This window comes from Crocodylus siamensis, chromosome 15 (assembly GCF_052110815.1).
Source record: "Crocodylus siamensis isolate JL-2025a chromosome 15, ASM5211081v1, whole genome shotgun sequence".
Taxonomy (NCBI): domain Eukaryota; kingdom Metazoa; phylum Chordata; order Crocodylia; family Crocodylidae; genus Crocodylus; species Crocodylus siamensis.
In genome coordinates, this window is record NC_143409.1 from 15783782 (window position 1) to 16020382 (window position 236601).

General features: G+C 42.5%; 3 protein-coding genes and 1 long non-coding RNA gene across 4 annotated transcripts; all 4 read left to right on the forward strand.

Annotated features, from left to right (window-relative positions):
- The first annotated feature begins 22906 nt into the window (after nt 1-22906).
- Nucleotides 22907-79650, forward strand: ABHD17C (abhydrolase domain containing 17C, depalmitoylase). The gene is made up of 3 exons (XM_090029214.1): nt 22907-23783; nt 70593-70772; nt 78119-79650. Exons 1-3 carry the CDS (start codon nt 23203-23205, stop codon nt 78336-78338), a joined length of 981 nt encoding a protein of 326 aa, XP_089885340.1. The 5' UTR covers nt 22907-23202; the 3' UTR covers nt 78339-79650.
- Nucleotides 39645-44045, forward strand: LOC149852147 (uncharacterized). Its single transcript, XR_016439354.1, has 3 exons — nt 39645-41498; nt 41828-41884; nt 43894-44045. It is a non-coding gene; the product is annotated as an uncharacterized LOC149852147 (long non-coding RNA).
- A 4056-nt stretch (nt 79651-83706) lies between the features above and the next one.
- CEMIP2 (cell migration inducing hyaluronidase 2) lies at nt 83707-155766 on the forward strand. Its single transcript, XM_090028489.1, has 26 exons — nt 83707-84250; nt 84331-84480; nt 89116-89631; nt 94916-95026; nt 95310-95450; nt 95537-96092; nt 96785-96954; nt 97306-97494; nt 97875-98044; nt 99906-100115; nt 104149-104354; nt 106503-106572; nt 107480-107608; nt 109048-109133; nt 110059-110190; nt 110309-110344; nt 111218-111370; nt 113518-113695; nt 119315-119530; nt 129659-129867; nt 143060-143242; nt 145554-145773; nt 147801-147902; nt 150183-150343; nt 151651-151760; nt 155065-155766. The coding sequence occupies exons 1-26, from the start codon at nt 84226-84228 to the stop codon at nt 155217-155219; spliced, it is 4584 nt and encodes a 1527-aa protein (XP_089884615.1). The 5' UTR covers nt 83707-84225; the 3' UTR covers nt 155220-155766.
- On the forward strand, nt 94919-235764 carry CEMIP (cell migration inducing hyaluronidase 1). The gene is made up of 29 exons (XM_090028490.1): nt 94919-95026; nt 168680-168783; nt 171660-171809; nt 172616-172754; nt 174192-174428; nt 176928-177107; nt 181935-182005; nt 182795-182890; nt 183527-183648; nt 185879-186020; nt 186959-187150; nt 196403-196578; nt 197054-197263; nt 204479-204684; nt 209122-209191; nt 210048-210176; nt 212264-212349; nt 215060-215191; nt 217161-217196; nt 217302-217457; nt 219028-219208; nt 220886-221101; nt 222154-222365; nt 222833-223018; nt 223730-223934; nt 225362-225448; nt 225721-225878; nt 229676-229776; nt 231940-235764. The coding sequence occupies exons 2-29, from the start codon at nt 168726-168728 to the stop codon at nt 232065-232067; spliced, it is 4062 nt and encodes a 1353-aa protein (XP_089884616.1). The 5' UTR covers nt 94919-95026; nt 168680-168725; the 3' UTR covers nt 232068-235764.
- Nucleotides 235765-236601: the final 837 nt, after the last annotated feature.

Here is a 236601-nt window from a genome sequence, read left to right on the forward strand (position 1 = left end):
ATCTACACCCAGGTCTAGTTTGACAGCATAGGGGAGGGGCTGAGAGAAATCCCCAGGTGTAGCGGGTGCAATATTAGCAAAATAAACTAAGCTGAATACTGGGAGATCAGGGCCTATCAAAAGTGGGGATGGAGAGGGTCAGTCTCACCTTCCTCCTGTGGAAGGAATTCAGGAGCTGGATAAATTATATTGAGCCATGTGAAATTTTCCCTGCATATGGAGCCGCCTCACTCATCCTTACTACAACTTGTGCTTCAACCTGTGGGAACCTGCGGGTTGTTGCAGTGTCTGCCAAGATGCAGATCACACAACACCCATGCACATATTGCCTGCCGCTTATAAATTTATTAAGGGAGGACCGCCTATAAATTTATCAGGGGAGAACAGTGGGGAATTGGGGATGCGCTGTTTACCAGAGCACCCCAGGGAGTAACCAGGAATAAATGGGTGCAAGCTAGTGGAGAGTAGGTTAGACCTTAGGAAGAATTTTTTTACAGTAAGGGTGGCCAGAGTCTGGAATGGGCTTCCACAAGAGGTGGTCCTGTCACCTAACTTGGAGGTCTTCAAGAGGAGGCTAGACAGTCACCTGGCTGGGGTCGTCTGACCTCGGTCCTCTTTCCTGCCAGGGGCAGGGGATTGGACACAATGATCCATTGGGTCCCTTCCGACTCTATAATCTATGAATCTCCAAAATGCTGCACGTAGCCAAAGGCTGGATTTCAAGTCAGCCCGATGCAGTGGCAGGGAGCACTCTCAACTTTCGGCTTAGCTCTGGACTTCCCCAAAGTTCAGGATTGTCTGTCTCTAGGATTGTGATTGGGCCCATCTCTAATCTCAATCAAAACAAAAGCTATTTCATTTGTGACTTATCTGACCTTCTTCTGAGAAGGTCGTTTGTGATGGCTGTTGTTATATTACTTTCAACCTCTAGCTCAGGTGAGTATAACAGCAGAGTGTCCAATAAGGCACCAACAAAGCCTGGATACTTTCCAGAAGAGGAGTCGGTGACTTCTAAGGAAGAAAATAATGCACCCATGAAATTTTCATGTACTTAAATGATTAGTAACCATCCTGTCTTAGGAAGCCAATGCTATCTGTAACCCTGCCCTGAGGAAAGTAGGCACTGACTGAATAGCTGCCAGAAAATGAATAAAATGGCCTAGGCCAGTAAGGAGAGAGAGAGAGCACTGCAGGAAGGAAATGAAGTGAGCTCCATGGATGTGTACTCAGGCTTTGCTAAGCTCTCATCACCACCTGGCAGCACTATGCCCAGATCTTAAGCTACAGCATTCATGGACCTGTCTACTTTTGCAGAAAGCAGGTAAGTTCCTCCAAGCTCTGGATGTTCCTGGTTGATCTCAAGCTGTTTCACCCTCCCCCATCCAGTATGGAACAATACTCCCATAAATCAGTCCCTGTGGTTGCAGAAATCATCCCCTGCTGGTGTTAACTAGAGTAAAATGTTAGGGAGGATCTGAGTTGCTTGGCACATTGGTGTAACTGGTCATTTCAAGCAGGGCTGGCTAAATCTCAGATGGCAAAAAGAAACAAGTTTGTAGAGAGGTTGGTGAAAGAGTGCTGCTTACTACATTCAAAGGATTTATTTTTCCCTAGGAGATATTTAAGCTTGGCAGAATTCAATTTTTATTTTTTAATAATTTTAACAGCTAAAATCTGTGTTTATTTTAAGCAATTATTTCAATTTTTGTCATTTTTTATTATTATTATCATTAATGATTTAAATTTTCAGGGTTGAGCAAAATTAATGGTGTGGAGGCAGACAATTTAGTAATGACAGTATACTGTTAAAAACTTTATAAAAATCACATGTTAAAATATAGAAGTAAATAGCCATAAATCAATAAAGCATACTTGATCATGCAGGGGCCAGACTGGGCTGCCTGGGAGTTTGGCTACTGCCGGGATCACACAGAGGCCAGGCCAGGCTCACCGGGAGTTTGGTACCCAATCTCCGGCTGGGACCCAGGCAGAACAAACGGCCGGTGACACTGGGCTCCCGGCTGCCAACAGCTCTGCCCCTTGAAACATCCTGCCCAGCACAGCCCCCAGCTCCTGCTGTGGCCACCCAAGCCACTGCCAGAGGAGCAGAGTATGGGCAATGCAACTGAGGCTCCCCTGAGTCCACCCTGTAGTGGTTGCCACTACATGCAGTGCCCCTTGCTCCAGGCTTCCTTACCCCCATCCCAGATTTTTTTTTAAACCCCTTTCTATAAATTTTGACGATTACCAACGTATTAATTGATCAAGTTTCCTGCATTAAGCAACGTGTTTGGAAAAACATAGCCATCAGAGTGGAAGAGGAAGTTGACGTAAGGAGTCCAAGGAAGTGAGACAAGACACTGGAAAACTAGGGTTATGATATTCACCCAGCCAAACCAGCTGGAAAGCTGCACATCATTTTATTTATTTTACCTCAAACAATTAATCTATTTATTTTCCAAAGTTTCTTGTCTATTGAGTCACTTCCTTGGAAAATATATTGTTTTTCTGAAGGTTTTTCTTATGCAACATTAACAAAATAATGTTAAAAACAAAGTCTAGGGGGTTGCAAACTTCAGACTCCTACCAGATTCACTCTGCTCATACAAACGGGTGCCCAGATTGGGTGGCCTGAAGACGCGTCCCAAGAAAATCGTGACACTTGCCAAAGAGTTCGAAATGCACTTTTACTATATTTACATAGAGAAGCTGATCCATTTTCCAGTGCTTTACGTCACTTGTATCCATGAGACATTCCTGTCTGTTTGCCAGTGCATTGACCTTTTGCCTAGTTTACACAATAAAACTGACTGTCTTTGGCAGTGAACACCAGTTTACTAAGCCATCCACCAGTACCGTGGCGTGCCTTAATGGCAATATTCCCCAGGGCCTAAATATCATTAAATGTTGCTGATTTGGGAAAGGGTGTTAGTAAATATCAGCTCCAAACTCTATTTCTGAGCTACTGCTGCAAAGTTATAGTTAAAAGTGTTTAGCCAAGATCTTTGACTGTAAAACTAGAAGCCTGCAATCAGGCCAATTTACTAGAAATTAGTGTATAAATATAAGTAATAAAGGAGGGAGTCATGTTGGCAGTAGAGCCCAAGAAAAGCACAGAGCAAAATGTGTGTGAAACGTGACATTTAATGTGTGCATTGGCTTTTTTAGAATGCACCAACATGAGCCTGAAATCACAGCCTTTGAAAATGTGTAGCCCACTATCCAACTGCAGCATTTTCTCTTCTATAGGTGACCCTCAGAGAACTCTGACCCCATATAAATTAATGGCAAATCTGTCTTGACTTAGTCCACTGGGGGTCTGGGTTTTAGCCAAGGTCAGGATTTTTGTTTCAATTAAAAAGAATGCCGCCTGGAGCACAATAACTTGCCGCGGCCCCTGCCCCTGCCCCCGTTTCAGTCGTCATCACTTTTGTTTCTGTTGAGTTAGGCGTTGTCTGCACTACAGGTCATGCCTGGTGTGACCTATTGCATTCTGCAAGGTGTGGTTGCTTCTGGGTTGCATCTCTGGGAAAAAAGAAGCATCATTGTGCCAGTTAAAATCAGAAACTTGTAAAATGCTAACCCAGCCAATAAATCCAGGCCAGCCATTGTACAGAGTAGTCTGCCATACTGCCAAGTGATTTGAGTTTGTATTCATGCCAGAGTATAAAATCCATTGTCATCAGTTTAAGGGGACTTAAAGTCTTTTTTTTGGGAATACCAATGAGTAATTTCCTTGTACCTTGACATTGAGTGGGGTATTTTCCCATATGCTGTTTGTTTTGCTGACTCACCTATAGGTGGGTATTCACAGATCAACTATCATCTTCCTTTGTGAATTGTGGTTTTCTGCCCAACATTAAATCCAGTTTCCAGGACGCTCAGGAAACCAACTCCTTTCAAACTGCGTAAAAGATCAACTGCATTTCCTGCACCTCTGATGTCCCTCATGCTAATAGTTGAATCATAGCTGAAGACACACTGTTGTCTTCCGTAAAGAAATGTGCTGACAGTTGTTGCATAGATGTTCATAAATTAGTTTCTTTTTAAAAAAAACAAAAGTCTGTCTTGAATGCTTTGCAATATGAATCTCTTCCAATAAAAGCTTATTTTTTAGAACAACTGGATGCATGCTCCTATTTATACATGTACTAACACTGTTTCAAAGCACTGCACATGCTGTGTTTCCTGTTAGTGGTATTGCACAAGTTACTAATTCATTGCTTATTTTTCAAATTTCTTAGACACATCAGGTTATTGAATAATGTCTTGGTAAAGGAAAAATATACTTGTGCTAATCTGCCATGGCATACTTTTTGTTACCTTAACTCTCATGTCCAATAAGGAAAGCAATCTGCTGTTGCTGTTTATTAGGGCTATGCAAAGCTTTGGCTAGTGATTCGATTCGGAGGAGATTCGGCCTGATTCAGGGGCTGAATCTCCCAGTCCGGATTGAATCGGGACCAATTTAAAGATCCAAATCAATTCACAACTCTCTGAATCTTTGGAAAAGATCTGAGAGCTTTGATTATTTGGGCAGTCACTCCGAGCTGGTAAGTACTGGGGCAGGGGAGGGGACCATGGGGAGACCCCTGCCAGCCCCCCTGCTCCCCCAGGCCCCCCATGGCTGCCCCCCCCACCCCAGCTTGGTACTTTAAAGACAAGCCCCAGTGCTCACCAGGTACTGCCAGGCGGGGGGGGCAATCCCTGCTGCCCCCCACTGCCCCATGCTGCATGGGGGGCTCTTTTTTTTTTCTTGAAGAGCCTGGAGCTGGCCCATGTGGGGCACCTGTGGGGGGCCGGGAGTGTGAAGGGCGGGGCCAGGGGGCTTGTGCAGAGCCCCCCGTGCAGTGGGGGGCAGTGGGGATTGCCCTGTGCCCGGCAGCACCCAGTGAGCCAGGGCTTTTACAAGTGCTGGGAGCTGGGGCAGCCATTGCCAGGCTGGGAGAGGGGTGGGGGGTGGGCCTGGCCTGGCCTGGTTGATTCAGGGATTCGGCTGCTGCTGAATCTCCAAATCAGAGTTGGCCAGATCAATTCAGGTTTATTGCTGCATACTAATGGCGTGTGTAGATGCGACCAGTTCCACCAGTGCAAACCTGCCACATCTCCACTGTAATCAAATAGAATTAGTAACAAAATTGAGATCAGAACAGATCAAACTCATCCTGGATGCGCGAATCACCGAATCGAATCACTGTCCTCTGAATCGGCCGAATCCAAATCCAAAGCTAATACTAGACGCTTCGCGCAGGCTTAATGTTTATGCAGATGCTCTTGCCCGATGTTCAGCATGTCCCTTGTCTTCAGACAGTAGCCTTCTCCTTTCACCTACGTTTCCCAATTACTTGCATCACATGAAGCAACAGCCGAATTTTGCCAAAGCCCTGCTGCACGTGTACTGCAAAACCCTGGTACCCATCTTTTGAACCTCTGCTGTGTCCAAAACGTAAAGGCAGCAGCAGTCGCATCCATGTCTCGGCCCATTTCCATTCCCAGATTAACTTGTTTACTTCATGGCTGAATTCCCATCCAGCCACTTCAGGCTGGAGTAGTACATGTGGAAGAGATCTTGAGCCGTTTCGCACCAACATAAATATGAAGTATTTCTACTGAAACCATTGGACAGGCATACGTGTAACTGCAATCTAAATCTGTCCCCGTATAACTACCTCTGAGCTTTTCTTTCAGACGACTGCTGAACTGACATCCTCCCTGAAGCAGGCAGCATTTCCATCGTCTTCGTGCCTCCAGAATGTATTTCCTGTAGCATTGTTTAAGCAGCAAGACCTGGTGCGTGGTGCCCGTTGCTGGGATCAGTTCATGCCTCAGGCCTGCATGAGACTTCAAGAAAAACCATAACGCCCCATTTGCAGTTAGTGAGACATTGGGTAAGAGAATGATGGGGCATGTCACTGTCAGTGATGTACACGGATCAGGGGCATGATGTGGCCTCAATTTTTTTTTGTTTACACCTATATAGATACATAGGTTTAAATCAAAGGTTTCTATCAGAAAACCCTTGGTCTTTATGGATCTTTATTTTTCCTCCTGTTTCAGTCCCCCCCCTAAAAAAAGCCCCTCAGTAATAGACCCCTGGTTACATACTCTGTCACTTCATAAGCAGAGCTGTCACACTTATTATTAGACTTTCTTGAGTCATTCCCCATCATCAGAGACCGTGGCCCAAATTCTGGTCTCAGTGGGCGTAGCTACATGAGACGTTTACTGCACAATCGACTAATTAACTGCACAGTAAATGTCTCGGCATCTACACATGTGCCCCTATTAGGACACACAAAACTAATAAACTCCGCAGCAGGTAGGACTTGTAAATACCCTGCTGCAGAGCGTTTTTGTGCACAGCAGTGCACATGTAGACACTGACCTGGCCGGCTAGAGCACAAGGGTGCTTCACTGCAGGGGCTGACTGCCGGCTAGCTCAGCACTGAAGCACCCTTGTGCCCCGCACAGCCCCTCCGCAGCACACTGAGCCCAGTTGGAGCATCCCCGGGCTGGCAGGCTGACCCTCGGGGCCCAGCTCAGTGTGCTGCAGTACAGGCATATGTATAAACCATATGCCCAGAAGCTTCCTGGGAACAATAAACTGAGGAGCAAAGAGCTCCATGGTTTATTGCTGCATACTAACGGCATGTGTAGATGCGCCCAGTTCCACCAGTGCAAACCTGCCACATCTCCGCTGTAATCAAATAGAATTAGTAACAAAATTGAGATCAGAACAGATCAAACTCATCCTGGATGTAAGCAGGTGTAGCTTCCATTAAGCTTTGGTCTTTAGATCAAATTAAGTGACTCTATACGAGTATATGTGGGAAGCAAAAAGGATCAGGAAAGGCTGGTAAGAGAGTTAGCTACAAAACTTCTACCAACATGGCAGTCATTGCATGTTGCAGAGAACCAATTAACAAGGCAGGCCCTCCCCTCCCAGTAATTTCGATGTTACAATTAGCTGTTTCCTTAATATACTGCACTTCCAGTCCCCTAGTGTACAAATAACATTCATGCATACCCGCTGCCTGTTTGGTTGGGTTTTTAACCCATTACTACTGACTTGATCTAGCTGGGGCTGGTCCTGCTCTGAGCAGGGGGTTGGACGAGATGTGACCTCCTGAGATCCTTCCAACCCTGAGTTCCTATGATTTAATGATTCTGTTTACACCTGTAGCCAGAAAACCTAGCTGTAAACTGTGTATAAATTAGCTCTGCTCTTCATCGATGAGTTCTGGTCTGGTGCGTGGCTTATCCCACCACTGAAGCCACAATCAGGCTTGATTCATCTTAGACCCAGGAGTACTTCCAGTGAGGTGACTGAGTTTGGTCTTTGTTAATTTGGGTGAGAAATTCTCCTTTATTTCCGTGTAAGATTGAGGCAAGCTCAGTCACCCTACATATATGCAAACCAATTGAAGTGTGTGGGGCCCTAAAGCCTGAAACTCAGACCCAATGCATTTGCCCCTGTGTCTTTAACTCAATAGGTTTTTGTTTTGGTTTTTTTCATTTCTTTGTTCCCATCTGAAAAAACAAAACCAGGGTATCACAGACTAATAATAATGTCTATGCTGAGAGATGGAAACACTGCATCAAGCTCTCACAAGAAACAAATGTGTTCAAATTATAGTACGGAAATAACCCTTTTGTGAAAAATGACAATAAACAAACCAATTCTAAACAGCGGAAGCTGAATTGTGTGAAACAGGAATTTCCTCCTCTCTAAAGTTGCTTTTTGGCTAAAAGCAGAAGGGAGGGGGACCTTTGTGAGCATTAACATTTGATTTTAAAACTACTTTTCCTTTAGAGTGGGCTGGAGTCCTGCTCAAAAGTTAGTGAGCAGTTCTCAAAGGTCCTGCTCCTGCAAAGCACACGTGTAGCTGTAAATAAACCAGCAGTTGTAGTCCACTTCCATGCAAGCGCTCAGATACATAATGTAAGCATCTGATACATCACAGAAAAAATGTAGCTCGAGTGTTTAAGGTAATTTGGCCTAATTTCAGCTTCATAATAGAATATGGCCTAAAAGAATACCCGAATAAATATTTTATGTGGTTCCTCCTTTTGAATGATAGGAAGCAATAGTGGATAATGAAGGTTTCCTTCCTCTAGAGTCACAGAGCAGTTGAACACGAATGGCAACATTCAGCCACAGAAGCGTAAGGCGCATAACGAGATCTGTGCCGTAATTTAGTCCATTCAGGTTCCAGCACGCAGCTGTTCCCACCAGCACGTTCTCCAGTGCTCTGTCCAGTCCCGTGAAGATGACTCAGCCAAGGACGTTTTCTTTGTTTTCCTTTGAAGAACAACCCATGCCCAGTTAAGCTGCCTGGGAGGGAAGGCAATATGAGTTTTTGTGATGCCCAAGGCTCTGTTCAACAGCAAAGGAAGAACTGATTCTACAATGCCTGGGAATACAACAGAGGCTTATTTCCCACATTGGAATGATAACTATTCTTAGATTACTAGAAAGGAAATTAGGCCTTAATCCTACAAACCCATATTTTGATTTCACTTGTGAGAGGACTTGTTTTGCAGAAATAAGAGGCTGCAGGGTAGAGCTCATCATTTGTAAACTGGAGTAATTCATGTTAATGGTGCTGAGAGGTATCGTCTCCCATGGAGCTTCTAGGTTCTGGTCCTCTATTAACTACGACACACCTGGTGTGAGCCTGACTCTTTCTGGCTATTAGCATAAAAGTTTTAATAATGATATCTGCAGATAGCTGTTGTTAGGGAACTTTGGAAAAATCCAGACCTATGCTTTAATTGCTCGTTAGCATGATGCTTCCCTCACAAAGTTCCTCTAGGGTGCATCTACACGTGCTATTAGCATGGAGCAATAAACTCCAGTGTGTTTACACGTGTGCCTGCGACCACAGCGCGTTGAGCCGGGTCAGAGCAGCCCCAGCTGGTGGAGGGGCCGGCGGGCCGGCCTGGGGCTACTCCGGCATGGCTCAGCGTGCTGCGAAGCGGCTGGCTGGGGCACGAGTGCTCCAGTGTGGGGCTAGTTGGCAGGCAGTCCCCGCCCTGAAGGACTCTTGTGCCCCAGGCAGCCAATTCTGTGTGCTGAAGGATGCCATTCATCTTGCCTTACCTGGTTGCATATTGAACATCAATCTGCTATCACACTAGTTTCGATGTTGTTGGTTTTGCATTTGTAGTCCTCCACATAACTATCATTTTAATCCTATTAATGTTACTTCACCAGCAAACGTGTGTGTTTTTACCTGCTCACCTAAAAATAATGTGACTAACAACACTGAATATCTTGCTGTACCTGTTTTAGTTAATGAACCCCAAGGGGACAGTCCAAGGAGGTTATATCTGGCAGAATTTTACCTCTAACAGACACCTTATGAATGTATTTTTTTGTCTTATTTTTAACAAAACGACAGATTCTCCCATCCTTCCATGATCCCAGACCCCTTAAATATGTCACTGTTCTACTTTCGTTTTACAGCTGGGAAGAGTTTCATAGATTTCATAGACATCAGGGCTGGAAGGGACCTCAGGGGATCATCGAGTCCAGCCCCCTGCCCAGCCCCCACGAGTTGGCTCATGCCAGGTATGTTCTTTAAGCTCAAGCAGAGTCAGCAATTTGCTTTCTTGTTTCATTATGCGGTTACGACACACATGCTTCAGAAAAACAAAGCAAGCCACTTGCATCTCCTATCCATTGACACCTGATCTAGATCAGCTGTTCCATTTCTGGAGTAGGAACAGTCACACTTAGAAACTAAGTTTCGCATCCTTTCGAATGCCCGGGTACGTCTCATGGTTAACTCCGTCCAGTATCTTGCCTGATAGACATTTGTACTAGACACTAGGGCTGTACAAAGCTTCGGGTGGTGATTCGGTTCAGAGGAGATTTGGCCCGATTTGGTGGCTGAATCTCCGAATATGGATCGAACCAGGGAATCAATTAAAAGGTCCGAATCAGTTCAACGTTCGGACAGTCCCTGCCCGCTGCAGAAGGGACCTGCAGCCGGACTGGAAGCTGGCAAGTAGGGGGCGGGGGATGGAGGGTGGGGGGAGGGGACCATGGGGACACAACTGCCAGGCCCTATTCCCTCCCTGCTGCCCCAGCCCCCCCTTCCCCTCCCCCCATGGCTGCCCTGCCCACCCCAGCTCCCGGTACTTTAAAAAAAAGCCCCAAATCACGGGGTGCTGCCAGGTGGGGGGGCAATCCCTGCTGCCACCCAAGCCCCCCAGCTCCCCGTGGCTGCCCCATCCGCTGCAGGGCTGCAGGGATTGCCCCCCACCAGCAGCAGGAACAGTGAGCGTGGGCGTTTTCTGGGGTTTTTTATTCTTAAAGGGCTGGAACTGGGGCGGGGGGGAGGCTGAGAGAGCAGGGAGGGGTTGAGGGCTCATTCAGAGCCCCCCATGCAGCGTGGGGCAGCACCTGGTGAGTTGGGGCTTTTTTTTCCCTGAAGTGCCAGGATCTGGGGCAGGCGGAGCAGCCACTGCCGGGCTGGGACAGCGGGCGGGGGATGGGCCTGGGTGATTTAGAAATTCAGAAATTTGACAGCAGCTGAATCTCTGAATCAGATTCAGCCGAATTGACTTGGGGCAGTGATTCGAATCACCAAATGGAATCACTGTCCCCCAAATCGGTCAGATCCCAAAGGAATACTAGCTGCTTCGCACAGGCCTACTGGACACAACCCTGCTCTGTACCGCAGGCCTTTCTTTATCTCAAATGGTAAAGATTTTGGAGCATGGTTTTAAGTTATATTTACCACCATGGTATTCAAAAGAGAGGTGGAACCAGATCAAAACCCACACATTCAAACACCTCCTAACCCTTACCTTCCTAAGATTGTTGCACATCGCTGTAGGACCTACTCCATTTTCCCCCTCCCACATTCCCAAGCAGACTCACTAAGGCAGCAGGACACACGGCTCATTAGATCCCATAGGAAACTGCAGCGCTGCTCCCTTGTTCTCTGTGTGGTGTCATCTGTGGCACAAATTGGGCATTCTTGCACTGGCTAATATGTAGTTATCATTACTGTCCTCTAGAGCATGGGATATCAGGCATGTTCAAGTCTTTGTGAAACAGCTCATCCTGTAGTGGCTGATCTGCAACTCGTTGAAAACAGCAATGCTCAACGTTTTGGCCCACAGGCCACATGAATTATGCGGGGCTGATCCATGGGACAGATTGGAGCACAGGTACCCAGATAAGGCCCACATGTCCTCAGTTGGCCCCTGTGTGCCGTGACTGGGACCTCCGCACACCAGGAACAGGTCCCAGAGCTTCACACTGCCTCTGCCTGGCCCTGCAGGCCAGAATTGGGCACTGGGGCCCACGCTGCCCCCACCTAGCGCCACACACCAGGATCAGGCTCCAGGGCCCTAGCCCATCTTCACCCAGCCCAACATGCCAGGATTGGGTTCTGGGGCCCTATGCTGCCTCTGCCCAGCCTTGCATGCAGCGGTCAGGCCCCAGGGACGCACACCATTTCTACCAGGCCCCACACGCCATAATCAAGCTGTAGGGACCGCTTCTGCTCAGCCCTAAGCACTGGGATCAGGCCCCAGAGCCCCATACCACTTCTGCCCAGCCCCACATGCTAGGATTCGGCTTTGGGGCCCTGCACTGCCTCTGCCCAGCTGTTGGTCTTGCACATCTGATGCATTGCTCAGGGACCCATGGGGAGCCCCGTGGGCTAGACGACAAAGCGGGGTGGGGAGCAGGAGTTGAGCACCCCTGGCCTAAATGTTAATGATGGCAGAGATTTTTCTTTAATGTAAGCAACCTGCAAGAACCTTAAATGGTGCTTACTGGGATATCCTAACAGCACTTAGCTGGTCTTTACCTCTGTGCAGAAGAGAAACCAGGAGCAGGGTTGAGCAAAGTCTCTCCAAATTTTGATGTCAACCGAAGAGTGAAGAACTTCTGAGTTACCAATAGTTCAGTTTAAAGAGTTCCTTACAACTGCAAATTTTATTCCAGACAGGACTTGGGGTCTTGCAAGGTCCAGGACAATTCTGTGCAACTTTCTGTGCTGTCCCAAAACTGCTCTTTTATGTAAGCACGTTTCCCCTCAATTACCTCACATCCAAAAGCAAAAGGTGCACAGCACGTTCAGCAAAAAAGAAAAAAAAGAGCCATTTCCCCACTACTTCCCTATAGGCTGGTAAGTAAAATGTGTTTGGTGGGTTTTTTGTTGATATGAGTCAAAAAGAAGAGATGTGTTTCAGTCCCTTAGTGGACTGCGAGGCTCATTTTTGCCATCAGTTTTCAGTGTTCAGTTATAAACAATCAGCTCCTGGGGTGCAAGTTAAGGAGGGTTGGCACTTTTGCCGTTCAGCAGTGACACCTGCAGACGGCCTATAAGCAGCATAGTGGGATCTGTAGAAAGCTTGGTTCAGCCTTCTGGGCTAGCAGACGGCCATGCTGATGCAAACTGTTTACACAGTGGTGGGGGGCTGAATACGGAGAATATCGAGTGCTTCATAAAAGGATAGAGCTGACCTGAACCCTGGCCCTTGCAGTGCTCTATCTCTTTGCAACTCTGCATGCACTGAGTATGTATATCATAGTATCTTGTTCTTCCAGACACTGGGGACCAAGACTGGAGACTGTTATTCCAGGAAATCTCTCTGGACCAAAGACTTGGACACGTGACTTGCTTGTAGTGTGCAATTAGCTTTTACAGTGGTATAAAAAAGGAGTTGACAGACATCACCACGGGAACGTACCTGAATCTGATGTAGAATTCCTCCAGGAAAAATCAGAGGTAAATTGCACTGGTAAAAGTGTCATGTGTCCACAGCTAAGAGGCAAGGACACCTTATCTACTACTCTGCCACCAACTGCCATAATATCACTGTAATATGCTTCCTTTCAGCCTATTGCCTCTAGGCAGCTGCACTTCTGTCTGATTTAGCTCCTGGGATTATTTACATCAATGTAAAAAATGGATGTAAATGATGCTGCTGTAAAAGTGTCATGTGTCCAGTCCCTGGATAAGAACCTCAAAATTTGGCCCTATGTAAAGTGCACTGATAAACCAGCAAACCAGTACGATGGCTTCCAGTCCAAAACGTGCTCCCGCTCGCTCAGAACTTGCTGCAAAACGTTCCCCTTGAAGTGAAATGATCTGAGTGGGGAAGTAATGGGGCACTACTGACAGCACTTGCCACTCGTGCTGCCACTGGGTGAGGGGAGAATAATTCAGCACACGTGTACTGTTCCTGCAGCTGCTTCTCCCACTGGCGCCAAGCTGTTGTTGAATGGCTCCCTGCTCTCCAGTCTTCCCCAGTCTCTCACCTCTGAAGCCTGGGAGACATTTCTCTCAGCAGTTCTTTCTGGAGCAGCCTATTTCTTTTCTTTTAAATCAATTTAGCCCTACAGATGTGTTCACTGATGGGTTTCCCTAGAGTCTCATAAGGATGAAGAGCTAGCTTGGTGGGGATGGCAGCTCTTGGTACCTCTTTTCTACTGTACACCAGGTCGGGGACTCTAGCATGGGACTTAGCCCAAAGGTGAGTTGCTTTTGAGAAAACTGGGCTTGAGTTAACTGGGGAGAAATTTCTCCTGATTAAAAAATATACATAACTCTTTTTCTTGGTATACAGTATTCCCAGCCTAGTAAAATTTGAGCTGGTGGCAATAGGTTCACACCAATATCAGCATTTGGCCCAAAGTTTGGGTATGAAGTCTGACTTCAGTTTTTAAATGGGTGCTTAACAGTTCCCACACGTGTTGGTGAAGCTTTGTTGAATCTTGATAGACATAAGCCTAAATGCACTTTTTTGTTTAAGTTGGAGGAGTGTAACTTATGAACAGAAGCCTGAACCTTCGCTTATCTTCACTGACCTTAAAAACCTCCTGGAGGTGATTCGATGTTGAAGTGAAGCATAAATTTACTCTCTGCTTCTAGGAAGTGGGAGGAATGGTTTTGATTTTCTCATAAAACAATGCGACACATGCTTGCTACTTCCACGTTTCTGAGCAACAAAACAACCCATTCTCCTCATTTTGTTCTTTTGGCACACATGGGACTTGGCAGTTCTGCACAAGAGGAAGACTTGAATATTGCAGTTGAGATCTACCAGGCATGTCTAACAGAAGATTTTTTTTTCCTTCAGTGTTTTTATGCAAGTGCAAACTATGCTAAACATTTCTGACTCTTTGATACATCAGCCGCCCCGGCAGCTGCCCAACTGAACAGCCGACAACTAAAGGCACATCTCCAGGACAGTGACAGAAACAGTGGCTTTGTAGGGGCAATGTGCTCCACCTAGTTCTCAATTAGCTGGTCTGGTGCCAGAAGAAGCCTCACCAGTGCAGCATGCAGGACAGTGCGAGCTTATTTATCCTGCATCTCCAGACATCTATGACTGTGCCATACCTAAGAGGGACTGTAGTCTTCACTGTGCAATCTCTCTCTTGTCTCTTCTTCCTTTAGTATCTGTTTGTTTCTCAGTTCTCTTACCCCATTTTGCCCCAGTGCTTCTCAACCCAACCTTGAGATTTCCAGTCTCCTTTCTTTTCCCATAACATCACTTACTGACAAGATAAAACCCAGCCTTTTGTAGCAAGCTATTCAAATACCCTCTCCTGCCATCCTTGAATGACCCTGGATTGCCATTGCCTTCAGCGCAAAGCCAGGGGAGCAACTGCACTGCCAGACTAGTGCTTATTAAGTGGTTAGCCCCCTGCTTGTATGATATGTGGCCTTAAGCAGTAGGTACTGAGGTCAATGCATGCTGCTCCTGTTTAAAGGCATGGGGAGCTATGCTACAGAATACATCGCCCCAGGCACTCCTTAAGTATCTTGTCCTGTGTCAGCAAGATGCCTTAAGAACTCTCTATAGAGCTAGTTCTGCTCCATTTTCCCTCTTCCCTCACTCTGTGCATCTCAATATAGTAAGGAGAGGATTTTGCCCTTAATTGAAATTCCTTTCATCAGTTCAGATATAACCTGAACAAAGATATTGGCATGAAAATAGCAGTCAAGAGCATATCTTTAAAATGTCAATTTTCCTGTGACAAGCATGAAATGCAGTTAGTGCCAATCAGGTTTCCAAGTCCCCACTGTGTATCGCAGCGCTGCTCCCCCCTCCTCCTGTACACATTTGCACATCTTTGTTTTCCCTTCTACACTCTTTTCATGCTGTATTCACAACAAATATGAAGGTAGCTGCATCTTGATTAAGCTCATGCAGTCCTTAGAAAAAGCTCTTTTAAACCCTGAAGAGTGTAATTTATCTTGGGCTTCTGCCCTCAGAAGAAATCGATCATATGAGCTTTTGGTGTTCTTTCCCCAATTGTTCTTCTTGACATAGATATTGAGGTTTGCATAGCATGGGTTTACATGGTACCTGGAAAGAAATCTCTCTGATTCGACAGGACTGCTTTAAGGAGAAGCATATGATACAGATGCCTTCTACAGACACAATCTGCACGCAGAATATACCTGAAACAAAATCACAAAGGTAGGCTGTATGCCAGTGTTTCTAAAGAGCAGGTAAGGTTTACAGACACGTGCCAAACTCATCCCTGGTGGTGGTGGTAGTAGTGAATCAGAGAAAAATAAGGCTGGAAGGGACTCCTGTAGGTCACCCACTTCATCTCCCTGCTTGAGGCAAGATTGTCCTTATCGACACATCCCATACAAATCCTTGCCTGCCCTGTTCCTAAAACTGCACAATCGTGGTGTACTTGTTATTTGTATTCTCCCAGTGCCTAGAGTTCCAGTTGTCGTAACGGCCATAGCAGAAGCACTAGCATTGCGGCCCTGTCAGATTTTAATGAATCGGTGAATTCTGCTAAATACCTGTCATCAGCAACCTCAGACAGGACATGAAAAGAAGAAAAAGAAGAAGTGCCTAGAAGCCCCTGTCAGAGACAAGGACTCTACTGTGCTCGGTGCTGTACAAACACAGCACAAAAATGACAGCCCTGTCCTCAAGAGCCTACAATGTAAGCAAAGACAGCGGCTAGATATAGACAGACAGGGACTACAAGGCAGCAACGAGGCAGTATCGGTCAGCTCAGCGACTGCAGTCTTGGCTCAACAGCTGAGCTGCTGTCACGTATTGTATGGGCATCATGGCAGAGTAGTGTGTGAAAGAGGGACGTGAAGGAGAAAAATAAGGTAGCCCTGGGGATGCATGTGAGGAGTCCTTGCCAAGTGTAACGTATGGTATGGGAGAAAGCACAATGGTGCTTGTTTGGAAATTTAACAGGGGGGGTGATGAATGCTGGCATTGGAAGCTGGTTTGAAACAGGGCTCCTCAGCCTTTCAAGAGGAATGAAAGATGTCGGTGTGAGTGGAGGCAAGCTGTGAATGTCCTTGCGAGTGAGGCCAAGTATCAGATCTATAAGGCAATAGTAAAGAAGGAGCCAGCAGAAGGTGGTAAAGAGAAAGTCAAAGGCAATGTCTAGCAATATGATCTGTGTCAGCAGAAATGGAGGAAGGCTTGCATAGAAAAAATGAAATGCTGAGAGTTTTAGCTGCATGGATAGTTAGGAAGTCCTGTAGCTTACAAATGCAATGCTGAAAGGATCTGCCAGACTTAGACATAACCTATATGTGAGGACAGTGGGTTTCCAGTCCATGGACTGGAATATCTAAGGGCTACAGAAATACAGAATATTATTATTATTACCAATAATAACACTAATAGTAATCATAAATAACCATCATAGTAGTAGTAGTAATAATAATGATGATGATAATAAAAATAACACTAATATAGATGCCTGTACTCATTTTTGTATTATAATACACCAGATTAAATTAACCATAAATCACCACAAGTTCCATTATGAACTTCCTGGTCTTTGTTTTTATGTTTGTAATGAACCCTGTAATATTGCACAGATTTGGATGTTTGATGTGAACTGTTTGTCTAGCTCTACCAGTCATTTTCTTTGGCTGGACACCAGGCATGGTGATTACTTGCAAATAAATCTTTTATCCACAGCTACTAGCAGGCATCATTTCTGGCGTCATCCTCACCATCTTCCTGACTTCTCTTGCTCAGAGAAAAAGGGACTGAATGGTGAGTACTCTGCCCTTGTAACCAGTTTGACAGAGCTCATGGGACACAACAGAACTAGTAAAGATATAGCTGTCAGTGATGCGCTCTGTTACTTGTCTTGTTGGCAGCTGTTCTGGAAGAGACCTCGTCCACTCTGCTTCAGGCCTCTCCTATCACTGCCATCATCAGTAAATTAAATCTGATGGTAAAAGTCCCACAAACACTAATTTTCCAGCAGGTTGTTTCCTGTCTTGGGAATAAGCAAATTTGAACAGCTGCCCTGGTATTAAACTCCTGCATATTTCATCCCTGCAGGTCATCTATTAGAAGGTAGTGAAGAAGCTGTGCTCTTTGTTCAGTAAGTTAGTGCCATGTTTGTTACAGTGCACAGCAGTGGGGACATCTTTATTTACAGATCATTACAGAGATGAGCTCTGCAGCAACAGGCAGCAACCCTTGTTTTTTCTTGAGTGTTTTTACAGTATTTGGTCAAGTGAAAACTATGCAGATGCCTGCTGGCTGAACAATGCACAAGAGCAGAAACAGCGCGAAGGAGATGCTAGGGAAAACAGAGAGGGCAGGCACAAGAGACAAACTGCTGGGCCGGGAGTAAGGGGACTGTGGAGAGGAAAGACCCATTAAAGCAGCTGTTCAAAAAGCAATTTCAAACTTCAAGAATAGTAAATATTAGCAGGGCATCCCTTATCCAGTGCTTTCCTGTTCCCAGCATGAAGCAAAAGGAGTGTTGATATAAGAACCGGTGGTGGTGACTCTTTGTTCCCCGTGACTCCCTCACACCAAGGGAACATCACAGGGGTGGTTGACAGTCAGGGGCGATGGCCAGAGCACAATACCCACAAATCATAGGTTTCTTGTGTGCACAACTTAGGTTTGGCTGGACTTACAGCTCCCAACAAGACAAGTAACAGAGTGCATCACTGATAGCTATATCTTTACTATTTCTGTCGTGTCCCATGAGCTCCGTCAAACTGGTTACAAGGGCAGAGTACTCACCATTCAGTTCCTTTTTCTCTGAGCAAGAGCAGTCAGAAAGATGGTGAGGATGAAGTCAGAAGTGATGCCTGCTAGTAGCTGTGGATAAAAGATTTATTTGCACATAATCACCGTGCTTAGTGTCCAGCACAACTTAGGGCAGCCTCAGTGCTTCTCTAAGCTTGTCTATGACAAATCAAGCCCCAGTTGGCTTCAGGATCAGTGTGAGTGCGCGCACGGATGAGCATGCCTATGCTTATACTTGCTTTATGCATGCACAGAGTCATCTGTGCCTGACCTCCACCAGCCTGCACTGCAACACAGCCTTTCAACATGACACCAGCAGGGCTGGGGTCACAGGCACATTTTGACTGGCTCTTGAGTAAGTGCACAAAGGGATGGATAAGTCCTCCCTTCTCTTCACTTTTGTATTCCATTGTCACATGTCTCTTAGCTATTCAGAACTGATATTCATTAAATGAGCGATCCTTTTAAGTCCCAATCATTTTACTTCATTGAATGCTGTATCAGTTTTATTCCGGGCATCTAGGTTGTTTTATGTCAGTGGTATTAGTTTACTGTTAGTCACTCTTTTCCCATACCTATTCCTCACCCTCCCCTTTTCAATATGATTTGCTTTATGCAATTCCTTGCTAGTTTCTCCATTCATTCTCTCAGACCCATGCATTTGTTACCTTTCTAGAGGAGACACCCATTATGCTTGAACTATTTCATTGTACAAGAGCATGAAATTGGACTAATCTGCAGATAATTTATGACAACAACAATGAAGGAAATCTCTTAATTAATGACATTTGTATAGGTTAGTTCACCAGAGCTGTACATTTCATGTACATTTCCCTTGGTTTTAAAGGAGGACTCTTTCACCATATGTATATAAGGAAAGAAGAAGACCAAAGTGATGTTTCAACCTGCACCTTGCACAGCACCCTAGGAACTACACGTCACAGTTAAAGGCCAACAACTGTCTATGGTCAACAAGTTTGCCTATCTAGGCAGCACACTCTCCCAGGCTGTCCACACCGATGACAAAGTCAACACAAGGCTAGCAAAAGCAGACTCTGTAAGTCAGGCTTGGACCACAGGGGCATCAGCATGTCAACGAAAGGGAAGGTTTACAAAGCCATCATTCTCCCGACCCTCCTTTATGCCTGCGAAACCTGGACCGTCTACGAGCATCATGCCAAGAGACTAAACCACTTCCACCTGTGCTGTGTGCGAAAGATACTAAAGATCAAGTGGCAGGACAAGATTCCAGACACTGAGGTGCTTCAGGAGATCAGCTCTCCCTAGTATCCACCCCCTACTGAAACTGGCACAGCTAAGATGGGCCAGCCACCTTTCAAGTATGCCCGACACTCACCTGCCAAAGAAAATCGTCTATGGTGAACTGTCAAATGGAGTACGCTTTTGAGGTGCACCAAAGAAGTGCTACAAGGACACCCCAAAAGGGTCACTAAAGAGTTTTGGCATCAACCCGGAGTCGTGGGAGCAAATGACTTATGACTGTCCATCCTGGAGGTTATCAGTCCAGAGTGGAGTACTGGTCTTGGAGCAGCGTCACGGAGGCAGTGAGGAAGCGTGTGGCCAGGAAAGCAAGGACCTCTTGTGTCCAGTCTTTGTCGCTCTCCTACCCCTGTTGCAGCAGATAGTTCAGGGCAAAGATCAGGCTTGTAAGTCACCTACGTGCCCACGTGACCTAGCCTTCACCCCCCTCCCCCCACTTTCCCCTCTCTTCTTTTTTCTTTTTCCTCTCATTCTCCCTTTCTCTTTTCTCCCTCCCTTTTTCTTTCCCACTTCCTTTCTTTCTTCTCCCCCCCCCCCACTGCTGGATGCAGTCATGTTTGCTTGAGAAGGATGAACAACACGTATAAGGAAAGACATAGGGTAAAGCTTGGGAAATGTCTTTAATTATTTCATTTACAGTAGCACGCTATCCTTGATATAAGAGCTTGGCCTTTGTTATCTGGTTGCATTCATGCCATAATCTATTTTAGATGTTTTGATGATATGATGTAGTCTGAGAAATTACTTATCGCTTGCAGCATGCTTAGCTTCCAGGTTATATCTTAGTTTTGGTGTGCCCTGTCGGAGTGACACACAAAGGCACTGCTAGAAAGATTTTACTTTATGCGGGACCCAGCGGTAAGATTATTTATTAGGATACAGCCATACTTGCAAAAGAATGCCTGCACTGCCTTTGGAGTGCACCTTATATTGATTTTGAAATCCCGCTTATGATTTTCAAGGAAGATCAGGATGGCTCGTTCATATAGCCTGCATTTGCTAAATCCACCCAATACTGCCTATTTACAGTTCAGAGCAAAAATGTCTTGTGGTACCACCATTCAGTCAGATGTTCTCTGAGTTTTGATCCTGAACCATTGTGATGAATCTGGGTTCTGGACTTACTGGTCTTCAAATTAACAAATTTGGACTCTCTCCTAAAATGTTTAAACTAACAGGTGAGTTTGGATAATGGAGCAGATCATGGAGGAGTTTACTTCCAAGCACCTGGAAAACAAGGTGATCAAGAACAGCCAGCATGGATTCATCGAGAGCAACTTTTGCCTGTTTAACTTGATTTCTTTCTATGACAAGACTGCAAACGCTGTGGATAGAGGCAGTGGGTGGGTGGCGTAGGGTGTGGACTTCCCATGACGTTCTCATTAGTAATATAAGGAAATACAGACAAGATTAAAGCATGGTATGATAGTTGCAAAAACAAATTTGTGGATGATAGCAAATTGTGTAGACTTGCAGACACTCTGGAGGGTAGGGCTAGAATCCAGAGTGCCCTGGATAAACTGGAGCAATGGTCCACAGTCAGTCAGATGAGATTCAACAAGGACAACTGTAAAGTCCTGTTCTTGGGACAGAATAATTGCATGCACTAGTACAGACTGGGGAATGATTTCCTAGGCTGCAGTACTGCAGAAAAGGACCTGGGAGTCATAGCAGGTCAGCAATGTGAATATGAGCCAACATCTTGTTGCCAAAAAAGCAGGTAACATACTGGGTTGGATTAACAGACGTGTCACTTGCAAATCACGGAAAGTGATTCTTCCACTCTATTTTTTTATTTTTATTGTATTGTGGTTCCTAGAAATGGAAACAAAAAGCAAACCAAAGCAAACAAACCAACCAACCAAAGCACACCTTACCGCAACATTGAAAAGACATTTAAAATGACAGGTTAAGTGATAATGAAATAATTTCCGTTTAAAATGCTGTGGATATTTCTAGATCAGTTTTAGAAACAGTACTGTTCATTTATATGCATGTAAAAAGCTGGGTAATGAGCATGCATGGACAAAAAAAACCACATCTACCCATGTGCCTAATGTATTTAGTAGCCACAAACATTGCATGCACATGAGCAGAGCCACAATCATAGCTGGGCATGTAATTGTACTTAATTTGTAATTTTACAATGCAGATGTGGGCTAATCATATGGAATAGCCTTTCAGCAATATATCATATTCTATAATTCAAGGATCTAGCTGGAACCAATGCTAATAGTAGCATGAAGTGTATAATGTTTCTTTAAATAAAGAAGTGCATGCACCTTTTAAAGAGGCATCAATCATTCCTTTTGTCTTCATTTGGGAGAGGGAGAAGAGAGGCTTTTATTGTACGTTTGTATAAAATTCTTAAAACTCTACTGATCCTGGAGCCATCGACGTTTCACACCCAGGTCTCCTTTCTTTATCAATAATTCAGTGGAGTTGTTTATGATAGGAACATTTGTGCAACTTTCCTGTCTTCACAACAGTGATTCTTGGGTCTGTCTGTTTGCATGATTCCTTGCATATAGACATGGGGACATTACTTTTATAATGATCTCACTAATGATCAGGGGTATGAGTGTGTGTGTCCCCCCAGATCCACTGGGAGGGGCAGTCTGTGTGTGTGTGTGTGTCCAGATCCAGATGCAGCAGTAACAGCAAGTGGCAGCTGTGAGGACTAACTCAGCTGTCACTTGCCCCTTGCTGCTGACACATTCCCAAACAGGACTCTGCACCTGGGGTTTTGACAGCCAGCCCTGTCCCCACTCAACCTGCTCCCAGATTCCCTTGACCTCTGGGAGCCTCATGTGCCAGGTGATACAGTTACACTGGCCAGATCTGGCCTGCAGGCCATACATCTGAAGCCCTCAACGTAGAGTTTGGATACAACAGCAACATTCACTGCCTGCTGCACACAGGCAAATCTGTCGGGCCCCTAACCTACAGGCCCTTGCACATCCCTGACTTGTAGCTATGAGCCCTCTCACTGGTTTCCATGCAGCCATTCCCTAGGCATAGGCATAATGCTTTGCACATGAACCATTTCAGCAATAAGTGTGGTGCGAGTGAGCTGGAGCAGTTGTCTTGAGAGCTTCAGGGCCCTGGTATGAAGGGCTGGGTTGGGGTCAAGCCAATGCAGAGGACAAATGAAACGCTGAGACCTTTAGCTGTGTGGACATTTCGGAAATCCCGCAGTTCACAAATGCAATGCTGAAAGGATCTGCCTGACTTAGACAAAGCCCATGTGGAAGCACAGTGGGTTTCCAGTGCGGGCACTGGGATTTCTGCAGGCACAGAGGCGGGTTTCCAGTGCAGGCACTGGGATTTCTGCGGGCACAGAGGCAGCTTTCCAGTGCGGGCACTGGGATCCCTGCGGGCACGCGAGGGTCCTTGGCCCATCCTGGGGTCTTTTCTGCCCGACTCAGGTGTGAGCCGCCCCGAGCCGGCGCAGCACCGACCCTCACAGCGCAGCACGAGAGCCCCGCCCAACAGCGCCTGAGAAGGCTGGCTACTCCTGCTGCACATGCGCGAAAGGTGAAGCGCGGGGGGCGGGGCTTGTGGCCCACGTGACGCGGCCGCTCTTAAAGGGGCCGCGCACCTCCGCTGTGCCCCGCCCCGCCCCGCTCCGGTTGCTCGGTCACCTCTAGGCGCCGCCTAGGGGGCAGCGCGCGCGCGGCGGGGCCGGGGCGCCGCTACCTGCGGCCTATCCCGGAAGCTGCGCGCGGAGGGAGCCGGGACATGGCCGCTGCCTGCCGCGGCCCGCGCGCCCGCCTGGGCCGGCGCGGCTGAGCCCCCGGGGAGCGCGGGGCGGGGACAGCGGCACCTGCGCGGCCTCGGGCGGGTCTCGTGGCCCCCGGGGCGCGGGGGTAGCCGCGCGCAGCGTCCCCGATGCCCGAGCAAGGCCCCAGGATGAACGGGTTCTCCCTGGGTGAGCTCTGCTGGCTTTTCTGCTGCCCGCCTTGCCCCAGCCGCATCGCCGCCAAGCTGGCCTTCCTGCCCCCCGAGCCCACCTACACCGTGCTGCCGCCCGAGCCGCAGCAGGAGGCCGGGCCCGGGCCCGGGGCGGCGGGGCCGGGGGCCGGGGCCGGGGCCGGGCCGGGGGCTGGGGTGGCGGGGACGCCGCTGGGCGCGGGCACCTGCAGCCTGCACCTGAGCGAGCGGGCGGACTGGCAGTACTCGCAGCGGGAGCTGGACGCCGTCGAGGTCTTCTTCTCCCGCACGGCGCGCGACAACCGCCTGGGCTGCATGTTTGTGCGCTGCGCGCCTGCAGGCCGCTACACGCTGCTCTTCTCGCACGGCAACGCCGTGGACCTGGGCCAGATGTGCAGCTTCTACATCGGCCTGGGCTCCCGCATCAACTGCAACGTCTTCTCCTACGACTACTCGGGCTACGGCGTGAGCACGGGCAAGCCCTCCGAGAAGAACCTGTACGCCGACATCGACGCCGCCTGGCAGGCCCTGCGCACCAGGTACGTGGCCGCGTGGGTCTCTGCAGCAGCGTTTAGGTTGCCAGGTCCAGCGCCCCGCTGCCCTGGGCGGGGAAGTGGAGGGGTTGGGCTGGAAGGCACCTTTGGAGGTCGCCCAGTCCAATCGCCTGCCCAAGGCAGGGTCATCCCCATCTGGCCCTGTACACGCCCATCATCTACACACAACTGCCGCCACCCCCGAGGGCGTGGAGGCGGGGGCTCTGTGTCCCCCTGCCCTGCCTTCGGCCTGCTACGGTGTCTGTGTTTTCATGGCCTATTCAGAGGCTCCTGCAACAAACATGGTATGGGGAACGGCTTGGGCTTTGTTCGCAATGATTGTAGGATGTGGAAGTCTAGGCTTCTCGGGCCTTGTCTGGGCTGGCTTGACCATCTGTGGCCAGCGGCTGAAGTAGTTGCATTGATGGCTCAAGAAAAGCTTTGATTTGTAGTGGTTGAGCTCGTCTCGGGTTGAGCTCATTTGGGAACGGTCGCCATTTAATCAAAGCATGAAGTTTGCGTTGGTGCAGTTGCACTGGTTGACCAAAATGAGACTAGCGACAAATCTTGGGCAAGGCTTAGGGTCCAAGTCTGAACGTAGTTGACCAAGGAACCATCAAACCTTAGGGGCCAAGTTTGGACATAATTGGTGTTGACCGAGGAACCAGTAACTCTGCTGGGTGTTTTGAAGATGAGCTCCCAGAGACGGCCGTGCTAGTGACTGAGGTATGCACCTGCCTCTGTGCAAATCTGTGAAGTCACTTCCTTGTTTCACATGGGTCAGGTTGGTCTGACAGGCAGACTATCGACAGCCATAAGTCTCTTTCCTCTCCCACCCTACAGCTGAAAGAGTCTGGTTACACGGCTTGCAGGATGGAAGAGGAAACAGGCAGAGAATAGACCGCCACAGGTCATTTTCCTCTTCCATCCTGCAAGCCGTGTAACCAGACTCTTTCAGCTGTAGGGTGGGAGAGGAAAGAGACTTATGGCTGTCGATAGTCTGCCTGTCAGACCAACCTGACCCATGTGAAACAAGGAAGTGACTTCACAGATTTGCACAGAGGCAGGTGCATACCTCAAACAGTCACTAACGTGGCTGTTCATTTGGTCTTCCTCTTGACATGGAGGATTTAGGGATTGAAGCTACCAGGCTAAACTACCGCTTGCCTTTGGCTGTTTTCTGTGTGGGTCCAGTGCAAAGTGTGCTGCAGGGACAGAAAAAATGGATATGGGGAAGCTTGCCCTCAGGTCTCTGGTTTTGCTGTTGGTATTTTACTTGTTTGGTGAGCATGCTTAGTTTAGTTTCCAAGTTACTGAGGAGCATTTTGAGAATCCTAATCTTTTTTTTTTTTTCTTAATTGGTGACTGGGTAAAATGATAGAAATGAGTGCTGGGAACAAGGACTGGAAAACAGAATGTCCCAGGTGGGTACGGTAACCACTTGACTACAGGCTCGTGCTCCTCCTTGTGCTCTCCCTAGCCTGGTGAATGAGTTCTTTGCTCCATGGTGGAACAACTTCAGTAGGGAGTGCGCTGCCTATCCCACTATGATTGGCTCACTCTTTGGATGTGGGTTTGAATCTCTTTTAGTTTCAACATGGAGTTGACACCTGCCCTTTCTTGGATGAGTCTCTACTTACTGGATGCTGAGACTAAAAGAGGCGGTGATGGTGAAGTCAGAGAGAGCCGTACTCCACGCTTTAGACGAGTGGTAGGCCCCTGTGTTGCAGATCCCGGACGAAGTGTAACACTATTCTCTAGCTGTGTAGGAGGTGCTTTAACTTTAGAGAGCTTTCAGATGCACCCACTTGTTTAGCATTTCCCAGCGGCTGTATTTTAGGCAGCTTCCTGCTGGGTGTGCGGGCTCTTGGTTCCCATCTGAGGTGCTCTGCATGGGCAGCCAAAGCACCCAAGGCACAACGCTGGATTCTCCTTGGGTGCAGATGCCCTTTTGAGATCCAGCATAACTTGTTTCATGTTTAAAAAGAGGGAAAAACCTACTTGCCTGTGGCAAGTGGAACTTGCTGATCTAAATGCATCTTGTGGCTTTCTTTAATGTATACTTGATTATCGGCCAAAAAACCCCCCTGTTTTACTCTTTTAGTTTCTTTCAAAAAGTAATCTGGCTGTTCACTGAAAGAGGACCTAGTTTGTGCACATGAACTTTTCATATCTCGATGTTCCATTTATAGATTCCATTAAAACTGGAAAAGCTTTGGGGAGTTAAAGAAAATGTTATAATCAGCGTAGCATCTTTTTGACACATGTTGATTCTAGCAGAGATGCATGCATCTCTGTATATATGTATGTGTCTACTTTGATTTACTACTGGAGAGGAGGAAATAGTCCCTGGCAAACGTGTGATATTTGTTAAAAGCATCAGATGCTACCGTATCTAAGCTCCATGACTGGGGGGTGGGGAATCTGAGTACAAACTAAAAGGGTATTTTTTAAATGGCTCTGGCCAGCATTTTCTAAGTGGAAGAGTGACACTTAAATTGACTGAAGTCACGTTTACAACCACAATGTAGGTCGATAGCCAGCATTGCAAGAGGGACAGTTGCATTGTGTGGGGGGAGCCAATCTAACTGTTGACAAACTTGGAACCCATTTGTCACTGATATAAAGCTGTGATAGTACAGTATGGGAATCAGATCCCCCTTGAACCTGAGATGGTGTCAGACATTACTCCAATGGAGTCAGCCTGCGTCTTGATTTCTACCTTTTTAAATTTCCATTGGTCAGTAAAGTGGCCATATATTGTAATGAACTCTATGGCTAACTTCAGCTAAGTCCTAAAATATGTGTCATTTCCTGTAGTAGCTAGGCTATACGAAGTATTTAACTATCAGAAGCGCTGCAGACTTACTGAACCACTACAGAAGTCACCAGAGATGCTCTGAGAATTCACCATCTCAAAGTGCTCCAGGTTTGGAAGTCATCTCTTACTCATGATTGCTAGTATTGGTGATGTTCAAAGAATGAAGTATTTGACTAATGTCAAATGTAACTAAAAGAGTAGCAGACATGGAACCTAAAGATCACAACATTGTGCTAAATAACTCTCTGTTAGCAAGAAGGGAGCACTGAATACACATTTGAATTTCTCTCGAACTTAGTTTGGCAGTCCCTTGTAAAGTGCAATTATACAATTAATTTTAATAAAGTAGAAACTAATTAAAAAAGCATATTAGGCATATTCTTCAATTATTAGACTAATATGGGCCTTCTTCCTCCATATGGCTAACTTGGAGCAACAATTTATAAGCCCACTTTAAGGCTAGTTAACGAGTCCAGTGCTCTTGAGGTAATGGAATGCATCTCTGCAATGTCACCGTCAGATCTGTATAGACGGCAGAGTGTCATGAGGTCCATAGTTTGATCAGGGTTGCCACAGTCACATGGGCCAATATGGGTCTTAACACTTGACTTGGATGTGAGATAAATTACAGCTGTCGGGAACTATAATGACCCAACCATGACCAAGCAATATGTGGGTCAGTATTCTTAACCGTATTGATCAAGTTATGGGAATTGGGATTTCTTTACCTCTTCATATTTACACAGTACAGTTTGCTGGCTCAATATGTATACAATTAATATATATAAACAGGTTGCATTTTAATATTTTATGTTTGAATAAGTAACGAGTGGAAAATAAAATGCATGAAAAATAACTTCAGCATGTGTTCACAAATCTTTCTTCAAACATCAGTGTCAGCTATTTGAGATGCATGCGCACTTTTAGCAGGCATTGGGAGTGAAAATTCTATCTTCTAGTTGATGGTAAGCAAAATAATCTGAAATACTGGTGAGGATTTTTGCCCAATTATAGATTTTAAAACAGCAACTGTCCTTCAGGCCAGGGCAGATGTTTGCAGGTAATTTATAACCCTTTAAAATGAGTTTTATAATAGAAGTCCATTTGTATCTTTAATTGTAACAGTGATTGCTAGGGCCCCTGTAATTATTTTGTGCTCATAAACTGAGGATTCCAGCTTGGATAAATTTGCTTCCAGTTTATTAATCCACATCCATCCAGCACCTAAATGCTGTTCACTGATAATTCTCAGATTTATAGGTTCAAGTGACACTTTCTATGGGTAGGATGGTAAGCTCAGTCTATTTTTGGTTTTATTTGCATCAGAAATAACTGGGCATGATAGAAGGCATTTTGATCTTGTGTTTTGTCATGGGGTAGATGGATTTTAATTGGTCTTTGCCTTTTGTTGACTTGGGTCAGTGGCTGCACAGAATGATTCTTCTTATTTAACTTTCATAAATAGTCCAGGGAAGAAAAAAAAAGATTAAGTATTTTACCAATCTTATTTTAAGTAGATTTATGGACAAGATACTTATTTACAATCACTTGGTTTGGTTATGTTGTTTTTAAACCCTTGTGCACAAAACCATGACCCTTTTCCCCCTTTCACCCTCCCATCATTATTCTGTGATGTTATTTCTACTTCTGTGTTTCAGGCAGTTGCAGACTGTGTAATGCTTGGGGGAGAGGTAATAGGCATACTATTGCTTACTGTGATCATGATATTTAATTAAATGTCTTAGTTAAATCTCTGAGTTGAATTCTGTGTCCAGTTTCACTCAATAGAAAATAAATTAAACAAAATTATAAAGTGACCTCATGGGCCCCTGCGCAGTTATTGATCTGATTATTGGAGTGAATGATGGATAAATCAGAATCGATTCCCTACTATTCTTCATGGTTTTCAGCCAGTGCTAGTGTGATATGGTGACTGAGAGATGTTTTAATAATCGAATCGATTTGTACGGTCCCTGCATTCCCAAGGAAGGATTTGTGAAGTGATTTTAAAATCCCACACATAAATGAAGGTTCTCTTTTTTTTTTTTTTTTTCCCCCAAAATATTTGATTCTGGAGTATATCTTCCAAGCGTAACGCATCAGTCGATTTATCTGTATACTGTGAAATGTATGAAGGGAGTATACTCTGTTTATGAATTGCTTTTGAGTACCATTTTATGTCCCTTGCTAGTGGGTTATGAAATACTCAGATGCTTGTTCTCACTGCACAGTATAAACAGCTCTAGCGTTTTCCATTTTCAACAAGCTTTTTATATACAAATAGTGTCAAACACTTTATGATAAGATTTGTATTTGAATTGTTGAAAGACTTTATCAGAAAATCTGCCGAACAGTTTATTTATGTATGTCTTCTCAGCCCGTTACACAGCCTCGGAACAATGCTACTCCCATTTATATTGCCAGACAGTAAAGATCTTCTGGTTCTCTCCATCCATATGCCAGCACTGAAGAAATCTGACTTTTTGACATAAGTCAAGAGCTTTTGATAAAGAGGTTATTTTCCTTTTTATGGTAAACTTGGAATTTTCCCCTAAACGGAACTTGTTTTTGTTTTTTACGTACCCCTGAATTTTGAAATGTCACTTGTATACAGGGTACAACAATACTGGTTCTTTCCGATCCCCTCTTAGTTCAGTTTCCTTTTGCCAAATGTCTTGCCAAATTTTTGGAGCCACTTTCATACGTCAGAGAAGGTTTGTAACCAGCATAGCAGATAAATTACAGACAGCTAAACTATAGCAATTTTAGTAAATCAGAAGGGAGATTAATTTGACTAGAAAATTATAGCCCACTTTGCTGTTGGCTCTTTTGCCAGTTATTAATGGCTGCTGTCTTTTTATCAGAATTACATTCCCATTTAATTTCATTCTTGACTGAAATCTTGTCTTTACCATGTCACTTGGTTGAAGAAAAACAAGCCTGCTGTACTCAGTTACTTAATCAGCATAATCCATTAAAATCCTTTTTAAGAACTAGCTTGGAATAATTTTTACTTCTTCTTTTAGAAGCTAGTTATTGGGACATGTTTATAACGTGAGGATGGTAAAACCTCTTTAAACTTTCTGGGTAAGCTCCACCCTTCTCTCAAGCATATGTCTTTGGAGTAACTTGTGTTAGAAGTGATCTCCCTGGTCACGAGTGTTCTCCAAGAGTATGGTATTGGTGTAATTTGATCACTTGAAGCACAGCTTTTGTTTTTCTTTGTTTTGTTTTTTTTCCCAATACTTTCTGGCAGTCATTCTAGTACTACCTACAAGTTGCACCACACCCATTTTGTATCACTGAAATTAGTTGTGTATGTCGTAAGTGAACCGGTGAATAGCTAATATGTAGGAATTGCTGAGGGTTTTTATTGTTATTACTGTTGTTTTAAGATGCTAGTTTCAGAACCATAAAAATGCATTTGCATCAGCTACTCCCTGTTCCCTTGTTCATCAGAAGCTGTAAATATCTTGATAATGGGGAATGGGATGTTACTTCCTCCATATTGGGGTTGGATCTTCTTCCCACTTTTGATAGCTACTATAAAAGTTCCAACAAATAAAGTTTTAGTGTTTTCCCATACCTTCTTTGGCATCTGCTTGTTCTGCACATACACATACATGTGTTATTGTATATGTAGGATAAACAATAGGATTATATTGTACAAATATGGGGTTATACAATTCTAATGTTATATAGGATTAGAATTGCATCATCCTGTATTTGGTATATAGATACATAGGATAAAAAATTTAAGATTCACACTTAGAATGCCTTTTGTAATAATATAATACAGTCTATACACTGTCTCCTATAGTGTGTTCCATTTCTGGCATTTCTAGAGATCTTGGTATGGTAGCTACAAGGGATTATATGATATAATCCTAGAATTTTGGATAAATGATCTTCTTTTCTAAAATCTAAGAAGTGCATTCCTACACCATGTTAAATAGTGCCGTTGGTATTGCATTCAGTTATATTTTGTAGTCTTAGGTTTGTTTGTTTGTTTTTGTTTTGTTTTTGAGCAGTCTAATATAGCTGACTTTCATACAGCTACACAAAGAGCACAGTAATTCAAGTTATTTCCATGGGAGAGAGCACAGAATCCTTAAAACTGGTGTTCTAGGAAACCTTTTTTCAATAAGTATGTATGTCAGGTGTCACCTTGTATAGATTCCTCTCTTTGACTTCAGCGACAAGTTTTGATACTTCTCAAACCTCATTTCAAACACTTCTATCAGGATTGCACCATCGCAGAAGACCATGAAAATTTTAAACTAAACTTCTATTGCCTAGAGTGGCTTAAAACCAGCATTGCTTTTATTCACTGGTTAATGATAATCAAAACAAAACTGAATTTGATTTTCACGTTTAATTACTTTGGGTACACACAGTCATTCAGTTCAGCAGCCTGAACTGCATGAGTTGGTCATCTTAGTTGATCCTGCCGTCATAAAAAGGTCATGGGTTTGTTTCCGACACGATTACAGCACTGGATGTAAAGTTTTCTGAATGGTCCTGAAGTGTGCCCCTGGAGCCTTACTGAGCAACTTGAAGTAAAATTCTTCCTTTAGTGTCATGCAATGGATTAAACAGCGAGAAATACATGGGGAAGGTGATGTTCTCTTTAGAGAACCGACATATGACCTTTCAGGATACTTGTTCAACAGAACATCAGCATAAAGTGGCTAGCTCGTAGGGTAGGAGAGACTGATTGCAGCACTTAGACTGGAGTGACCTGACAGTATGTGGCTTTGGGCAGCAGCTGTATGGACTAATGGCTTTATTTATTTTAAATATAAAACGGCATGCTTTGACATACAACAATCCATGGTAACATGGTAAGTGCTCAGCTAAATTTACAGTTGCTTATTACTTGTGGGCATTTGTATGTGCTTGTGCCACGGTGTGCAGTTTTATAAGTGGCGAAATGTGCATCCGTACTGAGAAAATAGTGGCTTACTTTTGAACACCTCAAAGGTGGTTTTTAGTCTACAACCACACCACCGCCACTTTCTGCACGTGCTCAAGTAAAACATGATTAGTAATGTTATGTGGAGCCTCAGAGAACTAAGGATACACAGATCATGAACTTTTCTTGGGGGGGCCTTAAAACCACAAGAAACTTATGGGCTGGCTGTCGGCATCTGGTTTTGTGAACACACTAACACTTTAAAGGGGCTTTTTCAGAGGGAGGAAGCTGTAGAAACAAATGAGGCAAAAGGCTTTTGTGATATATCTGCATTTCCTTAACTTTTTTTTTTCATGGCTGCATCAGTCCACCATAGAAAACAAATTGTTAACAGCCTCCCCCCCTTAGGTTTCTTTCTGTTCTACAGTTCTTTCAAAGTGTGGTTTTTGTTTTGTTTTTGACAAATGTACATAATTTTGAGGAAATGTTGTCACTTGCTGCATGAAGTCTAATCTCTCTCTCGCTCAGTTTGGAGTTGCTGGTTCGGGGAAGTCTTTAAAATAGCATTTCCCCCCCTCTTTAAACTGTGTAACAAGTTATGCATGAACAGAATATCAGAAACCTAGCTTATAAAATGACTTCAGGTGAAACTCGCAAAGAATGTAGTCATCACAAAATTATGTGGCACTTACTTATAAATGGGTGGACAAAGGAAACTCCCCCCCCACCCCCCAAGCCAACAGTACATTAATGAATAACTCCCTCACTTGCCCCACACCCTTAAGGAAAGATTTAATCAGTCTCCAGGTGTGCAGAAATTCAAAGAGGTCATTAATCAAACTGGCTCATTTTGCATGTTGAAATGACCAAACATGTGTTCATAGTAGGTTTGGTTTCTTAGGCCCAAAAAATGGGTCTATTTTCTTTCTGGGTGTTGAATAGCCCTTCAAATACTGTAGAGTGCCAAACGAGCGTATGCCCGAGGCTTAGCTTGTGGTTACAAAGAAATGCTGGCTGATTAGTGACGGCTATGTAGGTCTTGCATCTGCATGTTTCAGCACATAATAAGTGTACCAAAACCACTGCAACTTTAACTCCGTTTGACTCTTCCGTATCGGTACAGGAGCATAGCAGCTACCCCTCCCATTCTGGATTAGTTAAATTACCTTAGTCCAGAGCCACACTGTATTCAAAAGTAATCTGACGTATAAGGGAATTCAGAAAGGTATTATTTCAAGCTCCTACAAGTGACTCTTCTTTTCCCAGGCAGGCAAGCTTCGTTGAGTAGGTGCGACATCTTTTATTAGACCAACTGAGTAGTTGGGTAAAAAAGATCTTGGCAAGCTTTTGGGTGCAGTTGCCCTTCATCAGGCATGGGGAGTCTGTGCTGGTCTGAGATTCCAAGAAATGAGAGAAGCTAAAAGTAGGATGGGAGTGAAAATGTAAATTGGCAGAAATTACAAAGACAAAAGGCAAAGCTGAGGGGGAAGGAGGAAGGGGAAGAGAGCAGGGGAAAAGAAAGAGAAAAAGGTTGAGCAGTGAAAAGAGGCTGTCAGTGAAAAGGAAGATAGTAAGAGATCAAGAAAACAGAACTGGGAGAACTTCAGAGTGTGACAGGATGTAGTGAAAATACAAATAGGTAAAAAGAAGAAGCAAAAGGTGAATCAGGGGAGAGAAGGGGAAGAGAGGAGGCCAAAGAAAGGCCAAATGGAAATATTACAGGGGAAATAATACAGAGTAAGAAAGAGGCTTTCGGTGAAGAAGGAAGTAGTAGGAAATCAGGGAGGCAAAGGGCAGAAAAGTGGGGGAAGGGAGAAAAGGTGGGGGAAAAGAAGAATGTAAGAGGTCAGGTTGGGCAGGTACCTGGTGAATCAGATGTTAGGCAGGTTGTAATGCTTCATAAAACCAATGCCTATATTGAGTCTGCTTTATTTTGTATCCAGTGGATTTATGAAGTGATTGTAAGTTCGCTTTGAGGATTAGAACTGAGAGATCGGAGAAGATGTGATTGTCCTTTGAGAAGTGTGCCCCCAAACGTAGTCTGGTATTCCTGTTTTTTGATAGATTTCCAGTGTGCATTCATTCTGGTGCACGGTTGCTGTTTGGTTTCTCTAACATATATTTTCCTTCAGGGCACTTGGACTAGATGAGAGATTACATTTCTGGAAGTGCAGGTGTAAGATCCAGGAGTGGTAATGGTTCTGTTGTGGAGTGTAGTTATAGTGGGGGTGGTGAAATGCAAAACCTGCCAACTCATCTCCTTGTCCTGGCACGATCTGGATCCACTGGGTATGGTTTGGGTCATAGGGAGTTTGCTTCCGGTCATGAGGTTAGCGAGGTTTGGTGCTTGCTTGAAGGCTAGAATGGGTGGTTCTGGAAAGATTTCTTTTAAAGCTCTTGCCTACCTATGCCCGTACACCAACATGGCTACAACCAAAAACCCAGCAACATGGAAGATAACTTCTCCTTACTTTTAAAAAAGGAGCAAGAACTCTGTAAAGAGCTTTTAAGAGGGGGAAGGAAACTGCTGCAGCAGAGTGTACTTGATTTTGGGGTGGGGGTGTTTATTCATGATCTGTTGTAACTTTACTTGCCAGTGGAGGCAGAAAGAGTTGAAGGCACTTGTCAGCTTGAAAGATGAGACTTGTATGAGTATCCATCCTTTTCTAATGCAGCTGTTATGAGATTCCTGCCTCTACTCATTTTGGAAATATAGTTCAAATCTGTGGCCACTTCATATTAGTGAAGAGCCTATAGACTTCTTTTTCATATTACTGAAAAAATGAATGATGGGGAAACTTGGCTTGCATCTGTATTTACATGCTTGGGGGTGCGTGGGTGGGGAGGGAGGGAACTGTATTTCACTAAAACACAACTGTTGAATTCACAAATAACCCATGTTTATCTGGCACATGTCAGATGGAGCCCCTCCTCTAACATCACTGAGAAGTTGGTACTTACAGTAGTAGCAAGAAGCCCTTCCCTGACCAAACTCTCAGGTGCATGACAACTTCATCCTGTTCCACGATGCAAAAAAGTGCTAGTCTCTGACCAATCCTATTACTAAATTTTGTATATTTAATTTTATTTATTAAAGAAGGGATGTGAATGTAGATGATGGATGGCTGGAGGGACATAAAGTGATGGGAAGATTCAAGCAGCTTTTAGGAGGAATTCTGCTGGAGTGAGGATGGAGACTAGACAGATAAATGCAAGGGGTCCAAGTTAACGATGAGGAGCTTCTACATGATGTAGAAGGTAAGAGTAAAGGCTTGCATTTAGTCTTGTCTAATTAAGATGCACTTCCCTTCTGAAAAACTGAAGGGCTGAGGACATGGGGCTGAGCTCTGTGTTTTGTGTGTTTTAAATATACCCAGATAAAAAAAATGATTGGTGCACTCCTGTGAATAAAGTTCTTTTTGCTGATACCGATAGCTGATTGTTAACGGTGTGTTGGCTTATGCCAATCTGATAACTGATATTTAGTACTAATGCTAGGCACTTTAAACAACTGACATAAATAAGCCTTTTTCGGGAGGAGGGGATGCTGCAGAAGCCTCCTGCATCACATGCATCAGTGTCCTGGTACTTTAAAAATGGGGGCAGGGGCACTTGAACTAAAGCTTCTTGACTGAGCTTTAGTTCAAATGCTGCTGCCACCACTTTTAAACACCAGGGATGCTGATACATGAGATGCTGTGGCACTCTAATTAGAGTGGCTGAGAATAGCTTTAATTAAAGCACAGCCCCCCTGTCCTTGGAGCATGTGTAAAAGTGCTAGGGGGAAGAGGCCTGAGCCTTCTCAGCAGGGCTAAGAAGGAAGGTGTGAACCTTCCTGGCTGCCCAGGGCTGGGTGGTCTCTGGGCCAGGCTCCCCACTTCTCCCTTTGCCCAGGACAGGGTGATGGGGCTATTCTAGGCCTAGAGAAAATGGGTCATTCCTTCCCTGCAGCCAGGCCCCAGGTCCTGGGAGCTGGACTCCAGCAGGAGGAAGGGCCCCTTTCCCTTATGGAGCTGCTGCTGCCAAGGGCAAGGCAATCCTCCATGCCCTGTGGGACAGGCTGAATAGACCCGGCCCCAGAAGGTGCAGGACCAGGCTGGGCTGAAAATAAGATGACACATGCCCACCTCTTTTCCCTGTTCCCCACTCCTCCTCCTCCACCATGGCCAGAGCACAGCCAAGAGGGGTGAGGGTAGACGGGCTTCCTGCTGTAGGCTCGGGGCTCTCCACCCTGCAGCCTTTTTGACCTGGGAGCCCCAGGTTGGCCACGCATCCTGTGCCCATGTGGCAGTAGGAGGCCCACAGCAGGCAATTCGTATGTGCCCTACATACAAATGCCCCCCTGTGCCTTCCTTTTGGGGTGGTGCACACAGCCCTCCTCTTTGTCCTCTCCCCGGCCCCTCCCCAGCATCCCCTGGATGAGCTGCCCATGACTGTCTTACTCCCTGCCCTGGTCCCAGATCCCATGCACCCCCTTGACTGGGCATTGCCTCCAACCCCTACCCTACTCCCTTCCTCAGAGGGTCATGCCCCTTCCCCTCCATAGACGTCCCTGCAGAGAGCTGCTCTCCATGCTGCCTGACTATATTCCTGGCCATGTGCATGTAGGCATCCTGCTCCCAGCAGCCCCAAGCAGGACCCCCTGCAGGCTGGAATGCTGTCTGCCTGCAAGGGGAAACCTGCCTTTCCTGAGGAACCTGAGGGCCTCAGCGCCGTGGAGGGGGAAGAGAGCCCAGGTGTCCAGGGCCCTGGCCAGAAAGCATCATTATTGGTCGGCATTACTGGCTACAACAGCCCCCCAAAAGCCAATAGCTGATAATGTAATTTCCCTTTTATTGGTGCTGATCTGATAGGCAACCAATATATCGGTGCACCCTTACTTATTCAGCTAACAAAAGACATGGTTTTTCTTAACTGCCAGCCCTGATGACCCTGGCAGCTGGTAATCAAGCTAATAGCTGCCTTCCCTTTTTTGCCCCCAGTTTCAGGTGGTTTTGTGTATCTGGTAGTTGAAATACAGGACTTTGTAAATGGAGTGGATTTATATAATAGATAAGGAAACTGCTCTCTGGCATAAAAGAGCACACATTTTGGAATTAATAGCATACAGGGGAAGTTTTTAAAGGATTGGAGAGGAATATTAAATAAAGATCACCTTTGAACTCCCTGATTTCTAGAATTTCTCTACATAAAACAAACTCTCTGGCCCAACTTTGGGTTGGCTTCATACAATCGTAGTAAGATGCAAACACAGCCTAGAACTTATTTGGCGTAACAGGCTGCTTGCAGATGTGGGGGCGGAAAACTTTACTTTAAACTTGGCATGTTCCAGCACTGATCCCAGTTCATGCCCAAAAGAGGCATCATACTAGTTGCGTCTGGCTTTCCCAACGTCTGTATCGATTGGGCACTTAAGTGGGACTTTTTGTCACTTTTATCCAGTAGCTGATTGAATCCGCTTTAGCTAAAAGTAACAAAAAAGACCTGCTGAAGCAGCTGATCTATAGAGACACTGCAGAGCTGTGTCAAACCAATGTGTTGCTGCTTTGGTATATTTTAAAAAAAAAAAAATAATAATTTTTTTTTTCATTTTTTTCCCCCCACATCTGTTAGCACCCATTGTGGTTTAACGCTGCCTTTCCTTCATCCATCTCTACAAACAGTAGTAGCAGGGGCAGTGACACACAAAGCCAAAGTAAAGGCTTTTATCTCAAAGACTTCCTCTTGTTATTAGCAGTGTATGCTGGCTAAAGACCAGAAGGGGCAAAGGCAAACAGTGGTCATATCAAACAGCAGAATCTAGCCAAATAAAGAAATTGAGGCAAAGGCAGCTAGCTGAAACAAGTGCTTGCAGGTTTGTAAGAGTATCTCAGCACTGCAAAAAGCATTTCTGCAGCAGTTCAATGAAATAGTTTGCAAATAAGGGATCTTCCACATAGGTGGAAGCCAGATGGAGTCATTAATGATAGATGCAAGTATAGTAGGTAGAGTTTTACTTAAGCTAGGTAAAATACTTGAAATCAGAGGGAAATACTTAAAGCATCCTTCATCTCAGTTATTTTTTTTTTTCCTTTGTTTAAATTCAAGCCCCTAACTGTCCTGGAAGTGAATTTCTTATAACCTTATAAATATGCATTTGGTCATCAAGGTGAGAATATATAGTATTTACTATCTTTTAAATATATTATTAATTATTTAAACTAACTCATTTTGCAAGGCTACATTTGTTTTTTTGGGAAAATCTTAGCATGCTAGCAGGCTAAGATGTGTCTTTCATGTAACTGTCCTTTTAAGAACTACTGAGCCTCACTTACTAGCGAACTGCCATGAGATGCTGCATCCATCTGTGCCTGGCAAGTTTTCTCTGTGCAAGGTATGCAGTGTCATCTAGGAACTCAGAAGGGATAAAATATTTTTACAGAACACTCCCAAATTACTTTACGTTGTCTGCATAAATTCAGTTTAAGCAGACAAAGTACCAAATATTTAAACTGAATGGTACAGTCCATTTTATTTATATTTGCAGCATATTAGCAAGCAGGTTTTGGACTGGTCAGTTGTGGGACTTGATCAGTTCAAATCTTCTGAAACAAACTTCAAACTTTTCTTCTCTGAAAAAAGCGCCTTCTGAATATTACATCTTGCAATAGTACTTGCATACAGCAACTCCTTGATAAGGGTTGTTGCGTAGCTTTTTTGCACATATCGTAGCACTTTCTTCCCCATTCCCTCTCTTTCCATATGCTTCTGGTTTGTTTGGGTTTTTTTGATTGCACTCTTGATTCATTAGTTTTGTTACTAACGATGCTTTTGTGCAGAACCTGGGAGATGGTGTCCACCATCGATAGAACAGTGAAACGGACTGACAACCTTAGCATGTGCATGAAAGACTAGAAAGACAGTTTAAAAACTAACTTTTCAGTGGCAGTAATCTTGGGAATTACAAGTCATGGTAATAAAGATATAAATGGATAGAATGTTTTCTGAAATATTTTGAACAGGTCATTGTGACTGTAATTGTACAGTTCCCTTCCTGAACTTGGGTTTACTGCTAGCTAAAAAGCCATACCCACTTGCTTTGATCTCCTGAGATAAAAAAGAGCCTGAGTTACAGGCAAAAAGTATATATTCAGGGCTGCTCAGAGCCATTAACTCAGTCTAATTCCTGGTCTCTGGTACTAGTTGCATTGAGAGAAACTACTTGTGTGTGTTTTTTAGGAAAAAACAGAAACAACGAACAACAAAAGGTTTTTAACTAGGCATTGCTGTTTTGATGTAAACATGCACCTACTTTTGTAGTGAAGACCTAGCCTTAACATGCATTGCTAGAGCTGTAGAAGAACTCCACCATTTAAAATCTAGAACATCTTAACCAAGTTTAGCTTCTTGATTAGGTCTGAGCTTACAAGAAAAAGTTTCTGTTTTAACACGAGTTGTGCAATCTTTATGTATACTGGTTATATACATGTGATCTTTGGCTCAGACCTGTTAATTATTACTTTTGGATTCCCCATATGTTGCAGGAAACTATTTTTGGACCCTAGAAACGAGAGTCGCCACAGTAGCTAAGATAGCAAGCAGTGTTTAACTTGGACACTGGCCAGTGTACTATAAGGCTTCAATTTATTGTGAACTTCTAATAGCTTGTTAAAAGTTAAAACCTTTGGCTCCTCCCCTGAGCTCCCTCTGAATAATAATTTATTCAAGAAATGTTTGCTTGAAAATCCCTGAGCCCAACAAAGCCAATACAATATTTCTACCTCCCTATTAGGCTGTGTACAAAATGCAGAAGTATTAACTGCTTGGAAAATATGGTGACAAAATACAATTCCTTTCTAATTATGTAGATTATAGTCAGAATTAGCTTTTGATTTGAACACTGAACTAACTTAATGGCATGGACTTCTGTTGAATGTGACTTATTTCAAAGCTTTGGATCCAAATGGTGGGATTTTTTTTCTTCAAATACTTGTAATTGCCCTCTGTCTGTTCTCCGCTGAAGTCCAGTCCATGGGGAATTTTTACAATAGACTTCAATAGGTTTGGTGTAGCTTAACATATAGAGCCCCCCTGAAAATTACTGATACAAACAAAGGGGAAGGGTGGGGATGAGACCACTTCTAGGTGATCAGACTGGTCAGTCTCTTTGGTGCACCAAGTCCTCTACGTCTCTACTGAAAATCAACAAGGACGCCAGTTGGTGCCAAAGCTTTGGAGACCTCTAACCTGCTTCACATACTGCTGAGCAGGTGCTCCTGACCTAGATTGGAACTGAGAATTTCTCTGTCCTACTTGATCTTTTCAGTTTTCCCAAGAAAGGCTCTTAAAAATGAAAGTGTTAAGTCCCTGCTCTATCTATTCCTTCCTTCCTGAGATGAGTCATGGCCAAAATTTCTAACTACATAAAGCTCTAAATGTCACAGGAGTGACAAGGAGGCGGCAAACCCTGGATGTTTTTATCCTGAAGTTGGACAATCTCACAGTAATTCTCTTGCTAATGGCTTTTGTACTGAAATGACTGCTAATTCAGAGGGAGGAAGCACCAGTTTGGCTGCTTCTTTGTTCTTTTACTACTGAAATTTTGAAGGGGAAGAGAGGAGAGCTGGGTTTAGCCAGCTGCCTGTTATGCTCTTTGGGTCAGCATAAGACCACTTTGTTCCTTTCTCTGCCAACCAGTGGTGCTAACTAGATTTAAATTGCTGCTATTGAAATCACCAAATGAAAAGTCTGGAGGGTGTGGTTTTTTTTATTTGTTTGCTTAAATCAATTTTAATCAACATCAGGATTTTTTTCTTTTTAGAGAAGTGTATTCTCACAGAAATGTCACCCTATTAAAACTTGTAGGTTTACAACTAAATAAAGCTTTCACAGTAGATATAGTAAGTCTTTGCTACCCATGAAGGTATACTATATATAATACTGGAGCAGGTCTGAGCCCCAGGGGTGACTATGACACCCCACTAGTGGCTGTATGGCTCCTGGCCAGCTCCAGCTTTTGACGTAGCCCTTTCTTGATCACTCAACTGCCACTCCGTGGTTTTATTAAATTCAGTAGGGGAGGCTGCCCATGGGCCTCAGAGTAAGCCCTAGTCCCTGCAAATCCCTGCCAGGTGTCTCCTGGATCCTGGTAGTCTTCATACAGCCCTCAGGCTCAGTAGCCCTCTTGGTCTGCCTGCGTCTCTGCTGGACACCTGTATTAAGGGCTAATTGGTGGCTCCCTTCTTCGCCTACACTTCCCCCTCCCCCCAGCCTTGCTCAATGATGTCACTAATCTTCATTGCACTCAGCCCTTCTTGGAGCTTCTCAATACTCTCAGCCTCTCCCTCTGGGACCCATGACCCTGCAGTCACCTCCCAATCCCTCTTTCTGTGCTTTCAGACCCTGGCCGCATACTCAGCCCTTCCCCAGGGTCTCAGATCCCCTGATCACATGCTCAGCATCTTTTTGGACTCTCTGGTTTCACATTTCAGTCCCTTCTTGGGGCTTTTGGACCCTCGGTCCTCCGACTTGGCCCCTCTCTCTGGTCTCGTGGACCCTCTAGTCTGCTTCTTACCCCTCCTGGGCCCATGGATGTCCTGTTTGTAGCCTCCCTTAAACTTGTGTATCTCTGGCTTTGGGTCTTCTTTGGTTCTGCTCTCTCAGCCTTTCTCTGTGTTGCTGGGCCCTACTCTCAGCCCCGTTTTGAGCTACTCATTCTCTAAGTGGGCTTTGAGTCAGCCCTCAGCAGGGCTCAAGGCTAAACTGCTGGTTCAACTAAATAACAAGCACCTGTACCCTCTGGCAGGCACTCAAGCATTCTCTGGACTTTTATCTAAACCAGCTCTCCTCTGTCCCAGGTACCTTCCCTTGTTCCCTGCATTGCAGAGTTGCTTTCTTTCAGTATTCAGGAGCCCTGCTGCTAGGAGCTTCTCACTTCACAGCTCCCAGTGCTGGACTACCTGTTCAACTAGGGCTTATAACTCCAGCCCAGCCTGCTGCTGGTCAGGTGAGTCCCTAATTATAACCCCCCTTTGCCACCTGCAAGCTGCCTCTCTGGTTGCTTATTCCCTTTAAAGGGGCAGGTTTACCCCAGTGCCCTGCTGCAAACATGTTTAAGTAGTCTTCAGAGTGGGAAGTGTCTTGCCACACTAGTATGTTGAGAACTGATGTAGTCGGAGCTCAGGTAGGGACACAGTATTAAAAAGGAGCATGAAAATACCTTGTGGGTTGGGTGCATGATCCTGATGAAATGCATGCTGGATATCTCCTGGAATTGGAAGTTGGTTCCTAGTATGTAATTTAATTTAACTTTTATTTTTGTTTTTGTTTTGCCAGTTTCTTCTACAGAGCAGCCCAGAGGCTGGGTCCCCACGGGAACAAGGCCACAATAGGGTATATGGCTTGCTGTGCTGTGTTTTTTACAAGGCTTGATTTCAACATTAGAATTGAAGGAGAACTTTCTTTATATAGAAAAGTATACAGCCTGTAACTTTGTTTCTGACAGACTCCATGAATTCAGCAAAATTACTTTTACTTTTATTTTAAATGTTTTAAAAGATTGTAAGAAATGTAGATCTTTAGATTTATTTTTAACAGGTAGTTGTCTTTTTTTTTTCCTAAATTCCTTCCTATAATTGAAATAAGAAAATCTGTTATCAATTCCCTGCTCCCCTCCCCCAACCTCCCAATCCACCCTGTGGTGGGGGTATCCAAGAATGAAGTTTCACGTTCTGCTTGGACCATACCATGGGCAATTGAAACTTGAACATGTGCACATTTAAAGCTTGTTAACATTCCAGCTAAGTGGAAGATTCCCTTGTGGGAATCTTGGTTATGTCACTTTAGGCCAGCTGTTAATTGTGGTCCATACTACTTAACTTGTGTTGATCTCTAGAGCAAACTGAAGCTTTAATGAGCACGATACAGTCCTCCAGTATCCCATGATGCACTGCTCCTAGCCTCTCTATTCTACTCTACTTCACCCATCCAGAGGAAGAATAGAGCCCAGGCATCCTGGATCTTAGCCACACCACTGCTGGCCAGCCCCCTAGTGGCAAGTCGGAGCTGTGCAGGCAAGAAATAGTTGCACACTAAAGGTTAATACTCAGAGCATGTTCTAACACTGCTTAACATTTCTGCAGATTTAGTGCAGTCTAAGTATAACCTGTAACTTCCCTTAAATTGTACAAAAAGGGCTCTCTCTGTTTACTGTAACAAGTTCTGTTTTTTGTTCTGCTTTGAAAGCTTTCATGGTGCTAGGAAAGGGGGGAAAAAAGCACTCTTCAAATACTACTGAATAGGGCTAAATATGGCTTTGTATACTTTGGGTGTCTTGGTGAACATGTTGTCTGTTGGCATTCTCTGTGTCTTTTCCATTAGGCAGAAACTGGTATTTGATTGCGATATAGATGTGTGATACATACTTGTCTCTACAAAACCTTTGACTTTTAAATTATAGTCAGTGCGGTGGCACAGTAGGGGGCGCTACTACTCAGACAGCTGTCTCATTGTGTACCAGACCCAAAACCTCATTTCAAGGGCCTCCCTTAGAGCCTACAGCCTCCTGCCCTGCTTCCTGGAGAACCTCTGCCAGCCTGGGGTAATGCTGCCACCACCCAGGCACTGGTCTGTGGCTGGGCTCTGTACAGCCCAGGGTACACAAACCCCACAAACCTAGGGTCTCTCCTGCTCTTGGTGCCCAATAACACAGGATGTAACCTGACACCTTTTTATTGGTTTGTTTGTTGTTTGGGGTTTTTTTGGGGGGTGGTGGGGAGGGATGAGGAAGTCAGAATACACTTGGAGCAAATAAAAGCAACTTGAGTCTTTACAGAGACTAGATACAGTGACCCTTTTTAAGATGCAACTTGCCTATACATAATTCCTAACTCCTAGCAGGCTTCCTGCTCTCTGCTTAAAGAAATCACCAGGCCAGTGCCTGGGGTACACTGCTTGTAGCTTCAAATGCCCACTGGCAGGAAGAGAGCTATCCCCCTCCCCCTAGGAATTTTATCTGGCCAGGTCACCTGATTGACCAGCCTGAACCACAAGGAGCAGGGAGCTAGAGGGATCACCTGGCCCCAAATGAAGGTCAGAGAGAGGGAAGAGGATTTCTTCACAGTCAAGTTTTCAATGAAAGAACAACCTACAACCCTGGGTTCCTTTAGTCCTTTTCTGGTGCATTAGTTCACTATCAGCTTGGATGCAAGAATGGCAGTTGAATAGAATTACCAGAAATACTCCTTAAAAAAACCTATTTGTTCTCTGGAGGTACTTAATTAAGCACTGGGTCTGTAAAGATGCAAGTGTCACAGTGTGTACACTCTCTCACACTCTGCTTGAAAGAACACTCAACAGCTTGAAGCTTCAGGAAGCTAACTGTTTTTTCCTTCTGATTTCAGTATGGTTAAATGACCAGTCCATGAATAAAATTAAGAGCAGAAACCATCTGCAGATGCTTCCTCAGCCTGGCGAAAGGTGTTTGTTTGTGCCCAAAAGCTTGCTAAGAAGAATTTTTCCAATGATTTGAGTTGGTTTAATAAAAAATATTGGATTTACCCAAAGAACCTAGTCTGACTATTTAACCCTAGCACCTATTAGACCAGGGATGGGCAAAATGGGGCCTGGGGGCCAGATGCGGCCTGCCAGGCCATTCTATCCGGCCCATGGGGCCCGTAAAAAATTAATATTAATTTGCCCTGGGCTGCCTGTCATGTGGCCCTCCATGGCTTGCCAAAACTCAATAAGCGGTTTTCTGCCCAAAATAGTTGCTCACCCCTGGATTAGACTGATACTGTACGTTGTTCTCATAATTCTTGACCTAGATATTCTTGTTGCTACTGAAATAAATGCATGTCAGTTGGTCAGTCTGCTATTCTTCATTGAATTAAAAATATGAATGGTAAGAAACTTTTCACTTATTACTTCTGGAATCAAGAGTCAGCCTTATTACCCGGATACAGTGGCTGTAGAAGTATGGTATGAAGCATGGCTGTTTGACCATTAAACCTCATGACTTTTAAGCAGTCCTGCCAAAATGCCTCTTGCTCATGCTGTCTTAGATAGCTTTAGGTGGAAACATCAAGCAGATGGACACAACTTTATTCTAAGACTGATTTTTTTTCTTTTGGCCTAAGAGGGAGTCAGAAACATAGATTTCTAAACATCAGAACATACCAAATCTAGCAAAATAAGCAATATGTTTCTTGACCAGAAGAGAGGCTCTGTACTTTCCTTAATGAGGCTTGGGTTTTATCTGCCACTCTTTAATACCACCGGCGGTTCAAAACAAATGCTAGTCTTGGTGGATATTAATAACTGTTTTACTCTGTTTACTGTTAAACTGTCCTGTGCCTAGAGACCACAAAGCAGGTTTCAGCAGTGGTTTAATCTGTCACAGGAGAAACTGTCTCTTAACATCACCTAGATAATTGAAAATTTGGAATGAACCTCAAGCGGTCATCTAGTCCAGGGCTTCCCAACCTGCTTATTCTGAGGACTGGCAAACTGCGGCCCAGCTGCCACCAGCGGGCCATTCAGTATAAAAAGGGCTAGCTGCCAGTCTGCAGTATGCTGGTCACTTCCAGTCCGTGGTTTGCCGGTCTGCAGTCACTTGTGCCCTCTGGCCTGGGGGTTGGGGACCACTTATCAAGTCCAGCCCCCTGCTCAAAGCTGGACTCTCCCTAACCCGATCAGTCCAACCAGAGCTTTGTTTAACTGGGTCTTAAAAGCCTCCAAGGAAATTGCATAACCTCTCTGGGTAACTTGTCCAGTGCTTTGTTACCCTTCTAGTGGGAGAGTTTTTCCTAATGTCTAAACTAAACTTTCTGTGGTGCAACTTGAGGCTGTTGTTCCTTGTTCTGTCATTTGCCACCACTAAAAACAGTTTAGCTCCATCCTCTTTGGAAAACCCTTCCTTCAGCTACTTGAAGACTGCTGTTTAAATTCCCATCTCTTGTCTCCTCTCCAGACTAAATAAGCTCAGTTCCCTCATCCTTTCCTCAAATTGTGTGTGTCCCCCCCCAGCTCCCTAATTGTTTTTGTCACCTTTCGCTAGACTCTTTCCAACTTGTCTGCTTCCTTTCTGTAGTGGGGGGCCCAAAACTGGACACAGTACTCTAGCTGTGGCCTCAGTGCTGAATAGAGGGGAACAATCACTTCCCTGGACCTACTGGCAACACACCTACCAAAGCAGCCCAGGATGTTGTTAGCCTTCTTGGCAACAAGGGCACACTGCTGGCTCATTCAGCTTATTGCCCACTGTAACTCCCAGGTCCTTTTCTACTGAACTGCCGCCCAGCCAGTTGGCCCCAGCCTGTACTGGTGCGTGGCATTGTTCCCTCCTATGTGCAGGACTTTGCATTTGTCCTTGTTGAACCTCATGAGATTTCTTTTAGTACAATCCTCTAATTTGTCTAGGTCACTGAATCCTAACGCCATCCTCCAGCCCAGGGGTGGGCAAAATATAGTGGGCCGAATCCAGCTGGTGGAGGGTCTTTTTTTGGCCTATAGCAGGTTCCTCAGTCCTGCTTGGCCTGTGGTGTGTTCTGCCACTGCCCCCTGGGCATGCAGCTAGGAGGCTATAGCTGTACTGCTTTTCTGGGGAGCCCAGGTGGTGGCAGCTCCTTTTGGCTGCTGCCGCTGCTGGCCCAGCCCTGTGGTACTGGTAGGCCCACATAGCCCTGTCCCCGTCTTGCTCTGCGCCTACTCCATAATTGTGGTGGTGCCCTTGGGGAGGGCAAACTGGGGAGCCACCAAGGGCCCCACACGTTAGGAGTCCCCAAAATTTTGCAACAAATATCTGACTTGCTTATAGGTCCTCAAAATTAAGCCTCTAAGGGGCCCCAAATGACTTTTGCCCAGGGTCCCAACAATTTTAAGGCCACCATTAATACTTGGCCCAGCAGAGCAGCCGAGCTCCAGACCAACTGAAACCAGTGTGCACAGCCCTGACCCGTGCCTGCCTCACACCTGCTCCAGATTCACCTCGCCTTGTTGAGCAGCAGTGGCAGCTGGGCAGAAGCTGCTGTTTGGTGTAGGGGAAAAGTGGTCTCTTCTTTCACTGCTTCCAGGCCCTTCTTGCAGCTGCTTGGAGCCCATGCCCAGGATGCCCTGAGTCTCCTCTGTATTGCCACTGCTGCCCTCCTGGGCAGCCCAGAGGTGGTAGTGACAGTGGCAGAGAGGAGCCGCAGGGCAGCCCGGGCATGGAATCCAGGGGGCTGCAGCAAGAAGTGCCCGGCAGCAGTGTGGGGGAGGGGCTGATGTTCCCCCACACCAAGAGCAGCCACTGCCACTGCTCAGCATGGGTGGGCGGTCATAGGGGTCAGGGCTGTGCATGTAAGTTCTTGCTGGTGTACTCTAGCTGAGGCAAGTTGTGAGTGGGCATGAGGCAGGCTGGGCTTAGGGCTGTGTCCTTTTGGCAGTGGCAGGGTGGAGTTGAAGGGTCTGTGAGCTCTGGGCTGTTGGGAAGGGGGTAGTGCTGACCAGCCTGGAGGAGTGCCCCAGAACTGCCTGTGTGGCTTGCAGGCCCAAATAATTGCCCGTACCTGCTCCAACCAGTTTACTACTCCCCCCATCTTGGTGCCATCTGCAAACTTGCTGAGGGTGCGATCTATGACATCTTCCAGATCATTGATGAAGATACTGAAGAAAACCAGCCTCACGACCACCCCTGGGGCATTCCTGTTGACACCTGCTGCCAACTAGACATGGAGTCATTGTTTACTACCCTCTGAGACTGATTAACCAGCCACTTTTCTATCCACCTTACAGCCATTCATCCAACCTATACTTCATTAGCTTACTTGTATGAATGTTGTGGGAGACTGTGGCAGGGCACTGTTTGTGACTGCCACTTTAAGACCTGGGGCTAAGCAGCCAACAGGTGCTTAATTGCGGTGGCTATTTTAGAGCTTTGTCCACCCATATAAACAGGGCATTTTGATGCTGGCTGGTGGCGCAGCAACATCACCTGGCTGCGAGGCTTCGTGGAACACTCTGGAGGTAAGGGAGGAGCTGTAGGGGATGGTCAGGAGGCTCCTGGTCCTGGGCATGACCTAAAACAGGAGTGGGTGGCCTGGTGGGGCTCTCAGTGGCATAGGAGCCTCCAGGAAATGCCAGGCCAGTTACCACCCTGGTGAAAGGTGGGATGTGGGAACTGGGGTCAAGGCACCCCAACCAGGTGGGTTACCCCCTTGTCTGGAAGGTGGACCCCAGCAAGAGAGTGGGGCCATAGACTCAGAAACCTGTCTTGACATCCCTTGACTGGTCAATGCTGGGGCCAGGACTGGAAGGGTTGAAGGGCCAGTGGCCCACCGCAAGGGATGCCCAGAGCTGAGAGCCTGGGGTTCTGACTGGCCTGGAGGTGGGTCCAGGGCCAATGTAGCCAAAGGTCCCAGGGGGACCACACCCATGAGGGGGAACAGCTCAGGGAGCTGAACAGCTCCATCTGCGGCTCCATACCTCCCCTACACTGCAGCTGATGCCTCACAGATGGCGTGCTCCATTGTCAACATCACCGGCCCCACACTGGGCCCCAGAACCCTACTATTTGAACCCGTCCTGGATCCCTCCATTCTGGCGGCCTACTCCACCGTCATTCTAGGCTGTGTAGCTCCCTGAGCTGTTCCTTCTTATGGGTGTGATCTCTTCCCCCCCCCCCCCCCCCCCCCGGGACCTTTGGCTACACTGGCCCTGGCCTCACCTCCAGGCCAGTTGGAACTCCAGGGCCCCAGCTTTGGGCGTCCCTCACGGTGGGCCCCCGGCCCTTCCGGTGGGCCCCTGGCCCCAGCAATGACCAGGCGGGGGATTTTAAGACAGGTTTCTGAGTCTATGGCCCTACTCTCCCTGGGGTCCTCCTTCCAGACCCTACGAGGGGGTAACCCGGGAGCTGGGGTTAAGATGCGCTGACCCGCCTTTCACCAGGGTGGTAACTGGCCTGGTATTTCCTGGGGGCTCCCGCACTACTGAGAGCCCCACCAGGCCACCCACTCCCAGCAGGGTGCAGTTTTAGGTCATGCCCAGGACCAGGAGCCTCCTGACCATCCCCTACAGCTCCTCCCTTACCTCCAGAGTGTTCCACAAAGCCTCACAGCCAGGTGATGTTACTGCACCACCAGCTAGTATCAAAATGCCCTGTTTATATGGGTGGCCAGAGCTCTAAAATGGCCGCCGCAATTAAGCGCCTGCTGGCCCTGCCCTGCCACAGAGACCGTATCAAAAGCCTTGCTAAAGTTAAGGTATATCACACCCACTGGTCTCCCCATATCCACAGAGCCAGTCATCTCATAGAAGGCAATCGGGCATGTTTGCCCTTGGTGAATCCATGTTGATTTAACATGATCTCAAATACTGAAAATATGATTTGGAGGGTGGGAAAGGTAGTTCAGCCTCTGGATTTGTTAAGATAAACATTTTGACCAAGAAGTTCCTGAACCAGTTATCAAGAGCTTCCTGTTTTTGCTGCTAGAGCATCTGGTGCTGCTGATCCTGGTGATTTCCATAAAGCAAAAATGATTAAAAATACAAGTGAGCATTACTGGGACCTGAACATTTGATGTGCTAAAAGGTCCTTGAAGCAACCAATACAGGGAAAAATGGACCACAGAATAGTTTGATGACTTAAGTATTAGCTTTGTAATGCATGGATTTTGTGGAAGCATAGATTCAAATCCTGGCACAATCAAGTCAAACATTCAGCCTTCCAAGAAGGGAGGAAGAGAGAGTGTATTTTTGGGATGCTTAGGCACAAAACAGGACTTTACTTTTCTAGAGTATGTCATGATGGACATGAACCTTTTTAACGGGTCCTTTTTTTTGCTGTGCTTATGCTTGTTAACTCATCTTTGTGCTTTGGTCATAGTTAAGCAACTCAATTGTATTTGCTATGGAAAGAAAATGGAACATTTGCAACTGAAATCATATAAGTAGGTTATGTTTGGCATCAAAATGAGGTGAATGCATGTCTATTTGTGAAGGCATTATTTCAGCTATTGTTAGTGTTCTGTTTCCGTTTTAAAACTGCCTTTTCTAGGAATGGTGGCTACACAGTGTCACCCTGAATAAAATCCTGGATGTAAGGATTTTAGTATCAAAACACAAATTCCTGGGTGATTCAGTACATCTGACCTACAAGTGTGAATGTTAATATAAAACGGAGAGAGAGGGAAAGCACTCGGGGACTTTGTCATCAAAAAGGTATTGGAAAATCCTTTCTATTTCCAACCACTTGACAGAAACAAGCTTTACAGTTATGAATTCCTCTGGCTATCTTCTTCCTTTTTCAGTATAATTTACATATGGTTTGAATTAATTAATGCCCTAAAAGGAACCAGCTAGGAGTGGATAGCCAAGAAAAGACAAGAAAGAATAATCAGGAGAGCTGCTGCGTTTCTTTGCAAGACCGAATATTTTCCACCTTGTCCAAAGCAAACCCTTGAGTGCAAACAGATCCCCACTGTAACACAGCTCAGTGTGCTTGTGGTACTCACTAAAAGCTAGTTTATCGTTTTTAACCACATGTGAACAGCAAATTCACTCGGAGACAAATGGCTAATTTAGCACAAGTCGCTCTCAGAGTTCCTTTCATCTGAGGATCCCAAGGCACTTTGAATGCAGGCAGTTGTTATCTCAGTCCTTGGGCGGTAGTGAAACATTGATTTAGGGATGGGGGAACTGAGGCAGCGGAGGATTAAATGACCTGCCTGAGGTTCTTTTGACAGATCAGTGCAGAGGCAAGTCCTGACATGGTTTATTATTCTAACCACAAAGCAACAGAGCTCTTCCAGTTCACTTTCTTCACGTGTTACTTAGCATGCTTCTGCAAGTTGTTCATAGCTTCACAAAGGATTATTCTGATTGGCTTGTTACCTCCTGCATAATATAGACTAGCGGTTGGCAACCTGCAGCCCATGGGCCATATCTGGTCTGTGAGCAGACTGGATCCCACTGGTAGCAGCTCAGGGAATTGGCAGCATGGTCCTGCCACAGAAGCAGAGAAGGCACCCCCAGGGCCCTAATGCCTGATGACTTCAGTGTAGTTCAGTGGTTCTCAGCTTTTTTTTAGACTCAAAGCACCCTTTAGCAAAAATCAACTCAGAGTTTTTTCACTCGTTTTTTGACTATAGGAAAATAATAGAGCACTTTTCTCTCTGTCTCTCTTTCTCTGTGTTGCAAAGAACTACCGAAAAACACAGCAGCTCAGAACATGCATTTAACGCTATGAATTCCTAGTTGAATTCTCTGGGTTTATCTTGTGAATCACGTTTGACACCTAGTAGTACTAACAGTGTGTGACACTCTGACACCCTTAAAAGGATCTCGAGGTACCCGGGTTGAGGATCACTAGTTTAGTCTTTACTGCAGCAGGGGAAGATCTTGGGGTCCTAGTGCCTGCCTTTTTCTATACATTCCCATTATAGTATCTGCCAATTGCTGGGAGATGCAGCGCGTAGTGGCAAAAGGTTGCCAATCCCTGACCTAGACCACAGCCTTACAACAATTGGCTTTTGCTCATAAACATTTATAAGCTGTAATGTATCTTAATCAATAATCCAAGATCAAATGAATAAATCTATAAGCTCATGTACTAGGCGTGGCATAGTTTAAAGCTACCTGCTGCTTGCTGATTCAGCAAGTAAAGCAACTCGTACTGCTGGATCCAGTACAGCTGGTTTTATGCATCTCTAACCATTTATTAAAGGAGAAATGGTTAGGCTGGACAAAATCAGTGTTTGCTTCTGACCTTCCAGAGGATTTCACAGTCCAGTCCCTGATATTTGCGTGGAATCCTCTGTCTTTTCATTTAAAAAATATTAAGCTAGGGAAAGCTACGGATAATGCATTAGCAGGACCATATTAACGTGTCTGGATGGAGGGAAGCTGTGTCGCCAATTTGTACACCTACGTGCACCATGTTTCTCATTCCAGCCCTGACAATGAGCCCCTTGGGGCACTGGCTCTGGTTTCTTGTGGTGGGGGCTGAGAGATCTGTTTCCCAAAGAGCTTTGGGGGAGTAAAGTGAACAGGATTGTGCCTTTGCCTGTAATAGCTGAGGACTGGATTCAAGGAATGAGGTCTCTTTTCAGTCATTGTTCCTATTTAGCCTCTCTTCTTCCATTTTTCTGCCTGTAGAATGGAGATAGTGGCTCACTAGCTGATTTTCAGAATAAGGCTACTAATGCATACAAAGCAAATTATTATTATTTAGCACTGGAGGCCGTTTGCTGCCTCCACTGTCTTCATCCATTCCTGTCTGCGTGCCATTGTCCACATTTTAATTTCTGTTGGTCTGACACCAGATCATCTAGTCCTCTTTGTCTTGGTTGTCCAACGCAATCTTTTCCTTTCTGGCACCCTGAGGAGCACTTTCTTTGTCCAGATCACGTCCACTCTTTCAACATGGCCCAGCCACTGTAGCTGTGCTCTGATGTCCTGCAGGGTTGGGTCTTGGGTTCAGTGTTTGCTTTTGAATTTAGTTAGGGCTGCTTGTGGTGTGAAGGTAACCATGCATTTGTTGTAGAATCAGGCCTTGGAAGAGGAGCACTTGATGGGTCTTAAGCTTGTAGAAAGTTAAAACTGGTAGTTTATTCATTGTTTGCCATGAGTGATGCGTTAGTTAATCGCAGAAGCATTCTACAATTTTCACTTAATAGTTTTTTTGTGTCCAGTGAACTGATATCTTCTAGACGATGGGTCTTCTGTCTTTCAACCATTAGATGGGAGATAAGTCAAAGGAACATGGTGGTGTTAGCCCCCAACAAGCTGGCTCCAAATGAAACAAACCATTTAATTTTACTCTCTGCAGCAAGTGTTCTCCAGGTCTCTCCAGCTGAGCTGCACTTCTAACTGTCTTTAGGTCCCAATATTTTTCTTCCTTTGTGTACTGCTTTTATTTGGCAAGAGTGAGTCAGTCACCCCAGGAAGGGTTTTACATTTCTTTTTGTTTCTCCAAGTCTGGCTGCATGGAGTACACGTACATTTTTTGTTTCAGTGAAATTTAATACACCTGACATTATTTGTGCAGACCTACCTCTGGGCTTGACATTTCATGTCCATTTTATAGTTTTACTAAAATCTCAGTCTCTACAGGTTTAAAGTTTTACATTGTAAAGACTGAATTTCACTTTTCAACACTATCACTTAAAGATGAAGCCCAGCAGTACAGTGCATTAGAAAAGTGACTAGTTCACTTTGTGACTGGTGTCACTTCGGCCCTGCCTTGATTTATAGGAAGGGAGAGTGACTTTTGAAACTTCTGGCTTAGATGTGATAACCTAATGTGGTATGAAAAGTCTTGTAATAAGTAAAGCTCTTTTAGCTGGCTCTTATTGTACATCTTCACTGCAGCACTAACTAGAGTTAGCTGCACTTGAATTGATTGCATTTGAAATAGTACAGGAGTTATCGTTTCTCCATTGGCACTGCACTTATTGGGGCATAGTGGAGAGAGGTAGTTAGCTGTGTGTCTCAAGTAAGGAGTTCAACTAAGACTTCAGGAGGCACATCCCCCATTTTTTAGCGCTGCACTATGATGAGCCATACTACAAAAATGTCTATAGTGTGTAGTGGGAGAACTTGTCTGGTTTTGGGGGGCACATGGGTCAGGGAGAATTGGATGACATTGGCATGTAGCCATGCTGGAAAATGGCCACACTTGCAACTGATGGGCCGTGGGTTTACACTTGACATGTTTCTTGTCAGGTCCCAGGTCTAGTTGAAAGCACCTACACACTTGAGTTGGGGGAGAGGGGCATGGACAGGAGTCAAGTTAAGAGCAGCACTCAAGTTGTCCTGTGTTGTTTTTTTTAATGAAACTGAACCCTTAGCTTATATCTTGATGGGTATTTTCAGTTGTGCTAAGCTAATTTGATTGAGCTCACATAACTGGGTGAGGGGGAAAAACTGCATCCTTCCTGCCTGTCAAGATGGGGCTTTATTGCTGCCTTAGATAAGAGTTTCAGGAAATCTATTATTTTCCCAGTATGGCTAGCCAATTTAAGCACTTGGTTTAAAATACCTTCATAATGTAGGTTAAAATTCCAGCCAAATGTACTCAATACAGCATTCTTCTCAAGCAATTTTAAACTGCATTCAGTGCAACTTAAAATATGTCCTTTCTAGTGACACCATGAAGGATTCAGAGTGCTGGCTACTTTCTGTGGACATTAAATCTTTACTCACGTGATATATGAGGAGCTCTTTTTAACATGGAAACACTGAGAACAAAAATTCTCACACAAATGCATTTTGATAATAGGGTTGTAGGAAAAATCAACCCAGACTTTGCTAGGATCAGAAAATGTGGTCTTCTAGTCATACTGCTTTGTGTAACATAGGGTTGATGATTGCTTGATGTTCCAGTGGATATGTTATGGGCACAATTCGTACTTTAAGACTGAATGAGCAGATTAAATTGTTTCTTCTCTTACGCTGGTCAGAGGTGAGGTGTACTGGGTGAGTGAAACTCTGACTGTTTTGTAGACAAACCTGACTGTTAATCAGTGAACATCTTCTGGGAGCACCAGATGAAAAAATGCAATTATGAAATCTGCTACAGTTGTGAAACAGTAGAAAAATAACTATAGTGACGTAGACTTTTTTGTCTGCTTAGCTGCTTTTACGATACCTTGCATATCTTAGGTCTCTTACTATAAATTCTTATCACAGTGTACTTTACTTTCTTCCACCCATTCTTGCAGATAAGGAAGATTAATTAAACCCTCGCCCCTATAAAAATGAGATTTTTCCTGTGCATTTTTTTCAGGGAGCCTCCATGTTTCTTGTAGCACAGTTAGCTATTTTTGAGGAAGGAAGCAGAAAAGCGTTTCTGCAAAAAAAAGTGTTTTTGAATTGTGCTGACTTTGGAACAGTATGAAGATTGTGAAATGTTGGGAGCGAACTTGTACTATAAGTCTCCACCTGAGAATTGCCCTTATATCATATAGAAATGGGAGGGAAAGATGTACCAAACCTGGTTCTAGTTTTGGCCTGTTTTCTTGTAAACCCCTGAAAGGGCTTTTTTCCATAGTAGTGTCTCTATCAGCAGAGAATTTGCCTCTTCAGATTATTGCTATCTGTAGTTCGGGGGTCATTGAAGACTCCTTGTTCATACTGGGCTCTTGGATATTGGCATCTACAAAAAACCTCAAAACAAAACTCAGAAAACCAAAAACTCATTCTGCTACCACCAGTTAGGAAGTAGTATGCATCCCAGCCCCAGCAGTGATGACCTTTTTCTCAACCATATGTGTTTTCATTTTGTTCAGACTAGATTACTTCAGTGCAGTTCATGGTTAAGTGCAGACATTCAAAAAACTGAAGCCTGAATTTATTCAAAGTCTGCAGGTTAGTCTGACTTGCATAGATTAAACTGATTTGCAAGTGAATAGGCATTGACTTTTGATTCTGGAAATGCAGGCACATGCCTGCAATGGCTGAGGCCAGAAGTTGGGGGTACTAGAGCAGCCCTCCATTCCCTTTCCTTCCCTTCTGCAGTGGCCAAGGGAAGCTGAGCTTGGGGCAGGGGGGCAGGCCTGGCAGACTGCTGAGTATGATTGGGGAGGGGTTTAAACCCCTACCCGGGCCTTTAGGGATCCCGGCCTGGGTGTACCTGGAGGGAGAGGGGGGAAGCAGCCCTTCCCAGACTTTGGGGAGGGGCCACCAGCGGCAGAGCAGGTGGGAGCGTGGCCAGACGCCAGCCTCGCATGGCCCGCTAAGACGAAGGGGTTTCTTGTCTCTGATAAAGATTTTTTTGGAGAGCGGCATTGGGCTGGTAAATCTGTTGGGGGAGGGAAGGGGGCGGGGGGCAGATTGAGGCCCCTGTGGTGAAGAAGCGAGTGAGGCAGGACATGAGATGGTCCAGCTGGGGCAGGACATGAGACGGTGCCATGAGTGGCTTACCTGGGGGCTGCGGAGCCAGGGCAGATCCCACCTCTACGTGCACCCATGCCCCCCTACCCTGCCCCTGAATCTGTGCAAGGACGGGCTACTGCTATGGGGTAGGGCTGTGCTGGAGTGGATGGCAGCAGTGCTGTGAGAGGGGGCTGTGGCGAATTTTGGGGTGGACTCAGCCCACCCTGTCGCATCCCCAGCCCCCAGCGGCAGCCCACCCTTGTCCCACGCACAGATCTGGGGGGCACATGCCCTCTGTGGCTCCCCAAGAGGTGTGTGTAGTGGCAGGATCCATACCCCCAGGATGAGCCACTCCCAGTCCTGCCCTGGCTGGGCAGTGCCTGCCCCAGCCCCACTCCCTTCTTCACCTCAGTATGCCCCCTCCACACCCCTTTCTGCCACCCAACAGACTTACCAGCCAGATGCTGCTCTGTAAACTGCCTGCCTGGATGCATGTGCGTGCATGCAGCACTTATTGGCGACATCAGCCGGAAAAAGCCAATTGCCAATAATGTCAGTGTTCCTTTTTTCAGTGCCAATACGATACGCGCTGATGTATCAGTACACCACTACTTTTTGGTAGCCAAAGGAAAAAAAAATTGTATTCTTGACTACTAGAAATTTGGCAGTGCTCTAGACCAGCATTTCTCAACCCGTGGGTCACAAGAATATGTGAAAGGCTTGCAAACAAACTTTAAAAATGTGTTCTCCTTTTAAAGGAGAAAAATGTGGGAATCCATGGCTTTTCCCTTGCAGGCTGGCAGAGTTACAGCCTGTGAGGGGCTTCTTGGGGAGGCCTCATGCCCCCCCACCCCACACACATATCCTCTGCCCCAGTACACTGGGGAACTGCAGCTTGGGGATGGGGGGCAGCAGGTTGGGAATGCAGGGCACTGGATCGAGACTGGCCTTTGATGTTTGCAAGCAGATCCTGGTACAAAAAAAACTGAATACAGCTGCCCTAGATGAACACCTTGGGAGAAGCCTACCAGAATCCAACATTACAACACATGGTCATGTATACAGCTGAAATAAAAATACCGTAACAGGAAAGGGCACGAAAAATAAACTTAGGTTGGAGACAATTCCTCACACCAGAAAATACTATAGGTTGTTTGCTGTGACTGTAACATAATCTCCTCTGTCGTCTCAGGTTATTTAAATATACCCCAGAGACTGAGATGTATGGATTTTGGACACTGGTTACAGTAAAAAGTATATAATGGAATGGAGCTGACTAGGTTTCTATGCATTATTAATGCTGTGGTCAGTGAAGATGGCTCTTAGTAGCCAATTCAAGTTTCCTTTCTGTGATAAATAGAAGTTGAAGATTTTTATCAGGCATGCTTATGCTCTACAAAGCATCTTAATTAAATGCGAAAAGCTCAGTTAAAATAACTTCAAAGCTCTAGTTTTAAAATTGACCAAAGCAAAGATAAGACTTAGGACAAGGACACAATGGGGAGATATCCTAAATTGCATCTTGCAAATTGCATTGTACAGACTGAGGTAGAAAGCAATTTGAGGCAAGCCAGAAGTGTAGAGATTAGGTAATATATATTTTTCTTCAAGACTTATGCGGCTGGCCAACAAAATAAAAAATATTACTGTCGGAGTTGCAAGATTAACTTTCTTTTTTAATGCTTTTGTACGTTTTAAAATCAAACTGTTCATTTTAATATGGCTGCTTATAGTTAACACGTTCCCTGCATGTTAGATTGACAATAAAATTTTGCAAACAAAAGTTGAATTGGCAAGAGTCAGTCTTACAAATAAACAGTTTAATTTGCAATTATTAATTGTTCTGTTTTTTATTTTATTTATATTGTACTTCTGTTGATTGCAGTTGAGGGTAGAAAGGAAGGGCAGAGAGGAGAGGGTAGAGAGGAAAACTAATATAGTTACAAGTGCCACTAGCATGCCCTGGTATGGCTGTTTCTTATCATTAAAGAGCAATTAGAAAACACTATTACATCTATAGCTATTGCAGAGGGGCCAAACAAATAAATAATGTTCTCCTGTGATTGCTTTTTATTTTACAATGAGTTCTGCATTGAATATTGATTAAACTTTTCCACAATATCTGGTGAAAGTTTTTCATAGATTTCATAGACATTAGGGCTGGTCCTCGGGTGGTCATTGAGTCCAGCCCCCTGCCTCAAGAGGCAGGAAGTCAGCTAACTAGGTCAAAGGATCTTCAGCAAGATAAACATCCAAACCTCGCTTCTTAAAGGAGTCCAAAGTAGGTTCTTGCACCACCTCTGGAGGGAGCCTATTCCAGGCCTTGGGGGCTGGGACAGTAAAGAAGTTTTTCCTTATGTCCAGCCTAAAATGGTCTTGGAGGAGTTTGTGACTATTGGACCTTGTCATCCTTGGGGTACTCTGGTGAACAGACATTCCCCCAGATCCTGATGCACACCCCTGATGTACTTATAGGCTGCCACCAGGTCACCCCTGAGCCTGTGCTTTTTCAGACTGAAGAGTCCCATGGCTCTCAGCCTCGTCTTCATAAGGCCTGTTCTCCTGACCTCTGATCATGCACGTGGCTCTCCTCTGGACTCTCTCAAGCTTCTCCACATCCTTCCTGAATTGTGGAGCCCAGAACTGGACACAGTACTCCAGCTGTGGCCTCACCAAGGCCGAGTACAGTGAGGAGGATGACATCCTGAGATTTACTTGAGAAGCATCTATGGATGCAACCAGAGTTTGGTTTGCTTTACCAGCTGTAGCATCACATGGTGGCTCATGTTCATCTTGTGGTCAGTCATGACCCCCAAGTCTCTTTCTGCCATGGTGCTAGCCAGCGTAGCATTGCTGAGCCTATAAGCATGCTGCAGGTTTTTTTCCCCAAGGTGGAGAACCTTGCATTTGTCGGTATTGAATGTCATCAGGTTTGTATCTGCCCACTTTTTGAGCCTATCCAAGGTCAGCCTGGATCACCAGCCTATCCTCAGGTGTGGACACTCTACCCCAAAGTTTGGTGTCATTGGCAAACTTGGCCAGTCCACTTCTGACACCAGTTGTCCACATTGTTAATAAAGATGTTAAAGAGAACAGGTCCAAGGACAGAGCCTTGAGGGACACCACTGGTCACAGAGCACCATGATGATTCACTTCCATCAACCACCACTCTCTGGGTCCGGCCTCAGAAGCCAACCACTCTCTGTCCCCAGCCATTGGACTGTGATGTAGCCGAGGCTACAGTTGGCCAATTTTTCCAAGAGGAGATCATGGGACACCAGATCAAAGGCTTTTTTAAAGTCCAGATATATGATGTCAATCTCTTCTCCCTTGTTCAGGTGATATGTCACCTGGTCATAGAAGGAGATGAGATTGGTCAGGCAAGACCTACCCGCAACAAACCCATGCTGGCTATCCCTCAGGATGTTGCCATCAGCCAGCTTGTCAAGAAAGGTCTCTTTGATTTTTTTTTTTCTAGAATCTTTCCAGGGATTGAGGTTGAGCTGATTGGCCGGTAGCTCCCTGGATCTACTTTCCTCCCTTTCTTGAAGATGGGCACCACATTGGCCTTCTTCCAATCTTCAGGTACTTCACCTGAGCACCAGGAGTTTTCAAAATCTTTGCCAGTGGCTGGGCTATGACTCCTGCCAGCTCCTTAAGTACTCTGGGGTGCAATCTGTCAGGACCCACTGATTGAAGGTGTCCAGCCTCTCAAGGTGTTCCTTTACAAGATCTACACTGATGCTGGGTATAAATTCACCCTCACCCTGGCCATCCTGCATCTTGCTAGGCAGGGGAGTCCCTTTGGGTTGATGAAAAACTGATGCAAGTACTCATTAAGCAGGTTAGTTTTTTCCTGGGTGTCAGTTGTCAGTTGTCCCATTTGGTTTAGTAGGGGTCCAATGTTACTCTTGCTTTTCTTCTGACTCCCCACATATCTTAAAAAGGACTTTTTATTGTCCTTGATACATGTAGCCAGGTGGAGTTTGGTTGCAGCCTTGGCTTTCCTGGTTTGCTCCCTACAGGTATGGACCAGTGCAAAGTAATCCTCCTTTGTGGTGATTCTTATCTTCCATCCTTTATAAGCCTCTCTTTTTTGGCATAGGAGGTCCATGAAGTTCCCTGCTGAGCCAAGGGGGTTGCTGTGCCCTTTTGCTACCTTTCCTCTGAGATGGGATGGACATCCCTTGTGCTTTCAGGATTGCCCTTAAGGAGTGACCACTCCTCTTGGACTCCTCTCCCTGTCAAGTCATGGTCCCTTAGGGCCTCGACAACAAGCCTCTTGAGCTTATCAAAGTCAGTTTTCCTAAAGCTGAGGACTTCTGCATTGCTGACTGACTTGCCAGCTTTGCGATGGATAGTAAAAGTGATCAGCTCGTGGTCACTGTCTCCCAGCTTTCCTTTGATCTTTAGGTTGCTGACTAGATCATCCCCTTTAGCCAGTACCAGGTCCAGCAGTGCTTTACCTCTTGTTTGTCCATAGACTTCTTGGGTCAGGTAGAACTTGTTCGTGCACGCGAGGAAGCTTTGCAACTGTTCAGATTTGGCCAAGTGCTCTTCCCACGAGATGTCTGGGTAGTTGAAGTCTCCCATGACAACCATGCAATTGATGATATTTTTCATTAATGGATTTCTCCCCTCTATTTTACAGCTTATTAGTGTTGTTTTTCTCTTCCATGTGGTGCACAAAATATTGTGGCAGAGATTAAAAGAAGTAGAACTAGCAATTGCATAACTGGTATAATTTCTTTTTACTTTAAAAAAATGGAAGCTGAGAATACTATCCCTTTTTTTAAGTGGTATTTTTTCAGTAGATTTCCCCAAATATAGGAAAACAAATGGCTTTTAGTCCCAGTCTTCTGATCATAGCAGGGTATTCACAGCACGAGGGTTCATCATTTTTAGATGTGCACGTAGATCTGTCACAAATTAAAGTTCAGCAGTGTTTCTAAACGGAATCTGTATATTTCAACAACATGACACTAGTATGTTGGAAATGATGTAAAACAGCTTTAAATGGTTTATTTTAAACAGACCATCACGGAAGGAGCAGCCAAATTCCAGTCTAGTTTGTTGTCGGTCTTATATCAGGCCCATAAACTAGTAGATTCTTCATTTAAAAAAATAGATCCTCTATAAAACTAAATGCTTTTTGAGTTCAGTGCAAGAGGATGCTTTTTCCATATAATTCCTTTTAAAGTAACAAATGTCGCCAGAGTACAGAATGCATATTTTTCTGCCCATTCAGCTTTCCATGCCCACTTCCTACAGGGAACTAGCTCAGCACAACTTCACTTTTGTTCAGAAGCCAGTTGCATTGGTCTTCTCCCAGAGCATGAGCATTTCTTTCCCAGGAAAAACAGGAGTACCAGCTTGTATTTTGGCGTTTCTGTGCTATATACTACTTTCCTTCCTGCAGATTGATTGCAAAGTGGAGTGCAGACAGATTAAATTGGATAGAACATATTCTGCAAAAAAATGAAACATCAGTTATAAATGCATTGTCATATGGCTCCAGCACTGGAGTTTAGTAGAACAGAGCGCCCAGGTAACACAAGACAGGCTACAGAATAGAGTGGTGTCTTTAAGTGGCGTTTCTGCTCTGACAGAAGAATGCCAATTTTAAAATATTTTTAAAATCAACCCTGAAATACTGCCAGCACATATAATATTCTTGTCTTTAAGCTGAGCCCATTTCTCACACAGACGGGGGGCGCGGGGGGAGAATGGGGAAGGAGTAGAGTGACTTTGAGTTGCAATGGGTTCTTCATACATCCCTGTTTTTAAGAGTGTTGTGTTTTTTGAAGGTAGGAAGTACATCCCTGAGCCCGATCACTGAAGGCAGATGAAGATGCTTTTATTAAAGGGGAAAAAAAACTCTGAAGAGCGAGCCAAGGCTTTAGATCTGTTTCCAAGTTTAGGCCTGTGTTTGGAAGAAGTTAAATATTTTTCAGTGTACCAAGTATTTTTAGAAGTTTTTAAAGTCATTCCACACAGTTCTGAGTGTGTGCACAAATTGCTAACTGCACGCAACAGTTTAGTTCATCAAACTTTTTCTGCTGCTATGCCTACAAGTAAATATATACAAGATTAGATATTCCTAGCTAAGATATTCAAACCCATCTTAAAATGTAAGAAGTCAAAACCATGTCAAATATAAGAAGCATCTGTTTATCTGTTAATTAACTAGTTGAGCAACAAGTCAGCCTTCCCAAGATCATGTGTCTGTGTCTGTCTCCCTCTGTCTCAAGGCTGGAAGTGCTACAGAGACTCTCCTTAGCTCAAAGGAAATCTGGTGTTAACACTGCAGAACTGAAATGTTGCAAATCCAGGTCACAGTTGCAATTTAGCCTGGTAATATTTAACAGTAGCAGAAGAATTGCAGGTGCTCCAGCACTGCACTGATGAGAAGGTGTGGAGATGCTAAAAGGAATTGCAGCTAGAACAGTAGCTGTTGCATTGCAAGGCTTTCAAAACTAATACTGCAAAAGAGAATTTGGGAGATTTTAAAAGCTGTGTGCACATTTCCATGTAGACTCTGGAGGATACTTTCCCCTGCAAGAATTCCAAATTTGGGATACTTATTTCCAAGTAATCTTTACTCTTTTACCTTTTAAGTGTCCAATCCTGCAAATCCTTGTTTATTATTTATAGAGGACAGCGTGACTGAGTACTGCTGTGACTTTGTCTGTGGGCCCAGGTTGCACTCCTTTCTGATATTTAAATGTATTGAGCAATCAGCTGAGCTAATTACAATTGAGGGTTATATCCAGAAGTGTTTCCAGCTTCATTCATAGGAGCTGCCAAAATAAGGACACTGCTTATGAAATCTGTATGGTCAGTAGCACGTTTTTGCAGACTTGGGTTCTACATTTGCAAACATACTACTGTAATTTTCTTAAACTTTTCCAGACCTAGTGCCTACAGGCTGTACAAAGACCTCGCATAGTAGTAAAGTTCATCTTAGTTTAAATCAGAATGAAGTGTTTTGACATTGGCATACGTTCTGTGTGCCTTATTGCAGAGAAGGATGATGAATGCTAGATATTAGGGCTGTGCGAAGCTTCAGTCCCTGATTTGGTTCGGCAGAGATTCAGCCCGATTCGGTAGCCAAATCTCCAAATCGAATCAGGATACCTTTTAATTTCTCCAAATCGAATTGGAACCCTCTGAATTGATTCAGAAAAATTTGGAGATTCGGACACAGAGACAACTTTAAATGTTTTTTCTACATACCTAAAGGTAGCAGGCTCCCCCTGCACCTCCCCAGCTCAGAGACTGGTGCCTCCTGCATTTAGGGGGGCACCCAGGGTCCCCCTGTGGCCAATTCCTGAGCTGGGGCATGTGGGGGGGGGGTAGGGCTCCCCTCCATGCTCCCTGGCAGACCCAGAAGTTGACCAGAAGTACTTCCAGTCCACTTCTGGGTTTGCCGCTGAGCACATGGGGCCCCCCCACGCACACACACTCCTGTGGGACGCTCCATCTGCCCCAGAATCTCAGCGTTCACGAGCTGTGCCCGGTACCTCGAGGTATATAGAAAAAACATGTAAAGCTGTGTCTATGGCCGAATCGCTGATTCTCCAAATCATTATCGAATCTTCAGATTTGGATTCAGTCAAACTGAATTGGGGACAGTGATCCGAATCAACTAATTGAATTGCTATCCCCAATTTGGGCTGAATCCAAATCAAATTTGGCCGGCTTCATACCCCCCCCAGATGCCTTCCCCTCCAACCCCCCCCCCCCCCCCCCCCCCCCCCCCGGCTTGCTGCCAATTTCCTGCTTTTTTGCCATCCCCAATGCTTTTTTGTGTGGCCTGCTATTTTTCGTGGGGGACCTACCAAATTTGTGGTTTCCATGAAAACTGCGAAATCGTGAATTTGGTAGGTTCCTAGGCATGACTTGCCCTTGGTGAATCCAAGCTGACTGTTCCTAACCACAACCTGCTTTTCTAAGTGCTTAGAAATAGATTCTTTCAGGACCTGCTCTATGGTTTTCCCAGGACCCGAGGTGAGGCCGACTGGTCTGTATGCATGTGACTTAATTAATATCACAGTTGGGTCTGTATTAGCACTGGGATTTCCCAGTTCCATAAGTTAATGATGGCTGACAACATGGTTTGCTCAAACCCATCAAAGTATTATCATTGAGCTGTGTAAGACCCCCTTATATAACATTTCTGGCAGCTGTTTAAATTATTCAAAGTGAATAATTTGTCTGCCTGCACAGCAGTATGTTAAAAAGGGATGCCAAAAAAATGCTTTGGTCTTTCTCAAAAGTGTATATACTATGCAGGGTGTGCTCTTTATAATAATGTGAGGAAAAACTTCTTCACAGTCAGGGTGTCCAGACCGTGGAATAAGTTCCCTCCAGAGGTGGAGCAGTCGCCTACGCTGGAAATCTTCACAAGGAGACTGGACGGTGACCTCGCTGGGGTTACCTGACCCCACTTGTCTTTCCTGCTTGGTGCAGAGGGCTGGACCCGATGATCATCCAAGGTCCCTTCCAGCCTCACAATCTGTGAACGCAGAGTTCAGTGCAGCCTTGGCTTTTCAGGTAGCATACGTTTTCCATTACAACCAAAAAACAGAATAACAGAAATACTGGCATTTGTTCTCCGTGCATTGTCTTTTACTCTATGTGTTAAAGAAGCTTTCATCAGAGGCTGCTAAAGAGACCTTACTGGTTTGCAGCTGTTTGCTAGGGTTTTGAATAGCACTTCAAATAAAGTTGCTGTTTGAAGACGAGAACCTTGTGGTGGTGTATTCCTCCCCACCCAGTCCACAGCCACATTCTGGTGTCAATGTTGGCATTTAACATAGGCTACGTGGGACTTCAGTTTTGTGCTATTCTGGTCTAGATGCAAGAGTGGCACTAACTGAGGCATGACATGAAATGCAAACTTTGTGCCCAATCCTGTGAACATTACCTGGTGTACTGTTTATTTCCTGGCATGCCTCCTCTTACTGAAGTTGGGCAGTGGGACTAATCACAGGTAAGACTGCTGACTTCGGTGTTCAGGTTCATAAATACTGAAAAACGGCTGGCTCTGTACCCCCCTATATTTTTTATAGTGTGAGCTATGATATTTCTATCCGTCACACTTATTCTCTCATAAAAAATAGAAATATTAGCTAAGTGCTTGCAGATTCTGACATTTAGAGCTAACCCAAATCATCTGACTTTTTAAGGATAAATAATATGTTATGGCAAATAACATATATTCCATGCAGTAGATTGACCTGGTTTTTAACAGTGTCTAAAGCCGCTTTTTCTAGGAGAACCCAAACAAAAGCTTTAAACACTAATTAATACGCAGTCTTCCATTTGTCTGGGATGTATTTGGCAGCCGTGTTCATTTGAGACCAAAATAAATAAATAATGCAAAAAGCTCTGCACTCTTGGTTCAGAGATGATACCTTTTATGAGACCAACTGAGAAACTACAACCTCCGCCCCCACTTTTTCTGCAAAATTTCAGGCTCACACACCCTTCATCAGGCTCAGGCCCCATATGTTGGAAATAAACTTCATTTTTGCACGGAGGAAGCAGAAGCTGGAAAATATGTTCCTCTGGGTCCATGAGAGTATCTTTCTGGGGTTGCTTTTTGTTGTGCAGATCAAGCAGGACTCCTTCCCTGGTGGGGTCAGCTGGCAGGCAGGGAGGTGTAGAAATCTTTCTTGTTGTTCAGCAATGAAGTTTATAATCCCAAATCAGCTAAAATGTGCTACTGTATCTTCCATGTTTCTGGGATGTATTTGGCAGCCGTGTTGGTCTGCGACAAAAAAATGCAAAAATCTCTGAACCAAAAGTTCTAATGCTAATTTTTTTGCAATTTCTCAGTTGGTCTAATAAAAGGCATCCTCTCTGAACCAAGAATTCTAGATTTCTGCAGCTAATATGCAGGCTACTTCTTGTTCTTCACAACAAGGATCATTGCATTTATTTTCGGACATAGACTCCTTGAAAGTGTTCCTGCCAAAGGGGCTTGGACTTCATGTGTGAAGGGAAGCAAATAAAGGCTTTCAAAACAAAAGTAGACTTCTAGAGACATGTCATAAATTAGCAGATGTGCTGTAATAAAAGATATTCTAGAAGGCTCTAATCATCTCTAACGATGGCAAATCTTATCTTTATCTGAAGGTGTGCTGGATTTATTTCAAGCTGAGTTACTTTGCTGTTTCAATTGAACACTGTTTACTGGAGCTGAGAGAGTTCGTTCTAATCCTTTCGAATTCCAGAGACTTTGTTCTTTTTGGAAGGAACAACCTGGCATATTGCCCTGTACTCCTAGTGATATCCCTACTTGTGGAAAGGAAATAGAGAATAGTTTACTTCCTTACCAAATTGTTATAAATTGAAATATTACAGCAATAACTGTCTTTAGTCACGAGTAGCCACACACAGACTTAACAGTAATAAAATAACACAGCCTCATCTACACTTTGAAACCACTTGCCAGTGGTGGACTTGTGTTACAGTTAGGGTAGTATTACCTTTTAACACTAGTCTTTCTCACTTAGATTGGACCAAGACTCATTGTCACATTGTGTTGCAATCTGATTTTTACAGTGTTCAAAGCACTGGTTTGTATTAATGTTATGCCCCTTTATTCGGTATTTTCTAGTCTACATGGTGGAGGTTAGAATTTTTACTCTGAGGTTTCATGGTATTTGAAGTGTGGTTAACTTCATTGACTCTGCCTCTGTAAATAGTATATTTGCCTGAAAACAGAACAGGCTTCATTGAGTAGCTCAATTTTAGCCCCCATGAGAGAAGACACAGATAATGCAGCATTGAGTTTGGCCATGGATGTTTGCGGGGCCTCATAGGCACAAGGTATTTGTAGCCCCTGAAGCAGCATTATATTAATAGTTTCAGCTGAGTAAGAAGGGAGCAAAAATAGAAATGTTGAACTCTGCATCTCAAAACTTAGGTGGGAGAGGGAAATGAGGCATCCTCAGCTTACAGTCCAGGACACTTCTTAATGATAATACGTAGCTCGTGTATATATAACGCGTTCACCAAGAGATTCCTCAAGTGCTTTGCAGAGGAGGTCAGTATCGTTATCCCTTTTTTTTACAGAAGGGGAAAATAGCTGATTGCTTAAGCAAAGCAATGGCAGCTTTGGGAATAGCTCCCAGCTCTCCGGTCCCAATCTGATATCCTATCTACTATGCATACTGCCTGTCTTAAACGTTTTGAATCTGAACCCTGAATGTTGGGACTCGTAGGGTGGCCATCATAGAGGACAGTCCGGTTGTCCTCTGTCCTCTATTGATATGGAACCTGATGCCTTTGTTCTCTATTTTAAAAACAGATCCACGCTTCTCATGGGCTGTTGATGTGGCTTGCATCTCTGAGGTTTTGCCCAGGAACGATCTGAGCATTCCCAAACTTTGCTCTGTTTATGGACAGCTCTTATGGCATCCAGTTGGTGTGTTGTGCTTCCTGGAAGCCTAGTGTGTCTGCAGTTACTTGTGAACCTCTCCACCTGCTGCAAGTATGGCTGGGGAGAAATAAGAAGGTTTTTGTTTTACAGTAATCAGCCATTGTCATAGCAATGGACAGTGTTCTCTTTGTTTCTGTGATGCTTGCAAAATTGCAAATGCTTCCAGCTTTGCTCCTTCCTCCCAGGGCGCCTTCCAGATTGCACTGTTCCCTGCTGGCTTGGAGACTGTTACACGCAGATGAGCTCTGTAGGAGAACATGATTGTATAGCCATAAATTTGACTTCAGTTTCCCATTCAGTCATATGGACTTCTGTTTCCACAGAGACCAAGCTTCATTTATTTAAAGGAGGATATTTTTAGGAGCTACTGTTTAGGTGGTGGAAGAACTTCAGTCCTTTAAAAAAGAAAACGAGTGGTGACAATGCAGAGGGGAAAATCTTTTCAGTGCCTGGATCTTTTTCATTCTCCTTTTCTTGCCTATGTGTGTGTTGTCCCAGTTTTTTCTACACTCTTCCTTGCTTTCTTTCCTGACTCTTAGCTTTTCTCTCTCTCTTTCTCTGTCTCTCTCTCTGCTATCTTTCAGTCCCTTGGTTATCTTTTCCATTCCCTATTTCACTTTCCAACTAGCTGTCCCCTTTAACACCTAAGGACCTAAACCAGAGTAAGCCTGCCACCCTTTGGACTTTGTGGACCTTGTTCATGAATCGTCATGTCCTCTGGCCCTTCAGTACATGTGTAACTATATTTGAACACTTGTGCAGATCTTGTGATTGTCTGAGACTCAGCTGCCTTCTGATCAAATGGAGCAATGGTAATGTATGACAAGCTAGTCAAAGATAGTGAAATTAGATTATCTATTTCTTTATGCTGTTTCAGGTAGAAGTAGATATAGAACTGACTAATCTGTAACTGCAACAGTCCAAGAGCTATTTTTTATACTGTCCTGCTTGGTGGAATTGCTGCCACGTGTGGCACCAGTTGCAATGAGAAAAAAGAATGGAGTGTGTGTTTGGCGTATTGTATGACATCACATAAGGAGGGGCATTAGTATCTTTAAAAGACCCTCCCCCATATAGTAATGAAGAGTTACATTTTTATTGGCTTGGTACTTAGTCTGTAAAACAAGATAATTTAAATGAAGGAATTTTTTAACCTGTAATGTGATAGGCATCACTGTTACCCTGCACTTCCCCTTCAGTTGCTTGCCATTTTCATGTACATTTGTATTATGAAGTCTTTGTTGTATGCAGATGCTGGCTAGTATAGTGATGTCTCATCTATAACTGGGGTTTTGACTGCCTCACTAATACCCTACACTGATACTCTAAAGACTGCTCCCTCTCCATGTTGCCTGCTGCTGTAGTTTCAGGTTGCTGTAGTCTTCACTCATACTGCACCTTCTCTTTTTGAAGGCTGAGATCAGCATATTTGGATACATTATTTATGGAAGTTCATTGCACGCTGGGCAGCGCCATGAATGGGGCGTAGATTCTCTTAACTGGTTCTTGGCTCTGCTGGCTGTGCTGTGGCCAGGATTTTACCCTTGGGGTCCTGTTGCGCAGTGCAGCAGAGCTGGACAAGTGCTATTGCACCTTGAACTTTCTGTACCAGCAAGGGAAAGCTTACCCTAAATTACCTCTCATGTCACAGAACCACAGAACAATAAGGCTGGAAGGGACCTCTAGTATGTCATCTAGTCAAATCCCTTACTGCAAAGCAGTATTGACTCTAGTCTGATGATTTGCACAGAGAAGGATCAACACTGTCTGAACCATACTGGGAAAATGGTATCTAACCTACTGTTTAAAACACAACTCCAGAATGGAGATTTTGCTTCTCTCAACCTTGGAAAAACATCAGGTCTGGTTATGGTAGGTTGTCAGTAAGCTGCCTTTGGACAACCAAGAGGGATAAAAAGTGATGCTCCAGGCACAGATCATCTTATTATAGCTGCTTATTTATATCACAGTAGTGCCCAGAAATCTAATACACCCAACCCTCAGGTCCTGCTGCCATCCCCATCTGCTCGTATTGAGTCCCATACACAGGAGGTCCTGCCTCCCTTCCTCTCTCTTTCACTCTTCCTCTACCATCCTCCAGTTGCCTTGCCTCTGGTACTTGTAGAGGATGCCTGAGCCCACATCAGCTCCTGTCTCTTTCCCTACATATCCCAGGCTCCTGAAACCCCCTCTGCTTCTGTTCCATCCTGTCTCTCTCCTTTGCTGGGGGCTGGGGTGGCGTGGGTGCTAAGGCATATGGTTACTAGCCCAGAGGTTGCAAGTTTGAAGCCATAGAAGCGCTCATGGCATGGCCCTGTCAGATTGCAATGAATCTGTGAATTCTGCTAAATACCTTGTCACACAAGGATGCAAAAAAGGAAAGGAAAGTGCCTAGAAGCTCTACTTTACTAACATTTAGGGGAGACAGTTCCTGTCCTCCAAGATCTACTGTCTAAATAAATCTTGCTTCATTATAGAATATAGTTCATCTTAGATAATAACTGCAGTCTCCCTTTCTTGGTAACTCTTCTTCCCTCACCTCTTTGCATGCTGCCCCAAAAGTGGCTGATTTTTATTCCTGGTAGGATTTTGGCTTTGGGATAAAGCTTGCAGTTCAGTGTACACCAGGTGATTAGTTTCAGCAGGGGCTGAAACCCTGCCCAGTACACAGCCTGGTAGACATCCAGCCATAGGTCTTGCCTTCCAGTGTCGTGGTAATGACAGCAGGGTGGTTGGCATAATCTGGACTGGAAAATGCCAAAGATATTTAAGAATATTTCCTACCAAAAATATACTCTCTCCTACAGTGATAATTTTTTCTGTGTACAGCTTTTGATAGAAAGACGAGCTGTGTAGTGGGCATTTCCCTACTCACCCATAACCAACAACATAGTGGCCATGATAGTTTTTTAAAAAGTTCATAGTGGCCAAATATTTTTTGCTTTCTGAAAAATGCTTTACCTAACACTAATATTTCGTGGCATTTAAGGTAATGTTTGTGGTGATTTGTAGTATTAGACATGAAGTAGGGTCAGAAAACTACAGAACACGTAGATTAGGATGGTAGTTAGGTGGAGCAGGAAAAACTGGGAGCCATTTGTGGCTGTTTACACATCCTGAGCTCTGTGCGATGGCATGTTTTTTTAATAAATTGTAAAATATTTGGTACAAAAATGAAAAAAATGTTCACTGCTGCTTCTAGTTGTGACCCTGAATGTAGAAGGAAACAGAACTAAAGTGTTGGATCCTAAGCAATAAATTATAAAGCACTGCATGCTATAGGATCAGATATACATTTAAATATGTGAAAAAGGTAGTTGTAATGAATCCCCTCAGTCATTTTGATCTTGAGTTATGCCTCTTATCAAGAGTGGCTAATTGTTTTATAAAACTGCTAACTTCTGACACTGCCTTGCATTAAGCATTAAAGCTGTAAGTTCTCTTGTAATTTCTAGAAGCAAACCTGAATTGCCCAACTCTTCACAACTTCCTGCTCCATGCCGTGAAAGATACCTGAGATTCCTTAAGGCTCTCAAACAAGCAGAGATTAACCAGTGCACTTGTGCTTTTGTTAAAAATACGAACAAACAAAAATCCCCTTTTTAATGCTACAATATCCTGATGATTTATTTTGTCTCTCTGGCTTTAAATGCTGCTTTGATAAATTTGTGTACATTGTGAATGTGGATTTTGGAGGGTGGCAGTACAGAGAATGTATGTTTATCTATGGTACTGTTTCATTTGTTCTATAATGCCAAGTTGTTTTAAAACCAACATTTCTTCTAATTCTCTCTGCAGGTATGGTGTTAGCCCTGAGAACATTATTCTGTATGGTCAGAGCATTGGAACTGTCCCAACTGTGGATCTGGCATCTCGGTACGAGTGTGCAGCTGTAATCCTTCATTCTCCTTTGATGTCTGGATTACGGGTAGCTTTTCCTGACACCAGGAAAACATACTGCTTTGATGCTTTCCCAAGGTACATGCACATTTTGCCAGGAAGGATTGCTCTATACTCAGTACAATATAACAATATTTAAAATGGTGTGCTGATTTTTATTGTTGTGACCATGCATCTTGAGCTTTGAACAGACAATTTTTATATCAAAACAAATAAGTGTATTCACTTACAACTGTATGGCTTTCAGTCCCCAACTAGCATGCTAGTTAGCTGAACAAGCAAATAAAGACAACCCTACAACTTTCTTACAGCTATTTATCTGCCGCACTCTCTTTAATGCTGGCACGTGATTTGCTCGTCGTTAATTTTGTGTAACCAAATTTGGATGGGTAAACGGTCATCTTGCAGAACATTGGCAAGTTATTTTAGACTAAAAACTAATACCATTAACTAGTCAATTTTCATTTAAAAGGTACGTGATACCATAGACTGTCCATAAATGAAATTCAAGGCAGCCTGTTAATTTTTGCCGTTACTTGACAAAAACAATAGGCTGAGCTGGATAATGTCTGGTTTGCATAGCGGGAGAAAGTAAGGAGTTTCCAGTGATTAGAGTACTAACCTGGGATTCTGAAAATCTAGGTTTATTTTCCAGCTCAGCCCAAGACTTCAACTAGAACCAGATAATGCATTTGTCTCAAAGCAAGTTGTACCTTTGTTTGTCCAGGAACAGAAGCCCATGGTTTGGCATGTACACACATTGCCCTTCCACTAGCTGAATGCACTGCCACTTTGCTGCCATTGATTCAATGATAGAAACCTGGGACAACTGTTCAGATGCACTTTGTGAGGTGCTGGGATAAACTTATAGCACTTCTTATCCCATGAACCTTTATAAAGTTTTTTTCTGGATCAATGAACGTGGATGTCTGAATGATTGTACTTTGTCCTGGAATAAAATAGTTTCTCCTGGAACAAATGTGACATCGATTTGTAGCCTTCCTATGTAACATTTGGCAAGTCATTTTACCTTTTTCATTGTCTCTGGTCATCATAATTGAGATACTTCCTTATTTGATATGGGCGTTGGAAATTTGTAAAGCAAGATGGTCAGGTAGTACTGTACTGGTGCCTGTAATGAACAGACAAAGTTAAAAGACAGCATTTGGCCTTTTTAATCCCAATCTAACTCTTCATCATCAAAAAATGTCACATTCTACATAGAAAAAGTTGAATATGTTTAGTTTTAAGAAAAAAATCTGTTTTATGAAGTATCTTACAAGAAAGATTGTTATAATCCTAGATAAGAAACAGACGCTGGAATGCCAGTGGCTGTTCCTCGGATCCTAAACCTTCTCAAACACTGAGTTCTAAAAACTTGTGAACTTTTAAATGTTTAGTGTTAAAATAAGTGACCTGAGAGGACTCTTGATCAATGTAGTTATTTCGGAGATGCTAAGAAATGTTTGTAAATAGTTTGTCTGTGGGGATTCTGTGTTAAAAATGCCGCATTTTGATATTTGCCGGCAGTGGTCACTCTCTTGAGCGCAGGAGAAAGGCTGAGGGCAGAATGGAAGCCTGGCTTTTCTGTTATGGAAACATGGAGTCATTGAGGCTGGGGGGGAGGCAGCTGTGAAAAGCCCCCATATAACATTTTTAACCCCCTGTTCTTTCATAATTGAGATCTTAGGTTAATATGTGGCCATTGGTATCATTTGCCCCTCTGAAAACTGATTTGCTTCACCAGCAAACTTTACAGCATGTTGACTTCATTTCAGTAACTTCTTACAGGTGGAAGTGCAAGAAAATAACTTAAGCCGCTTGCTGCTTGTTGCAGTGACTGTTGAGGGAGTTGAGAGTGGTAGTTAGATATATAGTCAAATGTTCTGAGTAATTGGAACTAGATTTGTGTTTGTCTTCTGGAGGAGGCACCTATTTAAGTAGAAAGTGCTCCAGTACTTGCTTAGGGATTTACTTTACAAGTACATTTAACACGAGAGGCATTGTTTAACATTTGCTACAACAAAATGTGCACTGCTTTCCAGGAGAGAGTTTGTAACAGACACAGCTAAAATAAACAGTGTTTCCCTTGGGCCTAGTTATAACAAATCTAGCTTCAGGTGCACTGAATGCTTAAGTCAGCAAAAGAGTCCTTATCACTTTTCTATAGGGAAAAAGTCAAAACTCCTGTGCTCTGCATCTAAGGTGTTCCTGATTCAAGTGACTGAAGCCACTGAAGAATGTCTTGCAAATCTTTAGAGCAGCATTGCCCAGTTCAAGCTGCACAGAAAGCCATTTATGGCATTCGAGAAAATCCCTGCCTCTGAGAAAATCATCAGGTGTCAATCTCTTTGCAACAGCACATGGAAAATTTCTGAGGGCTGGGAATGAAGCATCCCGTAATGCTCTTACATCTAGAGCAAGCTGAAGACCAGAAAACTGACTGAAGTCTTCTGCAGAATTGGGCTCCGACCTTCTTTGTACCCAAGTATAGTAGTGCAGGGCTGTACAACTGGCATGCAGCCCACAAGAGGTTAACAGAGACTCCTGGGCTCCCACCCAGCCAGTGTTGCCTTTATCACTCTGGATACGGCAGCACCGTGGGTCTCCAGGTTCACCCTCCTTCTGGTTTCTGCTGCATGCCCCACCCCAGGGGATGGGGCAGCCCGTGTCCCAGATCACCCATGCAGTGGTGGGGGGGACCCATGGCTGGACAGCTAAAGGTGAGGTGGGGTGCCACATCGGGTGCAACAGAAGCTGGAAGAGTACCATGTCATGCAGCCGGAGGAGGCCTGTGGCCCTAGTGGTGTGCAGATCTCTGGCCTCGTAGAAGTTGGACAGCCCTGTAGTAGTAGATGGTCATAGCAGCTTAACATTTTAAAAAAGAGGATTATAAGGAGATGTAAGGCAGGGTAGATGCATACCATATAGCCTAAATGAGATGCATAGAGCACAAGCTTTTGTGAACTTGAGTTCACTTCATCAGATGTTGAGAGAGGACAAACATAGAGCATTGTATAAACTAGAGTTAAGTGATTTAAATAGTGGGAAGAGAGGGAGAGGAAGGGGAGAGGGGGATAGTGCTGGGAGAGGCATACAAGCAAAGAACGTAAGAACAAAGGGGTCATGAAAACTAATCCAGGTGATGGGAGGACAATCTATAGTCGCTGTTCAAACCATACTTAATACAATCCAGTTTGGGGGTGATTTCTTGTTTCGCACTTTCCTGTTCCTAGACTGGTTTTTAAAATTTTGCTGCCTGAGAACACAATCCTGAGACAACCTTCCCGGATGCTGCACTGCTTAAAAGTGTTCTGACGCGGCTTTCGTGTCTTTCTGCAGCTGGGATCAGATTGGTGTTTATTCATATTTACTTATTCAAATTGCCCCTATACCCCGATGTAGACTGCAGAAGGGCATTGTAAGTAGGTGATATGTGATGTTAGTAGAGTTGCAGGTGGATGAACCTCAAATGTTGTACTCCTTGTCATTCAGTCCACCAGTGATGTAGTCTGTATTGATGTGGGGGCACAGCAGGCATTTGGGTCCACTGCAAGGCCTGATGCTATGGTGAAGATGAGAATTAGTTCTGTGCTTAAGAGATTTCCTTTGAGGTTGTGGGGGGCTAGCTATAAGCCAGGACAGATTTGTCCCCCCTGACTACCTTGAGATGATCATCCCGTTCCAGGAGGGCTTGGAGGCCATTTAATGAACTGTGTTGTTCAAGCTGGGGACTGCAGGTGATTGTTGTCTTTATCCCAGGGTTGGTAGCTGGTGGAAGTAATGTCTGATTCTGGCATTGTTGATTTGAGTGGCTACAGTTTTGGGACTGTATAGTAATTGTAGGAATCATTGGTCCAGATCTTTAAGGTTCACCCTGGTGTTCATCCCAGGATCAGAGCAGAAACTGTTGTAAGTGTTTGGCTGTAGACAATGGATATAGTGGTATACTTAGAGTGAAAGCTGGTGGCTTGAAGGTAGCTGTGGGGATCAGTTTGTACATGATGCAACGTGGCCGTTGCAAACCTTCACCATAGCGTCTAGGAAATGAATCTGCTGGGTAGAGTATTTCAGAGTTGATTTGATAGAGGGCTGGAAGTTGTTGAAGTCCTGGTTAAATTTCTCTACAGATTCCTTCCCATGTGTCCATCAGTGATGTCTTCATAATATGTACCTGAGGTATACGAGGGGGTGAGAGGGCAGCTGAGAAGGACATGGACTTCAGGATATGTCATAAGTATGTTGGTATATTGGGGTGCCATACACGTACCCATGGCAGTGCCATTCATTTGAAGCTATAGGGTGTCTTCAAACCTGGAATTGTTTTGTATGAGGACAGAGTGAGAGAGCGTGATGGAAAGGGAAGCAGTTTTCTTGTTGGATTACAGGTCACAAAGAATATTATCCGTGTCGTCATGGAGGATGTTGGTGTACAGAGATGTGATATCCATGTTAGCTAAGACAGCATTTACTGGAAGCTTACAAATGGAGTGCAGTTTCTTTAAGAAATCTGTGGTGTCTTTCAAAAAGCTGGCATCTCCAGTGGTATATGGGAAAGGCTAGAAATTTTCCCCGTGATGGTACCAGTGCCAGAGACAAAATAACATCCTGGGTTGCCATGTTGCTTGGTCTAGTTTCCTGGCAGGTGGAATCCTTTCCTGTGTTTCCAGAGGTAGCTTCTTTTGGTTTTTAGTTCCTCCTGCTGTTGTGCTGTGGGATCCTCTGTCTGGAGTCGCTAAAATTTGGTGTTGGAAAGTTCTCTTGGCTTCTCATAGGTACGGTTTTGTCCATGACAAGTGGCAGCCCCCAACCCTTATCAGCCTGTTGTATGATAGCATCAGAGCTGTTTTTAAGGCTGAGAACGGCTCTTAGTTCTGCAGGACTGAGTTGGCAATCACAGGGTGGGCACAGAGGCAGAAACAGTTTACATACGGGTGCAGAGTGGGGCCATCTTGAGCCGACGTTCATAAAAACCTCAGGCTTCTAGAGTTTTGGCTCCTGTACGTCAAGCCCTTGTGCTTGGTACGCTCATCAAATTCAAACTGAATTCACCAAAGTGGAAATTTTTGTGCTCAGACTTGTGAATCGTTCTTCCTGGTCTTTAAATACGTGATATTTACACTTAAAGGGAATGTTCCTAGCAGAGAGAAAGCAAAGTTTTGAAAACAGGTTTCTCCACAAGATTGGGTAGCTGAAATAAGCCAAGTCAAACAACAGTTTAAACACCCTTCTTGTTATTTATTTTTTTTGAAGCTTGACAGCAGAAAGATTGTGCAACATTTTGCTGCTAACCACCTGAGCTGCTCCTTGTTGTTAGGCCAACTTCATTTACACTTAAAACAGTGAAAACAAACATTTGTGCACGCTCATGAATATGCATGGATTAGCTGTCTGTTTTCACTGTAGGAGACAAAATATTTCTTGGTACGCCTCTGGTGAATTGTCATTATGTGCATTTTATGTTGGGATGCCATGAGAATGTAGTCTCTGTGGACTTTTTTTTCCTAGCTGCAGAGTGGTGTGGCTAAGAATACTAAGTAAGGCTAATGTGCAGCTTTAAATACCACCTTCCAAATCGCTGAGTTGCCAGTGGGATGCTTCCCAGGCTGTTTTTTTGCTAAAACACAAATATTATTTGGCTCTGATGGTCTAGAACTCAAGATGAAGAAATGTTAGTTCTCTGAATGCTGTAGTGATGGGGGTTCCCCAGCTTCCTAAAAATAAATGAGTTTAGGATTCAGCCCTTAAAACGATGCAGAAACAGCCTTCTGTGTATATAACACGTGTACTAGCTAGCATACCTGTCGTGTTACGAAATTTTTACTCTGGAGCACATAGTTCGTGACTACCTTCTAAAAATTTTTAGTTGATACACTAGTTTGCTTACTTCCTGTTGCTACTTAACTACAATATTCATTTGGGGATACTAATAAAAGCTAAAATTATATACTTTTATTTTGCCATGCCTCTATTACTTTAAAGTATATACCCGTATCTAAACCTGATCTGAATTCCAAAAATGAAATATAAGTTATTTCAGTGAAATGACACTTCTGCATTTTATAGTTATCTAGTTTCTACACCTCAGTACTTCTTTAAAAGAAACCAAAATGTGGTTTCCAACAGCTTGTCACCTAGTATCTCAAATTATAATAAAGGCTGAGGTACATGTGAAATCCTCATGTACACTTTCTATGTACACTTTAACTTATTTGAACATAACTGAATTATTGACTTTTTCATAACCGTTTTTAAGTTAAAAATAACATGCTGAATGTCTTTTTGACCTTTTACACAATTTGTGCAGCTATGCTGGTTAATTTAGCTTTTTGTCCTCTTTTCATCAGCCTATTTCACTTTCTCCTTCTGAAGAAATAAAATCCTTTTATTTACCACTCGTTAATTTAACAAATTAGAAATAATGCTAACTCCATCCCATTATCTCTAGGCCTACCTCTGGAACTACTTTCATAGTTTTCTCCTCTTTCTTGATCTTTAACTTTCAAATATATTTTGACTGAGATGTACTTATATCATGATTTTATCATTTCCCTCCCCCGCCTTACTTTGCTTTCTCCAAACCCCAAAAGTATCTAGAGCAGAAGCACTACACTAGTAATGGTAGTTGACATCAATGGTCAGAATTTAAGTTCAAATATTTGGGGAAGGAGAGAGAGCTTGTTACAACCCAAGACGTAGGGTAGTGTTTCCATGATAAAAAAAAATCTTGCATGAACTCATTTTTTTCCAGTTGGTTTTCAGTTAAATCTCCTGTGATAGGAATGAAACTGTCATAGGAGTATTGTGCTAGTGCATGGGAATATTATTTTGAAATGATTACATATATCATGCTATGCTATGATTATCCTGTTGTTTCCTTTGTGCAGCTTTGAATGAACTAAAACAGGCAACATAAATAATACGAAATGATCTCTCCTTCAAAATCTGCAGTATTAATCTCTGGGTTTAATACCATAATGTGCCTCCATAACTTTTTCACAATGGCCATCTAATTAAAACTGATTTAAGAAATCTGGCTGTAGATTACTAATGTGCTGCTTGGGATCTTATTTGCCTTGCAGTCACTAGTTCAGATGCAGATGGAGTTAGTAGTGCCTTAGGTTCTGTTTCTTTGGAAATGCATGGGTAGCTTCAGCTCAGTTTTGAATAAAAAGGTATGCACCTTGAATGGGTGAGAGAGTGGGCTGAAAACCTCTTGCCCTTGTAGACTGATGGCATGATGGTGATGCCAGGGCAGCTTGAACTGACACATACCTGTGCTTTACCTACCTTGTAGCTGATCCATTGAAAAATGCAGCATTCAGTAATTGGGTGGTTCGTCCACAATTGAGCATGTTTTCTTTGCATTTTAACCTTTGCAATAACAAACTCCGAGTAACTTTTTGTTCTTTTTTGTTCCTCAGCATTGACAAGATCTCTAAAGTAACTTCTCCTGTGTTGGTCATTCATGGTACTGAAGATGAGGTAATAGATTTCTCCCATGGCCTGGCGATGTACGAGCGCTGTCCCCGAGCAGTGGAGCCCCTCTGGGTAGAGGGGGCTGGGCATAATGACATAGAGCTTTATGCACAATATCTAGAAAGACTAAAACAGTTCATATCTCATGAACTCCCCAGCTCCTGAAGAAGCCTACTTGATCTTACCTCAGTTACTGTGAATGGAAGAAATTACCTGTTTTTGCACATGCTTTAACTGGATAGCTGTAATAGCTTTATACTATGAAGAAATGCCCTTTACTTTAGGGTGTTCTAATCAAACATCTGATGAAATTTGTCTTTTATATCAGGAAGTTATTCTACTAATGCACACAATATGGTCAACTACTGTAATTCCAACAATTTTTAGCTTCATTACCTTGGAGGAAGTGGGAATACTAGCTGATTATGGGGACACTTTTTACCTAGTGCTGTATTAATATTCTAAAGTCAGTTTTCTCTACCTTACTTCTAATCATTTATAATTCTGTCTTACAAGACTTTTTTCAGTGTTGTCAATATTTGGAACACATCTGTTATGAACTACAGCTTGTTCTAAACAATCAATTTGTGGGTTCAACCTAAGGGAGTACTTTCTTTGTAAAGTTTCTAGCTGTGGTATTGTAACTGGAAAGTTATTGTGATGAAGTTTTTGGGTTTCTTTTTTCCCCTCTTAGTGTTCTTTTCTTAACCTACTGATCTTCCCAAGTAAATTATTTGAAATGTTCTACTCTTCCCTGGAAAAAAAAACAAACTACATGAACTACTACTATATGGGGCTAAATTCTGTAACAACCTCTCCATTTTCTGTATAACTGGAATATTCTGAAAGGAAAAGTAATGCTAAATTGTTTTTGTTTAAAAAAAATAAATGTGTAAATTTACTACTAGAAAACTCATTTTAATATTCAGATGGTCTGAATAAGAGCCATAACAGACATTTCCTTCTGTAAAGCATTCCTGTAGACTTTTTAAAAGTACTGTACATATTTGAATTTACATTGTGCATAGATTCTTAATTGGTAGTTTTAATTTAAGCCTAGTTACAATAAACTGCAAAATTCTGGTTTGTATATGATTGAATACATTTTGTTAAATAAGTTTTTATCCCTATATTATTTTGCTATTAAAAGTTTTATAACGTTTCCAGGACAAAAAAATTTACACATTTATGTTTTGATGAATTTATGTAACTAAATTTTCATTGAACTGACCTTTTTAGTTTAGAATTTGATTATTTGACACTGGAATCGCACAGAATATGCATCAGAAATGCAAGACACTAAAATTGTTACACTAGTAGCATAGGTCTAATTTTTTTCCAAATTTAAAGGCCTTAAATGTACTGTAAGCCTCAGATTGTTGTAAAAATTGATTGCGGTTGATTGCAGTTTGTGTCCTGTTGCTGGAATGCAACACAGTGGTTGTAATGGAATAAAGGATGCATGGATTAGATCATATTAATTGTGAATCTCATTTGTGCTATAATTCTTGCATACAAATTAAGCAAAAGCAAAGTATGGCAAAAAATACTTTAAAGAGAAAAATCCAATCTAACCTTGTATTTTAATGTTTAAAAACTAATCCTGAGGTATAATATGCCTTTTGATTTAACTTGGTATACAACTCAAATGTAATTTGATCATATTGGTTAGTGGTTCTGAATTACTATTTAAATATTGAAAATTCTGACTCATGGACTAGGAGAAGTATTTGAATCATGAGCTATGGTGAAAGGCATGCAAATGCCTAATGTTAGCACTGCAGGTGTATACACTGTTTCTGAGATTTGGTTCTGAGTAGGGCTCTTGGGAATATTGGGAATAACTTTGGGATTGGTGGATGAAGTAGTGATGGAGACCAAGGAGCAATTCTGGTAATTGGCTTGATTTATGAACAAACTACAAGCTTAGTGCACAGCATACACAGCATAACGTTACATACTGCAGCGGCACAATTGCAAGTTGTGGAGGACTTCAGTGTCAGGATCCCCAAAGTCTGCTGGCCAGGTGTCCTGGAGATCTCATGAGAAATGCTTGGCAGGATGTTAAGCGCTGACAGGCAAATTGTGACACTTCATATTTGCTATAGTTTCTTGAAAGGATTTGGGTAAATGTGATATTTTTTATTAGACCAACTAAATAGTTGGAAAACTTGTTCTTTGCAAGCTTTCGGGCACAAACACCTTTCTTCAGGCATATCGAGAGTCTGCTAATCAGTATGCCTGAAGAAGGGTGTTTGTGCCCGAAAGCTTGCAAAGAACAAGTTTTCTAACTATTTCTTGCAAAGAACAAGTTTTCTAACTTTCGTTTGGTCTAATAAAAGATATCATATCTGCCCGAAGAACCTTGGCTGCCTACGTCCTTAGACCAACACGCCTACAACCAACAATCCTACGGTTGCTTACGCATTTTACGTTCTGTCAAATACTGAATCATGTTTCTGTGGTTCTGAGAGTAAACCAGTCATGTTTTACAACTTATTTGTGGTATGGTTATATTTTCCTCATGGCTTACTGAGATGGTGAATAACCTTTGCGGTCACAGGCTGTAGCATACCAGCATCCAATCATCATCTTCATTTACATCCACCTGCATCCTGCTGGCTAAGGTCTGAAGTGCCAAATCATATCCTTCTACCCACTCATGGACAGGTCTGAAGTGTCAAGCCACGTCCTTCTACAATCCACTCATTGACGAGTCTAAGTGTCAAACCATGTCTTTATAACCTGCTCACTGACAGGGGTTACAGATAAGTCACAAAATGGATCACCTCAATTTTTAGTATGCAATAATTATTGACACACCGAATGACATTGCTCATGCTGGGCATTTTGCTAAAGTAGTATAAGTATATCGCTTCTCGGCCTCTTGAAGGCTCGGATCGAAAACTTTTACTCTACAATAGTACAGACAGAGCAATTAATGAAAATTAGATTTTTCATTGTAGTTCCTGAATCATTAGAAATTAAAGAAGGTAAAAGGTCACTTAGGTCATACACCTCCACTCCCCGTCCCCATGATCTGATTCCTTGCAATATATGTTGTCCAATTTAATTTAAAATACCAAAAGGAATGGGGCTTCCAGCTGTGCCCTTTGTTACATGCTGTCTGGAGAGTCTATTTAATCTTCATCTCTTGTTTCAGCTTGACAGCTTCATGTGTGAGCATGTCTTGTCTCCATTGTACTCCTCTATGCAACCTATAATTCCTTTCCCTCCCCAGGGGTGGTTTCTCTTACCTGAATTCACTCCCATTATTGAAAATAATGGGACCTGGCAATAAGTCAAGCCCCTGAGCACACACCGTAGTTAGCTGTAGGGATAGGCAAAGTGTGACTAGTGATTTTTGGTAGTCTCTTCCTTGTACAGGTGCCCCATTGAGGCAACAGACAGGCCTAATTTCTCAGAAAGTGCTGAGCCCCTTTGATCACCTTTCAAAATTTAGTTTAGAGTGTGTTTAGACAAGCTCTATTTGGTTCTTCTAATCTTCCTTTTATAAATCAGTTCTTCTAGTTCACTCATTCTTTTCATTGCTCTTTTGAGTTAGCTTCATTTTGTCAGTAGCTTTTTTGGTGGTTGAAACCAGTGCTGAGTTCAGTAATCCAGGTGTAGTCACATCAGCCCAAATGACACCTCTGCATATATAATCCAAACCCACAATGGACTCTTTCATTGGCCTTTTTTGCACCACAAATGTGTCTTCAGATGTAGTAGCTTTTTATTTGCCTTTTTTTTTTTGCTAATCTTTGATACTTATAGGTCCCTCTGGACACATCAATGTATGTATCATTTCATATTATCTGTATTTCATTAATATATTTAAACTTTTGTCTATTAAGAAAAGAGTACTGCAGTATTCACATTCAAAGTCCTGGACCAGGGGTACTCAACCCCTGGTCTGCAGAGCTGTGTCATCAGGCCTCAGGGCTCCCCACAGTTCTGGAAATTTGGTAGTAGGGGAGCAGTGGCAGCTAATTGCCACTCCCTTGCTGTCAAATTTCTGGACCCAGTCTGTGGACCAGACTAAGCAGCTGAGCAGGAGGTGGGAGGAGGTGCCCATGGACTGGCCCCATGCCACTTATCCGGCCCACAAGGCTAAAAGATTATCACTGTCCTAGACTGTTTCCTTCTCCCGTCAATTCAGTTTATTCACGTATTCATTTAGATCTCTTGAAGAGCTTCACTTCTTTGGGTTCCCGTTTAATAAATCCTTTGAGCAAAATCTTGTGTGATGCTTTCAAATTCTTTCATATAAAGCCATATATGATACATACAGAACAGTCTTCATTTACTAAACTGTGAAGTAACATCCTCTAATTTTGGAGGAATGACTTTTATATTCAAGCACCGAAAAGCCTTTTGCCAATTAAAAACTGATGCATAAGGATCTCAGAAGTATTGTTAATTAACTCAAATAGCTTATAGAAAAGCAACTTTCCAGATCTCACCTTTCATGGAAGAGAATAACTTCAACAACAGGATCTTCTGGATCAAGAGTAGTATAAGACGATACAGTGGAGGAGGGGTTTTGAATTAAGATATTAAATATTCTGGATTGTCAGGAAAAACATTATCAGTGGACTTCTACTAAACTGTGACAAAACATCCATGCCATCACAGCAACATTTCAAATCAGATTTTTAATACAATTTTGCACTTACATATGACCTTATCAGAGTCAGCATTAGTGCTACCACGATGTTACTTTGCAAATTAATAACTGATGATATTTACACTTTGGTAAACCAGCTTTTGGGATTCAGTTTATCTTTTAAGAGTATAAATGATCCCTAACAAACTGTCACGTTCTTATGTGGATCCTGCTTCTGTATTTCTGTAGGGCAGCCGCATTGGATTTGGTTCTAAAGTAGAATTATGGGGTATAAAAAGACAGCAAGTGGCATCTGTTGCTTATTATTTGAAGTTAATATTTTTCTTTCTTTTCAGTTAGGGGCTTACCAGGCTGCATGTAGGAGTCTGATCAGATGCCAATCATCTCATACAATGATTATAAGCACAAGTGATCTAACTTTTACCCCAAAACATCCTTTACTCTCCAATATTACTCTGCTGTAGTTTTCCCAGTTCTTCCAGGTCCTTCCTATAATTAATAGTGGTAATCTTAGCCAAGATGCTGAGACATTGCTTCTCCAAACATTAAAAACTGTTCAAGTTAGCAGTGTGAAACACCATATTTGCTTGTCTAATTGATGCTATACCCAGAGCCTCTGGTTTCCATTTTCTGTTCACTCTCCTTTTCTGAAGATTATTCCCTGGGCATTGATCTTTATTTCCACCCAGAACACTTTTTCAAATCCATTCTTGTAATCTCACCGCTCCCATTGAATGCAGGTTTCCCCCACCACTGCCCCATCTCCGGTGTCGAACAGCTCTTCCAATTTTGAGTTTTATTCTGTCCTCATTAAAATAACCTCTCGCTCACGCAAGCCAGCTCATCATGCTGGACTCCCTCCCAAGCCGAACACTGCTGTGTTTGTCAAACAGGTAGAGCAAAAGAGGACTGACTTTTTAAAGGAAGCCAGACATGTACTTTGTTGCATTTGTAGCCAAAACATTTTATGGCATGCCATAAAATCAGACTGGGGGTAGGGGGGAGTGTTCTCCATCCTTTGGAAATAGTCTGTCCTTGGGGGGCAAGAGCCTTTCATACCTTTCTGCAGCAAGAGGAGCCCGGCTTAAGTGATGGGCACTGGCCGGGCCGGGTTTTCCTTGCATAAACTCTCTTGCAGCGTCTGGCACTGCGCTGCTGCCCGTTTGGCAAAGGGACGTCCCTGCTGGAGGGGGGGCTCAGGGAGGCGCATGTAAGCAGGGCGATGTCAACGGCGGGGCCGCTCTCACTCCCCTGGGCCCGGCCCTGACCTGGCCGGGAGGAGCCCGATCCCTTCGGGGCTGAGCCCGCGGGCGGCAGCCAAGAGTGTCGCCGGCTCCGGGGGGGGGCTGCCCCTGCCAGCCGCCCGGGAGCGGGGTCGGCGCCACGTGGCTGCGGTGCCCCTTGCGCCGGGAGCCGCGCGCCATGCTGCCGGGCGGAGCGGAGCCAGGTAAGGCCGCCCCCCCCCTCTCCTCTCCTCTCCTCTCCCCGCCTGAGCCCCGCGCCCACCCAGCTCCGTGTGCCCCGCAGGTCCCGCAGCCCCGAGCCGCCCCGCCACGCGGCCGAGGAGGAGGAGGAAAGCCGGGCTCGCCGCCCCCGGGCCCGCCGCCGCCGCCGCCGCCGCCGCCGCCTGGCTGCTCGCCCACCTGCTCCTGCTGCCCCTCGCCGCCGGCGCAGCCCGTCAGTACCCGCGGGGCAGGGGCAGGGGCGGGACCGGGACCGGGACCGCTCCCCCGCAGCGTCCCCGCAGGTGGCAGAGGAGCCAGGCTCTGACCGGGCAGGTCCGCGGGGAGGGGGAGCAGGGCCCGCCAGACCCGCCAGCGGGGCGCGAGGCCGCTGTTGCCGCCAGTGCCGGGCCGGCGGATCCTTTCCGTTTGGCAACACCTGTTCTTGGGGCCGAAGGGGGTGCGCTGAGTCCGCCGGCCCAGCAGGGAGTGTTGAAGGGCTGCCCCATTTTTGAGGCAGCGGGAGACTCTCCTTGCCCCTGCCCCAAGTCCTGTTTTTCCCGCCTTCACAATGCACCTCAGGATGGGAATGCAGTTGCGGCTGTTCATTTCCCCCCATCGGGATCTTAGTAGCTAGGAAAAGGCCTAGTGCAAATGTTTGATGTTTCTCTGCTAAATATGTTAATATTTATCTCCTTTATTCTTTTGAGAGTTGCAGGTACTTTTCTGCCCCTGGAAAGTGTGAGTGAAATAATCTTAGAGACCAGAATTCTTGCAAGCCATGCCTTGCATTGGACCCATTGCGAAATTGGGATAGACAGACAAGCTTTTGGGTATCCCAGCACCCTTCCTCAGGCCTCACTAATAAATAATGTTATTTATTATCAGCTAACATATAATATTAGCTAAGTTTCAACACATGGGGAGGGGAAATTCCTTTACACAGGGCTGTTAATAAACTTACCTCCGTTTATATCCACCCCTAGTCCTGAGGATAGATGGTCAGCACTGCTAGTGTTTTTTCTACTTCTTTTTAAAAACTAAATCACCATTCCTTATTTGGATCTTTTTCTGGCTGACTTTAGTTTTAGGTGATCTATTATCTGTGATTGTTTAGAAGATTTTTAGTAGTAGTAGTAATAATAACAAGAAAAGAAATTCATAGTGTGACATTTCAACTGAAATGCTTGGGAAAATTCAGTAGTGCGGTCTATTCAAATATCTCTGTGTATTTTAAACAAGCTTATTTATAAGAGCTGCTCAGGAAAATTATTCCATGAAAATATTTTTAGTTTATGTACATGTTTCATTAAAAATGTTTGGGTTTCTGTAAAAAATAACTCCTTTTAGGCTTACATTTCTTGTGTTTTGTTTTTCAATCAGTTCAACAAAGGAAGTTGAAAATTGACACTTCTCTAAGAAATTTCCTTTGGGGTGTTTTTTTTGTTTCTTTGTTTTTTTTACCAGAAAAAACTGTTTCAAGAAAATTTCAATGAGCTCAAAGTAATACAGCAGGAGAATATTCTGCATGGGTTAAGATGCTTGCTAATGGTTTACAGAGAACCACATTGTTTACAGAGAACTATATTCTTCTAGCACAGTCTGGCTATAAACTGGTCCTGCAAAGGAAAACATACCTGAGGGGAAGTGTAATGCATAGTCTAGAACCGTCTCAGGAGCTGCCCCGCTTCCTACTGTCTCTGCTGCCAGCATAGCAAGGAAAGCGTGTGCTGCCCATGCACCATATGGATGCTAAGTTGCATTTTTGGCCTCTTGTGTCCGCTGATCCAATTGTCAATTAGAATTACTGCAGTGTATGTCACAAGGCTGCTTTAACATAGTGCAAGAAGACTTACCTGCACAAAACAGCACTGGGATCATGTTTGTCTTCTCACTTCTGCCATCCCACTTGTGCTGTCCGTACTTGGACCATGACTGTGGTTCTTGCCCAAGACTTTTGGGCTTGAACCACACAAGTCAGGTTAAACTGCACTAGGCTGAATGTATTATATTGATGAGACAGGCTGACACTTCTATCCCATTAGGCAAGGCTGTTTATTGTCTGCTCAGCAAAAATAAACTTTGCACCACTGCTTTTGCTGTGACTGTCCTGGAGACGGGTAAATACATTTAGTGTTTGGGGCTGAGCATTACTTTAAACATAAAGAAAAATTGTATTTCAAGGTTCAGTTTAATTTCCAGGCATAGTTGTGCAGGGTAGTGGGATTGTGACTTCTGAAGTCACTTCATGGAGCATTCCTCTGCAGCTGAGTTAGTTGCCTCTTCTATTACTCAGGATTTTTTAAAATTTATTTGGGAATCTAGCTTTTGAGACAAAGTGTAAATGATAACCCTGGTTGACAGAATCCCTCTCATTTTGTTTTGTAAATCCAAATCATAATTGAAGCATGAAAACCTGCTAGGAACCTTGATATTGCTTATGTTTTAAGTCATGTCACTGGTATGACATCAAGACTGCAAAACGCTGGCTTCTGACCTAAAGCCCATTGAAGTTAATGGGAAGTTCTCCGTTTACAACAATGAGTTCTGAATCGAGCAGTTAGAAGAGGGGACTGGGATTCTGGCTTCTTATGGACCGATCAGCCATCTCATTTGGCTCTAGTAGGAATCATGCATACAATTAATAGGGTAATTGAGTGTCAGCTGAGTTCTGTACCAGGCTCCTGGACTGACTTTATTATATAAAGTTGGACATGTTATTTTACCTCCTTCTGCTTTGGTCTGCCTGTCTGTAAAATGTTATTTTATTGCACCAGGGATTTATGAGTTTGAATTTAGCAACATTTGCCTCTTGAAAAATGGAATAGAAAAGCAAAGTATGATTTATTATTATGACATTCCCCACTACCACCTAGTAAAACAGTCACATTTTGCAGGTATGAAATAATGAGTTATATTTCACAGCTTTGAAACTCTAGCCCTGAATAGGCATATTAAAGTGTAAAGAATTAATGATTTTATATCACTTTAACACGCAGGCTAGTCACTTGATGAGAGGCTGAGTTCCCTTTAATGCCACAATCCAATCCAATCAGCCAGGGATATTAACCATTGTCTTGAAATCAAATTAATATAATTTGAAGCTGCTAAAACATGCAAGAGCACAAAGAAGGATTTTCAGTCAACACAAATGCTTGAAATCTTACCATCTCCTTCAGATGTGTATACAGAGGAAAGAAAGTGAAGTGTGTGTAGGGATGCTATGGGCACATTCTAGGTTTCTCAGGGCATGATCTCTCGCATTGTCTTTTACTGTATTTTCTGACCTATAACATGTACCTCTTTGCCCCAAAATCAGAGTACATGTTTTAAGCAGTAAATCTGGTTTCTTAGTGGGGAAAGAAGCACTCCTGGAGATACTGTTCATGCCAGGCAGCTGCAAAGGTGACTGCCAAGGTGGCAGAGTTCTGTATTAACCCTTGCAGCCATAGCAATCAGCTGAGCAATGCAACAACCGGTAGTATCTTGACAAGGCTTGTGATGTGGAAACAACACAATTTACAGGAACTGCCTACAGTAAAGAACGAAGAGTCTTGCTCTTGCTGTCCCAGTGGTCTGCCTGGGGCTCTTATGTGACTTAGAGTAAGTCCGTGTGGAAACAGAGTGGCCAGGACATGTAGCATCCCAGGAGACGTGGTGGGTAAGGCAGCTGGTTCCAGGAGTTCCTGATGCCACATGCCCTGGACACTTGGTGTTCCCAGGAGGATGTATTTATTCTATGTCACGCAGTCCACCATGCCTCTGGAAAAATCTTTTCTTTCTGCATCCTTCTTCCCAAAATCCAAGAGGCATGTTTTCAATGGAGGTGTGTTGTATGCAAGAAAATAGAGTATTTAAAAACTGTATAATTATTTCAGTTGTTTTTGGTGTGATGAAGTTGGTGGTTTGGTTTCCTTATTCATTTTAAATAGTGCAGCAATCTGCGATGATTTCCATCTCCCAAAATGTGTCACTTATTGTTAAGCCTTTTATCACATTGAATTATGTTATTGGTTATTCTGAAGGGACTAAATAGAGCCTTTAGTCATAGCCTGTAGTATGGAGCAGGATGTAACTGCTCTATTTCCAAAGTAAACCCAGAAAGCTTCATGGGATCACAGTTCTTCCTTCCTGGTCTCCTCTTGCTCCAGGGTGAAGCCAGTTATCACAGTCTTTGAAAAGGTTCAGCCTGACCTCATGCTTCAAGCCAGTTGCTTTAGCTGAGAAGTGGAGACAAATTCTGCTCATTGCCTTCAGGGGACTTATCTGGAGAGTGGGGTTCCTACCCAACTATGTAAAGATGACGACATACCTGAGTGGGACTTGAATCAGATCTGGATCTAGCATCCTTGTAGGCCATGAAAGGGGGTAAAAGGTTTTTTCCCCCCTGTTCAGCTATGAGAGACAAGAGCTCATTTGATCTTACAGCCACTCAGATGTGATCCAGTTGTGGTCTTTGGGAGATGTCACTATAGCTTCTTGTAGAAATTATATGGACTAGAATGCACTCCCGTGGTCATGGGTTCAGATGCTATAAAATACATTAAAATTAGAAAGAACAACTGGTGTAAAATACTAGTTTAGGCCAAACAGTATGCAAAATGGTCCTTAGATCATAGTCTCTGAAAAGAGTAAAATTGTAACTTTCAGTAGCTAACATATGCTGTTGGATAATCTTCTCTTAGTTTGGTTTATTAACACATGCAATAAGCCTGCCAAATACATTTTCAGTACACTAAGCTAAAATATATTCACCGATACAGTGAAACAGTCTTAAATATTTCCTTCTAGAAAGTTTATTTCTTTTAAAAAGGATACGTGTTCTGTGGTTATGCTTAATAGGTTTATACTGTATTTATGATTATTTCAGAACCTAGCCTGAATCCCAACACTTCTTTGTGGGATATGGATTATGAAGGACTGTTTCACAGTAAGACAATTCTCCTAGGGACTACTGGCTCTTATAAGCTCTCCAGCCTATTTAGAAATAAATTTTTTGTAAGTCATGACGAAAGAAGGCCGCTGGTAACAAATCAGAACTTGACCCAGAAATTGAAAAGAGAGCAGATATCTTGTGATGTGCTCCTTAAGCTTTCCAGATACGTTCTAATGGATGCCTTTGGACCTGGCCTGGCTTGGAATATATTCCGCTTTTGTGACTGTGATGAAGAAATCAACCCACCTAAAATTCGTATCAACCCTCTCCAGCTGTTGCAATCCAAGCTGAAGCCCTTGTTGTTATCCCAAGTGCTTAAACGTCTCAGGGACATAGGAGTATTGGCTGAAGCCCAGCAATCCAAGGCCTTCTCACTGCTAAAGAAGCAAATGGTACTACCCAAGAAAACCACAAGGAAAACGGTGCAAAAACCTGACGTGAAAGAAAGCGGTAGGTATATAAGGAGAATGCATGTTTCCTGTGCCCTATGTTGTTTTCTGGTTATATTAATATTACCACCTTCATGTTATAAATTATTTATAACTTGAGCAAAACGGCAGCTCCTAAGCACTGGCGTCCTCTCTTTTGACATTACTTCTTGGCTATCCATCCATCTTGCTTTTTTCTATTCCCTGCCATATGAAAGACCCTGTTTTGTTATACTAACTCTTTGTGCTTCAGTGGGAGCACAGATCCCAAGCTCTGTGCTGGTCAGTGTATACACTCCATGTTCCTTTGTATGACATAGCCACAGTGGGCTTATGGGCTGTTCTGTCCTTTTGGGAAGCATGGTTTGCTGTTGGAGGACAGGATCATACCCAGTCCAAAAGGAGATGCTTACACACATTCCGCTATGATCCAGCATTACAGGCCCAAAATGTTGCCTGCTCTGTGCTGCGTAGGGCTGTGTGAGGCTTCGGTCCCTGATTCGATTTGGTGGAGATTCGGCCTGATTCGGTGGCCTGATCTCTGAATCTGAATAGATTCAGGGGACGCTTTAATCTCTCTGAATCGAATTGGAACCCTCCGAATCAATTTGAAGAGATTAGGAAAGATTTGGAGATTCGGACATAGACACAGCTTGAAATGTTTTTTCTACATACCTCTAGGTAGCAGGGGCTCATGAGTGCTGCGATGCTGGGGCACCCAGAGTGTCCCACTAAAGTGTGGGGGGTCCCCAGTGCAATTGGCAGCAGACCTGGAAGTGAACCAGAAGCACTTCCACTCCACCTCCGGGTCTGCTGGGGAGTGCGCCGGGGGGGCCCCCTGCATCCCCCCAGCCTGACAACCTAGGTCTTGGGGGGCACCCAGGGTCTCCCTGCGGCCAATTGCCAAGCCAGGGAGGTGGGGTGGGGAAGCCCAGGGTGCTTCCCGGCAGACCCAGAAGTGGATTGGAAGTACTTCTGGTCCACTTCCGGGTTTGCTGCCAAGCACTCCTGTGGGATGCCTCATCTGCCCCAGCATCACAGCATTCATGAGCCACACTGGTACCTTGAGGTATGTAGAAAAAACTTTTAAAGCTGTGTCTATATCCGAATCGGCATCAAATCTTCAGATTCAGGTTCGGCTGAATCAAATCAGGGACAGCGATCCAAATCTACAAATCGAATCTGAATTGAATAGGGCCCTCTTTGCACACCCCTAGTGCTGAGCAGCACAAATTCCAATACTGACTTCAGTAGGAATTAAAAATGCTCAGCACCTAGTAGGATGGGACCCATGAAAGTAAGGAGGAGCAAGAAGTTGTTGCTGGTGTCAGGGTAAGGGATGATAGATGGGTTTTGGAAAGGTTACATAGGTCAGACTGGTGTGATTTTCTGGAAAGGTTGAGGACATCTGTTACAGGAGAAGCTGTCAGAGTCTAAAAGGAGGGTTGTGGTTGTACAGTGCCCATTATAATGGGCTCCCAAGGCTGATGGTAGCCTCTGTGCTGCTCTACAGCACAGAACAAGTAGTAATTTACAGTGCATTGTAGCAAGCATTTCCGGAGAAGATAGCTATCCTACAATGTTCAACCATCAGAACAAACTGAAGTTCTCTCCAGAATTCTGCTTTTCTCAAGATGACATGAATTAATTTTCTTGCAGAGTTGTGTTAGAAATACTATTTTGTGCTAAGAAAAAAAAATAGCAGTGCTGAATATTCAATAGCATTTGCCTGTGGGAAGTGGGAAATTTTATATTAGCTATTGAAAATCTGTTTTGGCGTGGAAGATTTTTTTTAACTAACAGCAGCATATAATCTGATACAGCCTTACGTTATCCATTTTCAAAGAACAGTGTTACATTACACTGGCAGCATTCTCAAGTGAACTCGAATTAAACTTTGAAGCTTTTGCTGGGTTTACTGTTTTGAGTGGCCTCCACATGCAGTGAATTCAGCATCAGTCCTGGATTGAGACCTACTATGTCCCATTTATGCAGAAGGCTCCTGAGAAATCCTCAGACAGACATTAGGAACTGAGCAGGCTATCGGTGTGCAAGGGCGACCCCTGTCGTTACAATCTGAAACCACATGCATAAATTCAGCATGTGTAGGCAATGAAACCCATGATGCCCTTTTTCTAGCATCTGATATCAAATTTAAATCATTAAAATAAAAAGAATCCCAGGACAACACAGATATCAAAGTACTGATAGCCTTTCCATATATATCTATGTAGGTGTGTGAGCGCATTATATATAATGTGTGTGTGCATGTATGCACATAATATAATGTCTTCCAAATCATTTAGATATTATTTAGGATTGTCTGTATGTGTATGAAACTTTCATGGGCAAGCAGGATTTTGGACTTTTGGTTTCATGCAGAGCTTTCTTCTTATATTTAAAGTGCAAGGGCTTGAACTGAGTTGGTTTATAGGGACTAATCTAGATGAGTTATTTCTAAGTAAACTGTTCCATGGGAACTGCTTATTAACCAGTGAGTACTGACCTGGCTCTTCCTTCCTCCTTCTGAGCAATAGTAAGGAAACAGGATGCCACTGAGAGAGAGAGAGTGAACCGGAAAGGAAAGTTGGGGCAGAAAGTAGCATCCCTTCTTTCCTGTGTGAGTTGTATACCTCTAACAAAAGGAAATGTAGGTTATCTGGGGAACAAGCTCATGCAATAGTCAAAGTTTCTCTAAGGTGAGTCATCTATTTTCTGTTAGTTCCTCACTAGCCCCCAAACACTTATTGCAACATGCTGGGGTTTTAAATTGTTGAAAGTTTCCTAATATCTGGTGGCCCATTAGGAAAGCATAGACTCACCAACTTTGTTTTTGCCAAGCTGAATTATGGCAAACGAGTACCAGTGATGGTAAAATGAGGTCCCTTTGCAAGGAAAGGCTATATTGATGAGAAGTCTTACACAGGGGAGTATCGCTCATCATTTCCTGCATGCAGGTGTGAGGATATGTGGTCACGTTCTGACACTGAGGATGTCTCGTGTTGGAACTGGGCAGTAGTGTGTAATCTTTATGTGTTCCCAAACCAGAACATAACCTTGAAAATGAGGTTAGCTAGGGGTGAAAGCAACATTATTTTACCTTTCCGGCATCAAAACACAGGTAGTAACAGATGTTGCTTGCTCTCCTTAATGTTTCTCAGATGAATTATCAGAAAAGCATGGAGATTAACATTCTGGTTAAGAAGTGTTCAGTGCTAGGAGAAAATGACATTGAAGTTGTTCACTTGAAGGCAGCTTTTTCTTGAGGAAGCAAATCAAACCACAATAGGAGGACACAGGCTCCTTCTAATACTCCAGAGAGAAAGTGTGTTCGGAAAAAAATCTTAAATAAAGTAAGGATCTGGAGATGTATTCTGTTAGTTATGGTAGGTGATTTTTATTTTTCTCCTGAATTAGCAAGGACCCTCCGCAAGGTGCGGGAATTAAAAATTAGAGGCTGAGCATGTAATTCTTACTTAGGAAAAAAATGGTCCACTGATTTCAGCCCTTGTGGAAAATGTAGCTGAGGGCCCTTACTTAGTGATAACCCAAGCCTATGTTACATTTAGTTCCAGTATCGATGCATTAGAGTAACAAATACAGTTGAATATAACTCTAGTTAATTCTATTAAACATTTTTTATAACGGAGGTATTGCTGTTAAAGGGGAACAAGGCTGTCAGAGGATGCAGAGAACATTTGGATTGTCCAAGTGTCTCTGGAAAACACATTTTTCTTATTCCCTTGTGTCTGAAATCTTAACATTTAGGACATGCTGAATTCAGAAATCCAGACAGTTTAATTGGTAGATTTAGAAACAAACACTTTGGTATAATTCATTTTACTGGAAATGTTACCTCCCCTGTTGAATTAACCACTGTTTTGTTACATCTGTGATTACAGCTTTGTCTCGTGACCTCTGAGTACTGACAGTGCATACTACTAATGCAGCTTTTTTACATGGGAAATGACAAAAAGCTGCTTGATGTAAGAATAAAAAGACTTTAAAAATGTTTAAACACCAGTGCTAGACCCCTGTAATCGATATAACGAACTGATCCTGTAGTGAAATACGTGGCACATTCATACTTAACCTTGAAGTGTCCCTCCTTTGTTTATGGAGTATTGAAATGGGACGGCACTGATCTGTCTGTATATCAGTCTATGCTTTATAATTGTTGCTTTGGTTTTTAACTTAAACACATATTTTTAAAACCTGGTCCCCTGCGTAGGGGCTAGGAGGGGAGAGGGGTACTTAGAAATTAAACTGTAAGGGGCTTTTTTTTCCCTTGGGCTGCTGTCCCTGGCATGAACCTTGGCAATAATGTGCCCTACCCCTTGTCCACCTACAATTTCTCATGTTTTATCTGACTTACTACTTGCTAACATATCTGTAGGCCCCTGCACCATCCTCCCAAAGATGTTTAGCACCAGAACGTATTTCAGAGGTGACAGATTGAAAACAGTTTGACCAGATGATGGCCACCACTTGGTCTTTCAGATCGGCTGTGCTTCTGGCTTGGCATAATGGGATCCTTGTTGGCTTTAGCTCTGTGCCCTACCTGTGGTTAGCAGCTTGACTCCGGGTGTCCTCTCCTCTGGATGGAGGCAGTGCTTGCATTGTGGTTGGTTTTAAAGTTATCAGATGGTGTCAGATTAGCGGATGGATTTGTGGGTTCTTATCAGATTCCCTAAAAGTGCCAGTCCTCCCACTTTGCTCCAGTGCTGTGGATGAGACATGCTGCCAGCTCTGCTTCCAAAGGGAGCTGGCATCTGACATCCCAAACCCTGCTGAGATGGACAGGAGCAGAATCAAGCCCTTTGGGAGCCCGAGAGTGTAAATGGAAATGGGCTTGAACTTGCTGAGAACCTGCCCCAAGTTCTCTTCCCAGGGGGTCTGGGAGCAGTGTCCCCCCCCCCCTTGTCTGGGGACTTGTCACCATCTGCTTTGCTGTCAATCCGCTTGTGCCCAGAGAGTCCTTTCCTCCAGGGCAGTGAGAAAAGCAGGCAGAGATGTGCTGGCTATGAAGAATCGCCTCGAGCGGGAGGCAGCTTTCCAGGGGCAGACTCTTGGCTGCTGCCCCTGGCCCTGCGAGGTGGCCGGCCCCCGGGAGCGGTGCGTCTCCTGGGGCGCGGGACACGCGGGCAGGGGCTTGCGGGGCGGGGGCAGTGCCCCCGCGAGCTGCCGGGCGCGGGGCCGTGTCCGGCGCGGGGAGGCGTCACGGGCCGGGGAGGAGCCTGGCGCCGCGGCGCGTGTAAACAGCGCGGGCAGAGCCGGAGGCTGCAACAACTATGGTCTATAAATAGGGAGGCCGGGGGAGCCGAGCCGCAGAGCCGGAGCAGCTCAGCCTCGCCTCGCAGAGCCGGCGGGACGCCCGGGGGAGGCTGCACGACCCGTCGGGGCCAGGCGAGCCCCAGGTAAGGGGCGGGCGCGGGCGGGCGGCGGGCGGCGGGCTGTCTCCTGCAGGTCTCCGCCGTGCTCGGACCCGCCGCCAAGCGCTCGCGAGCGCCGCGCCGGGGGCGCCGGGCCGACGGGGCGGGCGCGGGGCAGGGCCGGGCCGGGGGAGCCGCAGCGCCGCGCAGCGCGCCCGGAGCCGGCGGGAAGCGGAGCCTCCAGCAGCAGGTGGGTAGCCGGGCCCGGGGGGCGGGCGCGGGCGCGGGCGGCGGCCGGGGCCAGTGCCTGTGTGCGCCTCTCTTGCAGGTGGCTGCCCCGAGCCCGGCCCGCGCCTGACGCCCTGGCAGCCCGGGCACGACGGCGGGCTCGCGGCCCTCATCGGCAGCGGGGAGGCGCGGCGGCTGGAGGGCTCGGCCACGCTGCACTCGCTGCGCATCCAGCACGGCGGTAAGGGGCGCCGGGGGCGTCGCGGTCCTGTCCCGCCGGGCTGGCCGCGGGTCCCGGCTGAGCAGCCGTGCCTGCCGCCTTCCCAGGGACGCTGGTCTTCGCAGATCGGCAGCAGCCCATCACGCTGCGGGCCCGCTACATCCTCATCCAGGACGGCGGGGCGCTGCACGTCGGCTCCCGGCGCTGCCCGTACCGCTCCCGGGCCACCATCTCGCTCTATGGCGGAGCCGCCGAGGGGCCGGACGTGCCGGGCTACGGGAGGAAGTTCGTGGGCGTGGGCCCGGGGGGCACGCTGGAGCTGCACGGCAGGACGCCGCGCTCCTGGACCCTCCTGGACAAAACCTTGCGCCCCGGCGGGCTGCGCTTCGGCGCCCACCAGTCCCAGAAGCAGTGGAGCAGCCGTGGCCTCAACCTGCGCGTCGTCGATGGGGGCACGGGGCAGGTGGTGGCAGCCGGCCGCTTTGACACCCACCTGTGGGCAGACGAGAGCAGGAGGCTGAGGGGCTTCCTGGCGAGTCAAGCCCCGGGGAGGGTGGTGGCAGCCGCTGTGGGAGACTCAGCGGCCAGGAGTCTGACCCTGGAAGCCCGGCTGCTGCTCAAGGAGGTTCTTCACAGCCAGCACATCCTGCACCTGGGCTACAGGTAGGAGGCAACACCCCCCAGCAAGCGCTCACTGCCAGGCTTAAAGGGAGCCGAGGCTTCCCCCCCACAGCGTGCTGCTGCCCTGCGGCCCGGGCTAGGGCCGAGCGAGCAGGCCACGACTAAGGGATCAGGTCTGCCCGCGGGAGCAGGAGCACTGCGGCCCGGCCCGGGCGCGCCTGTGCCAGGACCCCACGGCCGAGCCGCTCTTGCGCACGTGGCCACCAGCATCCCAAACCTGTAGCGCCACCATGGACAGCTCCCGGCTCCCTGCCTGCCGCTGACAGCTATCAGCTCCGCGTCGCAGCAGCAGCTGCTTATCACCCCGGGGGGCTTCTGACCCCAGCACCGGTCTCACGGGGAAGGAGCACAGGCCTGAGCCTATGGCTGGAAACGCCCGCCCAGCTGGGCGATGGCATCCCTCAGATCAAAACCCTCGTGTTTCTGCAAATAGATTCAAGAATCAAAGTCATGTTTCTGAGGGCAATAGCATAATGCGTAAAACATTAACCTAAGCAGTCATTAAGGGAACTGTGTAGTAGATCTGGGTGTTATTTAATCCAACCGTGCCAAGCTTTATTTTGAATGTGCGGTCTCTAACGCTAACTCTCCAAATGCAGCAGATCTGTCCAGGCTGTAGGGTGTTGCGGTGTGTTTCTTTCAAGATGATCATTGACTGTTCTTGGTCTCCTCAGGCAGCCCTGGGCTCTGGTTGGGGTCCTTGGAGGCGATCAGTTTTCGACCTCGGAAGACAGAAAGCAGTACCAAAGAAATGGAACAACAGGACTAGCCATAGCAGAAAGAGACTTTCAGACCTATGATGGAACCCATTTTACAGTCACTGCTTTCAGCGGATGGATAAAAGGTTTAGTGTCCTGCTCCAATCTTCTCTTTAAACTGTCCTTTTTTCCCCCTGCCATCAACATCCTAATTATATGATAATCATATTACAGACATTTCTTATATGCTTGGGTGTATGGGCATCAAAATTAAATATTAATGTCATGACACTTTTTTGAGTTTAAACTCATCATAAGATATGGGGCTGAATTATTTAATAGCCAGACCCCTGCTGCTGTTCTCTGAATTATTTAACTAAAATTGAGTCGATCTTCTGTTTAGCTAATTGCATGTATTCTTTGTTTATCTAAATGCACAGGACAGGGGTATACAGCTGTAAATAGTAATAAAAGTAACGGTGTGTTTGATTTTTCAGGGGTACCTCATAATGGATTTAAAGTGGAAGTGTCCAAAGGCATAATTCTTAGCTTGGTGGATGATGTTACAAGTTGGTTACCTGGAGATAGGATAGTCATTGCTAGTACTGATTATTCAATGCATCAAGCTGAGGAATTTAATCTCCTTCCTTGCCCTGAATGTAAAAGTAATCAAGTGAAGATTGATGGTATGACACATTTTCTTAAGCTACTGTTGTGCACAAATATTTATTGTCAGGTTTTTTTAATTCTTCCTTTCCAGCTGTTTTTGCAAGCATTTAGGCATGTAGGTGCACACTTAAGCATTGATTCCTCTTGCAGCCAATGAAAGCATTCACCTGCTTGTTTGCAGGATGCAGGCAGTAGGTTCTGGTCCTGGGAAGTCTGATCACTGATTAGAAATCCAAAGAGGTGCTCAGCGCTGTAAGATCAGACCTTTTGTATTTGAAAACCACATAGCACTCATAAAAATGCCTGATTGGGTCTTGTTAAAAGAAACTTTAGAACTGTGTGATGAAAGAATATACTAAATTTGTCCAAACAACCCCCCCGACCTTTCGTTTTACAGGCAGCCCACTTTATCTTCATATTGGAGAAGTTGTAGATGGCATAGACATGAGGGCAGAGGTTGGTCTTCTAACTAGAAATATACTTATTAAAGGAGAAATGGAGGACTCTTGTTATGGACAAAACCATTGTCAGTTTTTCTCCTTTGACACATTTGGAGGACATATTAAAGTAAGTGATTATTAATGCACATCTCTATATATTTACATCAGTTATCTACTTCCCTTCCCACTTCACACAGGAGTTACAAGGAATGATCATTGTAACTCAAAAGATACTTTTGCATTTGGATATATGAGAGAGGATATGTAAAAGTTATTGAGGTACTGGCATAACTTGAGCCAAAATAAAAGCACACCCACTGCTTCACATCTTGTCCCACATTCTCCTCAACCTTTCTCTGGACTAGGCTGGATTTGTTTGTAAGGCTTAGTCCTGACTGTAAGGGTCTGTGTGAAGTTATGCTGCTTGAAGAGAAGCAGCACAGAGATTGTGCTGCCTCCAGAAATACCATTTGTTCTATCTGTTGCTCTTCAGGCTGGCAGGCATGAGGCTGGGTCATAGTCCTTCTATTCATCCTCATTTCTCAGTATCCTAATTTTAGTGGGATAGCATGAGAAAGCAGTTCCTGTGCTTCCCAGACCTTCTATAGCTGTCAAATATATGTGCATATTACCAGAAATAAATATTATGGATGATGTTCTCCTAGTTGGGTTGGATGCTGCTCTTCTAGTATGGGTTTGATGAATGGACTGTAAGGTGGATAGAAAGCTGCCTGGATCACCGGGCTCAGTGGGTGGTGATCAATACCTCATTGTCTAATTGGCAGCTGGTATTAAGTGGAGTGTCCCAGGGCTTGGTCCTGGGGCTGGTTTTGTTCAGCTTCTTCATTAATGATCTGGAAGATGACATGGAGTGCACCTTTAGCAAGCTTGTGAATGACACCAAGCTGGGGCGGGAAGTAATAGATACACTGGAGGGTAGGGCTAAGATTCAGAGTGACCTAGATAAATTGGAGGATCGGGCCAAAAGAAATATCATGAGGTTCAATAAGGACAAGTGCAAAGTCCTGCACTTAGGATGGAAACATCCTGTGCACCGCTACAGGCTGGGGGCTGCCTGGCTGGGCAGCAGTTCTGCCAAAAAGGACCTGGGGGTTACAGTGGGCAATAAGATGGATATGAGTCAATAGTGCGCCGTTGTTGCCAAGAAGACTAACAATGTGGTGGGCTGCATTAGTAGGAGTGTTGTTAGCAGGTTGAGGGAAGTGATTATTCCCCTCTATTCTGCACTGGTGAAGCCACATCTGGAGTCCTGTGTCCAGTTTGGGGGCCCTCGCTACAGAAAAGATGTGGACAAATTGGACAGTGTCCAGAGAAGGCAACAAAAGTGGTTAGGGAGATGGGGCACAAGACTTCTCAGGAGAGGCTGAGGGAACTGGGCTTGTTTAGTCTGAAGAAGAGGAGACTGAGAGGGGATTTTGTAGCAGCCTTCAACTACCTGAAGGGGGTTCCCAAGAGGATGAAGCTGGACTGTCCTCAGTGGTGCAAGATGGCAGAACAAGGAGCAATGGTCTCAAGTTGCAGCAAGGGAAGTCTAGGTTGGAAAAACTTTCTCACTAGGAGGGTGGTGAAGCACTAGAATGGGTCACATAGAGAGGTGGTGGAATCTTTTTCCCTGGAGGTTTTTAAGGCCCAGCTTGACAAAGCCCTGGCTCGACTGGTTTAGCTGGGGCTGCTTTGAGCATGGGGTTGGACTAGATGACCTCCTGGGGTCCCTTCCAATTTCTATGATACTGTTCCTTTTTGTTATCACTTCCCTGGGTATTTAAGAAGTTGAAACACTTGTCAACATATGCAGCATTTGGGCCCATCCTACACTGAGGTCAGTGAAAGCAGAGGACTCCCTGTCCTTTGCAGGCCCAGGCCCTTCATTACTTTACACACCTGTTGCCTGCTGGAAAAATATGTATTTTTTCCTGTCATGCTTTTGTACTGAAAATTTTTCCTTAATTCTGTCTTTGTCTCAACAGATCCAAAGAAATTTTAGCTCTGTTCACATGGAAGGAGTGGAATTAAAAAACATGGGGCAGCAAATACTGGGCAGCTATCCAGTGCATTTTCACTTGACTGGAGATGTGGATGAGAGAGGAGGATATGATCCCCCTACTTACCTAGATAATCTGGCCATTCATCACTGTTTCTCTAGGTGTGTTGCCATACATGGAACTCATGGCCTTCTGGTAGGAATACATTTTATTGTCATTCTACTCCTTCTTTCATTTTTTTACTACTAAACATGGGGAGAAACAAGTAAAATGTCAGCAAGATTTTAAAACAGTACAATTACTTACTGTGGAACATTACTTTTATTTCACTAGTATATTTTTTGCCCTGATACTTTTGATGGTATCAAAGTTACTGGTATCAAAATGGATGGTATCAAAGTTAGACTGACACGGTAGTTTTATCTGTTGAAAGAAATATTGAGTTCTGTGTTTTGGCATACTTTTAAACTTGATCAAAGATATTGAAATATTTGTCCCAGGTTTGGGCAAACTTCGGTGGTATGGAACTTGAATTTAAAATGTAAAGGTGCCTTCATGTAACACATCAAAGTTACAGGCTTTTTAGTTTGCACCAGAGATACTAAATAGAGAGATGGCTGAGCTAGGAACAGGGTTAGACTAATTCAAAAAATGTTCACAGGACTAATGGAAAGAAATATGAGCAACAAGGCCCCAGATGGCTTTTTTTGGCATGTCAATGCCAAGAGAGCTTGGGAATTTGGCTTTGGGTCAAATTCTGACAGTGTGGAAAGGGCATTCTAATAAAGGACTAAGACGAAAATGTATTCAGTAAAGAAAAGAAAAGGTTTCCTGCACAGATCTGGTCATCTCCAAGTTCTGCACACCTTTGATGACCTGCGCTGGTGCTCTGGATAAAAACCTCCCCAACGGGGAAATACTTATTTGGAGGGAATGTTACATATGTTTCTCCATAAATGCCCTTGACATTGACTCCCAAGTGCTCCTCAGGGAAGATGATTCTTGCTCCTGGATATAGAGCTGTTTCAAGGTAGAATATAGATGTATATTATTTTACAGCATGTGGATGTGACCATCTAGGGGGAGCATTTTCACCAAAAGCCAGAATTTGATGCTGTCTTTGTGAGTTGAAGGGGCTCTGAGAGCACTTTGCGTGTATCACAGGATCTGGTTGTAATGTCCAGGCTGGCAAAAAACATTGATTATCATCTTATAGAGAACGTGTATGTGTATGTGTTGGCAGAGCTCCCAGAAGGCTCAGCCAGAAGTGGATGGAGTTAACAGACATTCTCCTTCTCTCTACCAAAACCACTAATTTATATATGACTTCCTGAGTCAGGTCTCTGGTATGAAAAATGAGAGCACAAATGGATGTTGACCTTAGGTGGAATAACTTGTGGTCTTAATCCTTCAAAAAAGTGCAGTCAGTAAGGAGCTATCTGTGATTTCACATCTGTTAACTAAATCAAAAATCCAGGTATAAAATCTAGATCTGGCATATGGGTTTACAAGGGCTTGGAGCTGATGAATCAATGGATACACTGTATAGCAAGGTGTAAGTGCAGTATCTGAATCTGTGAATGAAATCCTTTCGTTCTGATACAATAATGAAAATAAATCTGTAGCTATTTTTCTCAAACTCAACTATAGATGCTCTGATATGTACATACTTTTGGTACTAGATTATGAAACTTCAGAGTCTGTAGCAGAACAATTTAGATAGGGCTTGTTTTTACCCCAGTGTTTTATGACATTATTTAGCGAAGTGCAGCATTTTCTGGCATATTGCATGCATGTCAGTGCAGTAGGTCAGGTTCAGATATCTGGTTTTGTGCTGTGCCAGGATTGTGCATGTCATAAATCAGCAGCATCATAGCACAGCTTAGGTTACTTACCACAGTTGAAAAGCAGGTTGTGACATGCCTCTCGCTTCACTGACATGTGTAACACATATCATAGACTACTGTAGCAATTACTGTATAGTGTTGCAGTGCATAAAGGTCATTTATGTTGTACTGCTGAGCTATATATATTTCAGTGTGTAAAAGCATCCTAATTATCTGATGTTGGAAACACTACAGGGACTAGACTGAAGAATGGACAGTTTCAATTGTAGGCATATCACCCCTTTTATCACTTAGCGCTAATATGCTACCCCTAATTTCACAGGACCACAGGTACTCTGTCTTTTCTGATATATATTCATAATATATTATCTATATGCCAGAATAAGCAGCTCTTTAGATGTTATTTTAACCTATGCATTTGGACCCCCATCTTTCAGTGCAAATATAAAGGCCCTTTAAATAATGCTGTATTATTCCCAGTTCTTTTTCTGAGACCCATATTCATAACCCACAGCTAGGTCCATGAAAAGCAAAGCATCAAACTGAAATTCTACTGCTCTTTTGAACGTGGACCTACCGTTCATCACCACCTTCTTCCAAAGAACAGAACAGAACAACAGTCTTGTACAGCTCCTTAGCAGACCAATGTTGGCTGAAAATGCTGCTTCTGCCCATCATAATGAGGGAGATACCTGGTTAGAGCATTACCATTCCTAGCAAGCTGGCAATGTCACCTCTGATTATAGATGTAATATGCAATTGTAGTTCATTCCAACATATAGATCGAGGAAATTGTGTCTAGTTTAATCATCCACCTGTGTACCTACAGAAACCAAGTGGGTTAATATTATTTAATTTTACAGTCTTTACACAGACACAGCTCTGACTGATATGAAAGGGAATTTTGCATGTATAAGTAGCAACTGAGTGTGCCCATTTCATTTGAATTATAGAGTTAGGCTCCAGTAAAATACTTAAGCTATCAAATATGATTTAGTAACAAATAGTATTTTATCTGGCCTGATTTAGTATTCATAGTTACAGCAAGCCTTTCTAAATTTATCTTTGTAAGACTGTACATCAAAGGAAGCTTGTGTTAAGCCCTTGTGGTCAAATTATGATTTAATGCAGTATCCATGTGCACGTCAGTTAATCTTACGTGAGCTGCGACAGTGGAGTGTAATCTCCACACAACCTTTACAGATCATTAGGGATGCCATGGTGCTGCAGTTTCTGAGAATGCAGGAGAAAACTTCTAGAAATATCATACTAGGGCACACCATTAATAAATCTTGTACTTTTCTTGCGAAATGTCTTAGTAAAGCAAACTAGAGCATTACAAATAATGCATTAACGTGTAAAACATGCTTACTGTTTTGGAATATTAGGAATAACTTGGGGATTAGTGGGTAAAGTAGTGATTAAGACCAAGGAACCATTCTGATAATTGGCTTGATTTATTAACAAACTACAAGTTTGCTTCACATACAGTATAATGTAACATACTGCAGAAGTACAATTGCAAGTTGTGGAAGACTTCAGTGTCAGGATCCCCAGAGTCTGCTGGCCAGGTGTCCTGGAGATCTTGAGAGAAATCCTTGGCAGGATGTTAACCGCTGTCAGGAGAATCCTGATGCTTCCAACTTGTGACAGTTGCTTACGCATTTTACGTTCTATCAAACATAAAATTATGTTCCGGTGGTTTTGAGAGTAAACCAATCATGTTTTACAACTTTTTAGTATGGTTGAATTTTACATATGGTTTACTGACCAGGGGATCAACCTTAGCGGTACCAGCTGCGCTATATCAGCATCCAGTTATCTTGTTTTTTTTATGTTCCACTGTACCCTGCTGCCTCTGCCTGCTCCCTAAGGAGGGCCATGCCAAACCACCCCTTCTACAACCCAATCAGTGACAGGTCTGAAGTGTCAAACCATACCCTTCTACAACCTGCTCATTGACAGGTCGGAAGTGTCCAACTGACAGGGGTTACAAATAGGTCACAATATGAGTCATCTCAGTTTTCAGTGTGCAATAATTATATTGAGGCACAGAATGGCATTGCTTATTGCTAAGCATTTTGCTAAAGTAGGTTTTAACCCTACACTTACTTTGCTAGAGATACATAGTCTATGATATTGTAAGAAATCTTCTCTCAAAAACTCGAGTCGTTTACTATTTTCCCTCAGTTACACATGTGAGTCTACTCAAATTAACATCAACAGAAATTTCACTATTGACAGCAGTGTGAATAGGTTCATGATCTTCAGCTAATAAGCACTTTCTTCCAGCCTTATTAGTGCTGAGTATCATTTAATTTATCATTAGTTCCAGGGCAACTTATTCAATGTGTAACCAGTATTTTATATGTTTGGTTCAGGTGAAAGATACTATTGGCTATGATACCCTGGGTCACTGTTTTTTCCTTGAGGATGGAATGGAGCAACGCAATACATTTTACCACAACTTGGGCCTTCTTACTAAGTCTGGAACCATCTTGCCTTCAGATCGTAATGAAGCGATGTGCCTTGCAATACGTACCAATGTATATGGAAATTATATTCCTCTGCCAAGCACCAATTGCATGTAAGTAGTCAAGGAAGTATAATTATTATTTGCACTTAGCACTTTGCATCCTCAAAGCTTTTTAAGAATAAACTAAGATTTTTAGAGAGTGGGGTTCATTTTCTCTAAGTTGGGTGCTACTATTTGGGTTTAAATGGCAAATTTTTAAAATTATTTTGAGCTACTAGATAAAGTACCTTAATAGTAGAGATTCATGGAAGTATCTGCTAACAGGAATATGAATCCTAGTCTGCGAATATTGCTTGTAATCCATTTCCATCACTGTTTCTAGAAAGAGATAATCACATTATAGAAGTTTGCTCATTTCTGAACCCCTTTAACTCTCTTTAGATAGGATGTTGAAGGCTCCATGAAGTCTGCCTGATTAAATGGGGCTCAGTTCAGTCCTAGCTTAAGCTAACATAAATACCAATTACTTCAAAGAGAGTTTCTTGCCTGTTTGCCCTAGAGATGAATTTGGACCATAGCATCTAGAGTAAGCTGGTCATTAGTAGATGAGTACTTTAGTGTCTAGAGTCTATTAGAGGATTTAGTGAGACTGTAGAAATTAACATAAATTATAATTAACCTTGTTTATTGCACAAGTAAACAGTATTATTGTTGCCTGGAGTCTACTTCCAACTTGGAAAACCAGTCCATTATACTTTGGGCACTCATGTAACTCTGTTTTTCTCTACTAGAGTTGCAAATGGGGAATATTGTTTAGTATCCCTGTATTTTCCAACACACCATGTTGTGTTGGAAAGAATTTAAGGATCAAATCCTGTCCATTTTACTCTCTAGGGTCCTACTGATTTCCTTGGAGCTCCTCATCTATGTATGGTCAAACAGACAGAATATTGCAGTTATTTGCTTGGCCCTTTCCTGCAAACTAGTAATGTCAGTGGGATATGGACTAGGGCTGTGCAAAATTTTGCCGACTGTTTTGTTCTGACATTGTTTCGATCAATTTCGAGGTCAAAACAGCAAAATTGGAATGAAGCAAAGGCCATCAAAATAGCCTCGAAACAAAATGAGGCTGGTCGAAGCATTTCAAAAGTTGAAATGTTGCAACCATAGGCTGGGGATGCGAAGTCAGTCCAGCTGGGCTGACTTCCCATCCCCAGTGCAAGATCTGGCAGGGAGTGGGAGGCAGCCCAGGTGGGCAGCTTTCCCATCCCCCACGCTACATCGTGCCAGGGGCAGGAGCCCAGCTGGGGTGTTTCTCAGTACCCCATACTAGATCATGCCAGGGCATCAACAAGCAGCCCACCTGGGCTGCCTCCTGGCCCTGGAGCGATCTAGTGTGGGAGACAGGAAAGGAGCCCAGGTGGGCTGCCGCCCCTGGTGTGATGTAGCGCTGGGATAGGAAGTCATCCCAGCTGGGCTGACTTACCATCCCCAGCAAAACTCAAAACAGTGTCAAAACATCCTTTCTGTTTCAACAGAACGGAATGGAACAGCTGTTTCAACTCAAAATGAAATTTGAGATGACATACTGTTCCCATCGAAACTCAAGGCAAAACGGACAATATTTAACATAGCGTTTACATGCAGTATTTATTGGCAGTAAGACATTATTTTTTATCAAGTGTTGATCTAAGTACATATAGTTTCTGTTTATGCCACTGTGAGTCTTTCCTTTGAATCAGTGGGTCTCCTTTATTTCAACAAAGGTCAAAATAACAACTCTGTTAATCCTATTACTACTGAACCATTTGCAGCTTCCACTGGACTTGTTCAGTTACCCTTCTGAAAATATTGTAAATCCAAGGAGAGTTATAGACCTGACTTCCTTATCCTGGAAGTTCTAAAAAGCAAAACAGAAGTTCAGTTTCCAAACTTTTTTCCATAGTTTAATTCTGTCCCCAACATTTTCTTGGGGGAAAAAAATGATGTAAGGTTTCCTTAACTTTCATTTGAACAGAGCACAGATTTTGTGTTAATAGTCTCATATAATTTACAGCATTTTCAATATGTGGCTTCATAAACGAACATGCCTTACATCACTTGACAGTTTTACTTTCCTCAAAGAGCATCATTTAAAAGGTGCTGTGAAATATTAAAAGTCAATGGGAGTGCTGTGGCTAAAATCCAATGTGGCGCTATGAAAATTTAGCTCTTCCTGTTTAGTTACCACCAAGGATCATTTTTATTTTTTATTTTCAGGGCTGTCAGCACATTCTGGATTGCTAACCCAAACAACAATTTAATAGGCAATGCAGCAGCTGGTGCTCAGGTAATATTATTGAATAGTAATTGATGTGCATGCAACTCCTACTGAAGTCATTGGTATGAAAGCATCACATATTTAGTGTATCCTTGTAAAATTTGGGTGCATATTGCCAAAAAGAATTAGGAAATGATTGACCTAATACAACATCTGTGTTAGCAGTATGGACGTTCCATTTGTGCCCTGCTGCATCCCTTGTCTGCAGTGGTTCCCCTTAAAAAGCTACTAACTGGTTACAGCTATCACACTGGTATCAGTGATACCAGTTTTTCCATGTTATAGAAGAAGTCATCTACTCTATCCCCCTGTGCTGAGACAGGATCAGCTATTCTTAGCCATGCCTCATACATTTGTCTAACTTGTTTTTAAAAAGCTCCATTGATGAAGTTTCTATGACAGCCCCAGGTAATCTACCACAGTGTTTAACTAGTCCTAGTTAGAAAGATTTCCTAAATTATTTCATCTGCAGGAAGTAATTGTGTGGTGGCTGGTGAATGTTGACTTCTTAACAATGATAACTGCATTTTCTAATAATTAAAATATAAAATTGGAAGCACAGTTTTGTACCAAACGGTATTTGTTTCACAGCACTTTCTGTTTATATGCAATAAGCCAAATTTGCAAACAAACTGCCTAAATTGCACGTGGAACTGCCTAAATTGCACTTGCCACATTTGTTCATGCAAAATCCACAAGTAGGTGCTCAATGAGCCCATGCACGGCATCAGACACATCCGCCTGTGTGCACAGACATGCTGGGTTTGTATGCACAGTTTGCAAACTTGGTTTAGGATACTTCTTTGAAAAAAACAGATTCTATGCATTTAATCTGTGCAGGCAGCAATGCTAAGTACTACAGGATCTTGGAGTTGTTTTCCCTGTCCCATATTATTAACATGTCATTATTTTATAGGATGTTGGGATATGGTACATCTTCCACCGGGTTCCAACGGGACAGTCTGAGGGACAATATCCAGAGGGACAAGCTGAGTTTACTCCCTTGGGGATATTTTACAACAACAGGGTCCATTCTAATTTCAAGGCATGTAGGAGATTTTCATATATTATCACAAATATAATCATAAGGATCAGCGCTTATTGTATACAGTTCTCAGATATTCGGAAGGTCAGTGTGAGAGATGCATTTCCATAGTGCTGGTTTAACAGTCAATTAGCAGTCAATTAACAATCAATTTTCACATTATTTCTGTGAGGCAGATGAGTGTTGATGTTCAAACTGAGGCAGTATAAGCTGTTTCTTGGTATGGAGCAGTGGTTCTCAACCTTCTTGGACTCAAGTCACCCATCCATAACTTTTGTGAACTGAGTGGCACCCAATTTCAAACACTAACTGTATATACTACAGTGCTTACCTCCATACACAGGGGCTGGGTAGTAGGAAAAGCCCAAGCCCAGCTTATCTGATTGCCTCTTCACACCTTGTGGCACCTTTCAAAGGATCTGGAAGACCCCACGGTGCCCTGATATCCTGCTTGAGAATCACTGGTGTGGAAGAATGTGTGAGTGCTGCTCACTGTCACACGGCACAGAGGGGCACGTGCTATGGAGGTGATTTATGGATATAGAGGGAGTTATGGATTTCATGGATGCGGTAGTAGGAAAGTGCAGAAAGCCTTATGCTTCCCTCCTAGCACAGTGCATTGTGGGTGGTGGGCAGAGGACCTGGAGTAGGGTTTTGGGGCCAATACATTGCTTCTGACAATGAAAACTAACCATTTAAATCTCTTTGAAAACATTTTCCCAAAATGTGAATTTAAAATAATCACTTTTCATTATTTCTCAGAATTCCAGAATGAGAGGAGCCAAATCTTATTATTTAGTTGGGGGTTTTGTTTGTTTATCATTAGGAAACAATGAGGTGGATAAAGGAAAGTCAAAACAACTTTGTTGTGCTCTATCCATATATATTGTATGCTGGCTCATGTGTGTGTGTCTGTGTACATGGGAACAAGCCACACATATATTATATGTTCATTTTATCAATGTAGTAACGGCATTTTTAGATGCATGAATTGCATTCTGTTTTTTTTGTGAAAGGAATCCAAAATTAAAAAGAGTTAAGGCCATGGCCCTTAGCAGGAGCACTATTTATTAACTGCAACATTATTCTTTCCTGCAGTCGTCAGGGGCTTGTTTCCTTGAGTAAGAAGGTGATGAGGGATTCAGTTCGTTGCTTTGGCTCTGAAGCCAGACTAAAGCAATGATGTAAAGGGCACAGCACTTCAGTATTCTGCCCTGGCTTTGACATACTATACTAAAGCTACTGTAATGCCTCAGTGAGTCAGCATTCAAATGACACAGAGGTCAATATTTGGGATGGAGAGCACTGGTATGCATAGCACTTAGTGCCTGAACTCAGGGGCTGCCTGTGTGGAGTGTTCTGTTTATAAAGCCTTTTGATCTTTGTCATGTGTTGTCAGTCTCCTGGTGAAAACAGTTGAAATCATATCTATTTTTCAGGCTGGCTTGTTTATTGGAAAAGGAGTAAAAACAACAAAAGCCAGCGCTGAAGATCCTAGAGAGTATCTTACTGTAGATAATGCTAGGTGAGTAAATGCTACATGGCTAACATGTCTTAGTTTATTTTATTGTTTTAGTGTCTTCAGACCTTTACAGCATACACAAGGGCCAGGTTACTTTGCTGGATGGAACATATGGGAATATTATCTCTGATGTACACAGGCAAACATTTCGAAATTACATGCTGAATCATACAAAATTACTGCTAGAGATGTGCATTTGGGATTTACAGATTAAGTAGAGAAGCCTTTGTAAAAGGATATGGTTTTCATAATTATATTAATGTACCAGTGGACTGTGCTGCTTGTTGTTAATTACTTACAGTAGTTTAAACCTAGATGGCGACATTCATTTTGTACCTTAGTTTCTACAGTTAATACTAGACCCTGTCTCAAATCTTCAGTACAAACATTTTAACAACCTTCACACTCGGGAATATAAATTTTACTGTAAAAAGCCTCTGCGGGCTTTGTCACTGAGATGAAAGGAAGTAAGTTAATGCTCTGGTCTTACCCACCAGGGTCTTGCAAGTGTATGGGGTATAACTCTCTAGAGATCCTTTGTTGTGCTTAGGCTTGTCTCCTCCTCATGCACTGGTGCTCTTAAGAGTCTCTATAGAAAGTCTCCAAGGGGTTTGGATAGTCATGAAGGTACTTTGGAAAATCCAGCCTTAAAGAAAAACTTTGAAGTCAAGGAGAGCTTTCGGACTTACCTCAGTAAGGCCAGAATTTGACACTTAAATGTTTGCTGGCTTCAGTCTTGGAGTAAGATACAATAACAGAATGAAACAAATATTTTCCCAGTACCTATTATTATGCTGAAATAGAAACAAAATTACGTCTTTAATCTCATCAGGTTGTATTTGGAAACAGCTTTGACCAATAGGACCTCCTATGTCTAACATTGTTTCCCATTTCTCTTGTATAATATTAACTAGTTTTCTGCCTTCAGGTTCCGCCCACATCAGGATGCTGACCCTGAAAAGCCACGTATTCCTGCATTAATTGATGGCCTCATCGCTTTTAAAAATAATGACCACGGGGCCTGGGCCAGGGGTGGGGACATTATTTTCCGCAACTCTGGGTAGGTTACTACAATTACTGTTTATATTCATCTCATTACTAGCATAGGTGGCTTTTATTTGATGTTAACTTATCTTATATTTCTAGTAATTTTCACATTTGGATTTCTTTCTTCCTAGGTTTTCAGACAATGGAATTGGACTGACTCTTGCTAGGTAATTTTATTTCTCACAATATGTCTTGTTTTAAGGTTATGTCCAAGTAACAGACTAACGAATAAGAGGCGAGGAGAGATCCCCTGTAATTACCTTGAAATGCAAGAAAATCTCTCATTTCATTCCCCAACCATCAGCCCTACCACATATATAACCATTAATGAATGCAACAACACACACTTTCCATTTCTTTGCTTTGGTTTGTTTAGATAATATGTCATAACCCCTGACTATTTCCTTTTGGGCTGTGTTTAGCCATTAAACTGAACTTTTTCGTGTAATTCAAGGAGATTTTAGTCCTTGTACGTTGTTCCATGCATCAGTGGCAGGAAAAGGCCCTCTGTGGGGTTGCAAAGTGGTTCTTCTGACCATATTGCCTCCAGTTATGGTCTGCAGAAATTATTTGTGCTGTTTTTAATCCAAAAACTGCTGGTAGTGTGATAACATTTAGACATCTGATTCAGAGCTCATTGCAGACAATGAGAATCTGTCTGTTGACTTCAGCTTTGGATACAAATCTAGCTGTGTATGTGTTTCCTCACTTATTGGAGCATTTATATACTTCCCCCTCCCATATGTGTGCTAGAATTTGGCCATATTATGATCTAGTGTGGAGGATACTATATAAAAACTGTATTTGCCTGGACTACTAAACTGCTCTTAACAATGATGCTTAATTACTGAGCTACCTTTATTACAGATAGTAATTGGCTGACTTCTGCAGATGTTTTTAAACCATATTTTTTATGCCTGTAGATTCCTTATTCCGAAATGAAAAACGATGCTGTTTCAGAATCTTAATTAAAAGCACAGTTGAATGTATTTTTAATTAATCTTTTGAACTCTGCTGTGTTTTTCTTTGTCTAATTACAGTGATGGAACTTTCCCAACAGATGAGGGCTCCAGCCTGGAAGTAACACAGTCTATTTTTATTGGAGAAAGCAACAACGTTGGCTCCCAGGGAGGACAAAACAGCTACTGGGGGAAAGGGGCAAATGGAGAATATAGGACCCTGCCCAGGAACAAGTAGGTTATTCATCTAGCATTTTTCCTTTTATTAGCATAAGAAAAATGTGTGCTAGAATAAAAGCCTTAGGACTGAATGTGGCAACTAAGGAGTGGATGTTTAAACTATTATGCTGGCCATAACCAATGAATATCCAAATAAAACCCATTCTTCAGACAAATAATTTGAGAGCTTTCACTGTTAGATGTCCTTGATTTAATTTTCTGCCTAATTTATTAGTCACTAGAGAGTGGATTAGAAAACCTGAAAGAAATCAAGTTGCTTTTCTTCAGGGTGACAATCGCATTCAGTGTCTGGACTGAGTAGCTCTCTTTCCATATACCAGACCTCAATTGTAAATATTGTCTTGTGCCCAGACATGCCAGTGTGGCATCAGCAGGGCAATTTCCATTTGAATAGAGTGGGTGGGAAGGCAAGGCTGCCTACACACCTTACCTTCTCTCTCTACATAGGCTCTGGTGCCCAGGCATGCTTTGAAAGAAAACACATTTGATCCCCCTTTACCTGATCCTATATTCTTTACAGAGGCAACCTGCCACCACATTCACTAAGCAAGAACGTCTGTACTGTCTTCCTTTTTGTTTCTATCAGTGTGCTATAATGTTTTTAGTAGGTGTATGTTTCCCTTTCTTCTCATTATAACCTATGCATAGTTTGACAAAAAAAGAAACAGAAAAGAAATGCTACTTCATGTCTCATTTCTCTTTCTATGGTTGCATTCTCTTTCTCTTCGTTTGTACAGTAATACAGCTACCTTTTCAACAGCCAGTATCCCCAGCTACAGTTATAGAAATATCCATGATTCTTCAGGGTAAATACTGAACAAATAGAAATGCCAAGATAACTGTCATCAATCATGGCAAAATGCTATCATGGAATGTGTAGTTAAGCAATCGGTAATGATACACAATGCATTTGTTGAGTGGTTATAACATGCCTGGCATGCAAATATCCTCTAGACATGTAGCCAAGAGAGCCATATGAAGTAGAATCTATGCTGTTTAGCAAGAACAGTTCAAGTCACTTTGAATTATTTGTCTGAGCTCTTACAGTACCAGCAGTTGCTTGAAAGGTTACGCTGGCGTTCAAAAACACTTTTATCAATCTAATTTAATAATCTTTTAAAATAATCCCTGTTGTTAAAAACTGCTACCTGACAACATTTCTGTTCTTTCAATAAAAGTCAATGCTAGATGTAAAGTGCATTTTGTATGAGGCCTACTGCTGGATGGACAGTATTGAAAAATTAAGTCCCTTTATAGTCAACAGAATAGACCTAATGCAAGCAGTCACATTGAGAAAGTACAGACATTCAGAAGTCTTGAAGTGGACTCTATCTAAGTTACATGGTTTTCTGTAAGTGGCATAGTTTAGATCACTAGTGAACATTCGCCCTTTGGTTGGGGTGCAAATCTTAGACTGGGTTTTGCCTTTTTTACTACTATAAATGTAGTAGTAGCTGGGGTGCAAATCTTAGACTGGGTTCTGCCATCTGTGTGATGAACTTCTGTTCTCTTATGGGCATAGACCAGTTTCCAATCACTTATACTGGTAAAAGTGTAATGCCTGTACCTGCCCATTGGAAGGGCCTAATCTAGAACCCATTAAAATCAATGGGACTCTTCTCATTAACTTCAATGGGTTTTGGATCCGGCTCTGTTCTCTCTCACCTAGCGAAATGCACCCCAGATCATTTCCCAGTGCACTGTGTTTTGGGATGCTGCTTGTTTATATTTTAGGACATTTTGTAGAAATTCTATAGCCTGGAGATGCACATATGGTCATTTGGGAAAAAATGAAATCTTACTCCTTCATTTTACTTTTCACCATAAAAAGCAATGGAGCAGAATGGTGTATGAGTTCATGTTTTTGTTGCTTGAGCAATTCAGCTTTGCCTAAGTCTATGAGCAAGGTAGATGTAAACATAATTATACATGCCTTTACTGGTACAGTCCATTATCACTTGTACAGGTAACCAGAGCCACCCTTTAGATAAACACCACCTGTGTGAAACAGAATGCAAAGAATATGCACTCAAAACACACCCAAAAGGGCATAATGATTCACCAGTGACCATAATGGCATCTCCTTAGTTCTTGCCCACACTTTTAAAACAGAACTCTTTGCTTCTTCTTAAATTCCACAGGACCTTCCCCATCCGTGGGTTCCAGATTTATGATGGTCCTGTCCGGATGGCAAAATGCACTTTCAAAAAATTTACCACCACTGCTGATAGATACTCAAGTGCCATCGGCTTCTTCATGAAGAATTCCTGGCAGATAAGCCCTCAGAATAACGTATCACAAATCAGGATGGAGAGAAGTGTAAGTGTTTCCAAAAGTCTTTCTCAGTGGTGAGAGATTTACTGTTGAGAAAGTGTTCCCAAACTAGGGTGGATGCTCCACTGGCTGGGCCAGCTTGACGTGCCATCAGTTCTCTCTTCAAAGAAATTATTTAAGACTGTAGTTTGAGAACTGCCGCTCAGACAGCTTCCTTCAGGATAAGAAAAGCTACAAAATCTGAAGAAGACTAAGATATCAGCTCCAGCGGTCCAGATGTTCAGCTGCTACTTATCCCTAGCACCATTTACTTTAGTGGAGTGATGCTTATGTTGCCAAGAGTGTGCAGTTTGATTTGTGAAGTGTCAGTACATTGAGTAAATCTAGTGGTTTGCAATGGTGAATCTGACCAGGTCAGATAAGGACTGCTGAATCAGGCTCCTTATTTTTGTGCTGGTCAGGGTCATAGGATACTGGACAGTTCCAGTCCTTGGATTCATGTGGGGAATCACCTTTGCTTGAGTCTGGCTTGAGAAATTACTAATTCCATAAAGCTTCCTTCCAGAGATTGTAAACTATCCCTACCTCAATCAAAATGAGTCCTAGACTCCATATAGCATTCATGAACTCAATAGCATTGGCCTGAGGCCTGGCTTTGTCTTTAGGACATTTAGGAACACTGTAATATTGACCAAAGCCATTGTCTTTGGCAGAGCAAGCAGCTTTCTGTGTCTGCATCACCACACCTTATATTGACTTTAGGAACATGTTTTATACAAAGCCTGTATGCACAGTCAGTTGTGTGGTATCCTTGTAAAATTACTGTTTCTTCATTCCCGTGCATTTCAGTAAATCAGACTTCAGGATCTACCTGCTGTCTGCACATGTGGCACCTAGCACCAGAACAAGAGGAAGTGTAATTTAGCTGAGCATTTTTTACATTCCTCACAGGGAGATGGCACCACTTGAAAGAAAAAAGCGTTAGACTGTGTTTGGAAAACCTGGAAAACCTTATCTTGCCGAGGGTCTGAAGAGAGCAGGAGTTTTGCCTGAGCGTGGGCTATAGGCTAGGATCTCCAATCCAGAATCCACATGCTTGCAGGCACATTAGTTGTCTGCACATTAGGAAAGGGGAGCACTAGCTATGAAACAGCTGAAAATGTGGATGTGTAACATGGCAGCACCTTTTGAGGTCTGAGAAACTGTTAAGTGTCACAGCACCTCCTGAGGCCTGGGAGACAGTTTAGTGCTGCAACGCCTTTGAAATCTAAGGTCTGTGCAGCAGGAATTTTTGGAGTTATTAAATATTGCTGCACTCTAATTAAAATAGCACATGCTGGGCTTATTGCAAAAGATTACTGACATTATCCAAATAATTGCTCCTTGTTTGTACATTCCTGACAAATGGTGCCCATTTGCTAGGCTGATATTCTGCCAATTTTTAAGCAGCTAATAACCACCTAGAGTGTAGCACCTTTGCTTTTAGTTCTGTTTTATCTGGGTTGAACCCAGATATGCTAATCTTGAATTAATACTGTAAAGATCACTGTTGTGTGTAGTTCTATTACTAATTGTGCACAAACTGATTAAGACAGAAGCTCTACATTGTTTAAATTGCTATTCATGTATAGACTCCTTCTTCTATTATTTTTGACAGGGAAACTAAGGTTCAGTTCCAATAATTTTTATTGTTTACCAATAATTTTTCAGTCACTTCAGAAGAAATTAAAGATCACTGCAAGGTGTATAATAATGTCAGAACTGTCAGTCATTCAGTCATGCTGGGTGAATTATCACCTAATTGTTCAGGCTAATCAACTCACTGTTTAAATGACTAAATAATAACACTAGTTATGTCTTGCTTAATAACAATATAACTGTTCAGTGGATCAGAAGAACTAAATGTTATACTCAAGCAAAGGTAATTCATTTGCATCTCTGTTAACAATTTACATGTAAAGAAAATGTAATGATGATATTTCATCATTATTACTATTTCTACCACTACCACTGTATAATAAGAATGCTTTGGAAATCTTATTTAAAGGTTATCTTCAAAGCACTGGCAAGAGTAATTGGTTTTCTACCTGTACAAAACTGATTATCATGGTTAAGTGATCATGTCTTCCCATGGGTGTTTCTATTGACTTAAATAAAAACAAATAGGGTAGGAGGAAACATCACTGACAGAGGCTCTATATAATCCTAAGGAGGAGGTTGGGGGGAATCCTTCAATCCATGGTCTGGTTTGCCCCCTCTGAGAATTTCCTTACAAAGTGGCTTATATTGGCTATTAATGGTCATAAAGTGTTTGTTTTTCCCCCTGTAACCAGAATTTAGAGATGGGGCCATGCCCTCTTACTCCCAGCTGTGCCAGGATTTTGCCATCTTGGGAACTGCCCAGCCAGGGGAATCCACCAGCTGTCTGTTTAGTGCAGCTGTATGGCCCTTTGCATGGCCAGACCAGTATGGAAGGGCCATATAATGAGCCTTGGTCAAGCTTAATGACTTCCCATTGTCTCAGATAGTCATACAAAAGGGAGGTCACACAGGCTGGAATGATACAGTCACATGGATGAGAGGAGAGTTTATATTTAGCATAGAGCATCTTAGCAGTATGCTTCCCAGTCAGAAAAGCCAAATCCAAAGTCAGACAAAGTAGTTTCCAAACAATTAAAGTTGGCAAAAAGGAAACTAAACATTGAGATCATGTCCCTACATGTTGTGGACGATTACTCTCACCCACCAAATGGTAAAAGCAAAGAAAATGATTGTAGGCATCTTGTTCTCACTAGAGTGAAATGGCATTTTAAGGTTGCTCTCCAAAGGAGGCAGATTGGGCCCTAAATTTATCTTCTTTCACTTGGGTTGATCCATTTGAGGGAAATAGTTCATTCCTGTAATATTTCATTCCTGAAATAGTTCATAGGCCTGATCCAAAATCCACTGAAATCCATAGAAATACTCCTGTTGAATTCAGTGGGCTTTGGATAAGACCCTATAGAAGTAGACGCTATCTATTATTGGTCACTTTTTTTCCTCCTTACCTGAGTTAGGCTGTGGTACAGAAGGCTGATACAGGCAAACTGACCCCTGCATTTCTAAATTCTACTAACTTCAGTGGGGCTTTGCATGCATGGCACTTGCCTGCAATGATCATTCGACCTTCAGAACCAGGGCCTTAGTCTAAGCTACAAAGGAAGAGGCTCACTATGATGATGTAGGAGTTCAGTGACCATGAAAGAGGGGCAGATTCAAACTGGTCAAAGCTAGTTTTTCAAAAGGAAGGCAATCTGTTTTTGTAAAGGATTAATGGCATGATAATAACAGAGTATAATATCATCTGCGTAAATGTGCTGCCCCATTCCATAGAATTCTGTAGACAAGATATGATTCATTATTAAATTGTAGAGGTTAACTGAAAAAAACCCTCAAAAGGGTTATTATTTTCTACTGAAGTGTATGGATATGTTACATAAAGGTGCACAAATTTCTCCATGTTATATAAGTTCAGGTGATAAATTGGAAAGTTATGTAATAAACTTAACGATGGGTAGGAGAGAGATTGTCTCTCCCACCCTCTAAGCCATAACTGCACAAGGTGATTTACGGGTTGGCTGTAGTACAATACATAAGCATTACTTTAATATTGCAAACAACTGACTGAGGCTCTGTGAAATACTCCTCCTCTCCCCCCCATGTATTCCACATAATCTATCAGTTGAAACAGTGAATATGTACTGGACTGATACTTTTAAAATGGCATCCAATTTCTGTACTTCTGACTTAAACAAAGCACCCACAAATTCAATTAGCAACACGACAGCTAGACGAACTCAGAGCCATGTGCTCTCTTTTTATGTCATTTCCGTCTCTGGCATTTTGCATCTGGAAGCTGATTCTTTTCAATGGCTGTACATCTTTTCAGTTTAAAAGAAGATATTGTCCAGTGTGGAGTCCTGATTCAGTACAAACCGCATCACCTAGTTTGCAAGATTAAAAGCTGCACTGAAATGTACAAAGGCAGCAGGGCTGTTAATTGGATTTTTTTAGAATATCCATTTTACTTGTGACTTTCCAAGTTGAGAGAACAATTTTAAAAAGATTAACTTAAACACTTTAAACTTTCTGCCCCTTGGTGCTTTAATTAAATTTAAGCTGTACAGGCTGTACTTTACTTTCTTTTGAAGTACATCTGTCTTTGTTCTGTTACCATTGAAGTCCCCATTTTTATATTCAAACCCAGAAGTGTACTGTTGCAGTATATTTAACATGGAGCTTTGAACTGAAGTACAGTGTTTTCATTTTGCTAACGTTTTCTTTTTCAAATAAAAAAAGAAGACATTATCACTAGGATCCTTCTTTGCCAAATAGCTCACTGAAGGTTTGCTTCAGTGAGATGAGAACCGAATTGAAATTGCCCAAAAATATGCATACAAAATCTGTGTTTTGATTATTTTAAAAATAGGACTGAGATACATATTAGTGTAAGAGACCAGGAGTTAGATTAAGAGAAGGACAGAAAATTGGCACCCAATCTGATTTGATTAGTCTAAACTAAATGTCCTGAAACCTTGACTTGTGCAAGTAGTTGTTACCCCATTATTAATCCTTTGTAGACCAACAGGACTATTCATGTGATGAAGAAATACTGACAGGCTCTTATCATTCTCAGTTGCCCTACTGAGGTTTTTAAGATCAAGCTTTCAAAGCCCTTGGTCGACCAGCACCTGGTATGTAAACTCTTGTCCACATGTGAAAACATTACTCCTATAACCTAGAGCATGTAGATCCACTGTCCCCTTGTGCCCACATTGCTTTACCCACAGACACCAAATAGTCAACACTTTTGCAGGTTCTTTACTTCTTAATAGTTTTTATGTCAGACTTTATGATTTTACCAATTTGACTGTTTTAACTGTTATTACTGTGCTGTTCAACTATTTTAAAAACTGGGGAAGTGCATAAGGAAAGTAGTATTTTTAGCTGCTGTATCATGGTTTTTTTTCCTCAAAAAAGAAATATGTTCAGATCATATTAGAATATCCACCAGTGTAAAATCTGAGAAGAGTTGCTGTTTCACACTGGAGGTTAATTAAGCTAAATGGGAACATTTAAAAATAAAGGTGCCTTCAAGAACTGCTTATGGCAACCTTTGGAAATACGCTTTGGGGAAAAAATTCTGCATATATCTGACAGCTTTTTTTTGTTTCTTGGAACATTTCCATTCAAGAGGATGCTTGCTCACTTCATTGAAGAGGCTTTCAAGGTATCTTTATTCCTCAAGTCATATCCTTGTTTACAGCACATCATAGTTAATTGCTGTATATGACTTTAAGGAATAAGCAGCAGGAGTAAATGAACATCTTGGATCCAAAGGCATTATTTTCATGAAAACAAATATCAGTGGGGAAAATAAACAATTATCAGAATTAAGAAACAAATCAAGAAGAATGGACCCAAGAAAATAAATGTTTTATAGCCAAAAGTGTGTTTAAATACATCCATTATACAGGTGGCAACACTTACATAAATCTTGGTGAGTTCATAGGGCTTTCTACTTTAGAGATATTTATAATTGAGATGGATAACTGTGCCTCTGTTCATCTTAGTAAGCAGCTGTGGTAGCAACCTCTTTTTTTTTTTTTTGTCTCTTTTTTGTAGATTGGGCTGAAGGTTTTCTTTGGTAGACCAGGCCAATGGTTTGGAGACAATGATAATGATGGTGACAAAGTTTCTGTTTTTCATGATCTGGATGGTTCAGTGACGGGATATCCAGACACCTTCGTAGGCAGAGCGGACAACTCCCTGCTTCGTCATCCAGGTTGTCTCACAGTTCCAAGGTGGAATGGGATGATATGCACTGGGAAGTATGCACAGGTAACACTTGTAGCTTATAACTTACTTGGAGGTACTCAGAAAAAATATTTTATTAAAGGGCTGATTGAGGATGCTAGTGCTAGAAAGCATCTTGCCATAGTTCTAGGTTCCCATGGAGTATTTCAAATCAATATTACTCTAATCACTTCCACAAAGGACCTCCCTAGGTAGAAGGTCCTTACAAATTTTGGTGCTGGGTAACAGAAAACAATGCTAAAACAGAAGAAAGTAGTAGAAAGCTGAAAAATAAATTGGGTCAACAATTAGTCCTTCCAGTGCTGTCATCTTTGTTCAAGAATTGTAGTGGTGATGTAATCTCTCAGCTTCTTGCAAGCTGGCAGGACTGCATGTCTGTATGGCTCTCACAGGTGTAGCAGCCCAGTGCCGTAAAGTTGCAGCACCCAGGTCCAACTCATTTTAGTTCTTGTTTCCCAAAGGCTATTTGTCATTTCAGTGGAGAAACTGCAGCAATGCATGGGAACTCCATCTGCACAATTATTCAGAACTTCAGGGAACCTTTTTGTTTTAAATTTAGGAAAAAGAAAGACTATTCCTTGTCTTCCTTCTCTTCCTCCTCCTCCTTCTAGGCCCTAGATCATTGATTATATGGCCATATAGCAGAACAATAACATTAAGGCCTAATATGCCATTACAGTTCATTGGAAATCTTGCCAGGACTCTTTAAGGTGAGTGAACACAGTATGGCATATCCTGTTATTCCCACCCAAGGTGCTAAAGGAAAAGCCTAATGTTAGTTAGGTAACAAGTGAACACCAGGAGTTAAAGCCATCTTGAGACTGTTCATTAACTCTCTGGCAGGCCATGAATTAATCACTTAACTTCCCAAGCCTGGAGCCCTTGCTCATGTGAATAAGGTCTCCAGAATTAGACTCATGGCTTCATTTTGTTCATTTATGAAAACGGGCAAAACTATATGCATTGGCTTGGTTAAAACAAGGATTTGGAGGCACAATTAGTTTTTGTAAAGAACTTTGGAAACAGGGTGGCCTGTGAAAATGCCCGATACTTTTGTTAATCATGTTTAGCAGAAGGAAGAAATGAGTGATTACAGTTTGACATTTACTGTGTGATGTTTGTGAAAACAAATGCATGGATTATGAGGGAAAGTCATTTGTTTCTTGCAAAAACCATACTAAAAACATATTCAGTCATTTAGAAATACTGCTTTTTGCATGTATTATGTACATACAGTTTTTTTTCCACCATATTAGATGCTGGGATGTCACTGGAGGGTATATGCAGAAATTAAACCAATATGTAGCATATGTGCCTATGCAAGTGTAGATTGTGTTTAGAAAATATATATTGTGAGCCTAGCAAATGTGATTCTCAGGAGAAACAGTAATATTCTCCTCACTGATATTTGAAGTGGGCTTTTTATTTACATGGCTATAGGAACTGAATTTCTTCAGTGGCACAATACAAAAGATAAAGAATCAGAGTGAAAATGCTTGTTTGTTCATTATAGTTATCTATTTTTCCAAAATAAATATCTGCTTTATTTTATTACCAACAAATGTGATGAGGAAAAAAAGGTCTTAAAATCAGATTGTAGATCATATTATAAATGGTAGGAGGGCACCCGTTCCTTTAAGAGGATTCTGATGTAGAGGCTGGAATGTGCTATACATGCGTGTCTCCATCATGTATTTATTAATCACTGACGGGATATCTGAAGTACAGGGTGTAGCATAGAATAAAATCCTGCAGATTGTGTAGTTGGAACTGCCCTTTTAAAGGACTAAGTTATCAGGTCTTTCTTTATGAATAAAAGTAGCTGCATTTATTTTAGTTGCAGAGTCACGTCTAGTGAATACTACAATACTGTGATACTAGTGAAAGCTATGTGAGAATATAGATACTGGTCCTTTATTTTTAAGTTTAAGTCAAAAAGAATATAGCTGTTGACTTCCCTGGAAACAGAATTGGATTCAGGTACAAGAAATACATAGAGTCAGGTTTATTGTGCTTTGCACTTCTGTTTTGAACTGTTTGTATGGAGTAGAAATGGCATCCTGGTCTCTGGGAACTCAGGAGTTAAATTTTGACTTGTAAACAAGTAGGAATTTATATTTTTATTTCTATTTATACCCTTCCCATTATGGCAGTCTATGGGGTGAGGCAGTTTTTTCCACCATAGAAAATTCCTTGGCTGAGTTTAGGCAAGAATAAACATTTCCTTCTCTGGGATCTGTCTCTTACTAGTGCTTTTCAGCCAATCAACATTCAGCTGAGTAAAAAAAGTTCATACTAAAGGCTTCATTTTGAGTTGTTGGGTGGGGAAATGTATATGTATATGTAGTGAAGATAATTGGCTCTGTGCAATAAAAGTCTATTTAATTTTATAGGATATAATCATTTCAGTGCCTAACCATACTGGCAGACTCGCCAGATCTTTATCCAAACTGATGATTTGTTTATGCCAAATCTTGCAGTATATATTTCAGTTCAGAAGCATCAAAGAATAAATCCAGTTATGGAAAAAGATTAGTTACTTTGATCTTGTAAACTCTAATACCCCTGGTAAAAGTACTGTTTCATTTCTTATGAGTTGCGTTTTGAAGCTAAGATTAGGGATGGCCTAACTGGCTCATATAAAATTAGAACCAAACTCTTCACCCAGAACTTTAGCAAGTTTTTTTGTGGTTGCGGGATGGGGGATAAGTAAAGTTCAATTTACTAGACACATTAATCAGATTACTGGACACATACTTATTTTTGTTGGTATTCTTCATTTAATTTGCTACTTTTTTGACCAGGCCTAGAAGAGGAATTATGTGGAAACTCCTGTTCCTTTTGCAGGATTTAAAATTCAACGGCTATAGAGAAACTTTTACTTGAGAGTTCTTTGATTTCTTATGTTCATGATGATGTTTCTCCACCTCACCTGAGGCATCACAGGGAGAAACTCATCACCAAATTTTACTGATGTATTTCCTGGCCTCCTCTCCACCATAAGCAGTTAACTTCCACAAGTCTCCCAACCCCCGCCCACTTCCTCAGCCCTCCCCTATGGCTCCTTGCCCAGCCCCAGCTCCTGGTTCTTAAAAAAACAAACAAACAAAAAAAAACCCATACTCACTGTCTCCTGTCAGGCTGTGGGGGGAGAGGGGGGAGCAATCCCCGCTGCCTCCCACTGCCCCGCACTGCAGGGGGGGCCTCTGCCACAACCCCCAGAAGCTCCAAGGCTGCTGCAGCATCTGGTGAGTGTGGGCTTTTTTTTTTTTTTTAAAGACCTGGTTGCTGGGGCAGACAGGGCAGCCATGGGAGGTGGGGCTGGGGAAGCAGGCAGGGTTGGGGGGCACTCAGAGGAGCTGGGGGAGCAGGCAGGGGATGGGGCCTGGGGGGGGGCCCCCTATGGTCCCCTCCCCTAGTCCCTGCCCCCTACTTACCAGCACAGAGTCCAGGTCCAGCTCCCTGTGGCAGCAAGCAGGGACTGCCCAAATATCCAGAGCTCTCAGGATCTTTACCAAATCGATTCAGAGAGCTTCGAATCAATTTGGATCTTGTTATTGGTCTCCTGATTCAATTCTGATTTGGAGATTCAGCCACCAAATCGGGCCGAATCTCCTCTGAATCAAATCAGCACTCAAAGCTTCGCACAGCCCTATTGAAAACCATGTGCTTTTTTTATTTGTTTGTTTTATTTTTAGGTTTTTAAAAAAATGATGAGTTTTTGGTTCTTTTTACTTATCCTTTGAGTTTTACCCTTTATGGTTCTTATTTTCAAACTTTTTCTCTGCCACATACTGCTCTGTTTTTAACGAAAGCAGAGGTTCTTATTTAGTAATATGAATCCAGGAGCTGGAGCTTTAATAAGCACATCAAATAAAATGAGGCTTTCAATAAAATTTTGAGAGTTGGTGATCCTAAGTCTTTGAGAGGCTCTAAGACACACCCAGGGCCTTTAGACCCAAGAGTTGAAGTCCTAGATTACTTTGGAACATGAGTTAGTTTCAGCCTTTACAAAGAGAGAATAAGAAAATGGGGGCAGGAGGGCAGCGTTATTCTTTGATAACCCAAGGCCCATAACCTATAATTATCTTCATGTGGGTGGCCCATTGGATAAGATTTTCAAAAACACCAACATGAAGCCAATGGGACTTAGGCTTCTAGATACCTACATTTTGGAAGTCAGATTTAGGTTCCTAACTTATTAGGTGCTTTTACAAATCTTATGCCTTCTGTCTCCTGCTTTCACCTTGACTCCAGTTGAACTGTTTACTCCAAGTATTTATTCTCTCCTCCCAGGACTTCTCAGTAATACTTGAGAAATTAATCGGAAGAGTCTGGAAAATGTCCTGTCTTTGTTAGCTCTTATTTTTATTACAACAAACACAGTTTTTTTGGCAGTACAAGCTACTTGATCAGTAAAAAGAAAGCATCAGACACTCAGGATAAGAAAGTGTAGCACTACTGAGTCAGCCAATATTCTGTATCGCAGTAAAATAAATGCCCTCCTATTACAAAACATTCAAGAGATACTTTTTAAAACCAGATTTTTAACCAATTTTTTAATAATTATAACCAGTTCATCACACTTGGTTTATATTCCCTAAGACCTATAGTACTGTTAATCTAATAAGGGTAAGAAGTTCCATTTGTCTTAATACTTTGTTTTTTCCAGACCCAAGTTTAAGTGAATATTTGCAATTAAAGCTGGTCCTGCGCCCTTCCTATGTCTTTTCTGTGACCAGTTACATATATTTAGCTGGTATTCACTGATATGCAAAGCCTGTTTCAGCAGTAATAACTTCCACCATCTTTTCTAAAGGTAAATCGGTCAAAAAACTCTGCAGGCAGTTCCTCTTAAAATGTTTCTAACCAGTGATATTGAAGGTTCCCTGATACTTTTGAAGAGATAGAAGTGCAGAATCCAGTTCAAGTCAGTGAAAAGGAGCTTCACCATCTCAGAATTGCTCAGTACTTTTGGTCACTAGAAAGAAAAAGTTGTGTGATCTTTCTTAGCTAATTGTGTTAAATTCTGGCACAATTAGAGGATCACAACTTGGGGGGTCAGATTATCGTTTCTGCTGCACACTGGAATAAATTTGGAGTAACTGCTGACTTCATCAGAACAAATCTAGATTGAAGCTGGATTATTTGAAATCAGAATCTGTCCCAGTATTTTTATAGGATTAAAATGATGTACTTTTCCAGAAAAGCATTAGGGTCTTCAGTTAGAAGCTTCAGTTTCAAAGGCTTAACATTCTTGTCACGGGAAATAGCGTTTTTGGCAGTCACACCAGCTGAGAAAGATAGAGTGTGTGCGCTCCAAGAGACTGCTGAAGAAAACTGCTCCTCGCATCCGAACCAAGGTTGGGCCCTTAATGATTAACTTGAAGCTGAAACCTGATGCCCATCTGACATGCCCGCACTGTAGGAGAAACATAAACAGTGGCTGAACTAGATGTTTAAAAGTCATACCCATGTCCTCTCAGCTCAGAAGTCAAGAATCTGTGTCTAGTACCTTGCATGTTGCTTACCTTCATATTCTTTACCCAGCTAGATAGCAAATCAAATATGAGTTCAAATATAACCTGTCTTTTTCAATAATTTCACAGTCTGTTAGGGAGTCTTGCAATGCACGTAGAGATAGGAAACATCGTTTTAGTGTGGATAAATGGGAATTCAGAAGGATCATTTTACATTTCATCTTAACAAATGTGTGTTACATCTTGTACTGTATCCACCTGTCATTCCTTCTCATGTTTTAGAATACCTTCATGCCCACTTCACTTTCTCCTACTGCCTTTTATTTTAGTAGATCTGATGAAAATTTGCCGAGATAACCCTAGAGGACCAGCAAGCCAGGTTTCTTTTCCTAGAACACAGTTCTCTTGCTATATCTCTTCTTCCTCTTTGGAGGCAAGTGTTATAAATTTGTTCACATTCACAAAGTTTTCATTCCAGAAATGTGTATTCAAAAAGGGAAAGTGATTAAGATTTTCCATGTTAAACAAAGCAAGTAAAAATGTCATAGAAGAAAAGAATGAAAAAAAATAGACAGACTTTCGTGACACTTTAAGAATAATATGTAGGGAACAGGCTTTGATGTGAAATTAAACACATTTTGGGGCAGTGGACAGCTTAGGGTAATGAGCTTTCAAGCCTGTGAGCTCAAAATTTCATTTTGACTATGGCCAGTTCAGCTGTAACCAAAAATTGTTTCCATCTGATGGATGTTCGGAGGCTACATAAAACAGATTGGTGGTCTCCATCCAGCCCATAGAGGACAGCCTGCTGCATCATTAAACTCTTGTTAGAACTGGCACCAGTCAGCATCCTGGGTAGCAGATATCACAAAGAGGTCATGGATAGAATGGGTGCTGGCTCCCTCCTAGGTGAAGTCCACAGACTGGGTGGCACGTGGAACCGTGCAATGGGTAAGGAGAAGATTGCAGCATCCAAACTGTCGTTCTCATAATCCAGTTGTGGAATTGTACAATTCAGTTGTGGGCATAAACCTCTTTCAGGTCAAACTTGGCTACTACATACCCCATTAACTTAAGTGGTGCTGCACAGGAATGTGAGGGTCTGTCTACACTAAGTTTGTTGCTGGTCAAGGATACAGGTTGTAGCCATGTTGGTCTACAGGCAAAGGCAATCAGAACTCTTGGTAGAGGTAATATCTCTTATTAGACCAACTAGATACTTTAAAAAACAATCTTTATTTGTAAGCTTTTGGGCACATGCACCCTTCTTCAGGGATAGAAGAGTGTAAAGTTTGTAAAATTTTTCCTAGGTGGAAATGAAAATTCATATTTCCCAGGAGAACTGAAAGGTGTTGTAAGATCAGGTTGAAAAAGTTCATTTTGTGCAAATTAGGCGCAGATAAAAGTTAGAGCAGTTTATTTACCTCAAAGTTATCTGATGGCAAGCAGGATGTTGAATGATGCTTCCTTCTGGTTGTGATGTTTCATATTTCACAGGAGGATGGCATGATGGAAGGCTGACCTGGGGAAGGAATTTCTCTTGTGTTGAATCAGCTCTGTGAGCATATAAATTTGGCTCCTGCCTTTTGTTTCAAGCCAGATTTGCTACCTTTTACCATCTTTACACCCTCCTATGCCTAAAGAAGTGTGCATGTGTCCAAAAGCTTGCAAATAAAGACTTTTTTTTTGCTGGGCCAGGGCTTTTGAACACCCTGATTGCTCAGTGCTAATAAAAATGATTACATGAGCTTCAAAACATCCACCAGATAGCTAAGTCCTGTATTATACAGCTGAAAACATACTCGATGATGATTATACTGAAAATTCTTCATGCATTGGCTGCAGTGAGGTATGAAGTAAGTTTACAAATATTTTTCCTTAACCACAAGAGATGCATTTTTCTTCATTATAACACTTACTGTATTGTTGTCAAAGTAACTGTAATTATTAGCCTTCTAGTTCAGTCTGTAACTGAGTCCCTAGGCATTTAAGAAAATGTTATCACCAGTTAAATGATTTGACATTTGCTCCTTATCATCCTATTTTGGAAGCATATAATAAACTCTTCCAACCTTTTCTTGGACCCATTATCAGTTGCAGTGGACATTCCAGTCTACAATACACAATTACTTACTTTTCAGCTGTTAAAGTATCCTGAAATATTTAAGAAGACTTTCTTTTTCTGATATACTGGAATTCAAGAACCTTCTGTTTTTCCTCGAATGGTTCAATGTTTTGAGGGCTGTTGGTGATCTTATTTTTAATTTTTTAATATGTGCTCTTTATTTACTACCTAAACATTTTGTGATTACTGGACACATATTTGAGGAAACAAACTGCAGAATTCAAAGGTTAGAAATGAAGTGATGAAAAATGTTGACATCCATATAGAAAGACAGAACTCAAACATTGTTTTGCAGTAGCTGACCTCCTTCTAATGTTTCTTAGTCAGAATAACACTGTTCAGGTCAAACCTATACATAAATTCATAGACTTTTAGGCCTGAAGAAATTTTCGTGATCATCCAGTCTGACCACCTGTACAGCACCAGCCATATCATTTCAATCTGATGTGATGAATGTGATTGATACATTATTTGACTGCATGGCACAGCTCTGACCTCCCTATCAACAGTTTGAATATTGAGGGCAAATAGATTTTTCTTCTTTGGTTTTGTAAGTAAAAAATGTCTTTCATCTGAATCTAAAATTTATTCTTTCTTGTGGTATTAAGGAATGAGTAAATGAACTTTGCTTGGAAAATGATTTTTGAGAGTTGTGGTCTACAGTGTTGACAGCAAAGTTAGTTAGTCCTGGTATTGGATGTAACCCTTAAGGGTCTTCATGTGGTTCTCAGAACCAGTTACTATTTTTATTAAATCGATCTTGACAGGATTTGACCAGTGGTCTGTGAAAACTATAGAACAATTTTGGGATTATCTTTTGTGACTTTAGGGCACATTTTTCAAAGTTGGGTGGCTATGCTTCTGGCCACAGCCTTCCAGAAATGCCAAACAGCATCAGATTAATTGAAAACAGTAGGACCTGTAAGTGCCCAGCTCCTCTTGAAAATGGGGTCTCTAGATTAGGATCTTAACTGAATAGACATCCAGACTTAAATACCTTGACTTTAGATTCCAAGTTGAAACCTGTTTCTAAAAATACCATGCCAGAGGCAGGCCATAGGTTAAATAATCCCCTGGCTAGATATGTGGCACACTCTCCTGTTAAATGAATTTTACTGACATCAAGGTGTTACATTCCAGGAAAACAGCAGCAAGAGGTTGCAGCATTTTGAGTCATCTGGCATGCAAACACCTGCTTCTTGGCTGCAGTACAACATGTAAACTATTGGGTCAATACATCAAGGCCTTTCCCATTTTAAATAAGCCCTATCTTTTAATAAGTCCCATTATTTTTAATGTCTCAGTAGCACCTATATGTCTCAACTAAGATAAAAACCCTATTGTCCTAGCTACTGTCCATGAACATAGAGACAGTCCCCTCTTCTAAAATGGTGAAGTAAGGGGCAACAGAATAAGTACAGAGAAGTCGGCACCCCAAGATGTTTTAAGAGGATAGTGGCAGATTGGATTAGAACCCAGATGGCTGGTTGTCCTGTCCACTGCCCTGTCCAAGCGTGCATTATTCGCTTTCCATTGTCACATGTGGCACTTAAAGCTGTTGGAGAATTCCTCGCTACTGCTCTTTCATAGGGTCTGCAATGTTATCAAAAGTAAGCAGTGCCTTTTTTTTAACAGCATGAGAGAGAAGGAAATGGGACTGGATGTGTTCTGAGTTTTCCTCAGTTTATTTTTAAATCTTCCAAGGAGCAAGTCGGCTCTATACAATGTTCAGAAATGTTAACATTACACTAGCAGATGTGCATATAAATAGAACTGTATCCTGCTGCTGCCCCAGGGCACCCCACAGCCCTTAGCTGATGTGCACTAAGTATTCCCCCCGAAGGCTGAAATGGATTTTTCTGCATGAACTAGTTTTCCCTTGATTTTTTTTTTTTTTTTGGCCAGGACCCAAGAATCATTAGAGGTGTGTTTTACTGTAATTCCTCCTTTGGGTGAATCCAAATTCTGTTCCCTTCTGGGGGCATCTGTTCACCTCGATGCAAAGAAGTCATGCTATGGATTGTATAATACATTCCTTGAATTGTAAGGAAGTTTTTTGGAAGGCTCTTCATTTACTGCTTCCCAGCAGCATCACTGCAGTCTTGAACCTGAAAACAGATGTGGGTTCCATTACAAAATTAACCCTGATCCGAAGCCCACTGAAGTCCATGGAAAGAATTGTAATGTCTTCAGTGGAGATGGGATCAGATCTGTAGCCCTGAGTATTTAAATGGTAAATCTTTACACTCTTAAGGAAAAAAAGGGCCTAAATATTATTTTAATTAACCTTTTCACTTTGAGGTTGAATTATAAATATTTTTCCTGCCATATTCCTCATGTCACCTAATCAAGCACATGGAAATGGCTATGAAATGTCTATGCCTGTTGTATGTCTTTATTTGAATTGGAAGCACTTCAGTGGCTTTCCAAATGTTCTGAGCTCTTCATCAGCAAAATCATTTAAAGGGAATGATGATCAAACATGCATGTTAAGACAGAGCCTGGATGGTTTAATGAATGTATTTGTCCTTTTCCTTTCACTCACAGCTTTATATTCAGGCCAGACGTCCTGAGAATCTAACCTTATCAATTGCCAGAGCGACATACTATTCTCATCCCCTGAAGCTGCAAGGCGTCAATAGAGGAGTACCATACCAACAGTACCAACCTGTGGTGATGCTGGAGCAAGCTTATACCATTCATTGGGATGGGGGAACACCAGAGGACATCATTCTGTACCCAATTAACTTCAACAGGTACCACCCACAAATTGTTTGAATGTCTTTCCTTTAAAAAGCAGAGCTAAAGTGCTTTTCCAGATTCCTGCTGATTTACCCTTGGACAAATATCAGCAGTTTTTAAAAATGGTTCAAAAGATTGTTAATGACTGACACTTACAAAGAAATGCCTCTCTTTTTTCATTTTACTTCAACCCTTCTGATGGGCGGAGGAATTTCTCCTTCCATTAAGTTTTGAAATAAAATCCAAGTTACTACTGGCATCCTGTCCCTGAAATACCTCCAAAGGAGCACTGGCAGGCTCACTGTCATTTTTTTTTCATACTAGTTGCTGTACATGGTTTTTATTTCTTGCATATATAAAGTGCAGAAATTATTTGACTATGGATGGAGCATTACACTTTCTGTAGTCTAAACAGCATGGTGGTTACTGTTTCATTCTTTATTTCTGTAAAATTTAAAACCACCAGGACCCCACTGAAATATTTCAGAACTGGCACAGCTACTCAGGCTTTGTTGTATTCAATTTCCACATTTTTTCCCATGTAATCTTATGTTGCATAAAAGTAGGATGTATCCAATTTGCCCTTTTTTTCCCCCCTGCAGGCTGTTCTATTATGCTTAGATTTCTCCAGTTCAAGTAAAGGGCTTGACTGATGCCTCAGGAATTTGAGTTTTGCACTGGTGTAATACCATTACTTTCAGTGTAGTTTCTCCCTTCAGATCAGGAGGATCAGTCTCACTGTGTGTGCAATCTATCCATTGCTTATATTGTCAAAAGATATAGTAATATGATGAACACTATGGAAAACCCTACAATAGATTCTTTAGCACACATGAACCCTAATAAAAGGCAATACAGTACAAGAGTGGAGACAAGCAGGCAGCTCCAGTATTATTACTAGCAGTCTAATCATGCAAGGGCAGACTTGAAAGGTATTTAAGCTTCTGAAGTTACTAAAGTGTATAAATGCAACTAAACCATTTAGAAGTCAATGGGAGTCAGACATCTAATCACTTCAGGTACTTTTGTAATCCTACTGGGCATCTTTAAGCTCTCAAATATCTTTGTAAATCTGTCTCATGAAGTATATCTTGCTAAGATACATGTACAAACTTTGTTCTCCCAGGACAGGAATTGCACAGGTTTTAGCTGAGGGCAACGTTTGGCTCGGTCATGAGTGAGGTTTGCTTCCGTTGAAATTTTTTGCTGAAGAAATGTTGGGGCAAGCTCTGTCCTTAGTTACACTTATGAAACCCCATATATGTCAATGGAATTGCACAAGTGTGACTGAGGGAAGGATTAAGCCCTTTGTTTTTTATTCCTGTTGCAATGGACAGCACTCAAAAAGTCTATTTTGCTATGCATGAACTAGTCTACTGAAAAGGCAGATGTTTGAAACCAGAGTTCTTGACCTCTCTGCTACTGGCTGCTATTCCTCAGAACCCTGAAATTTCCAGATGTGGGTTAGACGTCTGCTTTGTGGATCAGATTCATAGAGCAGAAATGTTTAACCTTTGTCTAACCTGATTCCACTTTAAAAGTTTGCCAGTAGCCTGATAGCCTCATATCTGCCTAAATGGTTCATTGGAAGTGGTGCTGTGTGGAGAGGATAATATTTAATACAGATGCAAACCACATAGATCAGTTGTCCCAGTGTGGGTTGCTCCATCATACCCCAAATCTTCTTCCTCACTAGCTGTGCTGAGACTTTATCTTTTTAGGCTTCATCTACAAGTTAAAAATGAAGGTACACGTAGCTTTATGGTCAAGTGTCTGGAGGTCATGCTTTGGATGTTGCTGCCACGGGGGGAACTTCTTAATATAGCTAATAGCGATCTTATTAAAAAGTCCATGTTGCAAAATGCCCTATACTTTACAGAAAGGAAAATCAGTTTTTTATTCATGCACAAACTCAGTTTGATCATTTTATTTTAAAAAGTAAACGGTATCTTTCTTGCAATGATGCTAAATATTTGTGTGCTATAAAGGGTGACTCCAGTGGGAATATGCCAGTTTAAAGCATCTGAGGCTTTGGTCCTTTAGTCTTTAAATGGAGACTCAAATTTCTAAAACAGCTCTGGGTCCTTGACAAGTTTCATCCAGCATGCTGACCCTTATTTAGGCAGCAACATAAATGCATTGCATAGTCAAACCAGCAGTGCAGTTGTGGTTCTCTTGTTTGTCTTTTGTGAAACTAGGCAGATCATTTGAACAGGGCAAAAGTATCCATTCTTAGATTATTCTGATCCAGAAACAGTTGGCCAACTGCCTAGATTGGAGAAATTTAAACAAGAAGTACACTTTACTGGAAGAAAACCACAATTTTGCTTCATGTCACACGTAGCTTTTTGCTAACAGCCGTGGAGAATGAAACAAGTGCAGCAATTCCCCAATGGTTCGGAGTAGGCTAGACACTGGTGCAAGACCGAAAATTTGGAGTGATGAAAATGTTTAGGTTGCATGAGGGAGGCATTGATAAGAAGTTCTCATGGAAGGGTAAAGCAACTGAGGTGAAAGGAAGACTTAGGATTTTGAGAAAAAAAAAGTCTGCTTGAGCATTTCCACAGTTTTCCTTTACTTTTATATTCAGTGTCCCGGTTATTTTTGGAATGGAAGGAATATCAAATTGCAAAGCCTGAAACAATTAGGGTTAGGCAACCTGGAAAGGCTTTACCTGCCTTAACAGGTTTTATTTTAATTTAAGTGCACAATACTGTGACTCATTGACTGAAAAAAAACCCCCACTCTTGACATGGAGAAGCACGTAGGAAATGCATATTGAGCAAAACTAGGAAGAATGATGGGTTTAACTTAATAACAGTGTCCTCAGATCAATGTGGCCTCAGCTGCTGTTTGATGGCAGCTTTAACGAATCATTAAATTATTTTTACATTGTGTTTGTAAAATAGCAGATAAATGTATCAGGATGCTGATGGTTCAGCGAGGCTACACTGGTGTTTCGGGAAAAACTGTTTTGAGTTGGGTAAAAGAAGGTCAGAGGGGAAATAAAGAATTTGACAGTGGGATGCGTACCAGGATTTGGATTGCTCCAGAGGTCAGGCATAACATTGATGCTGAATACTTGTATAGTTAACTCCTTCACTGCTCCCGGAAATGTGATCAATCTCAGAAATAGTGATTTTGCTGCTATAAAGATTTCCTTCAAAAGCATGGAATATCAAAAGCATGAGGAGGGATGGAGTCTCGGATGGAGTCTCAGGTGGAGTAAATCAAAATAAACCAACATGGAAATCAGTGGGGCATTGCTGATGTGTACCAGTGGAGAATCTAGGCCATGGTGTCAAGAAGCACGTTTGTTCAGTGTATCCAGAATGCGAAGAGAGAGGGCATGAAAAAGAACTTCTCTACTTTATCTGTGACTAGCTAAGTTCGTGTGTTTGTGGTTGTGTATTATCAGTGCTGATTTAAAAGGATATTCTAGATTATTAGAAACTGAAAAACCTCTTAAAAGCTCACCCTGTTCCCATTCCTCCAGTTTCCAGCTATATTAATTGACTAATGGAATCAAACAAAAACTTTGTCTTCCAAACCACCATTTGCTGTCTCTATGGCTTTGCTATGGTAACTTATGTACAGACAAGATGAACAAAGCAGACTCGTTTCCTATTCAGCAAGAAATAACACATGATTTCATTGGTCCTTAGAAACTGGGTCACTAGCTGAATCATAAGCAAACCACTTTTAAGGTCTGCAGACTGCGGTTTTAAGTTAAAGCATAGCTCCAAATCACTTTCTTTTTTAGGAGGTAGGATAGGTCAATGAATGTGAGTTTTATTGTAGGGATAAGAAGGCCTGCTATTGAGATCTCTTGAAACTGTTACCTTTCTACTGGTAGCGTCTAAGCATTTTGGCAACTGAACAGCAAGAATGTGCTGACTTGAATGTTAATGCTGGGGAAGAACGTGCGCAGTAGAACCAATCCAGATGTTCTGGTCAAACCCGAAGTGTGTTAAAGTTCCATGAACAGAGACCAGAGTCCTCCATAATGGACGTTATCTCTTTGGTGGCTGGTAGTCCTCTTTCTCAAGGCTTTTTCAATGTTTTCTTGTCTCTTGGAAGAATGGAAATTATCTCTAAAACTGGGTTAAGGACTTTTCTCAAAATTAACATCTATTTAGGAAGCACAAAGAGCCACAGAAAATGTTAAGCTTGTTAGAGAAGGGGAGGGGAACCTGACAAGCCCAGAGAAGAGCATTGGAGAACATTGTTTGGCTGCAGAAAGTGTCTTCTTTTTTCAAGCGAAGAAATGGCACAAAGACTGGCATGTCATACAGTAGGCAAAGTCAGAAATTAAGTCCTTCAGTTTATTGAGCTGGCCTTTGTGTGCAGATTTTCTAATCTTGGAAGAAGCTAAAGCAATTGTGCTCATCTAAACCATGATGCTGTTCAGTAAATCGTTAGCGTTTATTTGCATTATCAGGAAGTCTTAGTTCAGATCCCCTCAAAGTACATGTCTAAAGCATTGTGTAAGTAAATTGCGTTATAGAAATGGTCTGAAAAGCAACGGCAATTAGATTAAACATTCAGCCTCATTTGTGAGCACAAGCTAATATCTCTACACCTGAAATTTCCTATGCTTAGAGAAAAGCAGTTTTTCCTTGCTATTGTTTTCCAGTGTGATCTAGCTGATTTAGAGACAATATTGGGATGCACTTAGACAAAAGGCATAAATAAATGGAGTGGCCTTCTATGGTCAGACATCACAGTTCCCTGCAATGCTCACTTGTTTATGTGCTCCTATCTACCTCATTGCCACCAACTCTAAGGAAAATTGCCTATCACAGTGTCTTCACAGTGTTTTGGTCCCGAGAGGAACTGAGCAGCCACTGAAGTCAGGAGGTATTGATGGTGTTCAGTACCATATAGGACACACGTGGTTCTTTGTGGCACCTTGTCCAAAGGTTTCACATGTAGCCAGGAGGTTGTTTTGTACTTTCTAATGGGAAATGAATGAGACTACATGCTCATTTTTGCTTTGGGCTTGTATTCAGCTTTTGTGTCCACAAGCATATTTCTGTAGAGATGAGAACAGAGAGTAGTGTTTGAATTCCCATTTGTATTAAACTGGGTTTTGTCCATGTCAAACCTTGGGTTTGTGATTGTAGTAATCAGGGCTGAAATCTTATCAGGTTTCAACTGCTTCAGAACTGGACCATGAAGGCAAAGATCTGTTTTGCTTTAGTTTTGACCCCAAAGCAAAAAAAAAAACCTGGAGGGATTCATTTTTGAGTTTTCATCTCTCTCCCACATCACTTTCCTGTTGCCCCCAAATTCAAAGTTCTGCCTTGGCCCCATGTCTAGATCTAAAGTAAAAAAAAAAGATGCCCTCTCCCTGGACAACAAAGTGAGGTCCTTATGGGCATTGTGATGTAAAATGTAATAAGATGCATCCTTCAGTGTAAGCAAAGCATCTATATTCTCCAGCCCCTTGAATGAAACTCTAAGGGACTGATAATAATTGACTTCAAATGACCTGTATTCACTAGCTGTGGGGGTTGTTTTCTACAAGTACTTTTCAATATCAGCATTATTCATACTTCTAACTACTTGTCAAAAATATTCTTTAGCAGTGATGCAGTCTAGGGGAAAACAAATACGATAGAATAATAGAACGATCCTATTGCTAACATGCCAGTTTAGAGAGATTTTTTTCCTCTGTCCTCCTTTTACCTATGAATCTACTTTATGAGCTTTTTCCCCATTGTTTCCCCATGTTGTTTAAAGTTCTCCTTGTGTCTCAGAAATAATTTTCTCCTAAACATTTGCTGGTCTATAGATTAATCAAACGGTAGGAAGTTGTAACAAAATGCTTTACCACCAGGAAATGAGCTAAAACATTTATTGGAGTCCTGGAAAGAAAGCTGCACATTTGTCACTCCACAGCATTACTCCTGTACCATACCTGCAGCTGACATTAATATATTATAGTGTTGCTGTGAAACAGCTCATGCCATCTACTGTCTCACTGATTCCTGACTGCCATTACCATACTTCTGATAAGCAGTAGTCACTGATGGCCTAAGGAAGTTGGGGAGAATTAGCAAGGTGACTGTGGAGGGATACCCCTTAATATAACTGGCTCAATTTACAACTGGCTCAATGTGTGGAGAAGTAGGAGAGCCAGACTGCTTTTAGATCTGTCTCTACCCCCCCCCCCGCCCCCCGCCACCTTCTGCTGCAGACCTAGAACCAAGCCTCCATTCCCTTCAACCCTAGCCTTCAAATAATTCTGGGCTACGTTCTCCCGTGAGTACAAAAGCTAGAAGTATTATTTTGCCCTTTTTTGCCCAGTAGAAGCTGAGGTGTCTTCTTCCTTTTGCCACTTGCCCTAAACCAGGGGTCTTGGACTGTGGGCTTCACATGGTCCAAAGACCTGTGCTAACCCTATGTATGTATGACATGTTGGCAGGACAAGGCAGATACTTTTCATTTAGCGGTTTGTGGTATGGAGCTTGAGAATTTACCAAAGGAGTGAAAACCTAAACATTTTGGGCAACTGGGTCAAGAAAACCTACATCTGATATCATCAGATATCAGTGCAACTCCTGATTTTTTAAGTTCAGAAAGGTATTTACATTTCAGTCTGATTGTAGGGGCCTGTGAGGCAAATGCTGGGCTGGCCCATAATCTGTGCAAGCTCAGCAGGGTTGTAACTCAGGTCAGAGTTTAGCCCATAATTTGTTGGACCTCAAAAAATCCCCTTTTGCCTAGGGGAGTAGGAGGGTGAAGACAACTGCTTCTGCCAACCATTCATGGCATATTTAAGCTCTGTTTGTGTCTTGGAAAGCTTTTTTAGGTCTGATGCACACAATTCTGGTGATATAAACTTATTCCCTACATGTCACTAGCTCTGAAGTGAGTTGTTTCCCAGAAGTGACTAGTCCTATTAACAAGGGCCTGAAAAAGAAAAATGCTGGCATCTTGCCTAGGAGCTGTGCTCCTCACTGCAAGCGTTTGAACATGCTTAATGGACCTGACTGGAGAAAAGAGCCTTAAAAAGAAATGTAGCAAGAGGGAATGTGTGACTGACAGCTCTAGTCAGAAATGCGAGTTCAGGGGCAGGCAGGTTCATGGCTAGAACTGTTGAAATGTAAAGCATTTGCACCAGGAAGGAAAAAGTAAAGATGAGCTCCAGCTTCTTCTCAGCCTTTTCTCAGTCAGCAACAAGGAGAGAGATAATATATCGCACTCCCCTTCCCCAGTCAAGCAGTGAAATTAGTACTTGGGAGGTGACAGCTATGTTTTTTGACTTGTTTTGAATGTAGGTTTTATGTGGCTAGACAAGAAGCCTGAAACCAGGTAGGTCATTATGTTCGGATTCAGAAAAGAGAAGTGCACCTTATACCAACACTGCGTTCTTCTTGAGGTCAGCGGGGACTGTAGATTTCATAGATTTCATAGACGCTTGGGCTGGAAGGGACATCGCAAGATCATTGGGTCCAGCCCCCAATAGGCATCTCTTCTGAATTGCTCCTTAGACTGACTCCAGCCCTAAGCATGGTCATTTTTTGTCATCGTCAGTAGTTCAGAATTCGGTTCGTGTGTTTAGTGTGACCCAGAAGCATGGACATTTGCAGAGCAGTCCATGAGGATTTATATTGCCTTTTAAGTGGGAATCATGTCAGTAATTTCATCCAAGACCTGTGAGAATACACATTCTTTTGCATGCATAGATTAGAGAAAAACGGTCAGGCCAGCTTTTAAATCCAAGTAACTCTAGAGTAGAGTTGGAGAGAACCTAACCCAGTGAATAAAAATCTCCTATTTTTAAAACCCACATGAAATGTAATATCATTTATAAATTAGCCCCTTGGTGCTCTGATTTCCCTGTGCTAGACTTATTCCAGATTTTCACAAGTAAGACTGGTATTTAGTCTGTAGACTTCATGACCGTCAGCCATATGACCTGCCATACCAACAATATCTCTACCTTTTTTTTCAGGGATAAAACTTAGCACATCAGAACTTTTATATCTAAATCAGTACCCAGAGCCGTGGGGCAACATCCTACACATTTGTTCAGGTTTGATATTCCATCTGGTGGCAATAATAGGTTTCCTTCACATATATATAACTGGTGCTTCATTTGCCATAGGACAGCACCAAACATATGTAAGCTCCTGTTAAAGCTGCCTTAGCCAAATCTTTCATCTGTCTCCCTGAAGTTTACAGCATTCACTTCTGATCCAAATTTATCTCCATCCCACAATTTCTGTGTTTCTTATTTTTTCTGGCAGGGAAAATGCAAAATCTAGAAAAAGAGAACATGGAAAACATTGTGTGTGTTATAGAAATGCTTCAAGCCTTTTCCTCTCTTGTGTGTTTAATTCATTTCACTTTACGTTTTTGTCACCTCCGGGTCTTCAGGACCCAGACTTGTAGAAGGAACTACAGTTTTTGCTGCAGTTGTTTTGGGATTTAATATCTACTTTTATGTGCATCATGCAGTAAATAACAAGAAATCTCTTGCCTGCTTTGCTCTCCCTTTTTCTGTGTCTCTGTTTTCACTTTAAATTTTCCCAGGAAGCTAGCAGTTGGCAATAGCCAAGAATTTTTTTAACCATTTTCCTGGTGTTTTTACTATACTTTGCAAAGCCAGAACTACAAATGTCAATATTGCAATGAAAAAAACAGCCACAAAAAGTCCTGGGTCCTTTTTACTATACTTTGCAAAGCCAGAACTACAAATGTCAATATTGCAATGAAAAAAACAGCCACAAAAAGTCCTGGGTCCTTTTCACTCAGCCATTTCCAAGAGGAAATAAACAGTGCTAAATAAATTCATGAAACACACTGTGCAGATTGTTGAATGACACAGGAACAGAAACAGCAGGGTTGATATATGCTCATGCCTGACGATGCCTTTAAAATTTCAGGCTAGCATTTGAAAATGTTTGGTAAGACTTACTGAACCATGACTTTGTACCAGTAGATATTTTGCTTCACTGCTTCAGATTTCAGGGAAAAACCAGAAAGGAAAAGATGACCTCAAAAAAGTTGTCAACACAGTTTGAAGCAATTTTTTGTTTGTTTGCTTTTCCAGTAAAGGTTTCTACAATACTTAATCTTAATTTTTAAATGGACTTTAATTTTATTTAATTTCCCAGTAAAGGGATAGAAACTTCAAATTCAGATTGTGGGGGTGAACACTGCTCCCCCATTGTTGTCCCATGCTTTTGCTTCAGAAATTAAAGGAAAAAATGGTGTTCGTTTGCATTCTACATCGACAGCATTTTATGTGTTGACATTTGCATTCCTTCCCTTTTGGAATTAATCCATTAATCAATTTCCCCTTTTATTTGCATGAATCTCATTCTGCACGAGGGAGCATAAGCTGGGAACTCAGACAGGTGAAGATCTGCAACGAACTATTTTTACTTCATTTTTGGAACTGGTTAGAGTCCAGGTTCACAATAGCCACAGTATATTTAAATGTTTTCTTTGAACCAACTCAGGTTAATAGAATAGAATAACAGTTTAGGAGCACAAATCTTAGTGCCCGTTAATGAGACTTGTCCTCCTAAATTACTTACGCACTGTCAAAAATCCCACTTGATGTTACTTAAGTGTTCATGGAGGCAGAATGTAACCCCACTTGTTCAGAAAGACATACCTCACTCCAAAGTCCATGTGATCTGGCTGTGGAGATTAAGCTAGAGAAGTAGTGGGTAGAAAATGACTCATGGATCCAACTGGAGAAGTTTGGAGTCAATGACCTCCAGAGGTCCCTCCCAGCCCTACTTAGCTATGATTCTATGGAATTCAGACACATTGAGGAACTATAATTTATTGAATGCATCTTAAAGAGAATAAGGTTTCCTGCAGCTGAGGTTCCAGCCATAAGGTTCCCTTCAGCCAGTGCATTACAGTGAGCAGGAAAAGCATCCCTTTTTTCTTTTGCATTTAGTCATCTGAATGCAAACCTCATTGCCCGAGGCTGCATTTCCCCACAGTCCTGGTGGTGGCTGAAAAGGGCATGTGACCTCATAAATTAGACTTGAAACTTCTGCTACCCAGATGAAAAGCAGGATCCTTCCTGTTATCTTTCAATACCTGTAGTATTTCTATCTTGATCTCCTAGGGACTATGGCATTTGATCCAGCAGCTAAATGTATGGGAGATGGCTTTCACTGTCCCCCACCATGGAAAAAAAGCCAAAGTCCCTAACATCTGAATTAAATAAGAACCTGTTAAAATACAATGAACCTAACAAAACAATGGACTTACTTCTTTTTCTTATATTTAATTAAATGATAACTTCTAATGTCTCCTTATCTGTCCCCCCTATTGTGATGTCTTATCTCTGCCTGCAAAAATCTCTAAAGAAGGCCTTTCTCATTGAAACATTTCAACTACAATGTAATTTATTTTGAACAAACACTCAGTTTGATTGTGCTGGTAAAAGGCTCTAGCAATTATTTTCCCACATGACCAAAGAGTCAAAACAGACTCAGCTGGGAATTTTTTCTACATTTTTTTTCTTTCCCCTTATAATTTTTTTTTCTTAATGTTTTTTATTTCCCCTGGGATGGTGATGGTGAAATGATGTAACATTGCACTAAAGCTGTTTCCCAGCCTTTCAGAGTGGTGTTGGGATGTCTGTGTGGCAGTATCTTTAGGGAGCCAAATGTGCTAACACAGTACAAAATAATATCTTATGAAATAGCTGAGCATCTGAGGACATCATCCCAAAAATATTCTATGAGCATGGTTCCTAGTACAGTTCCTTCATTTCCTCTTGTCAGAAGCCAGTTTGTCAGTATGTATCTCTGGTCTCTAGCTCTGCCGAGCTGACACAGCTGAGGTTACTTAAGATTTGGGCAGTATTTGTTCCTTGTTACTGAGCCTGTGCATGGGTGTAGGGTTTATGATTCTAGAGAAGCTTGTCAACTGTTCTACCTTGGAAAGACTGTTTTGTTTTAGACTGTTGATCCAGAGAGAGAAACCAGAAAGAGACTGACCAGGTTTTGCCATAAGAGCAGCTGATGCAGAGGAGAAGTCTAGGTTTTTATTTAGACTCTTAGAATTCCCCAGATCAAATCCTTTTGCCTCTGTTTATGCTATATATACTTTACCTATTCATACCTACCTGGTAGCTGTAGACTGTATAAGCAAATGGTGCTCAACATACAGTCTGCAGGCTGGATTCAGTCCCACAGAGCCATATCTGGCATGTGGGGTTCCCCACGGGGCCAGAAGTTTGGCAGCAGGGGAGTGATGGCAGCATAAATCGCCATGGTACAACTCAGAGCCACAGGGGACTGCCACCAGTCCCCCACTGCCAAATTTCTTTACCCATGAAGAACTCCTTGGGCTGGATGATATGGCCCTCTGTGCTAGATTGTGCTGGTGCACAGGGTTAAATTGTGCCTGGATTCAGTGCATGGGGTTGGACTGGTGCATGGGGTTGCTCCATGAATGGCTCCAGCATGCGGGACTGGGCCGGCATCTGGATTTGTTCCACACCCAGATCCAGCATGAAGGGTTGTATCCATGCACTGACCCTGCACTGGATCAGGCCTGAAGACTGACCTTGCACACATAGACTGGCTCTGAGCCACGCACTGGCATACAGGACCGGGTATATGGAGCACCACTGGTATGAGCTATTGTGCCCTTACAGAGAGCTTGTCTTCTATAGAGTTATAGGGCCTGGGAGAGATGCTTGCAATGTCTGGCTCCAACTCATATTCACCTGCTAAACAGGATTCCAGGTAGTTTTTAAAATATTCAATCACCACCCCATGATATTCTCATTAATACAGTAATGAAATACAGACTAGATGAAAGTACAGATTACAGAGGGGGTGGAGAGAGATGTTTCTCTGTGGCTGTAGGAGATAGCACTAGGAGCAATGGACTCAAGCTGCAGCAGAGGAAATTTAGGTTGGATATTAGGAAGAACTATGAGGCTGTTCAAACTTGGGCGCGGGCTACCTAGAGAAGTTGTGGGTTATCCACCCCTGGAAATTTTCCACAGCAGGTTGGATGGGCACTTGGCTGGGGTGGTTTAGTCGAGAGTGAACCTGCCTTGAGCAGGGGGCTGAAGTAGATGACCTTGTGAGGTGCCTTCTAGACTTAGTTTCCTATGTTACTTTGATCCTAAGGCAGCAACAGACAGAAAGTCCTATCTTTTCTCTGGAACAATAAGAACAATTAGCTAACGTGCCAGGCCAGATACCTGTTCGTGGCATGCTTCAGAAGCTGAGAAGGAGAAATAGGAATTCTGAATATCAGCACGATTACCTAGACTCTTTAAAATGTAATTTTTGTATGACATTCAGCATTTTTCTTTGTTTTAAAAAGAATTTGCCAGGCTGAGTGAATTCTGTGAAACCAAGAAGGTGCTGCTGCCTCCAATAAGTTTTTGAACTGTACTGTAACAGCTTGCTTGATACTGCTGCTTGTAACAGAGGCTTGTAAGTTTTGACAAGTTTTCTTCTCAACTCTGGTAGCCTTGCAAAAGAGCACAGCAGAGCAAGGCTGTAAGGTTCACTGCATTTTCTCCCTGCTTTGCTGTCATCTGCTAGACCTGCTGAAACTGCAGGAGACAAGAGCTAAAAGACCATTTAACCATAATTCCATTTATCGTAAATTAATATTGGAAAGCGAGATTTTAAGGGAAACCATTATAATAAACGCCATCTAAAATGGAGGAAGCAGGTCTCTTTATACTGTGGCTCTGGTTCAGTACAAGGACTTTATAATTCCTAACTCAATGCCTGTGGCAAAACGTCTGCTTAAAAATGGCTCCTCCCTCTGCAGCTACTGATTGATGAACAAAGCCGATGGTAATGGCCTTCCAGGAGATGAGGATGGGCATCATGACTGGCTGCTCCCCAGACTTTATGGGTTGAGAAAATCTCATGGCTCTAAGCAGTTTGGGATCCTGATCCAAAGCCCACCAAAACCAGAGGTCTTTGGATTGGGCCTCTAGTGTCAAATAGCAGATGTTTCCAGAAGAACAAAGTGGATCTGCAGATTTCTTTGAGATCTCTTAGGGCTTGGGGGTGGAAGAGTAAAGAAGAAATAGTGATGGGAGGGGATAGTAGACAACTTTATTTCCTCTTGAATATTATGCCTTCAGCTAGAGACACATTATCTTATTTCCATCCTTTGAACATGTGCAAAGCATATATTTTATCCCCTCCTTTTTCACCTTTTGCCCCATGTTTTTGCCAACAGGGGAGACTGGCTGCACATTGCGTTATGTTATCCCAAGGAATCGGTTTTCACTGTTGTGGCAGACATCTACCAGCGGCAGACAGGGCAAGTGCACAGTGTAAAACACTACCTAGCAGCCCCTTCCCGGCACAGTGCCCTCAACAGGACGGGCGAGCGGCTTTTCTACTTCGACAGTGCCTCAGGGTGAGTGATTCCTCTATGCCTGATTCCCGCACTACAGGCTTTTCTCTACGAGAGAGAATACTGCATGTTGGGGATCTTCCTCCTTCTTCTGCCTTCCCTGATATCCTGTTGTTCCCTTTACACCTGCTCCTTCTCAGTCTAGTGTTCAGGAGAGTGGGGAGAGCTGAGCAGAAGCAGAGAGAAAAGGATGTGTTGGTGATGAGCACCCCTGCATCACTAGGTTGAAAAAGGGGAAAGCTGGATAGTTCAGCTGGGGCAGGAGCGAATAGAAAAGGTAAGAGCAACAGAGAAGCAGGTTCCAAATGAGGGAGTGGAGAAGAAAATATCTTCATTTGCCGGTGCTTGTGTCAACTTCCCACTAAGACCCAGCGAATCTCTCTCACTTCTGGTTGGTACTCTGCTGCTCTGAGCTAGTGCTACTACACAGCTACTAGGCTTAGAGTTCAGGAGTTTGGGTGGGATTCCAAAAAGATAACCACAAGTTTTTACAAACTTGTCTACATGTCTGAACTTTAAGTCCTTTTAGCACAGGATGTCTAAAAGCCCTCAGCAACTTCAGAGCTTCTACAATAACCCTGAACTGATTAGTTTCGGGATTCTCCCAAGCAAGGGAGCAAGCCTTATAAAGTAGGAAAAATTTAAGACCGTTGCTGTCATTAATGAGCAGCATTTGCACAGAGTCGGATAAGTGCATACGATGGATAAATGCATAGCCTTTCTGCAATCCCAAAGCTATGCAATTCAGTGGGGAAAGCAGTAACAACAACAGCAACATCGGTATTTGTGTGTCCCCAGTAAAGATCTAAACACCTTGCATGAAAGAAAAAAACAAGTACTATTGAGAAATACAGTTCAGTGTTCTGCTAAGGTATTTGAAAAACTGTACACTGTGTCCTAAGCACACATCCCAGAATGCCTAACCTGACAACGCAGCTAGCTCAAGTAAATCTACAAATGTCGGATTTGAAAATAAAAAGGGGCATAGATAGCACTCTCTCTCGTGGTAGGAATTGTGAAATAATTATTTGCTAATCTGTCTTCTTTTTTATGTACAAAATGTAATCCACATTGTGGGGACAGATTGTTTACTAGTGAAGAGCAGGGCGAAGTGTTTCCTCACAAGACTGCAGAGATGGAGCCATGAGCTGTCATGATCTGTCAGCTATCTCTTAGGACTTTGATCGTGCAAATGGATGGGCCTGACCTAGCTTGATTTGGGAACTCTGAGGCTATTTATATTTTTTGGGACTAAGCTTTGCTATTTTTAGTCTGACTGAGCACAGAGGTTTGGGTTTGTTGTTGTTCCTAGCCTGCATTTCATAAAGAGTGGGATACTCCCCCTTCTCTTTCCAGCCCCATGTGCTTGATCTCTGGAGGCAAGCCAGGTTCACTTATTTGTTTCCATTTGTCTGGAAGAAAGAGCATTAACAAAATCTTTTTTATTCAGCACAAACATTTTCCTGACACTGCCGCTGAGCTGTTTATGCAATTTCCTTGAGCCTGTGCTGCAGAATGGCTGCAAGTGAACAGCTACAAAAATGAGCCTCACAGCTGACGATCCTGTGCAATGATCCCTTCATGGGGATCAATTGTGTCTAGGCTGCAGGGGCTGTGCTAGGGTGACACAAAGGCAAAGAGCCCCTGCAGGAACTGCTGGAGGCCTCAGGCAAACCCGGTGCCTCCAAGACAATAGAGAGAGTGCAGCGGACGCTCCATTCTTTAGAAAGGCGCAGCCCAGATTTGCCAGCGTGGGTGGAGGAGTGTGGACGTGTCTACTGCTAGAAGGCGTGGGTAGACCCCGCATGCCCTGCATGTGAAAACAAAGTTGCTTCAGGCTTTTTCATAGGAAGGATCACCATGAAGAACACTTTGTGCCCTCACTTCCTCGAACAGTCATGCAGAACCTGGCAAAACTCTTTTTTCTGCGGGGCACTAGGTTTGTCTATGTCAGAGGCAGGCAATTATTTTGGGCAGAGGGCCGTTTACTGGGTTTCAGCAAGCCATCGAGGGCTTCATGCCAGGCAGCCCAGGGCAGATTAATATTAATTTTCTAAATTTTTTTAGGGGCTCTGCGGGCCAGATAGATTGGCCTGGTCAGCCACATCTGGCCCCCGGGCTGCATTTTGCCCACCCCTGGTCTATGTTCTGCATTGGGAGAGTCTAACTAGGACCTGTGTTGGGATCCAACAACTTTTGACGAAGAATGTTAGTAGAATGGGTTGAATATAGGGTAGCTGCTATAGATCCCTTCTCAGGCCAGATAATCCTCTGACTGTAGCCCTGCCCCTTTTGTGTTGCTCTCTTTTATTAGGTACCTGTTTGTTCATCTTCAAGCCCACGAAGCTCGAAAAGGGCATAGTTACTGCTCTCAGCAAGGCTGTGAACGCATTAAAATTATGGCACACATGTACTCAAGGGACTCCTGGAGTTGTGCCTTTAACCCTTTCCTGGAGGATTATAACAGACCAGCCACACAGCACTCAATTCCTCAGCAACTGACTGCGCCTTGTAGCCAGTGTGGTGCCCCTCAGGTACAGAACACAATCCTTCTTTGCCTTTTCAATCAGAACTTAGTTTGTGCAATGTAAATGTCCATATAAGACATTAATTTTCACCACACACAAGAAGGACCCTGAGGCAATTCTTTTTTGTTCTTGACTGTGGCCAAAAGTTAGCCTAGATATGTGTATGTTGTGCATTTTTCTGAATTTCTACAGCCTTGTCTAGTAGACTGCAGAGATAGGGAACTTCTCTGAGGTTAACTGGAAGAAAGTGAACTTCTATTTTGCAGGACAAACTAAAATGACCTGCAAAATGGCTCAGATGAAATCAGCTTTGACTTGACAAGTACTGCAATTTTTGTTGCTGGGGTTCAGGCCAGGCCATATTTGTGGTCTGTGTATATCTGGGATGAGTAGCAATGAAGTTAGGGCCAGATTCAGCTCTCATGTTCTTTAGATTTGACTGGCATAACTTTGGTAGCGTTATCTCAGACCTAGACCAGTAGAGCTCAGAATCTGGTCCAGCATTTGTAAATGAGGCATGTGCATTTAAATACCCACGCTGTATGTAATGTCATATATTTAGTGGCTAGCTAATGGGGCCAAATTCTGTTGAATCCTGATTATCTTTTTCCACGAGACAGAGTTTACAGTATCCTGATTCAAGCATGTAATACAATTGATTTCAGAATGAGCCAAGGCGTGACATGGGTAATGTGGGGGCAGTCATAAAAGATCCAGTATCATTGTGGTTTTATGGAGCTATCTCCTACGGCAAGTGGTAATTCTGGAAAATGTTTCACAGCATTGGCCATTTAATTTTATGGTATGTGATCCCTGGAAGAACCCGTTTCTTTCATGATCAGTACTAGAACTGGTACATTTTCTAGTCGGTGTATTCAGAGATACAAAATTCCTATTTTACACACAGATCTATCTGTCCATCCATCCATCATGATGTTTCTTTTGAAATATGTTATTTCTTTGAAATAAATTATTCAGATTTTAAAATAACATTGTAAAACATGTACAATGTACATGTAAAACATGTTCATTTCTTCTGTTTCCTGTGAGGCAATCTTATATCTTATATCCTGGGTGAGCAATCCTTTAAGTCCAGATCCTGCCAATGTTGTATATGGTTATCTTTGACTGTGGTAAAATTTGCAATCTGGATGAAAATTTTCATGCCAATTTAGAATTTTGATCAAAAAAAGCATTTTTTTTAAAAAAATGTGGATTTTTGTCTCATTTTTGACCAACTATAGATCTGCTTAGGAATCTTTAATGTTCACATTTGTTGTGGAAATTCTGTCCTTTTTTCATCCAGTTCTTCAGCTTTATGGATGGGAGTAAAATTCAATTTGATGCTTAATTTGCAGAGTAGAGATCTTACTGTATAGATACTTCTATAGAAATCAATAGGATTGAAGCCAATCAATGTGAATGAAGCCAATGGAAGAAGGTCCTTTGTCAGTAAAAGACAAGCATGTGGTCATGGAAATAAAAGAAATAGAAAAAACCAAAAAATATAGAATAAAGGGAACTAATACAGACTGGTATGAAAGTCTACCCTGTCTTGCCATGTTAGGAAAAGATGCCATTTCAGGACCTTGAGTGTTTTTTCAGCAGCAAGTGATACAGTTGTCTAAACACCTGTTTATGTCCCAAGTTTCCATAAAGGAGACTGTGGGGGGCAGGTAAAGAAAAAAAAAACAACAACTGGAATTTATAGGCAAATGTTACACAGATACACTGACAACACTGTGTTCAAAGGTATCTACTGTAGACAGCATAAATTCATTTTAAACAACTGTTACGTTAATGGCACCAATAGCAATTGCTATCCTAGTATATTCCCATTGAGCTAAATGTTTTCTTAATAATGAACATTTGTTTGTGAGTGAGTTTCATAACTTGAAAAAAACATATGCACAACAGGAGTATCTCCAGTTTGGGGCTCTGTAACTGTGTAAATGGGCATGGATGCAGGTTGGTTGAAATGAAAAACATTTGGCAAGCCATATTTCAAGTCTCCTCCCTTCAAATAATTCCAGGTTGCTATCACTAGTAAACCTTCAATCAAATATGTAAGAATCCAGATCCAGTCTCTCAGCAGAGCTGACATGCAGAACCACTTAAAATCAGCTTTCATTAAGGTATGCATTATGCCAAATTTGAATAAGTGATTAAACAAGGGAAATTTATTTCTAATAACAGTTATTGCAAAATCTTCTTGAGTCTTAAAAACTATGAAAAACAATGGAAAGGGGAACCTAGAGTTGAATGTTGAATGTTTGAATTCATTGGTCTTATTTATAATTAGTTCCATTAATACTAAACTAGAGTGATAGGGAATTTTTGGATAATAAGGCCAAGATTTGGATGCTAACAAAGAAAAAAAGCCATTTATCAGGCTAAAAGGGAAAATAAATCCACCATTTAATTTCTAAGAAAGGAAAAACAAAAAAAATTGATGTAGCACCTAGTCAAAAGAAATGTTTGTTTTTCTAGTTCTGCTATTGGTAGCAGATTAAAACCACAATACTCTCAGTACTACCTAAGAAGATTGAAAGCTCTGGGGGGCAGATTTGCACATTTTTGCATGTTTTCCTCACAGGGAAAGGGTGTTACCATGGATTCAATGGCACTTGTCCAGAATTTACTTATATACTTGTGCTTTTAACAGCTCAAGTTAGGGCAGTCTCCTTATGGACACAGAAATGCTGGGATTTCTCATCAGCCACATTGGTTCCTCTGTCCAAACGGACAGGAGAACAAAAGGATGAGTATCCCAAGGAAGTGCCATGGCTTCCAGTGAACTGCAAAATGCAGTGATGTACTATATGCAGTTAATTCACATGCTGAAAGAGACTGGGGAAAATGGGTGGTGATTCATTAAACTTTTTAGTTTTCCAAAGCTCTAATTGAAACCATTGTTTTTCAAAAAAGTTTAATTGTAGAAACATGTATTCCTAGCTAAATGGAAGGCAGGGCCATGCAAACAGTACGGAGTCTTGTTTGAAAAGGAATTCTTGCCCTAATTCGGAAAAGGCCTAGGGAATTGAAAACGGGGAGAAAAAAAAGAACAAGCCAGGCACCCGTCCAGAGCTCAAGTGTTGCCAAAAGAAACTTGGGCCTAACAAGCTTTGTCCTTAGTTTAAAATCTGTGTTTCCAAGTTGGTCATAAATTTGACAAAGTGCCCCTCTCCTGTTCTTAAGAAGATGACATAATCCACTGTGCTTTGTGCCAAAAGCCTCAGGTGGCATCCTAGCCAACAGCCACTTTCTCCAACCCCAGGACTGCACTATATTCACCATGGCTTCTTTTCTTTCTGTGATCCTTCACTAACCAACTCTTGCCTGAGGCTCTTTGTTTTCCTCTCTGTAATCCCAAATGCCCGTAGGTGCTAGGCTCTCTCCTCCTTCCAACCCTGCAACCCTGCAATCTCCCTTTGCTCCTAACTTTGAACATCTTATAGAGGGAGAAGCAGCACTAGCAACCTTCCTGATGGGTTTCCGTCTTAATCACTCTGCTTCTAGTCCTCAAATGACTCAGAACCATGTGATTCAAACTGTTTTATGACCAGGACCAGAACAGCTTTGAACCAATTCAGGAATAGATGTGCCATATGGAATAATACTGAACGATGATTTCTGCTGTGCAGAAATGCACATAAACTCTGTTTGGACAGGCTGCCACAATCCTTTCCCGGAGCGGTGGTTCAGCAATCCTCTGTCCCTCTGTGCTGGGCTTCCTACATGAACTATATTCCTTGTGACAAGAGTTATTGCCCAAGACTCCCGTGATGCACTACTTGTACTCTTCAAGTGTGTGAACTCTGGTGCATCATGGGAGATGTAGGCTACCAGGGAGCCGTAGGCTACCAGGGAGCCTACCCCATGGAAGATAATAGCACAAGTTTGTTAACTGAACTAGAGATCCCTGAGGCAGAGTGACAAGATTGCCAAATTCTTGTGTTGTGACCAAATTTTTAAATAGTTGCATTTCCATTTACAATCAAATGTTTCTACAACTCCCACCGTGTATCTTTGGCCACCTCTGAAGAAAAGCCACAAACCACAACATCTAAACAACATAAATTACACTGGGTAAGCCAGATGGCTGATTAAAACTGGCTGAAAAGCACTACTGAGCTGTGTAGAAATACGTCCGTTGAGGCAAAGACCCTTGATCTCTTCCGTTCTTCGCAGCACTCAACTCGCCAGACTTGGAGAAGAATAACAGGGTTTCCAATCTTTAGTGATTAAACCACCTTTTGGGAATGTTACTTCATGCATATTCCTGATGGCTTAAATGATGATAGAGTGTTATCTATTTTCTCACCTGCTTATAATTCCTCTCTCACAAACACCATTCAAAGGCTCCCCATTTGTCTACTGACTTCAGCTAATCCTAACCTGTATTTTTGTTGCAGATAAATGATACATTTTTCTTGTTCAGTAGCCGTGGGATATTCTTCGTGGTGCTGGATGCATGTTCAGGAGCAGTCGTGAGTAGGCGGCATTTTGACACAGTTGGTGCCATAGATGCTGCCAGTGCAATGACTGATTATGTTCAAACATCTGTAAAAGAGAGGTAAGCAAGGTGTCGAAAGTCAAGTACATGTAGTAACGTGTAGGTGAGAGACAAGGGGGGGAAAATGACCTACTTTCACAGCTGAACTTGTGTCTGGAGAAAGCTGAGGAAGTTTGAATGATAAAAACCCAAATATTCCAGAATAAACACCAGAATATTCACCAGATTCTGAAAGAAACACTATTTTTCTCTCTGAGGAATGTGCGGACTGAGGTAGGCTTTCTGGAAAACTGGAAAGTTGCTCTAAGTTAACAATTCATTTTCCAGCGTGAGGTAGACAAACCCTTTGTGGTGACATTTGTAATTCTATTAACTTATCCAGTGTCCAAGCCTGAACCAGCAACAGTTTCCTGGCAGCTGATGACTCAGATTTCCAGTTCTGAAAAGAGCCCGTTTCTGTTTATTCTTGCTGGTTGTTTTTGCTTTTTTGAAAGATTAAAATCAGAAATGTGCCAGATTTTCCAATCAGATTTTTCTTCGGCTCCAGCAAATAGACCTGCCTGCCTGCTGGCCCTGTCGCCTCAGAAGAGCTTTGGTGACGGGCTGGATCATCTCTGTCTGTGTCTGGTCCACATTCCTCATGGTTTTATGTGTCACCACATAAACACAGAACAACAGAGATTTATGGACAAATTCTTGGCTGCCGGCAGAAGCAGGTCAAATAACCAAAAAACAGACTTTAGTTCCAAGACATTTCTGAGCAGTTCATGACCAGACTTGAACGCTTCTGAACTAGCACATGGGTGTATACACGTACACACATATGGTTATATGTGAATAAACTACATTCCCACATAACTATATAGATGCAGATATATTCAGTTTGATTTTCTTCCATGGCTTCCTGTTTTGCAGCCACGAAGTTAGTCATTTAATCTAAATGCTACCAGTTGTGCCTATAATACAGTGCAAGTGCAACTCATTGTGGCACACAGTGAATCTAGAGGGATGCACAACCAAACTGAGGTTTGAATGAAAATCAGGATCAGAATGTAGATGGTATGAAAGTGTGTATGGGACTACCTTATTCCAGAAATATTTTTCCTATAGGTCAAAATCCTCTGACATGGGATAAGTTTTCTTTCAACAGCATTGGCTTTGTTTGATTCAGTAAACTGAAAGAAACACTGATAAAATAATCCCCCAGTTCAGGAAAGCATTTACATACATGCATGTATGCATACATGTTATTGAAATTATGCTGAAAGATAAGCATGGGCTTAAGAACTTTCTTGAATAGGGGGTTGGAGACTCTTAGCAAAACTAGTCTTTTTCTGGTATGCAGTAATAACTGTCCTTCTTTCCAGATCAGTCGTTCTCGTGTGCTCTAGAGATATGGCAGAAATGACTGGATGCTCTGAAATGTCTGTTTTTACAAGGTTAGGTTCTGCAAAGCCTATTGTCTTCCACAAAAAAGGTGACTATATTTTTTTAATTATACTGCAGTGCCCCTTTTGCCTGAACTTGCAGGTGTGTTTGTGTATAAAGAAGATCCAAATACTTCCCCTGTGTGTCAACAGTGAAAATTATTGAAAAATTCTTAGCTGGGAGCTGAACAGAAATTTGAGAAGTGTTAGCATTTTGTTAACAATCAAAAATGGAACTCAGCAGGGAAAAAAAAAGACAGAAGAGGCTGAATCTTTCAGTTAAGAGTCTGTTTTTTCATTGCAAATGAACAATTTACTAGTCAAAGACAAGGCTCCATCTTTCAAATTCAGACAGTTGCAGAGGAAAAATAGCCATACAGTTAAATTTAATAATGAGGAAAATAGCTTGAAGTGAAATAAAAACAAATATTTGAATAAAATCAGACATTGGAGAAGGGATCAACCACCAGGTTTGGAGAGGTCTAATTGCATTTTTACCTTATTTCCCATAAGATCATTTGCAATAATTATCAATTTTATAGTGCACCTCTGCTATTGATAATGAATTGCCCTAATCACCCAGTTAAATAGACAAAGCTGGTTGTCTGCTCAAAACTGTATTTTCATTCCCAAACAATTGAGCTCACTGTTTTGATTTTTTTTAGTGTTTTCTTGCACCCGTGCACTTCCTAAGGCTAGAAGCAGACATTCCAAAATGTCTTTTAAAAAGACTTTTCTCACTGTCTTTACAACCCAGCTGGGGCAAATAGAAACCTTGATCTCAAAACTTTTCCAGCCTTACTGCCAGATCAAAGAACTCCAGAGAACCTTGCATAAACTTGACTGCTGTCTGGACCTACCAAGTAATTGTTTGTTTGGACATTCATCCATCACTTGCTAGAATAGAGGTTGCAAGCATTACCTTATACTTAAGTTGTGGATCTCATCTCCATGATTAAGGTAGAGCAAGCAATCTGTTCAGTTCCCGGTCAGTGAATGGATTTCTTTTGCAAAGGAAGTGTTGTGCTTTGATTTGATGTTTTTACCAAGCATTTGTCTTATGGCTGCTGCTCCATCATTTCTTATTCTCAGTGTATTTGGCACTCTGATCCAGTGCTCACTGGCTTTCTTTCTGTAGACTTCTACTGGTTTTGGATTTGGCCATTTCAATTTTATTTCATTGTTTTGTAAATGTCTTCATTGACTGACAAGAAACTATGGCCCTGTTCTGATGCCATCAGTCCCTCTTCGGTCAGACATTCCCATTCCCCTCAATATCAAGTCCTCCTAAGGTAATCTGGGATCTGATCCTGCTGGCTCTACAGTCAAACTCCCCTTGGCTTCACTGGGAGCCGCATGGGCAAAAGGGCCCCAAGCAAGGGACATTCAGGTTTACGTCTGTCCTCCCCACACCCTGGCTAAGTTCTTTTCTGAGCTACATGCATGCAATTCCCTTTCCATGGCATGTGTATACACCCACCTGAGGGCAGAAGTAGGGAGTGAGTACCTGCCCGCATTGTGATGAGACACTACAGACATCAAAGGCCTTAGCAATCTTGCAGTGTGCTGTAATGCTTCAGAGCAACATGCACTTAATTGACTGAGCAGCCTTAAATCTGAATTTCCTCTCTTTTGTTTATTTAGCTGAAACTCTTGTCAAAGGCTTAGCGTGGATGTGACTGCTTGATGTTCTTCCATGTAGTAATCCTACTGGAAAATAGAAAGTTATTCAAGTCCCACTTTCATGGACTTATTTCTTGGGCTGATAAGAAAATCGGGCAGTAAGCCTGCCATTCCATTTGCTAAAATTGCTACCTCTCAAGCACGGGTCAGAAGTGGAGTTGGCTTGTATTTTCAGTCTCTCCCTCTCTCTCTTCTTGGCTGCTTTTTACAGCAGCAAATTAACTTGTCCAAAATATTGTTTTATTTAGACTGATTCTGTCTTCTAGTTTAAGTGGCTATGTTAAAACTCATTCATTTTATTTTTCCAAAGCACAGAGATTATATGCTTTAACAGCAAGGGCAGTGGTTTTGCTTTTGTGCTTATTTTGGTTCTAAACTCGTAATTTTACCATTGTAATTTTGCACAAGAAATACACACACACACACACACAATAAAATCCTGAAAACTTTGGAAAAAAATTTCCAACAAAGAAGTTTCTTTTTGTCAGAAGTTTTCAAGGGTAATTAGTGACATAACCTACTTAGTGCCATGCTGCACTTGCAGACACTGAGCTAGATTCTACCCTCTGCTGTGACCTCTCTTTATTGTTCAGTGATCTGATAGACAGCGGAAAAGATCCATGCAGAATCTCCCTGATCTAATGGAAATCTGTGGTAAAAAAGTGCTGCTGATATGTTAGGTGGTACTCTTCTTCCTGAGCCAAGTCAGTAATGAACTAATATCTTAGTGTGACGTGAAGGGACATGGTGCTGCTGCCTCGGATGAAATAGGAAACTGCCTGTCATTCCCATCGCACTTCTCACAAGAGCAAGGGTGTTAACCTAGATGTCTGTGCCAAATTCCAGTCTGTGTAATTATGTTCCAACTCCTTAAAATTCCCCCTGTTGACTTAGTTGTGCAAGGTATTTGACTTTCCAACCTCTTAAAGTGTTGTGTAGCATTGTTCTTACTGTGAAACCGGCTGCCACAAGCCACTCTAGAGGCAGCTGTATTGCAGTGAAGGTTGAAACATTTCTTCTAAACTTAGATGGTTTGCTTCAGCTTCTATGGAGAGCATTTCCAAACCTCCAATTAACTTCTAATGGGAACAGAACTGGGGTCTTATTAAATGGATCTACAGTACTTATTCATGTGACAAGGATTTCTGTGTATAGTCCCACTGTATTAGGTTTATAGGACTGAGCTCCTGGTTTGTAAACAGCCTTGGAGTCTTTTGTGATGCAAAAAATTAATATAAATGAAAGTATACGCAATACCATTGGACTATAAGACAGCCCAGTACCGTGGGAGAATCAATAATTGCTTAGTCATCATAGGGAAAAAATGATTTAAACTATTTAAAGAAGGATTCTAAATACCTAACCATTTTCATGTAGTCAAATATTAAAAATTACCAGCACTTAAAAATAAAGAACACAATGCTCCCACTAACTCAGACCAGCTCCCATTTCACTGAAATACCTTAAATAATGCAGGGTGGTCAGCTTACTGCTTTAGTTTAGTGCATTTTAGTTCAGGCCTTGTTTTTTCCTTCCTTCCTTCCCCCCCAGAAAATAGGTGGCTAAAAAGTTTATCTGATACAAGAAGTGGGTTTAAATGTCATAATGATAAATGGCTATTCCTTTAACTAAGTAATGCATACGGTCATTCATTTTGTCTCCCCTTTTCAGGGAGTTTTGCTATGCTCGGATATAAGGGACAGGTCAAACCCTCCTGGATTAAAATCCTTAATCGAGCTGCTGATCAGAAAGCCGTTTCTCTACAGCATTACGTTCCCTTGAAGTTGAATGAATATGGATGTCCAGCTAAAGCTGAAGATTTTTAGGACGCCCCATGTAGCAGAGCCACTTACAACACAACTCCATAGAGGATGGAAAATTTGGCAATTAAATCCTGCTACGCTGTTGGCTTAACATGAGCCTGGCAAATTCTACAGCTCTCAGCGTCACTCCAGTGTTATTTTTATGAGATTGTATCAAACCAATGTTATTTCACTTGTATTTTTTATAACTAATAAATATATTCTTATCTTACAAAAGTGTGGAGAAAACTTTGTTTTTCAAGCAGTGCTCCCCTTCCTGGGAAAAACAGAAGTATTTTCGAGCATACCCGTCATTTGATATGATCTGGAGCATTTAGAAGGTGAGAACTGGCTCTTCAGATGCATATGAAACAGGAATGAAACTTGGCAAAGAAATTTGATCAGTATCCAAGCAAAGAGGTGACTTCTCTCAGAGGTAGGGAACCGTCTGCTCCAATACTTCCTTTAATTCACACTCAGCAATTCAGTAACTTCTATAGAAATGTGTACCAGCCTTATAAAAATCTCCATCTGCCAAAGCATCTATGATGAACTGAAGTTAATAAAATCAACTCATGTCAATGGATAAACTCACAATAATCCTATAATTATACACTTTCCCACTCGTCAGGCTCAGTTTTGAGTGCATTGAGTAATTCTCAGTATAGACCGTGCATTGTGGAATTCTGACTAGTGATGGGTGAAATGACGTCTGCTCTGCTGGTGTGTAAATTCAATTAAAGACTTTCAGGAGTGTGGGCCACTTAAGTTGCATTGCTACTGTAATATCAAATCCTGCATTTGGGGCTACCAGAGCACCAAATGCAATAAGTCTAGGTCACATGAAATTCTTTCTCTTTAATATCATTAGTAGTGTGGCAGAGGAAGGGAGAAGATCTGGTCGATGCACAGCAAAAAGAGGCTAGTTCTCTGTGGTTTCTTTTTCTTTTAAATTGCTTTTCATTGCATTTCTTAAGAAATAACAGCTTTGAATGCAGATTGGAAAACAGCTGATGACTCCATTCACCACAAATTAGGAATTGAATTATCCTGTTAGGGGTGTGCTGAAATTTTGGTTGATATACTGTATTACTGGTGACAGCAATTATGGGGTGATAATTTAAACTAATACAGCTAAATATTGATTTCTAACCAGTGCAGCATTATTTTCAGAAGCTAAAGAATTCTCCAAAATGCTCATACTAATAAAAAGTTAGACTAGAGTAAGAAATATATTTAGATTTGATTTAAATGCCAATGATTGAAAACAGTGCCTATAATTTTTTCCTTTTAAATCCTGCAAGCTCTAATAAGACATTTTATTAACTATTCTATATCCAGTGTCCTCACTGATCACAGTGATTGGCCTCACAGCAAGTGTGGAGGTGCAGTAAGAGATGGGTAGCAGTTTTGGAGTTGGGGAGAAATGGTAAAATAACGGGTGCAATTGTGACATCCGTGTCAAAACTCCTTTTGACATCATTGGGTCCACGTCTCACCCAAAGACTCCTGCACCAGCTGTTGATTCAAGTAAACCTCCAGCAAAAACAAATAAAATAATAATTATGTTCCTATTTATTATTATTAGCTTTAGAGAACTAACTTGTTTACTGTTAAATTATCTTAGACTTGCTTAGACATGCAGGAAGACAAAAGACAAACATGGTTCTTATGGTTTGAAACGTCAATAATTCTCTTTCCTATTTCGTTGTACAGCAAAGTGCGTGGAAAGCTAACTCTAGATTATTATGATAACTTTGCCATAAAAGAAAAAAAATCAGGAATCACTTTTTATGTCTTTTTCTTTGTTTATAAAATGACTCTTTCCTCAACAAGGTTTCTGTTTGTAGAATGAACACCAGCATCACAGCTAGGATTAGTTGATAGCTTTGTTAGCAGTTCTGGCTGAGAAGCCAAGAATTGAATGGTTTATGTCATCGTTTGGAAGATTTTCTCATCCCTAGAGGACATGCCTCTAATTTAAAATTATTGGCAGTTTAGTTGTAGGGAAGCTTGTACTGCTGCTATTCATGCTGTACCTGATCCATGGAGGGAGAGTGTGTAGGTCTCCCTTGCTGTCAATACAGCATGTTTACCAGCACCAGATTCCCGTGAAAAGTTTATAAAAGAAACCAGAAAGAGCATTTCTTTAAAAATTACAAATTAAAGGTTTTGACTGTTGAAGAAATGTCTTTACAATGAATGTGATTCTCCATTTAGAATAGCTGCATGGCTAGATGCATTCAACAAATATGCTTTTCATTTTTGTAGTAACCACCAAATGAATCATTGATGGGTATAGTGAAGAGGTTTTCTAGGGATGTAAGGATGACTTCTGCATGATGAACCATGCACGTGATGCAGAATGAAGTGCCTGGTAATCTGCATTTTGCTCAGGATTATAGAGCAGCGTGAGTGCGCTGAGTAGGAGCAGTAAGAGCTTTCCTGGGGGAAATGCAATCTGCTGCATCTGCAAATCTGTTGCTATCAATGACCACTGCAAACAATAATCTCTATCTTCTTTGTGCTGCAGCTGTTTGTCTGTTTATATTATATCTATTCCTGTGGTCTCTAAATTCCTGTCCTGTTGGTCCAGAAGATGCCTGGATTGAATAACAACAATTGGCAAGTAATATGGCCTGTTTCTGAGCCTCTTTGAATCATAAATAATCTTCCTACCTTCAGGGCAACAGTGACAATTTCAGCTTCCAAGAAGGGTGAGGGAAACTGGCTGGGAAGAAAGAGCAGTTCAGAATGAAAGCGTAGGCCAGGACATGGGCCTTCAAACACTTCCATTATTTGGACAGGACTACTCCTTACCTCAGCATCTTGTTTGACTGAGACCAAATGGGGAAAGGGATGTTAAACTTAGAGGGTGGACGCCGCCATTTCAGAAAGAAATAAGAAGTTATAATATTGATGTCATGCTTATGCTTTATACATTTCCATGAATGTATTTATAGCATATTGCTATCTCTACAACGTGTATATCAGCATATCTATAAACTCAGGTCTAGAGATAAAGCTGCGTAACATCACTGATTTATTTGGTAAACAGGTAAATGTTATAGGAGGTTTTTTTATTGGAAGTGAGTTAATTCTTCCCTCTCGGTATATATTGTTTAATGGAATCTTGCATCTTAACACTAAACCTTATTTCACAGGGAAAATTCATGTCCTACTCCACTTACCTTTGAATTCTTGACATCTATGCACAGGTTACCTGGCCAGGTAGGTGAGGGCCTCATTACTAATATTTGATCTGCTTTGAAGTCTTGGGAACTGAAACAGTCAAAGAGGTTGCTGCCAGTGTTTTGTTGGCTGGACATGTGCTCCCTGGTGGAGTAAGTCCCTCTGGCATCCATTCTCACCATCCAGCTGATATCATGCCACTAAGGTGGGACTAAACCCTTGTGCTATGAAGCTTAGCTGATTCAAAGTGCTTTACATCAGCTGATCTCTTGAGACTATGCAGTAGGAAATCAGAGGTGGAGAGAGTGGATTCATCCCCAGAACGGGAGGTAGGAAAGCTTATTTTTTGACTTAATAGAAACTCTGAGGAAGTCTCTGCTGCTGTCTTAGAAAGATAACATTCTAGAGAGTTATTGTGATGAACTCGTCGGGCTTGACCGTCCACCATGGGTCTAAATGGAAGAGGTTCAAACTCTGTGTGCTGAGTATCATATAAAACCTAGACAGGGCTGAAACTGAGACCTTTCAAGTAGCACTTTAAAGTCCTCTGAACTCCTGTTATAACTGTTATGTTTTCTGGGGTCATTCAGGGAAAGAAAAGCAAGATCTGTTTGGCTGTGAGCTTAAGTCTAACATTGAAATGAAATACTTACAGTGCATGATCTTTATTTTCCTGGGGCTTTATTTGATCATATCTGACAGGTCCAGACCCTGAATCCCAATAAAACATCACAGAGCTTTAACCCCAGTGTGAGACTAAACAATTGGTAAAGGAGAAGCAGGAGGCAGGCAAGGAATGTATCCAACCTCCTGAAAAATATCTCTCCTTCCCAAAAATTAGACTAGTGGCAAGTGTCCTGGAGAGGAAGGCAAGGAGCTGTGGTCAGCCAGACACAAACAGGAGAGGACTACAAGTGCAAAAAGAAAAATATTTGCGTCCTGTTCAAAGAAGCATTCAGAGGAGGAGAGTGTAGTAATTGGTACTGCTAACCTATTTGGCCACTGAAAGTGCTTTCCCATGCTGAAGGGTAAAATAAACCTGAAGATCAGGAACATTTAACAAAGGCTGCTGTTTTCTACCTAGACTCTCAGGATGCCAGAGATACATTTTTTCACAGCTGCTTCTAAGGTTGCATCTCTGTATGCACCAAAAGATGTGTGGGAAAAGGTCACTTAAGCCCTTTTGGAAATGTGATTGACCAGACAACTTAGTTATCCTTGCACAGACCCAGGAGGTTAGCAAACTGTCCACACATTTTGGTATCCAATGCAAAATATCCATTGTGTGGCATCTATAGTTGCTCATCTGAAACAGGCGCTTTCCCAATAAATGTGCATGTGCCTGGGTAACCTGTTCCTTCTTTATTGACAAATGGTTACATTTTCAGAAGCACCTAATGATTTTGGAACCTAATTTCACTGATTTCCAGTGATGCGAAGTCTCCTTAGTATCCAAGGAATTTTGAAAATGGAATCTAGGCTCCGAAATTACTTGGGTGTCTTAAAATTTTTACTCACAATGATTCCATGGCCATAGGTCAGATTCAGCAGTGTGAGCTCCTTCAACTCTTATAGCCAAAGCAAGGTGGGAGCAGAGGGAGGCTGACCACAAAAGGAATGCTTTTGAGTTATTTAACCTGTATAAAAAATTGGTCAACTGTCAAACAAAAAATGTCATTTTTAAAGGAAAAGTATAAACAAATTCCATCTTTTCCTCTCAAACTAGTGACTGAGTTAGCCCCAAATTTAACCCCTGTCATTCCCTTTTGCATTGAATTTTCTTTTCACCAAGTGCATTTCACCTAGCCCCTACTTACTGGATCTGTTTGTAGGAGTGAAATGGTTGAAAGAAGTTGCAGAAAATATGATTTTACTTCCACCTCTTCCTCTTTCTTTGCCCACCCACAAAAATCTGGCTCACTGCTAAGTGGAAAATATAATCTCAAACTCCTGCACAGGAACATTTGTGATTTAATAATGATGTTCTATGTCCTTTGAGTTCAGGTTGTGAAGGCATTTGCATTAGAAATCCCTAGATGCTTGCTTGTTTGTAAACCTGGATGAAGGCTTCAAAAAACTCCAAAACTTTGCTTGGATGTTAGTGAGTGGTGGCACTCCTTAGCCCAGTAATGTCAATATATCAAAAGGTTGAAACTTTCTTGGTTAAGAGAGCAAACATTGGCCCTCAAGTCATAGATTTCATAGATTTCATAGACATCAGGGCTGGAAGGGACCTCGGGAGATCATCGAGTCCAGCCCCCCGCCCAAAGGGCAGGAAGTCAGCTGGGGTCATAGGATCCCAGCAAGATAAGCATCCAATTTACTCTGGAAGGTGTTCAATGTAGGTGCTTGAACCACCTCTGCTGGCAGACTGTTCCAGACCTTGGGGGCTCGGACAGTAAAGAAATTCTTCCTTATGTCCAGCCTGAAACGGTCTTGCAGGAATTTGTGACCGTTCGACCTCGTCATCCCTTGGGGCGCTCTGGTGAACAGACGTTCCCCCAGATCCTGGTGGTCACCCCTGATAAACTTATAGGTGGCCATCAGATCACCCCTGAGCCTGCGCTTTTCCAGGCTAAAGAGTCCCATGGCTCTCAGCCTGTCATCGTAAGATCTGTTTTCCTGACCTCTGATCATGCGCATGGCTCTCCTCTGGACTCTCTCAAGCTTCTCCACATCCTTTTTGAATTGTGGAGCCCAAAACTGGATGCAGTACTCCAGCTGCGGCCGCACCAAGGCCGAGTACAAGGGGAGAATAACGTCCCGGGATTTGCTCGAGAAGCATCTATGGATGCACGCCAGCATTTTGGTCGCTTTATTAGCCGCAGCATCGCATTGCAGGCTCATGTTCATCTTGTAATCAATGATGACCCCCAAGTCTCTTTCTTCTGTAGTGCTATCTAACATAGCACTGCCGAGCCTATAAGGAAGCTGCAGGTTTTTCCTCCCAAGGTGGAGAACCTTGCATTTTTCGGTGTTAAACGCCATCAGGTTCTCATCTGCCCATTTGCTGAGCTTGTCCAGGTCAGCCTGGATCATCCGCCTATCTTCTGGTGTGGATGCTTTGCCCCAAAGTTTGGTGTCATCGGCGAACTTGGCCAGTCCACTCCTGACTCCAATGTCCACATCATTAATGAAGATGTTGAACAGGATGGGTCCCAGGACAGAGCCTTGAGGGACCCCACTGGTCACAGGGCACCACGGTGAGTGACTGCCATCGATTACAACCCTCTGGGTCTGACCACGGAGCCAGTTTCCCAGCCAGCGGATCGTGGTGGAGCCAAGGCCACAACTGGGCAGTTTGGCCAAGAGGTGATCATGGGATACCAGATCAAAAGCTTTTTTGAAGTCAAGATATATGACATCAATCTCTTCTCCCTCGTCCAGGTGATAGGTCACCTGGTCATAGAAGGAAATGAGATTGGTCAAACAAGACCTACCCGCAACAAACCCGTGCTGGCTATCCCTTAGGATGTTAGCCTGGGCCAGTCCCTCAAGGATGGACTCCTTAATAAACTTTTCTAAGATCTTCCCCAGGATAGAAGTCAGGCTAATGGGCCTGTAGTTAGCCGGATCCACTCTCCTCCCTTTCTTGAAGATCGGCACCACATTGGCCTTCTTCCAGTCTTTGGGCACTACACCAGAGTGCCAGGAGTTTTCAAAGATCTGGCCCAGGGGCTAGGCTATGATGCTCGCCAGCTCCTTGAGTACCCTGGGGTGCAGATCGTCAGGGCCGGCTGACTTGAAGGTATCCAGCTTCTCAAGGTGTTCCTTCACGAGGTCAGCATTTATGGAGGGCAGGGGATCCCCATCACCTGGATCTCCCTGTCCCATAGCATGCATGGGCGTCCCATGGGACTGATGAAAGACTGATGCACAGTACCTATTTAATAGGTTGGCTTTTTCCTGGGCATCAGTTGTCAGTTGCCCCATCTGGTTTAGCAGGGGTCCAATGTTGCCCTTGCTTTTCCTCCAGCTCCCCACATATCTGAAAAAGGACTTTTTGTTGTCCTTGATGCTTGAAGCTAGTTGGAGTTCAGTTGCAGCCTTGGCTTTCCTGGTTTGCTCCCTGCAGGACCGGACCAGCGCAGAATAATCCTCCTTGGAGGTGAATCCCATCCTCCAGTAAAGTCAGTTTTCCCAGGTTGGACTAATATGTTATGTGACCTGTTAAAGAAAGAGACAAATATACTCTCTGTACTGAAAATGTGAACTATCACCATCCGCGTGATGGGAGTAAAAGGAAAGTAGAAATACTAATCAAATATCCCATTCATCTAATAAAAAGCTGTTTCCTGATCAGCCCTAGCACACTTCCTCACAGGTCTAGAAAAGAAGAATAGTAAGAAGACTTTCCTTTCTAGCTTATAAAGCTTCTTCCCTGACATCATTATGAATAGACTCAGCCTCACAGGCCAAGACTTTCATAAATTATGACTCCAGTTGGACAATCAAAATGGGGGCACCTTGAAACACCTTAAGGGAGCTTCATTTTCAGAGTGCTGAGATCCTATCCTTGAAGGTGCATCTGATAACTCTCCAAAAACATCAGGTACCAATTACTTTTAAAAATCTTGGCTATGGCATGTTGACAATGGAACAGATTTATTTCCACTTTGGTACTTCCGTGTCCATAGCACCTTATGAGCATCTCATAATCATGAATGTACTCCCTGTGTCTACTTTTAGCATTGTCTACTTTCAATTGTTCTCCCATCTTCTTCCCCCTCCCCCCCCTCCCCCCGCATCCTGTAAGACCAACTGGTGTCATTGTCCCCATTCTGCAGTTGGGGATCTAAAGCATAGACAGCCTAAGGTTCAAATCCATAAAGATGAGTCTCTTACTCCCATTGCAATAAATGCCTTTGTGGATTTCAGCCTGAAGGTCTTCCCTTGGGTTGTGCAGAAAATATGTTGTGGAGTCAGGAATTGAAACCTGATTGCCTCAATCCCCATCCAGAGTTTCTAGTCCCTATATGTTGGGAGGACAGCCTGGAAAGGCAGCTGCATTGTTTAAATAGATGATATTGCATCCCATTTTCCACTTTTCACATAGCATTGAGAGCATGAGCTTCTCTTTCAAAGGAGTATGTCGCTTGCTACACTGTTGGCCAATTCATAGCACCAGAGACATTTTGTAACTTGAAATGCCTGGCAGTGTTTTTGCAGACCTCATCCATCCTTCCTATTACATCCACAGCCTCGAGGTGAACCTGTGAGGAGAAAAGCCATTCCAGCTCCACTCTGCTGACAAAGGGACTTTTAAAGGGGTCCACGCTCATGATTTCATTGGGAAACTTCTTAAATCTCAAAGCTTTCTCTAAATGTTTGTTTATATTCCCCCCCTCCCCTGGTGCCATCTGTTCTATGCCTATCTTAGCATTATTCTTCAAGAAACTGAAGAGATCAGGACTCCTTTTTTATATAGTATGCTTTCTAATACATTATGACTATTGACACCTGCAGTAGCAGCCAGCTGAGCACTGACTAATGGCTTCCTGTATCTACTTTTAGCACTGTCTGCTCATATTCACTCTTCAGAAGGATCCAACAGCTGGGAATCATTTTCAAAAGTGCATCTTGCCAGATTCAGGGATATGAATCCTACTTACGGTTACCAAGCAGCTCAAAATGGCTAAATGAAAAAGTTTTTTCTCACCCAGTAGAGAATTCAACTAAGATTTAGAGTACTTGTTTTATTCCCAAATGACTATGGTCTAAGCTAACAAAAATGACCAGCTGGCAGCAGGCACCATTCCTAAATTCTCGCTAGCAGGCAACATTAATGGAAAGTAAATTTCCCCTTTTATTTAAAGAAAGACAAAAATGTTTAGCGTTGAGATCCAGCACTTGTGAAAGGTGTTGAATGAAGACCCTTGGAGACAGAAGCCCCAGAACAGTCTTTTCCTCCTGCTATTCTGCCAGGATAACAGGCCTAGTCTGTAGAAGTGTCTTTACACTTGCTCCGGGGATGGGGGAGTGGGAGGTGCTTTAATTAGAATGCTCTAATTAAAGGACCCGCAGTATCTCATGTATCAGCGTCCCCACACTTAGAAGTGGCAGCAGGGGTGCTTTGACTAAAGCTCATTTGACACGCTTTAGTCAAAATGCTCCCGCCATCATTTTGAAGGGCAGGGATGCGGATACATGAGACACGGAGGCTGCTGGAGTGCACTAATTACCACACTCCAGCAGGCTCAATTAGTTGAGACTGCTCCAATGTGCTGTAATTACAGTGTGTCAGAGCAGTGTCCCTGCATGTCTACAGGCACCCTTGGGGGTCAATGTTAATAGTTAGAGCATTTGGCCTCTCCAGTAAGGCTGCCAGTTAAATGATAGTTTTTGCAGAGTGAATTGTTGCCTACTGAGAACTGAATTAACTATCTCATTCAGCTGAAGAATAGGAAAGAGTTTGTTTTAACCATAGCAGTTGAAATATGACAAAAAATGATTGTGAACACCACAAAACTGTCACCTTCCTGAATGATTTCCATTTTCAATGTTGTATTCTTCATGGAGTTTTGATCTCCACTAGGGCTGTGCAAACCTCTGGGTGCTGATTTGATTTGGAGGAGATGGCCGAATCTCTGAATCTGAATCGAATCGGGGGACCGGTTAAAAGGTCTGAATCGATTCAAAACTCTCCAAATTGATTCGGAAAGATTCAGAGAGCTTCAGAGATTCAGGCAGTTCCTGCTTGCTGCTTGATGGAGCTGGATGCAGACTTTGTGCCAGTAAGCTGGGGGCAGGGGAGTTGTGGGGCTAGAGGAGGGGGAGGAGACCATGGGGGGACCCCTGCCAGGCCCCATCCCCTGGCTGCTCCCCCAGTCCCACCCCTATGGCTGCTCTGCCCACCCCAGCTCCCAGCCCTTTAAGAACCACCCCCCCAAAGCCCCCCCCCAGACTCACCGGCTCCTGCAGCTGCCTCGGGGCTTCTGGGGGCTCATGCAGAGTCCCCCATGCAGCACGGGGTATTGGGAGCAGCAAGGTTTGCCTCCCACTGGGCAGCAACTGGTAAGCCCAGGGTTTTTTGGGTTTTTTAAAGGTCCAGGAGCTGGGTGGGCAGGACAGCCACATGGCATGGAGCAGTGGGTGGCAGCGGGGGCTTTTTTCTCTTTTTTTTCCAAAAAGCTAGGAGCTAGGGCAGGTGGGGCTGGGAGAGCGGGCTGGGATTGGGGCCTGCGTGATTCAGATTCAGTTGATTCGGCAGCAGCCGAATCTTCTAATCAAATTCATCTGAATCGATTCAGGACAGTGATTCAAATCACTGAATTGAATCACTGTCTCCTGAATCAACAAAATCTGAAATGAATACTAGCCGCTTCACACAGACCTAATCACTATCCACAGAAAGATGCATTTAGGGGAAAATTCACCCTGACCATACACCATGGGCTATAGTTCTTGCACAGTCTAACGGTAAGTAACTTCTACCCCTTGCTTAAGCAGGATCTGGCAACTTTTATTCGATCTTGAAAAGAAAAGTTCTGCCAAATAATGAGATAAAAATGCATGTTACCATTGTCAAATGTACTTTTTTCCTTTAACTTCTGTGAATTTACTATTTACTTCTGTGAATTTACATTATAAAGGAAATTCTGACTGATAGCAAGTTTTTGGAAAGCCTGTGCTTTCAAAAAAAGCTGATGTGCAATGGTGTCATCATTATAAAGTCTGTTTTTACCTACAATTCCTGCACAGTGCTGGTACTGATAAGGTAGTTTTTGCGTCTACTTAGAAAAGGAAATAACTATGTTTCAAAACACAGTATGCAGTAACTGTTGGCAGATGGTGATATTTTAATAGAGACTGCTGTTCTCCTGGTACCACGCAATAACAATCTGTCATTCCTGGTGTATCAAACATTCACTATTGATACCTCAATAAAACAACAGGTACAGGGTCTGGACAAAGAACATTTACACCTCTTAAAAAAACAAAAACAAACTAGTAAACTAATATCAGTGTAAAAAAAAAAAATCCAATGTCATCTCTCAGCAGCTTATTCCAGGTTAATCCTTGCTCAAGGTATGCAGACACTTACCTATTCTTTTGCCACTGTCACTGGCATTTCTTTCCATTCAGAATCACAGTGTAATTGATATTGGTATAAAAACAATATCAATTATACCAGTGTAAATCCATGAATGGTCCATGCTCACATATGGATTTGCTCTGATCACATTCCTATGACTCTATTACTATTCACCTAAAACATACATCATTCAAAGATCTATGGTTACTTAATGTATTCTTCTGCAGCATCATTTCAACACCTAGAATATCACCTAGACTATTCCTTGGTAGGTTGTCTGTAGTGTCACATACAGAAAGAAAGCTGTCAGCACTGAAAATAAGATTGAAATCAGCAACACTAGTGTTACTATGCATCATCATGGTGGAAATGAGCTTATTTCCCAGTGAGTTGCTTCTGGACAAATCTAATTTTAATGTTTTTAATACGAAGTACTGAATTTACGTGATAATAAGGCTAAGGTGTATATTTATGGGTAGATCTGTATCATGTACATGCACAGTACAGATATATCCTGTCCATATTTCCTCTATAAAATTTGCTCTGGACAAAATCCTAGCTTATTGTTTATCTTTTAAAAAAAGTTACAAGGTAACAAGAAAAATAATTGATGTTTTCTTATTTTAAGAAATGAGGGCTCCCCAGAGTTGTCTTTTCTTGCTTTCCCTTATACAACTCAAAAGGGTGTGGATTTATAAACAAAAGTTTTATACACTGTTACTTTGTAATATGAATGGGTGCCTTGGGTCTGCATAGGGAGGTTTATTTCATTTTGGCGTAATGGTCTTTGAATTTTAACAATGTTATAAAAGTATTTGAAGTGACTGTGCAACTGCTGCTGGCTTTAAACAGAAATATATGTAGATAGAAAATAAATTTATATTAGTCAGCATAAAGAGAACACCACCAATAATGAAACTAAGAACTTATCTAATCAAATGCGACTCTGCATTTATATTATAACCAGGATATGTCACATAACATACATTTTTTTTCAAATGTCCTCAAATACAGATGTTCACAGTTTAAATGTAAAGGCTCCTTAGACTGTATCAGATGATGAGCATAACTTTTTTTGCATATATATTTATATATATATATATATATTGCTTTGCAAATAAATATCTGTGAATATTTATGCAAGTAGTTCCCTTGACCTCAACGTGAATATTCATGTCAGAAAGTTGTTGCCAGCATGAGGCAGCATTACATAATCAGTCTTTTTAGAATACAGGTTATCATTATAGCAATGCTAGCCAGAGTGGATTGAACTAAGGACTGTGCTCCAATCCTACACTAAAGTCTGAGTTTCATGCCATTGAAACCGGACCTTTCCCAGGAGCAGAGAGGAGGGACACATCTTCCAAACCAGCATTTAGGCTTGCTTCCATAACTGTACAGCCTGGTGCTAGACCTTGTTGTCTGAAAGGACAGTTTTCTTGTACCAAAAATCTCAGCAGTTGCTCAGTCAAAAATGCAAGGGTAAGCACAAACTAGAATTTTGGGATGCCTGGGACACAGAGACGTAGCCACAAGGTTTGGCGCCTGGGGCAAGGCCCACAGCAACAGCCCACCTTCATCCCACGCATGGATTGGGGACACATGCCCCCCCACCATGTTTGCTTAGGAGTGTGCGCAGCAATGGGAGCTGTCTTTCCCTGTCCCCGCACCCCCCGCAAACAAGCTGGTCACGGCTCTGTCCCACGCCCTGCCTCGGCTGGGCCGTGCCAGTTGGAGCCCCTTCACTTTGGCGCCTGGGATGATTGCTCCGCTCACCCCTCCTTGCTATGGCACTGCTGGGACACCATTGTCCAAAGTGCATGTGCGGCTTACGGGGTGCTTTGTGAAGCTGCAATTTAGAGAGTTCACACTGTGGCCACTCTGAAAACTTGGTCCATAGTGCTATTGTCACTTACTATCTGACATGCAACAATATGTACACATTGAGTGTCTTGTCACTGTATGTGTTTATACTGCATGCCGAAGAAGCTTCCTATTACATGTGGTGATTCCCTTCTGTGTATATATTTGCATTCCTGGTTGTTTATACAAATCATAAACAAGGGGAAAGGGTATCTCCTCCTACTCCAAGAGCTTCAGAAGATTTTTGAAAGCAGGATTAGTCATAAAACGAACGAAAACATGCTTAGTCACAAAATGAATATAATCTTTTCCTGGGGTAACATAGTTTGTGCTTGAAAAATACCTCATTTAAGAAAGCACGTCTAATCTTGTCTTGGCATTTTTTTATTTATAGGTGGCCACACATCTAAAAGCAGTGAAAAACAGCATCAGTTCCCAGGATGCACCCAGCCATCAGCTTTAGTTCTTTTCTGCTTGTCGTCTCTTCTCTGCCTATAGGTAAGATTTCCAGAGAGCAGGAGGGAAATGGAGGGATATAATATCGCTTGTAAATACAGATAGTGCAGGTGTAGGTCAAGTGCCTTTTTATTCATTAATCTAATGTTTCTTCAGGGAGCTTTTACAGCAAGGACCAGGAGCAGTGTGAGAGTGCTCATGAGATGATTCATTTTCCTAATTTCCCTGCTAGCCTAGTCCAGAGCAGCTTCATTAAGGGCAAAAAAGGAAAGTGCTAAGGAGTTCCTAGAATGCACAAAAAAACCATGTTCTAAAATAGCTCAGTAGTTCTGGTTCTAAGATATGTCTTATGAGAATTTTAGCATTATCCAAGCAATTACATTAAGGCCAAAAACCCATGTGGCCCAATAGGCTGCATCTGTACCTTTCTGTCTGTTGTTCACGGTGATAAAAGGAAAAGCTTTTTGTGTATTATTGTCACACTCTACATATTTCATATAAGGTGCACCTCTCCTCACAGTGGTTTCCTTATATTCTATAAAGTGCAAAGACAGCAGATATTTAACCTCAAAGGCTGCACATATGCAACAGCATGAGGTAAACTTTCATTGCTGTGGTCAGGACTTTTTGGGTCAAGATATGAAACTCCAAACTAGTCCCTACCCTGGGTGAGGACTGGTATCTGAGTGCAAAAATACAGAGATGCATCATTAAGATTAAAATGTCATCTGTGGTCATATATGAGCACAAGAGAGAGATTTAACTCTTCGGTGTTATCAGTGTCAGTGCTTTATGTTTCGCAGTAGATGTCAGACTGGGGAATGCAGAATAAGATCAGATTGTAGAGAGTGTCTCCATTGCTTCTGCTGTGACCTGTCCATAGAAGGAGCTTTTAATTCTGAACATTCCTGGCTTTTATTAACTCAAATCCAAATTGTAAGAGTAAATTCCCTTTGTTGTTCCCTTCCCCCACACTGTTTACTTGTTGGTCTACCTGTATACCATGAATTCCTCAGGGCAGGGGCCAACTCTTCCTGAATCTTTGGAAAGCAGCTACCATATCATGGACACTGCTAAAAGAAATAGTGAGCACCCTTTAATGAGTGCAATTGAGATTGGTCCAAAAACGGAAGCTTTACATTTGAATTCAATGTTAGTTTCCCCATTTTTCATTTGTGGTCCATCCAGATCATGCCCAGATCATGCTAGTTTCAGGCCTCTGTTCACATTGTAAGTCCAGTTTACTGCCTGAAATACTAATCATTTTTAGGCTACTCTTATTGATTCCATATGTCTCCCAATAGACACCAGGAATCTCTTTCTAATTTCTTCAACTGGTATAAATCACGATTGACGCTGACATCAGTGGAGTGCGCCTTGTTCACCACTGGCATAAATGACTGGGCCCTGGCTATTTTTCAGTGTGTGAGGTGCTGCCCTATAGGTTATTAGCCTTCTTTGACTTAATCACTTAACTGATATGGAAAGACTTCCTGAAGAGCCAAGACAGATGTTGCACACATGAAATGTCACATGTTTACCTTGGATGGTTGGCACTTATGAGTCTCAGTAGACATCAAGGCACTGGCTCCAACTCTATTGTTTTTTAAGATATGGAGTTGGTTGTGGAATTTAACAGCAAACCAAATGCAGATGATCAGATTCCATTTATAATGTTGCAGAATTTCAATTATCCTTCCAACGACAAAGAATGCAGTATATGGCTATCAGTCTTAAAATAGAGCCATGCTGGCTGTGCTCTCCATCAGTTGGGCTTTATTTATACCTGTGACAAAAATTAATATCCTAATCCCACTCAGGTCCACAAAGTCAGAACTTCATCCCATCTCTGTTGTCCTGATATTATAGATTGTGGATCACTCTCTGGGGAGGGGAAGGGGGAAAACTTGAACTAGATAGGCTTTCAAGTTGCAACTCCCACTGATAGCAAAAACGTTGTTGTTCAGTCCCCTGTTAACCTCAGTCTCCTTTTAATAAGGAAGTGTTTTTACCAGCATAAAATTCACAGGCACTTCTCAGGCATTCACACATGCACATTTTCCCCCCCTTTAAACTACAGTAAATGTAAGGTTAACATCCTATGTAAAGTTATATCAGGGAAATATTTTATCTTAAATAAATATTTAAAACGTGAGTTACCTTCAGATTTGCCATGTAAGCAGAGTTGAGACAAATATGTCATCGCAATCTGAAAGCAAATTTGTGTGTGGAGACTAGTGATGTGCATATCTGAGGAGTATGAACTCTTATCTCTTTTTGTCCGAAAGACCTCATAAAGTCAGCCTCTCTCTGTCAGACTATTCCTAGCTCATCTTAGTATTAGCCAGAATGGATGTTTCAGGCAAATCACCCTTTTTAGGGTAGTTCAACTACTATCACTTCCCAACCTTGCAGCAAAATCAAGCCTTTTAGAAACTCAGATTTTTTTAAGTTAGCCAAAATTTTGCAAACAGCACAAGTATGTTTTCAGATCAGTTAATTTCAAGGTGGTTCTCATTTTACCCTTTTCAATTAATTTACTGTCTAGATTAGACACCTTCAACAGCCCATGAGAATTTTTAGATCTAAACTTTTTATAGTCAGAGCTAAATGTTACATTAAGGGCAAAACCCTACTCTTTTCTCTGCATCTGTCTAGATACAGCTGCAACTCTGAGTCTCTATCATTCATGACATAGGGTAGCGGGACTTTTTTGTGTTCCCTGAGTATAGGAGAGCATATATTCAAAGTTTATTTTTCACTTTTTTGTCATGACCCAAATCCCATCTAATAGAGTTCAGGTACTTCTACTCTTAAGAGAATGCAGACTCCCTAAAAAAATCAGTTACTGAAAATGGAAGCTTTCTTTCTTAAGCTAAGCAAGGATAGTAGTCCTCTCCCTTCATCTGTATCAACAGAATCAGCCGCAGTATGTCCTGAGCAGGATCCAGACCTCAAACCATGGAACCCTGGACACAATGAAGATAATCGTGTTGAAATCAGTAATGGCAAGAAGTTCCTTCTCTCTTCGTCTGCAACTGTCCACTCCATCCACATCACAAGTGGAGGTAAATCAAGCTACCAACCTGATAGCAAAGAGCACTCTCCCTTAGGCTTACTTAAATTGCCATGTCTGACATAGGTGCAGCTTCTTTTGGAGTAAGATCAAGGATGGGATGAAGCCAGATTGAAGTTTGCACCAGGGTGGATGGTGACAGAGATGATATTAGCTCTGTGCAGTTGCAACCCACTTGTTTATTGTCCTCACTGGAGAATTTTTGCAAAAGTTTATCAAAATGCCTAATAGCTTTGGTGCTGTAATTTGCTTTATAGACACTTTTCTATTAATTCACTGCATAGGTAAGGTCATAAGAAAATGATTGTAATCCTAGGGTTTCAGCTTTCAGCCATATAGATCTGTGTCTGCTCTCTGTTATACAAGATGCTACATCACCATAGCAATGAACCATGACGCCACAGCTATGTTACCATAGCAATGCGCTCCGTTGCTGTAGTGCCTCACTACGGCGATGTATTAGCTGTGTGCCGCCAGCATAGCACAGTAACAATGGAAGTACTAAATGTTACTACACAGTAACAATGGTGGCACAGGGGCATGTGTAGGTGCACCCATTCACTCCAAAGTCTCCATTTACTTTGCACCCTGTGCTTCTCTGCAAAATTCCATTGATTTGGCTGAGAGCTGGCCTGAGTAAAATCCAAGCAAGCATTGCAATGTTGGCCCTACAGCTGTTTTGGGGAGCACTTTTTACATTTCTCTGAGCTTAGCCAAGCTTTTCACCCACTGCAGCTATTGTTTCTGGTGACTTGCTACATTTTTAAACAAACTTTGTGCCGTTTTTGCCCCCCATAGGAAAACTGGTCATTAAGGACAACGTAGAGCCTATTGTTTTGCGTACTCGACATATACTGATTGAAAATGAAGGAGAGATGCATATTGGAAGTGAGATATGCCCATACCAAAGTAATGTGACCATCATCTTATATGGGCGGTATGTTCCTAAACAATTCATATTCTATACAGTACCCTATATAGCATTGCACCTTTATCTTCCATATTCCTTTTTACAATATAAAGGCTCAAAGTTATTGCAGTTAGATTCTCATTCACATTACAGACCAGTCACTCAAGGAAATTTTGCTTTGTAAGGGGCTCAGTGGCCTACTGAGGTAATGGAATTACTTTTAGAGTAACACACATTTGGACCTGCTTTTCAGTTTTCTTTAAGATGATCCTTAGGATAATTACACATGTAACAAAACTGCCGTATACCATATTCTCTCTCATACAGCATCCCCCCAAATGGGACACACAGCTTGTGCTGAAAAGGCAAAATGAGGAAAAAGATTTTTACAGAGCTAGGGGGCTGAATCCTGACCAGTAATGCTCCAACAAAAGTTTCAGTTTTAACCCTTTTACAGAGGCTGCTCGGCCAAAAGGTGCTACCAATTTGGCAGCAGCTGTGAAAGGGTTAAAACTATGATGCTGACCTGTGTGCTCTGTCCACAGCTCCATCCCTGGCTAGGAAAGGAGGACAGACCCCACAGCCATCACAGTATCCCTGTGCTTCAATTCTGGGGCAGAAATCAGTGTCTCTGCTTATGCCACATACCCCAATTTCGCCAGCTGATCTACCTAGAAATCTTGACCAAAGAATTTTATAGATTATCTCTTTTTTTTTTTTAAATGTAAAGCCCCAAGGAAAAAGTTCCAGTATTTCCCTTATTTTTTCCTCCCGGTGGCCTTGGTCTGAATGTTTTTCCTTCCCTCCATAAGGGTAAACATAGGTCAGCTAAAGAACCTAACAGCTGCAAAGTGCTCTAGCATCTCTGCTTAGCTAATATTTACTTCCTGTTACACTAAGGCTTGTTTACCAGTGCTGCTATACCAGTATAAGCACTAGTGTGGATGTGAATACAACTACAGCACTTAGGCCACTTCCTTACCTGGGGTAAACTATCTGAGGCAGCATATTCATACCAGTGTGACTACATCTGTGCTAGGTAAGCTTGTGCTAGTATGACTAGTGGGTAGGCCAGTCTTCAAAGTGAAAAGGCGCTGGTAATCTGGAAGAACAAAAAATAAGGGAGAATAAATTGATGACAAGCCAAGAGCATTGCCTGGATCACTGGTTCTCAAATTCAGTTTTGTCATCTAACCCAGAGCCAAGCAGGCAGGGTTTCTCTGCACCCCAGTCCACTAGTCTGGACTGTCTCTAATCTTCACTAGCTCTGTTGTCAATGCTATTTCTGGCATATAATGCTGTAAAGTGTCAGCATTTTGCATCCCCTAGGCTCTCTTGAAAAAAAAAAATTAAGCCATGATATTTCCTCCTCTTCTGGGCAGTATCAAAGCAAGGTGAAAAGCGAAAGGTGTCTTGCTGGCTGGATGTTAAAATATTCTAATTCCTTGTTTTTTAACCTTACAGAGCGGATGATGGCACCCAGCCTGACACTTACTTTGGGCAAAAGTTTATTGGGGTCAGCAGAGGTGGAACTTTTGAGATCCATGGTGAAAAAAAATTGTCCTGGACTTTCCTAAACAAGACCCTTCACCCTGGTGGCATGGAAAAAGGTGGATACTACTTTGAAAGGAGCTGGGGTCATCGAGGCATCATTGTCCACGTTATTGACCCGAAGACAGGGGAAGTTGTCCATTCAGATCGGTGAGTCCAGTTAGAACTGTTGGTATCTGAGAAACTCTGGTCATGTGTTGTAGACAGCATCCCAGTAAGATCAGAGACAGGCAACAGCCATTGCCACTTGTCATGTTTATGCAGACCTCTGCGTATGGTTCAGAACAGCCATTTTTATTTCAATAGTGTCCAAAAATAAGTATGTAGCCCAATCCCAATAATTTATTTCAGCTCCCTTAAAAGTCCATGAGAGTTGGCAGTGCTCAGTACCTTGCTTGAATTAGGTCCTCTTGACTGTGAATCAAAAAGGGATACGTCACAGATTCTTTGAACTTATCAGATGGGAACTTCCACTGGAGACCTTCCTTTCTGACAGATCATCAGCAATTCCTAGATCTATTGCACAGTATCTTATTTGTGTTAATTAGCTTCATATTAGTAGAACCCCAGGTCAGAAATTAGGACCCTGTTTTTCTAAACACTACAGAAGAACAAAAGGAATCATCCTGCCTCATGACCTTAGAAATAAAAAGTGGCATCCTAACAAGGTGCTGCAGAACTCCCTCGAAAAGCTTTGCCTTGACAAGTTAAACATTCCTTACAAAGAGCTGCTGGAGAATCCCAGCTTCACTAGCACTGCTGTCATATCAGGAGCAAGCGATACATTTTCCTTCTTTAACTTCAGTAAAATTGCAGCCCTTTTCTAAGAAAATATATTAACATTAATTAAGACAATTGGCAATTTTATATAGCTGAAGCCTATATTTAGTGAAGAGCCAGTCTATGCAGATTCTTTTTTCTCCTGAAAGCCAATTTTTTTCAAAGTCCAACACAGCATTTCTATCTAATTATAATGACTGCACAGTAATGAATTCATTCAGGAGTAGCACACTTTTTCATTAGTACTAAAGGTCCTCAATTTTTTAAGTGTATTATCAGTACAGATTAGGCCTCTGTGAAGTGGCTCGTATTCATTTTGGATTCAGATTTGGCTGATTAGGGGGAGAGTGATTCAATTTGGTGATTTTGAATCACTGTCTTGAATAGATTCGGCAATTCAGCCACTGATGAATTGGCCAAATCTTCGAATCAGACAGCCCCCATCCCCTGCCCACTTTCCCAGCCCCATCAATGGCTGCCCTGCCTGGCCCCAGCCTCCTGGCTCTTAAAAAAAAAAGCCTGGCACTCACTGACTGCTGCCAGGTGGTAGGGGTGGGGGTAGGGGGGCCGGCAATCCCCACTTCCCACTATTGCCCAGCACTGTGTGGGGGGCTCTGTCATGAGCCCCCATCCCCCACCCACCCCCAGCATCCCGGCTCAAACAAAAAAAGGAAAGACCCCATTCACCAGCTGCTGCCAGGCAGCAGGCAGGGGATGTGGGGGGAGAATCCCCACTGCCCCACGCTGCATGGGGGGCTCTGCCACAAGCCCCTGACCCCCGCACACTCTCCCAGTCCCCCCATGGCTGCCCCACCTGGCCCTAGTGTCCCAGCCCTTAAAAAAAAGCCCCACACTTGCCGGCTGCTGCCAGGTGCGAGGGCAATCCCCATTGTTCCATGCTGTGTGGGGGCCTATGCCACTAGCCCCCAGAGGCCCCAATGGCCCCTGCAGCAGCTGGTGAGAGCGGGGCTTTTTTTTTTTTTAAAGAGCCGGGAGCTGTGGCAGGCAGGGCAGCCATGGGGGAGGCTGTGAGAGTGGACGGGGGTTGGGGAGTGTTCAGTGGGGCTGCGGGAGCAGGCAGGGATGGGGCCTGGCATGGGTCCCCCCATGGTCTTCTCCCCCCTCTTCCAGGCCCCCTTCCCCCACCCCCTACTTACCAGCGTGGAGTCTGGTTCCAGCTCCCTGCGGCAGCAGGTGAGACTGCCTGAATCTCCAAAGCTCTCCGAATCTTTTCCAAATAGATTCAGAGAGTTTCAAATCAATTTGGACCTTTTTATTGGTCTCCTGATTCAATTCAGATTCAGAGATTCAGCCACTGAATCTTCTCTGAATCAAATCAGCACCCAAAGGTTCACACAGTCCCAGTATGAATATCATTTATCAATCCACCTAATCTAGCTAGGTAGCTAGTATTGTTGTGTGGTTTAAAGTGACATTTTTCCAGCAAAGTGGTTATTTTAATAGTTTTTCTATTGCCTAATATAAAGTGAGGCAATCATCTCATTCAATCTGATACAAAACCATAGTGTAAACTTCTAAACAAATCACTGAAATCCTTCTGTCCAACTCAATGTACTATTTACTGAATACCAGCATTTTTGTCGTGGGCTCATATATCATTGGATCTGTAGTGATACAGACATGTGTATGACTTTTATAATATTTATTTTCATATGTAGACAAAATGTATGGAAAGCTGTGATGCTCGTTGTTGTATCATAGTATCATAGTATCATAGTAGCTAGAGTCGGAAGGGACCTAGGTAGATCATCTAGTCCGACCCCCTGCCTTGGCAGGAAAGAGCACCGGGGTCAGATGACCCCGGCAAGGTGCTCATCTAACTTGTAAATGCTTCTTTTTTTTCTTCAGGTTTGACACCTACAAAGTGAAAGGGGAAAGTGCACGTCTTGTCCAGTATTTGAGCGAAGTTGCTAATGGCATGATCCTCTCAGTCGCAGTGAATGATGAAGGATCTAGAAACTTAGATGACTCAGCCAGGAAAGCAATGACCAAACTGGGCAGCAAGCATTTCCTCCACCTTGGGTTTAGGTATGTGCCAGTTGTCCCAATTCTACCAGCACAGAGGCTTTATTATGCTCTCCATGTACCCAAATAATTCCACTCTCTCAAAGGCATGAAGTTCTTTCACTCTGAAAAGTTTTCCTTTTTTCCATATGAAGTTTTAGCAGTTTATTAGATAATTTAAGATGCCTATATTGGGTATTTTTATTAGGACATTGAGGAATAACATGATTCATCTTAAAAAGGATGCATTTTTTCCAAGATGTTAACTCCACAAGTTATTTGTTCCTATTTATTTTCATGCTTTACTCTTGAGATTTCAAATACATATCTAAATAACCACAATGCCCTGTACATTTATGTGCTGCACAGTGCACATGTGTATTTCCCTTAGTATAATAGCCATATGCCCCTGACTAAACATATATATAGACATTATATGCAATATGTTGTTTAATTAGTTCAATGCACATTTGGGATTTATACAGCCCATAATTTAGCATGCATAACATTTACTTTGTGGACTGTAAAAATTCTTTTGGCCAATAGATTGTATATGTTGGCTCACCTACTATTTTCAATAATATGTGCCTTTTACCCAGTTGGTGCCATTATAATTTTTCGAGTTTATCTGAAGGTAGGTACTTTAAAACAAAAAAAAGTCTGCGTTTTGTTCCCATATGTTTCATAATCCCTGCAAGGCACCAAAAAGTCATTGTGGGATATTAAAAAAAAATCCTTCATATCATGGATAACTGATCCAAAAAACAGCCTATGGGAGCATATATTTGTCAATTTGGCACCTGAAAATGTAGTATATTTCAGTGTGGTAGGCAGGGTAGCATAGCTGGGAGGTTGCTGTAAGTGTTACAGGCTGTTGTATGCTCGGTGTTGAGAATTCCAAAGGAAATAATCCCGTTTGCAAAAATAACCCAAAGAAAAGCCTGTCTCTACCTTTGAAATATTTCCTCTGAGCTACCTAGAGCCCATGTTATGGGTCACTGGCCTGCCAGCTTTCTGTTTAAAGACTAGAATTAGGGAAATGGAAAATGACTTTGAAAATTCTACTTTTTTCCCCCAGTCCTGCAAAAGGAAAAAAACAGGCTTTTTCCCTGCCATGAATTTGTAAAAGGAACTTGCCCTAGGTATTTTTAGACCATGGCAGCGATTTAACACTTGTTTTTAACACCCTTACAATAGGTGCTTGTAATGGAAAAGCCTATACAAGTTGACCTATAGAAGGGTGACTTTCAGCACTTCCATGAACCAGCGGTCGCCATCAAAAAATTAATGCTCACCACAATGGGTATCTGGAATAATACAGCATTTCACTGTATTTTAAAATATGAATTAACAATGGCATTGGGGTACCACAGTGTGGCAATAGCTGGCAAATGCTGACTGGTTAGTGGTGGCTGCTGTTTAACAGACGAATTTGCAAAAATGCTTGCAATCCCTCTCTGCTAATTAAGGGATGCCATTTTCAAGTCTTAGGCACCTAAACTGTGTTCAGTTTCTTTGAGGTTTGGTTACCCATGTCTCTTGGAGCCAGAGCTATTTAGGGACCAAAAATGCAGACAAATGCCTAGCACCCAAGGGGGTTAGCTACCTAATTCACTTAGGCACTTTTGTAAGTATTTCCATTAAATCCCCCAAGACCTATGTAAATGTGACCCTGCAGCACTTTTCACAGCTTTCTTTGAAGGGTTTTTTTTAAAGTGCTCACAAGGGTAAAATTAGCAAAGACTCCATGTTTCAATATGCCTCAGTGCCTGATTCTCAGTCAGAAGTCATTATTCCTTGAAGGCAATATTCCCTGGGTTTTGCCTGAGTAAAAACTAAGCTTTAGCTCACAAAACTGTGCTAGAGATGGGCTGAAGCATAACGAAGCCTCCATCCACAGCCAGATCACAAATGGTACAGCTGCCCCCTTTCTCTGTATCTCCACCCCTGACTGGAAATCATGCTAACTTGGAAAAATTCGCATTTGAATTTTGCATCTTGGACTCATCTCTGTTCTATACAAATACTGAAATGCAAACATACATTTGTATCAGACTGAGATCATTTACCTCTGAAATATCAGTTAGTGAGGACCAGCAGGTGGATATGGCTATTTTAGTGTCAGTTTTGAACTGGTCCCTCAATAGTGCACATAATGCATACATAATTGTTTAATCATCCTTGGAGTATGAACTCTGGGCTGGCTGGCTGTACTTCCTAGCAGAATTAGCATCTTTCAGGGGACTAGACATTTAAGCACATTTTTAGCCCACTAAACAAAACAAGGTCCTATGAAAGGCAGAAAGTTTCTGCTCCCTCTTGACAGCATCAAGCACTGCAATTTTGTGAACATGACTCTGAGAAATTTTCTAGATTATAGATCCACTGTCCTGGTGGCACCTCAAAAGAGGAGTCTAACAATGGACTCTGGATGGATTGCTCTCTCCCTCTCACTGATCACCCTCAAACATCTGTTGGCTTTCTGGCTGGCTGACAATACTAAATCAAACACCTGCATGCCTGATCTGCATAGTCCCATGTGTCCCGCTGGTGGCTGAATGCAAATGTTGCTGAGACAATACCTGGTGCAACCCTAGATAGTAGTTTTGCATAAGATCTATTTGTTCCACATTTTGGAAAGTGTCAAATGAGTCAAGCTATCCTCCAGTCACCTCCCGGGTAATTTTTTAGTGCCTCTGGCTAGGAAGGATGACAGACAAATATTTATCTCTGTGTTAGTCTCCACTTTTTTTGTTACATTAGCCCAGATCCTGTGTTTGTGTGAATCAGCGTTGCTCCCATTAAAAGAATGATGCTGATTTATACCTGCTGAAGATGCAACCTATGGCAAATGCTTGTTATCCAGATGCCAAATCCAAAAAATCAGAATAAAAAAAACCCATCTGTTTCCTCCCAGCTCCTTGTTTTGTTGAAATATGCGTGTGTCTTTAAATAAGGAGCTATATATATACTAGCAAATTAGGACAGACTTTTAACACTTGTGGACACAATTCTTCAGACTGGCAGCGGTGGTGGCCCTGTAGATTTGTGCTGGCATAAACAGCAGCCACACTTGGTTGTTACATTTCACAACAGCAAGATAAATGACATGTGTGCATTAAGGATGAACTGACCTAAAAACACTGTCAGTCATAAACTAACTCAAAGAACCAAGTACTGGGGGAAATGAAATGGGCCTGAACGTTTAGTTTAAAAACAAGTCCATAATCTTTAATTTTGTAAAATCCTTTTGGACTTTAAAAAAAATAAAACCACCAATTTTTGATCATTTGTTTTGGAGGGTTTTTTTGGTAAAAAGAAAAGAAAAAATAGCTAGCCTGCCTGTTGAGTGATAGAGTGTCATTTATCCCTGCATCCTACCCTGCTCCTTCTGCTGGATGGAGATCACAGCACTTCAATGCCTCTGGCAGCTGGTGCACAGGAAAATTTTCCAGCAGAAGCATCTGGATGCCTGACAGACTCCTCAAGCACTTGTGTTGGCAGCTTTGCAACTTCTCCTGGGTGTGTCCTGTGGTTGGGCCACTGATGAGCTTTTGGGACTGCCGTGTCTTTTGAGAAGCTATGTCCCCTACCTCACCGAGGTCTATGTACTGCCAGCATCCTTGCTATGGATTGTGGGAGGCCCCATGCTTGTTAAGAACTTGCTTCTGCCCTTACTGAAGTGAAGGAGATTTTAGTCTTTGATTTCAGCGGGGGAAGTATGGACTCCGAATGTGAGTGATAGCGGATAAAACCCAAGTACAGTTCATGGCTGGTTTCCAATACCATCTGTGTTTTCCACCCAAAAGCCTGAAGGCAGGTTTCTGTGCCACCCATTCTCCAACTGCCTCCAGAGAAATGTGGGAGGTGCTGCCCTCAGCTTACAGGGTGAAATCCTGACTTTTGTGAAGTCCATGGGAATTTTGCCAAGAGACGGGATTTCAGCGACATGGCTATTTGCAAATTCCAAGCTCAATATTGTGGCTGCTTACCATATTGAAAAACCATGCAGTGGCCTTTTTAGTCTGTTGTGGCGTATGCTAAAAGTAACTGCATGTATGGCCAAAGTCTTCTGTTTACACACATAACAGAATATTGCAGCTAGCAGCAGGAAAAAAATCTCCCCATCCTGACCACTGACTCTTCTAGAGGGTCTGTCTCCAAGGCTAAGAGGGTAATACATTCTCATGCTTATTGGGTTCACATGTTAGTGTTTCTACTGTTATTAGAAACTGTTGAGTTTGACCATGCCCAGCAGCAGCCCATAAGATAGCAGCAAACTTCACTAATTACTGACCTCAGGCTAGGTGTGAACAAATCTTTATGCGTCATAAATCTTTATTCCTGATCCATCTTCAAAATGAAGAACATTTCGGCTTGTAGTCTGTGTAAAACAGCAATAGTGAGTCTATAGCAAATCCCTGCAATTCACTCAAGGTTGCAGCCTGATGTACAAGCACAATTTGCTCAGCCAAATTTGGCTGTTTTTAAAGTTTTCTTTTCAGAAAAAATAGAAGAGTCATAGCTTCCAAGGGGCATTCCCAATACCCTCTGTGCCTGTCTTACACCAGCCATTATACACTCAATTAAAAGTGAGGTCCGTATTTTATTGTTGGTGCTGTATAAATGTATCAAGAAGGGGTTTGTCTTTGAGCTTCCATTCTCTTGTGGCATATTTAATAAAGAAATATAAAGTGTTAAGATACTGTTAATGTTAACCAAAATGTAGTGTCACATAAATCAGGCTGTTTTGAATATGGTACCTCAGAGAGAAGAAAACAAATTATGTTATAAAAAGGCATGCATATAACTCATGAAATAATCTGATCATTTCTCATTTTGTTTTCTCAGGCACCCGTGGAGTTTTATTACAGTTAAAGGAAACCCTTCTGCTTCTGTTGAAGACCACCTTGAATATCCAGGTAATTCACAAGCAAATATTTGCTTGAAGTTATGGGGGGAAATTCATCCCCAGTAAAACTGCATGGAAGTCAGAAGAGTTACTCCAGCGATGAATTGCTCCAGGATGTTTTTTTACTGAGACTATGCTGCACCGAAGTTGAGAACAGGAAATGGGCAGAAACATTTCATTTGATTTGCTGCCCAAATCTTAGTTAACCCATAGCGTGATGCATAAGGATGGGGTATGACACGACACAAATGGTGTTTCTTTACACAGAAATACAGGGGCAGATTATCCTCTAGTGTAAAGCAGCAGAGCTCCACTGAATCAGATGCATCCAACCACCCTAACATAAATCAGTGGAACTATCCCAGCTAACATCTGCTGAAAACGCGAGGCCTGATATTCCTATGTCACAGCCTCAGAAAGTGCAGTAACATTATGAGCAGCAAAGTGTTGAATGTTTGCTGTGGAACAAAATAGTTTTTTCTAAATGGAGATAATGATGTGGTTTATCACAGTATAAGTCAGCAAATGAAAACAACTAAATGAAGCAAAACATGGTTTGTTTAATTGGCTTGATTTGTGGGGGGTTCTTAATCCCTGCAAAAGCAAATGTCTACGGAGCCATAAAGGGCTGAAAAACCATTCCAATAACAGGAACCTTTTGCTTGAAACTTTCTGGGTAATTCCTGAACTTGGACCCAGACCCAAGATATGCAAATGCAGACTTGTTCCGTTGCCCTTTCAGTCTTATCTCCTCTCCTTCGCAGACCCTGCAATTGCTAATTGGTATTGTTATTTACAGGACAGAGGAGGTCAGCCATGGCCAAAGTATTCAAACTATTCCAGGCTGAAAACGGAGAACATTTTAATGTGTCTTCAACCAGTGAGTGGGTTCAAGGTAAGACATCTGTTGGCCCTTTAGCAACATGATAGAAAGTGATCCAACAGCTCTAGTCAGTTTTTAAATATTTCTGTTTTAGCACATGGAGCATGTTTCCTCCACTTAGCAAGAGTCTGATAATCTCTTGTCTAAGTTGCTGTTAACACTAGCAAAGCACATGGACAGATTTTTCTTTGAACTCTTACAAGACCCACTGTATATTTTGAATCCTTTTTAATTTCTGTTTTGCTTTGAATATGAATTTCTATATCTTATGATCAGACAAACACACACACACATATTTCTTTTGACTGTGGGTGGCTGTTTCAGTTAACAAATGGGAACGGTCTGTTCCCTGATTTGAGTGCCTAGAAAGAGATCTAGGGAGATGAATACAATCCAAGACCCACAAACCTTAGTAGTATACGTACTACATATTCAAACCATGCAGCTTTTAACAACGCCTCCTTCCCTTGCCTGGCTCCTCTTCAGAGCATCACTGAAAGCAGCTGGCAGTGAGGGCCAGGGACTAGGCAGTTTTCAAAGAAACTTGCTAATGGTATTTGCCATGGAATTACACTAAATATATTTTAGTTGTATTAATTATGTGTGACTTTTGGTAAAATAACCTTTCCTGTTTGTCCTTGTCTCCAGACTTAGAGTGGACGAAGTGGTTTGAGAAGCCTGAAAAGGCAAGATCCAAAGACATGGAGAAACTTTCTGACTTCAAGGCAGCCTATCCAAATGAAATCTGTAGTCACCCCCTTGATATCCAGGTAGGATCACATACACACTTTCCCTTGCCAGTTGTACACTAACAGTATAGTAAGCAATCAAATGAAATATCCAAGTCAAGTAGGGTCTATGAGATCTCAGGCCTTGCTGATAGTGTTGTAAGTGTGAATCCTTTCAGTTGCTAGTTAAGAGATAGTGGCTGCTTAATACATAGACTGGGCAAGATGCTGGCATCTAACAGGTGTGTGTTTTTCAGACTAATGATAAACTTGCAAGGCAGAGAAACAGTGCCTTATTTTAGGCCTTATCTTGCAACCCTTATTCACCTAACCAGACTCCATGAAGTTGATGGGATGACTTGTGTAAGTAAGGGCTGCAGAAACAGGCCTTCTTCAGTAAGTTCTGACTTCTGAAACCTACAGGTAGTCGTGGATACTACAGACACTGCCATAAAATATGTGCTTCTCCAAATGAACATGAAGGGAAAAAGGAGGATGGAAACAGCCAGGGATCTAAAATGACCTTGCAAATGGAAGTACCTGAAAAATTAAGTGTAGAATATAATTATATGTTAGAACTACCAGCTGTATCAGATTAGGGAACAAAAGCTTTTGGGGTCTTAGCCATATATTTTTTTTAATCCATAGCATCACATTGTGGAAAGACACTTGAATTCTGTTCAGTGCTAAACATGCAATTACATCCTCTGGTGCACATGGTGAGAGGAAAACATGTACCTTATTCTGACTCCAAAAGGCTATTTAAGGCAGCCGGGAACCAAAGTAGCTTTTACTGGTAAATGCCAACTACATACTTAGATAGCCAGTTGGCAAAATTCTGTAGCTCAAATTTGTCTTAGCAGAAGACAACAAAGCAATTGGGACCACTGGGATATTTACTGGCCTGAATGTTAAGAGATGTCGGAGCACAAGGAACCTGTTCCTGTAGATTAATCAAAGTCATCTTCACAAGAAAGCTCCATTGAAGTTGATGGGTTACTCGTATGAGCAAAGGTTTCAGTGACTAATTCTTAAGTTTAATCTCTGATTGAACAACAAGGGGGGGTGTGGGGGAATACTCCACAATCATTTGCTAGGTCAGTAGTAAAACTACGCTCCTAGGAAATTCAGATTTATTTTGGCTCTCATTTCTATGCTGGATGACAGAATTCTTTTCTGACCCTGAAAGCCATAATTTATATAATAGCTGCTTTTATTAATGTGTATTACAAGTAAAATAAGAAACGTGATTTTTTCCCCTCTGTTCTTGGCAATAACAGCCCTTTAGTACACCCTCAGCTGATGAAAATAGTTGGAGCTCTCTGATTTCAACAAATCTATTCTGATTTACGTCATCTGAAGAGCTCTTAAAAATATTCCTGTTTGTGCAAGGAAGATTTGCATGAGTGAGAGGGTACAGGATCAGGCTGCTAATGCAGATGACCACTCACTTACAAGCCTGTTGCTTTTTTAGGCCAAGTGAATGTTAGTGCAAGGATACTCCTTGCAACATATCACATTTTTATGCAGTAGTGAAAACTTTTGCAATCTTGGGGGCTGGATTGTGGTGGTGTTTAATCCTAGCCTCAGTAGGTTGTATCACCCCAACAGAAACAGAGGAGCAGTCCTGTTGCCTCATCCCTTGGGACAGCATAGTTGGCTTTAACAGCATACCCAACGGCAATACTATCTAACTTGTATAGGAGCTGTTGGTCCACCCTGTCTTGCTTCTTTTTTGGCAACCTGTTAGCCCAAGATGTAGGAGCACTCCATGTGCTCCCTGAGGACAAAAAATAGCAGTTATCCCTGGCCTTTGCAAGGAAGGAAGAAGACACCCACGTCTCTCTTCTGCAAGGGTCAAGACACAGTTTGCCCTGGAGCACTGAAATGAGTTCATGTAAGTGCATCCATCTGCACTCAGAGCTGGAATCTGACCTCAAACAGACAGCAGCATAAAATTTAGGAAAACAAGGCTAGTGAAGGTCAGAATACTAGTTCCAAAAAATACTACCCTAAAATAGATGCAGGAGTGTCACCATGCACCTAGCAATAATCCTTGAGGTCTGTATATACAATGCTATTATGCATGAACCAGCTAGAATATAACTGGATTTTAAGCAGATCGTTCATCCTATTCCATTACATCACCTGAACGTGCATCATCAGAATACAATGTAATGAACTTCTTACCATGCCATAGGTGTTGGGTGGAGTACACAAAATCTCCTTCATCTGACTTACCACACTATTTGCATTTCTATTTCCATCATAGGCAGTTACGCTTGATGGAGCTAATTTAACCACTGAGGTTTTCTATAAAAATGGCCACGATTATAGGTTTTTATGCCATGGGAAGAACCAGACAAATGAAGGGTGCCGAAACTACAAAGTACGGTTCTTGTGCAGCAAATCTGGTACGTGACTTGTTTTTTTTAAACCAGCTGCCATGTCATTGACAGCAGAAATTCCATTTTGCTTTCTTCTCTCTTTGAGCTGCCTATTGTAGATGAACCAGGAAGTCAATGCCAAACCAAGAAAACAGTTTGGAAAACCTTTTGAATTTCTTGTTGCTTTCTTTGCTTTAATCATGTCAACATCCCTTTGTCCCTTCCATTAAGCTCTGTGACACAGGGGGTTAGACTAGGCTCAGCCTAGCCCTAGTCTAGGAAGGAGCCCTTCCTGTCTATGAGAGTAGCCCTTGCTTATTGTAGGCCTGACTTCAGCTTAGTATAGTTATCCAAGCTGAGGTTTAGCTGCAACATGGGGGTGAACACAGATACTTCTGCAAAAGATTTCTCTGAAGAAGTTCCTAGATGCTAAGAGCAATGAGGTGAAAATATCAGTAACACCCATTAATACTATAGCAAATACTTTGTGAGACCTATAAACATCTCCATCTTTCATAAAGCATTTCAAGATAAAGAAGGATTGTTGTTCAGCTTGACAGAAGCCAACACATTTCAGCAGAAATATGGTTTTCAAACTAATAATTTATTGTATAGTTATTAATGCAAACAAGACTTTCCCCAAATTGGTCATAAGAGAAGATTCTTCAGTGATCATCAACTAGTAGGAAGACAAAGATGGAAGGCAGGATTTTTTTGTAAAAAGCAGTCATTATTTCAAAGACCATTTCAGCAAACCTTATCGCTGCTGTAAATAACATAGGTGTTTTTTTTGTGTTCATTGATTTCACAAACTAACTGCAAGTTGGCACGTACCTAGAGGAGCTGTACTGTCTGTTAATACTAAACTGATAACTTTTGATAGCGTGAAAAATATTCAGAAAAGCTAGCAGACAAGTTATGGCAAAATGAGCTAAATTTTCTGTCACCCCCTTTTTGGTTTTCAGTGAGACCAAAGCTTACAGTAACCGTTGATACCAATGTGAACAGCATAATCTTGACTCTGGTAGATGATGTGCGATCATGGAAGCCTGGAGACAGGCTTGTTGTTGCCAGCACAGATTACTCCATGTACCAGGCTGAAGAGTTCCAAGTATTACCATGCAGAGCCTGCAAACCTAACCAGGTCAAAGTAGCAGGTAAGGTTTTTTTCTTGTCATTCAGTATTACTTTGGGCAACTACTCTCATTTTGTTCCCAGGCAACTCCATGTGAGTCTGTGGGATTAATCATGTAAACGAAACCTGAATTTCGCCTTCTGATTGTTAGTGCCACTGTGAACTTTGCTGTTTGAAAATCATCTAACTTCCATCAGTGACTTTGGTCCCATCCATTGTATCTTTGGATTGTCTGTCCGTCTTCCCTAGAACCTGGCACTTGATCCCTGTCTCCTAAGCACTCTGCAGGGTATGCTTGAGTTTATATAAATCAGATGATACCAGTGCTCGAGACAAGGACTGCTTTCTGAAAAGCACAAGATGATGCATCTCCTTATTTAAAAGAGAGATTGGGAAGAACAGCTTGTGGGAGATTTTTAGGGCTATGAATTACAGTACAGCTGGCTGTCTCTGACAGAAAGATATATTTAAGTAGAAAGGTGGCATTGCACTTATAAATACTGTTTTCTTAATGAAATTACTGTTTATTATAGACCGTAATACACAGTGATGATAAATTAAGTTTCTAAAGTCACTTGGTTTACCAGGTTATTTCAAGACACAATACTTAGATAAACCAGGCGAGTTGTTGGACACTGAGTGAATTGCTCTGAGATGAAATGGGAATCTTTAATGGAGTAATAATGAGGAACAAAGTTTTCCTCAGTTAGGTGATTAGCTCAGATCTAGAACTAGTTGCTGGCAGGGAAAATCATTGCTACGTCATGGTTTTTCAGTGGCCTTTATATACTACTTCCACTTCCCAAACTGCAACCACAACACTGTCAATTCAGCAGAGGGGCAAAGACTTGATGTGAAGAGTCACTGAGGTCATCTTTTCCTTCCAGAATTAGGTTTGGCCACTTGGTTTCTAATGTGAAGATATATTTATCCTGTTAACAATCTGTTCTGTCAAAAGATGAAGGCCTTCCCAGCTCTTCTTTACAACAACAACAACAAAGACCCATCTAGGACTTATAAAATGTACCATATTTTAATGGTGTTGGTTTGTCTGGTAGTAATTCAGATACATTACAATGAACTGCCAATATGTAGTTGAGAGAACCTAATGGAGAATCAGTTTGAGTTAACTTCTGAGTAGTTATTATATACATCGCCAACACCATGTAAAATGTATGCTTGTAGATTCATCTAGAGAAAGTATGTATGGATTGTCTGAGTGAATACAATAGTTTGGTTGGCTCTGCAACATGAATAGTTTAGGCACCGCTATCTCTGATGCAGCCTCTTAGAAAGATACAAGTGTTTCCTTCTGCAACCACTTTTCGGAAGGAATCTAGTCTGTCATTGTCAGGTGGGCTGAAAGAAGGATAAGAGGGAAGCCAAGAAAAATATTGTTCTGACTTTGAATGCAGCAGAATCTTATGACTTTAAATGACCACTACTTTCAAAAAGTGGATGTCTATGAGCCTAGTGTTATTCTTGAGAAACACTTAAGTTACTGGAAAAAACTGCATCAAACTAGACTGATACAAGTTACATCATGAGAAAAATCTTGGAACATAATCAAAAAAAATACAGACCACAGATTAATACTTTTCTAAGAGGCTTTCATATCTTATTTCTTCTAGATAAAAGTTTCCATTGAGTGCATATTAAGGAAATGAACAGAAAAAAGAAAGAGAAATGGTGTACTTCCAAATTGAAATGTATGTGGAAATACTTGTTAAAATATTTGTGCTTTGGGTCTCCAGTTAGTTAGGAAAATTTGTGAGATACACTGGAACCAGAGTCTGCCCTGACTTACATCCATGGACTCCATTGACGTCAATAGGATTTCATTGGTTATATAAGTCAGGGCACAATGTGGCCCAATAATGAGAATCGCATCCAACTTTATTCTAGTAAAATCACATAAGCTAAAAATAAAATAAAAGAATTGCACATGACTCTGACATAGTTCAGCCTAGTTCAAAGGGAATCGCATGAAAAAGTGAAATCACGTCCATCTTCACTACAAGAAAAGTAGGTCAGTGCGGTTCTATGGCTGGCTCCACTGGGACATTGGTCCCTTCTCCTTTGTTACTCAGTGAAAATGATTTGCAAGCAATGGGTCTAATCCTGCCAGTCATTTGTTTTTCTGTCCACCATTTCAAATTGCTGTGCACCTTTCTAAATTTTCCTCACCAATTCCAGTAAGAGTACTTCATATAGATAAACACAGATGCATTTAAAGATTGTGACCTCCAAAATATCTGTCCTTTGGAAATCATTGTTGTCACCTTTAATTTTTAGTTTCTCTTTTATTTTTTTAACAAAACCTAAATTAGGATCTAAATTATTTGACCATGTACTTTTTTAATGAGGTAACAAAAAAATCCTCACCCTCTGAGACTGATGACTTGGTGTAACACTTCCTTAGCATAGCAAAGGTCTAATTATAATCAATGGTCTCATGTTTTAATATTATTTTAATAGACCCAGCTTTGGATATTTTGCCAAATAGGCCAGACTAGTTAGCTAGCTCATATACTCTTTATATGTGATACTTCTTGCTAAGAAACTATACTCATTTTACTTACTAGAAATGGCTGCAGAAGAAAAAGTTTCGTATTAGAAGGGACTAAGGCTGGGATTTTGAAGTGAGCTTAAAGGAATTAGATATCAACTTCCAGTGGATTTCAGTAGGGTTTGGTTGCCTAACCACAGTCCTTCAAAATAATTCCAGCCTAAACACTTAGGCAGGCATCTAAGGACCACTGTTGCAAACACCTGAGTATTTAGATTGATTTCAAAGCTATTTCTTCCATGAGTAAGAGCTACAGTACTTACAACTCACAAATGTCGCCCATGCCAGAAAAATTGTCACTAGTTAAAAAGGAACTCTGCCCCTCCTCCTCCTCCTTTGCTCAACCTTTTTCATTGTGTAGATTATTTACTTGCGTGGGAACTGATGAAAACTGTTTGATGCTTTATCTCTGGACTTCACAAAACATGGGGGGAGAACAGTGCGAGGCTGAGAGCAAAAGGAAGGAAGGAAGGAAGGGTTGTGTTACTGTAGTAGAACAGGATAGGAGGAAAGATCAAGTATTTCATGGTTTTCCCGGGAAACCAGCCTTATCTGCATCTTTGTGGCTGTGTATGCAGTTATTAATGATGCTGTTAAGTTTCACTGTAGATTAGCAATGATGAAATACCCTTTTGTGCATTCATAATACTTGATAAGACGTAAAGAAGACAAAATTGCTTTGTGGCTGACATAATTACTCTAATTATTCCACCTATTAGTAAAACTCTGATTACAAGTGAATCACACATGTTTAATCCAGCTGGTTGAGTTGTAAAGGCTGAGAAATTGTGAAGTTTTACTGGGAGTTTGTGTACTGAGGGAAATTACTGTGAAATAAGGTACAGTATGCATTAACAGAATGTAGCTGCTGCATGCTAGCTCCCTACTTGGTCACTGTTGTACTGAAATTTCAGGTGCTAATTTAAATTATCCATATTATTTGTGGGTGGGTACCATTTGGCCAAGAGATGTTATGGGTCTATGTTGCTAGTGCCTTTGGGTCAAGAAGGAAATGTCACAAGAAATGACCCTTCCAGAAATGTTTATGGGCTGCTTCTTCCCTCCTTTGCCCTTGCTTAGAAGCACGTGTAAGAGAAGCATCCCAGAAGAACATATGGACTTCAGTTTTCAGAAAGGTTGGGCTAGGCTTAATTGTAGAAATGGAAACTCTTCTTATATCTTAGACACATCGCCCATCCTTTCCATTCCACACTCCAAATTCCAGGATGCAAGTGTCAAGGTTAAGTAGAAAAGAGTTATAATTGAGATGGTTTCCAAGTAGGAGTCACATTGGGTCATGGGCAAGTGTGGAAAAAACCCTGATATTTATAGAAAGAACTACAGTGGCAAATCTGTTATCTACAGCAGAGAGCAGTAGAGGCCAGTTTAGGATGCTATGCTTAGTTTCCTGTACCCCCAAAATATCCCTCTTGAATGTTGAGTAGCTGGGCGAAAAAGGTTGGCTGGGTTCTGTCTTCTGCTCTGCATGCACTGTGATTATTGCACTCTGGGTGTTATTGCCAAGGGACAGCAGCAAGGCTGTTTCCTCCACCAGCCACTCTGCTCACACCTGGCACAAGGAGAGGATAAAGAGCAGCTAGGAAAGGGTTGTGGCATAGCAGGTTTCCAGTCTCCGCTCCAATTAAGGCATTATTCTAAACTCCAACATATGCTAGAATCAGTCAGCAATAGATTGGGTTTGAACAGACCTGGGAAAATCTGGGCCTTTGTTGTATCTCATTTCAGGAGTAAATTCTGTTAGCCTCAGCCTAGATACCAGCAGACTACAGACAGAAGAGCCTGACAGCCAAGCATGAAGCACTTATTTAATGTCTCATGCATAAACAGTCTGATTCTTCTCATACTTCAAGTTAAGCTTGTATCGAAGTGCTTTGCCTGTCTGGGTCCTGTTTTTCAATGCCTTGCCAGATCCAAGCAACAGAAAGAAAAAGAATGACTAAAACAGTATGAAATACAGGCAGTCAATCTGGCCCAGAAAGTCTTATACCGCATACTTTTCTTTTTAAAATCTCATCCTTCATAGTGAAAGGCTGGATGCAAACTCCACCAAAAAACAATTTTAAGTAAAAGGTCCTCTGAAAAGGGTTATGTAAAAGTGATAAACCTTTGAGAGCTTTCACTCCAGAAGTCTTGCTGGGCTTTTCGGTAAATGAAAGCAAGAAGCCAGTCAAAGCACCTAAGTCATGCAACAATAAGTTCCTTGTGCATAGGCCCTCATGGCTCAGTATTACAATAGGAATATGTGGCAGACTCAAGAGGACTCTATATCAAGTTAGACCACTGAAAATTATCATTTGTCACTAAATATAATCAGGAAAAAGATTACACGAATCGAACAGGCCTGGTTGTGTGTATATTAAATAAGGAAAGTGACAGTTACTAATGATCCAGTGTCCATGGAAGTGCATGAATGACTGAAATAAAAAAGCAGGAGCTTTTTGCCTAAGAGAAAAAACCAACCAGAAGCATCCTGGAAAAATAAAATCTTAGGGTTTGCAGAAAGCAGATCTAGAGGAAATCAAATATGAATAATGTTCTGAAGGAAATGATGGTCCTTTTCTTCTGACTTTGATCTTGAACATCTGGAAGATTATGAAAAGCGATAAGAAGTGGAAAAAGGCTTTCAGCTCTTTTTGAAAGGGCTGGAGTTAATGTGTTTTGTGTATGCTTTGCATGTATGCCAGTACAATGAAGAACTAAATAGTCCTTAGAAGTTTTTTTTGTCCTTATAAAATCTCAAGAGAGGAAATTTTTTCTTAAATTGTCTTAAATTTGAAAGCGATATCTCTAAAAAGCATGTAAATTGAATGTTGATTTCTTAAATAGCCAATGAAGGAAATATGTACATTTCATAACTAAGATAACTGAAGCTTCAAGGGAAAGCTTTATTTTACCTTTAAAAATCTGAACTCGAGGAGCTCTCAGTGATACAGGAAACTAAATTCCATTTTCAGAAGTGAGGTAGGTTTTTTAGGAACCTAAGACACATCTACCATTAATCAGACCTAAGCTCTTAAGAGACCAAATCACTTCTAAAAATGAAATTTAGGCCTGTATACCAATTAGGGCCAGATTTTTAGAGGTATTTAGATTTGCAAAGGAGCACCTAGTGAGATTTTCAGTAGCGTGTAGGTATGTAACTGTTTAAGAAGCCCATTAGTTACTTATGTGCATCATTAAGTGCCTAAATACCTTTAAAAATTTAGCCTCAGGTCCCTAGCAGTTTCCATAAGGATCCAGAGTGAAAGCTCTTGTGTTAAATCCACGTAGCAGGGGCTGACTCTGGAACTCCATAGGGCTTGGAGTGGTTCTACTTTGTACCTCCGTTTTTGCTCGTCTCTGGGCTCAATTCAGCTTCTCATCCCTGTTCACCAAAGCATCTGCCTACTTTTGATCACGTGCATACGGCCTGCTGACTTTAACAGAACCTAAATAAATGCTTAAAGTTAAGAATCCATTTAATTGCTTTGCTGAGTAGAGATGAAATTTAAATATTTTTGCTGAATCAAGCTACCAATTGGCCAGATGGAGTCTCAGTGATGTGTTTCTGAGTATTTTAATATGTTGTTAATGTAATATAGCACCAAGAGACACAGCACGATAAATCAAGAGAGTTCTTATTATCCTGCTACTAGGACTCTCCCTTGAAAATGACGTGGGTAACCACATTGCTCTGATTAAGGACGTTGCCAACAAATACTGGTTGCAGTCGCATAGCTGGTTCTTGGTGATGCCAGCAGTGTAGATCCCAGTGAAGGAAATTGTGAACCAGCTGCCATCTGGCTTCGATACGGTTTGGACAATCGCAAGGATGGCTTTGATGTTTAAACAACAAACATTTTGCTCCAGGATTCAAAGATATAAAATTCTTCTCCTTATTTTGGAACCCCTGTGGAATTGGTTTGCAAGTCATTGCCATTGGGCTTCCATACTGCCGGGTCTCAAGTACTGCTTTTCAGCCTGCTGCCCTCCTCCAACAAGATGCTCAGCATGCCAGCTGTAACTTTATGTCAAATTCAAGCTACAGCTCTATGGAGCAAGGAGCCCGGGTCTGTCCAAATACTACACTGGACAGAATTGTTTTGCATCGACCTCTGAATGTACCCCATGGGCTACTGGGTCAGGCCAAGCTTAAATCCCACATGCTTGTTGCTGTATGGAGTGGCTTGGCTTTACTTTCTACATAGAAATAACAGTTCAAAATAACTCCAGTGCAGTAGTCCCTCTTCCATGAACCTTTTCTACAACGTGGCTCTCCTGTTCTGTTGTTAAGTGGAGCTTGGATTTCTGGCTGCTGTTATGAGAGAGTTGTTTTTCCACAACCTATTAAAGACACCATTTATATGAAATCTACTTTTACATTTTGAACAAGAAAGCTGCAAGGCAAGTCCTTATCTAAAATCAAGCCAAGTCAGCAAAAGCCCAACGTAAACACACGTCCTGATAAGCTATATTTAGAAGCTGTTTAGCAGATATTTAACATTGTTTTCAGTGCTTAAGCTATTTTGCATGTCTGCGCTGGCATTACATTAAATTAAATGCATGCAAGCATAACATTTATTATTCCAGTACTCAACACACATAAATAACAAAACCAGCTATTTTAATTGCAGGACTACAAATGCAAGAGATGTTCAAAATAGGATGTTATTCTGATTATATGAACTTCCTCTTCACCCTCAGTAAATCAGAGCAAGGTCAATGAAACGAAAGAACCAAAAATAACATCTTAAAAAACATTGGGGATTGTCTTGCTTCATGGTGTCCCAATAATTCAATAGTCTCTCTGGGCAAAGGAAATTTACATCTGTGTGTGCTAATTTATGGACAAAAATAAGGGCAGTGACACCCTTTGTTGGTTTGGCTGCATTTTTTAAACCGATCCTGTGAAACTATCTGGTTTTAGCATGATCATATGCAGAAACAGGGTCACGCTGTGGCTTTCTGACAACACATTTTGCTGCCACAAGAGGGAATTGAGTGTGTGACCCAAGCTTGGCCCCTTATCCCTGGTCTGGTAATACTGCAGAAGCTGCACATTCAACATATTGGTGCAAGCCTTTCTACTGACTCGGAGTGGATCAGCATTTTAATTCCCTTGCCATGGTCATGCAGATTTTAAGGGGTGCAAAAGAAAGGGAGAAAAGGTGAAGGTGGCCCCTCGCCTTCCAGCTATCATGCTGTCATAATTAATCTCAGTATTAGTCTGCCTTTCTTTCTTCCTCTGTATGGCATACAATTTGTCTAGTTCTTTACTGGATGAATTAAACCCAAGGGATGAAGGAGAGACACTCCTTCCCAAAAATGAAGTAGCCTAGTCTGTTACTTTTCCTCTATAGCTTTCAAGGTGCTCTGCAGATGGGAAGACTGAGGCAGAGAACAATGGCAGTGTTTTACCCAGTGTTACACAGCACATTGGTGAAGGATCCAGGCTTAAAACCCAGCCCTTCTGGTTCCCAGCAGAATGCCCTAGCCCTTGAACCATATTATTTCCAGCTCAAGGAGTGAAGGAGAGTAAACTGTGTTAGACTGATGTGTATTTATCTTTATTATAGAGTCAAAACTTCATGTTTGGCTTAGGAGGAGGACATTTAAATGTTTAAAACGCTTCTTCTCTCTTGGCAATTCTACTTAAATAGAGAGAGCTTCTCCAAGCTTTCCAGTTGTTTCTAATTACTGCTTTGAATGTCTTTGTTGAAACAAAATACATGCAAGCGTAACATTTGTTAAAGCTCAGTGTTTCCGTAGTGAGTTTATTACCTATATTTTCGGGAAAAATATGGAATATAGTCAGTAATACAAGCCTTTCCCACTTCATTTGCTTCAGAAGAGCTGAGCCAGGGAGAAGGGAAGTGTACATACACTGTAATGAAATTACAGCACCAAGATTATTTTGCTTCCTAATTATTCACACTGGCTGGAATTAGGCCACTTCTGGCAGGCCCTAGCAAGACCTCACATGCCTTTGACCCCTCTGAGCAGGCAGGTACAGAGGATTATGTGCAGAATAGTCTGGCAGGGGGAGCCTCTGAACTTCCTGCATATGTCCCAGGGGACCTCCTCATCAGCTCTGGCGAAGCCAGTGTGGGCTGAAACTAAATGGAAAAAGTTTGCTGGATGAGTAGTTTTAACAGTTATGTGCTGGATTTGCTGAGGCTCTCTGCTCTATCTTGCTCCTGGTGAAAGTAGCAGCAAAGCTGATTTTAGTGCAGTCAGGATCTGGTTCACCTGGGTCCATGAGGCAGGCCACATACTCTTGAGTCTTTCCTAGTGTCCCACAGTTTGGGAAACCCCCATGATAAATAATTTTTTGCTTATCTGTTAGGGGGATTTATCGCTTTCAGTAGCACTCCAATAGCTCATCTCTGATCTTATACATCTGGCTACAGTGCAAAGCTGCTTGTGTTCCAGGTCATGTAGAAATGCTTCTTTTAGGTTATCACCTTGTCTGTCTTCCAGGTCGAGAAATGGGACCATGTGTGCCAGCAATTGTTACTTTAGCATCTGGATACAAGAACCAGTCAAACACCACAAATCCCACTTCCTCTTCTAAGGAAATCTCAGCAGGACCAAGTTTCACCTCCCAGTGAAAACATTCTCACTCTAGCTCCTGCTAGTAGTAAGAATAAGCTGGTATATGCAGTATTTGCAGAATAAACATAGTATCCCATGTTATTCCCACAGGAAAAGCGACATACCTTCACACAGGAGAAGTTGTCGACGGAGTTGACATGAGAGCAGAAGTGGGACTGCTAAGCCGAAACATAGTGGTGCTCGGGGAGACGGAGAAGCAATGTTATGAATACAGCAACAAGTTATGCTCCTTCTTTGATTTTGACACCTTTGGGGGGCACATCAAGGTATCATTTTTTTCCTTGAATCGTACCATTCTCTGCAGAAGCAAACTTGTGTGTAGCAAGCATCCATGGCATAGCCCGAAGCATCTTGGTCATAAAGGCCTGTAAAACACACAGGCTTGTCTTAGACTAGAGCTGTCCCTTTGCTTGTCCTCTCCCCTCTTTGTAGTGCACATCCCACTCTTACAACTCCCTAATCTGCCTGCCAGGTTAACTACACACAGGTAATAAATAGAGTTTGCATCCAGAGCCCAACTTCCCCAAAGTTTAATAGTTTCTGATTTGAACCCATTTTGTCATGAGTTGCAATCAAGCCCAAGAACGTTATGCAAGACAATATAGTTTTTTTTTCAGCTTCCCTACATTGTTTTGCCCATCTGTCAGTCATCCTAGTCGAAAACTTGCCATGCCTGTGCAGCCTTCAAAAAGCAGCCAGATATTCTTCCTGCCTCTTGATTAGTCCTTTATTGTTCTCCAGGTTGCTTTTGGATTTCAGGCTGTCCATATAGAAGGTTTAGAATTGATACATATGGGCCAGCAGACAATGGGACACTACCCGATTCACTTCCACATGGCTGGAGATGTGGATGAAAAAGGAGGCTACCGCCCGCCAAGCTATGTTAAGGATGTCTCTGTTCACCATGCCTTCTCACGTTGTATCACAGTCCATGGCTCCAATGGCTTGCTGGTAAGAGATAACACATTAATGGCTACCTTACTGATGAAGTTGTCATTTTATACCTATCCGTTTTTTCCACGGTAACATTAAAATACCACTGAGGCCAGAATCATTACTGAGAAAAATAGAGTGCTTTTCAGAGTTAAATGAAGGGTCCTTCTCTTTCACTCTGGACTTACTGGATGATATATAATGCCAAATGTGTTTTAAGGTATGTCTAAAATGTGAACACAGTATAAAAATGTAACACTCTGGGCCAAATTCTGCATGTGACTCAGCTGCCAAGGGGTCCAAATGGCCTTGTATTCCACGATTCCTGAAAGCCAGCCCATCTTATATAGGTACTTGAATCTAACTATAGACTGTTATTTAAAGAATATAATTACCAAAACTGAGAATACATAAGCTTTCCTGTAATAAGGATTTGCATTTGAAATAGAGCTGTCTGGCTGCTTATCTTATAAATGCTGATTTAACAGAGCCTGGAACTACAAAGAAATCCTGTAGACCTTCTGTAGTATGACAACTTCAGAGTAGGTTGCAGCATAGGAGAGGTCATAGCAAGAACAGCAAACTTCATGCAACAATGGGGGAACTTCATAGCGAAGGCCATGAAGAAAAATGCTCTAACCTTTTCAAAGGACACCATCACTGCTGCCCTGAACAGTGTGTAGACTAGAGTTTACTCCAGAGTAGGTGTAAGCAGAATACACACATGTTCTATACCATTGTTATGCTACTTTATGTTATACTTTGCTGTTTTTGCATTTAGTGCCTTCTTTTACAGGAAGAGGTTTTCTTGATTTGTTTTCTTTTGTGTGTGCATCAGCTTGAACCTCATCATGTTTTTAAGAATAATTTGAAAGTGACTTGTGTTAGAAATTTGAGTTGGATCACAGGGCCCAACCCACCCAGCTGCTTCAGGGTAACTAGACTCTGAGCCAAAGACACAATCTGGATGTTAGCACTGAAACCACATAACCAACCACATGTGTTCATCTTGGGAATGCATGAAGGAGAAAGCCCTATCCACATTCATAAAGTTCAGAAATGTTTTTTTGAAAGCAGAGCTTTTAAAGGCATGAAACAAACATAAAAACTAAGAGTTGAACTTCTAGACAATGGTCCAAAAACGTGGCCTCAAAATACCTGGGTTGTCTTACGAGAAGAACGCCAGCATTTTCCACGTGATGGCAACATATATAAATTGGAGCCAATATACAAAACACTTTTTAACAGGTTTCTGACTAGCCAGAACAAATTGGTGTTTTGATATGAGGCTACCACTACACCACATCTCTGACATTATCAATGATACAGTCATTGAGCACAAAGAATTCCCCTGTGTATCACCAGCATCTTAAAAACACATGCATCCACCCATTTGAAGTTTGCAGCATTCAAACTTGCTTGCGGGTGGGGACACAATCTACTGTTTTCTTTTTATTCACTTCAATCCACTTTATTTTTTTTCACACTTCTTCATCTGTGGACCTGATCCTGTAGTTTTGCCATTGGTAAGGATGGCAAAAGAGAGCCTTTAAAGGTGGCAAAGTTAGATGAATATGTTACAAGCATCATTAAGATTTACAAAAGTTAAAAGAGAAAAAATAAATGGCAAATAAAGCAGCAAAGCAGTCTCTGTCTGCTAGTTGCAAAACTGAATCTCTGATGCTGAACTCTGTAGTTTTAAGTTTTCAACATGACCTTAAAATCAACAGGAGACTTGGCTCCCAAAAAGTATGTTCTACTTTGCCTTATATAAATTGTATTAGGTATCCAGGGTTGTATAACTACTTTCCAGTTTAAAGCCTGTCATATAACAGCTCAGCATAGCCAAAAATGTAACTAGCGTACAGACTGGAAGGAAAAACTAGCTAGGGGTTGGTCTGTCAAGCAGAGAGAAGGTTCCTAATAATGGTACCATAAATGTATCTTCTAGCTGTATTGTAATTACACAACTCTAGGTTAGCTGGTGGCTTGCCTAAAATATCAAGTCTTGATTCTAATTTAAATTCTGCTTCTTTATTGATTAATGCTTGTCCTACTGCCAACCTGAACACCCTGTGCATGGCTTATTTTTTTCGGGTCAGATGGATGGGTTTATGCAAAGTATTTAGAAATGTTTCATCTCTCTTGCCTTTTCCAAGTGAAAACCATATCGTTGTGACTAGGAAATATTGTAAGAATCCATGTTCTCAGGCGTTTTCCAACCAAGACAGCAATGATGTAATGCAGACAGACTGATCTGACTGAGGAAAACTGTTCAGTTCTGATGCACTTACTCAACACTTTTAATTCCTTGGGGGATCCTGGGTTTTATTTCATTGCAGAAAACCTAAAAGAAGCCTCCGCTGGGAAGCATTACCATTAAATCTATAATCTGCATTAAGAATTTAATCCATGTTAGTTGTTTGACTATTTAAAAAAAGAAATCTTTCGTTTTCTAATCCATAGTTATTTCCATCCAAAAAACCTGATTTGGGTACATTTGCTCCCAAGTGCTTGCTTGCTGTGTTCCCGTAGAATGAAGTATCTGGTCAGCCAGGTTCTGTGTCCTGCAGTCCAGTGATGATGGTCTGATTTGGTGATGAAAGTTGATTTCTAAAGATCCTATAAGTGACATGGGCTATTTTCAACTAAAAATAGATTTGGTCTTCTTGCCCATATAACTAGACATCTACACCAAGCAGCTCCTTCCTTCTCAAAGTGCGATGTGATTTCGCAGTCTGTTCTTTTGCTATGAGATCCATTTGCCATCCCCCAGGCCTTGAAATTGTTAGTCACAAAAATTCAGGGAGGTCTCTGAGGAAGGAGAGCCTATTATAACTACTTGCATTTCTAAGCTGCCATGCATTGGGCATTGCTGCTGAATGCCATAGTTTCTGGGTGTCATTTATATAACTTAGCTGAGGAAAATCAGGAAAGTTATCTGCTTACCATTTCTTCTGCATATCACTTATTTTGCTTGTGAGCATGTAGGCATAAAGCCCAAGATGCTGAAGACAAGTTGGTCTTTGAATGAACTACTTTGTGTTCCACTTTATATATACCAGATAAATGCATAATTTGCTTAACTAAGTAACATGACATTGGTCCCAGGTTATGGGGATTTTTTTTTGCCTATACCAAAACAAACATTAAGTGCACAAACTGTTTATGGGTACTGACAGATGTGAAAAAACAAAAACATCACTGGAAGAGGGAGCCTGTTAATTTGACCTGACTCTGCAGCATCTGTATAGATTGGGCACTTCAGTGGGACTTTTTGGCACTTTTATCTAAAACTGATTTAATCAGCTATAGATAAAAGCACCAAAAAAGCCCCACTGAAGTACCCGATCTGTACAGATGTTGGGTGAGATGGGCATGCGCTGCGCTCGATGTAGCGGCACGCCAAGCTTAAAGGAAAGCACTTTTGTTTTGCTTTTTTGACAGCTGTAAGCAGCCTATGTGCACAAGAATGGTTGGCTCCACTGAACTGAACTTCCTCTGTACTCTGTTTAGCTGCCTAACTACTGCCCATTTCAAGACTTCTAAAGCATCTCTGAACTAGCAAGGTCTTGCAGTTTTAAAGCTGTTTTTAGAGACATGAAGTACAAAAAGCCTATGGTAGGCTTTCTACTAGCTAATAAGCATGGTTTACACTGAAGTTTGGTAAGTGCATGGCCTTTTTCAGTTTCAAGGCTATGAACTTAAATGGAATAAACTGTGTACTTTGTAAAAGAGACAACTAAGCCCTGACCTAGAAAACACTTGAGTGCATGCTTAATTTTAGGCCTACAGACCGTTCCGTGGATTCTAATGCTAAGTGGCCTGAAGTTAAGTGTCTGCTAAGTGCTTTAGCAAATGGGGGTAGGGCATTTAATTATTCAAGTTAAAATGACTGAAGGCTTGAAATTCATATACACCCCCTGGGCTCTCCCATTGCTGGCCCATTGCACCAAATTCAGAAACATCAGCCCTAAATAAGACTTCTTCTTGGGGACAGATTCTCTTTTTCATGGGTTTATACATAGGTGCAGACAGCCCCTCACTATGACTGTAACCACAGTGCTTGTTTTATGCTTGTCCATGACTATTTGCTTATTGGAAGTACACAGAAAGTCCTTCCAACAACAAAGTGCTTTAATTCCCCTTACTGCCAGAATTAATCCTTGATAATGTCCTTAATTAGACAATTTACAACAGTTATACACATTGGGGTAGAAGCACTTTAATTAGAGCAGCTCTAATTAAAGCACCTGGAGTATTTCATAAATCAGTGTCTCTGACCTTCAAAATGGCAGCAGGGCACTTTATCTAAAGGTCATTAAATGAGCTTTAGATAAAACGCCCTGCTGCCATTTTGAAGTGTGGGGATGCTGATACATGAGACGCTGGAGGATGCTGGAGTGTGGTAGTTAATCAAGTCTGCTCTGCTGCACTGTAATTACAGCTCATTGGAGGAACCTCCCTGCTCTTGTATAGGCACCCATAGTCTTTACCATATTAACCAGATAATGGTTGAACTAGATGACCTCTGGAGGTCCCTTCTAACCCCACTTCTCTATGGCTGACTGTTACACAATTCTCAGTTATACCATGCAACCCCAGTGATCAAAATCTGCCCTGATTTCCACCCTGTTCAATGTCAGTGAGCTGGTCTCTAATTATAGGGGCTGAAATGGAAGCTGTCATTGGGATGGAAATTAAATAGAGGTTGATCAGCTGTCTGGCAGAAGCCTGGGAGTAACAGTGCTGCAGGGAATAAACACAGCATTATCAAACTAGAATCTGCTGTCAGTAATCCAAGTACACTAGATAGCACCTGATTTACTTACAAGGTATTCTTGCATGAAAGTTGGTTAAAATAGACTGATGGACTAATAGGAATACTTTCATGAATCTGAAAAGCAGATCCACTGGAAAAAGGGTTTTTAGATAAATCAACACAATCCCGCAATTTTTTACAACCTCATGTTTTCAGCACTGTGCTAATACCTGAGATCCTGGAAGGAAAACAGACTAAGGGATGACAAAAGTGAAGCAAGCGAAGTATGAGCGATGGGGAAAGTAATTGATCAAGGAAAGGGTATTAAGAAGTTGGGGAGCAGATCCGGCCAGTTGGGGTCATTCAGTGCACACAGCCAACATCTGGCCCCACAGCTGAATTCCTACGTTGGGATGCCTGGCACTGCAGCGTTCTTATCTACGCCAGGCACCAGCTTCTCTCTCTCTGCCTGGCCTTCGCGTATTATGGTTCTAGAGCCAAAATTCACGGGGATGATGAACTGGAGCATCAGGCAGCTGAAGGAATGTTTGAGGAGTCGCTTGTCAGTTTTCAGCAGCTAAACTCTGCACAAGCATTATTTATGTTTCTTTTAAATATTGCTTCTGTGCTTGGGAAAAATACTAGGTTGACACAGTTATTCATTCTGCAGTTGTGGCATTTGTATGACTAGCAGACTTTCCCATAAGGACTGGGATACAACTTTTGAAAGTAGTTCACTGAGATGCTCCGGCATCGAATAGTATTTTTTTTATAATTACAAGGCTGGCAAACATCATGCCCAAGGCTGGCAAATGTCATGCTTTCCAAGGAGGGACAATTGAAAAGGTGCTCTTCGTTTATGCTGGAATAAAGTGGTGTTAGAATGACATAGCCATTGAATTAAATTAGGAGAGTTAGCTGCAGATTTTAGAGAGGTAATTTAAAGGAATGTGCTGTGTCTCATGTCATTTTAGCAATGTTTAATTTACTGTGATCATTTGAATTTGGAGACTTAAATATTTACGCTGGATCAAGGGCTATGCATAAGAGATGTGTTTGCAGGTGTCAGCTTGTAACAGAGCTGGCAAGCCAAATATTGTTTTTTACAAGAGAATGTATTTAACCATTTTAAAATTGGTCCTGGGATACGTTTGGAAATTGTATCCTGTCATCTGAGGCCTCTGACAGAAAGACCACTTTTTAAAAGTACCTAAAGGATTTAGGAGTCTAAGTTCCATTTTCAGAAGTTGGGAGCCTAAGTCCCATTGACTTGCAGTGAGATTTAAGGCATGGGCACACAAAGAAGTTACTGTGAGATAAAGGGGGTAGAAATGTACTGTCCATCCCTTACTTACTTGATAACTGTTGTGGGTACCCTCTTGCCTTCCAGTCATTTACCAGAGGGTAAAAACATGCATGTGGGTAGTAACATGCCCATGCCGTTCAGCTCTTAAACACTTATGTTATGTCCCTTCTGAAGGTCAGCCTTGGGATCAAGGAACTGAAATTTTTTCAACAGTCTTTTCCCTTTTAAAAGTGCTGTTCTGCCAAAAGCAAAACATTTTGCCCAGTGTTTCCATCTCTGTAAATTAGGAAGATGCGTCAGGTCCAAGGTGGAATTTCTGTGGTGGGAGATGAAGGGAAAGAGAGAAGTAAACAGCCTTGTCAGAAGTTCACCGGCTGCTTCTCTGTCACATGCATTTTCATGAAATGTGGTGAAAGGTTTCATTCCACCAAAGAATAAAAGCACTTTCTGAGACCTCAGAATTTTTCAGATTCTTTTTTTTTTTTTGCTGGCTAGCCTAGTGCTTAGGCTTGTAAAACACTTTTTTTACTCTGAAAAATTGTATCCCAGATCTTCAACTGGGTTAAATCTGCATACTTCTGTTGGAGACAATAGGTCTCCAATGTTAGCTACAACATCCCTGTTTTCCAGCTACTATGCTGATTAGCAGCAGCTGATTTGTGTCCAAATGAACTAAAGTTTCTGTCATCAAGTTGGAAGAAGGTTAAATCAGACCATAAGCAGCTCAGCCTGCCCAGTAAACAACTTGCAGTCTCTCTGGTAGCCAAAAAAATACATTTATTCAACTTAGCAGATACATTTTTGGCCATTGACCAAGCTGTCTGTTTAATTTTACACAAAAAGAATGAGTCCAGATGTGGTCTGAGTATATGATGTCTCCTGTTCACCTCCCCTTCATCACTTTGAGCTTTGGAATGCTATCCCCCCTTTTTCAGAAAGCCTGAGCAAAACTTAATTAGCATTGCACGCTAAATGGCAAATTCTAATTCAAGCAAGTATCATACACTGTCACCTAGATAGTAAACTCATAGGAGTAAGGACCACTTTTTTATTCACAGCGGGGTCCTGATCTCTTATTGGGGCTCTAACTGTCATCACACCACAAACAGTATTTTTGCAGTGGCTGAAAACTAAATCTGAAAACTAACCCTTTCTGCACTTGCAGGTTAAGGATGTTGTGGGCTATGACACCCTGGGACACTGTTTCTTTACTGAGGATGGGCCAGAGGAACGCAACACATTTGATCACTGTCTTGGACTGCTTATTAAGCCTAGCACTCTATTACCATCTGATCGAGACAGTAAAATGTGCAAGATGATTACAGAAGGGGCTTATCCAGGATATATCCCCAAACCCAGGCAGGATTGCAGGTAAGTGTGAAATCTTTTGGTTTTTACCCTTGCAGGATTTAACTTTGATCCATGAGATACAGGCCTGAGTGTATATAATTAAGTACTCTACTTCAGGCACCTGGGTTACATACTCTGCAAGATTGGATGGTTGTTCAGGATGTTTCTGTTTGTGCTATATATATACACGCAGACAGTATAATTTTGCTTAGTGTTTTTAGCATTAAGGTCATCCCAAATGCTACTTCTCTTGGGTATTATTACAAACATCCCTTTCAAAGTATAATATGAAGACAGATGGGCCTGCTGTCCATTGCTTTGTATCTATGTAGTCACAACACCATCATAAGAATGCAAAATGTTTCTGTATTCAGATTCTGCTAATAGCATTAATTGCACCTTATATGGTTCCACTGATTACCTTTCTTCTGCTTCTGGAGAAGGGAGACTTTTTCAGTGAGTAAGGGAAGCAAAATCTGGCCCACTAGTAGCATTTTTAACATTCACTGGGGACGGCATATATAAGATGCAAGTTGAAATCCAAACAGTTTAATTAAATCTAATTCAGTGAGGAACTGGAAATTGCTTGTGGCCAGTCAAAGATGGTATCTGCAGACTGAACTTCCCAATAATCCCTGTAAGCAAGGGCATGAAAATGCTGGCAAGGGCTAGGGACAGAAATTGCACATAAACTGGTATAAGGCTAAGTACAGACAGTCAAAAAGCCTGAGGCTGAATCAATTCAGTCTTTGCAGATTAGTCTAAACTGCACAGATTAAATTGAAACAGAAGTGAACAGATAGTTACCTTTGATTCAGGAAAAGCAGCCACATGCCTGCAGTAGCTCAGGCCAGAAGCTGGGGGGCAATAGAGCATGGCTCTCTGGCTCTGTGTTCACTTTCTCTTCCTGATGCTTCCAAAATCATTTGTGGTCCAGAATTACAGCAGCAGGACTCTGCAGGGTTGCTCATCACTTATTCTTCCTGCTTCCAGGTGCCTCTGGGATTTGTAGTCCACAGTTGCCACCAGTAAGTTTGAGTAGTAGAAGGGATGTTTAACCCCCCTCCCTGACACCAAATCCCAGCTGGGGTTTTTCTGGGGGAGCAGTCTCCCCCTGTAGATTGGGCTGCCTCCCCAGCTGGGCTTGCCCCCTCCACCCCCTTGTTAGCCAGCCCTTACTGCTGCAGTTAGGGAGCAGAGGGGCAGGGCCAGCCCTGCTCTCTGGAGCAGACAGCACAGCCGAGCCCAGCCCAGGGCTGGAAAGCATGCTGGGTGATTTGTGATTTAACTTGAACAAGGAAGGACAGAAGTTTCATGAACTGGTTTGATCCAGATCAGTTAAGTCTGATACTACATTCAACCAGGTTTATTTTAAACCAGTTTCAGCCATTTTGAAACTGGTTTATGTGCATGGAGCTTCTGTTCAGTTACAGGCTTAAACCAGTTTCTGATCACTTAAACTGGTTTATGTGTAACTTCTGTCCCTAGCCCAGGTGATTGGAAACTAGTTCAAATCTGTAACACAACAGAAGTTCAGTGCATATAAACTGCTTTCAAAATGACCAAAAAACCTGAATGAATATAGTATCAGACTTAATTGATTTAGATTAAATCAGTTTATTGAACTTCTGCCCAGATCCCTCCAGATTCAAGTTAACTCATAGTTCCTCAACATCCCAGGATGCTTTGCATCTCCCCTGCAAGCCCCCTGCCCCTTTGCAGGGTGGGTGGGCTAGTCTTGGCCCAAGGTATCTACTCTGGCCAGTCAAGGAGCCATGCTCTAGTGCTCCCTAGCTTCTGGCTTGGGCCACTGCAGACACGTGGCTGCATTTTCAGAATCAAAAGTGAGGGTCTGTCCACTTGCTTATCGGTTCAATCTATGCAGCTTAGACTTGTGAAGGTTTAATCAATTCAGTCTTGGGCTTTTTGACTCACTGTACTTAGCCAAGATGTTCTTAAAGTTTCCTTCTGTTTGCCACAACTCTAAGCCCAGCCCTGTAAAATGTTGAGCACTTTTTAAGAGACACTAAGCAACCTCATCTCTTACCTACCAAGATCCAGTTCTTTAAAACATCTTTTCCAGGCCATACAACTCAAGTTCATGGTGCTCTTTAGGGAACATCTTGACAATGTTTGAAATAAGGGCTTTAACAAGAGTTCATTTTTCAGTTATTCTAATAGCCTGTAGGTATAGAGAGACAGACTTGAATGAAGAGTAGGAGAAACATGTCCATCATGGCTGCATTCTCCCCACAAACAAGGTGCACATCCCAGAACTAGAATTTGAATGAACAGCTGATTGGTAATAGCAGATAACTACCTTTTTTCAGTGTCTCATTAGCAAAACTTTTACAATAAAACTGTAGTGCCAAATTCTGCCAGCATCTACCATGTGCATAGTATTTTACTGTGTGACTGGTTCTATTGATTTGAATGGGACTTCTGAGACTTCAAGAGAGGATTTTCCCCAGTGTTCTATCATTTTAACTCAATGTTGTTGTGCACGTCCTGGATTTTTGGCCTTGAGGTGCATAAGCAAGGTACAATGGCAAAGCAGAACAAGAATTTAAAAAAGTTTGCTACATTGATCTAGACATGGGAATGCAGGTCTTTCAGGATGGAGTATTTTTCTAAAGCTAAACTGCATTTGTAATGACCTATTAAGATTTCTGAAAAAGCAGACCACTTTTTCTTATTATGTTAGAACTTTATTACCTGGGACTTTCCAAGGTTGCAATTAAAAAAAAAAATCCCCCCATTAAAACTTGATAAAATCCAGGCCCTATTAACAATGGAAGAATCAGCTGAGCCAGGATTTCACCCTCGCTACGGATAATCCATTTTAACCAAAGATTCTTTTTGGTTTTGGTTATAGTTGAAAATACTTTCTATCATCTAACTTCATACCAATGTCTCTTCCCTTCTGTCTTCAGAACAAGCTGGTGCTTTGATGCCAAGAAACATGTTTTTAGCCTATGCTTTGGCAAAGAGAGTAGATCAAATTCATGTGACGCCTTTTTTCACATCTGCATTTGTTTTTAGACAACATCATATGTCTCCATTCATAAAATAATACTTAAACAGGCATTTCACTGATTTTTTTCCACAGATGTTCTATGTCTATATCATAGTCCCAGGCCACATTTTGTGTGGCATTTGAAGGCTGACAGCTAGAAAGTTATATGCAGTTTGTATATATGAAAAATGTAGATGTCCGTCTGGTAGTCTGTGATCTGGATCTTCCATGTAGCAGAAGTCACGAGCTAATCATGAGAAATACATTGTTTTGCACCAGGACTGCCTGCTGTTAGTTGATTAGAAGTATACCACTATTATTTTAAGCCGTTCCATGATATATTATCTCATGGCAACTGACTGATCAGGGCACTAAAGCAAAAGCTAGCATTGGCTGCCAAGGTATATACAATGGGTGGAAAAATATACAGAAAGACAGAATTTGTCAACAGTTAAAAACAATAGGCCAGCCCTTGTTGACAACATGCATCTGAATGCCTGTGCAGGTGAGTCCAAGGAACCAGCTTGGTAGACCTAATCATTTGGCACTTGTCAGAAATTACATTGACATGAGATCCTGGTCAATACAGTGTTGGTGTCCCTTTGGCAATCTCTTCAGTAGCTTTTTTCTAACCAGCCCCATGCTACAGTTGCATGATAAATCTCACCCTTGTGCAAAGCCAGTCTAAGGCCAATGCATGACTTACGGTCCCTCAGAAATCCTCAAAATAGTGGTTGAGTGAGATGTAAGCATAAGGACTGTGCTGCTCTACACTTGATCAAATGTCACCTATAAATCACAAGAGGGAAATTAAACATCAGCTTTAACCATCCAGTTTTCCTCCCAGAGTTTATAAGTATGTAATTTAATGGCTGCCTATATGTCACATGCTGGACAATAGCATGACAGATTTATCTTTTCTCTTTGACATGAGTTTTCATTTGAGGTTGCCTTAAGTGCACCAGGTATTTGTCATAAAAGAAATGTGTAGGGTGGCAGGAGCAAATAAAGTTAATAAATCACAGAAGCATACAGAAGAATCAGATGCCAGGGTATGCTTGGAAAAGCCCATAGAAGCACTTAATCAGATTCTGTGGCTAAACCACCCTCCGGTGAAGTTGGGGCCCTGATTGTGAAGATTTTTCTTATCATAAAATATTACTAACAACTGACTGCTTCATAGCAGACTTAGGGTTTCAAAAGAGATTCCTCATTTAAGTTCCTCAAGATGTTTAATGATAGAACTGCCTTTTGCTCTGTTTGTCGATGATGGTAACAGGTGTGACATGATGACCAAAAAAGAAACCCCAGTTGTCACAGCCTTTAGGCGCAAGCTTATCTGCTGAGTTATCAGACTTGCCTGTGCTATATGACATAGAATGCTAGTTCTTCAGTTTGCACTCCATATCATTTTCATGTTATTTTTTGTTACTTATCTGCAGTGCTGTTTCCACCTTCTGGATTGCCAACCCACACAACAACCTCATCAACTGTGCAGCTGCAGGATCTGAAGTGAGTACAAAAGTCCCTTATTTGGAGAAAATTCAAAACAATTGTATTAACCCTGCAATTTTTTTGATGCCTTTTGGAAAAAAAGTTGCTTTTCCCACACAGGCACTTTCTGAAAACCAAACTCAAGCATATATAAATGCAGCCAGTGCTACCAATAAAATGTGCCCTACATGTCTTCCTCCTTTTGTCATTTGCTGTAGTTAGAGTTTCCAGACTTGGATTACTTGAACAAAATTCCCAAATCCTACATCTCACACACACAGCCTGTATGAATTAAAGAACCACCCCCCTGCTCTCACTGAAGTCGTTGGCCAAGCTCCTATTGACTCTACTGGGGGGGTAGAGGATCAGTAATTCAAGCAGTTCGTTAATAGGAGACAGGGCACTGACATTTAAACTGGGGCTAATGCTAATTCTGCAGATATTCTCACTCCCCTCAGTAGGCTTTATTTCACCTAAGATTTCTAAATGATAGGGCCTTCTAAATCCAGGTTTAGACACCTAAGTAGAAATGGTCTGATTTCAAAGATGCTCATCACGTGAAGGTGTTGTTGACACCAGTGGGTTCATGTGTAATCAGGCCAGCTTACAGGAAAGTGCCTCAGCGGGTATCTCAGAACTTAACTGTAGCATCTTGAAAATAGTGACTGTAACCAACGCTGTGGTGTGTTGTGCATGTGTGTAGAGCTCTTTACTGCATCTGGTTACTCAAACCAACGTTACCTCCTGTTGTTTGTACAGCAAGCTGCAGGTTTTTATCTTGCAGTGTTTGATAAGTACCCCCCCACCCTCCCCGACTAATGTAAACCTGTAAAAAAGATAAAGTGAGGCTCAGACATTGTGCTCTCTTTTTCAGGAAACAGGATTTTGGTTTGTTTTGCACCACGTGCCCACGGGACCCTCTGCAGGGATGTATTCCCCAGGCTACTCGGAGCATGTTCCAATGGGGAAATTCTACAACAATCGGGCACATTCCAACAACCGAGTGAGTCTGCACATCATGGAAATAATGTCCTTGTCTAAAACACCATTTTCCTTCTCCAGTTTCCTGTGCCTGCAAGTTATTAATGCCTGTGATTTCTGATTTACCCCAAGTTATTACAAACCAATCTCCATCAGTTGCTTTATATACATTGGCTCCATATCATTAATTAGCTCCATATAAAATGGCCTGTATCCTAGAGTAATTGTGCTTACAGATTCAGCTTATGCTACCTTTACTTTAGCATACTTAGAGCATAGAAAAAGAAACCCTCTTTCGGGATCATGGGAGATAAGTAGTTCACATTTTTGTTCATCTCTAACGAGTCCATTTCTCTGCTGTTGCCCTTCTAAAATGGTGCCTCTAGTTGCATCTACTGGCAGCCTGCCAAATTATACATCTCCACAGCCAATGTTGGCCATTGATCAGATAGCATCTGCAGGGGATAAAGAGTGTAATCTCAGCCTAATTACCTCCTAAATGTCTTCGCTTATTCATCCCAACATTCAGCACTCTGGCACTCAGTGAAAACCTGAGCTTGCGCCTGTTAGTTAATGCCTTTAGACAATGGCACATATTCAGATGGATAGCGAGAAGGGCTGAACTGGTCACGGAAATCAAAAAGGGCTGTGCACAGGCCACAGTAGAGTGGAAAGCCCTATGTTCTGTATGTACCACTTGCAGAAGTGATTGTCTTATCACGTGTACCAGTAGTGTAAACTTGGTTGGGTGGGAGGGATACCAGCTGCAGGCATGGACTTAGAGGGGATGCCAGAATGATACCTCCCACCGTAGAGTCTTTGCTTCATCTGGAGCAGCCCTGCCACCTCTCACCATAGGAGCTGAGCTGCAGAAGCCCTGCACTGCCGACAATAGGAGCCATGTGCGGGGATGCAGTATGAGTAGCCCTGTGCTACCCAGCCCTAGAAGCCAAGTTAGAGAAACCCTGTGCTGCCTGACCATAGGAGCCAGGTGCAGGGACGCAGCAGGGGTCTTGAGTCCCCAAGACAGGTAAGACCCTCCTACAGCTGGAGGGTGCAGGGTTTCTTTCTCCAGCTGCGGGAGCACAGGACTGCTCCAGATGTGACAAAGCAGTGCCCTCTGCCCAAAGTTTTGCCCATGACGCTAACATTTATACTTACACCTCTGATTCGTATGAGTGTAGATCTGAGGAGCCCTTGTCACAGACGAGAGCATCAGCCTGGAAAGCTAGACTGATAGAGGAGGGGACGCCTGGAAGGCCTGGCTGCACCAGCTCAGTTCTGCCTCGTGAGGCAGCCGCTCCTCATACGTCCCCTACCAGATCAGAACTCGTGTCACCGGACATGCGCCAGTAAACTCTCTCTCAGACAAGTTTACAGGCGTATACCCAGCTCCGCAAGAAGGTGGCTATCTTCTGTCCATTTCAGGATGTAATGCACATGGAGCATGCTTCATTACGCTGCTCCCTGGCACAGTGCTGAGGTGGTATAGGCACGCCTGGAGTGGTTGATAACATGCTACCATCTTCAGAAGTACAGGTTCAGGGTAAGCACTTCTGGGCATGTTTTCACAGCCAAACCACTTATGTGTCAGTGAGAATGGTTCTTTACTCAGCAACATCTTGATATTTGTGATACTTCCCTCAACACTGGTTGTAACCATTGTAATGCAATAGAAAGATGCCTCGTTAGTGACTAAATGTGGGCTGCTCCAAAAATGGGAGAAGTGAGGCACCTAGAGTGGTTCTGGTGAGAGCTGGTGAAGTTGAAGGGAGTAACATTGCACTCAAGTGATTGTCAAGGTAACTTAACAGCAACAACAGCACAAATCTGATCCTTTGCTCCCTGATGGAAATCTCAGATGTGCGCTCTAAACAGTGCATTGTCTTTCTTCAGCAATTGGTGCTGGTGTATATAGGACTTCAGCATGTTTCCTCAGTAAATTTGAAAGCTCTTTACAAAGGAGGCTGGTATCATTTTCTGTATCAGTAAAATGGAGGGTACAGAGGGAAAGGGACTTAACCAAAGTTACTTCATCTGAAAATTTGCCCCTTAAATTTAAATATAAAGGGTGTGCATTCATTACAGAGACTCTTTTTATTTCCTCAGGCTGGAATGATGATTGATAATGGGGTCAAAACCACACCAGCATCGGCTAAGGACAAAAGGCCTATCCTGACGATGATTTCTGGGAGGTAATACAGTTACTGTGGTTTAGATCAAGTTCTGTATGGTACAGACTGAGAGCTGGGCCCTGGGAGGAGCAGGGAGCTGCAGTTACTTAAGTGGGTATTGTGTCAAGTTCTTATTGAGCAAAGGGCTTCCACTTTACCACTAACTTTTCTTCCCATCGTTTTTCAGCACAAAGTTCCCAGAACCCCTACAGGCAAGAAAGCCCTTTCTGTTCATTTCTGAATTAAGATGGAACAGATATTATGTGCACTCTGTGGTGTCTGTAATGTTCCTTATAGATCCTTATAGAGCTTATAGAAATGAGAAAATGCTGTGTGGGCAGTTAATGCCAATTGGGTAAAAATTGCTGCAAGAGTTTCCCAGGAATGGGAAATGAAGTGACATCTAGGAGGAAAAAAGTGCTGAGTTTTCTTATTCTTCAGGTCCCTGTTTGAAGTGGACATGCTCACATTGTCAATCTTACATTTTTTTAAAATTTCATTTGCCATAAAGATTCAAATCTGAAAATACAACAGCAACTGTATGTATAAAGCAACTCCACCATTCCACTAATGTGCTTGGCTCACTGCAAGTTTTAATAAAACCCATTTAAATTTCCTTAAAAGACTAATTGCTAAAATATATCATATTAGCAGATCTCAACAGCTGCTGAGAGCAATTCGATATAAGCAAAAGGGCTTTGTGCAGCCAAAAGGAAAGGTTGCTTGCACGTAGCTCTGTCTGGATCTTAGTTCAGGCTCCCAACCCGGGGAAAGACAAGTGACTCAAACGTTCTCACTTTTCCTTCCAAATAGGCCAGTAACCTGCAGGTATACTCCTCCATGGCTGGGTTTCTTTACAAATCCTGTGTGGAGGACAGATACCCATTGAACATAATTTGCTCAGTGGGAATAAGCTCCTTGCCACTGTGTATGAATTGCATTGTTGGATCTGAGGCTTCAGAAGCTCTACGTTTTCATCTGTGACACCATCACCCACCTAAGCATGAACAAGCACAATAGTTGCTTTTTTTTTTTTTTTTTACAAGACAGCCTAAGATGATTGCTCCATAAACATGAATATTTTAACACTTTATTAAAACCTCAGAATTTGACTGACAGTTTGAGGCTGCCTTTTCTTATATTAGAGCACATACCTTGGAAAATGTGTTCCTGTTTCAGGCGCAATAGCTGATGATAAAAGGCTTATGCAATTCCTGCTTTCGTATATAAGGGTAGAAATGATCTCTAATATCATAACAGTTCATGGTACAACATTGTGGAATTCAGTGGGAAAGAAGCTGAGCTGAACTCATAAACATAGAGCAATGATCCTCAACCAGGATGACTCAGTACCCTGAGATGTCTCGAAATCCTTTGAAGGGTGCTGCAGGATGCTACACCATGTTAGCACTGTTAAGCATGCAAGTATGATTCACAAATTAACTCCAGAAATTTCAAATAGGAATCCATAGTAGTAAAACCATTCTGACTTGTTGTACTTTGAGGTCTTTGCCACAGAAGAATTGCTTTATTCTTTTTCTGTAGTCCAAAAACAAATGAACACTAAGAGCTTGCATTTTCTGAGCAGTGCCTTGAGTCTATCGCAAGGTACCTTAAGTCTAAAAAGGTTGAGAACCACCGCTTTACTATGAGCTTTTACTTTTCTTTCAGTAGAAGCAGTATAAATCCAAGCTCAATCCAACCTCTAGAACTACGGTAATAGAAGCAGCCAAAACAACATTCATTTACTGGAACCTTATGATCCACATGCTCAATTTTAGACTGATATGATGGTTTCTTAAGTGAAACAAAATGCTATAGACTTTCTGTTAGTGATTTGACAGCACAGCCTGATTACATATTTCTGAACCAGGAATTTTAATCTCAGGGCCATCCACTGTTGGCATCAAACGGGATATTAATCGGTCAGGGACTTGAAGCCGCATTATATCTGACAGAAGAGGCTCTGTCAGTAATGAAAAGGAGAGCTGCCCCCAGAGGAGCAGGCATACATGACAACCGAACTGAACGCCATTGTAGCAGGTCTCGTTCTGAGGCTGGCAGCAGGGTGGAGGCTGGCACACAACAGCTGTGGAGCCGCTTTTCTGCAGCTTCCATTGGTCTCACTTGTTGCCCTGTCTCACCAAGCCAATGTTTCATCCTGCCTGAGAATGTCAAAGCTAATAAATCTGCTTCAAAGCAGATCTGTGGCCTGGCTGATGTGTAGTAGGGTGAGCAAAGAAGATGCTTCCATCTTGCCAAAATTATTCCATTTTTCAGTGCCATCTTTACTTTTCCCCAGAAAGCCCAGTGAGCCTGTAAAGCTCAGGGCCCCGGCAGATCCAGAGCTGAACATGGTTATAAGAAACAAATTAAGCATTTATGTGGATAACAGGACTATCCTGAAATGCAGTTAGAATTTAAAAAATGTACCCAGGCGTTTTGGAAGGGATATGAACTGTTACACTTGAGGGCCTAAGTCACCATCTAAATAATGAAAGGATCAGAAGAAATGTTTTCCTGAAGCAGGTTATCTCACAATTGCAGAGTTGCTTGTGCCTTCCTGGGTGGCAGTACCAGCTGCTGTCAAGGACAGGCTATTAGCTTAGATGACGCAGGCCTGAACAGAAATAATGCCAACAAACACTGAACATGTAGGTACAGCAGCAGCTGGTCATTGGGCAAGAATGCCTTCCATTGCCAACAGCTTCTTCTTTTCTTGTGGTTCCAGGTATAGCCCGCACAAAGATGCCGACCCTTTGAAGCCAAGAGAGCCTGCCATAATTAAACACTTTATTGCCTACAAGAACCAGGATCACGGGGCCTGGCTGAGGGGTGGAGACGTGTGGCTGGATAACTGCCAGTAAGTTTTACGTTGTTTCAGCCCAAGGAGCTCAAATTGGAATTTCTGACAAGCATAACTGTGGTTCAGACTATTTATATTGCTTTGCACCTTTCATATGGTCAAGATTAAAATAAAAACGAAACATTAAGAAAGCACAAGCATTATTTTCTGTAAATAAAACTGGTTTTGTCTAAAGTGAAAGGTCCATCTGATTGTTTTGCCTGTGATCCTGTACAGAGTTTCAAAGCAGCAGCAAAAAGTGACTCAAATAAACAATTCTCCATGAAAAATGAAAGAGCTTGGGAAAAAAATGACCTAAGCTTGGGGTCATAGTTCAGTTTTATGTGGTTTACTGTTATGCTGAATAAGCCAGTACCCAAGATGCTATGCCTCACAGGAGGGAGAGAGAGAGGAATTGGGCAAAGGCACATTGTAGGCTCTTTGAAAGTGGCTTCCTGTGCTGCTGAGAACAAACCCTTTTAACACTTGGGAACACATGATCTTCTACAGTTTCTGCTGCTGATCCAGACTCTTGATATCAATGTCAATTAAAGGGGGAAAAAAGTAAAAGGCTAGTTTACACGGCACATTGCAGCACCCTAGTATGAATGTCAGTAATTTCTTTATATAGTATCCAATTGCCTTACCTTAAAATGACCCAGGCCTTTTAAAGTGACCATTAGCTCTAAACTGGCCTTAGTGACCCGGTGAGATTAGCAAGAGAGTGAGTCGGAATCGACAGCAATGTAATAGCCGGGCTTCTTCTTGTTTGTTCTGCATCTGAACTTATGAACCAGAAATGTCTAGCATTCCAAAGGCAATGAATTCTGCCTTTTCGGATCAGCTGCGTGTGTTTTAGAAGCTCGCGTTGCTGCGTGCAATACCGAGGTTTCTTAAAGAGTTCATACGTGTCTCCCTGTTACCAGTTTCCAGCAGGGTCCTTTGGAGAGAATCTGAATGGGGAATGTAGGCATCAAGCTGGGATTGTTTTTATAGCTGCAGTCATTTTCATTTCTGCTGCTACAATAAGACCTATGTATTATATTACTAAAACAGATCTTGATGTGCCGTGCACATTTCTGGGGCTGCAGCAATAATAAATAAAAGCCGTATAGTCTGTAAGGTGCTGCCACCTAGGGACAGAATCAAGATGAGATGATGTTTGTTCTGCTTTACACTGATTGTGTGAGAGAGGGAACGAGTGTGAAGTTCTAGCAACATGTTATAAAAATGATAATCATGTCAGCACACAAGAGACGTGGGCTTAAGCTATAAAATTAAAACTGGATTCTGACTTCCTCACAGTTTAGTAGGGGCTCAGGGGAATGTTTGAATCTGGAGTCATGGTTTAGCCCATTATAAAACCAGAGCCATTTGCAAAATTAAGATCCGGATCCAAACCTGGGTGATATTGTGATCCAAGTTTTCTTATTCAGGTCCATCCCCTATTTCTGTCCAATTTCTGATAAAATAGAATTCAAAACCTTTCTCCTTATGCAACATTTGTCCCTTTATAAATTGCTCCATGGAAAGCCAATGTGAATAATAAACAGAGATGTGCCTAGGGCAGAGAATTATGAAATAACAGAAACTAGTCTGAGACAGAGACAAACGTGCTGTCTTTGCATAACTGTGAAAGGATTGTGGCATACAGCTGAAAAAAGATAAGTCTCAGATAAGTAAGTCCCTTCCCCTGCAGTGTCAGGAGATCATTCTGGTGGACACTGGACAGTGGCTTCACTTGATCTCTACACCCCAAGTCATGTGATAAAACTAGAATGTGAATGAAATTGCTAAGTCTACATTTCTGCACCACCTCCCTATTAAAAGAAAGCAATCTCCTTCATGCTAGTTAATCCAAGTCCTCCTTGTTTTTACTACAAATCCCTGCTGGTTTGGATATCCGACGGCTAAGCCTTGTGTAGAACATAGCTCTTTTTCACAACCTGGTGAAAAGCCTTATCTCCCCATTCTTCTCTTCTTGCAGGTTTGCGGACAATGGCATTGGCCTGACCTTGGCTAGGTAAGTGCCATTCATTTCCCGCTGGTTATCTTATTATTTGGACTAAAGAGTCCACAGTGGTTTGGCATAAGCAGCCCCAGTAATGTATGGCCTTGTCTCCCCTAGCGGTGGAACATTCCCGCACGACGATGGCTCAAAGCAAGAAATAAAGAATAGTCTCTTTGTCGGTGAAAGTGAAAACCTGGGAACAGAGACCATGGACAATGAAATCTGGGGACCTGGTGGCCTGGATCACAGAGGGAGGACCCTCCCTATAGGCCAGTAAGTTCCCTCCAGCACAAGCAAACAGTTCCTGTCCCTTTGTTGGTTTAGACTCCAGACGGTTATATTTTTTCATCGCTCTTCAACGTAGTTTAAACAGATGGAATTTTACACAAAGCATTTTGGGTCATGTCTCTCATTTCCAAAGTCCTCTTTGTGCAGCTGCCGTCATATGATACCAAGACAATGTGGATACCCCCCCTTTGTGAACTGGGCTGGGAAAGACTCCTGAAGAAGCAGGAGAGTTTACTAGCACGGGAAGCTTTGGGCAGGGGTGAGAAATGCCTGGACAATGTGGTGATCTCTACTCAAGTCAAGTATACACCATGTAGAACATCCCACTGAGCCCCTGCCCTGGGTTTTGTCAAGTAGGGGTGTGATGATAGCACTCCTCAGGGTACCTGCCACCACTGTAGTTGTACAGTCATGATTTCTGTGCTCTCATTACACTGCAGGTGAAGCTGGCATATGGCATCTTCCTTGGTTTAAGTGCTACACGTTGACTTTGCAAATACATCATGTTGTTGTTCTTAAAAAAGCAGTAGCTATCCTAAGAGCAGCCTGCAGTAAAGAAAGAACCTAAATATCATATCTTCCTACGTGCCCCTCCTCACTCTGCTTGTCAGTGGAAGCACAGGAGGTCCATCCTTCCGACACTATTGAAAGGATGTTCATTCAGTAATCAGCCCTACTGCCCTTTAGATAAAATTGTCTTCAGCCCATTGTCTTCAGTGGGAACTCAGTACGAACTTCCAGTGACAGGAAGTACTCACATGAGTGGCAAGGTTATCTGTAGAAAGACTCCTGTGAGAAAGGGATCAAACTCATTTCATTTTGAGTGAACCCTAATACTTCTTATGTGAGCCTGTTAAAGGGACAAGACATCACATTTGCTTAAAACAGAATGTGAGAAAAATACCTGTCTCTCTTAGCTGACATTTAAATGATCTCATTATTCACATGTTCTGGAGTTATCATCCAAGTCTGACTTTTACATTGGCAGGGGCAGTAGCTAACGCTGGCAGCCTGCCACACCACTTGTGGTTCAGTCAGTTGGGGACAGGTGGACATTTCTGGTCGGTGAAGCCCTGTCCCCATCCCTCTCTCAACTGATGTGTGCCAGCTAACTTCAAACTGTATCCTACAGGCTGCATCATTTTTGCTTCTTTAAAGCTGATTTTTTTGGAGGCTTCCTCCTGCTTATGACTAGTTTCCAGGGGAAAATGTCTTGGGATCGTAGCACTGATGTTATTCAGACCCATTATGGGTTATCCTGCTACGCTACTTGTTTGAGATTCCAGTGAAGATATTTTCTATTTTGGTCAAGGCCTCAGCATCACTGAAAGTTCCTCCCGTCTAGTGGTCCAGACCAGATGACTATGGTCCATTCAGATGTGAGCAAATCTGAGCAGAATTCATAAGGAGAAAAGGATTTCCCAGACCCCCCCCACCTTAGTGTCAGCTGGCTGGGTGTCCATATCATGCAGGGTACTCATGGCTTCTGCCAACCAATTGTGACCAAATTGCTCTCTCTTTCTTTCTCTTCCCGTCCTCCCCAAACACGCTGTAGGGATTTCCCCATTCGTGGGATTCAGTTCTACGACGGGCCAATCAGCGTTGAGAACTGCACCTTCCGCAAGTTTGCTGCCCTGGAGGGCCGTCACACAAGTGCCCTGGCCTTCCGACTCAACAATGCCTGGCAGAGCTGCCCCAACAACAATGTCACAAACATTATCTTTGAAGATGTCCCGGTACGTTATTTCTTTGATCAGACTCTGCCTCTGGGTTTGGAGGATAAGATGGACTAGGTGAAAAAGATGACTCGGGTCCCGGCCCTTGAGAAAACTAACGTCATAACTGGAAGTTTAGTGTCCTAGCGGAGATGACCCCGGGGGTTTAGCAAATTACACATAAGTGACAGATGAGAAAACTGGCTTGGATGAAGTAACAAATGGACAAGTATGGCACAGCGGAGCTGAACGTACTTGCAAAAATGTTTAGCTTATTCATAAATATTATTTCCCTATTCCTGCATCTCTCTGTTCCTGTAGGCCTGTTTTCCCGCACGCTTCTCAGGATTAACGCCACTGAAATAAACAGAGCTGAGTTTGGTGTGAAGTGTTGGTGTAAAAGGGGAAAATTAAGCCCTCTTGTTTTCAGCTATTCTTGTAGAAGTCCTGGCCCAACCAGAAGCTGGAAATATTAATAAGGAACATCCCTTTGAGATATCCAGCCAAGATGGGCAGTCAAGAAAAATTCTACTCATTATTCATATTTGGATAATAAATTTATCATGCCTAATGGTGGCTCCTTTATGCAAGCTTCCTGCTCCTCTGGCCCCCCAAGCAGGCTGCGCCTTAAACTGGAAGCAGAATAGCTCTTTATATGAGGCTAATTAGCACTGCTGAGTGGTAATGCCAATTAGTCTGTCCCATGCTGATTAGCTTCCCTGCCAAAAAAGCTGAGAAAAACAAACCCTCCCCTGAGTACCCCAAGCCCACTTTCTGGATTCCAAAAATGATTTTGATAGCCTCAATTTTTACCAAATAGCATGGGAAACAGTGCTTAAAAATCTGTGCCAAGCATCTAGATGGAAGATCAAAACTCCCTAGAAGTGTCAGACAGATCCATATTGCATCAGGTTGGCTTAGGACATTTTATTTATTTAACTTGGATACAAAACACTGGTCACAATTCACATGAGCAGCTGTATCTCAGGGGAGGCAACTGATTTGCTTCCAGTGTAAGCACAACCTTCTGTAGTGCATACACTTTTTTAAATAAGAGGATGAGATGAGAGAACTTGATCAGATAAGGCAACTTCCACCCTGAATCTTCCTCTGGTTCTTAAAATAAATCACCTTCTCTTCCCCAACTGCTAGGGCCAGGAGTGTAGGATGCTGGAAAGACCCGGGCAGGTGGAAAAACAGAGCTTCTGAGTGCATGACCCAGCTCTGCTTATCCTCCAGCACTCAGCTGTGTACAGACAAAAGAAGGGCCATTCCAGTATCCTAGAATAAGTATCACTGAATTTCCTGCTAGTTGACAGGACCTTGCCAAAGGTAGCCACTGATTTTTTTGGGTTCTTCCAGTTTCACATATCCATAGCCTGATTCCTACAGGAGCTGCCACTGGGCACCAGGCACTCCCACTGGCTTTCTGCAGAACCTTTGAAAACAAGCTATAAAGTGTCTCAGGATGGACACACAGAATGTATGGCCTTTTCTGAAACTATTAGATTCAATTAGATTGCATCACTTGTAAAAAGGCCAGCAAACCCTAAAGGCGCTCCTTGTTCAAATTACTGTGTTGCAGTGCTGGATAAAATAAAAAAATAGTTGTGTTGAGCTGTTCTAACAGCCAGAGCTGCCCTTCACCTAAAACACTAAGTATACTGGTATGTAAATGTGCATCTCTCTTCTGTTTAGATTACCTCAAGGGTGTTCTTTGGAGAACCTGGTCCTTGGTTCAATAAACTGAATATGGATGGTGACAAAACATCAGTTTTTCACGATGTAGATGGATCTGTGTCACAGTACCCTGGTTCATACCTGATAAAGGAAGATAACTGGTTAATCAAGCACCCAGACTGTATTGATGTACCAGACTGGAGGGGTTCAATCTGCAGTGGACACTATGCCCAGGTACATTACAATGCTGTCTTTGCTTTTGAGCATGGGGTTGAGAAGAGATGAATATTCTGATATTTAAAATCTCTTGGTATTAGGAGCTTGAACTCATGAGCAGTGAAGTTTCAGAATTTCATGCACTTTTTAGGATGCTATAGCATTTAACAGGGCATCTGTTTGTGTACTCTTGCACACAGAAAGGAGTTGCCCATAAATACTGTGGTCCATTTTGGGGTGCTCTTTACAACCTTTAATCCCAAATATTCAACAGCAAAGATAACACTTTTCAGTTCTGCAGCATCTCCCATCTCAAGATCTCCAAGCACTTCCTGAGCACTACTGAATTAAGCTGCACAAACTGACTGTGAGGCAGGGAAGGGTTATCTTCCTCCTTTCTGTGGAGGAAAGTGTATCACAGAGAGTTTCCCGTAGGCTCATAGGAAACCTGCTTTGGAATCAAAATTACAATCCAGATCTCCTGACTTCCTGTCCTGCGATTTAACCACAAAAAAACATTTTTCCTGCCACAAAGACTCTCCCTCACGCCTCTGCTTACAGCCAGCCCTTCACTTTCTTTTCCGTAAGGTGATTTTTTTTTAGCTTTGTCTTGGGTGTTGCCAGTGTATTTTTAAAGTAATATCCTCAAAGCCATCTTGTAACCACTGCTGTGGTTTTCCTACCTTTTACAGTCTAAGGTAGAAGCTACTTACTTAGCTCCTATTTATCTAAAAGTCAGATCTCTGGTGGTGAAGCTTATTCCTGGGTGGAGGGTCAGCACAAGGTCTGTGACACTACAATTCTGTTGAATGTTCTTTGGGTGTCTTTGTTAGTGCTTTGTGTGCCTGCAGGTCATGAGAAGATAAATGTATTTCTCAAGCACTGCTGAAAATAAACTGCAAGACATTGAATATACAGATGCAGATATACAGCCAGATTCCCAGCTGAGGTGCATCAGTGCAGCTCTGCTGAAGTCAAAGAAACTATGATGATTTACTCTACTGAGTATCTGCCTCTGAAATATTTGACTGTATCTCATTGAACCATTTGTGGCTGTTCTCCTGATCTAGATATACATCCAGGCCTACAAGCCAGCCAACTCGCAAATGAAAATCATAAAGAATGACTCTCCTGATCGTCCTCTTTCCTTGGAGGGGGCTTTAAGCAAAAGCACTCATTACCAGCAGTACCAGCCAGTTATAACCCTGAGGAAAGGTTACACCGTGCATTGGGACAAGGCAGCCCCTGAGGAACTGACAATATGGCTCATCAACTTCAACAAGTGAGTGATCCCTCGAACTCTTAACCCATGAGACCAGAATTCCAAGACGCTAACGTAGCTGAGCATTTTTAAAGAATGAGGTTATTGCCATAGTCATGAGCTAAGTTAATTATCCAGCCCACTCGGAGCTGCACCATCTTTTCACTCTTCATCTCAAATTTGTATGTCTCCCAAGATACGTACCGAAAGGTAACAAAAAGGTCTAGGACCAAACTCATCTCTGGTGAATACAAGCCAATGGCATTACATCAGGAATAGGCCTGGCCTGAATTACGTAGCTAACTGATTGATGTTATCTGCAAGTTAAATCTAAATGAGATTGTGTTGGTTCATCTACTACATTTTTAACCAGCTACGAAAGAATTAGGTTACATCTCAGATTGAACTATTTAACTTGGCTTATGGCATGCCCAGGAAAGTCATAGTCATATGTCAATGTGGTATAATGCGGGTCTTTCCTATTTTAGGAACGACTGGGTTCAAGTAGGGTTTTGCTACCCTAAAAAAACAACGTTTTCCATCCTCTCAGACATCCACAATCGTCTCTTGAAACAAACATACAAAACAGGCACCTTCTACAGGACTCTGCAGATGGACAAACTGGAATACAGATACCCTACCAAGGGATACTACTACTGGGACGAGGACACTGGGTAAGGAGACAGCTGTTGTCCATCTGGACTGATAGATGAGAAAAACATCTGAAGCAGAAATTGTTTTGGCTCACACCACCATGCAAGTACAAACTGGAAGCTCAACAAAAACAGACTCCTCATGAGCAGCATTTCATATCCCTATGACTCATGGGGCTGCCACTCAGTCACAATCTCCCAGGCCCTGCCACTTGCTGCCTGTGCCAAAAGAATGCAAATTAGGTTAGAAGCAGAAGAAAGAGACACGCCCAACTCAGAAAATGAAGTTATGCTGCACCAGTGTAAAGCCCTTCTCTTTTTGCAAATGAGACCTAAAAACCTTAAACAGTAAGTCTCTCAGAGCATCAAGACAGTAATGCAGAGGGACCTAACACATTTAAACACTACATGTACTTTCTTGGAGATGTAGGACTCTTTCTTTTCCTTAAAAAATTAAGATTGTGTTAAAAGATGATTGATAGATTGAGTCACAAATCTACCAAAAAATGGCAAGTAGGTTTATGCATCTACATATATGTGCATATATTTATGTATACCCCAATGTGTGATTTAGCATAAATATCCTACTAGTTCGCCCTGGGATATTCTGCTAGTTCGCCCTAGATTACATGTGTTGCTAAAAGGCATTAAGTATTACTGTACTACCTCCTTTGCCTGTTAATGTTGGCATGTAACACCCAGCAATTGTGGGTTGATGCTTTCCTTTTACAGGTTGCTGTTTCTGAAACTGAAAGCGCAGAATGAGAAGGACAAGTTTGCCTTCTGCTCTGTCAAAGGCTGTGAAAGAATAAGGATCAAAGCAGTTATTCCCAAGAATGCTGGAATCAGTGACTGTACACCTATGGCCTATCCCAAATACATTGAGACACCGATAGTAGATGTGCCAATGCCTAAGAAGTTACCCAACACTGGGCTGGTAAGTGCCTGGTTTGCTTTTCTCGATGTTCTGTTCCTTTGTCAAGTGGTGGTTTAGCATGCATCCTTCCAGGTAGGCCTGGGACCAGCTCTACCAGATCAGTTTTATCCATTGTCTTCTGAAATACCCCAGCAATGCAAAAAGAGCTTGAATAGGCTCTTGCAAGTAGAGAAAACAGATGCCTAAAAAACTTAGACAGCTGAAGCTGCAGCAGTTACTGTATTTACTCTCTGCTTCCCCCCAAATTTTTCCCCTTGCAGCCCTTTCCCCCTTGCCTTACTATCAGACCCTGCTCTCCCTGAGCACATGGAAGTGAGAAGAAAATTTGAAAACTATAACCTTGAAATCAAACAAAGCTGTACAAATGCATATATTACCCATGTACTTAGGTCATCCAGAATTGATGCATGTCAACCTTTTTTTAAAAATTGCTGCAAGTTTTAGCACAGGAACTCCATAAACACGCTTCTGAGCATCACTGTACTACATACAAGGAGCACAAACTATGCATGATACTGGTTCACAGCTAAAGGCTTGTGATTTACCATATAGTTCATTGGGCTGGGCCCCACCAGTCAACAGCATTTCAAGCTATGGTGGCCCCACCACTCAGCACTGCTGTGTGTGTGTGTGTGTGTGTGTGTGTGTGTGTGTGTGTGTGTGTGTGTGTGTGCGCGCACTCCACATACCCCCCCAGAAAGGATCCAGGTGCTAATTAGCCCCCAGTCATGACTGGAACTGGGTGTTCTTGTCATGAGTCCTGTGATGCTCCAAAAATTTATATGCCGATGAGGTGCAGGGCAACGTGGTTCAGCTTCATCTCCTGGAGCCACACTAATCATATGCAACAGGCTGAGAGGAGGGGTTGACAAAGCAATTCTCAGTGAGCTGTTTGGGGCCCTTTTTGTTAACGCTTGCCAGCATTAGAGGCTGGTGAAGAAACAGGAATAATTGGAAATAGGAAAGAAAGGCACACCTCGCCTGTGGCAGCTACTTCTGCCCATTACATACACAAGGCCAGGGAGGAGAGTGTGTAGCTTCATGTCTCCTTTGCATACCAAGCCTTGTGCTTAACCTCATGTCTTCTAAGACATGGCCATTTTTGGTCCCAGTCATCCTTGTTGCCTTTCTCACTTGGAGTAGGCCTGCAGAGGTTAGGCCTCAGGCAGTGACATATTGCTGTGCACAATGAGTTGCCTTTACTTTTTCTTTATGGGAAACCAGCAAACATTAATGTGGATGGGCTGAATACAGAAATTACGATTTTGCCCAGATCTCATTATCAATGTCATTTGGCAAGACACAACATATTAGGTACCTGATTTGCTGATGAAACTGGTCTAGTTTGAAAAGCTTTCTGATAATGAAGCATTTGGGAATGTACAAAGCCTCTAAACACTTTATTCTTCTCTTTTGTGTGTGAGCAGATGTATAAAGACCATTTCCTAGAGGTGAAAATAGAAACCTACACAACAAGATACTTCCACCTGACGGATGACTTCGCATATATCGAGGTAGGGGGTTTCTCTCATCCAGGCTTGCTAGCCTTTTAAACAAAGGAGTGAAATTTCACTCCTTTTTTACCTAGAACATATGTAGGAAGCTACCACTAAAGTTTGGTAGGCTGTAGATTCAAGTCCACCCAAGCAAAGAGATGAGGAGTATTGTTCCTTGAAGCAAAACAATGCTGTTTACGCATATGTTATAAAATGTCTTAGAGTGCATTGTTATGCCTTTGGATTTCTTTGATTCGCCACGTATTTCCTTTTATTTTTCTTTTCTGCAGGCTGATGGCAAGAAGATTTTCCTCACTGAGGATGGAATCCAAGTAGTTGTGATTGAAGGGCAAAATGGAAAAATTGTCAACCAAAAAAGTTTCAAAAACGCTATTCTCCAGGGAATCCCAGCACAGATAGACCAGTATGTCACCAACATCAAAGACAAGTGAGTAAATAATCCAGTGCTCAAGAAAAAAGTAACACATAGACACACTCATCAGACATTAATCTTTTTTCCAGCCCTGGTCACCAAACATGAACCAGAGTTGCACAACATTTCATGCCATGGTTCAGTATCCACTGGCTCCAGCCAAGTCCAAAAGCTGAATTCCAAAGTAGGTCAAAAGCATGGACTGTAAATCCTTAAACAACCTGTCAGGACTTTATCATTGCATAAGCTACAGATTCTCATACCCTCTGTTTTTTATTGTCTGCATATTCTGTTGGTTATCTGCAGATTCCATTAATACAGTACATGAGCAGTCCATGCACATGTTGAGTGCCCAGACACATGGGCTGCATATTATTATTGCTGTAAACATTGTAGCCAGAGATCCAGAGTCATGCAGCTAGTACAGCGAGTACCAAACATGTTCCAAGCACCTGTATGCTGGAGGGTAGCAATCTATTCAGGTTGAATACTAATAAAAAGCATAATGAATGATACTTCTTTTATTGAGGGCTGAGGGCTCCAGTCCTTTTTATTGGTGAGACTATATTAAATGCACTTTCTTGTTTAAAGGAGTGGCTACAATGTCTTGCTATGAGGTGAAAATTTAAATCCTACTCTGGACTCGTATCAAAAGTTGCTCCAGCTATAAGTGGATACCTGGTAGTTCAATCTGGAAAGCCAAAGGTAGTCAGATCTGATGCTGGCCACATCTCTTCCTTGTGTGCTGATTAAGAAACTAGTGTGCCTAAACCACACTGGCCCAGGGGGCAATAAGGCTCAGGTGGTCCTTCCTTCTTGTTCAGTGTGTGTGTTCTCATCTGCAGTCTGATAACCAGAGCCATACTCCAGTTGGTGTGGGTGGTGCAGCTCCAGAGGGTGCCACACCACAAAGGGCACAGTCAAGCCAGAAAACTGTAAAGACATATTCATTAATATGTTCATTAGCTCTTATTTTCAGCAGTGCTAGTTAGCCAGGAGCATTGCTGTGCTGACATGGCCATGGCTATGCTATTTCTTTTTTAGAAGCTGGAGTACACTGAGCTAGCTCACTTATCTCTGCACAGTGCTGCCTTGCTTGGGGGGACATACCCACAGGACAGTGGTGGAGCACCGGGCCATGTGGAAGAGCACAATTTCTAGCCCAGCATCCTGCTGTGGGGCATGCCCTCCTAAGGGGGTATCCCAGTGAACTATGCCCTGCAGGGGGAACACCAGTGGGGGTGCTCACCCAGTGAAAAAAATCTCCTAGCATGAGTGTTGGTAACTAATATATATTCAGTGCAGAGAGCATTCCAGGCAGGCGGAGCACAAGGTAAAGCAGCCTGTTCTCTGCCTCCACTCCTGTTTGTACAGCGTTCCCAATTACTCTGTACCGCGACCCATTGGCGATGTGTAGGGGCTGCACGTGCACACCCTGAGCTTAGCATTGCACTGCCTGCAAAAAGGTGCTGCTGACTCTGCCAGCAGCGTCTGCGGGTGGTGCTTGCCTTCCTCCCCCCCTCCAGCCATTGCCAGCACTGCACCCACCTGCAGGAGCTCACCACTTGCCGGCGCCACACTCCCACTGCTGACAGCACTGCCGCTGCCTGTGGGAGCTCAGCGTGCCCGCCCCCCAGCCTCTGGGAGCATGCGGTGTCCACGCTGCAAACTGTGCCAACAGTCAAAGATCTTATGTTACCCCTGCTAAGGCACTTCCCTGAAACACAAACTTGTCTGTTTTCCTGCTTGATTACCCAGTGACCTGGTTTCAATAGGAAGATGCTCTCACTCTTGCCTGGCTCTGTGGAACAGCAGGATTCAAATCCCTTCAGAGGGAGATAAACCTAGGTTTCCCCTCTGGCAGGCCAGTAGGGAGTACTCCTGCTCTGAGCCACCTGCCTCACTGAGCCCAACCACCTTCCAGGCTCTGAGTGCCTCCCTGGGGGCACCTCATGTCTGACTGACCCCCTTCCTGGAGCACACCCACAAGCCTAGAGGTAACACCACCACCACCCAGGGTCTGGACTGATTTTGACCCTTTACCCCCTGGGAAACACAGGCCTAGTAGTCCTTGAGGGGTACTTAACCCACTGCAAGAACTTGGGGTGCTTTCCGCAGTCTGAAGCCCAATAGTGGTCTCTCTTAGTCAGTTGAACCAAGGGGACCCCAAGGCATAATCTAGACCCTCTTCCAATTAGTGTCCCATGCTAGGTACAGAGAACTTTATTGGTTACAAGGAGCAGGTTTGGAATAGGGTACAGGGTAAAGCATTATCAGAGAAAACCCTTAGAGCAAACAGTGGCATGGTAACCTTTGATCACACATCTGAGTTACTGCAGACTATATATCTAGTTAGATTTCAAGTAGCTTACCCACAAGTATCATCCAGAGGCAGGTGGAGATTCCCTCTGGGGGCAAGCAGTTCATTGAACATGAGTTTCAAGACAGAGAATGAGTTTCAGATGGCTCAGCTTCTCTCAGAGTCCTCATCATGGCTGCTGCTTCTCCTCCTGGGTAATCTTCAACTTTTATAGACCTTATGACCTCATTTACCTGACCCAATGAAGGCCAGCAGTTGTTGGCTGCCAGTCAACCAATTTGAAAGGCATCACTGGATGCTGGGTAGACTGACAGGGTCTCCAAATTGTCAGAAAGGTAATAAGCCTGATAGCAGAGTTTGGAAAGAGACTGAGATGGCATTGTGTTGCACTCCAGGGGCTCTCCTGTCCTGGGTAGGTGAGAGAGCTGATGGCAGGCAAATACAGCAAGCACTGCTAGTTGTGGCTGTTTACAGTTTGGGGGATGTCTGTGCATCTGTGGTAGAGCTAGATCACAACAGATGGCCTTAGGCACCTCTAGTGCAACACCAAATCACTTCCAAGCATGTGTGGAGAAATACACTTAGCTACACAGGGCAGAACTGTAGCTGTGTAATGTGTTTGGCCATGTATATGCAACACAGGCCATTACATGAGGCAAAGTATGATACTGTGGGGTGATGTAGACACCTAATAACTTTATACGAGTATAATGCATCTTGGCAGGGAATTATGTCTCCTCTGCTAGCTTCTTAACTACCCTGCATGTCCATGACAGTTAAGTATTTTTTTTTAGAAATTCAAAGCTCACAGCCCCTAATCCAGCAGTACATTTACAATGGGAGACTATTGGAAAGGGCCAGACCTGTAGCTAGAGCAGTTAAACACCTACATACCATTTATCTAGGACAGCCAAATGTCAGAAAAATGATGTCTTTTGTTATTAGTCTCTTTGAGCTATAGCTTTTCAGTTTTTCCCCCAAGGCTGACAAACTTATTAGTTCACTGCAGGAGTTCGCTGCAGGCCAAGTATCGTCTTTTAAAATGAATTCAGTTTGTGATGAGTTCTCCCCACAAGACACCAAAAATAGCTCAAACTATTTTTAAGGCTCCCTGGCAGGAAAGGTTTTGAAAAAAAATAAAAGTTGCTAGTCAAGTGAAAAGAAATGTGATTTAGAAGCAACAATGGGCATGTCTTACACGGGCATTAATCTGCTTTTGCTAATGCACATTAAATTTAGTACCTCCAATGTGAAGGTGCCTGTGCACAAGCTGGGAGGCTCCTCCAACACACTGTAATTACTGGAAAGCAAATTCGGAAAGCATGACTAGGAAAGCAAATGCGTGACTAAGTCACTGAAAATCAGACAAAAACAGCAAAAACATAAACCGCTGCTCATGAACTCACACAGATGACTGTCACCAATGTTTTAAGCGTAACCAAGGATGGTTGATCACTTTTCATTTGTTTAAAAATGTCATTGCTTTCTTTAGTTCTATAGTGCTGATGACCTCAAAGGGAAGATACCTTTCCAAAGGACCATGGATTAAAGTACTGGAAAAGCTTGGAGCTGAGAAAGGTTTAAAGTTAAAAGGTAACAGATTTCAAAACTGTAAAACAAAAACAGAAAATTTGCTTTACAGACTCTCCCGCTAAAACAGACCTTGCTTCTAACTGGACTCATTTGCTGGTGAGCAGGAAGCTTAGCTTCCTCCTCTGGGATGAGTTGGAAAAGCTGCCCAAATCCGTAGAGACCTCCAGTGCTGGATAGAGAAGGCATATAGACTGAGAAATAACCACGTTTTTACAATGTCTTGGGATTGGACAGATACTTATTTGCAAAAGTGTATTTACAGCAGTTTTGAAGAGAGTTGTTTATACTGTTCAGACATGGGAAAAAGTGCCTAGGGTAGTTGTCCTTACATAGGCTGGAAAGTGAAAATACTCAGAATCCCCGGGGTGTTTTCTAAATTATTGGACCATGTGGACATCTAAACCAGGAACAGTGACCGTCAGGTACAGCACGAGTTAACAGCCATATTAAACTTCCAAAGCCTCTTTGCTTTGCTCATGTGCATTTATTCCCTTCGTATCAGCTAACAATTTCATATCCGCCCAGCAATAATTATCTCCAGTGCTGTGATTAACACAGAATTGTCCTGAGATCCCTCCTAAAAGGCTACACTTTTGATAGCATTTGTCAAACCAAGCTGTTGTTTATGAAAGCTTATGCGTCTCTGAATTAGCTGTTGTCTACATTAGCAAGGGTTTGCTTTGAGATAAAGGAAGCAGTAAGGGATAAAAGTAAAGCTGCCAACCAGTACCACAAGATGATTAGAAAAGAGTAGAGTATGTGTAGCTACAGAGGCAGAGTTAAATAAGTCTGACAATTTGGACCGCATAGTAAGGCTCCTGTTTATTGTGAGCCAGATTTAGGATGGATTTGGGCTAAAACAAGTTATTATAAATAGGGGTTTTTTTTAATAAAGGATTTTGAGATTAAGATTTGGGCTTCCCTCTGAATCGCTACTAAAGCTGAACATTTTAAAGTTTTTCATGAGAGAACTGTTCTGAAAAAATAATGTTTTGAGGTTGGCTAAAATATTTAGATTTCCATTTTTAACTTAAAAATATCTGTATAAAATAAAATAAAATATCTCAACATGAAAAGTCTTTTCAAAATGAAGAACTGAAACACTCCACTGCAAAAAACCGAAAGGTCAAAAGAGGACATTTCAGCCATGTCTAAACTCCCCTCTCTGCTATTCATGCTCTCCTCACCCTCTTGGCTTTTCTTCTCAAACACAAGTTGGGCAAACTCAGCATGATCCCACAAAGGGGGATGATTTTGGCAGAAATGCATATTCCACAAAATATTCAGTTCTTTTGCAATTTCTCGTACTGGCTTGGGTTGGATTGGGGTGGGGAGTGGGAGCAGAGCACGGATTATCTCTTTCTGTGTGTTTGTATAACGATAGCAGGGACTTTTGGATATAACCACAATATCACGAACAACAACAGTTTTTACTTTGTTACGCAGTAATTTTGGTTGGCTCCTGGAGCTCTTAACCCCTGGTTACTTCTAAGCACTTGTTATGCAGCTCAGAGTTACACCACTCCAGGGCAGGATTATCCCTGATCCGACACTACCTAACAGTACCCAGCTCCAGTTCCATTAAGATGTGGGCACTCCCCACAGATGTGCCACCCAAGTTGAAGTCCTCCAGTATCCCAGGATCTCTCATACTTCTACCTGCAGAGCAGGTATAGAAGCTTGCCCTGACTCACCAGCTCTACAGACACAATTCACAGCTCCTAATCCTGCCCCTGCTCACCAGGCCTCTAATGACTAGTCACAGGTGTGCAGGTGGGGGCAGCCAGAGAAGGTTTCTAGACTAAGGGTGTGACTAGCACTAACACCGATCAACATGTGTGCAGCCCACAGTGTAAGGTGTAACAAGGCCCTTTGTGGTTTAAATGGCATGACATGAAATTTTGTCTCCCCTTGTTTCCCTCTGTAAGGTTATAGTCTGCAATGTCTCAGCTGAGCTACTATTGCAAATACTTACTCTATGCAGTATGAGTATAAAGTTTTAATAAAGCTTCAGGACAAGAGAACTACTTTACCACTTGTAGACCCCCCCTTTCATACATCGTACGTAGCGTCATAAAAGTGTGGCGCATGCATACACATAAGCAAGTGTCTTCCCAGCTTGCAGTCACACCATACCTCTCACTTATTGCTCTCGGTTTGCAGATAAAATGGCGTTCATTGGATTCAAAGGCAGCTTTCGGCCCATCTGGGTGAAACTCGTCACTGAGGACAATGCAGCCAAAATCTTTCAAGCTGTGCCAGTCCCTGTGGTGAAGAAAATGAAGTTATGAAGACACCACGCTTTGCCTTCTGACTCCTAGCACTGCCCCCTTAGAACAGGACTACTGACTCTGCCTCCGACAGACACACTGCCACCACTCTCCAGGGACGATTGTATTTTTTTTTATTGCTGTACTTAGAGAAACGTTATCGTAAGTGGTAGAGTGGTCACATGTGACAAAGAGCATTCCTTGTGCTGGATATTGTGTGTGATCATCGCAGCCTGACCTGTTAATCTGCTCCCTGAGAGCAGGTTCACCTTTATTTTTCTAAGCTCAGTATCTGGGACAAGATAAGTTCGTCTGTTGTTTTCACAGGTGTTGTGTTTTAGTGGTCTCCTCCAACTCCACACACTCCAACTACGTCCTGCCTGGACCTGCTTTGTGGGCCCATCAGCTGGGGATTTCTACACCAAACACACACAGCTGCTTCCCAGCCTTGGACTTTTCACATGGAGCTGATTGAATCCATCCTCTGGGTCTGTTTCTTTGTCTTGCTTGTTCTTATTGAGGGCACAATCAGCTACTTGCATAAAAGTGGAAATGCAAATTCAGAGGCTAGCTGAAAAAATCTGGGATGGAAAGTGTTAGTCTGTATCCAAAGGCCAGAAAATATGACCACATGGTAAGAACTGGCCTGAAAGCTTGTACCAGATTCTGTCAAACTCCTGCACGATCCCTCTGGCTTGTAAGTGGGGATTTACTAGGAAGTCATCCCACTTCAGCTGAAGAAGAGAGAGGGGATAGATTGAATATAAGTGAACAAAGGAAGGGTACAATAGAAGCCTCTCTTCCTTTCATTTCCATGGATCATTAGGTTTTGTTTTCAAGTAGCTGTTGTCAGGATTCTCTCGTTTTTTTTCCCCTCGCTAAGCAGCCACAGACCGGTGGAAAAGACCTGACAATAGGCACACCACAATTACTTAGCCTTTCCCTCAAATGTAAATCTTCAGGGCCAGCCTCTGGGCTCAGAGTAGCACAACAGCCACATTCACCTCTCTTGCTCATAGGCTGATTTTTCCCCAACACTATTCACTATTACTATTCCCTATTTCACTTCTACTAGGCAATGAGAAGTCAATCACATTCCCTGGAAAGTCAGTGAAGAAAAGGATAGGGCCCAATATTTTGTGCATTGCTGTGGTCTCTCCTGGCCTAGGGAAGGAGTACGTACTGGGCCCTAGAAGGAGCTAGTTCTTTACTAAGGGTAGGGTCATTGAGATGTAGGGGTCTTTGAGGACATCATGGACAGTTGTGCGGGACCTTCTGCAGCAGAAACTTTTCCTCCCAAAGTGAGGCAGCCCTTTGAATTTCCTACCACTTTTCTGCAAAACAGAATTTGCTAAATTAAAGAAAAATAATAAAAATAGAATGTTAATGAAAAATGAGTGCAGCCTAGGGCTGCTTGCCAGAACACCTCGTTAAGCTGGGAAGTTTATCTTAACCATATGAAGCGCTGTCAAGTGTTCAAATATTCACATGACACATTGCTATCTGCTCTCCAAAGATGTCATGCAGGCATCTTAAGTAGTTTCTGGCTATTTCAGTAATGCCAATATAAAAAAAAAAAGGGTCTCAAAGCAGCAAGTAAGCAAGCTGCCTTTAACAGTTGTGTTTGTCCCCATCAGCACCGTAAAACCAGTCTTGGTTTCCCAAGCCTAGGTTTGCCATTTTTTAAGTAATACTTTTGTGACTAAATTGCTCTTTCTTTCCCACTGTACTAAAATGCCAGCTCTGAACGGGAAGAAAGCAGCAGTGATGCCATGCCCTGGTCCAAGCGTGGTCACTGTGCAGATGCTGAAGCCCATAAGCCCTGTCTTTGCTCGGAGCCGCGGTGGCTCTGGGAGTCGGCTCTGAGCGGAGGTCAGGCCATCCTCCAGGTATTTGCCTCCACGATCTCTCCTGGGTTTTGAAACTGGAATTGTTCTTTTCAGCCTCCTAGCTGGTTTTCACAAGGGAAATCTGGTCTGTCTGTTTCAAAAGGATGCGGTTTCCCCCATCGTCCTTCCACCACTTCTCTAAACAAGTCATCACTGAAGGAATCCACCTTCCAGCATGCTTATTTTTGCTCCTTACCAAATCATGTCCCTTGTGCCATTTCCACTGAGCACAGAGTGCATGGGCACAGTTCTCAAGAGCTTTCTCCCAGTGTCTTATGATGATTTGGGGTTTCCCCCCAAATCACAAACTATTCCTTAAAGAAGTTAGTCTCATTTACAGTTCAGCCTCGATTATCTGCGCCTCATAAATCTAAACATGCCCTGTCAGCCGAAGAGGGCCAGAACCCCAAGATCCATTAATCACGTTGAACAATCTTTTAATTTTTCAGACTTCTAATTATCTGAATGTATTCAGTGTACTTCATGCCATTCCCATGATCGAGGCAGCACTGTTGGTACAACCACACCACCCGCTCTGTATTAGTAGAACACATGTGCAGCATAAAAGCCGAATGAAAGCTACAGGAAATGGGTCAAGCCTAGAACACACTTTTTTGGAAACTTTTAAGTCTCAGGAAGAGATGCTTCAAAGTTTGGACATGGCCTCCTAAACCTACCCTACTTTTACCCTACACTGATCTGTCTAAGTAGGGCTTTATATTGTGCCTGTTTGAAGAGAGGCAGGCATAGGACCCATTCACACCTCGTGGCGTATGAGCTGGCTGATCAGACCACTTTGTTCAACTAATACCAGACGGCGAGGTGCCCTTGTACTGAAGTGCAGATGCTCATTTTCAAACTTCTGGAATTCTCAGGGTAAAATCATAAGACTTGGCTCTAGGAAATAAGGTCTACTTTTACGAAGACACCTATTAAAATAATGGTAAGCACATCTGTTTTTCGGTCATGTAAGGCTTGTCACACGGACCTGATTTGGGGGATGGATTGCTCCAAACACCGGGCACAGGGTGGCTAGACAGAGAATCCGGATGGTAGCAGAGCATAACAGGGCAGGCACTCCCCTGACGCACAAACCGCTCCCCTTGAGTTCAATGGGATGAAGCCAGTGCACAAATCTGAAGGCAGAACGTGGCCTAATCTCTTCCCCAATGCACAACAGTGCGGAGTCGCGTACATTTGAAAAAAACCTGTGGGGATCCTACCAGTTGCATGTGTGCATCTCTGTGACTAGTGAAGTGACTGAGTGCTCGTGGCTTGTACAGTCTTTTACCTGTGCCTTCCCAAATGGCAAATATCCAATTTGTGAAGTTGTATTGCTCCAACTGTTCTCACATTTGCCTCTATATGAGATTGTCATTGTTTTAGGGCAATTTTTCTTTTTGCCTAGTTGATTTGTTTTGTCTCCGTTTGAATGCTTGTTTTACCTGTCGCCGAAATAGCTGGTCCTTTTTCGGAGCTAGATGTATAATGTTTTGTACATTTTCTTACTGACTTCACAATGAAAAAAAAATATATTTTCTATTTATTTATTATAAAGGCACTAAGAGAACTAAATCTGCAGACATATGAAGAGTTGTATTTAGATTCCAGCATTGTCCAAGCTGTTAGAGAGGTCAGAACCGTGTCTTTTCAGATAATCTGCTTTGCACTTGGAAGTTCCCTATGTCCATAGAATGTGGTAATGCATTGACTATTTTATGATGACAAAAGCTCCTGGAACATTAAGTCCAGGGATTTTTACTTACAACAGAATTAATCTGTAGTGGTTTGGAATACACAGCCTGTATCAGAATAAATATTCAATGCAACCTTATGACTCTGTCTCTTGGATTTTTCATTATAACTTGGTGAAAGGCCTGGTCTTAGAGGACGTGCCTTATTGACTGTATTGCTGCTTGTTCGCCCCTAGATTGTTTGCCTTTCTGTTAACTGGCAACAGGAACACTTTGCTTGACCCTTACTTTTAACAAGGGTAATACAATAAGAGTGAACAGGCAGTAGGAAAATAATCTCCTGATCTTTTTTTAATGGGTAGTTAGGTCCCCCAATGAGCTTTTGATTATCAGGAAAGTTATTATGCTTCCATGTTACATTTTCCACTAGGGAGTTGTTCCAACTAAACAAACTCTGCTATAAAGCCTCTGGAGGCAGCATAACTAACATGAGATTTTTTTTTGGGGGGGGGGGGGAATCCTAATTTCCATTTGCAAAGAACCGCTTACCTGCTCCTTCCAACCTGTGTCTGTCTTCTCTCCCCTCACCAGGACTCCAGCCCCTGCCACCCCAAGCTCCCTCTCCTCCCACACCATATAGTCTTCACTACTCACTGGCACGTAACAGTATCTATGGAGATCCCATTGTTATGATCATAAAGTAAGTTGAGTCACCAATGAAAAACTATGTTTTTCTGAGAATGGTGGTACGGAGGCAGAGCCAAAACCTAGTCCTTGCAGCCAGTGTGAAAGGCAAAGCCCAGAGAAAAAGCTGGTGAGCAGCCCGTAGTTCTTCAATTCAGAACTGCCCCCTCTCACCAGCCCCTTTCTACCCCGCATAAGCAACATAGTCCAGGGTAACAGAGACCTGCACAGCCAGCCCCCCCCTCCACCTACCATTCTGGCAGACAAAGTTATTTGGGTAACTCCAAT

Coding starts and splice junctions, on each gene's coding strand:
- ABHD17C (XM_090029214.1), top strand. CDS start 23,203: ATGCCCGAGCAAGGCCCCAGGATGAACGGGTTCTCCCTGGGTGAGCTC. Junction 23,784..70,592: donor TGGCAGGCCCTGCGCACCAG/GTACGTGGCCGC, acceptor TTCTCTCTGCAG/GTATGGTGTTAGCCCTGAGA. Junction 70,773..78,118: donor TGCTTTGATGCTTTCCCAAG/GTACATGCACAT, acceptor TTTGTTCCTCAG/CATTGACAAGATCTCTAAAG.
- CEMIP2 (XM_090028489.1), top strand. CDS start 84,226: ATGCTGCCGGGCGGAGCGGAGCCAG. Junction 110,191..110,308: donor ATTATTTTCCGCAACTCTGG/GTAGGTTACTAC, acceptor CTTTCTTCCTAG/GTTTTCAGACAATGGAATTG. Junction 119,531..129,658: donor GCACTGGGAAGTATGCACAG/GTAACACTTGTA, acceptor TTTCACTCACAG/CTTTATATTCAGGCCAGACG.
- CEMIP (XM_090028490.1), top strand. CDS start 168,726: ATGCACCCAGCCATCAGCTTTAGTTCTTTTCTGCTTGTCGTCTCTTCT. Junction 183,649..185,878: donor GTCACCCCCTTGATATCCAG/GTAGGATCACAT, acceptor TTTCCATCATAG/GCAGTTACGCTTGATGGAGC. Junction 225,879..229,675: donor GTCACCAACATCAAAGACAA/GTGAGTAAATAA, acceptor TGCTTTCTTTAG/TTCTATAGTGCTGATGACCT.